The sequence below is a fragment of the Python bivittatus genome, unplaced genomic scaffold, assembly GCF_059951505.1.
Source record: "Python bivittatus isolate LINGU-HERP-01145 unplaced genomic scaffold, Pbiv_v1 ctg000020_np1212, whole genome shotgun sequence".
Classification (NCBI taxonomy): domain Eukaryota; kingdom Metazoa; phylum Chordata; class Lepidosauria; order Squamata; family Pythonidae; genus Python; species Python bivittatus.
The window spans coordinates 72,222,424-72,436,908 of NW_028277030.1; the positions used below are offsets into that span (position 1 = coordinate 72,222,424).

General features: G+C 38.6%; 4 protein-coding genes and 1 long non-coding RNA gene across 16 annotated transcripts in view; 4 read left to right on the forward strand and 1 right to left on the reverse strand.

Moving 5' to 3' along the window:
* The window catches only part of SMIM28 (small integral membrane protein 28), a 6,898-nt gene extending 1,164 nt beyond the window's left edge, over positions 1-5,734 (forward strand). Inside the window, exon 2 of the mRNA XM_088130644.1 lies at positions 5,342-5,734. Within this exon, the coding sequence (XP_087986770.1) occupies positions 5,342-5,734 (393 nt within the window). The remainder of the gene's footprint in view (positions 1-5,341) is intronic.
* A 2,995-nt stretch (positions 5,735-8,729) lies between these two features.
* HEBP2 (heme binding protein 2) lies at positions 8,730-26,893 on the forward strand. Its single transcript, XM_088141450.1, has 5 exons — positions 8,730-8,947; positions 10,104-10,179; positions 17,472-17,607; positions 19,094-19,274; positions 22,055-26,893. Exons 2-5 carry the CDS (start codon positions 10,105-10,107, stop codon positions 22,230-22,232), a joined length of 570 nt encoding a protein of 189 aa, XP_087997576.1. The 5' UTR covers positions 8,730-8,947; position 10,104; the 3' UTR covers positions 22,233-26,893.
* Positions 26,894-27,026: 133 nt separating this feature from the next.
* NHSL1 (NHS like 1) lies at positions 27,027-188,868 on the reverse strand. 10 transcript variants are annotated; one of them, XM_088141386.1, is made up of 9 exons: positions 187,944-188,868; positions 69,885-70,037; positions 56,562-56,689; positions 51,064-51,135; positions 45,775-45,967; positions 41,067-41,198; positions 33,385-36,711; positions 32,745-32,874; positions 27,027-29,153 (listed from the first exon to the last, which is right to left on the reverse strand). In XM_088141386.1, the coding sequence occupies exons 1-9, from the start codon at positions 188,263-188,265 to the stop codon at positions 28,508-28,510; spliced, it is 5,103 nt and encodes a 1,700-aa protein (XP_087997512.1). In that variant the 5' UTR covers positions 188,266-188,868; the 3' UTR covers positions 27,027-28,507. The 10 variants fall into 10 exon arrangements, with proteins under 10 accessions (XP_087997512.1, XP_087997530.1, XP_025029572.1 ...); XM_088141404.1 differs by lacking the exon at positions 187,944-188,868 and adding an exon at positions 124,961-125,762; XM_025173804.2 differs by lacking the exon at positions 187,944-188,868 and adding an exon at positions 98,388-98,418.
* LOC148217091 (uncharacterized) lies at positions 70,600-76,914 on the forward strand. Its single transcript, XR_015796303.1, has 3 exons — positions 70,600-70,968; positions 74,106-74,220; positions 74,753-76,914. It is a non-coding gene; the product is annotated as an uncharacterized LOC148217091 (long non-coding RNA).
* An 8,924-nt stretch (positions 188,869-197,792) lies between the features above and the next one.
* Positions 197,793-212,548, forward strand: CCDC28A (coiled-coil domain containing 28A). 3 transcript variants are annotated; one of them, XM_007423516.4, is made up of 7 exons: positions 197,793-197,916; positions 198,093-198,246; positions 200,029-200,203; positions 203,441-203,604; positions 207,633-207,787; positions 208,813-208,835; positions 212,093-212,548. In XM_007423516.4, the coding sequence occupies exons 3-7, from the start codon at positions 200,046-200,048 to the stop codon at positions 212,145-212,147; spliced, it is 555 nt and encodes a 184-aa protein (XP_007423578.1). In that variant the 5' UTR covers positions 197,793-197,916; positions 198,093-198,246; positions 200,029-200,045; the 3' UTR covers positions 212,148-212,548. The 3 variants fall into 3 exon arrangements, with proteins under 3 accessions (XP_007423578.1, XP_007423579.1, XP_007423577.1); XM_007423517.4 differs by lacking the exon at positions 198,093-198,246 and having other exon boundaries at positions 197,801-197,916; XM_007423515.4 differs by having other exon boundaries at positions 197,812-198,246.
* The last annotated feature ends 1,937 nt before the right edge of the window (positions 212,549-214,485 follow it).

Genomic DNA, 214,485 nt, shown 5'->3' on the forward strand with positions numbered 1-214,485 from the left:
ATAGTATATTTAAATTTCATACCATATATTCAAATTGTTTCTGTTCATGATTGAAATAGCTTGTGACTTCTGTATCATTACCACAATGATCTAAGCTCCATTCTCAGTAATCAACCAGTTTTTTTTTCTTTTTCTCTGCTTTTGTTTAAACTTCAAAAGAACACTCATATGTTCATAAATGTGCATAGGAGAACATTCAAGACCCTATTGGGCAGTGGTGAATTTGTAAATTTGGCTATGAACATGTATCATTCCCATTCATTAACTTTGGAATACTGTTTAGGCAAATGTTAGAACCTCATACAAATCAACAGGTTTTTCTTAGTATTATACAGTATGTAGGTTTCTAATGCTGTGCCTACTTATTACTGAATCAGGCAATTCTATATCTTTTTGAAAAAATAGTATCAGTCTTATCTGATTTCTTTTTCTATTTTTTGTCAACCAAAATACATAAGATGGACAGCATGGCCAGGTGTAAACAAAGAGCACTGTAAAATGGTAATGTTTGTTCCATACAAGGAGACCCAGGGCAAATCAGGCAAATCTTTTAATAGAACTTATTTGAAAGAGATGCTGTTTTGCAGATTGATGAAACCAGTACCAAAGGTTTACCAAAGGATTCAAGCAGAATAAATGTTTGCACTCTGCAGTATGATCATTCTTTCAAACCGCCTTCAACTCTCCAGATAAAAACTCCACTGCAAAATCAACATTTTAAATAAACAAGCAATCTACAACACACATTTCTTCTTCTACAAAGCATAGAATATTTAAAGATAACTGATGATTCATACTGAAAATCTGCAACAAATGCTTTCATTGCTCTTGCATTTGGAAATATTGATTAATTTCTCCTTTCCCTGATGAGATATAAAAACCAGAGCATACAAGATACACTTAAGTATAATTTGGAATACATCCTATTTACATTATACCATTAGGCTTCAAATGATACTAAAATGGAACCAAATATAAAATGTTGCAGTTTACATTTCCTGTTACAAAGCATTTATTTTAATAGCAGTACAAACGGGACTCTAAAAAAAATTGCAGTATTTGATATTCACTATAACCAAATCTGCAATATTATGTACCATTAAATATGCACTGAGTATGCAATTAAAGAGCAATGTCAATTTTTTAATTTCTCCTTTCCTTCCTAGTGACAATTTCTCCATTTAAACAATGCGACAGCTTAACACCACAGTAAGCTGAGGTCTTGTTTACATGATACACTTCTTGTATAAAGGTGAAAAAGGTGAGGTGAGAATTATTTATTCCCAGGCTAAAGAGAAGTGATTCTTCATCCTGGCATGTAAAGGGCACTCAGCACTTTTGGTGGTTGGTCAGCACTCAGTGCCATACAGAGCTACTGGGAAGACATCATTCTATATACTTTCGATTTTAGGTGAATTGGCATGTGCCTATCGCAGAGCACTCCAGTGATCTCCTTCCACTGCAACCATGTTGCATTCACCCTTGCACACACTTCCTCATTAATGCCGCCGTCACTTTGCAGATGGGATCCTAAATAATGGAAAGAGTTTGTCTTCACTAGATCTTTGCTGTTAACCTGGATGGATGGTGGAGGTGCTCAAGGTAGTCTCTATATACTCAGTCTTCTTGATACTGAAGCACAAACCAAATTGGCTAAGATGGTCGTTCCATGTCTAAACACAGCACTGCAGTTCTTCCCTGGTGGTAGCTGTGAGCAGGACATTGTCAGAATAGAGCAAGGCCCAAAGGGCACTGTGACACAGGTCTCGTGTGATGGTATCGATCATGAGAATGAACAGTAATGGTGATAATGCCAAGCCTTGGTGCATGCCAACTTTCACTGGAAAGCTGCTGAAAAGGCTGGCAGCACATCTCACTCGGCTGCTGGTATTAACATAAAGCATCTAGACCCATTTTATGAGTAGCTTGGGCACACCTTGATCAGGTGTAGTACCATCTCATACCAGATATGGTATGCCCAGTAGTGCATACCATATCAGCTGATGTGGAACACGGGCAAAGGAAAGCCCGGTGTGATTACTTTTTCTTTTCTCTATGCTTCTCCATGAGCATGTGAGCTGGGAAAATGGTGTTGGTGGTACTCAAGCATTTGACAAAACTACACTGATTGATACTGATTTCAACGATGTCAAAAGGTGCTGGTTGAGGATCTGCCCAAACATTTTTATTGTGTGCGACAGGAGGCAGATTAGTCAGTAGTTGGAGCAGTCTGCCAGGTCGCCTTTGTTCTTAAAGAGGGGAACAGTGATACTCATGGCCCATTCAGCAGGCACATGGCCAGAGTCCACAGTGGCATTGACGAAGTCTGTCAGCCAGCCAGCTACTGTGCTGCGAAGTTCTTTCAGCTTCCAGACATCTGCTGGTAGATTGTTTGGGCCAGGTGCTTCAAATTCTGCATGCTGCTGATAGTTTTGGTAACCTCTTCAGGTGTAATACGCAGGACTGGGCCAGCATGAGCTGAGCCATCAGGAATTGGCAGATGTTTCAGGATTTTGAGCTTATCCTACAGTTGCCGTCCATTTTTATCCTTTACACACATGTAGTGTTCAATGTCTTTTGCTGCCTTGGTGCGCATTTTCACTAGTCAAGATATTTTTCTCGCCTTCCTTTGTGTCCAGTTGTTCATATAAGTCCTGGTAGTGATTGGCTTTGGCCTCTGTGACAGCTTTCTTTGCCGTTCTTCTTGCAGTTTTCATTGGTCTTCTGCACATACCAGTTATTGTAAGCCATCTTCTTTTCCTGTACTTTTTGCTGTCCTTGCTCCATCCAGAGCCATACCTGCTTGTCAATTCGGTGACGACCTGATCTCATAGTGCCTAGGGTTATTCTTGCAGCAGTTGTAATGTACTTGGGGAGAGTAGTCCATGTGGCATCAATTGAGCCTGTGGTTTGAAAGAAATGTGATGAAAAGAAAAGTGATATGTATACATATTTCAGATGTTTCTGAAAGACATCAAAAGACTGGCCAAGTATCCATTAACTTGGAAGCTCCACTCTTCCAAGATGTAGGAAGGAAAATGTCTAGAATTTAAACTCTGGAACATAAATATAAAAAAAGGCTCTGACATCTTTGCACAGCAGTGGGCAAATCAACTATTGCATGTATGACTTTATTCTTATCAGCAATAAAGGTTCTAATCTGTCTGAGAGTCTTCTGTCAAGTCAAGCCAAGTGCTAAATAAAGGGTTAAGCATTTGAAGAATTGTGATTTATTGTGAAGTTCTGATGTAAAGCTTAACACAGAAAAACTATAGAGAATTCAAACCACAGAAAAAAATCTATTAGTATAGGGAACATACACCGTTAATATATACCATAGCATACATATAAATGTATACTTACCACATCAACAAATTAACAATTGTCAAAATGATGCATATGTATGTATGTCCTTGTATATGCCCAATATTGTAATGCAAGTGTAAAAGAGGCTGAGTTTGTGTTGTCATTTGGCCCTGACGTCTATGACTAGAAATTATTATTTGCTATCTAGCATGACTTTGTCATGAAACTGATGCTTATATAATAGTTCCTATGTGTTTTAATACAAGGAAGTGAAGCATTCAAAAAGCAAACATGGGCCTTTTTCTCTGCAATTGTTTGAAATAAGATTAAATGTAAGTATGCATTCCATGCAAAACTATCAAAATTTAGCAAAAACAAGATGAAAAATAAAGGCAATATTCACAGCCTTGTCAAATCTATTAAGGCAATTCAGTATTGCTTTTTTAATGGTTTACTTTGTTTTCACAATTCAAATAATAAAATAAGTAAGTGATAGCTCGTATTCCATTAAATTAAATTCTGCAATTCTGTCCAGGATGGTTCCCATCTCCATATATACCTTTCACAGAGACATTTTTATCATGCTTAAATGGTCATTTAACAAAAAATCCCCCTTTGGCTGTTAACGTACATTTCTTAAAGGGGAACAAGTAGATAAATTTAAAAGAAATGAGTACTTAAGGATGTCTCTTAAAGTAATTTAAGCACCCTACCAAAATCACAGTGGATACATAACTAAAACTGTGATTTACTTAGGAGCAAAACTAGTAGCTGCTTTACCAGCATTCATCAGCTGTCACATTTGTTTTTATTTTTTTAAGTCCCACAGCCTTATGAAAGTATTAGAGGGCAGTGTATTGTCGAAGGCTTTCATGGCCGGAATACGATGGTTGGTGTGGGTCTTCCGGGCTGTGTGGCTGTGTTCTGGAAGTTTTGTTTCCTAATGTTTCGCCAGCATCTGTGACCGACATCTTCAGAGAGCAGGAGCACAGACAGGAGCAGTTCTCTCTGTGCCCAGGATGAGGTGACCCTTTTGTGGGTATTTACAACTCAATAGAAGAAGAAAAAATCCTGCCTAATCCTCAGGAAGATACACACATATTCTGACACCAAAACAAGCAGCGACTCGTTAACCCAAACCCCACACACCCCGACACATCCCCTAACCCCCCCCACCACACACCCCCAATCCCCCCCCCCAGATCTCTATAAATACCCAAATTGTTAAATCATCCCACTGATAGCCATAGAGACAAACAGTAAGATGGACTGACCCATCCTACTGATAGCGGTAGAGGCAACATAAGACAGGTAAATATATTGGTTTGGATCCTTATTTCCTTCCATCCAGGGAAGCTTTCTGATTCAGTGGAGATTTTTCCAATGGCACAAGGGCAAAGTGGGGCATTTTAACCCCTGGAGTTCTAAAAATGTTGCTACAGATGCTCAAGGATGCTGTAAAATGGGATAAGAGGTGGTGCTGTGGGATATTCCTCCTCTTATTTCCCACTTTCTGAGATGTTATTAAAAGAACTGTAGTCAAGGATGGTTCCTACTGGCAGGAACAAACATTAAATACAGTTGATTATTTGGGGTTTTGATGGAGAGAATTATTGATAGTAGAAAGGGACGCTACAGTGGCTTTCCACTTGCTATTTTCGAACAGCCTCTGAACTCCCATAATGAGCTTTTCCTGAGTGATAGGGGACAGTCCTAAATGCCAACCTATGTATCAGAGGCTTGAAGAGGAGGGATGGAAGGATGGGTCACCCTTAGGTAGAGGCATTTTCTGTAAGTGCAAGGTCTTGTTTGGAGGACTCATTGTGGCAGTATAATTGCTCAGTTGTGCACACTGTGCCAAACAGCAGATTTTATTATATCTGCGTTTATGCTTTGCTGATTTACTTGTTTCATTGGGTTTGGGCTTTTTTGATACTGCTGTTACCTGCCTTGAGATGTTTTTATGAAGGGCAGGATGCACATAAGATTAAATTAGCAAAGGCCTGATATATATTCTTGTCTTGGTTTCTACTAGAGTCAGCATAAAGTAAGTTCGACCAAAGAAGATATAGAGCCATTCCTATGCATCATATTACCAGCTACGGTGATGCTCTTCCTGGCATTCCTGTTGCTCTTCCTCTACAGACGTTGCCAACGTCGCAATCCTCAGGCTCAGATCTTCAGCATTGACCTCCCAGAGTCCCTTCCAGAGCATGAGGTGACAGATTTTCTCTCTGTGCTTCCCTGGAACAATGAGCAGAGCTTCCAATATTCCACTCTCCTGCCTGAAACTGCCTTTCTCGCTGTGTGCTTGCCTCCGTCATATGAGGAGGCCACCATGAAGGCATCCATGGAGGAGGACCATGTTCAGCTCTTTCAGGAGCCAGTGCCTCCTTATGAAGAAACCAACAACAATAAGCACACATGAATCCTTTTGGTCAGGGTTCTCTATTATGTTTTCAAAAAACAAAGCGAGAAAAACTCAAAGCAAGGCAATCATTACAAGCACAACAGAGCTTCAAGTGATTAATTTTAACAGCATAAATTTTAAATTGAACAGATATTGAAATAGCTCACCAGACAACTGTACTGGATGAAGGAAATTATAAAATTAACACCGTAACTAGAAAATTCCTGGAGTAAATGATATACAGTTGTTTTAGAAGGTGAAATTGAAGTGAGCTGGATTGCAACAGTTGTGTTGAAAAGCAGCTAGACTGGAATTACACATATACATAATTGAAAGGGCTTTAACATTTGTAATGCATTAAAACTTCTTAGACGTTTTATGAATTCAACTAATAATCAACAATTTTACATACTCAAAATACTGCAGACTATATGACTGTTGAAATGTATCTGAAAAGTGAGGCCTCTGAACGTCTACAAGTTAAATGTGCAGTCTTTCTAGTGTTCAGAAAGGTGGAACACATAGAAATTTAATTATTGGAAGGCACAATAAGATATTTATACACCAATGTGGTGGTGCTCTGCACTGTGTACAGAATGATTTCATGTTTTTTCTACTTTTAAATAAAACAAATCCTGTAACCTTTTAATTCTGGATATAAGATAAAGTTAAATATGGCCAAGTTAAAAACAATAAAGTATTTTAAAAACCTTTTTGATTTTTTTTTATTTCAGGTAGATCACTTTGTGATTCTGTCACTATATGTATGTATATATAAAGAACCTAAGTAATTGTGGAGATACATGTGATAACTTATCTGACATTTTCAATTGCTTATGAAGGAGGATATGTTTATTTATTTAAGCTGTCTTTTAAAATCATAGTTTTAGATATGAACCTAAGGAAGGAAGAAAGTTAAGAACAATTAACATAGCTATATTAATCAAGAACATATATATGCGAATGCTTAGTTGCATAGTTTTCATAACAGGCACAGCAATGTTTTAAAGTAATATCCATCAATAGGGGCAAGCTTAGTGTTTATTTGATAACAATCATTTTACATAAACATGTTAGTAGAAACAGAGACAAATAATTTCTTGGTAAATTAATTGTTACTGTAGTTGATGTGTATGCTTTATTCATATTTATTTCAAAAGTCAGTTGTCATTCAGATAAAGTAATCATTTCAGGACAGATCAGTGCAAACTACACTAAGTAATGAATTAACATCATCATGCTGAATTAGCATTATAAGTTTTTAATTAAATAATTGCATCAGTATCACCTCTCTAATACTGTTACTATAGCTATGTTACATTTATTTTTAGTAGAAATTGTTAAGAAACAAGTAGGAATTTAATAGGCCAATCTTTTTTAAATTCAAGTCACCTGACTGACATTGCCTTTCTAGTTGGACAGATCGTGCATCAACATAATAAAAATTGCAAACCAACAGTTTTCAGACTGTTTCTATTTTCTTAGCCTAATAAAAGTTTACTGTCTATCCCATCCTTTCTTTATATATTAGTGATTACCAAGCTCTCTTGGCAGTTCACAGTAAAAAGATAAACCATAAAACCAAGTTAAAACTAAGTACTTTGAGAATAACTTAAAACTATTAATATTTAAAAACTTGTTCAAAGGTGAGTATTTCCAAGCTCAAGAGGGGGTGCATTCCAAAGAACGTAGGCAATTATAGAGAAGGTTCTGAATGTTAGATAAGGTCAAAACATATGGATATATTGATGTGCACAATATATAGTATTTGAGACACAGGTAAGCCTGAGAACTAGTGATGCACTAATCCTTATATTCTAATGCAGGCAACAGTACTTCCTAAATGGCACTTTGCTAGGATATCTAAAAGGCCAGTTCTTATATACGTTGAGAACATAAGCTCTTCCATACAGTTGGTTGTCCATGTGGAGCTGACCAGATAGGCCCAGCCACCACCATCATCTGTTGGCTAGATCATTGACATGAGAAATGGCACCATTACCATGGTACTACAAATCCTGCCTGAAAGTTTAGCAACATTTCTTGTGACATTTGGGAGGATGGAGTTGTACAGGTAAGAAACTTTTGTACCTATATTGATTTATGCAGACACAATCTAAAGTTGTAACACAATATGATTATTATTACTGGCAGTCCTAACAACGAGCTTTTGTGTAAGTGAAACTTGTGAAAAAATGTACACCATCAATCTGCAGTCAGCAACCTTTTCAGATGCCAGGTGCATTATTTGCACAATGATTCAGATAAAAAAAAAATCATGCACACCAAACTCTCGGATTTCAGCGTTCTTACTCTGAAACCTTACAGTAGTTCAGTGTACTTACCCTGAAATTTTGTGACTTGCCTGTGTTCTTACCCAAAATTGCACAAGAAGAATTTGGCATTCTTACAAAAACAATGAAGTCTTGTAAGACTTGGCAAGGTTTCCTTAGGGGACCCTATCAAACCCTAATAGTAACCCTTGCTTGCTCCTCGGTTTTGCCATGCAAAGGGCCAAGCGCATTTCAGAAAGCTTTCCTGCAATCCAAAACGAAGCTATGGAATGAACATCCAGTTTGTACTTTAACACGGGGAGGGCGCAGCTCCGCGTGCCCAAGTTTCCTCCGCATCTTCGAATGCGAGAAACGCCCTTGGCCGAGGGGAAAGCTACCCCCGCCCCGTCGAAATACAGTATTTCCTCAGCGAAAAGAAATGCAGCGCTGTGGGAGTGAGCAGGCGAGAGAAACACTAATGCCTTCTGCTTCAAAGAGTCCTTTTCATCTCCCCCTCCCCTCCCCTCCCTTCCCCCTTTGGGCATATGACAAGAGGCCATGAGCTCACTCTTTCTTTCCCCGAGAGACCGTGCCACCACAAGCGACATCCCACACCAAGCGCCACCAAATAAAAAAAAGCTTTTTCCCGCCCCTTTCTCCACCCAGCAAAACAGCCAGCCTAGGGTCCCTTAAAGCCCCCCACGTGCGCAGATACCGCCCATTCGCAACCAATCAGAAAGCCAAATTCTCCGTATCCCCACCCCCACCCCCGCCGTGACCAGCAGATGCTTTCTACTATTTTTCGGGGGTGCGGAGGATAATTGTTCTCTCCATCCTGAGCCGGGCCGCCCCGCCCCGCCGCGCCCCACGACTCTCTTGGCTAGAAAGGTTATGCCCCAAAACGCTGTTGCCTTCTGCAAGCTCCTGGTTGGGGACCAGAGAAGAGGCTAACTGAAAGGTGAGTTTGGGCGAAAGGTAGGGGTAGGCAGTCTGGTTCCCCCTCTGTTTTGAACTACACCTCCCATAGGCCTTTCCCCCTTGGTCCTGCTGTCCCATGTGAACTCCCAGAAATCCGAAAGGGGCCAGGTTACCCATCTGCTGAAGGAATAAAGCGAACTAGGCAGGATGCACTGCAGTTGTGAAGCACTCCCGGATAGGGACTCTGTTCCTTGAATCGAAAGGAGTTTTGCCCTGCTTCTCAGTGGCACGCAGAATAAATGCTACACCGGTTGAATCGGGGCCCATTCTGAAGCACAAGCGCTTCTGTGATTGAATGCAAAAGTTACCAACTTAAGGAATGGTAAATACATATTCAGGAGTGGGACTTCAGCCTTGAGGGTTCTACCAAGGGAGATGGGTGCAAATTAATCAACAGGGGGCTGGGAAGGACAGTATGCAAGTACAGTTAAAAGAACAGGGTGTCTCAGAGCAAACCTCAACCCAGGAAGTTGTTTTCAGGCCATATCTGTGCCTACAGTTTTTTTAAAGTAATTTTTATTATGAGAGGATTTTACATAGGCTTAAAAAACTACAGAAACATAAAAGAAAAAGTAAAAAAATAAAGAAAATATAAAGGAGTAAAAGAAAAAGTGAAAGATAACAAAAGGAAAAGAAAAAGTATCTAAGGAAGCAACTTCTGATCTTCTTTGCAGCAGTTACAAATGCAGTAATTACCATCTCCACCTGTCTATATTAAATATCATGGTTCCCTTCTTCTCATAAACAAACCTTTTTAATCAATAAATCCTAAAATCACCAGTTCATTTTTATCCATTTTCAGCAAAAAGGCCATAGAGGGTTTCCAGTCTTTTATAAAAGTAACTGTAGTTCCCTCCTTAATCAAACAAGTCAGTTTAGCTGTTTCTGCAGACATATTTGCTTGCAGTCTTGTTACTCAAAACTCCTTTCCTCATTCCCTTATCCGTAGGTTTTCTTCATTTCATCAGCTTAATAAGTTGAAGAGATGAGAATAAAATGTTTTGTTTATGTTGCAGTTATTAAAAACTTAGAAGCGAATATCCTTTGCAGATCCTCTGCCAAAAGCTTTATTAACCTACAGGTTTAACCCAGAATATAGAAGAACTCCTATAACTGTGTTCCTTTTGTTTATATAGGATGTTGAAGACTATAAAGCAAGCCCTTTTCTCCACTGGCTTGGAGATGCCTAAGTGGACTGCATTACCGAATCAGGTGACTAATGTTTCCATTTCCAGCCTTGGTTCAGAGAAACCTACCTCATTCAAGAATTAGCGGGAACGATTCTCAAGGTTGTCTTGAGATATTTGCAGGCCACATAAAGGTTCCAGATGTTTCTAAATACCCCAAAGAGATTGTAGGTGCTAAATCCATAATGTGTGCTTTGGAACAATAGATGGCAAAAATTTCCTAGCACACTTCTAAGGGGGTCTAAATGCATATAAACACTGCAAATTGGTAGAGGCACAAAAAGGGGGAAGTTGGAAACTGAATAGCTTTTTTTTTTAACTTTTTGTTGTTTATTTTATTTTGTTTTGTCTCTTTTTTTCCCCTTTAATATGTACAAACAGTAAGTAACAACACAATGGAGACCTTAGTATTAAGCTTAACACAGAAACCTTTATTGTATAACAAATAGTTCGATATATTTTGCAGTTGTTTATGAATGCCACATTTAGCTTTGGATGTAAAATTTAAATAACCTTATGCTTATCAACATTAACATTTTAGTTTAGTGATATAAGCATCTTTATCTTAAAAGGTTTAAATTATCTAAATCTTAGAGTGTTAATAATCTCTAGTCAATACTGTATACATACTACTGTACCCAAATAATATAATGTACTACTTATGTTTTATAATAATACAATACAGTAAAATAATTAAAAAAAAAGTTTTCTAGGACAACTGCCACTAGTTCAGTGTAGCCATGCCATAAAATCTGCATCATTGGTGCTAACTTTGCATAAGTTATCACAAGATGTATGCTGTTGTAGATGTGAATATCCCAGAAAAAGCAATATTAAAGGGACAATATGAATTTCCAACTTAATTTCATATAGCCCCACCCCTTGACAGCCTTTTTTTTTTTATCTGCACTCAGTCGTTACCGACTCTGCAGTGACTGCTTTTGGACAAATCCTTCGCAGTTTTCAAGGCAAGGTGTTTCGGAAGTGGTTTGCCAGTGCCTCCTTCCTAGAGCAGAGCCCAGCTGGCGAGCGCAGGAGGCGGGGTTTCCGTTGCTTCGTGCCTTTTTTGGGCGAGCACGGCTTCCGCGCTACTGGCAACTGCTCCTGACTCCTTTTGCAAGGCGCCACCAGCATTTTTCCTCCCACCGGAGTGAGAGTCCCCATTTATCTACTCACGTGAGTTTTCAAACTGTTGGGTTGACAGGAACTGGGGGAGGAAGCAGGAGCTCACTCTACTACGCGAAGGCTGGGCTCGAACCGCTGAAGTGTCGACCATTTCTGGTTGGCAACTTTCAGCGTCATTAAGCCGCTGCGCCACCGCGTCCCCCTGACAGCCCTTTGAGGTAGGCCAAATCAGGAGGCAGACTAGTGAATTAGGGAGGAGTCCGCCTGAGCTTCTTTCCAACACTTTCACTGTTTCCTGGCATGAAATGTGTTCAGTTTATGTGATCATCATTGTTTCTGTCTAGTTTTCTTGGCTCTCTACACTCCCTCCCACCTTTCCCCCCGCCCCTGGTGATATTCCACACCCTATATTCTGCCCTCCTCTCTTTTGTATGCATTCACATTATGCAGTGCATAAATTAGATCCTCCTTGGGAGCAGCCCTATCATTAAGTAATGTGAGGTGGTCTTCTTAGATAGGAAGCTCCAGGATACTCCAGTTGCACTCTCATTGGCCATACTTCCTGAGCTTCCCAGTTGTTCCACCATCCTGAGTGTGGACTTTGGCAGCAGCAGTCCTTGCATACTGATTTCCTGGGCTGTCTTCTCATGTAAGTCGTGTCAGTCACTTTCTTCCAAAGAAAGACTGACCATGTCCCTGAAAAAGACTTCTGGTGATTGAGTCGACAGAGATAGCCAGCCCAGGTCTATGGTTCAACTGGCAATACAAGTGCATCTGTGTTGATCTATTCATATGATGTAGGAGCAGGTGGAGCAAGGTGCTGGGTGTTAGAGCTGCGTGCTTCTTCCGCCCTATTCTTGGTGCTGAAAGCTAGCCTGCTGTTCTTAGAGAAGGTGGAGGGCAACGCTTCAACAAAGTGTTGAAGTATATTTCAGTTGCTAGCTTCATCAGCTTGTGATTATGAGAGTCAAATTAACTTTGTCTACTCATCTTGAATCAAATTAACAGTGAAATATTAAAAAATAGCGAATTAGGAAATCAATCAGTCTTCATACTTGGATTCAGTTATTATTAGAGAAAAATTGGATTTCAGGTATTAACCATCCAGGCTTAAGCTACAGGTAGTCCTCAGGTTATGACAGCAATTGGGACTGGAATTGCTGTTGCTAAGTGATGCGGTCATAAAGTGTGACATCACGTGACCACATTGCCTAGCGACAACAATCCCAGGAATCCCTGTTGCCCTCATAATCCCAAAACACATGGGTCATTAAGTGGGAAGTGGCAGGAGTCCCAGGTAAGGAGCACGGGGATGCTGCAGCGGGGGGGTGGGGGGGTGGAGGAGGCCTGGGAGGCCTGGCACAAGCTGCATGTGAGTTGGGGGAGGCCAGGGGAGGGGGGTACTGTGGCACCACATGAGCGCAGGAAGGCCATGGGGTGAAGGATGCAGCACAAGCAAGCCAGGGTGACTTACAGGACCAACTTGCGACCTTCCCTGCCAGCTTCCCCATTGACTGTGCTTGTGAGAAGCCGGCAGAGAAGGTTGCATAAGGCAGTTACATGTCTGCAGCTCCCTGCAACGTCATAATTGTGAGCCGTGATCACATGACTGCAGGGATGCTATGATGGCCAGAACTTCGAGGATCAGTCATACATCCATTTTTTCAGTGCCACCGTAACTTTGAACAGTCGCTGAACAAATGGACATAAGCCAAGGACTGTCTGTACTCTATTTAGATATCTGTCAGGAGACCAGCCTGTCCTAACCTGGCACCTGTCAAGTATGTGGAGGGCAAAACCCAGAATTGCAGCCAGGGTAGCCTTGTTGGCTGCAGTTCTGGGAACTATGGCCTCTACAGTTTGGAAGGTGCTCCAACCCTATGAGTATCACTTGGGATTACTGTCAAAGTAAAGAGCAAATCTATCCAATATTCTCCCTTTTTTAAAAATCAGAGAGCTGACACTGGGATGGAGAAGGATAGATCTCTTCTATCTTTAATTCTTTCCCCTGTAGTAATTCTTCCCCACTCAAAGTAATTTTTTCTAAGCCTTTCTACCACAAAGAAGGGTGTGTTTTCCCTTTGAAGCAGGAAAAGCAGCTAGGTGGGATTTTGACTGAGCACATGGCTGATGGTAGAGGAAGATAGTAGCTCACCCTCATTTCTTTGCTTGAATCACAACCTTTCTTAGCCACTTCTAATTTTTAAAATATCACAGCATTAAATGCATCCGTGAGTAATGTCCAATAGGGCCATGCATGTTTTTGAAAAAGTTTGAAGAAATGATTCAAGTCTGCATGAGCAGAACACCTCTGGCTCATGAAAGCAGCAGGTTTTTCTCAATAGAGCTGATGCCTTAAGAGTCATGATGCTTTAAGAATTCCTTAAAGCAGCTCTTTTTTCAGCCTGGAAAAAGTTGGGCTGCTTGAATGACTAGCAGAGAAGTGCGGTGCATATGCTCACAGCATTTGCAAAGCTCTTCTTTCAAATAGTTTTTGATGTCTGCACAGCCATAATACCTAATTGGGCTGTATTCTGAGCAAGGGTCCCCTTCATGGATCACTGCCTTGTCGTGGCGAAGGGGCTTGCGTAACTCAGTGAAGCCATGAGCTATACCGTGCAGGGCCACCCAAGACGGACAGGTCATGACAGAGAGTTCTGACAAAATGTGGTCCACTGGAGAAGGAAATGGCAACCCACTCCAGTATCCTTGCCAAGAAAACCCCATGGACAATGTTAAAAGGCTAAAAGATATGATGCCGGAAGATGAGCCCCTCAGGTCGGAAGGTGTCCAATATGCTACTGGGGAAGAGCGGAGGGCATTTCCAAGTAGCTCCAGAAAGAGTGAAGCGGCTGGGCCAAAGCCGAAAGGACGTTCAGCTGTGGATGTATCTGGAAGCGAAAAGAAGGTCCGATGCTGTAAAGAACAATATTGTATAGGTACCTGGAATGTAAGATCTATGAACCAAGGCAAGCTGGATGTGGTCAAACATGAGATGACAAGATTGAACGTCGACATCTTGGGAATCAGCGAACTGAAATGGACGGGAATGGGTGAATTTAATTCGGGTGACCATTATATCTACTACTGTGGGCAAGAAACCCTTAGAAGAAATGGAGTTGCACTCATAGTCAATAAGAGAGTGGGAAAGGCAGTAATGGGGTACAACCTCAAAAACGACAGAATGATCTCAGTGCGTATCCAAGGCAAACCATTCAACAACACAGTCATCCAAGTCTATGCCCCAACCACTGATGACAAAGAAGCTGAAGTTGACCGCTTCTATGAAGACCTACAACACCTTCTAGAACTAGCACCAAAAAAAGATGTCCTTTTCATCATAGGGGATTGGAATGCTAAAGTAGGAAGTCAAGGAGTAATCGGAATAACAGGCAAGTTTGGCCTTGGAGTACAAAATGAAGCAGGGCAAAGGCTAATAGAGTTCTGTCAAGAGAACAAGCTAGTCATAGCAAACACTCTTTTCCAACAACACAAGAGACGACTCTACACATGGACATCACCAGATGGTCAATACCGAAACCAGATTGATTATATACTTTGCAGCCAAAGATGGAGAAGCTCTATACAGACAGCAAAAACAAGACCAGGAGCTGACTGTGGCTCAGATCATGAGCTTCTTACTGCAAAATTTAGGCTTAAATTGAAGAATGTAGGGAAAACCACTAGACCACTCAGGTATGACTTAGATCATATTCCTTGTGAGTACACAGTGAAGGTGATGAATAGATTTAGAGGATTAGATTTGGTAGACAGAGTGCCTGAAGAACTATGGACGGAGGTCCGTAACATTGTACAGGAGGCAGCAACTAAAACCATCCCAAAGAAAAAGAAATGCAAGAAAGCAAAATGGCTGTCTGATGAGGCTTTACAATAGCTGTGGAAAGAAGGAATGCGAAAAGCAAGGGTGAAAGGGAAAGATATAAGCAACTGAATGCAGATTTCCAGAGAATAGCAAGGAGAGATAAGAAGGCCTTCTTAAATGAACAATGCAAAGAAATCGAGGAAAACAATAGAATGGGGAAGACTAGAGATCTCTACAAGAAAATTGGAGATATGAAAGGAACGTTTAGCGCAAAGATGGGCATGATAAAGGACAAAAAAGGCAGGGACCTAACAGAAGCAGAAGAGATTAAGAAGAGGTGGCAAGAATACACAGAAGAACTATACAAGAAAGATCTTCATGTCCCTGATGTCCATGCTGGTGTGATCACTGACCTTGAGCCAGACATCCTAGAGAGTGAAGTCAAGTGGGCCTTAGGAAGCATTGCTAACAACAAAGCTAGTGGAGATGACCAGTATTCCAGCTGAGTTATTTAAAATACTAAAAGACGATGATGTTAAAGTGCTGCACTCAATATGCCAGCAAGTTTGGAAAACGCAACAGTGGCCATGGGATTGGAAAAGGTCAGTTTATGTTCCAATTCCAAAGAAGGGCAATGCCAAAGAATGCTCAAACTATCGCACAATTGCACTCATTTCACATGCTAGCAAGATTATGCTCAAAATCCTACAAGCTAGGCTTCAGCAATACATGAACCGAGAACTACCGGATGTACAAGCTGGGTTTCGAAGAGGCAGAAGAACTAGAGATCAAATCGCCAACATTCGCTGGATCATGGAGAAAGCACGAGAGTTCCAGAAAAATATCTACTTCTGCTTCATTGACTATGCAAAAGTCTTTGATTGTGTGGATCACAACAAACTGTGGCAAATTCTTAAAGAGATGGGAGTACCAGACCACCTTACCTGTCTCCTGAGAAATCTGTATGCGGGCCAAGAAGCAACAGTTAGAACCAGTCATGGAACACCGATTGGTTCAAAATAGGGAAAGGTGTACGACAAGGCTGTATACTGTCACCCTGCTTATTTAACCTATATGCAGAGTACATCATGAGAAATGCCAGGCTGGAAGAATCACAAGCCGGAATTAAGATTGCAGGGAGAATCATCAACAACCTCAGATATGCAGACGATACCACCCTAATGGCAGAAAGTGAAGAAGAACTAAAGAGCCTCTTGATGAGGGTGAAAGAGGAGAGTGCGAAAGCTGGCTTGAAACTCAACATTAAAAAAACTAAGATCATGGCATCTGAACCCATCAATTCCTGGCAAATAGAAGGGGTAGAAATGGAAGCAATAACAGACTTCATTTATTTGGGCTCCAAGATCACTGCAGATGGAGACTGCAGCCATGAAATTAAAAGACGCTTGCTCCTTGGGAGGAAAGCTATGGCAAGCCTAGATAGCATATTAAAAAGCAGAGATGTCACCTTGCCAACAAAGATCCGCATAGTCAAAGCTATGGTTTTTCCAGTAGTAATGTATGGCTGTGAGAGCTGGACCATAAAGAAGGCTGAGCGCCGAAGAATTGATGCCTTTGAACTGTGGTGCTGGAGAAGACTCTTGAGAGTCCCCTGGACTGCTAGGAGGTCAAACCAGTCAATCTTAAAGGAAATCAACCCTGATTGCTCATTGGAAGGATCGATAATGAAGTTCAAGCTCAGATGCTTTGGTCACCTAATGCGAAGAGAGATCTCTTTGGAGAAGACCCTGATGCTGGGAAAGATTGAAGGCAAAAGGAGAAGAGGACGGCAGAGGATGAGATGGTTAGATAGCATCACTGAAGCAATAAGCATGAAACTGAGCAAACTCAGGGAGGCAGTGAAGGACAGGAAGGCCTGGCGCAATATGGTTCATGGGGTCACGAAGAGTCGGACACGACTTAACGACTAAACAACAACTGAGCAAGGGTGTAGTGTAAGATCAGACTGCAGGATAGCAGTAGTAAACACTTTTGAAATAAATTTGGAAAAGTGGTTTCAAATAGTCCGTCTATCAGTACAATGCCCCCTGTCTGAAGATGTTCTATCCTTTATTTGTTTTACTGTTTATTTACTACATTTACATTCCACTTTTCTTCCAATGAGCTCTAGCTAACACATTTATTCTCACAACACAGTGAGGCAGTATGGCTGACTCAAAGTTATTGAATGAGCTTTGTGGTTAAACGTGGGTCTTCCCAGTCTTAAACCGACACAATAACCCTTGCACTACCTAACAGACCATAGCTTAATTTCTGTTCTAACTTCACTTTAATGAATTCCTTCAGAGTTTATAGTATGGAAATTATTATGTAACAATGTCATGATTTGTCATGTTTTTTTTTTTAAGGCATCTGATTATGAAATTCGACAGTATGAACCTGCCAAATGGGTATGCACATCTCTTAAAACCATAGACTGGGATGCAGCCATCAATACTGGCTTCATGAAGCTCTTTAACTATATTAAGGGCAAGAATGAAAAAGGTAATATACAGGAGGTATTGGGGCCAATTTATGTATCATATTTTCTTGCAGTTGTTCCTCTTTCTTTGACAAGGAAAAAATAAATGCCAGGCACACACATTTCATCATTTCCCAAAATGTTTTGGCTCCTTAGATGTCCCATGTGCATATTCTAAAATCTTTTATTAGAAGTTGTTTTCTTTATTTTTTGGAGTAAAAGCATATGCAAATATTTCTGCTAGATATTTTGAAACAGGGATAAAGAATAAGTAAGTTCTTATATGCAGCCCTTATGGTAACTTTTATATGATTAAGATTTTAAAGAGCTTAATCATAGCTTTCACTAAAGCAAAATATGTTTCTAGCCCTGTAAGTTGCTGAATCGAATGAACCTGTTTATATTAAGCATCCAGGGTACACAATTTTGTAATACAATGTCTTCTTGAATTTGGGTAGAATTTTTTTTTCCAGATGAGTACTTGAATGGTAAATTCCGGTGATTCATGACAAAAGTATTGACTGAAACTTTTTGAGAGCTTTAACAGGAAATACTGTTATCAGGATATTGGAGGAAATAACCAAGACTAGGAATTTGCATGCTTATCTGAATAGGTGGACCCTGAAATGGATGATTCTAGTTAAAATGGGTATTTATCTCTTAATCAGCCATATCAATTCTCCCATGCAGTAAATCACATATATTTGTTTCTTATTTGCGTAGTTATTAGGACTAGCAAATCCAAAACTCTGCATGAGAGGAAAAGATTATCTATATCTCTTTGTTGCCTTCTAATGGCCACTTGGCTTCCGCAACCCAGATCTAGTAACCCTAATATTGTAAACATATTGAAATATCTTGTGCAGTTGGAAGATGTGTAAATGCTTCATTCTCAGCAGAGCATTTGATACTTTCAGAGAGTAATTTGGAATGTTGGTTATTCTATGTTATGATGCGTCACTGTGAAAATCGCACTAGAAGAAATGTGTATAAACATATAGTATAAAGATAAGATACAGCTGCTAGAAAAGTAATCATTCTGAGGACATTCATTTTGCAAACTATAGTATGGACAAATTGCCTCAATCCTCTAAATGTTTGTTTACAAATTGCAAAAATATTTAATAATTGCGTTGGAACCATTCTTCTACAATAGTTGTCAGGTGCATTTTTAAATATTTCCAAATAAAATTACCTCATTTGTAGGTTAATTGGATTTCTGCCCAGAAAGCATAGTAGATATATTTGCTGTTTTGATTGAGTTAGCTTAAGGCTAGTCATTGGGTTATATTTATTTCCTATGTAGTTAATATTGAGCTATATGTTTTCCCAGAATTAAACTATTTTAATCATTACTTTTGGCTAATGATAGTATTATTTAATGTATGAGTTAAGAGAAATGTCAGGAATTTAGCATCCTAATTTTAGGACTTATTCCTTAATGTTCAGCAGTGCCTTTAATGTGCTTCTTGGTAGGGCTAATAACACTCTTATTCCTGCCTTTTGCAGGAACAAAGATAGCTATGACAGCTCCAGTGACATGCTATGTCCAGCCAGGGGCTGGCCCGTTCAGTGAGTCCGTCACAACAGTTGCCTTTTATTTACCATCTCAGTACCAGGCAAACCCACCCAAGCCTTCAGAAGCAGATGTCTTCATCGAAACCAAGCCAGGAATTACGGTGTTTGTCAGGTAAATGTTGGCCTCTCCAAAGGGACCCTCCCTAGTTCCTTGGACTGTAAAGACAAGGGGGGAGAGATGTACATTCATCTCTTGCAAGATTCTGTTACTGTAACCTTACAATAAAAGTAGTGGAGTCCTTAGGGACTACTAATAGAAGTAGTGTTAGTACTCATGGTTAGTGCTGCTTGTCTGGATTAGACTAGGTCTCTGCACGTCGCTCATATTTAAAGGAAATGTTGATAGCAATATTTTTGAAGTTTAATAAAAAAAAAATTAAATCTATACATTTAACACAGTCCCTGTTCAAATGTCTAAATATTCCCTCAAATGTCTAAATATTCCATATCTGCTGCAGATTATTAACTGGCCAGTTGGGATGTATGAAAGAAAGGAGGTTCCCCCCCCCTTTCTACTTAGCAATCTCAATATGCTGATGTTTAATCAGTTGGGGTGAAAGATAACTCTTGTACACAACAGTTAATTGGTTGTAATGAACTATATTAGGGCTGAAAGCAATTTACCGCTGTCTGTTAATAACTGTTGTCTGCCACCTTGTGGTAAATAAAATATGTTGTATATAGTTTAAAATATTCTGGGATTTTTAAAAAACCTGCTAAAATCAAAAGTTTGAAAAACTTCTCAGATACAGTGGGGCAAAAAAGTATTTAGTCAGCCACCAATTGTGCAAGTTCTCCCACTTAAAAAGATGAGAGAGGCCTGTAATTTTCATCATAGGTATACCTCAACTATGAGAGACAAAATGGGGAAAAAAATCCAGAAAATCACATTGTCTGATTTTTAAAGAATTTATTTGCAAATCATGGTGGAAAATAAGTATTTGGTCAATATCAAAAGTTCATCTCAATACTTTGTTATATATCCTTTGTTGGCAATGACAGAGGTCAAACGTTTTCTGTAAGTCTTCACAAGGTTTTCACACACTGTTGCTGGTATTTTGGCCCATTCCTCCATGCAGATCTCCTCTAGAGCAGTGATGTTTTGGGGCTGTTGCTGGGCAACATGGACTTTCAACTCCCTCCAAAGGTTTTCCATGGGGTTGAGATCTGGAGACTGGCTAGGCCACTCCAGGACCTTGAAATGCTTCTTACAAAGCCACTCCTTCGTTGCCCGGGCGGTGTGTTTGGGATCATTGTCATGCTGAAAGACCCAGCCACGTTTCATCTTCAATGCCCTTGCTGATGGAAGGAGGTGTTCACTCCAAATCTCACGATACATGGCCCCATTCATTCTTTCCTTTACACGGATCAGTCGTCCTGGTCCCTTTGCAGAAAAACAGCCCCAAAGCATGATGTTTCCACCCCCATACTTCACAGTAGGTATGGTGTTCTTTGGATGCAACTCAGCATTCTCTCTCCTCCAAACACAACGAGTTGAGTTTAGACCAAAACGTTCTACTTTGGTTTCATCTGACCATATGACATTCTCCCAATCCTCTTCTGGATCATCCAAATGCTCTCTAGCAAACTTCAGACGGGCCCGGACATGTACTGGCTTAAGCAGGGGGACACATCTGGCACTGCAGGATTTGAGTCCCTGGCGGCATAGTGTGTTACTGATGGTAGCCTTTGTTACCTTGGTCCCAGCTCTCTGCAGGTCATTCACTAGGTCCCCCCGTGTGGTTCTGGGATTTTTGCTCACCGTTCTTGTGATCATTTTGACCCCATGGGGTGAGATCTTGCGTGGAGCCCCAGATCGAGGGAGATTATCAGTGGTCTTGTATGTCTTCCATTTTCTAATTATTGCTCCCACAGTTAATTTCTTCACACCAAGCTGCTTGTCTATTGCCGATTCAGTCTTCCCAGCCTGGTGCAGGTCTACAATTTTGTTTCTGGTGTCCTTCGACAGCTCTTTGGTCTTGGCCATAGTGGAATTTGGAGTGTGACTGTTTGAGGTTGTGGACAGGTGTCTTTTATACTGATAACAAGGTCAAACAGGTGCCATTACTACAGGTAACGAGTGGAGGACAGAGGAGCCTCTTAAAGAAGTAGTTACAGGTCTGTGAGAGCCAGACATCTTGCTTGTTTGTAGGTGACCAAATACTTATTTTCCACCATGATTTGCAAATAAATTCTTTAAAAATCAGACAATGTGATTTTCTGGATTTTTTTTCTCATTTTGTCTCTCATAGTTGAGGTATACCTATGATGAAAATTACAGGCCTCTGTCATCTTTTTACGTGGGAGAACTTGCACAATTGGTGGCTGACTAAATACTTTTTTGCCCTGCTGTAATATACACAGTTTCTCAATTTCTGAGCAACTTTGCTTAAGATCTAATGATTCTGCAACTAATAATCCTAAAAAGAAATTGGGGATGAAAACAGTATTCTGTGGATGAAATCTGTACACTAGGAAAGGTATTTTACATGCCATTACAGGAATCTACATTTGCACCTTCCCAGTTCTTCTTTCTCTTAAAACCATCTTTGGAACTGGCCCACCTGTTACTGCTCTGGCCCATGAGTCTCATTGCTGGTTGTGTTCAGGGCTGCTTATATTAGCTCAGCACTCCCACGTTCATACGAAAGCATCATGAGGCAATATTGGTTTGTTCCTTTTGTAGCATATGGATGGATGCCCTTGGCGGAACAACACAGATTAAACAAAGGACAGATGATAGGTAACTAGGAATAACACTTTTTAAAAACAAAGCAATACTTAAATTGACTATTGGGAAAGTGTTCCATTAATGCTAACTTTGAGTGTTGACTTTGTATGGTTGGCCTAGGTACTGCTTTCTCAAGATACGTATATTTCTGTTCTTAACAGATCATTTGGAGGATTTGCTAAAGCGAAAAGAAATCAAGATGAAATACAGGCACTTGCTGAAAGTTTGAAGCGGGATGGAAGAGCATTTCAAGAAAAGGTCTATTATAGTGCTGGTTACGATAGTCCATTTAAATTGCTGAACAGACATAATGAAGTTTGGCTTATCAGAAAAAGCTAAAATATTAGTACAGCAATACAGATTACAGTATTAACTTTTAAATGCCTACTTAATGTAGTTTTCCTTATATGAAAGCTGTGTTTTTGTATATTTTCTAACGTATTTCTTTGCTTCTACCATTGCCTAAATTTCTATGCTGCTTTAAAATGGATTTTTTTTTTTGGCTACAATATGGCTAATAATAGGATGGTAATAGTAATTAGGAACCAGAGAATAAGAAGCCAAAGTATACCTTGAAAGTGTGACAAATTTCTCTTTTCTATGAACTTTACTGAACTTTCTACAAAAACAGTAGTGCTTATGCAAACGTTTTCCACTAAACTGGAGGCTTAATCTGGGGAGTTAGTAAATTTGAAAGGCAGGTAGGGCAACCTAGAGTCTCCATGAATCCCGTAGCTGTTTCTGGAGTCCCCAAGATGGTATTCCTTCATTAGGAGGCAAACTGCTAAATAGCATTATTTTGCTGCTGATCTTTGCTGCAAAATCAAACGTAAAGACCTTTGGTAGGCTTGATGCACTAATTAAATAAAAAACCACCTCAAATATTCCCTCCTTTCAAAGAGAAGGGAAAGAGGCAGAAAATTATGTCCCTGCTTCATCATCCAACCCCCATCATACCTCTTGATCCTTGGCCATTGGGGGAAAAAAATGAAAAGGCACAACTCTTGAACTACCAAAAAAAGAGGATACCTGTCCCTCTCCTAAGGTAACCCAGAAGGCCCTACATGCTTCCCCCTTTAGCCAAATGAGAGTGCCTTTGGACCCTTTTGAAAACGTTACCTAAAAGATAACAGAGCTAGTGTCAACTTCAAGCACTGGGCTGAAGATTTTTAAACATTGCTGAATTTGGGGGCAGTTTTTAGGGTGAGAATGAGAGCAGCTTGCTTCAGAGGGGCCTCCCATTCCCTATCACTTCCTTAAAACTACTGTGGTCCTTAGTTCTTTGAACATTGCCCATGCTTGTTCTAAATAATTATTGAATATATAGGTAGTCCTCGTTTAGTGACTGCAATTGGTTCCAGTGACTCAGTCATTAAGTGAAGCGGTCATTAAATGAAAATTACATGACTGCGACTGCTTATGATTTTACTTCAGCTTTCCTCTTCCCCACTACCTTGCTCTTTGGAATACTCACCCCAGCGCTGGAATAATTAGCAAGAAGAGAATTAATGTTTGTATTTACATTCATTGGAGAGGAAGGGATGACAAGAGAGCAAGCAGGCACACAATGTGGAATACACATTGAAAGGAATGCACTAGCACCAGCTGTTTGCTTAGTGCACTTGGGGCTGCCGCTGGCCTAGGAAGCAAACAAAAGCCTTCAGTGTGAAACTGATTAGGGTCTTGTCAGTTTCAGATAGCTGGGCTAGCAGGCTGGAGGTTCTAATAAACTAATTAAGGTAACAGCTGACCTTGTTTACTTTAGGTTAGCACCTTTTGGGGATGTGCTGCAGATGGAGAAAAGCATCTCAGGAAAGATAGCTTGTTTAAGCAATCTCTCCACCCTGCAAAGGGGCAAAAAAAGGTGGGGGGGGAACAAGTCAGGCAAAGGACAAGGCAGTACTGTACCAGCTGACTGTAATGGTGAACACATGACAGAGAGAAACCCTGCAAAGGTCATAAATGCAGGCATTGGTTGCAAAGTTACTTTTTCATCACCGTGGTGACTGTGAACAGTCGCTGTCTGAGGCAGTCACTGAATGAGGACTACCTATATTTCAGAACTAAGAAGGGAATATCCTCAATTAGAAAACAAGCTTCCAGTTGATTGTTACAATTAGATGCCACAATGTATGTAAATGATCATTCGCATGCTATAAACATTCAAGAATATTCAAGCCTGAAGCAGTAATTTATACTTAGATTCAACTGACATTGGTTTGTGTTTTGCTTTTGGTGAAAATATTTGTGAACTCTTGAGAGCCATAGTGGAGGGAATTTATCACTCCAGCTCATTATAGTTCAATACTGTTGTTTTCCATATAGCATGCATTTTTTTTCTATCATGGAAACTTGCAATATGGCTGATCCATGTTGCTATAATGAAAAGTAACACAATTTGGTCAGATGATGATGTGGGGTTCCAGACTCATAGATTAATGCATCATTAATGTATGATTTCCATCACCTATACTGCATTTTAAACTATGTATTTTTATCTGTGAAAGTTTGTAAGATGCTATACACTTTTTTAAAAACTGGATTAATGTAGAGTTCAATCCTTATACTTTAGCTAAAAGGCATAACACGTTTCTCCCAGTTATCCTGTATTTTATTCAGTATAATTAATATGGAAAACGACTAATTGTATTGTTACTTCTAAATGAAATGCTATTGTATTCTTCCTCATGCTTGTGTATATTCTAGGGAATAACAAACTGAAAAATATATGAAATATTAATTTTATGTCATGATTAATAGAGAAGATACTCCTTTGAACGTTAATCTCTTAAACTGTGGCAAACCATAAAAGTCTTGCTTTTAAAATGTCATGCCCTCTTACAGTTGGCTTGACCATACCAAACACTTAAGGTGCTTTTAGTACTAAACAGAAGAGGCGAGTCTGAAATTAGACATTGTTTGTAAGCAATTAAATGGTTTACTAATAAATACATATTCAACTCTGCCTTTTAAAACCACATATTTATAGCTTTACTAAGAATATATGATGTTATGTTTTCAAATTAACTATATATGCTATTAGAAACAAGTGCTTATTTGGTGAGTATGCTATTTTGTAAAAACATCTTGGTTTAATAGGTTTTGTACATATGCATTGGTTGAAGCACAAGGAAAAAAATAGAATGAAAACTAACATTAGGGACTGACAAGATAACGTATAAATTTACTGGATAATTTGAAGAACTTAGTGTTGCAAGTATGTAATGTTTCAATACACATTATATCGGTAGTCCTGTGTATGGCTGGCATGGACATGCAAGTAAGTACATCAAAAAATGTTCTGGTCAGAACATTCTATGGAATTCCAGAATGTTAAGATTTCCCCAAGACCAAGCTCATCCAGATGTTTGGATGGAATCCAGCAGTTTTCCTGAAGTAAATCTACCAGCATGTTAAGTGGTTTGTGAAGTTCTGGAAAGTTAACTTGTAGAAAACTGCCAGACAAACCTAGTTTGGAGGAAGAAGAGAACATTTTGGGGTTTCCTGGAACATTCAGTTTCTGGAATAACATTTTGCACATACTTACATTAAAGAATAATTGAGTCTTTTCAATACATATTTATACACAGAATTAAGAAGTGCTTGTTTCTATTATCATTACTTACTCTACTGGTTGTGACCAAGAACTTCAGCCCACCCACTTCATTCATTCATATATATATATATATACACACACACACGCGTGCGCATGGACACGTGCGTGCACATGTGCACACAGCTTGCTGCATCTGCTCAATAGCCAAACCCTCTGGTCCTGCCTCTTCTGTGTATGTTTACCATACAGAGCTGCCAGTGCCATAGACTAGATTTCAGTAAAACAGTTTATGAGGTTGTGAGTCTTATTTTGGATTAAGTTGTAGTTTTCCTATTTTGGATAGTGTGACACAGAATCCACATAACTACTGTATTTTTCCGACAATAAGACGCCCCCATGTACAAGACGCCCCCCATTTTTCCAGCCCAAAATTAAAAAATCAGTATTTTAAAGATAGTGCAGAACACATTTTTATTTAGTAATTAGTTAACATTGACCTGATACACTCGGTGGGAGGAGGTCCAAACCGTCTCTCTGCAGCTCTATTTCCAGGCTCTTTTGCATAACTGATTACATTCAAGCACGAGTGAAACTGCCGATAGCTTGTCTCTGCAAACAGCCTTCCTCTAATTGGTTTGTTCAGCATCAGCTGACGTCAGTTACATCAGGCTGGTGATTGGAGGAAGTCTGTTTGGGAGACAAGCTATTTCACTCGTGATTGGAGGCTAGCAATAGGAGGAAGCCTCTCTGCAGAAACAAAGTATAGGCAGTTTGGAACCGCGCAATTCTCGGCTGACTTCCTTGAATAAGACGCCCTTCAGTTTTTAGGGTAAGGATTTTAGAAAAAAGTATCATCTTATAGTCGGAAAAATACGGTAGTTCCTTTTAACATGGTTTATTACAAACTCACCTTATCCCTTTGATATCAGTTGGTGAAGTGTGATGGGGTATACTTTTATGCCCTACATACTTTCTGCTTTCTTCAACCTCTGTTCCCTCCCTCTTCCCTGCTTACTTCAAACTCCCTGGTTAATGAGAATATGTACTGTAGGTAGGTGTTTCATGACCCCATGTGTACAAACGCTGGAAACAATTCTCAACATTCTGAGAGCTGAGTGCACCTGGCTGCGTTTGAACACAGTAACATAAGCTATCCTCTAAACAGGAATAGAATTTACAGTCAGATAGGCAGAACAAGGTGCACAGATAATTTGGAGATAGTTAATTTTATCTATGTGAAATTCTGAAATTAAAATGTGGTTTAAAAAACCATACCATGCTGATGAACCCTCATAGCAACCACCGTGCTTTCAGAAATTATGAGCATTACTGCAAATGTCAAAGCCCCTCTCTCCACAAAAAGTCAAAAGTGAAACACATGGAATGTTCTCCTTTTTCTTTTGGATCTTTCTGATTATGTGGATTCTCTCTTAAGAGAAACATGAATAAACATGTAAGAGATAAACACCATCTGATAACTACATTATAATGATAGTCTCTGGATTTCCCATTATGATCATTTGCTAATGTTCATTTAAAGAAATGTATGGAAACAAAACAGTCATTAACTCAAGACGCAAGATGACAAATGGCAGCCTTGTTTATTAAAGCAGAATCACAGCATTGTCTCCATCTCCTTCTTCAGTTGAGTGAAGACCCCTGAAATTTACAGTATTAACAATATAGAGATGGAGGGCAAAAAAGGAGTCAAGTGTTTTTCATCAAAATAAATTATCTACATACAGGATTTTTCTTAACATCTAAAAATGTAGAAATTCCAAACTCTGAGAAAACAAAAATTACCTTAAGAACTTCCATTATGTACAAATATTATAAAAACCTTACAGACTATCAACTTATGCAAAATTCCTTTTCAAAAATTAAAAGCTTCTTTACAAAACTGTGAGCAAAACTGCAGTTATTTTGTCTGTAGCTTTCTTTACAAGGAGGAAAATGTTATTTTTTAAATCAATGATAAATTTGTAATAAACTTAATAAAGTCTTCTAAATGAGTAACATTATTTCCTCAGAACAAGGAAATGCTGGCTATTCCTAAAAAGTAAAAGTAATTGTAGTGCACTCTTTGGTAACAAAAAGTTAGTTACTGTTGGATCTTTCAAGTGGTATGTTATTCAAAGCTCTTCTCCCTTTTGATATACAAAAGCTGATAACAATGCAATTCTACACAGATTAATTGAAAAGGAAAAAGTACTCTTCACAGTTCCATGGTTCTGGAAGTTCTCAAATGTTGCACTTCCTTTAAAATTGAAACATTAATTGCTGTTTGTTTATTAGGTTTCACCTGAATCTCTGTACGTCCTCATTACAACCTTGCAATATTTATTTTAGGTCTCCAAAAGGATACCTCAAGCTTTATTCAGAGAAACCACATAGAATGGCTTCTGAAAACCAAGCAGATGGGTTGTTAATGTGGCTGCGCAGCAGTCACTTCTGGATCACAATGGTGTTTTTTCCAGTTGGAATCTTCAAAATTTAATCCCAACTCTTGTTATATTATTATGATATGGTTAGATCATCAGAGGAGACCAGATCACATCAGAAGCAGCAGTGGGACAATGCCAGTCCTGCTAACAAATAGGCTGCATATTTCTTTCTAGTGGTCCCTGCTGAAAGTTTACTAGGTTTCATAAATATAATACTTAACAAGTTACTGCCACCTGTACCACAGAAGCTTCCCATTTTTTTTTTTTTTTGCAGGCTTACTTAGTTTTTTACACCCTCAAAAAAGAAAAAAAAGCATGCTCAATCTAGAATCCAAGAACTGTCATTACTATTATTATTGTTATTAAGGCTTTAATGGAGAGGTCTGGTTACTAGTTTCTTTTAAACAAAAAAGTCAGTCCAATTAAGCTGAGCAGAATATCAATACTGCAGCACCTAAACAGTATCCATACACAAACACACTCTAAATTGTACTTAGGCTCAGTGCCTTACTTGTTACGTATGCCTTCTGAAAGTCTAGCCTCTTAAACCTCGTTTAAACTTTTTTAGTTTAAATACCAATATAAAAAAAGTGAAGGGCATTCTGTGTTACCCATTAAGATATCAAGTCCTTGTGCAGGTTGGCATCCTCAGTAGAGCCTCTATTTTCATTAATATCCATATCATCGCTCTCAAACACGTCAAGTTGTTCCTCTTCTAATGACCGGTGAGTTCTGTGTTCTGCAGATTCAGCTGCTTCTACATCTCCCTCACTGATAACAGTCATAGGGCTACTCTGAATCCGGTTTCGAACACTGTACTTGCTACTTGCAGCAGAGGGTGGGGTTCGAGATCTGCCATATCTGGTGTTGGAAAAAGACAGACTCCTTGGCATCAGGCCTTCACTCTTGGCCCATTCTTCCTGGGGCCTTCTGCTCTTGGTTGGAGAACCCATTGTACTCTCACCCAGATCCCCAGCAGAATCCACTTTAGCTCTTTGAAATCTTGGGTCTGTATTCTTTAGCATCTCTGCTGCTGACATACGAGAGCTAGTGTCTGAACGGCTCCCTTTTTTAAGAAGTAGTGCTTTGAAGTTGTCATTGCTTGTGCTGCTCTTGCGAATATTTCTCTGAATTGATCCTGCCTGCCTAAGGGAAGGTAGGTTTGGGGAAGAACCAGTAGGTGTAATTGGGGGTGATGGAGAATGATTTCGAGTGCGATCATCCTCAGAATCTTTGCGGCCAAGGACTTTCCTTTTGGATCTGTGATTGTGAGTTGGAAAAGACAGGAAAAAGTTATTAGCCTCTCATATAAGAACTTCCTATTTTACATCCTAATATGAAAAAGGTGATACAGATAGTCCTTGTTTAGCGACTGCCTCGGACAGTGACTGTTTGTGATTACAATAGTGATGAAAAAGTAACCTTGCAATCAATCCTCATGTTTACAACCTTTGCAGGTTTGTAAAGCAAAGGTAAGCAAGATTGTAAGCACAATCATGGTTTCACTTAGTGACTGCTTTGCTTAATGACCAATTGCTGGTCCCAAATGTGGCCGTTAAATGAGGACTATCTGTACTTGTTACCAAGCAAGCAGATGAGTAACTGCTGTTACAAAACTTAGCGGAAAGATATGTTTGGAAAAAAAGGAATAATACACTATATTTCAGACAAAATATTTTTTTAATTCCCTGCACAAGACTAAACTAAACAAATTTTCATGCAATTTAAAATATTTCTTTGGTTGATATTCTGTAAAACAAATTTTTGAATCTTGCTAAACATTATTTTTAATGAAACATATGTCCAATCTAATATCCTCTTCCAAATTGAGTACAGCTTACAAAATATGTACTAATATGTATTTCCCAATGAAATTGCCAAAGGGAAAGGAATTAATGAAATCTAAATAAAATTTATATGCTCTGTGGGAAACTATCAATCCAACAAGCACTTCACTTGCCTATCAAACAGCAATTAGCAAATTGGACACAGTGTTTAAGTATTTAGCAACACCACTCAAATAACTACATTTATGGGCACATGGTGAAAAGGATATTCATTAAAACAACAAAAAGGATATGCATAGAAGGAAAAAACCCAGAACGTATAGTTTAAAACAGGGAACAAATATGTGATCATCTGAGTTGTGTTCCAAAACAAACTGTAATATCAAGCATGTGTAAATGCCATCCAACTACACTAACATCTTTAACTCAGAAATGTTTCTTGGAATAAGTATGGCATAGTTTCTGGTCTCTGCTCCACTAGACTTGGATTACTGTTTGCGTTTAATTAAACACAGTGTGTGGAACCCACTAGTATGATTCCCTTACCGGAAGCAGTGCCCATTTGACATAAGAGTAGGGTAGTGATTCACTCCCAATTCAGATTCAAAGTGACTTAGCCTCCAGAAAAAAAAAAGTGGGGTGGGGGAGGGAGAGCTGTAGCAGAGTGGAGGAGGAGAAAGTCCTACTATGGTTTCTGGAGACAGTACTGTAATTATAGGTTCTAAGCAGCATATTTCTGATTATATATTCTGCCCCTGAAAAAACCTAGGTTGTATATTTTAAGCACTTGCAGAAGTACACATCAGCAAGAAAAGTTAAGAGAAACAGAAAAAATGTCCTTTTTCCATATTCAATTTGACAGGAAAAACAATTTGTTAATATAGAATCAGAAAAGACTGGAAATACAGATTAAAAAATTGAACAGGGATACATTCACAGATAAAAAAATATATAGTACTATGTTATAATACGAAGATCAACATTAATGCAAAAGACTCTTCTCTATTTCTGTTTTACGCAAATTAACTAAAAAGCACATATTGTTTTATATAACTGTGCAATACAGACCCCCATAAGAGCAGCATCCAGAAAATTAAACAGCTTAAGAATACAAAACAATGGAATTTAAAAGTATTTATGAAAATGTTTTTCTTTTTCCTTATCTTTTTATTACGTATTGTTCTTTCACTCGTCTGATAGGAAGCCTGCTCTGCAAGCATGTATAAGGTTTGTGAGTAACAGAATGAAAAACAATAATATAACTGAATATAATTGATGTTATGGCATCAGTTAACATATGGCAACCTATGGAGTGTACAATACGTAATACGAAGGAGCCTATACAATAACATCTTGGAAGATACAGTGGTGATAAAAAAGCACACCTACTCACTTTTGTGTGGTATCTCTCACACATACTTAGTTTTTGTTTTTATCCTATGAGGCTGAATGCTATTCTGATTATATACATCTGAAGAGCTATTTTATGTACCTAATAACTTGGAATGTCAACAGGAATGTTTCACTTGCTCTTTTTCCTTCATCACATTACAGTTATGTTTTCTTTTTTTGCCAGGTACCCTCAATTTTCTCTCTACGCAGTTCACTCATTTACAGAATTAAGAAGAAAACTGATGATTGTGCCAATTATTATTTAACCCAAATAACTATGTATTGTGAAATTGTATAGTCCCAGCAGCAAAATTGTTCTTGCTGTAATGCTTTAACACTGCAAACAGCAGCACCTTGCTGCTGCTGCTGCTGCCGCCACCACCACTGAATTGATGAAAGCTGCGTTGCAGTATTATGCTGCTAGCTTCACCCCTTTGGGCTTTGCATGTGATGACATGATGCATGTGTAAAAGGGTGGGGCTTGCATAATGACACTGCTTTCATCAAATTGGTCCCCACCTGCCCTTCCTCCTGTAGGCACCATTGATTGCCAAATATAAGTTGGACATGACTTGAAGTTATCACTACGATGGATTTGTTTACTACAGTATTCTGTGAAAGTCAACAGAACATGCCACCACACTAGGACATAATAAGAAAATCTTTGTGCCTTGAATCACTGCAGAGTTGTCGTTCCTGTGCATATAAATAAACTCAGTAAAAATCTGGGAAGTGTGCATTCTGCAGCCACTTTCAATTATACTCTGAAACCTCTTCAATAAATGGCAATACATGACCGCTAGATGGAACCAGTGCTTCGTGCTAGGTACTACAAATCAGTAATATTTTCTCTCCTGAAGTTCCCCTGAAGCTTTTCTAAGAGAGTGTTGGTTTCTAAAAATTTATCACCAAATAACCTTCTTGCAAAAAGAATATTTACACTGACTTCACCCAGTCTTCCTCAACTTGAAGCCCTGCAGATGTATTTGCAATATTGTTTGAGGGAACAATAACTCTCTCAAAACCAAGCCAAGATTTTCATTAATTCAAATCACTGAAATGTGGAACTATGATCAATCTCCCTTTTTAAATCAAGGGAGAATCGGGTTAGGGTAGGGTTTGTCGATATTGCACATTTCGGTTGATAAAGTAGCATGTCATCTTCAACTAGATTATGGCCATCTCTATTCTGGATATCATCATATGTTTTCCCATATGATGGTTATATTGCATTTACTTGCCAGTTTAAGCCAAGCTTGCCATGAAGCATTGGAGTTGAGCCTCTGTCCCAAACTGCACCAGGAGTAAAAAGAGATGGAAGGCAGAGGGGATGAAAACAAAAAGATACACAGAAAAAGCAACAGTATATGTTAAATCACGGAGACTGAGACAAGAGCACAATCAAACAAGGAGTCACCTGGTACCAAGAAGAGACCATGGCTGATCATGTAATAAAACATGATTCCGTTGCGAGGAAAGTTAAATTTTAAAATGAATGAAACATTACTGTAAAGCAATGAAAGGTATTACTCCTACATATAAGGGGTGTGGGACATGAATGTATTAATTAATTCAAACAGCAAGAACAAACATTATGATGCAAGAACTATACTAAAGAAACTACAAAAGACACCAAATGGAGTAACATAAAGAGAGACAATTTAAGGAGTACCTGTGAATGGCTGCAAAAAGATCCTCAGTCGTCCTTGGTCGACTTGGCACTGCCATCCTCTCACTGCCTTCCCCATAGCTAGGGCTCTGTAGCAATAAGCTGTTTACTGCATCTGCTTCAGTCACTTCAGCTAAAATACAAGTGTGAAAAAAGCTTTAAAATATCTGAGCAAAAATGTAATCTAGTTCAGTAGCTGACAGAATGACAAAGGAACAAATATAGTCTCTTAATTTTCCACAACTGTACAACCATCAAACCTATATTTTAATAATGTTCTCAGTAATTAGTGTCTATGAAAGGCTTTTACTGGCTTATAAAGAAAATGAAACCCTGTTGGAAGTTTTTGGGGATCCTCTTCCCCCAGTAAAGACAACCATTATTACCTTAATTTAAAACCTACACAAAAATTTTTAGAATAGGGAAAAAGCCAATAAAACCCTATTTAATAGGGTTATTAAAAAAGAATTTGGCAAGACTTTCATTACACGTAGTATTCCAAGCTTTCTGATTTTCCTTAAGATTGGTATGAAATTACATAGATGATTCTTATGATGTAACTCTCCACACACCACATAATTCCAGGTGTGGTTGGTCACTAACAGCCTAGGTGAAAAGAGAAAACACAATGGAAAAGACTTACAACTTTCATCCCCTTGAGAAAAGTGCTTCTCTGCTCCAGAGATGCTGTCTACATTTCTGTCTGGACTGCTTCGTTCATATAAGCAAGCCGTCTCCTCCTGCCGGGGCTGCAGAAAAGAGACCCTGGGTTCACAGGAGATAGGACTTGCAGCTCCTCCTTCTGGGACAAGATTGCTAGAGTCCATTTCATAGGAACAGAACCCATCTGTAGGATAATCGTTAACCTGGCTGTACTGTGCAATTTCAGCATCCTTCGTAGTTGTACTTGGAATGCTTTTTGCTGTTTCACCCACTACAGCTATTTTCTCTGTTGTAACATCAGGCTGTGGGGGTGGCACAATTAGGAACAGTTTGGGTTTCTTTGAAACAGGTGGTGGCTTCTTGTTTGGCAATATATCCTGAGGCTTGCTGAAAAATCCAGATTGTTCCTGAAGGGATGAATGTGCAAGATTACAATGAGGATCTTGGTTCTGTACCAAAGCTTCTTCAGCAGTGTCTGGTTGTGAATCTCTGGCAAAGGAGTTAACTAGGCTGACTGAAGTTCTGGGCATTTTAGCGCTGGTAGGTTCAGACCTTCTGCTATTTGGGCTGTAAGCAGAAGCTCTCTGGGCTTTAACTTCACCTTCATCCAGGCTGTCATTGTATCCTCCTGACAAATGGGATTTGAAGGGCAACTCAGCAGAAAAAGAATCCTGATTTTTTTCCTGAAGATTTGCTTTGGAAACAGACTCTGCTGACTGCTGAACTTCTGACATCATAGCTTTCTTCACTGACCTCAGCTGTACCATTTGGAGAGCTTCAGTAGTTATTAGTGGCATTGGAGGCCTAGGGAAATCATCCTTATGTAAGGGCTGTTTTACTGCATTGTTGCAAGAAGCTTCCAAGTTATGTTTCTTGAAAGAATATGATACAGGTTTATGGACATCTTTCATGAATTTGGGATCCAAGGGTGGTGCTGGTGGAGCAACTGAAGAAGGGAAAGGGGGTGGAAGGAGATGAGATGAAGCAGGAAGTAATGAATTAGAAAACTGACTTGAAGTATCTTGATTATTAAACCATGCAATGTTCTGAGGAAAGGAAGCATTTTTGACAGCATCTGGGGGAGGAGGTGGAAAACCTGGAGATCCAGGTGGATGAGGAAGATCAGTGACATCTGTTAGGGGAGGTGGTGGGGGAGGAAGAAGAGGGTCATTGGAGTCAGAAGACATTAGTGATGATGATGTAACCAGAGGGAAGCTCAGGGTAGGGTCAGGTTTCTTCAGACTCACAGTCCCTTCAGCAGATGTATTGGATGATAGAGATGTGGAAGAGGAAGACATTGAAACTGAAGACAGTAGAGATGATTTCCTTTCAGGCACTTTAGGCTTCATCTTGGACTTTGCATTTCCTGTTGACATAGATTTTAGAATGACAGGCACTGGTGTAAGTGCTGTGGGTGTGTTGGATTGGCTAGAATACCCACTGGACGGTGATGTAACTCTCTGTGATTTTTCTGGAGAAGTGGCTTTTGCTTTGGCCACTCCAGGGGGCACATGCGGTAGAGAAGCCCTTGACCCATCACTAAGGTGACTAACATTAACATCAATTAGCTTTGGTGCAGTATTAGAGGAATGAATTGCTGTGGATTTTAAATGGTCATCTGGAATCCCAGAACAGTCACTGTAGTAACACCACTGGTCAGTATATTCTGATTTGATGCTACTTGTGTCACTCGGGGATGGTGTGACAGCGCAGATGGAATACATGTTCAATCCTGTGGCAGACATCATGCTGCTACTGGCACTCACAGAGCTCTGGCTACGAGACCGCAGCACCCAAGGATCATCATAATCACTGCAGGGACTTTGTGATGGTGAGCTACCATTTTTGCATTGGAGGTTCAATTGCAAGGAATGTTGAAGGCTGGCTATCAGCTTATCATCCAGTACTTGTCCACTGGACTGAGGTTTATTCTTGGGGATTCTTCTAAGAGAATCTGTTCTCGATGGCGGGAGAGGTGGTTTTTTTGCCTTTTTTAAGGAAATGCTACGTGAGAGTGACTTGTCACTGGAACTTGCAAAATCTCCCAGAGATTTATTCTCAGTTTCAGCAAACACATTAATGACACTATGCCTGGGGTTTCCAAAACCATTTTCATTGCAGCTTTTATCAGACTGGAGATCTGAATCCATATGCATAGAAGGGTAACAGACATCATTGTCCACAGAATATAGAGAGTGTGAGTCTTCTTTGGCTAAGACTCTTTCAAGGCTGCCAGGGCTGGAGCAACCTGGGATGGCACAGTTTGACATGTATAAGGTGGTGTCATTTCCACAATGCTTGAATCCACAGTGCTTTGCATTTTGTTTCACTTTGTCCTGTATTTTGTCCACAGTATAGTTTGATTCACTTCTACCATTCATGTCCTGAGAATGGCCTGGAAAACTGTGATTGTTCCTATAGTTATAGGTCACACTTTGGGGGATACTCTCTGTAGTTCCTGTATCACAAAGAGACACTCCTGCCTCTCCAAAAGCAAGCATCATTACACCATTGGATGAGATAGTGGTATCTGAGGACTGTGAGTGATGTGTTGAGCTGGTGTCGCTCCAGGCGCCACTAGAAGAATGACGTTGCTGTTTTGTGTTTATTGTACTGTTTGCAACAAGATTGTCTCTAGGGTTTGGATACAAAGAGGAGTTCTTCATTTTACTATCTATCGCCTTGGAACTCTGTGCTGTGTGAATAACAATTACATCTGAAGAGGATGACAAGGAAGCATTTGGTATGATGCTGGTGGAATATGCAACATGTGGAGAGATCATACATGCTGTGCTTTCTGCTTTTCCATTCTCAGAGTTTACTTCTTGAGATTTTGGCCTCTGTAGCACACCTATCCTACAGCCATTTCTCTTATCATCTAACCTTTCATTCTCTTGCAACACACCTATCTGATGTGACAAAGGTCCACTTTCTGTTGACTTGGAGAGGCTATGCCTACGTTCAAGTAAATGTAGGGATACTCTTGCTCCAGACCGAGGTAGACTGTGAAAGCCCAGGTCATTATTTAGGCGAGAAGCAAACACTACCCCAGCAGAGTCACTCATTACAGACATGTTTCCAGAAGAACTGGACAGCTGTGACATCTGGGCTGCAATTCCTTGACCCTTCTGTGCACGTATTCGCCTAACTGAAGGTGGCACCACTTTGACTTCTTCTGTCTGACAGCTGGAGTCTTTGGTGTCACACTGCTGCATAGAAGACTGATAGCTCTCAAGTCTTCCTAGTGTAGAATAATGATCAGGGACACATAATGAATGGCCACGGATGTCACATTTGCCATTGCCAACTGTTGAAATTGAAACAAAACTGTTACTAAAATGAATATATAGCACTGTTATAATTGCATTTAAAATGTGTTCATTATAAAAAGTATGTACAGAAGTCATACTTAGTTTTTACCATACAGGTTCCAATATGTTCAGTTGTTCCTAATCTTAGTCTGTTTATAATTGCACTATATATTATGTATGTGTTATATTAGGATTTTTTAAAAAAAGATAAAAAGAGCTATTATCAATTAGCCCATAAAGACAATCCACAGCAGTCTAGTAGGTTCCTTGTGTGCTTCAGTTCAAATACATTTTAAATCATACCAGCTGGCACTATTGTTGAATTTAGCAAAACTGAAAATGGACCATTTTGTGTTGTGATATGCTCAGGAGAGAAAGTATCAAAAATAAGCTGTTTTCCAACCACTGTACTTTCTAAACTCTTACCTCAATGTTATTGTTTTCCACTCACAAACAAGAATGGATCCTATGAAATTCATTAAAAACCATTTTACTTCATCATTTTCTACTTAAATTGTGCAATATTTATTTAGGAATTCTGTGCTTCATGACAGAGGAATACTCAAATCCTAATAATGATTTTTTAAATCAAAATTAGAATGAACTAAAATATATTTAGATGTATTAAATGAATTTTAAAAAACCTAAAATATTAATTGAAATCTTCTATGCAGCTGAATAAAGCAATGTCATTAAGGTTCAGTATGTACTCCAGTGATATCCTGGTTCTAAATGCATTTCAGTACAACAATGATGTGCCATTTATATGTTGTGATACAGAATTAGAAAAGAGATATAAAATGCTATAACCTTGTTCCAACAATAGATTTAACTTGAGGGCTAGGCCAGGGGACAGGGAGGAATTAGTACATTGTAGGAATACCAAAAAGAGATTATATGCTCCACTCAACTAACTCCCAGAGGATAAAATTAATCCAGAATGTCCAGGGGTAAACTAATTCCACTCATTCCTGAAACTGTTTTCATATACAAATTCCAAATAGGAACTGTATGAAAATTTCACCATAGAAAAAGCTGTCTGATCATAGGAATGCAGTATGAAAACCTTGCATAGCATGTGATGATCAGCAAAAATAATAGTAATTCACCATTGCTATAATTTAGGAGATAACATGATATCCTGCAAGTAATGGGTACAGGTCTTATGGGAACCTAAGCCCAAAGTATCTGGAGGACATCAGGTTGTTTACCTCTGCTGAACATCATATAATTAACATGTTGAACTCATAGCTAGATAGCATGGTAATGGCTACTAGACTGAGAGGTCTTTAGAAGAGGGAAGGATAAATTTCTATGGGAAAGGGCAATCAAAACCTATTAGCATTGAAAACTCATTCTACTCAAGCATACAAATGCCAGTTGTAGGGAGGGAAGGTGGAAAGGGGGTATATCTTCCAGCCTGTGAGCATCTCGGAGGCATTGAATTGGCCAGTGTGAGGAATAGAATCCTGGATTAAAGATGGGCTTTGATCTAACTCTTCTGAAGTTAATAATTATAATTATGCTTTAGCTATATTTAACTGGTTTCCTGATTAGTGTATGAATTTAGATTTTTTTTTCCTGGCAACATCTGAGGATTGAATCACACTCTCAGTTTCTACATTCATAAGTTGTCATCTTGACTGAACATGAAATTACATTCACTGTAATTTGCTGTTCATCACTCTAGGCAACGCACACATAAAAAGTTCTTTTCTTACATGTCTTACAAGTACTGATTCCAAATGATTAAGTACAACATATTTATACTATGTGCATATATTTTCTTTTTAATTTTAACATCCATTTCTCCAAATAAACTCCATTTAACTGGAGTTTATTACATTAATTCTTGACATTTGAAAATAACATCCGTATGTCTCAGTTCCTGGTCCTAAGGATCCAGAGATCTCTCTCCATAGGCACTACAAATAAGAGGCAGACATGTGTACACACATGGAAACAGAATTCTATAAATTGTTTAAATGCTTTAAAAAGCCCTGCTACGCAGGAAGAAAAATGGAGTGGGCCACTCTGCTTTCATTGTGGTAGGTCTTGGATGTTCAGGATGGATCGCTGGGCCTGTATCTTGGAAAAGGGCAATTATGAGCTATCTTTTTTCCAATGAAATATGCAGTGCATATTCTGAATGGATTAGAAGTATTCATCAAAAAACTAAACAGTTGCTAGCACAGAGAAACTACCAATAGAAGACAATATATGTAACTCAGGGTTGAACTGTGGGGTCCCCGGTGCTCTCTGAGCTCAGTTGTTTGCTTGCAGACGTTTCATTACCCAACTAGGTAACATCAGTGAATGAAACATCTGCAAGGAAACAACCAAGCTCAGAGAGCACCGAGGACTCCACAGAGAAACTAAACGGAAGAGGGAAAGAATAATAAAAAGGTAGTGTTTCACATTCAAAACTACATTATGATCACAGACTCTCATTTATAAAATCACTGTAGCTAACTGTGCATGAAAGGAGGATTGGATTTCCTGAACTTTAGTTCTGTTGAAATTAGTAGCACTTTAAAATGAAATGTGATACAGTTTGAGGACCTATAGCTCGAGAGAGGGAAAGAGAAGTAAAATTCCTATTGTGCACAATTTGGACATAGCTATAATTACACTATGTTTTATTTGTTTGCTCATATTCACCTCACTGACCGTCATTTAGCACCTATTTCTGCTGAAAATACAATAATAACTATCTTCTCTTATTTTTTTAATTGCTAGAAACTCCAGTTCTGACATATGTGCAGTTGTACTTTGCATGAAGCGTAAAGCTACTGCAAAGGTCAGTCTGAGAGCCCAAATCATGTAATGCTTTATCATCTACAAATATTTTAAATTAAATTTCAATGTGAGCACTCTGGTTGTATCCAACTTCACTGTTGGCATCACTCAAATTATGTTATTTTCCCTGAATGTAATCGAACTACAATGTTTATAAATCCCAACTCTGAACCATATTCTTCTTGTTTACAGTATATATAACCTTTATAACTTCCAAGAAGATTTCAAAAGCAGCCAAGCCATTTGCCATCCAGTCAGACAATTTTAAAACTTACTTTAAGTGTGCTCAAGTGAGTTATCCAGATCCTACAAAGCACAAGGTTGAGATGGGCTGCTATATCAATTGATTAAATAAATAAATAAGAAATCAAATTATTTGCCTTCACTATACTTGGATCTTCATCCTATTTTAAAAGCCTTATTTTACAGCCTATGTGATGTAGATCCAATATATATTATTTCATAATGTTCTACTTTAAGCAATACTTCTAACTAAGTTCGGCTATTTTTAATTGTTTCTTTCAATTTCTCAACAGTACTAGCTTATACACGTGCTGGATTTTATTCAGATTCTACAAAGGAAAATCTGCTTATACAATGGCATTATGAAAACACTCCTTCTTTGAACTATAGGCAACCTAACTATTTGAAAACTTTCCCGATAGTTAAACAAAAGTACTTGCAGAAGAGGAAAATGTAGAAGAGAACCTGTGCTGTGGAAATTGTGGTTCAAGTGTTGTTTCTGCCTGATTTTTGCAGGAAAGCAACTGGGCACTCCAAGTAAAAAAAAAGTAGAGGGTGCTGGGAAAAACATAACAAAAAAGAAAACACTCCACTTTTTTGCCAGCCATCATTTACCAAATGTCACACAGACTTCTGCTTTTAAACACTACCCTTAAATAAACATTGTGGCAATGAAATATATCCACATTGCTTCTTTTATGGCTTTACTTTTAAAAAGGGAGATATAGTTAGTGGAATAACTATAACAAAATGGTGGTCATGAAATAGTAGAATGTGGAGAAATGTTTAGGCAGCGGTAAAACTGGCAAATGATATTAGTGTACTTAGCACATCTTCAGTAACAACTCTAATTTTCACATTGAAGTTTTCTTACCCAGATGGCCTGTCCGTTACCATATAGAACAAACATGTATGTATTCATTCAACACACAACTTGAAATGGGAAATATTCTGGAGGAAAATGATCATGTGCAAAGTGGCCTTGAAAATGAGCAGAATGGTTACTACTAAATATCTCTAGTCTACTAGCGACAGTAAATCTGCACCTGTTTTATTACATTTCTTTGCAGCAATTCCTAGCCATAAGCATTTCCTGCATGAAATGGGAATTTCAATTTCTTGGTAGGAGAAAAATAATAATACAAAGGATGCATTAGCTATTCTTCCTTTGGGACCAGTCATACATTCATTTGGAACTTTTAATAGGCTATCAGACTGTATTGGTTTCATGAGCACAAGTAAATGTTATGAGTTTAGTTACGGTAAGCAACAATTAATTGAAATGGAATACAGTTCTGATGAGCCATACCTAGCTCTCTTTGGATGTTGTCAGGGACTCCTGTAATAGTCTTTCTCCTTCTCACTTTCTTCGGCCGCCTTACCACAGTGTCTGTGTAAATTAGAGACCTCCGTATGCTGGCTTGGCGGTCAAAAGTCTCCCCTGATGTATAGTAGAACAAGCAAAGCACCGTTACTTTCAAGCACGCTGACATCATGCACTTTCTTCCACTTGCTTATAGTAGAAATGAAGAAAAGGCATTAATATATGATGTTAGCACTGTCATACAAAGCAGGAACAGATACAGCATTCTGTAACTTTAAGGCTTAAAATGTAAAATCCCAAATGCATATATGCATGAAATCTTGGTGAGATAACCAAAACCTTGAGAGATTTGACCTCATGAGATTTTGGATGATCTAGAGTTGGCAAGAAGGATGCCTGAGCACGTGTTGGCGCTCAAAAAAGTTGCTGACCCTTGCACCTAGGCCATGTTTTGTAGAATGTATTAAAACTTGCTGGGTTCACAAAATACTGTAAGTCATAAATAAAGACTTGTAAACCATAGTGGTTGAATTTACATAGCATCCCAAGCCAAACCAAACTGGTGCAACCAAAAATAGATTTTCAAGTGAAAATGGTTTTGGAAAACAGTTAGAGATACATATACTGTAATTCCAAAACAGATATAATTATATGTTGCTAAAAATGACTTATATCTGTATGATTCTTTTTTACATTTGAAAAAAAAATATATGGGTATGCCTACTGATGAAATTAGAAATATTTTTATCAAAACAGCTATCTCTGATCAAAAAGATTATATACTTTCCCTCACTCTGATCATTCCCAGGTAACCATACCAATTGTTAGTAGCATTACTCTGTATCAATAAACAAACTATGATTATAATGAACTACTCTTCCACTTGAAATCTCATCTATGTTTAATCCATCACCGATGGATGCATTTTTGCTGAACCCCTTGAATCGAAATGAGGTTTAAGAAATGTAAGACTATTTATGTTGCATGTAACAGAAGTAAGCCTTATAGTTGACTATGTGCTGTATCGTAACTGGACCCAACAGTAATGCTCCAGGTTGGATAGCTATAAATATTTCATTTTTTTTCAGTGAGTTAATAACTTGACTGATTGTTATTTGCCATATTTGTATTTTGCTCCTGCTTTTATTCTTTCAGATAGATTGCAAAACATTCAATAGTACACATTTTAGAGTCAAAATCACGGTTTCCCCCCATTCAAATATACTTCACATTTTTGGTTGCTGTTTGCATCCTCTAAAGATCTGATTTAAAAGTTTCAGAAAACTACAGAAAGTTCTTTCATCTTGCCTTCACTGTAGCAAAGGAAAAAATACAGGTATTTGAATTGTTCCATACTTTACATTTCTGACTAGTCAAGTTATTTCTCACTGAAAAGTATCTTTAGCATATGCTAGAATGTGCTGTTTATGGATCCTCCCTAGATAAGGACAATTCATCAGATCAGATTTAAGGAAAACATGGGATATACAACTGACTCAAAAGATATTTAACAATGCACATAAATATTTTCTGGAATATAGCAGCAGACAAAGAGATAACTGTTTCATCTTCAGTTGCACAGACCAAAGGTTGGGGTTTTGAGAAGCTGATATTTGAGCCCAAAGACATCCTGTTCCTGTTAACTGGAACCTCTCTAATATTAGGAGTAAAGGACCATTGGGAGTTTAACAGATTAAGGGTTTCAGACCATCAACCCTGCTCTGTTCAGCATACCAGGGAGCCTCTTACATTACTGTTCTTTGAACAGCACTACTCCATCCCTCCTTGCACAAACGACAGAAATTCCTCAGATGTTCCAAAGTTGTTAGCCATTAAATTCAGGCTGAAGCACTGGTTCTTGGAAGAAGGGTCAAAAGTCTCCCTATTCTCATAGAAGTAGTACTACAGCTGTCTATACCTCATCTCAATTTGTATCAGTGGCAGACTCTGCAAACCAGAGAGAATATTCAGAGGATTAGATAATAACCATGTACAACCACAGTTGTAAGGCTCATTTTACTGTTCCTCTTTCACCAGAGTTCTCATTCAGTCTCCAATTTCCCATCGCTAATTAGAAGGATGTTGTAAGTGGCTGTTTTATCAAATGTTCAGGCAGACTATTTGGTAAGCTGCTACTTAAGTGTGCCTATACTCACCCTCCAAATTAAACCTTTTAGGAAAATTGTGGGTGAAAATGGTTTGTTATCATAAATTTGCATTCCATGATTTCTTAATATGAACTTTTTGCAACCTTTTTGTTGCAATTTACATTTACACATAGCTGCTAATTGAGGAGCAACCGAATGAAGCCAGTGATACGTAAGCGCATTTGTAGAATGAAGCACTTTATCTTTTACTTGCAACAACCATCACCAGCTCCTGCTACCTTTCCAAGTATTTGGGTTAAGACCACATCCAGCGACACACAACACAAGTGTTAAGAAAAGCATATGCTGCTGGTCCCTGGAAGAGTGCAGTATATCCTGTCCAAAGCAAGTTGAGCTCCTCCTTATTCAAGAAACTAAATCCACTCCCAAACCTGGTAACAAGTCAGCAGCTTGTCCTGTTAACACAAGACTTCAGTGCTTTCAGGTTTTTTTAGTACTAAAATCTGTCTTACTAGAAGAGCACTGACAGATGAGACCAAAGGTGGGAAGGCATTATGTTCTGCAGCCAGGTGAAATATCATGTTTGTTATTAATTAATTTTATTTACAGGGTTTTAATTTCTAAATAGGACATCTAAAGTTAATACTAGTTCAGAAATATTAATATTTTATTGTAATAAAATCCATTGTGGCTGGCCTAGATTGACATAAATATAATATTTCTATGCAAGGAGAATCAATGGACTCTTGTGACCTAATCCTCGTATCTCATTGAATCTAAAGAATGGCCCAAACCTGAAACATAAATTATATCCGTTTCTTTTACCGAGAAAGTAAATATTAGGGAGGAAAAATTTATAGTGCAATCTTACAGGTATTTACTCAGACATAAATACCCCTAAAGCATGACAAAAGTACACTTCAGCGTGTTGAAGTCTTTCTGTTTTAGCATTTCTATTACATTAATCTCTGATCCATTTTTTTCTATCCCTGTGTCCAACATTATGTACTTTTGTGGGTCAAATGGGATTCAACAGCAGGCATCTTCCCTACTAAATGTTTGACTAACATCAAATACATTCTTCTCTTTTTGTCTTGTCTGTACCCATCACTGTGGGAGTATATTTCTGCTAACACAACAGGATTGCTCCAAATTCTTTTTTCCTCTTGATCTCATGTGCTCTTCAAATCTGGAAGGATCCTTAAATTTCCAGAGCAGATTTGGAAGGCATGCACAGACTGCATGGCTGAGGGGAAACCCATTCAGTGGAAGACATTGCTCCATCAGCAAAGAAGCTCCAACTGAATATAGCCATACATTTTCAAGAAGGCAGAAACTATCGGGGGGGGGACCCCATTTATTACACAAACTCTTTTCTGTTTTTCTAGAAGCCACAGCATTCTGATCTATTTCTTTCTTTCACATGTTTCTTACTGAACTCTGATCGCTGAATTGTATTAAAAATCTCTATTAAAGTAAGACTAATAATAAAGTTAAGCAGATATTAGTCACCACATTGGAAAAAGGAAGCACCTGTTAATTGATTATTAATGAAAAAAGTCAGTTGGCTTAACTGATATTGTAGATTAGCATGGGGTTGCAATTCAGAAATGATCCCTTGAGTCTGAGGCTCCTTTTTAGGCAGGAAAGAACAAAACCCAGGTGGAGTAAGAACGATGAATCTCCCTTACTAAAGGAACAAGAATTCAATTCACTTCCCTCCTTCAGTCATGTTTCTCTTTTCTTCTGCTTCTGAGAAGGAACTTGGATGTTTTCTAAGGATCAGAAACAGCCCTAAATAGCTACAAGCCTTTTTTTTTTTTCTTTGAAAACAGGGAAATAGTGATTGGTTGTTTTTTTGTACCAACTTCTTGAAGTACAACCTAACATATCACCATATTAAAAAAAAAAAAAAAAAAAGCCTAATTCAGCTGTGCCTGCAATCTCCTTCTATAGTCATTTTCAGACTCTTGATAAGTTGACTTTAGGGCTTTACCGGTCACCTTTTTACTTCTTCCTGCCTTCCCTCTTGCTTAATAATTCCGGAGAAAATGAAAGCTTACTAATTATTTTGCTTTGTGTTCCTTAGAGAAGAATCTTACTCTGGATTTAAATTCTTTTATTATGAGCTAGCAGCCTCAGTCAATTTATCTCAAGTTGTTAAGCCTTACTCATCATTTTATGTACCAAAAATACTATTCCATAATGATACATATGCTACTACGAAACATTTGGTAATGTATGAAATGAACTAGATATTTAAAAAATAAAACATTTTAAAAAGCTAACATCTTAAGAAAATGTTATGAAAAAAGTCACTGGAGAAAAAGAGATTACAGCAACTTTGGTCGTGTAAAATCTCAGCATATATTTCATCATTCAGCATGAGTTTTGGAGGGGAGAGACATCTGTTATTGTTCTGTTAAAAGGCCATGATGCTGAAAGTATTCTCTTACCAATGCTTATCATCTGTTATCATTATTTAATATAATCAGTACTTCCAATAAAGGTATGATTTTGCTCTAAATATAAAGAGATTTCAAATTACAAATTCATACCATAAATCAACAAAATTAAAAGCCTACCAGTTACATTAATAGGTACGACATCAGTTGGGACCGCTTGAGCCTGTTGTCGCATCTTTTCCTCTGGTGTTGGCAATGGAAGCGATTTGGTCCAATTTGTCTGAGTGTTGATATCAGAGAATTCATCAGGAGTTGGTGTTTTGGGTCTTTTGATAGGAATAAGTTTCTCCTCTTCAGGAGAAGGAGTTGAACACTATAAAAAGCAGTATAACATTAACTGCAGGGATCTTATACAATTTGTTTAAAAAAAACATTGCAGCAAAAGATAATTTAGTCATTTTTCAAGCTACATATGAGTCTATTTTAAACAAAACATTATTTAGTTCTCATGTGAACAAGATATTATGACAGAATATTAAAAATGTTTTTGAAGCCTAACTTAATTTTTTTATGACAGTTCTGTGAAAGAAGATATTTAATAACTAAGGCAAGAACTTGAGTAATCCATGGTTTGATTCCTTACTAAAACCATTTAGTAAGAAAGTAATCAAGTATGTAACCATTCATTCCATTAGTACATTAGAGTATTCTACATTCCCACTTAAAGACACAGACAACTGCTAGTCTACTAATCTATAAGCAATACGTTAAACGTTAATTTTTCTGCAATAGTTTCACTTTCTGGAAGGCATTTTAAAGCAAACTCATTTGGGGCTTTCTTATTATTTTTTTCATTTGATTTGCTTTAACTTCAGCAACAGTGATATATGAATTCTTTTAGAAAAGCCACTGTTTTGGATTTTATCATGGAATCAAATACTCAATTTTTTCCTCACAACAGCAAAGTATCTTGGGAGATAGAAAGGAAGTTGTAGAATGTCACAGATTATGAAGTGAACACTTCAAAAGATATTCCTCTGTGTAAAAGTGAAAGTACTGTGCAATTTTTATTATTCCCAACAGTCAATACATTCTTAAGAGCTAATAAATGCTCACCATAACACTCATTTGACTAAATCAAAGTATTCATAATTATAAGAAAAGTGAGAATAGATCCAAAATCTGTCTCAAAAATATGTTAAAGTGGATACATTTACAGGGAATTTTTATAATAAATGCCAATAGACAAACTGCGAACCAAGGAATGCAGCTTATTTTTTGTGTCAGTTTGGGTTAAAACTCTGTCAAAAGATGAGAATGACTGCAATGAGTACGTAAATACTGATACCCTCTTTGTCCTGCCTATTTATGAACATTTCATCATAAATCATCACAACTATGATGCTCAAACAGAATACTAAACTGATGTATGGTATGGCAGTTTTCACGAGCTCCCAGTAAGTAAGAAAGAAAGATTTCTGATCACTGCAGTGTCTCGTGGTCATGTGATTGGTGACCTTCCCTGCCGGCTTCCCACAAGCAAAGTCAATGGGGAAGCCAGCAGGAAGTTGGAAGTCGTGATCACATGAGGTCCTTCTTAATGACCCATACAGTCCTTGCTTAACAATGGCAACTGTGGACTGCTGGGATTGCTGTCGCTATGATGTTGTGCTTTATGGCCACACTGCTTAGCAACAGAAATTCTTGTCCCAATTACTGTCATTAAGTGAGGGCTATCTGTACATTAAATGCTATATCCATTTCTTTAATCTCTTAGAAATGTGTTTTCCTGAAATATGATAGACGCCTTAGTAGCATAAAAGATGCACATTATGAAGCTGCACTAAAGCAAAGAGCATCTTAGTCATAGGGTAAGAGCATCTTAGTCTTAACAGTAAATCATGAATTACTGTCTACTTCCAGAGTAGCATTATGAGAAACTGATTTTTTATTTTCTGGGGCCAGAGCTAGTTTTGAAGATGTATAACTGGCAGAAATGAATAAATGATACAATTATAAGAATAAGAAACCCTTCATTTTTGAATGCAAGACAGAAATATAAACTAAATAAACTAATAAACTAAATAAACCAATAGTAGAATGGAATTTTATTTGTTTTGCAATAATAGTCCAAGGGGATGTTTCTTCTCTCCTAGGCTCACTGAGAAAGGAATGATACTTCCAAGCATGGTGCTACTGTGTAATAAGCCACAATAAGCTATTTTTTATGTGGTTGATTAACAATGTCAAAATTAGTAACTGTCATGAGATGATGACCCTGAATTGTATTCAAGAACACAGGTGCCTTCACAGGTGCCTTCAGACAGTCACAAGAACTTTTTTCAAACATGACAAGAAACAAAACCGCATATATAAAATACTGAACTTTCCTTTTGCTGGGGATGGGGGGGATTGCACAGCTATAAACAAACACTGTTTAAGAGCCCTTATAATACTTAATATAATAAGACTGATGGCATAATTAGAGGGAAATTTATGATGGATCCACAGAACAAAATACCAAAACATTGACATGCCAAAAAAAAAAAAATTCAATTTCTCATTTGGTTATTTGTCATTGATCAGTTAAACAAGAACTGATCTCTTCTAATAAAATTGTCTCAAAATTTTCTCAATATTTTAGTGCAGTAAAGTATTTTGACTCAGTCAAAGCAGCCACTTCTTTTAGCACACCAAACCCCACCTGAGGTCCTAGGATTAGCGAATAGGAATGTTTTTTGCAGGTCATTCCAATCCGAACATTGCTGAGAAACAAAGTTTCAGTACTATCTCAGCTGAGAATGAAATGTAAACGTAGATGGTTTGTAGCAGTTAAAGTAGTGCAGGCATTATCTATTATTAAATGACCTAAAACTTTAATTCTAGAATTCTTAATATTTTGGGAGACTGAAATTTAAATCCAATATGAGATTATTGGAAGAAATGAAACTAGACGAAGGACTTCTTAGTATCAGGAATCCTTCTGTAGGATCAAAGTACCCCATTCATCCCCTATCATTACAACATAAAAGAAGTCTAGATTTAGCTTCTGTTTCCAGGGTCTTGTAACCAATCAATCCAGTGCTCACAAGTAAGTGAATATTCCAGCTAATCTAATCTAATAGGAAGAGGTCCATAATCATTACACAGAAATTCTACACATTAATGGGTAGAAAAACTCCAGAAACTAAAGAAAATGCAAAAGTGGAACCATTCTATTCAAGAAATTGTATATTTTGCATTTATGGGTAGTCCCCAGTTTAAGAACGAGTTCCATTCCCAAAGTCTGTCCTTAAGTCAAATTTATATGTAAACCAGAACAGTATTATTGTATAATACCATATAAGTAGTATTGTGTAGCAAACTCGAACCACTGTGTATTTAACTCGAATCATTGTGTATTTAACTTGAATTTTGCTACAACAGGCTCTGTTCTTAACTGTGGGTCATCCTTAAATCGGGCGTTCTTAATCCAGGGACTACCTGTATTTAATTTCATAATGCATAATTAATAATTTAATTCCCTTACACAGCAACACTACGGACATTCAACCGGAGCATGCCCAACTGAACAACATGCATTTTTTACCTAAAGTACCTAGCCAACCTCAGCTGATCTAAAAAAAGGTAAACAGCATCAGACATGCTTAATATTTGGATGCAAAACCACCAGGAAATCCCAGGGCTTTATGCTAGACTGGGAAGCTGAAGCATTTCCCAGAAGGGAATAACAAACCAATTCCATATTCAGCAAAGCTACTTGGACTCTCAAGTCACTAGGAATCAACCTAGACTCAGAAACTTTCCCTTACATATAGACAGAATAGTGCTCTTGTCTTTAGGATCTCATATATTAGTAGTTTCTTTTCTTGATATGGATTTCCAAGTGCATCTGTCTTGCATACTCTAATCAAAGAAAGGATTGTGTTATAGCATACAGAACTATATTCTAATTGGGGATCACTATAAATCAAAACTTCTCTGATGCCAAATTCATTGCATAATGCAACCATATCAATATAACTTACATACCACATATATCAAAGTCCTATTTATCTTTGTACAATGGTGCTTAAAAGTTCATGAATCCTTTTGAATTTTCAATATTCCTGCATAAATATGACCTAAAACATGATCTGTTCTCCACACAAGTCCTAAAACTAGATAAAGAGAGGTCATATTTATGCAGGAATATTGAAAGCTCAAAAGAGTTCACAAACTTTTAAGTGCCATTGTGTTCTTCTTTTTCAGAGTTTAAAGCTGCTCAATTTTTTAAAAAATCTATTCCAAACAACAGCACAAACTTGGCTATTTTAAAGAATTTGGGAGGGACCTGTATGTTAATCGGTCATGAATCCAGCCGGTTGGTGGTTCTCTGCTTCTTCATTCATTACCACAGAATTCAATGATTGTCTTTAAGGGGGACTGAATAAATTCATGGAGGATGTGTCTACCAAAGACTATTAGTCTTAAGATTCAGTGGGGGCAATATATTTCCCACTGAAAGATGGCAGTATGCTTCCAAATACTGATATGTCTTCTACAATGATAGAAGAGAGAGATGTCTCCATCTTCTGGTATGAGCATCCTATAGCTGACCACTGTGAGAAACATAATGATGTATTAGAATGAGCACTGACTTAATCCAGCAGGGCTATTCTTATCACTGACACCAATTTTTTTCTTAGAAATTACCAGTTTAGAAAAGGTTTGAGCGACAGCTTCCTCACCACCTTTTCTTCTGTGAAATCTACAATCAGAGAACAACTGTATAAAACAACAACAAAATAATTTTTTGCCCATGACCCCTCCACTGCAGGAAGCCAGCTTTTTGTGCTGGAATTCACAAGGTACGGATAGACAACCTTTTGGTGGTCAGAAGCCAGTTTTGGATGGCTAAGGACTTCAGATTTTTTTTTAAAAAATACTTTACGCCTTTTTATAGTTTACATTACAATGTGGGTCATTCAAGTCTCAAAATGACAGGCAAACATGTTGATTTCTGGCAACTGCATTCAGAGAATTCAGGGACTGCCAAAAAGGAGACCTAGGAGCTGCGTATGTTCTTTCTGTAAGATGCAAGAGTTAGGAAGACCCTAAGAATTTGTCACTGTTCATTCCTACATTAAAAGTTTTAAGAAAGTTTTATATTTGAGTTAGTTTGGCAATTCAGTTTTATGACAAAATGTACAACCCTTCTGAAAGTTAGTAACTCTCCACAATGCCCATTTAGAAAAAAATCAGGAGAGCAAAAAAATGAAGGTTTAAATTTGCCAAGAAATGAGATAACATTTGAAAGAGGAAAAGAGAATTGAGTGTTACTGCAAAGTGTTTTTCTCCATGACATGAAGTAAAGCAGAAGAAATAAATTTTAAACTAAGAGTACAGTTCAGAAGAGGATACTCTAATGTGACAACAACATCAAGCTGCAGATATTACAGCTGGATGATTCTGGGGGGGGCTTGATACCTTGATCGTCCATGGCATCAAACAACAGCAGGCACTTAAGCAAGACTGAGGGAGGCAGCCTAACAGACTAGACTGTTGAGTGAGAGAGAAAAAGAAAGCAAATGAGTGGCAAAGAGAAAATAATGAGAACACACACACATATAAAAAGATATAACAGATACAGTATACATATCACAGCTGTACACATGATTTTAAAAATAGTTATATGCAAACACACTTTTTCCACAAAACATATAATGAATGCAAGAGAGGTACAGAGAAAAAAAGAATATTACTTGGATCAGCTAATTCAGTGTGTTCACAAGTAGGAACTGTGCTTAAATTAGCAATCAGCAACGAAGTCTTTCCTTGAATTGGGGCTCTGCAAGGAACACCTCAACCTGTGCCAAGGGTTACATATCTGCACACAATGATAATGCAAAACTCATAGGAATATACAAATATGCTTGTATCAGTCAAACAAATAGTCCCTATTTTTTTCTCTGACAACCAGAGAAGGGTCTTGAGTAGTGAGTGCTTTTTCATAGCACCATTCCTGAACTACTGGTGGCCTACCTCTGTTTTTCAAAACAATCGTGGATTTTTTTTCAGAAAAGAACCATCATTTACATTGATTAAACAAGGTAATCTTGTTCCAATGGAGAGGTGACAATTCACCACCTGTTGTGCACTGGTGCAAAACACAATAAAATGCATTTTTTCTACAGACCTTAAATTTATACTGTTGGTAGGTTAATGGAGCAATAAAGTGATTTCACACATTTCCATTTAAATGTGGTAAAACATATGCAGAATATTTATTATATGAAAATTATGTATCAGTTCATAGGTACTATAGATTTGAGTTTCTATGAACATGGTTGCCATTGTTATATCAACCAGTACATGCCATACAACTTTCAATCAGCTGCACTTATGTCAGGTACCTCCTCAGGAAGAGATACTGGTATACAGCATTTGATTATTAAGCCTTTAACCAGTACTAAACTAACTAAAAGGATATAGAGAACAGCAGCCCAACATTTATATCAGAGGTGGATAACCTGCAGCATCAGAGCTGCAGGCAGCCTAACTCCTCTTTTTGTGGTCCAGGCTAAAAGCTGGTGGTCCAATTTCTACCTATTTTGAAGAGGAAAATACATGAAAATTGTAGTCTAAGCTCCAAAATGGGCATATGAGAGTTAAAAATGAGAACTTACTGTACTAAACTTATCATGAAATCACCTCTGCCCACATGCGATGCGGCCCCATCTATTTTGCAGCCTTCAACCATCCCAAATGTAAACTATGGCTCTTGGCCAACAAGAGGTTGTTACCCCCTTTATGGTGGAAGGTTCTGCAGAACATTAATGCTCTCTATTCCTCTCCACACCAAATTTCTTGATTTACACCTCCTCCCCAGGTAGTCATCAAAATAAAATGACCTTCCTGGCCTGTCTGTTGTTCTTGCTGAGCTGCTGCAATATACATGCCTACATCCACCCGGGACAATAACCTGGTCTTTACCTTTGGTTGCAGATCGAATGAGGAGAAGTAGAGGTACAACATGAATAGAACAGACAGGGCTATTTGTGAACAAAGCAGAAAGCCAGGAATTTGGAGGTTGGAAAACATGCAGCTGTGGGAGCTGAGCAACACACACACACGTTTGGGGAGGGAATGTTAACTGATACACAGAGGAGGTTGCTAGAATGGAGCAAGTTGGCGAGGGGGAAGGGAGGGATGAGTTAATGATTTGCCTTCTGTAAAATTAACGCTTGAAGCTGAAAACAAAATTCAAAATAATGTTTTGGGGTTTTTGAACTAAGATCCTACCCCTGCCTTCCATTCAGTATTTTAACCTACTATTTTGTGCCAAAATAGTAGGTTAAAATACTACTATTCTGTACTGATTTATAATATATAAGCTAGCATAACAAGTATACTATGTGGCATATTAATTAGATTTTAAAATTTTATTTATAAGTACTATTATTAGTGGAATGTGGTGATATGCCTTTAATGAAAAATTACCTAAAATATTTTTACAGTAAAAAGCTTTGCAATATTTTTCTTAGAAGACAGACCCATTCTGTTTACTGCAACTTTCAAGCAAAATTACTACACTGTGTATTACCTAAGATCTTACAAGATGAACAGGTTGCTTACCTGTAGCTGGCTCTTTGAATAGTCATCTGTGCATTCACACAGTCTTTGTTGGGAATTTTCCAAGAGAGAGGAAATTTTTGGCAGGAAAGTAGTTTTACTGTTCATGCTTGAGGTTTCTCTTCTACTTCCCCTCAGTTCCCTGAGACAAGACAGCAGTCACAAGAACCACCAGCATTTATCCAGGATAGTCACTAAAGAGGGGAAGGTGGGTGGGTTGTGTGAATGCAAAGTTGATCTCTTGAAGAGCCACAGTTACAGATAATCAACCCATTTTTCTTCACTGAGGTCTCTAAGTGCTTCTCACATATGACTATCACAGACTATGACTAAGGGTAACTAGCAACCTTATCTTCTAGGGACAAGTGGCTTATCATTAACAACAACAAAGACAACACATCTCAGCCAAAGGCAACATCTGCTCAGGATCAAACACCTATGCGGTAATACTTGACAAACATCAATGGTTGAGAACATGTAACCATCCTCTGAAGTCCACTGGGTGGGTCAATCTGTTCATCTTTATGTATGAAAACTGAAAAGGAGCCGGGGCTCTAAAGGCAGAGGCATTTCTTCCATTTGCTGATTTTATTATTTGTGGCTTGATGCTATGAGTTGTCAGGCAACTGAGAGAGAATATCTTCTAGCTTTTCACAATTTATTTTAGATTTTTATTTTTACCCTGATGTATGCTCTGTGCTTTTTAAAATGAGTGTACCCCACCCTCCTTATGCTGGTCTATGACCACAGTAAAGGTTTGATTGGATTGGATTGGATTGGATCCTGGCCTTTAATATCTATGAAATTGCTGGGAAAGATCACTCAGATCTTTCGAGTGAGGTGCCATCACTATACTGATGACACCAACTCTATTACTCCTTATTCTCTTAACCCCTTGATTGTTCTCTAATCTTGAAAACGGACTTGATCAAAGACTGAAACGATTTCACAGAGGACAAGAGTACTGTTGGTAAGGGGAAAACTCAACCTGGTGATTGAGGTGAAGCCTATTTGGAGTGTTCCTTGACCCTCTTAGCCTTCATTGGATGTGCAGGTGGTGGCTACTGCAAAGGGTATATTTGCACAATTATAGCTAATGCACCAGCTTTGGTCTTTCTTGTGCCTACTGTACTTGGCAACTCTTATTTGCACTTGATTACAACCCTACTTGAATACTGCAATGTGCGCTAGGTGAGGCTACCTTTGAAAAATGTCCAGAAATTGCTGCTAGTGCAAAATCCTGTAGCTAGACTGCTAAGCAGTGCAAGCTACAGCAACTGTGATGACTGCACTGAAAGATCTGTACCAGCTGCCAATTGTCTATCAGGCACAGTTTAAGATTACCTTTAAACGTAGGTCTGGTTATCTAAGGGACTAACTTCCCTGCTATGAATCTGACTGGATACTTAGGTAAGAAGGAGAGGCCCTTTTGAAGATGCACTCACTGCCACAGGCTTATCTATCTAGTATGCAGAAGACGGCTTTCTCTTATTCTCTATCCATCCATCCATCCATCCATCCATCCATCCATCCATCCATCCATCCATCCTCTATTTAGCTCTTCCCTTGATTCTGACTTTCCCAGCATTTAGGAAAATGGCAAAAACACATCTTTTGCCAACTCTTAACTGGAATGAATGAGGGTAAATAAGATGGGTGTACAGGTAGTCCTTGTTTAGCGACTGCCTCGTTTAGTGACTGTTCACAGTCATGATGGTGATGAAAAGTAACCTACCCAGGTCTGTACAGCAAAGGAAAGCTGAAGTAAGATCATAAGCACAGTTGCACTTTCACTTACCAACCGCTTCACTTAACAACCAAGTTACCAGTCCCAATTGTGGTTGCTAAACAAGGACTACCTGTATTATCAATCAGGATGAAGACTGGTTTGGGATTCAGCATGTTCTGGAAAATAATGTATTCTGCCTGAAAAATCTGGCTGTAGCTTGGGACTCCTTCATGACCCACTGTTGTCTCTGGACCTTCAGGTGATAGTAGTCTTAAGTACAGGATTGGCACAATTACATTTACTGCAAAAGCTGCAGGCTTTCCCAAATCAGTCTGATTTGGTAACAGCTATTCATGCCTCAGCTGCAAAATGCAGCACCATACTAACTAATGTATCGAACTGGACCATATTACTCTAATACCGAAGGATCTGCACTGATCATTGTTTAACAGGGTCAGTACAAGGTGTTCATATTATCCTTCAGAACCTTATTTGGCATTATCCTTATTTAGCTGGCTGGGGAATTCTGGGAGTTGGTCCACACATCTTAAAATTGCTAAGGCTGAGAAACACTGATCTTACCATGAGCCTGTTTAATTACATGAAAGAGGTTTTGAGGAGATGCCTGCTCATCAGGTATGGGAAGTGCATCCCTGTAATTCTAAATTGTTCAGCCTTTGGAAAAGTGGTCAAGATACCTTTTTTAAAAATTTATCTTTTTAAAGTTTTGTAATATCTATTATGTATATTATAGATGAAATATAATATTGCACAATGGCACCAATACTCTGGATTCCTTCCCTCTGTCTATTTGGTCAGCCTCTTCTTTATTATTTTTTTAAAAATATCTCAAAATGTATTTTTATTCATTAGCTTTTCCTTTAGAGAAGTCATGCCTATTTGCATGTATTTTAAATTGTGTGTTCACTATTTTTAAAAAATTTATTAGCTTGATGTAATGTGCTTTTTTGCTTGTTTATGGTATTGATAATTTTATGATGACTGTAGAGTACCTTGGATGAGTTTATTTTGGCCTTGATGCTTCTCATTGTTCTTTTATTAACTGCCACAGGCTGGCAAGTTGTTTGGGAGGACACAACATATAAATGAACTAACTAAATGCTGCATAAGGGGCAGGTGTAACAAAAAGATGGTGTTATCAGCTCATTGTGACACAAATAATGCAAACAAGTAATAGAACAAAGAGAATCACATTATATCCACACTGTGCATATCAAAGTGCAAACAAGGGAAAGCCAATAAAGGAGTGGTCCTGTCATTTATTTATGGCATCTTCTATGGGACCATGTGAACACTACAAAGCCAGGGTATTTACAAGGGGACAACGGTCCAACTTTCTACTCATTCATAAAAGCAGAAAAACCTAACCTAACCAGTTTTTAAATCAGAGTTTTTGTTTGAAGCTGTACCTAGGTGTTTGCACTGTAATTTTCCTCTGCAAATTAAACCATTCTACAGAACTCAAACAAGACCAGCACATTTTAAAAGTTAGGTTATCATTTTCAAATACAGAAGAGACTACATCTGTATCTTGTGCATTTATTTGACTTGTAAAAATCTCTGCAATATTCTCCATTATCTTTTCAAGTGTCTGCTGTCTCACCTTTTGTTCAATTTCTTCATAGTCCTCCTGGTAACTTCCATAGACTGTGTTCAATGAAGATGAAAATGTTGGACCCTGAGAATAGTACTGAGAACTTCTATAGCCATCTCTCCGAAGTTTGTCACATTCTGTAAGTGGTGGAGGAAATGTAAGAAAAAAGATATAACTGTTGTTGCTTTACACATAAATTCCAAACAAGAAAATGGTCCCAAGGAGAACTTACTCATCTGTAACTCTTTCATGGGAAATGTCCATGTGAAAAAGAAGGTCATCAGAGAATAGGAGCCTAATGGCTTTATTTTCCTATCTATGTATCTGTATCTATAGATGTGTGTGTGTGCCTTTGACTCAGTGTTGACTCCTGGTGACTCCCTGGACAAGTCCCTGCAGTTTTCTTAGCAAGGTTTTTCAGAAGTGGTTTGCCATTGCCTCCTTCCAAGGGCTGAGGGAGGGGGACTGGCCCATGGTCACCCAGCTGGCTTTGTGCCTAAAGCAGGACTAGAACTCACAGTCTCCTGGTTTCTAGCTTGATGCCTTAACCACTACATCAAACTGGCGCTCCATATCTATAGATACAGATGTATAATTTTAGAGAGTCACTGGTTTACACAGGTGTTACAATGATACCCATGTGGCATAACAGGCCAGAGATATGAGACTGAAACACCTCACGCTCAGCTATTGCAAATTCTTTCTCTCCTCTGCAAATTAAAAATAATAAGCTTTGCATGAAGGAGACTTAAATCTTTTGCATAGAATGAAGGATACATTCCATATGTCAAGCACATTTGAGTATGTTTTGTTAATTAATATGTTCTGGATTTGCAAATTCTGAAGATGGGCAAGGCCACTCTTCCCACTCCTGTTCTACCTACTGCCTGAGACTGGGTACAAAGCATATATTTTCAAGCCCACCTTTCTAATTGTATGAAATACAGTCAGGATTTATGTAGCAATCCATGCTGATATTTCAAGAATATCTATTGGACATAGGCAAATTACTACCAAAATATGTTTAAAACAAAAATAATGAAAAGATAAAATTATTTTAAGTATATGTAACAAGCTTGCATATATGCCTGAAACAGAATTGGTTAAATAGATCAACAAAAATGTAAAGTGTAGTCTAGATGAGCAGGTGGCTAAGATAAAGATTATTAGTGCAAGAAGGGAAGGAGGGATTTTCATTCTTGAGTCTAGTAGGTTCATAGGATCCTACTCACTAGTAAGGCACCATCTGCTAATCAGCTTTGGCAGACTACTGAACTAACTTCTCTGCATGTGGGAAAGGAAAGCTACTGTGACATTTTCCCCTCAGTAGTAATGCAAGAGAACAAAGCAATAATAATAATAATAGACAAAATTTCTATCTGTTAATTACAAAAGGCCACACTGCTTGAATCCGCACATATAGTATGACAATACATTGCGACATCCTAGGTTCCTGGAAAGAACTCGATGCAAATGAGGCCAACACCAGCTAAAGAACTGGCAGCTATGATTTCACGTTGTTGTGAATAATAATAATAATAATAATAATAATAATAATAATAATAATAATAATAAAAAAAATAAATAAATAAAACCGTCAAGATTTGGATGAGCATGCTGATCTGCCGAATCCAACTGCTTCTTTTACCTTTCCAGGTTCTGGAAAGGGGTAGGTAAGAAGAAACATTACTTTTCAAAGTCTGAAAAATTAATTTTTTCACTACAATAAAGTGGGCCATAAAGTGATTATAACAGGTTTCCAAAAAGAGCTCTATAGAAGCATTATGTATTTTGATACGTTCATTCATATCTAGATACATAGATTCAACAGTTAAATCCTCTGTTGAAGAAAAAATATTGTATCAATCCAATGTAGGGCCCCACCCAATAAAATAAAATACCTGTACTGCAGTATTAAAATCACAACATTAAGAAAATGTTTTCATTGAGTCTCCCCCCCCCACTTTTTTTAAATAAAATAAAATAAAAGCTGCAAAATGTTGTTGGGGTCAGGAGCGTTTATACTTCAGTACGAGATTGTGGAGTCTGAATACAGTTTTTAAAGCATTAAATATCTAGCACCATTAACAGTCCCACAAATACAAAAGTGGGATGACTTGTGAATCGCAAATTATCTGGAACATTAACAGTCAGCCTTCAAAAAGGGTCTGCTGAGCTGCCATATACAAGCACCACACCTGGTCTGCAGAAGAAGCCAGGCAAAATATTAATAGAGCATGGTGGGGTTGCAATTTCCTGGCCCTGCATCTACCCTGGTGATCAATCTTTGGAACACGATTTTCTTGGATTAGCACTGGCAGGCTTAAAGAACTCTTGACACTTTGGACATGTGGATACAAAATTCAACCCGGAGTCAGATTAGGTCTACTAGGAAGAGCAATCAGTGATCCTTCAGGATGTTCACCGTAAGGTATGTAAAATAATATAGGTACAGTCAGGTCCAGAAATATTGGGACATCGACACAATTCTAACATCTTTGGCTCTATACACCACCACAATGGATTTGGAATGAAACAAACACAATGTGCCTTAACTGCAGACTGTCAGCTTTAATTTGAGGGTATGTACATCCAACTCAGGTGAACGGTGTAGGAATTACAACAGTTTGCATATGTGCCTCCCACTTGTTAAGGGACCAAAAGTAATGGGACAATTGGCTTCTCAGCTGTTCCATGGCCAGGTGTGTGATATCCCCTCAGTACTCCAATTACAATGTGCAGATAAAAGGCCCAGAGTTCATTTCAAGTGTGCTACTTGCATTTGGAATCTGTTGCTGTCAACTCTCAAGATGAGATCCAAAGAGCTGTCACTATCAGTGGAGCAAGCCATCATTAGGCTGAAGAAACAAAACAAACCCATCAGAGAGATAGCAAGAACATTAGGCGTGGCCAAAACAACTGTTTGGAACATTCTCAAAAAGAAGGAACGCACCAGTGAGCTCAGCAACACCAAAAGACCCGGGAGACAACGGAAAACAACTGTGGTGGATGACCGAAGAATTCGTTCCCTGGTGAAGAAAACACCCTTCACAACAGGTGGCCAGATCAAGAACACTCTCCAGGAGGTAGGTGTATGTGTGTCAAAGTCAACAATCAAAAGAAGACTTCACCAGAGTGAATACAGAGGATTCACCACAAGATGTAAACCATTGGTGAGCCTCAGAAACAGGAAGGCCAGATTAGAGTTTGCCAAACGACATCTAAAAAAGCCTTCACAGTTCTGGAACAACATCCTATGGACAGATGAGACCAAGATCAACTTGTACCAGAGTGATGGGAAGAGAAGAGTATGGAGAAGGAAAGGAACTGCTCATGATCCTAAGCATACCACCTCATCAGTGAAGCATGGTGGTGGTAGTGTCATGGCGTGGGCATGTATGGCTGCCAATGGAACTGGTTCTCTTGTATTTATTGATGATGTGACTGCTGACAAAAGCAGCAGGATGAATTCTGCAGTGTTTCGGGCAATATTATCTGCTCACATTCAGCCAAATGCTGCAGAACTCATTGGACGGCGCTTCACAGTACAGATGGACAATGACCCAAAGCATACTGCAAAAGCAACCAAAGAGTTTTTGAAGGGACAGAAGTGGAATGTTATGCAATGGCCAAGTCAATCACCTGACCTGAATCCCATTGAGCATGCATTTCACTTGCTGAAGACAAAACTGAAGGGAAGATGCCCCAAGAACAAGCAGGAACTGAAGACAGTTGCAGTAGAGGCCTGGCAGAGCATCACCAGGGATGAAACCCAGTGTCTGGTAATGTCTATGCGTTCCAGGCTTCAGGCTGTGATTGACTGCAACGGATTTGCAACCAAGTATTAAAAAGGGAAAGTTTGATTTATGATTATTATTCTGTCCCATTACTTTTGGTCCCTTAACAAGTGGGAGGCACATATGCAAACTGTTGTAATTCCTACACCGTTCACCTGAGTTGGATGTACATACCCTCAAATTAAAGCTGACAGTCTGCAGTTAAGGCACATTGTGTTTGTTTCATTCCAAATCCATTGTGGTGGTGTATAGAGCCAAAGATGTTAGAACTGTGTCGATGTCCCAATATTTCTGGACCTGACTGTATGTTATATTTGAAATAAAATAAAATTAACAAAACAAAAAAAGCCAGAAGTTACAATCAGATTATTGTTTTAGAACTCTATGTCACAGGTATATTTATCACTTTTAATTTAATTATAATAAAACAAAAAGTCTACAGATTTGTGGCCAGAGCTTGCTGGATTGGTATGTACTGAACAGACCACTTTCCTTCTTTTTTCTGATATAACTTACTGTTATAACAAAATTGGTTATTGCTGTTGTTTCTTGTTAAAGAATCATAAGAACATAAGCAGTGCCCGCTGGATCAGACCTTTGGCCCATCCAATCCAGGTCTGTTCTCACAGGGACCAACAAACTATACAAGGAAGTCTCCTAGTCTACCAGCAGATGGCTTTCAGAGGCAGTCACATTGTCACAAACTCCCAATATATTAATCCAAATCTTATAATATCTGAAATCAGGAATATTCTAGTTGTGGTTTACTTTTGGTTAATTAACAAGCCAAGATATGAAATCATGGATTTATCCTAGTTTAAAGTTTTCCTACAAAACACACAATGCCTCACTTTAGATGTAATTTAAGATGAGTATGAACATGAAGAACCACTCTGTTCTTTAAAGATATGTGGGATCATTCAAAGTAGAAGCTTCTCCAATTACATTTGATAGTTATCAGGATTACATTGTTGATACAGAAGTGAAATAAATATGCTGGCAGAGGCATCTGCAAAGTTTGTCACAATGCAGGCTTTGCACTTTTTGTACAGGTAGTCCTCGCTTAATGACAATAGGGACTGGAAAACTGGCTGTTAAGTGAGACACCACATGACTGGACTCGATTTTACGACCATTTTTACAATGGTCATTAAGCAAATCACCAGGGCTGTTAAGCAAATCACATGGTCGTTAAGCAAATCCAGCTTCCCCAATGGACATTTTGGCCGGAATTCGCTTAATGACATGATTCATTTAGAAACCATGTGATTCGCTTAACAACCATTGTAAAAAAAGGTCACAAATCACGATCACATGACCACAGGGGGTGGTGCGATAGTTTATGATGGTCGTAAGTGCAAGTACAGGTCGTAAAGCATTTTTTCCAAGGCCATCGTAACTTCAAACTGTTGTTAAAGCAATGGTTGTTAAATGAGAACTACCTTTAGATGTGTTATAACATTGTAACACCTTACTAAGATGGAAGAACCTATGGCATGATTCCTGGAACTTGTAGACACTTTTGCATTCTGGCCTATATGTTCCAAAAAAAAAAAAAGCACCAAGTTCCCATATAGTAATACCTATTAACAATGGTAAAAACAAGAAAATAATTTCTTTCTTTCTCTCTCAACACACACACAAGTCTCCTATAAAATTTCAACCAAATCAAATTTGGGATTTTTCTAATCTCAGTTTATTCATACACTCCATTATCTGGTTTCTGTATTCTTTCAAAAAAGCAGGCAAGCAAGCAGAGGGATTTAAAGAAAAGCAAATTCAAATATGCTGTAAGCCAATTCCTTGAAACATAAAACTGTTTTGACTGAGACCAGCAACTGAATTCCATCTGACAAAGATGTTAATTGCAGTGTTCTCAACAGAGTATAATGCCAAACTTCCCAATTAAATTAAAGGTGCAGGATTATGCCAGATAACAAGCTTGATTGTTTTCTCATCAGTATCTATCATCCCCTGAATTCATCATGTTACCTAGTTACTTATCTCACTTAAATAATACAGGAAACTCAAAACTTCTAGCAAGCCCTTCAAAGCCTGCCTTTGTTAACAAAGAGCATATTGCAAGCACCAAAGGATACCCTGGCAGAATCTTTTATTACATAGATTATGAAGATTATGCGGTTCTGGAAGCCACCTACAGAACTGTAAAGCCTGTTTTTAAAAAACACCCCGCTTGTATTTTTTCCCTTGTAATTGTTGTTTGTCCCAATTCATTCTATTTCAAAGAAAGTTTGTTCACTTGGCAAAATTCTGAACTGGTGTTTTGCATACATACTGGGATTCCACAATATATGTAGCACATTAGCCAAAGTTTTCACTTTCCCCCATTCTCATGTATCTGGAACTATGTGGAATATTTAGTATCTGTTCATATGGGCTACAGAATTTATTGTGATACTGTGATGCTGTTGTGAGATTGTGTTTTTTAACTGCTGTTAGCCACCCAGAGTCATGATGTTGAGATGGTGGCCATATAAATAAAAATGAATAAATAATAATGCAGAAAAGCTAGTCATTTTCCTTTTATCTGGATGGGAAAATGCTACGAGATTAAATCTTGAAAATGTGCTTACACAATTCACATATAATATAATAACCTAAGTTTTCATATAGCTATGGTATATGTGGTACTACATTTATACAACATTGAGAAGTTTTGCTACAATAGCGCAAACCACAGTATAAATCACAAACTCAATCCCCAGACTCTTGGTAACATTTTTACAGTTTTTCACTGAACAGGGATCTGATAATATTTTCTTTTAACTATGGTGATTATTTTCCTTGCCATTTTAATAGCAGAGCTACTAGGCAGTAAAAGGTTTATTTTATATTAATTCAAATATCATGTTTTTGAGGAAGAAGCTATTTCACTTCTCACACATGGAATGTTTTTAACTGCAGGTACAGCATAAGCCGTAAAGTGCATGAGAGATTTCATTATTTCTTCTACAGACATATAGTCCAGGGGAACAATGCTAGATTACCACTCCTGTCTTCTGTGATTATTTACTTTTTTTAATTGTCCATCATTTTAAAGAATTCTCCATTAAATCTATAGAGGGCATTTTTTTTAAGTAAACTGAGCATAAGCAATTAAGCTATCAATTAGTGCTGAAGTATGTGTGATCATTTTTATTTTATTTTTACAGTAGACCTTTAAAATAAACCTTTTGAACGCTGAATGATTAAACCAAGACAAATCTTTATAGTAGAATGGACTACTTGAGTTCTTTGTAAATACTTCTTCAAGTGGATCAGTAACTTCTGGTGACAAGGACAAATGCATGTTGTTTTCTTGATAGTAACACGGCACTGGTTTGCCATGCCCTTTTTCCAGATTATTTTTTTCAAATTCCCAGATTTCACAGTGCTGGGATTTCAGTTCTTGGTGATCTCCCATCTACGCCCCAAATCAGTCCGCCTTGGTTAGGTTTTTCAAGATCTGCCATGTTCTTTTATGTGCTGCCACTTGCCTTTTCCTCAAGTCAACGGTTCAGCCCTCTGTAAAAAGCAGTTTCCTGTTCTTTAACCTTCCTTTCCCACTGAGCAAACCAGAAAAGGGAGGAAAGTACCAGAAAAATGAGTAAATAGGGAAAGAAATGGCCTTGTGATGTGCCCCACATTTTGGGCCCATCCATTATGCTTTACAGATATTCCTTGAGGAAAGGTAACCAATGACAGAAATTCCATCTCTGCTTATATACAGATATACATTTTTTTATCATGACAATGCAACTGAACTCATGAAGCTGGCAAATTCTGAATTAATCTGTCTAGCTCAGTGCTGTCTACCCTATTTTTTAAACTGATTAGCAAAAGCTTCTAAATTCTGTCTGAACATATTTCTCCTCATAATACTAGTTATCCTTTACGTTCCTCTGAGCAGGGCCTTCTTTTGATTTCTTGCTCCAGGATCACCATCTCCAGGTTCTGGGCCTTCCTGACCCTCAATGGGAACTGGCCCAGGATCGAAAGATGTAATTGGCTATCATCAGCATACTGATGATTCCAAACCCCAAACCAGTGGATGACCTCACCCAGCAGTTTCTTGTATGTGTTGAAAAGGAGAGAGAGACTTGAGCCCTGAGGCACTCCACATAATAGGGGCCTAGGGAGTGATCTTTCCCTCCCAACAACACCGACTGGAACTGGTCCCAGAGAAAGGAAGAAAACCACCATAAAATGGTGCCCCCAATCCCCAACCCATAGAGCTGGCTCAGAAGGATACCCTGGTCCATGGTATCAAAAGCCGCTGAGAGATCTAGGAGCACAAGAATGGATACCCAAGCACCATCCTGGCTCTGCTACAAGTCATCGACAAGCAAGACCAGGCCAAGTACTAGATCCTGGCCTGAAACCTGACTGAAAGGGGTCTACATCCCCCATTTCCTCCAGGTTTCTCATCAGCTGCAGACCGACCACCTTCTCAATAACCTTCCCCAAAAAGGGAAGGTTGGCGACTGGTCGGTAGTTGCTGAAAAGTGTTGGGTCCCCATATGCAGATAGCTTTTAGATCATGCATAAACTTTTTCCCCATCTTCAGCTTTGGATGGGACACTGTATCACACGATTAGCCAGAACTAATCTCTTCAATGTTTTCCAATTAATTCATTAATGCAGATTTGTGTGACAAGAAAACAAATCAGACTACTCTGCTAAAGGCATTGTTGCATATGAGCTGTATATCTGAAAGCCTCTCAAATCACAGTTTACACTTCTGTTTTATATGAATGGTGGAAATTAATACAAATGTTTGTAAAATGGTTTCGAAATCCATTAACAATGGATACAGGAGCACAAAGCAGCTGATGGCTGATATAATTGCAACAGCAATCTGGATCACAAGAGGATTTTAAAAGCAAACTCTTTCAATTCTGATAAGGATCTATTTCTGTCTAACAGTCTAAATATGGCAAACCTCAGCCAATGAAGTTTGCATCAAGTGGAACAGGACTGATTTCTATAGACTTGAAAAAAAGCCTATCAACAGGAGAAATGATATGCCACAAGGACTGTTTCATATCAAGCTTAGTTTTTAAAAGATGCTAACTGCAGCACATGGGCTGTTGCTGAAAAGAAATCCCAGCCTGGAATAGAAAGCAGGTTCATGAACTTTATCCACAGTATACTTCACTGCAGTTTTGAAAAAAGAAAACCTCTTTCTTTTTTAACTGAGTCAGGAATTCCAACCAATGCGTTCCCAAAGCAGATTGCCAAAACAAAAGGCTAGTTGAATTTTACATTTTTGACAAGGACGTATAATAGTTATAACTTAATTCTCAGCAGCTTGGTACAAAGGCACTACATAGACACATACTAACCAAGCACGCAAATGTGACTACTTTTCCCCGAACAGATAAAAAAGGCCCAAGATAACATTCAGATACCTTGCTCAGAACCCTTCAAGATCTGTTTTATCATTAGCTTTTGGGCCAGGTGACAAGATGCAATCTCCTCTCAAACATTGAACTCGCTATCCACATTCACTGCAGCAAACTATTTATAGAGATCCCAAATTCATATGCACTTTTAAACATGAAGGGTGGCTTATTCATCCACTGGCCATCTTCTTGGTTCTTAGAACCAAGTGTATTCATGGGAAGATTCCCATTTTGGAGACAATGAGCTGTACTCAATTATAATTGTCATAAGAAGAACGTGTAGTGCTGCCGAACCAGTCCTCTTTGCATCTGGAACCCCTTCAAATCTATTCCAGAGAATTGGAGCATACCTTGGAGCAAATCTGGAAGCCTCACTGAGACATATGACATTCCACCGCATGAATGGAAGTCTATTAGTGCAATGTTGGAGGTAACCCAATTACGGTGAAAGAATAAACGTTACAACTGTTTCAAACGTTAATGGCTGTTTTGTGATTTTTCCTGGCTGCTGTGTTTGAATTTTTTTTCTATATGTATTTGTTTTTATTTACTTTTTATTGTTAGCCACTCAGAGTAATGAATTTGACATGGGCAGCCCTATAAATCAATTAAATAAAATAAATAAATTAAGGTAATTAGCATAAAGTACTGTAGAGACGGGTCTTGCATCTCCAGCATTCCAAGAAAACACTAAACCATCTGCTGAATTCTTCGAATCCTGGCCTAAGACAAGGGCAGGCAAAGAAAGGCCACTGAATGCAACTATCACCATAAATTCCATCACCTGGTCAGAGAAGGAAACTGAGCAATGGATGGGTGGGGATTTGTAGAGATAGCTGAAGAGGAAGGTTCAGGAACAAGATTTATTTCTTTAGTATGCATAATATCTAGATGACAATGGGGGCATGTTGCTGGACCAAAAGCATTTGTTTCAAGGTTCATCATAGTTTCAGTTCCTTAATATGCATTGACTTGTCAAATGTCATCCAGAGAGGACTGGGTATAGGATGATTCATGTTACGTCCTGAGCAACAAATGTTGGGAAGCGTGCGTTGCACATTACATATATGCAAACAACAATTAACTACATTTATTTTCACAATGTAGAGGTAAGTAGGCATGACTGAGGCAATCACTCCTTATTATCCATTAATGCCGAGAGGCTACAGCGGTGTAGATATCTAAATTAGCCAAAGACAAATGGAGAGGATCACCTTGAGCACTCCCTAGTGACAGCCTGTTAACAAATATCATTTGCAAAGGCTGTTCAGCTTTGTGCCCCGTTATGCCTCTTGGGTTTTCCACTCATGCCAACTGTTGTTTTCCAGTCACTTCCTTGAAATTCTCTGGTTGAGAGAATGAGAGAAAGGAAGTATTTAATTGTGGACATGTATTGTACTTTCAGTTTGGATGATCACCACAGAGGAATCTTTTTCTTCTATACTACTTCTACCTTTTGTTTACAGCATTAGAGTAGCTTGTCTTCAATGCTGAATAAGCAAATTTAAAAAATCACACTGCAGCTGTGCTTGAATTAGGAGTAGAAAATAGCAATCAATACACTGTTACACACAAAAGTAATGTGACACTTGACAGAGTTGCTTTGTGTGAGATGGGCAGCTATATAAATGTGACATATAAATAAATAAAAATAAGCACACACATTCCAGAGTTAGTCATAAAAATTAACAGTTAGAAGCTCCTAGCTGACCTTGGCTGATTCCTGGATCTCACTGGGATGGAAGTCCACCAGGTAATTCCAGAACTGTAGGCAGTAAACTCAGATTTGAAAAAGCATCCTGGAAGACCTTTTACATACCATTGCCAAGAACACTTGACATTCATGTCCATGAAGTCACCAGATGTTCAGCTCAGTTTGTAGACTCTACCTCCAGAGTGTCTGTTCACAGAATAGCATCCAGCAACAGAACAGAATCTTATCATTTCCACCTGCAACCCCAAATTATTTCTGGAGAGCTGGGGACCCTCTAGAGGAATCTTTGGGACAGGCATAGGGGCAGAAGAGGAGCAAGAGGGAAGTACCCATATGGGATTTGAAGTCTGTCTGTGAAATATGGATGCACTCTACAACCTTCTAACCTCTATACATATTAAACTCACAATCAAATACAAAGTAAGGAATAGCATACAAGAAGGTTGTAACTTTTAAAAGAGCACCTTTGACAGATGTGGAGATGTAACCTTTTTCTCTAAATATAGTAAATAGCAGTGAAGAAAGTTAAACAATATATGCACCTCTAACATCCTACCACATTCACAACAATTTATGAAGATCCAGATATTGTTTGTGCTCTCCATTGTTAACCCTATTTCCCCACCAATAATTTATTATTGTTCTTCTTTCTAGAGAAAATCCACTGAGGAAGAAATGTGGAATTGCTGCACAATACCATTTGATTGCAGCATTAAAAACTCTATATGGAAGTATTCAATTTTTTCTGACCGCAGCTGAAGAACCACATATTATTTTCCCATTCTGCTACACTTCACTCCAAGCAACAAGTGTTTGAGCATTTCTATTCTTGTCAAGCACTTTTGAGAGCAACTCTTATCAGGTGAGGTGAGAAATTACAGAGCACAGAGATTTTCACTTAGGAACACATTTTCCATACTGGGTTTAGGGCAGCAGTTGATCCAGCTAAAATCTATAAGACTTTATGTTATTTAATATTGAGCACTGAAACAAGTAAAAAAATATACAACTGAATACTTCTGGAAACAAGATAGTTAATATTTTTATATTAAATATTTTATATCAGGTTACTAACTTCTCCCCTTATACTAACAATTAATTAAACTATTCAAACAACCTTGCCTGCAATGAATTTTTCAAACAGTAGTGCCTACTATTCTAACTTCATGCTTTTTATATTCACATACAAAACAAACTCTACAGCTAGACAGAGCTAGACAGAGAATTTGAATGCTGCTACTGAGAAACTTTGTGTACTTCAATGCAATGGAACTCAAGCAGCACTATATGATCCAGATTTAATGATAAACTTAACAACTGAATTAATTTCATACAGATATTTATACTTACATGGCTATTTTCTTTTTGTTTATTCTTTCTGTTATGTTTATTTAACTATTACAAAATATTTAGTTTTTTTTTCCTTCGCTGTATAATCACTATTAAATGTACATTTTTTTACCATTTAACAATAATTAAAAAAAAAAAAACACTTAGTGAGCAGAGGCAGTTTGGTATTTCCAACCAGTCTAATTTAAATAGCTACTTCTCCAGGCAAACTTTTACTACAGAAAAAAATATGGCATGTGTAATATTCCTCTAATCATTTTGTAAATACTTGAGATTCTTACTGCCCTTCGAAGGAAGGAAGGAAGGAAGGAAGGAAGGAAGGAAGGAAGGAAGGAAGGAAGGAAGGAAGGACGGACAAGGGTTGGGAGCAAGTATGATTTTTGTCTTTGTCACCAAGGCCTACCAAAATATATCAGTAATAGCTGAAGTATATGTTTAAATACTGCATAATTATAATTTATTAATTAAATTCTATCCTTTACTATGGTTCACTATTATATTTGCATCCATAGTGACTATGGTTAACACAAATCTAGGAACATCTACTTTCAGCTACTTGAAAGAACTGCTGTCAGCTTATGTTCTTGATAGTGAAGTAATATGTATTATTTTCTCTGAATATTTCAGACCATCTTCTCACTCTTGGGATACTTTAGTGGCTACCATTCTTCTTAATTCTGTGACATCAATAAATTTAGTTTAATAAATATCAGGCTAGAAGTGAACCAATTTGAATTAGTCATTTCTCATAAGAGTTCCTGAGCAACCTATGCCTTTTCTATATTCTAAATTCTTTCTTTACTGGTTATTCTAAGACAGGAAATTCTCATTTCCTAGGTTTTAGACAGGGATTAAAGACAACATTTGTGTGTTAGGCTTCAAAGTGGCATAACAAACCTGTTTTGTCCCCCAAGCAAATTAGTGAAAACAAATGAGTTTGTTGATGAATTTTGGTGCTGAATCTGGAGAAGCTAGGGACTTTGAAAAGATAAATGAGCCCTTAAGGATACAAAAGTTGGCATAGGTGTAATCTTACTGACTGGACATATATTTGTAAAGTTCCTACCTCTCAATACGGACTTCAGATTCAACTTGGCTTGACGATGCAGTTCCTCCACACAGGGTGGCCTTGTAGATGGTAAAAAGACATTCTCCTGCTGATGCCAGGGTGCGGTGTAATGAACTGTCCATCTATTCTCTTCATCTAGATTGGAGACAGCTATAAAAGAGCAGAAAGACAAAGATAATTTAATGCTGTGTTAAACATTAAAAGTTAATAAAAAAAATAACATCACTTGATAAACTTGTAGAAAAGAAGGGAACCATTTTAACTGCTCACTCTATTTTCCCTGTAGAAACGTTTTTATACGGTTTGCTACAACATAGTTCAACAGTCAAAAAACAGTGTAAAACATGTGATGTTTTAAAAAATATTTTATATTTTATTTGCTTGTGTGTTTATTTGGGGCAGCTAATATGCAATTCCAGCTGAAGGTGACTGAGTGTCTTACAATTTCCAAATATAGTAAAAAAAAACAAAACCTCAACCATGAATATAATACAATACAGTAACAAACAACAAAGTGTGACATCAGCACAATCAGCAGCAGGCAATTACACACCTCAAATGAAACACTCAAATCATTTCCCAAGGCCCTTTGGAAGAGCCAGGTCTTAACACCTTTCCAAAAACATAGCACAGTAAGGCCCATCCTGATCTCAGGGGATGTGCAATAGTGATGTACAAGCCTAATGGAGTAGGGTTGTAATTTGAAAGGATATGTTGCAAAATGTATTAGTGCAAGCAAAGTATTGAGGTGGCCAGCTCCTCTGGAAGTCTTAGCACAGCTGTTCTGTGCTCCTTCCCAGGTTGTCTCTGCATGTCTGTGCATGTATAGTCATCTGCTTCCCTGGAGAAGGAAAATATAACCCAGGACAGATGTAAAAGAACTTCTGGAATAACTTGCTAAAATACTAGACGGGAGTATTTAGATTGTTCTGCCTGAGCAAGGAATTCCACAAACAGAAAGAAGGCTCTGACCCAGGAAGAAGGCTCTGACTCCCACCCTGTCTGACTTTTGGAAGCTGCTCAAAACATCCAGAGGACATTTGAGCTGATTCTATCTTGGTTTGGTTACAATTTGGCTTTGGTAATTTCATTTTATTCTATGTTTTTATTGGTATGTGGACCTTCTATCTGTGTGTTTTTATTGTATAATGTTTCTTGTGTATTTTATCTTGTAAACTGCTAGGGTCCTTAAGGATTCAGTGCTTATAAATATAATTAATAAATAATTACAAAATGATTCAAAAGAGTAGCATATTACAAGGGCAGATGAATGTAATGTTAAAACAGGTAGAAAAAAAATTAGTCTGTAAAGAACAGCTTGTCTGAAGGCTAAATGAAAGGGAACTTCCATGAGGGCATCCCAAGCTAAAGATGCCCCTGAGTCAGAAGTTTGCCTGCCTCATCCCAATCATCTCCTAAAAGTGTGAGACGCACAGCAGTGCTTCCAATATTGAACACAGCAAGCTGAGAGACAATTAAATGGATAATTAAATCCTCCAGATAACCTCTTCCCACACTGCTCAAGTGTGCTAGGAACAATATTTGCACCTCCCTCTAGAAGACGCCAGCAGGGCAGTTGTAAGTATAAGGGCTTCTGTGCTGTGAAAGACTGCAGGATCCTTACCAGTTTCTTCCGGCAGGACCAGAGGCAGAAATACTTCAATGATTAATTTTCCCAATGTGAAATTTGGGGGGGGGGAATTTTTTTTTTTTCCTAGTTAGAACAGGCAGGTGAGGAGATGGGGACAGAACCTTCAGGGGAATGGTTTGGGAGGCAAAGCAGCTCCATCCTTTTCTATATCTCAGCATTTTAAAAGGATGTAGGTCATTTATCTCCACCCTCCTCCTCCCCCCCGCCCCAAAAAAGAGGTTCTGGACAGCCCATAGTTATTAGAATTCAGCCAATATGACTGCCAGCTAGAGCCAGGAAAACAAAGTTCCAATGAGATTTCCATCCAGCCCTGCCACAGAAACAGAACATTGTTCTCTTTTCTGTTTCTTAACTATCCGATGGAGATGGATTATATAAAGAGCTTATGGAAGACAACAGTATGATAAAGATCAAAGAAGAAACTAAAAGGATGCTGCTTATATAATGATTTAGAAATACTACATTTTCTTGTCTAAATACAGTAATGAGTAGCCTGAATTCTGCATCCATATGGTCTTCATATAGGATGAATTCTGGAATTTTGTGTTTTGTTGGGTGACACTACACTTTCTTGAAGAAGTGCTTTCTTTATCTTCATGGTATGCTAAAATAGAGGAGCACAATCTGAGACTCCAGGCCTGCACACGGTACTAACCTAGTGTAGGTGTGCCCCTCACAAAAATCCAAAAGTTGATACAAACTGTGATTTTTAATGTGAAGACGTTATTAAATAAATGGCTAATCATAATGTGTGTTTATGTATGTATGTGCGCATGCATGTGTGTATATATGTACTCAAACAAATGAATAAAATTTTACAAAGTCCTGACTGCTGAAAACTATCCACCCCCTCGAAATCAGAAAAGGGGCTAATTCACTTGACCAAATGTTGGATGGTATTCCTCTTAGAGGCACACTCAAAACTGAGCAGCTGTCTCTTATTGCACTTTATGAACAAAGCACAAACGATTGTGTCACTATAATGGAATGTATGCTGAGAAGTTATACAGGTGAATAACACCGCCATTAGTGGGAAACCTGCCTGCGTTTTTCCACAACAAATTAACCAACTGTGATGATTCACCTTACAGAAAAAAGTCCTCCCTTTCAGGGTGGCTCCAATATTTTTGCAAGCATATGAATATGACCGGTTTGCCCTTAGAGTTCTTCGTGCACATCCTACTGATGGGAGTCAGCAAGATCTGCTTGAGGAATTCTAAGGTCATCTTCATTTACTGCACTATATATTACAAGGAGCATCTCATGCAGCAAGGTAGATCATGCTGACACAATGCATGACTGCCTTCTCTGGTCTTTCTAAAGAAAGCGCAGACCCCCAAAATAATGAACAGAAAGGGGACCCATCTACCTGACACTTCAATCACTTTCAGTCTTAACCGATAATGAAGACTGTACGAAATAACCGTGAGAGAGAAAACAAGTCAGAGAGAAAGTCGCAGATGCTGAATACAGAATTAAATTAGGCTTGCCACACAAATGCTAAGAGCATTACTCTTGCCACTAAGTTTCCTTTTGAGTTAAACACAGAATAGCTTTGTTAAAAATATACATATGCATGCTACTAGCAAGTTAAACTCAGAACAATTTGTTGTCTTAAATAAATGTCATCGTCTGCTTGAGCATCATGCTAGACTGAAACCCTTGAAATATCTATTACAAGTTTGGGTAGAGCAACAAAGCAAAGCAAAGCAAAGGGATCCTGTAGTGGCTCTGCATGAGCGTGGAGCTAAGGACTCTACAAGACTTTAGCTGGTTAAACATATCCATACAGTAAACTCTCGCTTGTATTAAGTTTCTTTCAGCACTACTATTGCTGGGTTGCAGCAAAAAGCATTTCTCCTTTTTCCATGGTAATTCAGGCACACAAAAGAAAATGAGCAAGTGGCAATTCAAAACTTTGCAAGCACAACAAAGGCTATAGCAGGTGCTTAGGGCACTGTTTAATAAGCTGCCTCTACACAATATCAAAGCACAGTAAACTAAACAATACTATGTACAGTTGGAGAAATAAGAGCAGGCTACTTAATGTTTTTGTAATGCTTCTGCCAAAAATCTAAACAGATTAAAAAAAAACATGCCTACTTACTCTTTTTCTTGAAAAATTGTATTAAGGCTTTGAGCTTTGTATTGATAAGCACCCCCATTTCAGTAGGAAATGCCTTGCTCACTCCAGGATTCCATAGAGAGCAAGAGGGATCATGCAGAAACTAAATTCCAGAGCTTCCCCAACAGTTCTTACAATTCCTACTAACTTTGTTCATCCTCCTGCCACCCCTCCTTTCTTTGTTTCTTCTTTTAAAAGCAAGCTCCCCGTTGCAGTGAACGTCCTACCAATTAGAAACCATTAACAGTCCTTGAACCTGAAAGCCTCCATCGGAAACATAATGCTGTGGCTGCAACAGCCAGTTACAATGTGAGGAGAGAGTGGGGGGAGCCAATCTTTGTTCATGTTTGCATGGAAGCAAGATGGAGATTTCTGCTTCAATGCTCATTCACAGATTCTCCTTTTCTCTCTCCCCACCCCACTTCTTTCACGAAACCAACAGTTCCTCCTTCCTCTGCAGACTGTACTTCACAAGGATGAGTACAATAATTGTACATCATTTCCCTTGGCATTACCTTAATGGGATCTTCAAAATCCTTTACAGGACAGAATATGAGGTAGGTGCTTTAATGGGCAAGATTTTTCTCAGCCTACCCTGTTGGGAATATGATTTTTTATTGCCTGGGACCGTGAGATGCTCAGTTGTTTTCTAAACCCATCTCCTCCTTTTCCTATCAAGGACAATCTTCATAATCAGCATGTTTCCAGCTCTGCCCTAAAATGTCTGAAGACCTGGCTTTTTCTGTGTGTGTTTATAAATCATAAGGTCCCTTCCCCTTCATCCTTATATTTTGCTCTTTTGGGCTGTTACTAAAATGCAGAGGATTTCCTTTAAATCATCCTGCCTTCCAAACTTACATTTAACTACCAATTTCTATCACATACAACAAATAAATACCAATGTACACTCCATCTTTCCATTCATTCATTCATTTGTTCGTTCATTCATTCACCCACAGATTTGTTAAAACCAATGTCAAGTTACAATTCCCATATATGGCTTTAATATATGGCTTGTTTTAAATAATATTCCTGTGATAAGTGAAGGATTTTTGAATTGAAAGCATAATTTCTTTTCTCTCTTTGCAGTGATGCACAATTTTTGCAGAGAACAATGCTAAGCATGCTATTAATGTGCTCAGCAGGGCATGCCTGTAGCACAATGCTGAGATTCAAGAAGTCAGACTGCCCTTTCAAAGGAAGACTAAGCAATGTCTTGGCTTGACACTGAAAGGAATTCTCATTTCCCCAAAGAAACACTAACAGCAGGGGCCACCTCAGTCCTTTCCAAGAGAAGCCACATAGACTCAAAGCTTTGGGGTAGTGTATGTGCAAGTAAAGGCTCCTATGTACAATTATTCTAGGAGGGAACTGGAAGAAATTTAAGTAGTATCATTTGGCATTTATGTGTTACATATTCCAAAGGATACAAACATTTACTAAATGTTGAAAATAGTTTTCCCCTTTAGTGCTTCAACCAACTTTGTTTCACTATAGCAATGTAAACAGGTAGACAGTGCACGTTCTCTGATTAATTACCTTCAGGAAAGAACTTCTCTTAAAAGTAGCAGAATAAAAATAGTAAGCAGTGCAAAGGCTTAAATACATTGCCATCTTAGCAGGGAGGCAAGTAGTACAAGACTGACAGAATAATGAAAATATTATTGAATTATGAAAAAGGGATTTTTAATATTCAATGCTTATCTTATCAATTAAGAAATATGTATTTGCTTAGAAGCTTCATGTTCAATTTTTTTTGCATTCAATTTTCCATGAATTGTGCAGAGAGTGTACCAAAGTAGGAAAAACTCTATTTGAGCACTTTCCTTTCCAAAACCTGGAAACTTTCATTTTCCTCATGAAGGAATTCTTGGTGACTAGCTTTCTTTCCACAGTTACTATACAATGCTAACATGAAGCAACTAAATTAATATTTGCACTAAATGAGGCGTGAATATTTACAAAATCACACGTAAGAGTTGAAAACAATGTAAGATAGGTAGAGCATGTATCAAATGATGACCAGTTCCTCTGGTGAGCATGAACAATACACATATCTCAATGTCCAGTGGTTAACTGTCAGAACAGTTAGCTTTGCTACGTTTTAGGGAAAATGTCTTTTAAAAAAAAGATAGCAAAACTTTTTCCCAAAGAGTTACTAGAGACATAGTTATTTCTTAGCCATACAGTATTGAGAAATCCTTCCTCAACATTTAGAATGGTGTTAAGAGGAAAATGAAGATATGTCCATGTGTACCTCCTTCACAATCCTGTTATTAACCCTGCAGCTTTCCAGGTTTTGGAAAGGAAAGTGCTCAAATAAGAGTTTTTTCTACTTTGGTACATTCTCCACACAATCTGAATATTTTAGGATAAGCCAAGAACTCCAAGAAGCTTGCAAAAATTAAAGGAAAGATGTTCACAAAAATTTGAACAGATGATTATCCAATTATTCTATTTCAGCAAAAATGACGCAGTGGATCAAGAATTTTAATATTGATGGGTATATATTGCCATTACCAAATCTTATTTGGCTATTAAATCAACATTTAATCAAATATGCAATGCTACTGAATTGCTAATGAGCTGAACCAAAATAACTGAACTGTTCTCAGTTTTAATTATCACAATATGTTTATTGTAAGAGTCAATATTGCTATGTTTAAGTTTTTCACCAATTACAAATATCAAGAATGGCATAAGTGATAATTTAAATGTACTAGGAATGAAGCACGTAATCTCCACGTGCTCTGTTTCATTATTTTGCTGTTTGAACATACATTTCTAAAGTGACTTTTTTCAGTCTTCTGTAGAACTGGAAACATTTACTTTCCCACATTTTATTAGCAATAATCTTTAAGTATATTCTTACTTTATGTAAATATTCTGTCTTATATAAACTGATGCTTGAACAGACATATTATTTTTGATTGGAACTCAGGGCAGCACAAAATGAGGTGTGTAGGTTAATGCTTGTTCATTATATTAACATTTGAAATATTCTGTGTGATGAAGGACTTGGAAAATTCAATCTTCACTCAACCATGAAGTCCACTTGATGACCTTGGACAAGTCACTATTTCTCAGTCCAATCTATTTCACCACAGGAAACAGAATTTATGTTGATGACTGGGAATTCATTGGAGGATGGTTATAATAAAAATTTAATTAATAAAAACTAATGCAGTGTAATGGAGATTTATATAAAGTTTTGAACAACGTATTGGCCATATTAAAATATAATACATAAATGTTAAGGGCTTTAAAGGATAACCCTTTCCCAGTACTCCTACAATCAGAAGAAGTCTGGTAGTAGTTTTTCAAGCTAACACATTTTATTAAAAGGCTATAGCTCACTTCATCAGACGCATGGAGTGCTGCCACAGAGCCCTATGGTAGCAGTGGCTTGGTTAAGCTGTGGCTACGATAGACTAACATGGCTTGCCTCCTAAGAACACTTTCCCACTTAACGTACCAAATGCATTTGGTATGTGTATAGAGGTGTTAAGCCAGCGTTTCAGCAGAGTAACCATATATCATGGCAAACATACTACACTACAAACATTGCCAAATGAGCTACCACAAAAAAGATATATTTCGGTTGCCACATATTTGATGCTTTCCAACTCAAACAGATAAAGTAAAAAGTAAATCTTTTGGGGCCTCATTTTAAAGCACTGAATCCTCTCTCTGTTGTAGCATACTGTATTGCCAACTCAAAGAGAAATGTTAAGAAACAATACTTATCAATTCCAATTAGATCCCGTAATAAATATCTAAGAAGGAAACAAACAAAACATGAAAAAGTAATTAAACCCCTTCCCACTGATATTCAGACTATTAATCTAATCAACCATTTTACTTCAGTGTTGCTATCAAATACTTCTATAAGAACTAATGATAAATAATTTATAAATTATGAGGCATTCTTTTTTCTTTTCAAGCCATCCAGACTTAGCCATCCCCTAGCATTATCCTTGAGAACAAAAGTGAGTTCCTCTCACAAAAACACTCCTGAGAAGCAATGAATTCAGCTGCCCTCCCATCTTGAACTGAACTCAACTCACAATAGTCTCTTTCAACTAGGCAGCCTCAGCCTTCATGCATCTTAATACTTCCTTGGCTCCTGAGAAGTGATAATTAATTAAACTGGGGATCTAGGGAAGAATCAGAAAGTAAGTCACATTTTCCTTACAACAGCTGTTAAAAGCAAAAACAAAAAACCCAACAACCTGTGCACCATGTAACCCAAAGCAAGAGCCACACATAAAAGCATCTTTGCAAAGAAGATTATAAACTAGGTAACTGCTTAAAAGAAATTCATGGCAGCCTCCTCAGTAGATTAGAAACCCTGAGTAGGAGACTGGTAGATTGACAATAGGATGGATATGAGGAGAGACAAAGAACAGAAAGTAAATGGGGAGCTTCTTATAATGATCTTATTTTACCATAAATAATAAAACTTACTGAACAGGGGTTTTAGTTTAATTCTGATTCATTTTCTCTGCCATCATAGACTACAAGCACAAGCATATCAAAACCAGACATTGTTCTCATATTATCCTTATAAGAGAATAAGATATTAATATTTGTCAGGATCCTGTTCTGTGTGGCCAATTCACATTGCTGTAACAAAGGAAAGTATTGGGGGCAGGGGGAAATGAGGAATAAAAATAGTAATGTCCTTGATCAGAATTCCTCTAGTGTGAAACAGGACAGAAATAATTCAGTCCAACATTCACTATGTAACTGTGCAGAATAGCACACTCCCCTGGGAGTGATATGTCAAAGATTGTCTCATACCCATCCTCACCTAAATGACACACACAGAGTACCAAAATTAAACTTATTGCTTACCATATCTCATCTGATTTATAAATTTTAGTAAAATGTTCACAGTTCCATAGAATTATTTTTAGTTCTGTGATGCTGATATGCAAACTTATGCCCCAGGAGTTAGGATTACGACTTCCGTAAGTCAAATCCTGTATGCCATGTTCAGGAATTATGGGACATATAATCCTAAAATCTGGGTTATGTACTTCTACTATGACTCAACACATAGTATATTGTAGGCATTCATCAATCAATCTTAACTTCAAAGAATAAATCATGGAATTGCCATAAATGTTATCTTCCCCCCCCAAAAAAAAAGCACACTATGGCCTGTTTCCAAGTTTCAATTGAGTATTTAAATCTAAAAATTGGTTCCAATGTGTTCTATAGCCACTACAACAAATGATTTCCCAAATCAGCAGTATTTAAAAAGAAGTATAAAATACACACAAAAATATATTAATGAAATACTTCATAATGTAGCCAATAAATTAATATGCAGGTCAGCAGCTTACAGAACAGCTACATACATTTCTACTGTAATCTACTGTAAGGTCAAGGAAGAAATGACCTTAAAAGAAGAAAATGAGATTAAAGTGTAAACAGTCAATGTTACAATCAATACAAATAAATTACCAACCCCCTTAGGAAAGCCCAACCGATAGAAGCCCCAGACTGTAAGCTTATCATGCGTCAATATGAAAAAAGCTTGATGCTCCTCTATCTACATTTAGAGCATCTGAATCACAAAGAACCGGTCCTCAATTACTTAAAGTCTATCCAGGAACTTCATTCTGTACCACAAATATGTATCTATAACATCTATAAAAATTATATGAGTCGATCTATAATCGACTCATATAATTTTTTGCAAAACATATAAAACAGAAACACAAATTTCAGAATTGTAAATAGGACTCAAAATTATTTTGAAAAAATAAATGTAGGACAAAACAGATATGACATACATTAAAATACACATTACTTTCAAGATTTATTGTTGAAAAAATACTAGATGCTTTTACATAGCTCCTTCTACAAATACACAGACACAGGGAATATACTCTGTGAACTAAAAATGTGAATAAATAATGTATCTCTGAAGAGATAGAAAAAGTACTGCACAAAAGCCTTTATTTTTCAGTGCAATAAATGATTCCTCCAAGTTTGAATAGCAACAAGTCAGTTCTGCTTCTAGTTACCCGTTGATAGCTCAATTCCACCTCTGAATTTGCTTAATTATTTCAATAATATACCACGGGTTACCATCTGCTCAGTGCTCTGCTTATTTACTCAGTGTTCTGCTTGCAAGCTTCCTGGCACTTATTTAACACAGTTATCATAGCTGAAAATACAGACTAAGAGATACCAACTTCTGCAGCAGAACTGTTATCTCAATCATTAACTTAGAGTTGGCAGCTAAAAATGAAGATTAACTGTCTTCTTCTGAGCAAGCTGGTTCTGGAATGGAGAGACAGCATGCAAGCCACCTGCAATGCCAAGAACATTCAGTTAAGGCACTCAAAGAAATTTCTTAAAGAGCTTGGTCATTTTAAAAATTCTAAATGTCTTGACAATCAAAATTATGTCTTCCAAAACAGGGAGAAGAAATGTATTAGGTCAGACCCAGCTCTTGGCCAATTGTCTTCTCCTTGAAAACACTGGCTATTTTGACCATTTAATAATTTAACAAGATGACCTTCCCTATTCCTAATACATTAGTCTTAATTGCACTCAGTATGAATCCTGTCATAGGGTATTTCTGGAATAGAATATCACCCCCTTAATTCTATTCCAGTAAACTAAAGAGAGAAGAGAACCAGTTTGGTGTAGTGGTTAAGGCATCAGGCTAAAAACCAGGAGACCCTGAGTTCTAGTCCTGCCTTGGGCACAAAGCCAGATGGATGACCTTGGGCCAGTCCCTCTCTCTTTAGGAAGCAGGCAGTGTCTCTGATGGGCAGTTCTTCAAGTTTTATTAGCCCCATAAAATGAGATTAAATGTTCCATGAATATCATGATATGAGAATGGAAGCTATGTGATCAATGTAATACTGCTTCTTTTGATATGGCAGCCATAGAACTTTGCAGCATTTATGAGCTGTAAAGATGTTCTGCTAAAGAATGATTTTAAGGACATTGAAAAGAAGCTAACATATGGGTAACCTGTTATAGTCATTTTTCTGTAATGAAAAAAAATCAGAACAGATGGTAGTGATGGGGAAGGCATACTTAGCTACTTCCCAAAACAGTACAAGAGATTCGAAAAATCTGGAAAAATGTAAAATGCTGCCATCTGTAGGAAGCCAATAGTTACTGTTCTCTTTTCAAATCCCACAGCCATCTCAAAACCTGATACGTTTTCCAGTACATTCTTTTTAAGGTGTGATGATCAGAACGATACACGCTATTTCACGTACAGCTAAGCTTTATTTAAGAAAAGTAAATTAGTATGCGGATGGGAGACCACCAGAACATGACTCCTGATCCCATGAAAACATCCATGTTGATTTCCTGTCTCCTGTCCAATTACTAATTAGATCAGTCCAGCTTAGCTTTTTTTAGATCAGTCAAAACAGCACACAGAACTATATAATACAGATAAATAAGCCAGACATTTAAAAACATCATGGAGGTTCTACCTTTCTAAAGTATCATTAATTGGTTATGAACAGCTACACATTAAGTAATTAAGCATTAATTAAACTTTAAGTATGAAAAAAAAAGGTCCACACAATATATATCACTGAATGGAATTGTGCACTGTAACAAATTCAGTCCATGTTACTAAAAGTCTATTTTGATTTAGGTATCTCATAAAATTGAAATGCTATAAAATTCTATAAAATCATAGAAATAGATTCTATGGATAGATAAATCCAAATTTTGGGAGACCAGTGTTTTCAATTAGCTATGCACACTGATTTCTTTCCATACGCTGCTGACTACTCAGAGCTACTTACTATGATTGCAAATTGATTATTATTATTATTATTACTGAATGTGCATCACTTTGCAATGCTAGCAATGCACTACGTTTGCTATTTTTAGTCTTTTTATCGAGTTAGAAGAGACCCTTTTAAAGTTCTTCACATAATCACCTTTTATCACACCACCTTCCATACATGGTGCTATCACCAAGTCTGGCCATCACCACCTCTACCTCCAAGTCATTTATAATCAGCAGACAGCACTGATCCAAAACACATATTTTGAAGGAAACCACTTTGCATCTGACATCATTAAGAAAACTGCTCTTTTTTTTTACCCTCTTTTTTCCTTTTCATTCATGATTAATTCATGAGAGTTAACTTACTGTATTAACTCTCTACTCTACTCTTAAGTTAACCTTAAGAGTAAGACTGTATTTTCCTCCTAAAAAGTTAGTTCAGGCATCAGTATCTGACCTGTATCTTCAGTAACGAAGAGAGCTACAATACAAAGTATTTATTGGTCTTTCTTTATTGTACTATTAAATCAAGAGAGGTTGTCTCTGGATGGAATTGCACTGCCCCTGAAGGAGTAGATCCATGATTTGGGGGTCCTCCTGGATCCACAGCTCCAGCTAGATCAGCAAGTGGAGGTCATTCCCACAGGCCTTTTCTCCAGCTTTGGCTGGTGTGCCAGTCACAGTCTTACTTGAGACAAGAGGACCTGTCCTCAGTGATTCATAATCTCATCACCACCTGACTAGACTACTGCAACATGTTTTACAAGGGGCTAACTTTAAAGACCACCTAAAAGCTTCAGTTGGTACAAAATGCAGTGGACCAAGGGTTCACAGGTGGGCGCATATTACACCTGTTTTGTGGGTCCTACATTGGCTTCCTATTTGCTTCTGGGTGCAATTTAAAGTGCTGATTTTCACCTACCAAGCTCTTCATGGCTTGGCACATGTTTACTTGCAGGACCACATCTTCCCACTAGAGAACCACTTTGATTATGCTGGGAGAAACAGGTGGTTGTCTTCCCACAGAGCCCAGAGCCATTTTTCAGTCAAGGGGACGGCCCTCTGGAATGACCTTCAGTTAGAGAACAGTTCCAGAAAGAGGTTGAAGACAGAGCTTTTCCAGAGAGCTCTGGAGGCCTGAGGCCATGCATGATGTTTGGGTTTTATTTCTTTTATCTCTGTGTTTTTATATTTTATTGTATATTTTTATTCTGTCAAGAGTCGTGTAATTGAGGTGGGATATAAGTTTGATAAATAAACAAGCAAACTTTTTTTCAGTGCCAGAGTAAAATATTTTTATTTAACCCATCATTTTAATTTGAGAAATTGCTTAGTTTGTTATACATATGACTACTGAATTATTTTTTTAGTAAAGCTATGATTTTACAGACTATTTTAGCTTTTTTAAAATGTGAAAATGAATTATTTTTGCTAGTCACTATAATGGAATATAACATTCTATTTCAACCAATTTTTTCTATGTCTCTGCCAAAGATCATTGTGAGTCGATAATCACACATGCATGAACACAAAGACATAGAGGGAATACCAAAAGCCAAGTCCCATAGGCCAATCATAATATGTTTTAATAATCGTATTATTTTTTCAGAAAAAATGTTACTGTACTTAGGAATGTTCAAAGGTCATGCGTCAAATAAGTAGGGAAGTGTTTAGAAGAAAATGGCAACCATTGAACATTTAATGCAATTTATATAATAAACTTTCTATGGAGTCTGGTGTTTGGTACATTCTGTATGTACAGGTAGCCCCCAGTTTAAGAATGAGTTCCTTTCCCAAGGTCTATCCTTAAACTGAATTTGTATGTAAGCCAGAACAGTATTGTATAATACTGTATAAGTAGAATTGTGTAATTAACTCAAACTGTTGTGTATTTAACGTGAATCATTGTGTATTTAACTCAAATTTTGCTACAATAGACTCTGTTCTTAACTATGGGTTGTCTGTAAACCGGGTGTTCTTAACCCAGAGACCACCAGTATACATAGATAAATTTAGATAAAATTTGTATAAATTTTCATTGCATCACAAATTTTAAAAACACATAATCCTGACATACTATTTATAAATATAATCAATTTATGAATTTAGGAAATGTGTGGTAAAAGGAAGAGATGAGCTTTGTTCTTAAAGAGCAGGGTCCCAAGTCCCAGAAATGCAGTTACTGAGCACACATTAAAATTGTTTAGTTTTGTCCTTAAATGTGTTAATATGAATAACAAAGAGCAGAAGGAACACAGATGGGTTGTATTTAGAATGATACAAGCATCTTTCATGGCTCCTATGTTCTGTTCTCTGAAGATACAGTTGGTATTCAGCTTGCCCTGTTCTCATAATGGATTTGCTACAGTGCATCCGGAAAGGTCCCCCATATGGTTAAGACACATACAAGAATTAATATGCAATTAATAAAATGGTCTGATCATGTGGTTTTGTTCAAAAAGGCAGCTGGTCCACATATAAGATGCTAATTAGACAAATTAAGATGAGCCACTTTTGTCCTGCGTTGAACTAATAGCTTACTGTATCCAATCCTCTTAGATCTTCTAATAGGTTGTGTCAATAGATTAGATAAAATGAGGTAGCAGACTTCTTGGAAAAGACAAACCCAAAATGTATTGCAGAAGTTAATTACTCATATAAATGACTGACATATCCAGACAGTCTAGTTCTAGAAAGTAATGAGATCATGTAAGAACTACAATGGGCCATTATTTACCACGGAGACAAGAAAAAAAAAGACAGAGAAATAAAAAACTTAATTTTTTTTGATAATCATAAAAGGCCTGAGGATCTTTTCTGATACTATTGGATCTGGAATATGTGTATGGAAGAACTTTTCATGTCTTAGAAGACTTTTGTTATCAATTGCCAATCTTCTCTCCTAGTGCAATTTTTGCTGTTTTCTTTACTTCCACTGCAAGAAATATTCCTGGGAAAGGTAACCTCAGTACCACCATGTAACTATTTAAAAAGGCACCAGGGTTACTTCTGCACCATGAAAAACTTACCAAAGTTTCATTTGCAGTTGTAAGAAAACATACCGAGTATTAGCCTGGTATTTTACCATCCCCGTATTTCATTTCTGTATTTATTTCACAATGCATCAAGACAAGCCTATTGTACCTAACCAGAGAGATACTCTTGGTGCATGCCACAATCTATGGAATTCTGGGTTCTGGAGATTAAAAGTCCAAGTTCAATTTAGGAATTTAGGATTCACTTTTCCTAGAATTTTCTATCCCATCATAAATGGCAGACTTTAATACTGGTGGAGGGGCTAAATCCATGCACTGCCTTGTTCCCACTATTAGCATTATCAGAGGTATCAACATCACACATCTTCATGCACTATACTCTCACAGTGAACTCACAAAATGCCTATCATTGTTAATGGACAGCAGAAGCTCATGAAACTACGTAAGAAAGAGGGAGAGAATGAAGAATATCATGTCACTTCCACCAGAAGGCTTCCACTCACTCAATGAAGGTTAGGATGTGTCAGTGGCAAGTTCTTCTCAAGAGGCAAGCCAAAGGACACATACACCAAGGAATGGAATGGAATGGAATTTTCTGGAATTTCCTCCAGAAAAAATGGAGAGGAATACTTCATAGCTCTCGCTGATTCCTTTGGTGCATGAATTGTGTCAGGGTCCATCTTATATACACATTGGTTCCCACCGCTACCACCAATTATTTTCCTAGGCATTCCTAAACAAATGGTTTAAAGAAACAAACAAAGAGCGGCCATTCATTCTGTCTTCTCAACATATTATGTTAAGGAAGTCAATAAAGCAGCATCTGTTAAAAGTAAGCATTAAGGTGGCATTACAGAGATGTTAAACAGACAGATATGAGAAAAGCCAAAAAACAGGGACCAGGAACAAACAACAAACATATTAGTATCCATTTGTCACTGTTACAATGAAAGAATAAATGCTTTTAATTTATAACATTTGCATTGCTTAATCAATGTAGTTCTCCGTCTTTCAAATATAAAGCAATTACACTATTTTAGTTAAGGCAACTGACACACTATTATCAAAGCAGAACAATCTCAAATTAATGACAGATATTTTATTACAAAGTCTTTGGCCCTAGCAAGTCAATTCTATACTGAATAAATATCTGAAACTAGGAAATCAAATACTGTTGACTATGTACCAAACCAGCCATCTGCCAGCAATCAATCTAGTTAGTTAAGTTTGTATAGCACTGTGGACAAGCAAAAAGGATATTAAGGAACATTTTGCTAGACTATGGCTATCATTCTGTCCTGCGCTCACTGCTAAAGCCTAGGCCAGTGTTTCTCAACCTTGGCTACTTGAAGATGTGTGTGCTGGGGAATTCTGGGAGTTGAAGTCCACACATCTTCAAGTGGCCAAGGTTGAGAAACATTGGCCTAGACAACCATCAGAAACTTCCACTGACAAGCAATAATTCTGTAATCAAGATAGAAAGACAAAACCATTTATATATGTTGGAACTGGACTTCTTGAAAAGCTGGGTTTTTTTTAGCTCAGATAAAAGATTCATACACAAATTAAACACTGATCTGCATGTACTAACTTGATGTAACAGCTATTCAGTTATAGAAACATAAGAAACATTCTCATCATGTGGAGAGAATGCAGATATGGTATGCTCAGTGAGATAAAATTAAAGATCAGAATAAGGGAAAGATAAGCCATGCATTGTTAATAGGACGAAAGAAACAAAGGTAAGAAATGTGATTAATAAACAGAGCCTGAAAACAGTGTAAAAATAATTGATAATGGGATGGAAAACTAAGCCTGGCAGATAGAAATGTGCTGAAAATAGAGCAGGGGTTAGCAGCCGAACGAAGAACTATCAAGGATCCTGTGAAATAGAGAAGTAAAAGGGTTTAGATTCAACTCCATAGATATGCAAAAGAGTAGTAATGAGGCCCTTTACATATTGATTTGCAATACGCACCCAGATCTTTGTTTATACTAATAAGCTGTGGTTATATATTTAGTTTTCAGAGTAACGTGTAATAGCCACAAGGAAACAAGCTACAGGAAGCCTAACCCTACTTCATTTTATTTCCAACAACTTTTATTTATGATATGATTAGGATATAAAGATTTCAGTTTCAACCAAATATAATGCTGCTATATACTAGTGCATATAATATGTAGTGAGCAACATACATGGCAGCCACATTTCCAGTTAACATATAAAATTCCTCCTCATCTTAAAGCCTGTTTGCTCACCAGACACCCTTATAAGCAACAAGGCCCAGCCAGCTTTTCTAGCAAGCTCACTGACCTACTCCACTGTGGGCTCAACTGAATCTCTCCCAATTTTTCCAACTACTCAGTTTCCAAGTTTCTTTCTACTGCTGTACTGTCTTCCCAATATAAACAAGCAAACAACATTCAACCATGCCAATAAAATAACAATTGTATATGCATGCTGATGTGACTTCAGCTTATACAAGGCTGGAAGCAGATGTGCAGAGACCAATCGTAGCCCTGAGGTCAAGGGGCATAGATAGTACAACAATTAACACAGCATTAAAGCATGCCATAATTCCATATTGATCTACTGTGTCCATTTGCTGTCAGTTCTGCACCTGCTATCAGGATCAGAAATAAAGAACACTTGTATTGGTATCTTTGTTTTTATTTTTGCTTTGGGGCACTGGGGAAAAGCTAAGTATCTTTTCACTTATTTAATTCAACCACCCCCACCCACTGCCATTAGCTGCAACCTCCCCAAATTTGGGTTTGAAATGCTGGTAGAAACCACCCCCCCCCAATGTATTTATACATTTGTTTACTATAGCTTGCCAAGAAAACTGAATGGATGATCTGAGGTAATCGCCAGGCGTTGAACATTAATTGAAGACATCTTTATCTTTCTTTTCTTCGGCCTAGATAGGTTTCAGTAAGAATTCTGCCTCTGTCACTTGATTTTATGGATCTTATTGGATCCATAAAATCAAGGGTAGTACACTCTACTCACCTCTCAAAAAGACCCTTGGAAAAAATAGCATTTGTTTTAAATAGACCAATGTATCAGTGACAAGAAAGAATGACCATGAAAGTATACTCGTAAATCAGCCTTCTGCCATCTGAGGTCTTCCTGGTATCCATATAGGCTGGATAATGGGAACTAAAGTTCAATACTTCTAGAGGTAACCAGCTGGCTGAAGGATGATTTAATTCGTTAGAATTTACATTATAGGAACATTGTAAATACTTGACAATCACAGACAACCACAGAAAATCAGTATCGTTGGAAAAAAGAATATAAAACACATATGCCACCTGAACAATCCACTCACTCATTGTAAAATACAAAACCAATAGCATAAACTCAGAGAATTTTGCAACAAAAGCTTTCTTTGCCTTAGAGATCTCGTATGTGTATGGGGGAGGGTATTCCTCACAAACCCTTCTGAGAACAGGATGCCCATGTTTAATGAGTAAAATAAGCAATGATGTTAAAAGAATCAGCCATAAAGATGCAAAAAATGAATTATTCCTTCTTTTTAAAGTATCTAATTATGATCCCCAAATAGGAGGAGGATAATCTTATGATATAAAACTATGGTAAATACTTGGATGGTATTAGCAATTATTCACTCTTTTTTAAAAACTTCCCTTATTATTTCACTCATTCCAAATTTGCTTTAAAAGAATAAATATCCATACTACAGTAGGAACTCACAATACTACTGGAGGCACTATTATTTATAGCACACTTTTATACTAAAATCACTTGTTTATTGCATGATACTTTCCCCAAAATATCACTTATCTACTTCTAAACTCAGTTATATAAAACAACTTTAGTACAGGACACAATGTGTTTTTACTTGGCTGCAAGGTATCTGCAACTTTACAAAGCCATTCATTTCCAAGTTCTCTTGGATGGTTATATGTCTGATCTTCATTCTGCTGAACTACAGTGGAACACGTCCATCTTCATCTTAATTTGCCTGACATTTGTTTCTATCAAGCTACCTACTTCTGGATCTGCAGTCAGATAGCGCCCATAGGCAAATATGGTAGTTACCATCACCTGGTAAATGTGGTGATGATCTCCCCATAAACTTTTCAAATAAAAGGAAGAATGATCCCACAATATTAGAATTCTTGCCTTCCTAGTTTTGCTACAGTCAGCCCACTTTTATGAGCAAATATCTCATGACATAAACCAATAAAATGCTTATGTTCCATTTGAACTGATTTGACTAACTGGGTATGTTTCCAGTGTAATCCCATAACCAGTCTCAAACTGGAGCCCAAGGAACACCAGCAACAATCCTGCAAGTTACAACGGAGGCCCATTTCAAGATACCTCAAGTTCCAGCTGAACTCTGATGCTACATGACTTAAGCTTTATCCCAGATTATTTATCAACCTCTGAATGTACAATTGCACACACAGATGGCCATATCTTAAGAGCTTATTTAAAATAACTTCTTCTAAACCTGGAATGCACATTTTTTTTAGGTCAAGGAGTAATAGGACACAAAATAAATCTGTTTCTATTACATTAAAATCTAAGTAAAAGTTAATTCAGCCACTCCTCATTTAGCAACTACCTTGGTTAGCAACAGTTTGCAAATATGATGGTAATAAACAGTGGTAAATGGTAGTAAAAAAAATCATTTTCTGACCAATGTGTGCACTTAAGTGCAAATTTCTGTGCCTGACAACAATGTACACCAGAGAGAGAGTAATGCTGATGTAGCTGCATGAGAGAACTTTATCTAAATGAGATGGCAGCGATCAGCAATCTTCGCAGCATCTCTCTCTCTCTCTCTGTCATGTGTTCACTTAGCGACCATTTTGCTTAAAGACAAAGTCACTGAAATGGATTGCAGTTGCTAAATGAGGAGAGGATGTATAGTTAATATATTAATGTCCAGTCATTCAGTAAATAATTCTTGCTTCTCTCATATTAAAAAGGTCAATTTTATAATCACTTCTGGAAATCTCTTAAGGATTCAATGGATCACATATAGTCCTAGGACCTCAAGTTCTGTACTTATTTGCCAGTGTTTCTGAGGAAAAAGATAGATTTCTGTTTAACAAGCAAGAATTGATACTGGGATTAAATTCAACACACTGATAGTGAAAATGATGACTCAGAGACCAAGATCAAAGCACCAAACCTACCCCACAAGTAAACTAAGGTTTTTCAAGTAAATTTCAGGTTTTTAGAAGTTCAGGCTTTTATTCTACCCTAGGATTTTTACAGGAAGTCAACAATGTTATTAACAATGGAATATATCACTTTGTAAATTAAATGGAATAAAAGGTTTGCCTGGCATGGAGACTGTTTTTCTTCAAGTTTCACCTTTCAAGGTTACATCTTGTTCCACTTGTTAAACCTGGGATTGCATGTCTTGACATTTTAGAATACAGTCGACAAGAAACATGTATTTTCATTCTTCCAAACAGGTTGTTGCTGATATTGACACAAAAGCCATTTATCTTGTACAATACTGGAGGATTTTAGCTTTTTCCATGCAGCTGCTGCATCTGAAAAACAGGGGACTAAAGGTTGCTGCCAAAAATAAATAAAAAGAAATGTCTCTAATCTAAAGCAACAATAGAATGACAAAACTGCTAGAGCTGGCACACCCTAGTACTAGAAGAGCAAAGCATTCTTTGCATCCATGAAAAGCACCAATTTTACAGTTCACTATTCTGTAACTAGGAATTCAGATACAATTGGGACAAGATTAGCCATGTCAGCCTGCTAATTCAGTTACATTAAAATTATGGATTAGTGTATAACTGGTCCAGCGGGCGGGGGGGGAAGCAATATCCAATTTTTCATTGGCCCTCAACAACTTCTTAAAAGATTTAAAGTTCCAAAACAACATATTTCCTTCAGATGCATACTATGGCACTAGCTTTATTATCTGTGCTAATGCTGAACTCAGTTTATTAATTGTAGTATGCTTTAGAATTAAACACCAAGAATATTAGGGTTACTAACAGGATACAATGTATTATCTATGCAAGTGGATTTAAAACACATACTTCATTTGCCATTGTATTTATTAATACAATGAACATATAAGCAGGCTATTGTTTTCTATATATACAATAATAGATAAGTAGACCTTCACATTAAATAATGTGTATGCAATTTCACATACCATTTTGCATTAAAAATTCTTTCCATACTTACACTTGAGAACAGTTGTACATAGTTCTCTGGCGTTTCCTCTGATGAGAACATATGGTAACTAAAAGTGCAATCCTATACATGACTATGCAGAAGAAATTCCCACTGATGTTTACAGGTTTGCCGCTAGGAATCATATGTTGCTGAAAGAAACCTTTTGTATTTTGATAGCATTCATTATATAGCTTAGCCCACTTCATATTATATTAGCTTTCCCCAATCCAGCAGCACCATAATGGAAAGATCTCTGGTTGCGCATTTTGATGATGATGGCAAGTCAACGTAGTCGGCAAAGTGCAGCACTACTCTTGTAGACAAGACTGTAGCCATCTGGCCTTGGTTTTCATTTGAAACCCATGTTGAAAATATGAGCTGCAGCAGTGGGTTGTACCAGTGGCTCGTCTAACTTTATTGTCTATGGCTGCACAGATTACAGAAACTATGAACTCTGTTTGATTAAACATATATTGCTTATCCGAATAAAAAATGCAAAAATGTCCCAAATTAAGATATCACGCTACAAAATAACATTATAAATCTCCCATTATGTTTATTTTTTTTAATTCAGTTATTTGTTCAATTTAGAAACTGCCTTAATCTTCCAAACGACTCTAGGTGACGTATAACATATAAAACAATAAAAATTAATAATAATGGGGTTCAGCTCTTTGCCAAAGTATAATCTACAATCTATAAATACTTTGTAAAGCTATTTTTTATCAATATAAAATGGACTGTGCTATTAGGACTGTGCAAAGCACTTCTGACAGAGGATATCAGTGCAAATGAAGTACTACTATTCACTACTTGAAATGAGTAAATGAAGCACTTTAAAAGCAGCCACGTCCTTTGCAGGTCTTGCTGTTTCAAAAGCTGTTCCTAGTTGTCTTTTAACGTTGTGCATGCACATTCCCTGGTAGTTCCACTTGTCTTTTGTACATTCATGCCAAAAACTAGGGACAATTTTTGAAGCAACCCTGCAAAAGATGTGGCTGCTTTGATCCAGGTGATTAACATGCACTAATATTCTTTGCAAAGCATTTCTTGACACATCTCAAACAGCCTTCAAATATATGCCCTAGGTCAGGCACACACATATGACTGGACATATATAAAGCCTCTGAGGACTAAGGGTTATTCTGTAGGCATTGCTTTTATTTTGAAAGACTGGGTTTGTTGCTAGAATAAGGGTTGTTACTGTTCAAAAAAGTACCTTCTGTAACATGACATTTAAGATAAAATCTCAAACACACACCTTAATGATGAGGTACTTGAAATGAGTAAATGAAGGGCACATTTTTGTGAAGACCTTACATTTTCTTCCTATTTCAAGGTATGAAGTAGAAAACAAAGAAAATTCTGAAAGCAATTTTCGTAACCTCCATCCAGTTTGTAAACACTGTTCTCCAGCTAAAAAATTGTCAAGGAGAGTCTTTGACCACCAGAAGGTGGTACATCTTTGCCCTATATATGGCCAACACCAAATACTTTTCCCCATAAGTTATCCAAAATACATTATCTGCTATTACTGTCATAAATTGATCTTCCTCAATTAAAATTAAGGACAGTGTTTAACAGAAGCGAAACTAGATTGATTAAGACTAACCTAATCAAAGTGTGGCCTCAAATTCAAACTATGTTTGTAGAAGCACATTATAAAAGTAACTACATATTTTTATTTTCTTTCCTAAGAGAAACAGATTAATACATCCTTCAGTTCAAAGTGTCTAGCTTATTTAGACACCTTCCCAAAAATCTGTTTCTGATTCCAAACTTTACATATTTGCTAAGAACATTGCCAAGAAAAGAATTCAAGGAATGTCCTTATGTGTATACTACATAAGAGACAACTGGTGAACAAACCACTGATGGCTTTTTTTAAAAAAAGAAAGAGAAGATAAATTGGCATTTCTAGCCCAGACCTTTCCTCTGGAGTGCAATAAGCACATGCCCAGGATTTTTCAGAGATGGTCTTTAACATTCTATTATTAGCAGAAAATATTTCGCCTACCCCCCTTCACCAAATTCACAGCTGTACAATAAATAAGACTATGCAAAATATTTTCAGAGTTCACCCACAGTGTTACATACCTAATTTACTCTTGTTCTCATTATTCTTATATGATACCATGCAATGATTCAGCCAAATATTAGCCAATCTGATCTTGCTTGAAAGTAATTTTGGAAACCAGTAATATTTTTACCTAAAAAAAAATAAAATAAAATCCTATCTCTTACCCTCTCAAAAACCCTGATTTAACCAAAACAACAATGCAACTTACTCTTAAATCCCAATATCCTGAAATCCCCTGCATTCCAGTTCAAACAATAACACACTAAAACCATCCTGGCTGGGAGTTCTGGAAGTTCCCAACCTAATATAATGGAGGGCACCAGGTTGGGACACTGCATTATAATATGGTCAATGTATAGAATTATTTATCTGAAAACTGTATTTAAAAATTACTGTGCTTGTGTGATAAAAATATATACATTCAGTTCATCAGCAATTTGAAACTACAGCTGTAATATCCAAAGAGTGAGTAAACAGCTAACGAGAGCAACTGTTGAGATGGTTAAGATGCTAACAATAAAGCAGTCACTATGTTTCTCAACTACTTATCTGCAGCATAGATACTATAAACATTATGAAAACTGAAGGACATCCTCCAAGTGACCTTGAAGCTGTCCATCAGTAGTTAATATCTAAAAAGCATACTAAGCAGGCAGGCGTACCAATCTCCTGGTCACAGAATCCCCTTTATGGAGAGGTATATGGTACTTGTATCACACTAATTATTTTTAACTTTGAACCCATACTTTAATTAGCATACATATATTTTATGCAAACATGTGTCATCTTGTTTTGGGGATACCTTCCCTCAATAAAATAATTTGGCCACCTTACATAAGTTCTGTGCCAAATGTAAATCAAGACTCATCTTTAAGAAAATAAGGCTATATCAAAAAATGAAACTGTGCACAGTGCACACTGCATAATAAAATGAATCTACTCATGAATTTTTCTCAAAACAAGAATGAGGACTGAACTACACATATTGGTTCTGAACTCTTTGTCTCCACATCTCCCCCAAGCTAGTCTTTACTGTTCCTAATGCTTTTACAACATCTAAAAGGGAATGTATTCATGTGCATTTGAACATAAAAACACTTCTCCACATGACAGTAAAGCAAACTCACAGATCACATGGAAATCAGATCTTCTCATTTAATAAAAGAAATTGAGAAGAACAAAAAGGATGCGCAGAATGTTTCCATCCTACACAGTTCCAAGACCTCATAACTTCAGGCAAATGAACAACTCTCACGTGCACGGCTGCACTTTTATATTCTCAGTCCCACACAGCCCATCTCTGTTATCAATGTCTCGCTATCCAGTAGGGTGGAAAAGCTTCTAGGATAACTTATAGTACTACCCCTTTCTTCTCTCATTATCTCCCCCCACCCAAAAAAGTATTCATATGCATTTGAACATAAGAACACTTCTCCACATGACAGTAAAGCAAACTCACAGATCACATGGAAATCAGACCTTCTCATTTAATAAAAGAAATTGAGAAGAACAAGAAGGATGCGCTTGTTTTTTCTTGAGACTGAAAGAGAAAAGCAGACTTGCTGCATGCAATTGCTTTTGTCTGTATTTGTCCTATTACAATTTTCTTTCTTCAAGCTGTTAAAGCACTGAATGTGAGGCTTTCTGCTTGTGTCACTCCAGTCCCATACATTGGTGATGCCAAATAAATAAATAACTTGCTACTAGGGTTTAGCTTGAGCTTAGAATGCAAGTAGTTAAAACCTGAATGCACAACCCTTCTCTGATATGGAAATGCTGCCAATTTACCGTGGGCTCATCTTCAGACCCTCCTTGGTCCAGTTCCTAGATAGTCCACTTCCTTTTACGGAGAACATCACTTCACAGCAGAGGTTTCATCTTAGTGCCAACCCACTGCCAAGATAGGCTGAAGCTAGATCAAGGTAATCTGGTACGAACGTTGTCTTATCAACTGGAAAACAGAAGCTCCCATGCAAACATCTATGTAGTATGCAGAAAGGGTCAATGATCTGCAAGGTTCCAACTGATATGCCATAAGAGCACTGCCCTTCCATCCAGCCATGGGCTCTGTGTCTCCCTGGCTATTTCTGCTTTGGCTGCCAGAGAGACTGAAACCTGCCAGAAAGACTAAATTTTCTCAGTATTTTTAGTCAGGGAATATCATTCTTGTGGAATAACTTCCACAAGGTTGCCCTTCCAAACTGTAGTCTCTACTAGTGTTCCTTGCCTTGTTCTTCTCCTGCCTGCCTGCTCTCTTCCACACTGCCAAGCAGCTTTTCTGCTGCTCCTATCCCAGAAGTTAGGAGCAGGGGAGAGGTAGGAGATTCTCCTTCATGAGGCCCACCTCTCTCTCCTCCCCAATCACAGATCTTCCACTTCCCTGCTCCTCTCCCGTAACTCTATGCATGTTGGAGAGCACCACTGAGACTCTCACAGCAGCATCGCCAACTAGCTGCTCTCCTTGAAAATATTTCCTTCCCCTTCCCTGTTCCTCAAGTAGCAACCAGCCTCAACACCACCACCACCACCACCACCGTGGGGGCATACTGATAGGGGTGTGTGGATGAAGGCTGAACTGTCATCTACCACTAACCAATTTTAATCTGTATTCAGTGAATAGCAATTGCTTCATTTGAAGTTGATTCAAATGTCCCTTAAGCCCCTCTTCCATCATAATTTAAACAAAATCAGAAGTAACAACTGACATTTCTGCACTGGATACTAATCATAAACATAGGCTCAAGAATCATATTCTCACTCACAGAAAACTGCAATGCTACATTTATAGGAAAATAAATAAAAACTTAATCAAACTCTGGGCGGGGTGTGTGTGTGGAATCAGTGTATTTCCCAAAGAATATATTGTGACATTGAAGAAACTAAAAACAACCCATCTCCCATTCATGCCTTCCAGCATTTCCTTCTGATCTTGTTATACCTTAAGCTGTAAATAAATAAGTCAATTACATTAAATCAAATAGCTAGAAGCCATTGAAAGGAGGCCAACAACAGTTAAGCGAACAAAAGTCATGCAAGTATTATAGAAATTGTTGCTGTTATCGAACATAATACACGTACTGCATTGTTTCTAAAGAGCCAGTTTGGTGTGGTGGTTAAGGTGCTGGTGTAGAAACCAGGAAACTATGACCCCCTTAGGCACGAAAACTGGTTGGGTGACTTTGGGCCAGTCACTATCTCTCAGCCCAGCCCACCTCACAGGGCTGTTATTGTTGGAAAAACAGGAGGCAGGGGTATTAGGTATGCTTGCCGCCTTGAGTTATATATAAAGGCAGGATAAAATAATAATAATAATAAACTTTATATAAAAGTTTTACCTCGTGAAACAGAAAAGATTCCATGCTAACACAAAATTAGGCCTAATTTACTCAGTAAGGGTTAAATCACAAGGCTCTTCCGTTCTGTATCATCTGTGCATGCAAAGAATTCTGAATATGTTGTGAGCAAGCTAAATCCAATACAAATATCTTGGACCCACTCAAAGTGGGGGGCTTTATTAGTAGCTGCTGTTGGGCTTTAGAAATCATTTGGAAGAACTCTGGCTGACTCTTCACTTGCACTAGTAGGCAAAACACAACAGCAAACATACAGCAGGTAAACTAGTCTGCCATTAGTTTTCATTGACCTTTCCATTCGCTTTTATTTTTACAAAATATGAAAAATATTATTTTTGATTTACCTGTGTTGAGTGCTAATTTTTGGAAGAATTTCAAAATATATCCTCCCACAAATCTTTGCCCATCAGTTTTTTCCCCACACAATTCTTGCTACTGTATATGAAAGTGTTCACAAGACCGATACTATATGAAAAAGTCACCCTGTTGTAATTTCATACATATTAGAGTATTTTTCTAGATAACAATGAGAAGGAGGACAGTGAGGAGTGGTACTCCACCTACTGGAACCCCTTTTTAAAAAAAAAACAACAGAATTTGATATTTATTACAGCCGTGATCAATGTGTAAAAAGAAAATACTTGTTTTTATATTTGTTAGATTTATATTCCACCTTTACTCCACATCTCAAGGTGGCATATACAGTACCTCGTGCACAACAACCACTCCAGGTGGTGGGTTGGGCTGAGAAACAATGATTGTTCCAAAGTTACCCAGATCTAGCATAATGCATTTACCATGACACCATCCTGGCTCTCAAGTAGTTCATATACTGCAACCGCAAGAAAATCTCACTTTCCTCCTTTTTTTGCAGCCCACCTATTTCTGAAAACTCCAACTTCTTGGCCTGTCTATAATTTTCCTAAGCTGCCCAACAGAAATGCAACCTTTGTGTACCCCTACCCCTCAATATGAATGCATTTATTTCAAATATTCAAGGTGGCCTGGAAGGCCCAAAGTTGTTCACAAGGGCATTCCATAATAAACTCTTTTAATGCAAAATCCCATATAAAGCTTTGGGTGTGACTGGGAAATTTAGGTCAGACCAATTAAAAGCATTTGTGTTTTCTCCTCTTCTCTCTCAGTTCTTTTAAAATTTAAACTACAAACACAAATTCAGTATCAGATAAGTAATCAGTCCATTGAGATGATACAGTGCTTTAAGATAATCAGTTAAAAACACTTTATCCAAGCTGCAGATTGGTAGTATTAACATCCTAATCAGATTTGAACTTAAGAAATGTTAGCAATGTTCTTGTTTACAGCACACACAGGGATGAATTAGGCATTTGAAAACTCACTCATAATAAGCTGCAACAATGATTTTCTTACTGAAAATATCTATTTCTCACCATTGTATATGACACAGACAGTCCTGGTTCAACAGCCTAAAACAGAATAATAGCTTATTATCTTATGAATTCTAACTCTGATGTATCAGTGTAGAATTCTTTGAAGTATACTATACGCATATTAGTTTGACTTACCTTTACTCCAACAAAGAATACACAATTAAGCAGCTCTTTGCTTTAACAATTAGTCAAAGAGCAGAAATAGCAAATAAAGGTAAATATAAACACACTGCCTCACAGGAGAACACAGTTCATTCATCTCTTCCTTACCTTTGAAAAGAAATGCTCATTTTCAATAAAAAAAAGTTTACAGAAACAGAACACTGGGGTAATTTTTTTGTGCATAAACCCCCACCCCACCCCACCGCACAAGTTTTTGGGTTGTGATACACCCTGAAAAGACCCCCGATACATTAGTTTTGCATTTATGTAACTTGAATAAATTTTATCTCCTACCCACCCCCACTCCCCAGTATAATTAGGCCACACTGTTTTGAGAACAGTTAAATAAAGGTATTGTCTGATGAATTCTATTTAGCAGCTTAGCCAGTGTAAAAGCTTCATTCAATAAACCCTTCCGAAAATTCGAATGACCCAAACAATGTATCTGCAAATACTTGGTAGGGTCAGCAATTTACAACCTACAGAACAAGCTTGTTCTTTTGTACAGGAAAAGATTACATGCATTCTGAGCAGAAATAAGCCTTCTCTCAGATCATAAAGGACAAAGGGTGAGATGGTTTGGGCTGTTCTCTGACTCAAGACCTAAAACCAGAGATTAAACTTCCCATAAACTTCTGAGAATTTGCTCGACTATGCTCCAGAAGGATTATTCCCCCACCCCAAACAGCAGCACAGCCCGACTGGCTGTACAATAGGAAGCCACATCACTGCCAACCCCCCTTACCTTTCAGACAAAACATTCTGAGACCGTTCCATGGAAGGAAATGGAAAAGTCCTGCTTGCAGAGAGTGCAACACACCAGTGCTAGGTACAGCTGTTCCCCAGTTCCCCCCATCCAAGCACTCAGCCGGAGAAGCTGGCTGCACGCCAGATCTGCTGCTCTAGGAAGCTGTTGCCCAACCCACTGATTCCTCACCAACACTGCTGACACCTCCCTATTTCCCCCTCCCCGCTACTACAAAAAAAGACAAGAGAAAGGAAAAGGGAATTGTGCCTCTTTGGCCACGCCTAGCACACTACAAGTTGAATGCATTTGTTTTCTCCTTTGTCAGCGTTTTTTTCTTCTGAAAACAATTCACACTCGTGACCTGGTCAGTGTTAAGTAAAAAAACAAGTCACCTTTCATTTACCTTAGCTGCATCTCTGAGCCATAAATTCTGTCTCTCCTTAACTTTTCGGTAATCAGTCTGGATTACAATCTGTTAATTTTCAAGCACTCTGGAAAGTTTGCAACTTTTCAAAACACACCGGCATTTACATATGCATGCAACAAACCAGGAAATATGTTTAATTGTAACTACATGCCAAGGATGCACAGCTATGAACACAGACTGGGTTGCAAATATGTTATAGGATCTTCAACAAATTTTCACAGTTAACCTTGCTTCTAAATAAATCTGACACATATCGTATCTAATTAGAATAACTATTCTGACCTCTAAATAAAGATGAAGCTACACATACACATGCACTCCTCTGTTTCCAAGACAGCACCGTGCATTTAACTACTGAGAAAAAGCAAATAACAATCACGGTAAAAGAGTACATCACAGGTCTATTTCACAAGTCTGATTTTAAAAATGGAATGTAACCAAGGATATGTATCAGGATATGTAAATAAAATCCTGTTAACATAAGCCTCTTTTTCTATATCCCATCTGCACTAACATTAGCTTTTCACAGCAGACACCCTCCAAGATTGCATGAGTATGAAATTAATGTAGTTCCGGAGAGGGAGAGGGTGATAGAAAAATATATATGACAGAGCTGCATTGTTTTGAGCCTTGGGACCATTCCAGCAATTAGGACAAAAAAACATTTGGGTTGCACTGGAAATTTGATGTAGGGATTAGTACTATAATCATCAGAGATTAGATTAAGAGATATGCGGGTGTTATGTGCTTCATATGAAGAATGAGGAGCAAATTTGACTTCATTCACATAATATTATAATGTTGGCGCATGCTGCACAATCACACTTGAGTTGGGGTGTCTTGCCAACAAGAATGTGTAAACAAGCCATGGGACCTCCTCCAAGTGGTTTATTTAGGCCAGTGTTGTCCAAACTTGGCCACTTTAAGATGAGTGGACTTCAACTCCCAGAATTCCCCAGCCAGCATGGCTGGCTGGGGAATTCTGGGAGTTGAAGTCCACTCATCTTAAAGTGGCCAAGTTGGACAACACTGATTTAGGCCATACTTGGAAAACACAGGGAGTATAGCTCATGGTTAATCAAAAGTTTGGCCAAACACATTTCTGCCTTACTGGACAAACAAACATAGCTGTTATATTTGATATACTTCAAGCATCTGTATTATCTATGCATGTTGTTCAACAGTCTCCTTTTTTATAATGGGAAGGACAGACCATAACTGCGAGGCTTTATCCAAGAAATAGTATCTAAATGCAGTAATACAATTCTTTGTAGTTTCAATGCCTTTCTAAGAGAAGAAAAGGTACAGTGTGTACTGTTTGCTGTTTTGCTTCCCTGGGAAATTATTCAAATGATTATAATTTGCACACGTACTACAACACACACCAGTGCTGGAATAAATGTTTGAATGAGAACCACAGGTTTCTACCCTTTTATAATGCATTCATTAATTACCTGGAAAAGAAATAACAATACATTAATAAATGTGCCTAGAAATAGTATCTGGGAACATGTGTGAAGCCTAATAGTGTGAAACACTTTAAGTTACTATATGTAAGATAATCTTTTTCTGCCTCTCCATATAGGATGAGGATAAAAAGGTAACATAATAAAAGCGATGAACAGAAAAACTTAAACAAACCTAAAACTGGGCTGGATTGAAAAGTTCAGGTAACATCTGCTTTAATAATGTTGTATCTTGATTGTTATAAACAGCCTTGAGTGTTGAAATAAGCAGACATGCTGGCTGGGGAATTCTGGGAGTTGAAGTCCACACATCTTCAAGTCGCCGAGATTGAGGAACCCTGTTCTACCATATAATGCAGAAAATGGGAATATTCAGTCTAGTTACAGTCCTCAGTAAAAGAAGGTGGGGACTGGGAATATAGGTTAGTCGAGCATTCAAGGAATTTTTGGAACAGGGAGTAATTAGTGCCCCTGAGCCTTGTTTTACCTAGCCATCTGCTACAGCGAGGAAAACAAACAAACAGAACCAAGCAACAACAATCCACTGAAAGGAATTGGGAAAAATAGCATCAGTGACTGGTGAATCACTCTCTAAATTCCTAGTATTCTTTTTAACCCTATGTTATCAACATTGTAGTGGAAGGGCTGACCCCTAGAATAATAATAATAATAGTAATAATAATGTCAAATCCAGTCTAAACATCTGGCTGACTGTGCAACCAACAATAATAATGTAAATAATATAATTTGTTAAACGTGTATGCCGCCCAACACTCAATGACTCTGGGCAGCTCACAACAATCAAACAAAAAAATTACAATAGAAGATGAAAGATGGCATGTGCGACAGACTGGACTGAATGAAGGGGTCTCCCTCACCTTCACCAAAGGCCTGGGTGAAGAGCCAGGTCTTCACTGCTCTTCTCAACAGCAGCAGAATGAGGCACATTTGGATCTCAGGGGAATCCCATTCCAGAGAGCAGGTGCTGCTACAGAGAAGGCACGCTTCTCAGGTCCCAATAGATGACATTGTTTAATCGAAGGAACCCAGAGTGCACCAACTTTGCAAGATCAAATTGGCTGGGCAAATACTATGGGAGGCAGGTGGTCCCTCAGATAACCAGGCTTTATGCTCTGTAGTGCTTTATAGGTAAGAATCAGCACCCTGACTGCACCTAGAAGCAAACTGGCAACCAGAGCAGCTCACAAAGCAGAGGCGTTACATGGCCTTACTGGGGCATTCCCATCACTGCCTGCACTGCTGCCTTCAGGACTAGTTGAAGCTTCCATGTGATCTTCAAGAGCAGCCCCATGTACAGCATGTTGCAGTAGTCAAACCACAAGGTGACTGGGGCATGAGTGACTGTCTAAAGGGTCCCCCTGAACTAGGAAACGGCACAACTGGTGCACCAGACAGTTGTATAAAGGCCTTCCTGGCCACAGCTGCGACCTGCTCTTCAAGCAGCATAAAAGGTAGGTGGTCTCAACCCTTCCTTCTCAGAAGTCCTCTGCGTTTTATACACCTTGGTGTAGCTGCTTGGTAGTTACTGCTGCCACCACCTCTCTTCTTGGGAGAAGGCCTTTACCTGATATCCTACCTCTTAACTCCAGCAAGGAAGAGAGATAGGATTCCCACAGCTATGCCTTATTTGTGAGTAAAAAGGGGGAAAATGATAAAGCTGAAATAAATTCCATAGAGCCACTTCCTGGTGCTTGCATGTTTTTGAGGCATGTAGCTAGGGAATGCAGCCTCCTCTTCTTTGAGAATTGGACCCACAGCACAGAATATAGTTCCAAATGAACTTCATAAAAAGTAAGAAAAAACAAAAATGTAACTTTTCCTTTTTAACTTAGGTAGTCACATGCAAAAAGAAGGATGGATGGAATAAGTAATACAGAGCTGATAAACCAAATAGCATCCTAAAGGAATCTACCAAAAAAAGTCAGCAAGCAGAATATAAATTGGGACAGATCCAAGGTGGGTGGGATATGTTGTTCAAAGAGCCAAAGATATATACAAACAATAATTGAGCCTGCACAAATACAATGAACTTCAGAGACAATTGTTATCAGAGACAAAGATTACAATCAGCACCCACATTAAAGTGAATCAAAGGTACAAGTTCTTCACTAATAATATTCCTTATTCCTCCCAGATGAAGGGTATCTCAAGCAAGCAACTTCTGCTTGCTTCTCCTGGATGTTACCTGATTCTTGTAAATAGCAATCTTACATTTTAGCTCCCCTTTTCCTTTCTTCTGAGGTAATTATTGCCTGTAACAGATTTCCCTGCCTTAGTTATTCCTGGATCTGATCTTCAGATGATCCCTGAGGATTCCAGCTACTCTTTCTTCTGGTTCCCCAAAGCTTTTTTTGTCTCTTGAGGCTTGGATTTGAAACAACCAAAAAGTTTACTATCAGAAGAAAACAGAGAGGAATCACGTTTCATCTACACATTCCCAACAATGCTTCAATCTAGTTCAAGGTTGTCTGAACCATGGTCTTCGTGTCTAGCCTGAGAGGTTGGCAGGCAATGAACATGGAGGGAGGGCTTGCCCATCCACTACAAACTTGTACACAGCCCTAATATTATTTTTTTGGATGAAGGCGCAATCTATAAAAATATGCATCAAAATGTATATCAGAATAACCAAGAAATCTGAAACAGAGAAACTGGTCTGTAATATGTTTACGTTAGTGTGTTTAAAAGGAACCTTAGGAAAAAAAATCTTTAGACTGATCTTCTATTTAAAACTTCTCTTTCTAAGGTATTGTTCCATGATTCAGACATTTAAGCCAACAAACATTTTTTAAAAATTAATTGCTGTTAAATTTGACAGGTTTTACAAATATGTGAAAATATTTTCCCTTGGTTGTCATTGGATTTATTTAGACTTGTGTTTTCCTAATAGGGTGAAGAAAGGGGGGAAATCAAATTATCAAAATAATATGAATCTACAAAATAAATTAAAGCTTTTTAAAGAGTTATCTAATAAGCTGTCAAAAAATAAGTTCAGATCTAATATAATAATTAAGATACAGCAAACGAAGCCTTCTAGGTTTCAAACAATAGTTCACATGATTATAAGTAATCATATTATATTTGTATCACCGTAAATAATAAATAAAATATTGTTTTAATAGATTACACTGATTAAACCAATACTTCATATATAAAAACCTGATTCAACTTATAATATGTATAGGCTACATGTTGATTTTTTCTATTTTTAAAATATCTTTTAAAATATTTAAATTTTAAATACTGATTTTTTACCTAATAATTCCCTAATATGGCTATATGTATCTTGCCTTTAAGTCAGTTTTGACTCCTGATGACTGCCTGACCAGTCCTGAAGTTTTGTTTTATTTCCAACCCAGTAAGATGTTGGCAGAAATTATGTAAAAGGGCTCAGAGTCTTGTCTGTCTGTCATCAGCATAACTCTCTGAAAACTGAACAGAACGGGAGAAACACTGGAAAAAAGAAAGTCTGAGTTTGAAAATAGGCTGGATCAGGCCAGGGGCTGCCAAGAAAATAATTCCTCAGAATTTCCCCCAATGCATCCCTATGCGAGAGCACCTGGGTAGCCCCTCGGAGTGCTGGCAAACTTCCATTCTAAACTTCCCACCCTCCTTGGTCACATCACCAAGTGAAGTTCATGCAGTTTACTCAATGCTTCCCAGTACTAAGCACACCTTTAATGAAGCCCTGAATCTGGTTTTGCTCTATGGACTTTTAAATTATTCAGATCTATCCCACGTAACATTACAAATAATCCGTGCAACAACTCTGGCATCAAAAAACCACAGGGTGACTACTTCCACAAAATGTTTAAGACTGATCTCTTCTTCACCAATCTGTTCATATTTTCGACGATGTATTATTTTATGTTTCCCATCTATCTAGGCAAGGGAAGCAGAAATGGACAACTAAACTGGGATTTTTTAAGTCAGGAAGACTACATGTCTGCCTACAAGACTAGTCTTCTGAAATCACATCAACTTCAGGCCTCCATAATCTTAGATAGGCAAGCCCTCATTTGTATACACACATTATAAACAAACACATTGACTTGTCTGTCTTAAGTAGATGTGTGGTGGGTGGAGATGCTAGGTGAAAAAGCATCCAGGAAATCAGTGCTCCTGACACTGTCAATAAGTGACAAAATATTTTCCTAAACGCATATGGATCACAAAAACGTTGGCCTTCAACATGTCCAAGAGCTTCAAAAGGCTAGAAGAGCACTTCGACAGAAAATGGGTCCAAGACAGTCTTTGCCAGGTAGCAGTTACTTTAAAAAAGAAAAAAGAGACAAGGTGGGTGTGGAGAAACAAAATGAGAAAGGACTGACAGTAAGAGTCAACTTGAACTCCAGTATGAAGGAAACAGAATGTTATTTCCCAAACCGTCAGATGATCTCACCCAATGGCCTCATGTAAATCTTAAACAGGAGGGGAGAAAGAACCAAGCCTGCAGCACCCAACAGAGCAGGGGCTGCAGGGTGGACCTCTCTCCTATCAATGCCAGCTTTGGAGGAAGGAAGAGAAGCAGCACAACACCGTCTAACCCACTCCCAACTCCCAGAGCCAGTAGAGAAGGATACCATGATTGATGGTATTGAAAGCCATTGAGAGGTCAAGAAGAGCAAGGATTGACACACTCCCCCCTCTTGCTCCCGTCTCAGTCCCACACCCCGGCCTGAATCCCGACTAAAAGGGGTCCAGATAATCCATTTCATCCAGAGTCCTTTGAAGCTACAGTGCAACCACCTTCCACAACATGCCCTAAAATAGAGAAGGTTGGAGACTGGATGAAAATTGTGTAGACTAATTGGGTCGAGCAATGGCCCCTTGAGAGCCGACAGACAACCCTTCTCTCAAGGAGGAATTAACCACCACCCAAACCCAATCGCACAACCCCTCCCCAGCAGCCTTAACCAGCCAGGAGGGGCATGGATCTAATACAGAGGTGGCTGAACTAACAGCCACAAGAACCCTGTTCACTTCCCTCAGGCTCAACAGGATCAAACTCTTTCCAGATAATCATGCAAGACTCAGTCCCCATAGCCTCCAGTAGCCCTGCACCAAGGCCAGAGTCCAAGACAAAGTGAATCTGAGTGAATTTATCCATCAGATGGTTAGTATATGTCCTGTTTCAGGTCTCAAACTCACACACACATAGTTGCTAGGTGAGGAAAGCAATTTACTCAAGGCTGAAGAGATAACAACAAACAAGAAAAAGAATGTAAATCAAAACAGTCTCTGAAAAAGGAAGCTTGCCTGAGTGGTTTCGCTTTCAACAGGAACATGCAGAAGAATAGTCAAAATCCAGTCCAAAGTTCAGAGAGCCAAATCAGGTTAGTCAGCCAGTCCAAGGGTCAGAGTTTTCACAAGCAGAATCCACAAGAACATCACACAAAAACTGGAGATCAGACAGTTGCTTCCAACAAGGGATCATGGGTCAGAGCCGCCTCTTAAATCAGGCTGCAGCCAGCTGTCTTTACTCAAGGGATTTACTCTCTTGCTTGGCAAGGAGCCTCATACAATGTCTTTGCTCTGCTCTTCACTCTACTCACCAGGTGTAGGGGCTGGGAGGCCTGACATCATACTCATCTGACTGCTCCAGCTGTTAAGGTGGTGCCTGTGTTTCATCAGCCTCAGGTGATTCTTGGCTTTGTGTCTCCTGAGGCTGACATTCCACAGGTCCTGCTGGAGCCTCTTCTTCAGAGTCAGTGTCTGAGTCCTGGGCCATGACACATATTACTCACCAGGAAGTGATCTGACCATGACAGGGGAGAAATTAGTATTTCCCCATATCCAGAACACTTTGCCACTGCTCCGACAAGAAAACCAGATCAGGCATATGACCACTATTTTGCATTGGGCCCTAGATGACCTGGGACAGACCCATGGCTATCATGGTGGCCATGAACTCCCAAGCTACCCCAGACCCTGTCCCCAGAAAAGGCAAGCTGAAGTCCCCCGAGACCATAAGTCTGGGGAATCCCACTGTCAACCTGGCCAGAGAGTCAAGGAGCTATGCAGCAGGGAGGCTGGTACAACAGCGACAGTCCCATCTGATCCCTAGAGCCCAACTTAAGAAATAGGGTCTTGTACCCAGCAACTTTTTTTATGGGAATTTTATTGCAGGAAAGGGAGAAGAAGATTATGTAGATCTGTCACATATGCTTGTTCCTTTTTGAGCTGCAGGAGAAAGCAATGAGGGATGTATTGGAACTACTAGATGGGCTCTCCTTAATAGGCAAGCGTTTGGAGTCTTACACTGTACCTGGAAGTTCCACTGCTACAAAAGGCAAGGAATGGCCATAAATTGCATTTTGACTGCAGGTTTCTCCAAGTAGATTTTACTGATTTGTTTTATTCATATCCTGGCTGCCTAGCAAGTATTTATATGTTCTTGAAGCTGTGTATAACTTTACCAGTAGGATGACATTTCATAATGAGAAATAAATACTTTTTAAAAACTCATTCCATATGTAGAATTTCTGAATTGTTTTGAACATGTTGCATCTAATCTAACTTTTACAACTGCAGGGTAAATATGGGGAGCAATCAGTTCAAAAGATGGTATAACTACATACACATGGATAAATTAGTACAATTTAATTCAATATTAACTCAGACTGAATGTTCTAAAGTGACCTCTTAGTCTGGCACTCCTTATCACTTTTTAAACAAAAAGAATCAGTTAAACCATAGTAAGACTCTGCATGAAGCCAATCCTAGCCATGAATCAAGTTAGACTCAAGAGCAAGTCAAATAAAAACTTGAGGGCATACAAAGGGCAATGCCTCATAAATTTGTGACAGGTCAAGAGAGGAATCTGTAAGCTCTCTTTTTAAACAAATTTCCTCAAATATCCCAACTGGTATTGAAGACAAATCTATGAAAGAGTTTAGAATGGAAGGGAAAGGGAATTAATAAGAAAATAATCTGTAATAATTTCCCATCCCTCACTGTGTTCTGTTTTGCAGTGAAAGGATATGCCCTGTGTTTTTGTTATTTATCAAAAATAACTGTATTGTTATACAGGTAGTCCCTGGGTTAAGAATGCATGGTTTACAGATGACCCATAGTTAAGAACGGAGCCTACTGCAGCAAAAATCGAGTTAAATACACAATAGTTCCAGTTCATTACACCATACTACTTATACAGTATTATACAATAATACTATTCCAGTTTACATACAAATTTGACTTAAGGGCAGATCTTGGGAACAGAACTCGTTCTTAAACTGGGGACTACCTGTACAAGTAAAATAAAAAGTACTTCCATTGCAGCCTAGTTCAAGAAAAGTTTAGTGCATGTTACAATGTATGGCAATGCATGTTTCTGAAATGTATTATATTTAAATGTCAGAAGGAAGAAAAATAGATTAAAACTAATTACTAACAACTAGCGTAGTCTTCAGGAAACAAAGTTAGTTGGATTAAAAAACCATATGTGATGGTTATTGCATTAAAAAAGTGCCTCATAATAAAATAGCGGACAAACAAAAACTATTAAGAACAGCAGCAGTGAAAAAAAAACCCAGAAATATACATATTAACACTAATTATGGCAAGGGGTTAAACAGTACAGACCAGCTGCTGAAGATATAAACACCTTACTAAATAAGATCTGAACTCTTACCACTTTCTTATTGGCTCATAAATTATCTTGACTTAGTAGTGATCTAGCCAAGTTTGTGAATATTACCAACTCTTCAGAGTGGTGAGAACTACTTGTGAAAAATACCAGAAGGATCTGTATAAAGTAAGTGAACAGTTAAAGCAATGGCAAACGAGGTTCAATTTAAGTAGGTGTAAATTGATACACATCAGGGCTCAAACTCATGGGGTATGAGCTGACTGCAACTAGCCAGGAAAAAAATGCTAAGGTCATAGTGAACAGCTGAATAAAGATTTTGACTCAGTGTGCAGCAGGAATGAAAAAGGAAAATTCCACTGTAGGCTTCATTAGGAAAGGGCCTGAAAATAAAATTGCCAACATTGTAATGCCCTTATACAGATGTATGGTTCTAGGAGTACTGCGTACAGTTCTGTTAGCTACATTTGAAAAATGATATAATAGAGGTGGAAAAAGTGAAGTAGAGAGAAACCAAAATGGGGAGAAAAGGTTGGAACATCTGTGATTCTTCATCTTAGAAAAAAAGTATGTTAAAAGTGGAGACACACTAGAAGTTATAAAATCATGCACTGCATGGAGAAAATGGACAAAGTGAAGTTTTTTCTCAGATATTGCAAAACAGTAGGTAAGTGCCAACTAATGAAGGTAACTGGAAGGAGATTTAGAACAGAAAAAAGGAACAGTTCTTCACACGGTGCATAATTACCCTGTGGAATTCACTACCCGAAGATGTAATGATGTCTACTAATTTCGGTTATGAGCCAGTGTGCCTCCAAGCAGGGGAACAATGGCAGGAGCAATCCAGGGGCATCTGGTTGGCTACTGTGAGAAACAAAATGCTGGACTAGGATGGGCTTTGCGTGTTCCAGCAGGGCTATTTCAATGCTATTCTAATGTTCTGAGGCTGCAGTAGATTATCACATTCCTGGAATAAAATGTTGTAGTTTATTCTTTCTATTTATAAATAGAACTCTTATAATTTGGCACATAACTTTCATTTACTTATATGTTAAATGAAGGTTATGCACCAAATTGTAACGGTTCTATTTAAATTTTTGTAATTTCCCAATGCACTTGGTTCTTTCACACCAGCTACACACACAATACAGGGTAGACTTCCACTTATTCTTTTATGTTATATATCAGATGAGCAATTCTACAGCATGTGATTCATTATTGTACAGAATTTCAGGGCTACTTGAAAGCAACAACCATACATTACAATACCAAACAAAGTGCTTAGTATACACATCTGTGTAAACATGGGTATATAAGAAGCCAGTGGCAAGCTTTTAAAGATATATATGAATCTGTTTTCCGAACACTGGGATGAGATAAAATGTTAAGTATGCTCAACAACTCAATCTGGGATATCAGTTTTATTCTAAATTTTACTTCTGATTTACAGGTAGTCCTCACTTAACAACCATTCACTTAGTGACCATTTGAAGTTACAACAGTGCTGAACAAAGAGACTTACGACCGGTCCTCACATTTACAACTGTTGCAGCACCCCCGTGGTCACATGATCATGATTTAGGTGCCTGGCAACCAGCTCGTACTTATGACAGTTGCAGTGTCCTGGGGTCATGTGATCGTCATTTGTGACCTTCCCAGCTGGCTTCTGTCAAGCAAAATCAATGGGGAACTGTGTGATTTGTTTAATGACTGTGTGATTTGCTTAATGGTCACGGTGATTCACTTAATGACTGCTGGAAAAAAGGTTGTAAAATCAGGCATGACTCACTTAACAACCACCCTGCTTAACAATGAATTTTCCGGTACCTAGTATGGTTGTTAAGCGAGGACTATCTGTAATGTACTTCTGTACATTCTAATTATCCAATATCATCTTAGACAGAAGTTGCTTGTACAGGTAGTCCTCAACTTACAACTGAAAAAAGTGACTTATGACCAGTCCTCACACTTATGACCATTTCAGCATCCCCATGGTCACATGATCAAAATTTAGGTGTTTGGCAACTGGCATGTATTTATGACAGTTGCAGTGTCCTGGGATCACATGATAATCATTTGCAACCTTTCCAGGGGGCTTCCTGGAAGTGCTTTTATACTTAATATTGCAGAGTTTCAAGATACATGTTGTTATGTTGTGGTGGCAATAGATGCTAATAAACTTAGTCATATCATGGTTGACTACTCGGATTTGTAAAATCAACACAGATATTGGGGGGGAGGGTATTCGCTGCAGATAAATGAAGCTATTGAAACACAGCTGTTCTCCAAGTAAAGCAGGCAGATATAAGAAAAAAAATTATCATTTTGCAATAAGAGAGCTTAAGTAAAACTGTCATAAAGGGAAAAAGTAGAGAATTTGAAGAATAAACATCAAGTAGCAATTCAAGCAACTGCTAAATGCATGACTTAAAATAGATGGGGTGCATTAAACTCTCTGTATTTCAGAGGCAGATTAAAAAAAAATCTTTGTTGGCCCACATCAAACCAAAAGGAGAAGACTCATTCTGTCAAGACAGGCGAACAAGGAAAAAATAAAGAAAAGAGACAGCAGCTATCATTTGAGATTTATACCACTGACAATCAAGTATTTGCTTTGCCCTGGGGATGTCAGCAGGTGCAGCTAATCAGGCAAAGTTTATTACAGGGCTCCAACGAGTTGTGCTGCAGCAGGGGAACATTATTTAAGTTGGTAATCATTAGATCAGCCTGCCAATTTGAAAGTATGATTCCTTAACCCAAGGTGAAGAGACACACATCACTGTGCGTTTAATAATGAACCATAACTGCGCATTAGCAAAACCAACACACACAGTTTTCACCAAGTTAGTAACCGTATAATGTGGCAATTATTAGCAAAGAAAAAGCATAAAGTATTTATTAGGTTCATCTTAAACATATAAACAATTTCATATTCCTAACGTTTAAATGGGCTGGTGATTCAGTTATAATTCAAAGGATTATGGGTTCGTGATTCCACCTGGTAACTTTTCTGAGTTATAAAAATGTTCTGTACGACTTCCTGTTTTGCTCAGCATTTGGCCTGGGGAATTCTGCTTAAATAGTCAGGCTGGATACCTGACTCTATATAAATTTTGCATTGTACTTTATACTTGTAAAGCACCTGACAACCTTTTCAGTACTGTTCAACCTTAGAAGTTTATTTTTGCTAAGTCTTTCTTCGATGTTCTTTCCCTGTGAAATTATTGTTACCCTATATGGGTTCAGATGCCCTAAAGGACAGTTTTTCTTAAGGTTTGATGGGGGAGAGTAAAATCGCTTACATGCCAAATGAAATCTAGTTGAGGCTAGACTGATTATAACAAGCGGGTAAAAGCCTTCTCCATGGCTGCACCCAAACTGCCTCTACTCCTCTGTTGCTACTAAAATATTTTACTCAGAAAGGGACTGATTTCTCTGGCCAGGCTTTAATATCTGAGCCTGCTACTATCTGATGCAGTCGTGTTGTATTACTTTTTAATATTTTAAATAATCCAAGCAACACATTCTTTTGTTTCAGTTGTGAATCGATGGAATGTACATGTCATAAAATAAAATTAAAGTAACACTATACAAAGCATTTATTCAGAATATGAACAAATAACTAGCTATTTAAGTAACAAATTAATTAAATAGCCAAAACTGATTTGCAATTTGCTGGATATACTGAAATCTGCCACAGATAAAGTTATTTTAACCAAGCACAGTAACATTCAATTCATATCTCAGTGGCAAGGTTTTCAATGTACTTTTCTTCCTGAAAACAAACATGTGCACAAATAATCTTATTAACCGAACAGACCAGTGTATTGAATTGTGTTACTACTCAGGTGCAGAATTAAATTCCCACATGCAGAATGTACATTGAAGTAGATGAGCAACACAGTCTTTCTATGAAGAGAAATAACAATGTTCCCAAGTTGTATTGATATAATAAATAACACATTTGTTGTACACAGATCATAGCTATAGGCTTCTGCATAGCCTTCTTGTCCCAAACAACTTAATATATTGGGATAACTGTTGCCAATAAAACCTTATTCAGCAAATATATATATTACATGCACACACACACACACTTGCACACATGTGTGTGTGTGTTGGAAAACATCCCGGGGAAGGGATGAACCTTCAGGAATCTTATAATTTTTTCTACTAGGGTGGTTTTGAGTTCCTACCAATGATAACATGTTGGAATAATAAAAAAAAAAATGGCCATCACATTTTTCAAACCAAAGCATGAGAGATAAGTGGATAACCTATTGCAACATATTATATTAAATTTCATCTGGATTTCATCAAGGCTAGAAAAATGATTCTCCCAAGCACTTCTGATTGGGATTAATAAAAGGCCAATGTTCTGGAGAAAAACGATGTTGAGTTTCATAATTCATTGGTCCATAATACTAATTTTAGTTGCGTAGAATGCTCACTTAAAAATGACCTGAACATTGCAATATCTTAGTTCTTCCTTGATTTGGATTTTAGTCAGAGATTTTAAAAAGGCCACCCTTTCTTTTAAAACCATTGTTTGAACCAAGCGGATTCCAAGACACTTGCTTCTTCATCCACACCAATTAGAAGAAAAATTTGGCCCACCCTTCCTTTTTCCTTCTCTTCATTGTCCGTCTTCCCTAGAAACTGGAGTTCAGAAAATTCAAAGAGATTCTGATTCATGAAGAGGGGAAGAGGAAGGAAGAACAGGAAAAGAGGGAAAAAGTAAAACAATGGGAAATTGACCTACTTAGATCCTACCATCAAACAAGGAGAAACAAAAATATGCAGTAACCATCATAGGCAGCAGCTACCAGATAAATGGGTTTGGTAACTCACAGGGGAGGCTAGTAATTAGAAGCAATTTAGAACTCAGTGAGAAAAATAATTAGAAACTTCTGCATCCAAAGTCTGTCCGCTATTTGTCACAACTGCTGGCTCCAGTTTAAAGCCTCATCCGTCTCTATGACGAACTACTTTTCCAAACAGGCAAGCACTGAGTTTCATAAAATATTAAGCTAGGAACTCAGCAAAAAAGTAGAACACCTACAGTACAGTATAGATCAGAAATTATGTCTGTATAATTATTACTTAAAAGAGACATAATTCAGAATTGGCCAATTATGTGACAATTCTTTAAGGCTGTATGAATGAAACAAAGAAAGCACCCACTAACCCAAGTTAAAAGTAGCTTTCCCAGAATGTTGAAATCTGCTACAAGTTTAATGACTCATTCAATCTATAATTAAATAAATTTAATTAAAATATAAAACATAAAAGTTAAATTTAAATAAATTACAGAGAGAAAAGCAGTATTAATGTAGCTATTTCAAAAAAGGATAGAAAAGTAGCACTATACTAATATTGATTTTATAGTTTGCTTATCTTTTCCAGGCAAATTCCGAATTTAACTCACTATAACAGTTTAAATCAAATTAAATTATACTCTTGCAAACCACCATAAATCTAGCCTATAGTTTTAGCATGTCCAAGTTAACATTCGTTGTCAATACAACATAATTATCTAAACTATCCATGTGATTATGGCATCACATAGCAAACCAGAAGTAGCTATTACTTTGGAATTTTAAGCAATTGCTAGCATTACAGTCTCTGTGCGTCTGTGTGTGTGTGTGTGTGTGAGAGAGAGAGAGAGAGAGAGAGAGAGAGAGAACGGGAGGGGGAAGGCAATGCAAAACATTTCCTACACTATTGCAAATTTTACAGCAGAAGGATTTCCATCTGCCTAAACCACATGCCTGCCAAACACCCATCGGTCCTCTGTGCCAACTATGAATTAGAAAGGTGGCAGAGATCAATCACTGCACAACTTCTAAAACAAACTGTCCCCATTTCTGCCGCTTCAAAGAAGTGGGGCCTATTTTTGGAACATCTTAACAGAGCAGCACCCTCTCCCCTGGCCAGAAACGCTGAACCATGGATATTTCTGTCCCAATCTAATGTTAGAAACATGACTAAGATATAATTATGTTATTTTAATAAAAATACTGTCCTCTGTTCTCTTGTGCATTGTAATGTTATTTCTGAAATAACAACATTCTCTTATATCTGAACTAAGAAACTGTAACTTACACTTATTTATAACACAAAATGTAATTTAAATTCAGTTTACATGCCAGGATTGTTGTTAAAGTTTAAATCACAGCTCAGACATAAAGTAAACTGCCATTTAAAGATTGTACCAGTAGTACATTAAGAGAAGAAAGATAAGGACAAGACCTATCATAATATTTGATTAAACCAGGAAATCAGGAATTGCTGATAGTTCTTTCTTTCTTTGATATGATTTAATCCATAAGGCCCCAAATCATGAATAGCAACTCTGGGTGGCTAACATAGGATTAAAAAAAGAAAAAGAAAGAACCAGGAACAAAAGAACACAAAGACACACCACAATACCATACAACCAAAGCCAAACCACAACATATTCCAACCTCAACCTGTTACGAGTCAAGCTCACCCAACACTCTGGCCCAATGCCATGAAAAAACAGGTTTTCAAGGACTTATGGACAGCCAACAGGATCCGAGCCATTTGAATCTCTAGAGATATGCTGTTCCAAAAGGCAGGTGCTGCAACAGAGAAGGCACATTTCCTGGGTCCTGCTAGATAACACTGTTTCATAGAAGGGACTCAGAGCATACTTACCCTGCTAGATCTGTGGGATGGGCAAAGACAATCAGAGACAGGCGATCCCACAAATAACCTGTTCCTGTGCCATGAAGGGCTTTATAGGTAGGTGCAACTTGAATTGCACCTAGAAGCCTACAGGTAGCCAGTGCAACTCTCAAAATAGTAGTGCTTCTTGGGTGTATTGGGATGCACCCATAACTAGATAGATTGGGATGCACCCATAACCCACCACTGCACTGTGGACCAACTGCAGCTTCTAGATGGTCTTCAAGCACAGCCCATGTAGTAAGCTGGAGTAGTCCAAAGGAGAGTTGACCAGGGCATGAGTGACTGTGCATAGTACTTCCTGATCCAGTAACTGGCACAGAGGTTGGATTTGGCCCTCTTGGCCACAACTGCCACCTGCTCTTCCAGCTAAGAGTCCAAGAGAACCTCCAAATTGTACATCCACGGTCTGGAAGTGCAACCACATCCAGAACTGAAGATGGAAGATCCCCAGAACCAGAAGACCCCAAAAATCTACAGCCACTTGGTCTTGCTTCAGTTAAAATAAATCCCGTTCTTCTCATTTGCCTCTTCCCCCAGCAGCTTCCAGACACTGGAAAAGAACCTTGGTGACATCACTTGCTTGACTCAGGATAGAGATGTATAGCTGAGTATCATCAGCTGATGATACCTGATTGTACCCAGTGAATGATTTCACTCAGATTTCTCTCATATAGACGTTAAATAAGAACTAAGAAAGCGTAAAGGGTCTAGCTCTAGATCCCTCTCCTACTACCAACACTGACTGGAATCGGCCTCAGAGGAAGGAGAAGCAGCACACTTCAAGACCATGCCTGTCATTCCTAACCCTTGAATCCAGGATAATATGATTAATGGTATAGAAAGTGCTAAGACAACAAAAAAGGCCTACATCTCCCCCTTCCTAGATGGCTCAGGGCCTGGGTATCTTAGAAACCGCCTTTCCCCAATAGTTTCTGCTCATCCTACCCAGACAACCGCCTGCTAAGACTTCCCGCCTACTAGGAGGTATGTTCTGAGGGAGCCCAATGATGGGCATTCTTTGTAGCAGCTTCCCTTTTATGGAGTAGCTTGCTATCTAAAGTACATATGCCCCCCCCCCTTCATGGTCTTCCTGAAGCAGATGAAAATATAACTCTCCTGGAGAGCCTTGGGGATTAATTGTTACATAGCTACACTACTTTCACAAGTTTATAATTGTTAGCTTTGCATTTTTAGTCACCATTTTAATTTCTTCTGATTTATATTTGCTTTGAATAGTTAAATTCTATAAGCTGCCTAAAGTCTGGTTGGTTTCAGGTGGTCAGATAAGATTCATTCATTCATTCATTCATTCATTCATAAACAAACAAACAAACAAACAAACAAACCCCAATCCTGTTAGAGGTCATTTGTAAATGTAATCAAAGCTGTCTCAGTACTGTACCCCAAGTCTGAAACATGACCAGGTCCAGCTAATCAGTTTCCTTCAGGACACTCTGGAGCTGCTGACCACCTTCCCAACAACCTTCCCTAAGGAAGGCTGGAGACAAGACAAAATTTATTTAGTGTCAGTGGATCCTGGAATGGAAGGGGGGGGGTGTGGACTCTGCCTTTTTAAAAACTGGAGAAACCACTCCTTCCCTCAAAGATCCATTTACCACCACCTAGATTCAGCCATACATCATCTCTCAGGAGGCCTTAACCAACAGGAGGAATATAGATTCCTAGTATTAGGAATAGTATTAACAAGGTAGCTGCACTTATAGCCTCAAGGTCTTTGTCTATTCCTTCAGGACCAACAGACTTGAATTCTTTCCAGATGGTTATGCTGGACTGTGTCTCAGTGAACTCCAAAGGACTTGCAAACTGGAGTCCAACTGAGAATGGATCCAAACAACTTTATCTGAGAGATGCCTAGAAAAGTCTTCACATAGTGTTTTTGTGGAGGTTCTTATATAGGGCCACCAGCTGACTATCTGCAGTTGCAGTAAGAGTGGAAAAATGATAACATTTAACTACTCAAGGTAATCTTCCTGTGCTTACTCAGGTTCACTCTTCATTTTCCTTCAGTGGCATTCTAGGCATCTCTTCTGCCACTTCATGGAATTCCTTTGAAAACTAAGGGGCTTTCCAGGACTTAGGGACTGAGAGAGTCCTCACAGGAACAACCTGATTCATGGCTGCCACCATCTCCTCATTCCAGGCAGGGACCAAGGCCTCCACTGAACCATGCACCAGAGCCTCAGGTTCCATTTCCCTCTGAAACCCAACAGGGTGTATCAGGTGCCTGGGGAATAGCAAATGAATAGGTCCTTCCTCACTGTGGTGAGGAGTGGCTGGAGGGACTTCCAAGGTCAACCGGGAATGATCTGAATTTGATAAGGGAACCACTTTAGTTTGGTGGATTATATATTTATATATTTGGTGTCAAGAGTCAGCTTTTGACTCTTGGCAACTGCCTGGTCAAGTCCCTGCAGTTTTTTTTGGCAAAATTTTGGAAGTGGTTTGCCATTGCCTGCTTCCTAGGTTTGAGAGGGAAGGACTGGCCCAAGGTTACCCAGCTGGCTTTGTGCCTAAGGTGGGACTAGAACTCATGGTCTCCCGGTTTCTAGCCTGGTACCTTAACCGCTACACCATACAGGCTCCCTGGAGAATTGGAGGATTAACTTCTACTAAACTTCGGGAGTGGCAGGATATTCCATACCTGAAACAGTACGTTTTGAACATACATATTCAAGAGTGCTCTTGGTATGGTAAGATTGTTCTGTATTACCACACAAACTCAGCTCTGGTATACTGCAATTAATGAGATTCCTACTTAATTTTCATTGCGGCTACAAAGGAAGTTTTTTATTTCAAAATAGAATTCAATGTAAAAAGGAATAGTAAAGAAATTAACACTGGGGGAGAGTTTTGATAACAGAACCAAAGAACCAAGCCATAAGAAGTTAGCAGCACGGTTATGCCTTTACAAAGCCAGTATTTCCACATCTTTCCCCTCCATCTGTCAGAACTTCCTGCTTTATCATACATAATCACCACCCACTATTTTAGAGAAACCCAAATTTCATAGCAGCTTGTACTAACCTATTAAGGTCAGTGACAAACACACTATTGGATTGAATTACCTTCTAAAAATGATTCCAATTCTAAGTAAAGGATAAACAAACCCAAAAAGAGAAAGAATCTCTCTATCTCTAAAGAGTTTTGCAACTATGTTTACTGAAAAAGATAATAATGTACACACTATAGAGGGGTTTTAGCATGGACATACAGTAAAACCTTGGTTTGCGAGCATAATTCATTCTGGAAACATGCTTGTAATCCAAAGCACTTGTATATCAAAGCGAATTTCCCCATAAGAAATAATGGAAACTCAGATGATTCGTTCCACAACCCAAAAATATTCATATAAAAATGATTACAATACTGTAATATAATACAAAATAATAAAGAAAATACAAAATATAAAGAAAAATAAAACAAATTAACCTGCACTACCTTTGAAAACCTTTCTGGCTGGAGTGAGGTCGACAAGAGAGAGGAAGGTTATTGTGTAGGACGACTTTCACTATCACTAGCATGGGAGATGATCACCCACAATCCCGCAGCGAGAGAGAGAAGAACCACTGGTTCAGTTGTGACCATGTGATGTTTGGCATCACGTTCTACTCGTATTGCAAGACAGCGCTCATTTATCAAGTTAAAATTTATTAGAAATGTTTGCTCGTCTTGCGGAACACTCGCAGATCAAGTTATTCACAATCCAAGGTTTTACTGTACATTAAATCAATCTAACCATCCAAGAATCCCCAAAATCTATATGTGGAAAGGTCTTCTTTGGACATTCAATTTATCACTCAGGCCCAAAGCTGTTCACAGATTGTTCAATTCCACAGAAAGTTCCCCCAAATGAAAATAATGTACATTTAGAAAATAGATTTCATTGAATCATAGAGCTGGAAGGGATTAATTAGGCCATCATGTCTAACTCTCTGATCAGTATAGAAATTTACTGAATAGGAGCTTCTTTTGAGAAGTAAACTGCCAGGCCTAGCCCAAGGAACTCCAAGAGACAATGCAAAATCAGTTCCGCTATGTTTATTAGCTACAACCTCTAGCAAGAATCTTCCCAGACTGAAACCCCAGCTCCCAAGTCAGCCAGCCACAACAGTGTGAATTCCTCAGGAAGATGCCAGTCTCATCCTCTTGTGGTTCCCACGCTCTTGCAGCGAGCTAAGAAAATGCTTATCTCACTGAGCCTGGCCTTCATAATTCCATTCCATCACATAAACCTCACATTTCAATTTCTATACTTCCAAAATTTCCACAGCTTTCCCCTCCATCTTTCAGAACTCCCTATTCCCTGAAAAGCTAGTTCATATGGTCATTTCAACAATATACATCCCATCACATACATTTCTAGAATCTGTGCTCTTATAAACTCCTAAATGAATATTTAATTCAAACTGACCTTCAGAAATCATACTGAAGCAAGTAGCATGCAAGAAATATCACTAAAATCAAACCAGATCTTTGGAACCCACTAAGCTGCCTTGATCTGATGATTTGATTAGCACAAATATAGTAAAATTATTGTGGGGAAAAAACCTAATAAGGTCACACTGTCAAAATGTAACAGTTGCATGAAAAGACCAGGTTTCCTTCTCTGTGCTTTTCTGGCCATTTATTTATTTATTTATTTATTCAAATCAATTTATATAGCTGCCAATCTTGTAACTGACACTCTAGTCAGCAAACATAGCGTTAAAAGCCAAAACAAAAACAATTAATAATAAAACAATGGTGGCCCAGAATAAACACAACTTAAACCACAGGAAAACACAGAGTCACACTGATAGGTTCATCCAACCTCCAGAACCCATGCCCGAGGGAACAACCCACGTTATTAAGGACTTACAAAATGCTAGCACATCAGGGCCATGCAAATCTCATGGGATTTGGAATTCCAAAGGGCATGTGCTGCAATAGAGAAGGTCCCTCTCCTTCCTGGATCCCACACACGGCACTGTTTGATAGGACCTGGAACATGCCCATCCCGTCACATCTAGTGGGACGGGCAGAAACAATTGGAGAGGAGAAGTCCTACATACAACCTGGTCCCATGCCATGAAGGGTTTTAGAGGTGACAACCAGCACCTTCCAATAGCCTACTGGAAATCAGTGCAGCTCAGAGAGCAGCGGTGTGACATAGTTATACAGAGGTGTGCTCATAACTGCTTGCACTGCTACAGTCTGGACCAGTTGCAGCTTCTGAGTGATCTTCAAGGGCAGTCGCACGTACAGAGCATTGCAGTAATCCACTTGAGAGGTGACCAAAGCATGAGTGACCATGAACAGTGCCAATCTAGGAAAGGGCACAACTGGCACACCAGATGGATTTTGCACCAGATGCAAAAACCCTCCTGGTCACAGCCACCACCTGTTCTTCAAGCAGAAGGCTTGAATCCAGGAAAATCCCCAAACTGCATACCAGTTCTGTCTGACACTCTACAATCCCATCAAGAATTAAAGATGGAAAATCTCCAGATTGGGCAATCCTAGAACCCAAAGCCACTTGGTCTTGCTAGGGTTGAACTAATGCCTGTACTTCCTCATCCAGTCTCCCCACAGCTCCAGGCACTCAGAAAAAAACCCAACAGCATCACATGGTGGGTTGGAGTAGAGATGTATAGCTGAGTATCATCAGGCTACTGATAATACTTCACCCTAGGCCAGCAAATGACCTCACTCAGCAGCTTCATATAGATGTTGAACAGTAGTGGGCAGAGCATTGAGTCCTGAGGGACCCCACAAAGAAGGGGTCTGGGGCTAGATCTCTCCTCTCCAATCAACTGCCTGGAACTGGCCCTAGAGGAAGGAGAACTGCCATAACATCATACCTTACTCCCAACCCGAGCCAGTCCAAATGATACCATGATTGTGGAGGCATCAAAGTAGGCCAAGATGGATTACCACTCCCATCCCAGCCCCCAGCCCCAGCCCCAGCCCCAGCCCCAGAAGTCATCCATAAGTGTGATCTATGCTGTCTGAAACCCAACTGAAAAGGGTCCAGACAATTTGCTTCCTCTAGGGGTCTCTTATGACAACAAACTTGCCTAAAAAAGGAAAGGAGACAGGATGAAAAATTGCCCAATGTAGTTGGGTCCAGGAATGGCTTTTTGAGAACAGGGTAAGCTACTGCCTCCTTCAGCATCAGCAAGACCACCCTTTCTCTTAAGGATATATTACCACTGCCTACACCCAGCCATCTCCCGGGAAGCCTTAGCTAACCAAGAGGAACACAGATCTAACATAGAGATGACTGAATCACAGCCCCAAGGATCTTGTCACTTTTTCAAGACCAACAGATCAAACTCATGCCATTTATACGTGTAATAAGCCCAGATCCAGAACACAAATTTAAAAGTGAATGTAACGTCTTACTAGGCAGGAGCTACTTAAATCCATTAAACTATTTTAATAGTTCTCGGCTCTTATGTTATATATTCTTCCTGACACAGGAATACCATCTATTTTGTATACTATTGTATACAAAATAAAAATTGTCACATATGATACCCACAAGTCAAACATGAGTGCTTAAAGCAATCTTCAGTAGTATACTTTATACAGTAATTCCAACATATGCTAACTAAAATCAGGGGTACATGTGGACCACCTCAAGTGTTTTGAAACAATCATACCCCATTACTCAAACTTTAATCATCACAATAAAAATAACAACTTAAAAAAAAAAAATAAACTGCCATTCCCTACCATTACAAGTAATTCAGGTTTTTACAGATGCTGTCCAATTACAAGGGAAAATAGTCTTCTCATTCTACCCCTTACTGTGCTCTGTACAATAGGCTTCTTTATTTTACATAAGTCAAGTATACAATAATGCTACCCCCCTACCCCCAAAATCAACGAAGTATGTTCATTCCCACATCTTTCTTCCATCCCTTCACTGGCTGAGTATGTGAACTCTCATTAAAGGGAAAACTAGCCCTTGCAAAAAAAATCTAATGAAAATGTAATTAACAGAAGAGAACATAAATCATAAATGAACAATACATTATATATTGATATATATCACATAAATACATTTGTTTTGCCAGATTGGTCATCCCTTTCAGATTTAAAAAAAGTCAGCCACCAACCAAAAAAGGCTTTAAACATTTTCAAATACTGAAGCAACAAAACTCAAGGAAATAAGCAAACATCTGGGTAGCACACATGCAGTACGGCAGCTTGTAGCACATTTGGTTAAATGTCCTCTCCTTGTATTCTTACTTTTAGCATTACACACAATCCAAACTTATTTCAATCCAACTTCATGTAAACCTGATGATTTAACAGAATAACAGCTAGGAAACAAACAAATAAAACAACAAAAAAAGAACATTGTCTTGCCAGCATCTTTCTAGTGTCTATTCTACATGTTAGGTTTAAACCACAGGATTGCTGAAATATATACTTCACTTTAGTTTTCAGATACTCTTGGAAACAAAATGGGTTACAAATTACTAAGGACAACTTGGCTTTTCTTAGCCACATGCAATGTTACATATGAAAGGATGTTTCACAAAGGATGGTATTGGCCTCTTCTTCATTTACTTCATAATTTTAAGTTCAACTTGCAGTTTAGACATCCAAGAATAAGGATCTTATCATGAACAGCATTGGGAAAAGGAACTATTGGGAAATATTAATGGGTTAATTTCAAGAATTGGCATACCAGCCCTTATTCTAACAGGAATAAGGTTATAGTTATTTCTATTTTTACACTGTATTCTATAAGTAAATTATCCTTAAGTCATGCTAATCTCTGGCAACGTTTCTTAGAAGAAATCTCAAAGATTAAGGTTGAAAAGTAATCCACTGGATAATGTTATGAATAACTGAGCTTTATGCTTAGGGGTTTTCTGATCCACGTCTGTTATATTACCACACTGTTTCAAATCTGGATTCGGGGAAAGGAATCTTGATTTCTTAATTATTTTTCAAAAAAGAAATCATCATACATTTCCTTTATTCACATTACTCAGACCTGACATTCTTACCTGGAGTTATTTTGTAATCTCCCATTTCTAGCCTAAAGGTTAGTCTGCTTGACTGGGAAATTATTACAACTGGAATCACAATGGAAGCCTTCTGAGTGTTTCTAACATTTAAAGCTCTTCTACCATAAATCTCTGAGCTCATAGACAGACCTTATAAAGTAATCATCAGAGGAAATATAGTAATATTACTCAGCCATATCAGTTTTCTGGAGATGAATCAGTGCACAGGGCATGGCAAACTCCAGGTGTGGTCATGGATATTTTCAACATATGTTGCATTTAAAATATCCATAAAGGAAACAAACATGGACTTCAAAAACTGACCATAGAAATGGTGCCAAGATTATCATTGCCCAATATAACCTTTTAGCCAGTAATTAATGTTTACTTTTAGAAGACTAAACAATAAAAAAATCCTAATGCTGTGAGTACCTGGTTCTTATTATGAGCTTCCTTGTACAGAATATATAAGGATTAGGGTTAGAATATTAACCTATTATTAACTTAATATTAACCAGAAGTTTCTATTTTATGAATTACCAAATTGCTTTACTGTCAATCACCAAACTTATTTTTACAAGTTTACCCTCTAAATGATCCAGTTCTTTTAAAACATTTGACCAAACATCTCTCCAGTTTGCCAGAATTCTAAATTTTCCATTTTTAAATTCAGTTTACAATTTGGTATATGATTTCTGAAGTTTGGCTGACCTAACATATTTGAATTTAAGAGGGCAGTTTAGTAAGTGCTTTCTTACTAAGCTCTTTTTATTATCTCTACAAATGACATCCAAGGCTTTGACTAATGTCAGGAATCAAGTCCTAAAAATTCAGGACTGATTTACAGTAGTCTAATCTAGTCTAGTCTAGTCTCTCTCTCTTTCCCACCCCCTCGGACTATCTTTTAGTGTCATCTCTTGTAAACAGAGCTTCAAAACAGGAGGAGAAAATACACCCTGGAAAGACCCAATATAATGTAGCAGAAATAGAATACTGTGGTGCCATTTACTTTTACTGTGAGATCTCTAGAACCACAGCAGGAAGCCATAGAAGGAAACAAAACAAATTCAGCATCCAAGTAACAACTCACGTACAAGTAAGTTTTCTAGTCAAGTGCCATAAAACAATAGATACGTACCCATCCTCATCTTTCCCACACTAAGGAGTTTGAAGCTATCATGGGATGTTTTACACAAAGTGCTCTTTCAAAATGTCTTTGTGACTGATGATTATTCTCTCACTGTACAAAAATGGATTATTCCATTTTCAATAAAATATAAACTAACTAGGAGTACAGTCTTCAAAAGATGATCATATGCTATGATTTTTGTATTTATGTATAAATTCTGATGCCACAATAGTTAACTCATTGGATTATTATGATAGGAGTTCTTTCAAGATTGGCCAAAAAGATAATTATTAGTTTAACTTCCAGTAAAACCAAGTCCTGATCGTGTTTAAATAGAGATGGGCAATGAGGCATGTAATTACTCACAAGTAGAAAACATGTTTGATTTGCAGAGAAAAAAAAATGAAACAGCCATTGTTAAGGAAGAAGGGGTTGGGAAGAAGAGTAAAGGTAAAGACTCTTTCAGGTCAAACTCAACTCCTGCGGACTTCAAGGAGGTGTCTGTGTAGATTTCAGAAAGGATGATGAATCACCATTCTTCCCTATAGCTAAAAGCCCATGCCAGAGCACAACGTAAGTATCACAGACGTTTAAGCAGGCAGTGAATCTCACGTGAATCAAACCCTTTGATGCTAAGCCAAAAACTCCAATCAGATTATAAAGTCGTTTGTATAGCACATTACTTATTAGAATACAACACAAATATATAAATAAATGTTCCTTAGGCCCCCACCTTCCAGGAAATGTTAAACCCCTTCTACAGGTGAAGAAAAAAACCCTTACCATTTGCTTTACATACCTCTGTTATACATATATCTCTATTATATGTACTCATTATGTCTCCAAAACTATCTGAAGAATATGTTTCTGTAATTAACACTTCCCTGTCTTCCATCTTTAAGTCCATTAAATTTCAGTGCCCTTCCCCTCATGCAGTGTCAGAGAAATCCTTTGTCACAATAAACGGCTATGTTAAAAAGCACAACGATAAGAACCCCAGTTTTCACAGGCTGGCCTCTTAGGAAGAATGATTTTGTAAGAATACAACAAAACAGCAGGTTGCAGAGACGCGTGCCCCAGAATCCAGAAGGTAACAGAGACGCTTGGGGAGAAAATGCAAAAGGGAATGGGATCAATCAATCTTACAAACAATAATTAAAATGATGAGATCCGCATCAAGTATAAAAACAGTTATCACCATTTCTGTGCTGTGGTCTGTAGATCCAGCTCTCATCCTCTTCCACTTGCTGCCCACATATGGCTGTGAGTTCACCATCACTGCGAAATAACCTTTTTGTTTGCTTGGACAGCGTCGAAAAGTTTATCCAGCTTACAGCACGTGAAAGGGAGCCTGGATTAGATTTAAACCGCAGTGATTTTGAGGAACTCTCCTGTTTCATTTTCTCTAAAAAAAAAACGACAACTGCAACACGCAACAATTACGAACTCTTTTAAGACTTCTCCCGTTCCTTTTCCTTTACTATCCGTCGGCGTGCGTATGTGTTTTCAAGGAAGTAACACACTTGTCCTTTTTTAGAACTCCATCCAGCATGAAAGCAAGTGGCTATACAGTTCTGCTTTTGCCCACAGTGCTTTCCAAGCTGCCAAGCACCACACAATGGAGACAAGAAAAACAGACTGGCACCCTGAAAACAACCTTCAGGAAAGCAGATTAGGACAGACTAGAAGCACAATCTCGACAGGCACAGATTTTGGCTTTTCCCAACTTTCATCCAAAGTCCATCTCCTCTCTCCGATATCCGTCTCCAGTAATAAGCTTGCAATCCAGTCTCCTCTCCTATTGCGGAGAAAAGCCAACGGCTCCTTCGCTCAGAAAGAAACACACGCGGTTAACAAGTTGCCCGGCGAGGATATAAATTACCGCAGCTCTCTCTTTGCTGGGTGGAAAAGGCATTCCGATTCCGAAGCGCAGCCATCAAGCTTCTGCCTTTAATGAACGAGCTCAGAGAAGGATCTCCAAAAGGATTCCCTTCGACAATAAGCTTGGCTATAGCTATCAGTGAGGATTAGGGTGAAATATGATAGGCTTCCGCTTCTAAAGGCGCAGCTATAGAGACAGTAAACTCCTCCCTTCCAGGGCACGGAGCTAACAACAGTTCAAACTTCAGAGCAGGAAACACAGAAGTAAAATAACGCAGCGGCATCTAAGTTGATTTACACAAGGGGGGATCAAAAACTCAGTAACTGAGTAACACTTACTGTATTTTTTTTTTTAATACCAGACATGCATTAGATATATAAAATTGTTGCTTGTTTTAGTGTTACTTCTATTGGTGGGGTGAACAGGAATTGTAAATAAGGAGTAAGTTTTTAATATTCAACTGTTTTTCTGCTCAGTTCTTACCATCAGTATTATTATGTATTCCTCTAGTTTAATGTTTATGGTTTTTTAGCCTTATATATGGTTATATGCTTAAAATATAAAGCTATATTTTAATCCATTTCAGGATTCATCACTAGATTAGGATTTTGCTAATAAAGCAACTAAACAAATGAAAACCACTCATCGGGGTCCACTGCTGGGTATTTCTTAAATTATGGGGGGAACGATCAAAGGTACAACAGCAAAAACAAGGACAGCAAGGTGGAGTGCGTTTTCTGTCTCTGTGCTTTTAAGGATCTTGGCGGTAACATTTGCATGTTAAGGACGGACAGAATGGTAGTCCAAAGGGGTAGCTCCTGAAGATGTATTAAAAAATGGAAGACACATTTCTAGGTCCACATACTCTGGGAGCATCAGAGTCTGTTCTGCAGAAATCTTTGGAAACCCACTTGCACAGGGTTATTTCCAGAACTGCAAAACACTGCCAGCTATTCTGATGTGGTAAAATTAGCAAAGGATAAAGAATGGAGTGTGCCCCCAATTATTGAGTAAATGATGTACCCTAAGCCATATTGTTGCTTCAGCAAGCAGAAGCATACTTTCTTAAGAAAAACTAGCTAAGCAGGACTTTCAAAGCATTTTAAACAGCCCTTTCTCCCTGAAAAGTTAGGGTTGTGTGACTCATAATGAAAAGATAACGTTCAACCCTCTGTCGGGGAAGCAAACAGCTAAGTATTGTATCAGGTTACTTATGAATCAGCTGACTTTTGGCTCCTTGAACAATAGATTAGCCAACTGTCTTTAGTAAATAATTGAATAGGTTGTATTTATATTGAATTAGCTTTGAAGAATAGCACATGCACATCAGACTGTTTCTTTTTCTCTCTCTCATGCCAACGCAAAAGAAAATATACTGTATGACAAATATATGCTTAATTGCCACCACTAGTATAACTTCAGCCATACAATTCATACAACTGTACTGACCATAGTAAGCAATACATCAGGAAGTGTGAATTATAGTATCTAGTAGGCTGCAGATTAAGTGAATATAAAGGAAATGGGAAAATGGGGATTTCAGCTTTCTAGTTACATTTCAGAACTCTGGCCAGAAACTAGATTTTCAGTCAAATATATTCAAAGAATATCAATCTTGATTTCCCAGCTGGATATTGTACAGTAGTATACACTAATGTCAGAAAACGACAGACACGGGTTCGGTTATCCAGTAGACAGAAGTTTTTATTGGGCACGTTTGCAAAGGTGGGTCCCTCCCGCAGCAATGGAGGAACCCCGAAGCAAGGTCTGACAGGTTTTTATACCCCCTATCTGTCCTCCCCCTCCTACGAGGGCTTGGCTCACAATCTCACCTTTTTTACCGCCCCGGAGCGCCGCTAATTAACCGCAAAACCGCAGGCATTCCACTTTCCGAATCCAATCAGCGCAATACACATTCCAATCCCCACTTGACCCGACAGCCGCCCCCTGCCGTTTCTCTTCACTCTGGTGCGAACGTGCCTCTTGCCTGCAGTCCTTCCTCCCTCCTGCCGTCCCCCCAAGGCTGCCCCATGGTGCACAGCGCTCTCCCCTAGCAAACATGGTTCGTTTGAGGCCCTCACTTCTCCCTGCCTTCTCACAATCCCCCCTTTTTCTTTTCACGCCTCTGTTGGGCCTCAAACCTGACTAACAGGATTGCTCCCTTGTCCCGGACCCGGGGCTTCACACACTGGGACAGGTAATTCCCACAAGCAGGGAGGCATTGCATTAGGCAACATACTAGGACCAGTAAGGCAATGAAGCCAATGGCTAGTACAGAAAGTTGTTTTAACCAAGCAAAGTTAGGTAACCAACTAGTGAGCCACGACCAATTCCATCCCTCTGGATCCTCGGATATGCGAGAGGCTAAGGTCTTCAACTTGGCTAGTTTTGCTTCAATATAATTCTCATTGTTGGTTAGGTTAAAGCAACAAAGACCTTGAAAAGATTCACAGCCTTGTCCTGCCCTTAATAGGAGATAGTCTATAGCTATCCGATTTTGAATGACCACCCTCCTGATCTCAGTGACTTCTTCAGTGAGGGCTGCAATGAGAGAGGATGTAAGGTTGACACTTTTAGCCAGGAGGCAGGCCACCTTCCTTAGGTCCAGGTAAGTTCTTCCGCTTAGTGCAGGAACCCCTACTAAGGAGAGGGCCAGAGCCATGGCTTCTGTTTTGGACAAGAGTGTCACATCACTCTCACAATCAGATGGCAGCTCCCTTTTTCTTTTTTTTCTTTTGATGGGTGCGCTTGCATTGGAGGCAGGGCATATAAAGAGGTCAGGCGCCCTATGGCACAAGGGCCCCCTGAACTATAGGCTGGAACATAGGTGTAAGCTTCATGTCCACATAACAAAAAGAAACCTTTAGGTAGGTATAGAGGGGTTGAGGCGTAAGGGATATTATAGATCCCTCCACAAGTGAAAGCAGGACCTTTTGAGGGCAATGGGGGGGTACGGTTCTGGGTATTGTTGAAATATACACATTGAGTTGCATTGGTTATCCCCAAGAGATTTAGAGCCATTTGCCTTTGATTAGTCCAGGGTCTTGGTATGGGAGAAGACCCAAAATGATAGAACATCCCCCCCACGGGGATCATCCCCAGTGATCAAAGCTGTCTGTGCCAATTCTATGCCTTTATGTTGGTCATCTCCTCCCCTGCCTTAGTTCAGTTCCTTTTAAGTTTTACTTTGAGTCCGTCTCCCGGTTGGGCAGTCCATGGTCGGGCCCCTGTCAGGTCCGAACCGCTGATTCAGTTGTCAGGAGAACTTGGTATGGTCCCTCCCAAGACGGCTTCAGCTTCTCATCCTTCCACGTCTTTATCAGGACCCAATCCTCTGGCTTGTGGGGGTGTTGGTCTTTCAGCAAGGGGGCCGTTGAGCGAGGAGTCCCTGTTTTCTTAGAGACAAGAGAGATTGTGACAGTACCAAGAGATACTTTCTCAGGAAGGCATCCTTTAGCTCAGGGATAGGCTCTCCCATTGGAGCCAGGAAAGGTCTTCCCATCATCAGCTCGAATGGGGAGACCCCCACATCCTTGCGAGGGGCTGTCCGCATTCGAAGCAGGGCAACCGGAAGTGTCTTTGTCCAAGGTAGCCCTGTTTCCAGCCCCAGTTTGGTGAGATGTTGCTTCAACACCCCGTTGGCCCTTCCCACAGCTTTACAGTGTCTACCAAAGCCTGCACCCCCCGTGAGACCCTTCGTGCAGTTTCTCCACCATCCCCCTCATGTCAGCACGGCTCACTACTGGGGTCCCCTCAATTATAACCCAATGACCTGCTTCCTCCCTGCAACCTTCCCTTTCCAGCAGCTGTGAGTAAACCCCGTTCCAGCCAAATTTTCCCGAAAGTGTGCACTACTCCCCAGGCATATCGCGAGTCTGTGTAGACGGTGAGGGACACTCCCTTTCCCAACTCTAGTGCCCGTTTCAAAGCGTGCACTTCACACAGCTGAGCCGACCAGTCCGCTGGTAGTGCCCCCTTCTCTATTGTCTCTCCCTCCGCCGTCACTATCGCATATCCTGACTTCCTTTGTCCCTGCTCTACTCGGCTAGACCCATCCACAAACCAGACCTCACCCTCCTCCAGCGGGACCGCCTGCAGGTCCTCCCGGGTCTTTGTTTGCAGCTGCAACAGGGTGGAGCACTCGTGCTCCGCCGGCTCCCATTCTTTCCGCTCCCCCGCAAGAAACTCCGCTGGGTTCAAATTCCTGTCTGTTCCTACCACCACATCAGGACTTATCCGGAGAACTGTCTCATATTTCAACATCCTCCCTTCTGTCATCCAAGCAGCCGCCTGCTGACTAAGCACACTTAAGATCTGATGGGGTGAATGGACAATCACGGGGCTCCCAAAAGTGAGTTTTTTCCCTTCTGTCACTAGCACAGCAGCGGCAGCCACTGCCTGCACACAAGTCGGCCATCCCCTCACCACTGGTTCTAGGGCTTTGCTCAGGAAGGCCACTGGTTGATATTTCCCAGCCCGTCTCTGAGTCAGCACTCCAATGGCAGTTCCCCCATGGGCTGTAACGTATAGGTGAAAGGGGGGCCAAGTTCGGTAGAGCCAGAGCCGGGGCCGTCACCAGGCTCCTTCGTAATTCCCCCACTTCTCTGTGTCCCCGTCTGTCCATTCTACCCTGTCAGATGATCCTTTCAACTTCTCATACAGAAACTGAGCCTTGCTCATGTACTCATCTATCCATAGCCGGCAATATCCTACTAGACCCAGAAACCGCCGCACCTCCGTTTTAGTATGAGGGGGCTTCAACTGCATTATCCCCTGTATCCGAGAAGGATCAATCAACTTCTCGCCCTTCCGGAGTACATGTCCTAAATACTTGACCTCCCTTTCCACAAATTGGACCTTCCCTTTTGACACCTTCAATCCTTCCTCAGCCAACCAGTTCAATAAAGCCACTGAGTCTTCTCTCACCTTTACTTCCTTCTCTCCAGACACCAACAAATCATCCACATACTGCAGCACCCGAGAACCCCCAGGGGCCCGGAACCCCTGGAGTTTCTCTTCCAATGCCTGTCCAAACAAGAGGGGGCTCTCGGTGTACCCCTGGGGCAGCACCGTCCATCTCAGTTGTTGCTTCAGCCCACGCCTCCCATCCCGGGACAGCGGGTATTGGGCTTGCCGCAAACCCGTCACCCCTGGTTTCAAGGGGATGCTAATTGGGGCTATGCGAAACCGCCCCGCCCCCCCCTCCCCTCCCTCAGGGTTCACAACCTCCACGTCCGCCTCTCGCAACAAACACATCCTTTCTGCCTGTTCCACATTCCACAGCTCTACTACTAGACTACCCATTAGATCCCTTCCCAGCAAGTTCACTCTCGCCTGTGGGATCAGTAATACATCTGCAGTTACCTCCTTCCCATTCCACTCCAGTCTCACTCCCTCCAGTACGTCTGCCTTGACCGGAGAGCCTCCCACCCCCATCACCGATACCGACGTGCCCCGGGATTTCGCAATCCCTGGGATCGGTTGGCACAGCGATGTTCGAGAGGCTCCGGTGTCCACGAGGAACTGCTGTTCCTCGCCGGTGGGACCCACCGTGATGTTTACCAAGGGTTCCCCGTGGGTCCCGGTTGGGGAACCATGACCCCCCTAGTCGTACAGGGGGAAACTCCTCTCATGTTCTCCCGATGTTCAGCATTATTGGGATCCCAATTTGGGTCTGCCAGAGGGAATTTAGTATCTGCGGCCAGGGCATTTGGGACATTTGCATTCCTTTGCTCCCAAGCCCCGAGCGCAGCTCGCCGAATCTGGCCCCTCTCTTCTGGCGTATAGAGGTGGGCTAAAATGTAATTCAGTTCCCCCAGGAGTATTCCACCGGGCCGAGAAAAAGTTCCAATTGTTCGGCGGCAGTATGGGCGTTCTCTTGCATACGAGGGAGGGTCCTTTTTAATTCCCTCAACTCACTGGGTTTGATGGGAACCGTTACGTAACTGGTGACGGCCACCCCCTGTGCGTTCGTTCCGTTCGGGACTTCCCGGACGGGGAAGGCACTGGCCAACCTTAGACTAAAGGGCACGTTCTGAATGTCTTGGTTCAGCTGGTCCAGCTCTTTCCGCAGCCCGGGATAGGGTGGGGGCGCCGGAGGGGGAGCGATAGGAAGAGGAGGAGGAGGAGGAGGTGGCGGCCCCCATTGAGGTCTAGTCAGCCAGAGGTCCTCCTCATCCTCCTGTTCTTTTTGGACAAAAATTTTGGCTAACTTGGGTCGAGGCCCCTCCCAATGAACATGGAACCAGACTTCCACATAGGGTTCCTGTGTTAACATTTTATGCTCCACAATGTAGTTTTTTAGTTGGGTCACCCAGTAATTACTGGGGATTCCAATGGTAGGGGAATTCGGGGTCCACTAGTGGATATTTTCGCCATTCTTTAGTGCACAAAGTTATCATGGTCGGTTTTTCCAGACCCCTGGTGAATGGACACAACCAGGGTGTCTCCCACTGTTGCAACAATTGTCCTAATGGAGAATCCGTGGGGATTCCCCCTACTGCGTTTTTCCCATTGGCCCCTGGCCTTACACTCTTACTCTGCGCCTTACCCATCCTTCCTGACTACGTTTCCCACCTTACAGAAGGTCCCGGACTCTTCTGTCCCCTTGCGGCGTCCAACGCCTCGTAACCACGCTAATCTCCCCGAGATTATGGGTAGGCTGTACTCACCAGACCTCCCGGAGGTCTCCTCGTCGGCCGACTTCCTCTTTACTTCTGTCTGACTGGCGATTGGAGTCCCGTCCTGGACCCGACTCCGGGGAAAACGGGAGACACCTCAACGGGGTGTTACGGCCGATTACTCACCGGTTCCCCACAGTCCGGTCCACGTCGAGGACTCCTGGCTGGCTCGCCAATTTTGTCAGAAAACGACAGACACGGGTTCGGTTATCCAGTAGACAGAAGTTTTTATTGGGCACGTTTGCAAAGGTGGGTCCCTCCCGCAGCAATGGAGGAACCCCGAAGCAAGGTCTGACAGGTTTTTATACCCCCTATCTGTCCTCCCCCTCCTACGAGGGCTTGGCTCACAATCTCACCTTTTTTACCGCCCCGGAGCGCCGCTAATTAACCGCAAAACCGCAGGCATTCCACTTTCCGAATCCAATCAGCGCAATACACATTCCAATCCCCACTTGACCCGACAGCCGCCCCCTGCCGTTTCTCTTCACTCTGGTGCGAACGTGCCTCTTGCCTGCAGTCCTTCCTCCCTCCTGCCGTCCCCCCCAAGGCTGCCCCATGGTGCACAGCGCTCTCCCCTAGCAAACATGGTTCATTTGAGGCCCTCACTTCTCCCTGCCTTCTCACACTAATTTTATGACAACTGAGAATTCTACACAAGTAATGAGGTCTCACATATTTTAGAGCATAGTGTCAATTTGCTGTAATACTTAATGGAACAGAATGAAACCATCCCAATTTATTTTGATCAGGCAGGGTTGTTATATCTGTTCATATATATGAAGCAATTGTTACGTTTGAGTGTTTGTATGTCAGAGTTTCAAAAATACCTCACAAAGTAATTTCCTACACAACAGAAGCAGATGGGGGGCAAAAGCTTGCAAATTTGGAGAATTTAAATTTGCTGGAAAGGTGAACATAGTAACATAAAACATACAAAACTGAAATGAATAACACTGAGTTCTTTAACAACTACCCCTAAAAGGTATTATTGCAATCTGAGTGTATAATCCAACCCAATCCAGCGATACAGAAGCGTTTTGCCACTCTCTTATTCCAGGTTGGTTTCTTTGATTTCCCAGTCTTGTCTCCCCACTGATATTTTCTTATGGTCTCCCATCCAAATATGAACCAGGTCTAATTCTATTTAGCTTTGTAAAATCGGCTAGCTTTAAAGAGGCACTGGTGCATCCCCTCGTCAAGAAGCCATCACTGGATTCCACTATACTGGACAATTTTTGTCCAGTCTCCCACCTCCCCTTTTTAGAGAAGGAGGTGGTGTTGCAGTTCCAGAGGATCCTGGAGGAAATGGATTATCTGGACCCCTTCCAGTCAGGTTTCAGGCCTGGATTTGAGACAGAAACGGCATTGGTCACACTCATGGATGATCTCTGGCAGGAGAAGGATGGGGGTAGTGCATCCATCCTTGCTCTTCTTGAACTCTCAGTGGCTTTCAGTACCATCGACCATGGTATCCTTTTGGGTTGACTTAGGGAGCTGGGAGTGGGCAGTGCAGTTCTGCACTGGTTCTCTTCCTTCCTCCAAGGTTGATCCCAATCGGTGTTGATTGGGAGTGAGAGATCCAGCCCATGGCCCCTTCATTATGGGGTGCTGCAGGGTTCAGTACTCTCTCCACTCCTTTACATGAAACCACTGGGTGAGATCATCCGCCACCATGAGATGAGGTATCATCTATATGCAGATGATACCCAGCTATACATCTCCATCCCAGGTGACTTGAGTGATACTGTAGCCACCCTTTCACTGTGCCTGGAGGCTGTGGGGGCCTGGATGGGGAACAACAGGCTTCAACTGAACCCTGGTAAGATGGAGTGGCTGTGGATTGGAGGCCCCTCCATCTGTATCTGAGGATTTAACATCTTTGTTTTGGATGGGGTTGCACTGCCCCAGACAGACCCAGTGTGTAATCTGGGGGTCCTCCTGGACTCGTGACTGCTGCTTGAGGCACTCATGACCAGGAGGTCTTTTGCCCATCTTTGTGTGGTGCGCTAGTTATGCCCCTTCTTGAATCAGGAGGCTCTCTGGTCAGTCCCTGATGCCCTGGTCATCTCTTGGCTAGACTATTGCAATGTGCTCTACATTGGGCTACCCTTGAAGAGTATACAGAAGCTACAGCTGGTTCAAAATGCAGCCACACAGATGATATTAGGTGCCCCTAGGATGGCACTTTTGCTGCAGGAGCTGTATTTGGTGCCAGTTTGCTTCCTGGTCCAATTCAAGGTGTTGGTTATCACCTTTATACCTGAGGGACCATCTCATCCCCATTACATCAACCCATTCCACCCGGTCAGGCAGAAAGGGCATGCTGCAGACCCCGTCAATGAGACAATGTTGGCTGGTGGGGCCCAGGAGGAGAACCTTCTCTGCCGTTGCCCTTGCCCTTTGGATTATTCTCCCCCCAGAGGTGTGGTGGGCCCCTACCCTCCTAGCTTTCTGGAAAGGACTAAAGACCTGGCTCTGCCAGCGTGCGTGGGGCGACATGAGCTCTAACCATCTCTGGGGGTGGTTAGCGCCCTGACAACGCTACCTGAATTATTCGCCAACTCTCCATCTTTCTTGGAAGCTATTTATTATTAGGATTGTTTTTATATTGTATTTTAATGAATTTTATCTCTGCTGTAAATCACCCAGAGTCATTTCAATGAGATGGGCGGTGACAAATTTGATATATAAATAAATAAAATAAATAATGTACTTGGGCATTCCTTAGGCTTCCTAAACTGTCTTGTGCCTTGCCTTGCAGAGGAGAATAAGACTAGAATTCAAATAAAGTCAAACTACCTATGTTAAATAAGGAGTGGGGAGCTCCATTATGTGCTTTTCTTTTTAAATATTAAAACTAAATATGCAGGTGCGTTGGCTGGATTTAAAATTAATGAGGACAAAACAAAGATACTGACAAAGAATATGAAGATGGAAGACCAAAAAGAATCGTCTGTAAAAACTGGTTTTGAGAAAAAAGTGAAATATTAGGGTATCATTTTAACTAACATGAATTGTATGTTATTTCAAAATAATGATGTTAAAGTATGGAATGAAATTAAGAAGGATTTATTAGGGTTGGAAAAATTACAATTGTCATTGTTGGGAAGAATTTCTGTGGTAAAAATGAATGTGTTACCTAGAATATTATTCCTGGTTCAGACAATACCTGTTTTGAGAACTGATCCACCATTTAAGATAGAAGACTACAGAAATACCAATAATGGAGGAGTGGATTGTGAAGATAGCTGAATTTGCAGAAATGGCTAAATTGACTTGTTTGATCAAGGAGGGAACTACAATTACTTTTATAAAAGACTGGAAACCTTTATAGTCTTTTTGCTGAAAATACATGAAAAATGAACTGCTGATTTGGGGATTTATTGATTAAAAAGGTTTGTTTATGGGAAGAAGGGAGCTACAGGTAGTCCTCAACTTATGACCATTTGTTTAGCAACCTTTCAAAGTTATGGCAATGCTGAAAAAAGTGACTTATGAACAGTCCTTGCACTTATGACCATCACACCGTCCCCACAGTTACATGGCTAAAATTCAGACGCTTGGCAACCAACATGTATTTATGACAGTTGCAGCATCCCGGGGTCATGGGTTCGCCATTTGTGAACTTCCCAGGAGGCTTCCAACAAGCAAAGTCAATAGGGGAAGCTGGATTTGCTTAACAATCACGGCAAAAAAGGTTATAAAATTTGGTGCGGTCACGTGATGTTTTGCTTAACGACGGCACTGCTTAACCATGAATTTTCTGGTCCCTATTGTGGTCATGTCGAGGATTACCTGTATGATATGCAATATGGGAGGGTGGAGAAGGTAATTATTATGTTTGTAACTGCTGCAAAGAAGATCAGAAGTCGCTTCTATAAATATCTTTTTCTTGCTTTTTTGTTATTCACTTTTTCTTTTACCCTTTTATAATCTTTTTCTATTTCTCCTTCTGTGTTTCTGTCTTTGCAAAATCTTCTTTTAATAAAAATTATTTTAAAAGAACACTAAATATGCAGGATCCCAATAGCATTGTCACTACAACATGCAGGCTTCACTTGTTTCTCCCCCATAATGGTCTTGCTAAGGATAGCTCATCTCTTGCTATTAGGGAGCATCTGGAAGAAAAAGAAACAATTAAAGCTGGAAAAAGAGGAAGAGGCAAGTATAAGCATTCACTTCAAGAGACCTGAGGTTGTATAATAAGAGGCCCAAATATGGAGATAAAAATCCTCCCAGAAACAGAATAGAGGATCCAAGCTCCGTCTGTTTTTTTAACCTTTTTGTACATGCATCATGACTACCACCTGGATTTTTTTTTTTACCATACCTCATGGACATCCCTAAAAAGAACCCAAGACAGAATGACTACAACATGGCAAAGCTCCAAAACATATTTTCCTGCCCTTCTCGATGCTTGGTCTTTTGGTGCAAGAGGCAGGTTTGGCTTCATCTGGAAAAAGCAGGAAAAATTCTCTTTGGTTTACAGGAATTTTGTCTTGCCGAGGTCACCAAGGATTTCACAAAAGCAGTGATATGGGGCTTCTTTTCTCTGGGAGTCAATTCTATTTTCTATAGAAATGCTGGGAAGAGAAATGAATCAAGCTTTATTGCTTGGCTGGGAAAGTAAGATTGCCCAACAGAGAATGTGGGTGAATAACCAACTGCTGGTCTCCAAAGACTACTGTTATAAAATAGCAATAAAGAAAGCAAAAGATGGAGCACATTCTGACTAGCTTTAGACAAAGCTAAGCAAAGAGGCATTCTAGAAGGATTGTCAATATAGAAGAAGTTGAAAAAGAGTATTTTTCAAAAGCTTGATTGACCCATTACTGAGAAACCCATTACTGACTGGCTTAGCACATGACCAGTATTCATATAACTTTTTTTTAAAGTTCAAATACTAAAATACAAAAGAAAAAAAACTACACTGAGTAGTGATAACACAATAAAAACCTAAATATATTATAGTGGTAAAGTGAACTAAACATAACAAAAATTATGGTAATTATAATAACATTATGTGAAGAATTAGCTCTCGTGAGATGTCTATAATCCTGGGAAAGGTGGAAGGAAAGAGAAAAAGAGGATGACCAGCAGCAAGATAGATGGACTCGATTACAGCAGTGATGGGTACACTCTTGGAAGATCTGAAGGACCACTTAGAGACAGGTTGTCCTGATAGGGTAGAAGAAATGTTTCCTCTTTTGGAAAAGGAGTCCTTACCTAAGAATTGAGAAATAACAATTTCTCAACAAAAACAAAAAGCAGGAAAGCTTATTTTCTTTTAAGCATCTGAATAAAAAGGAAGACAAAAATAAAGTTTCTTGTTCTAAATTGACTGAAATTGCCTATTTTTAATTTTTTTAAAAAAAATTGTTTATAAATAAAGCAGTTCATTCAAAATATAAAAAGAAAAAGAAAATTGAGAGACAATAGCAAATAAATTAATATCTCTTTTTCCTCACAGGCAGAAAAGGATGACGGAAATTAGGAGGATCTTCTTTCTCTTCTGCTCAGACATCAATCAATTTTTCCTGGGATCAGACTTTGCCAAAACTAAGAGAATGCTACATTTTGGCTGGTAAAATCATGCCTATGAAATAGAAAGTTTTAGAAAAAATTCCGAAAAAGTTCAAATACCACTTTTTAATTTAATTTTTTATATTATACTTTGAAGGTTTGTTTAAGTCAAAACCTTCAAAAGTGTGATAGTGAATAGCAAACACACTTGGCATACTCATCAGGATGAGAATGACTTGTTCTCTAGAGACTAGCAAAATACTTTGCTTCCAGCTCTGAGGATTCCAAGAGAATAGAGATCATCTCATCTCTAAGTTCTACTCAACTCAAATATTGATAGGGAATTGAGGCTTGGAAGCATGCTTCCCACCTTTCTTTCCTTGGAAAGTGACAGAGAAAGAAGCAAGCAAAGTTAAGAGGTTCCTGTAGGTAGTGACTTCATCTCAAAGCAGTCTCTGAAGCCCCACAATTCTTACCTCTTTCAAATTCTGAGAACTGCAAGGAGGAAGGAAGGATTCTTTAGTTCAATGGTTCCTGACTTGTCATCATAAAAGATCACCAAATCTTGCCAGATATTGATCTTCCAGCATGAATTCTTGCAAGATTCTAATGTCATTGTCCAAAATCTCACAAGAACGTTATACTGTAAATGTGGTGTTCAGATATAATTTTAATCAATTTTTTTTTAAAAAAATACATTTTATTTAATGCTGTTGTTCTGCAGACATATCTGGGGATCTGCCATGATGACCACGGGCACCAAATTGCCAAGCCCTGGTGATCCTCACAAGATCTAGATGATGTTAGTGATCTGCATAAAGAAAAATGTAGGAAGCAATGTTTTAAGCTGTTGCTTGGCAGAACAGTTATAAATTTCTCTGTCAATTTCTCTTTGAAACTTTTTTTCTTGGTTGGGAGAAGAAATGACTGTCCTTGTGGGTGGAAGTAGTTGCCTTCAGCCAGCTGGCCAAGGAAGTGAATCTGGAGCCCTAATTTTGAGTTTAACAAAGTAAGGATAGTAAAAAGTGGCAGAATCCCATATATATTTGACTACTCTGTGCTTTTGGAACGTCCTCATCATACTTTAATCCTTGCAATTCTTATAATTTAATTTTTAATGAATCAGTGTAGCAACTTGTGAATTTTCAAACATTCACAACTGTTATATACTAAGGGAGTTTTAAAAATAGTATTTATTAACATCTTTCTGCAAGAAAATAGCCTTCAAAATACATGAAAATCCATAATTAAAAAGAAAATAAGCAGCATACAGCAGTTAAAACAAGCTTAATCGTTGGCTTCAAACAACACAGCTATGAACAGCTATGTAATTCATTTTGAGTTATGTGTAGGATACTTTTGGCTCTGCTAACCAGAAAACATACTCATAAGTAAATTAAAACAAACCATGCAGACATTTTCTAGTTAGTTGTGTCTGGAGGAACCCTGCAGAAAAATCAGTAGGCTGGAAAGAAACTGCTGATAGCTGTTTCCCATTAAATCACTCAGCCATTAAATTAATAAGCAATTCTTATGGCTTACTGTGTCATTCAGATGCTGTAATCGACTGTAAATGCTGAATTCTTAACCAACATTACCAACATTCATACTTCTTCAGACACTGTTTTATGAAAAAAATATACAGAACAACTAGAAATTTAAGAGTTCACATCAAAGTTCATAGCCCTGGGAAAATCTTGATATTCCAGTGTGTCTACCTTTGTAATTAAACAGTCCTATGCAACTATTTCTTAACTTCTATTTATTCTCTTTAAAATTGTAATAAATAGCTATTCCAGGCAATTGTTGAGAATATGAACAATTATTCACACTGTCATTTGTTACAAACCCCTTTTAGTAGACTAGAGCTGCATACAGGAATAGGAAGGAAAGAAGAAAGGCTTTCCTTCTTTTTCCATTGTGTCAATCTACAAAGCAAAATGAGAATGCAAATGGCATACAACAAATCTAATCAAGATTAGAGTGCTAGCTTGTTAAAGTTATCTTAACGAGTTGCTTGTATCAAAACTATCATTATAAATATTTTAAAATATGCTAATGTCAGAAGTGACATTCAGTTTTCTAATGTATAGACCTTATATTACCTACATAAGATATAGCCACAAGATGGCAGTGTAAAATAATTAATACTGCCTTACTACTCCAAGCATCTAAAAGGTTGTCAACTAAGCAACCTTAGAAACATGAGCAGTAAATAAGGCCATAAGCATAATAACAGTGGAGAATATAGAAATAATGTTCCAAATCTGTATTGTACACCATTGGTCTGGAAAGGAATAATTTAGTTAAAACTGTTTGTCAAAACCCTGGCCATTAATTTTTTTTTTTTTTTTAGATTGTCTCCTTAATCTAGACCAGTGATGGAGAATCTTTTGGGCTTGGCTTGTCAAAATTCGGAAAATGCCTAACTTGACTCTGCTGGCATGTCACCCCCCCCCCCCACAAACAAAAGAGAAACAATTCTTTACATATTCATTTATTTAAAAAATAATGCAGTCCAATCATGTATAGTATTATGTATTATATAAAGAAACGTCAAATAATTACAAAAATGAAATACGAGTAAAACAAACTCAGTTTCTTTGGTAATTCAAACAGGGAGAATAGTTGTTGGGTGTTGGTGAACGCTGGCGTGTCACCCAAAACATCGTGGCGTGTCACCTTTGACACATGTGTCATAGATTCTCCATCACTGATCTAGACAATGCTGCCTTTCTCTGATGTCTGTTGTATTCCGGAAAGACCAATACATTAATCAAATCTCTTCCAGACCAATGCTGGTACAGACTGTTAAAAAAAATATGTATTTTTTATATGATAGGAAAAAGTGAAAGGGAACACACAGAAGGTAAAATGTTAGCTCCACATAACATAATCAATAACTTAGTTAATATAGGTAAGAGTTTCTTTTGCTGTAATAGCCCTTTTTAAAAGAGTATTTCCTAAGCATTGAACAAGTTCTGCCTTCACTCACAACATTTCAGTTATTCCAAACACCCATTGTTTAAAAACTAGCACTGCATTTTTCTAAAACCTTCTTAAAGATAGAACTGCACCCAGGGCTCAAACAATCCTGCAGGATGTGGTGGGAATTTGCAAAACTGAATTTGTGGGAAAGGTGTATTTCTCTGTTCCCATGTTTCCAAAGTCAGCAGGAACAAATGACGCTGGAAGCAAGGAATCTCTTCACGATTTCCCTTCATTTGTTCAACTTTCTAGTTTCTCTCTTTTTGCCTTTGCAGCTCAGTTCACAGTATGAATACATAATTGTGCATCTAATCTATCAATGTCCATAAAAATAATCTGTTGTGCATGGACATGATCATTCATATCCAACATCTGTATAGACATGTAGGGCTACTAAACATTTTCTCAAAAAGAATCCTCCATTCATTGTTAGCTTTTTTATAGATTCTGTCTTGAATACAGAGAAACATTGATATGACACAAGCCATATGAGTTATCAGTGAACAAGCATAACTATTGCCTCCAAAAAGCACAGCATGAAACACAGCCACAGGCAGTTCTTTTTCAGTTGTGTGTAGGATACCTTTGAGTGTGTTAACCAATTGTGAACCCACAGTTTGTATCTACTGGTCATCTGAATTTTTGTAGCCCACATATGGGGCCATAACATATACCATTTGCTAAGTGGGAACTAAGGTTGTAATAATAAATGCTTGCCTTTCCTACTGCTTTACTAGTGAAATGTTTGCAATATTTGTCTCCACTGCTAAATAAAATAGCTGAGTTTATGGCAGAGATACCTGGCACTCTAGGCAATCTAACTCCCCCATCTCCTCTACCCCTGATTAGGCTGTAAACATACAGTAGAAGCGAGTCTGGCTGGTGGGGCTGAGTGGAATTTGCAGGATTAAGGAGGCATTTGCAGAAGAGAATCCACAAGCAAGTCAGTATCTGTCCCCTATTTCTGTAATTTCAGCAGAGGTAGATTTGGAAGCATGTATTTGTAGTAGTAATATGGAATGTATATTATTTTTAAAAAAATATTTCCTGCCAGTGACCTTGTCCTCAACAAGAAGTTGATTCCAAACCACTTCAACCAAAGCAGCCTAGTAATTACATTTGATCCGATTCCTCTCGGGGATTTTTTCATTCCAGTAGAGATTTTTTTCAGCAATACTCCAAAAAGAAAGTGCCACATTGAAAACTCTGATGAGTTAGTATATTATGTCCCCATGTGTTTTTCAACCTTGGGTATAGATGAGGTTGTGGCTTCATAGAAAAGAAATCTTTTGTGGCAAGCTATTCTAGAGTGTTTTAACCACAAATAACTACTGTATTCTCTTCTTTTAGAGGAAAGTTTGAGTATGGGGAAATTTCTTTTCTAAAAAAGGAAAACAAATTGTTCCCAAAGAAAATGAATTAATTCAGATAATCTGCCAATTTTCATCTCCTGTGTGAAAGGCAAAACAGGTAAAGGATTGAATTCCAACAATGTCACTAGCCAGCTGTTTCATTTTCTATATAAACACCTCCTGGGAGTCCTCAGAAAAGGTTTTGAAAGGTTTACTTTGAGATGCAGAAAGGAGAAAAGGGAAAATCCCACTATGTTAATGCACACACGTGGATAATGGATTTAGCCACGGTATCTAGCAAAATTTTAATTTTGTTTTCTTAAGAAGGACTTTTTAACAAATGTTGTAAATATTCACCTACCTTAGAATAAACAAGAGACAATTACATATTTATACACAAACAAGATATTCAAAATTAGACACTATACAGAACACAACATGCAATGACAACCTATAGAATAATTTTGAAATGGGAGGGGATAGTTTGCTGACAATGTGTTTCTTTAAAAAGATAACATATTTTATTTGATAGCAGCAGTTAAACCAAGGGTTCCCAAAACTCGGAATGTGCCCTCCTAGGGTGTGTAAAAAAATTCCAAAGGATGCATAAGAATGTGAAAGATTTAGAAAAAACATTAGCATTAAAAATATAGTATTTTTCAGATTAACATCCAACAGACCTGGATGATCAATGGGGTGGGCAGACTTATAGAGGGGGGGATAGAAGCAGTGCTGCAAAGATTGGCAGATGTGCAGTGGAAAGATTGGGCACTGAGTGGGCTAATGGGAAAAAAGAGAGGAAACACTGCAAAGGTTGATGAATGTACTATGAGAAGACCATGGTTGGGTGGGCTGATGAGAACAACTATGTCAGATCATTAGGGAAAGGGGAGATGGAAACCTGATACATCCCTTTACATGTATACAGAACAGGAGACAAATTTAATGGACATTTGGATGGGAGGAGGCATCAACATTTTTTTTAAAAAAATGGAATCCTTGAATTAAAGCATCCTGTTTTCTTGCAGAGTATTACAGTTTCAAGAAATTATTCTAGATCTTGCAAACAACATAATTACAGAGAAAAAACAAACAAATCTTATTTTGGCCCTTTAATGCTAGTCTCCTTGTCATTTATACTTGAAAAAATAAAATGATAGCTATAGATTCTCTTCGTCTTCTTTATAAGCTTTCTCACAAGATGTAAGTAATTAGCAACTTAAAAATATACTACTCATTCAAGAAGGACTAGCTATTAATAGCTGTTAATACTAATGGTTAAGAATTCTTACATCCTCTTAAAGCTTATGTTCAGCATTATTGTATTATATGATTATATTATATGATTATTCATCATTATTCTATTCAAGCTGATTTTAGATCTTCCTCCTCCAATCCTAGCAAAAGTCTTTTTCAACTTTGTTACTATGTCCAGAGTGTCAAAGTTTTCCACACATTACTGCCAACTTCTTTAGATATCTCCATTCTGGCCTAAACAAATGAATAAAAATAAATGACTGGCCTTTGATCATCCAGTAGAACCCAAAAGTTGCTTTCCATCTGCCCTTCAGTCAGCTGTCTTCCCGCTTCTCACAACGATAGTGCTCCTTCAGTAGCTGTATTTAGCTTTATTTTTTTTCATGTTTATGTTCAATAGCAGTTACAATCAAACCAAACCAAATCAAAATACACACAGTAACCGAACAAGAAGAAAGCTACAAATGGCAACAAATATTACAAACATAACAATATGGAGTTAATAATTGAAAAAAAATATACCAATGAAAGAGAACACACATATCCGAATGCCCCACAAATATTCTCTATGTGACACTAAAAGTGTTATATTTTGCACCTACTGTTTAAGTTACATAATGCAACCCCATTTTAAGAGACTTCTTTATAACTAGATGTTTGAATATTTATTCATGAACTTTATGATTTATGATCATACAATCAATACCTGTTAATCCCTAAACATAGATAGAAGTGTTCAGTACTTAAGCAGAAAACCATTTATGCATGGCGACAATCTGCTACTGCACTAGCAGTACCTTGGTTTGCTGCTAAAAAAAAGTAACCTACAAAGCTACATTGGTCAGTATTTTGGATCTTTTCTACTCCATACTCAAATATTGCTAAAATATATACATGTTGGGTACAGTATACTAAGACCTATAAAACAAGAAGCTTGATGCGTCCTTGGCATCTGCTTATTAGGGAGTCCACCCATCTGTCTTAGGAAACTAGCATTATTCTGTCTCTTTGTCCTTCTTTGTAGAACTGCAATGAAATACTGATTGGAGGTACTGAAGTGCTTAAGTGGAAAACTCTTCTTTGTTCTCCTTTTGCAATTTATTCACAATCAAAAACTATTTAGCAGCTCATCTCAAATTTCTTTTGCTTGTTAAAATTAAAATGCAGAAAACCTACAGTAGTGATTAAGAAAGAATTTGGTTGCAGGGACAAAGTTTACTAAGTTAGGTTGTTTCTTATTTTCACACAAAATTCTGAGTTCTGTTTTCATTTGTAGTATGATGACAGCAAGTAGCTCAACCAATAAAAAGGTATACCAAGGTGGAAGACACTGGTATGGTGGCAGAGACAGATATAAATCAATGACCACTAATTCTAACAAGGTACAAGCACGAAGGGGGAAAAAAAGATGACTAGAGAAAGAAATTAACATTTTCAGTTATTTTTTCTCACTTACTACCAAGAATTACTTCTTCACAATCAGAGACATTACTTCATATAAAGACAAAATCCTCATATAAAAATAGCATTGACCTTTACACATTAAAAGTCTTTCAATGTTTTTGCCTGCTTATAAACGTGAATGGGGAAAGTTTTTATTAATCAAAAGCTCTTGTTCAATTCATGGAATACAGAGGTCCTACCACTAAAGCCATTCTTTGAAGAACAGTAAAGAAAACAATATAATCTCCTCATATTATATTTTAAACTAAGCCAGGGAAATTCTTGTCTTTTCTCCCCAATTAGCCATGGTTTCCAATTAGTCTGAGATCAAAACATCACACTGATTCAATCCGCAGGACTGGGGGTATCCAATTAGAAAATAGGTACATCTAAGAGAATTAGAAAACTTCTTACAACAATTGAACAAAATAGAAATAAAAAATAGAGTTACAATGTATAGGGGGGATTACATAATACTAAGCGCCAATAAGTTTTAACAAACCATTTATCAATGATCATGCTTTCTTGAAAGTAGAGTACCCCCCCATCTATTCAATATGGGAAAACGATGGTTCAGACATGCACAAATACTGTATGCACAAACATCCCTGTCTCATCTGATTACAGTAGGTCTATCTGATCTACAGTGAGATGGCTGAATCAACTCCACTGAGAAACACAATGTCCTAAGTCAGGTGAGATGATCCACTGACACATATTTACAACTTCTGATACCGCAGCCAGACATGTGACATGTATTTGTGAATCCAATCAACTATACCATACATCTCTGTTCCTGAAGATGCCAGCTGCCTTTAGCCTGTGTTCCTGCAGCAGTGGAAACAGTCCACTTCAAGCCATCTTTTCTTAAGCAGTTCTTAAGTAGGTTCAGAGTACGGCTTAGAACCAGAATGTAGAATTCTAGAGCCTTTTGATTAAAATGGCATTTTCATATTAAGATAAAACAGAGAAGAGGTGGAGAGAATGTAGCAGGCACAGAAATAAGAGATCACAGCTAGAATATATATTTATAAATTCATGGCTTAAATAATTTGGTGAGGCTATCATGAAATCATTCACTCCTACAATATTCAAAAACAGTCTACTGTGCAAGTTCTCACTCTATATACAGCATAACAATAAACATTGGGCTGTCAGTAGAAAAAGTTTAAAACAACAGCCACTGTCCAACTACAGACAAGTTTATTTATTCTGTTCTACATTTATTTGAGAATAAATGAGGAAAAGCTGATAAAGGTAAATATAGGCCAATATAAATTATATATTCAGGTCTAGTTTCCCATTCTATAATCATGAATCAAAAAGCTTTCTTTTTCATATGCTAACATATTTTGAAAGTATTTCATTTTGTTTAATAACAAAGTAAACAAAGTAATTCACCAAACAGCCATATAACAAGGTAATATATACAGGAAGACAGCATCAGTATTTCTAGTTTCATATCATCACCAACATAATGTTTAGATGTCTACTAATATTCTGATCTATGTTTCGCCCCACAATTTTCTTTAAACAAAGAGAGCCAACCTTGTTTTTTGAGAAACTCAGAGGCAGTTAGCTCTATTATGCTGGGGAACATTCTTTCTCCTACACTGACTGCTTTTATTTTGTATCCAAATACCTGGCAAGAAATGAATGCAAAGAAACAAACAGAACTAGAGTCCTTCCCACTATAGAGCATAAGGAAGCCAAGACAAATACTGAAAAAAAGAATTATAAGGCAGCCAATTAAATACTGTACTTTGTTGGGAGGGTTTCTTGAAATTTAGGGAGAAACTATTTCCTTTATAAATCTTTAACTCCAGATCTTACTGGCAACGTTGTAGGAATCTCCAGGCTCTAAAAGCTGCATTCCCTCAGAACTGTAAACTGTGGCTTATCATATCTTCATCGTTCCTAGTAAGCAGGAATTCTCAGCAGTTTGTGCTTATTGTTTTATATGAACTCAGCAAACATAAATTTACAGAATAAGAGTAGCAATAATATGACAGTTACTTAGCAATCAGTAAATTCTCATTAAATGAGCTATAAACCAGATTAAGAAATTCTGGATTAGCATGCACCATGAGACTGAAAGAAACAAACAAGCAGACTTGTTTGTAGCTTCTGAAAAGTCCTTCAACAAAGACAGGAGCAGATATTCTTGGCATATCTTTTCTGGAGATTCAATTTAGTTATGCATAATAGTTTTTGGCCATAATTGGAGGATTTATCTGAAGCTCTTTTAAATCCCTCAATGCCATTCTCCATGTACACTTTAATTATGAGAGGCAGTAAAATATCATGATTAGAATGTCAGTTTAGAAAGACTTATATATTCAAACCTCTACTCAACAATCAATTTCATTGGGTAACTTTGGGCTAGTTGTTCTCCATCTCCTATCCTACCTCACAAGGTTGCTGTGATGATACAATGGGAAGGAATACACACATCTCTTAAATTATAATGGTTTCTTCAACTACTTACTTTTTCAAGCACATATAACTTACAAATAACATCTCCCCCCCCCCTTTTTTTTGGTGCCTTCAAGTCAGTCTTGACCCTGGTGGCTGCTTGGATAAGTCCCTGCAGTTTTCTTGGCAAGATTTCAGAAGTGGTTTGCCCTTGCCTATTTCCTACGGCTGAGAAAGAGTGACTGGCTCAAGGGCACCCAGCTGGCTTTGTGCCTAAGGCGGGACTAGAACTCCCCGTCTCCCAGTTTCTAGCCTGATACCTTCATCGCTACCCCGATTGGCTCTCTACATTTTCCCCATTATCAATGTTTAATTTGAATGATGGTATTCTTGAGTTATCACCACATAGGCTAAGATTTGCAGCCTAAAAATATGAGCCGGAATATTATAAGCATATGAAGAATAATGCATCTTGGAGAATGAAGGGTTTTAAAGAAAATAAATCTGCTTGTTGGGATTATTCACTCATGCTGAAAAATAATTTTTTAAAAGCTTAGAACAGTACCACATTTTCTAAAGTTTAGTACAGTCAGGAAACCATTTGTAACTGATACAATGAAAACAGAAACTATGGAATGTGTTGCATTAATTTAGCAAAGCTGTCCTGCTTCAAATCATGGGGATCACAGAAGATAGATATATAACCTTTATGTGCCAGGAATTTCTGCTCCAAGTATGAATATTCATTTTAAAAAGCCATTTAGAACTATTCGACTATTTCTGTGGTATTAGGGTTAACTTATTTTTGACAGACAGTTTCAGATCATATAAAGTAATTATGGTGACTGGATTTCTACAAAATTAGAAAAACAATGTGTGTGTGTATGTATATACATATACATATATGTATGTGTATATATTTTAAAAATCCTAATATAACTCAGGTAACATGCACTCATCATAGTCAACACTGAATTGCTCAGTTGCTTGAAATATTAATTACAAAGGTAGATAAATAATAGGCATAGTCACATATTTACCCTACTATTTTATAGGATAAATATGAAAATACATGTGTTACTCAAAATGTACCTCAGGATGCAGAATCCATAGCCCAAATTCATACTGAAAAAACTGAATGTCTCAAACTTAATAGTGATTAGCTATAAATAAATAATATATGCAACATATTATGAAACACCTTAAACAACACACTGTTCATTAAACTACATGGGTGAATAAGATTTCTGAATGACATTTATATTACAGCATAACTCTAGTTCTTGAAAATAGTTAAGTGCCTGCAAAGACATTTCCATTCCCACAAAGTTACTTGGATAATATTTTTCGGTTATCAAGATAAAGAGGACAGCTATCTACACTTCTTAAGAAGCCACCATAAAAAACGAGGATCTTTTTTGCAACAGCAAGCAAAAGCTATCATGCCAGAAAGACAGACAACTTGACAGAAGAGTTCAATAAAATATAGATGGGAACTTTATCCAAAACAAACTGTCCAAGATTACTTAAAGGTCTTCAGTTTACTGTTTCTCAAATATGTCCGATCTTATAACTTATAAAAAAGAAAAAAGAAAAAGAAAAATGTTAATATATCATTACAATAAGTAAACAGTTAAAATTCTATATATGCTTATCTAATACAAATATTATTCAAGTACATATATATTTCTAATAAAGTTATATGACTATCATGTTTTTTTTAACCCAGTGTATTTTGTATAAATGAATCCCATATTTCATTATACTTGTCTATACATCTATAGGCAATCCACTCATAAGTAGCAAGTGCAATCAGGTCTTCAGTCCATTGAATAAATGGGGCCACATGTTTATCTTTCTATATCAGCCTTCTATTATGTCCTTGTTGCCTAGGAAAAAAGTGAAAACTTCAATATATGCAACCTGGCAAATTAATTCAGGCAAACTGTTCTATAAGTCATGAACAATAAAATGATTGTCCCCCATACTCCACAGTATTTCTTCTTGCTTCTTGATAATTATATTACACTATGTTACTATTGCAAGGAAGTTTTCAAAAATAATGTGCAACATTTAAATAATTAACTTCTCTCTAACATTTATCTAGTCATTATCAACTTCTGTTTTGATGGAAAAGGAAATATAAATGTTTTCCACCCTTAAATATGATGCAAATAAAATTCCAAGACATTAAGTTAAACATGACTTTTGTGGCAAAAATTGTCAGACTTAAAAGCATTTTGATACAACTCATACAATTTTTCCATTTGGAATAAATTAATATAAGAATCCAGAAACTCATTTAGCTTTGGTCCAAATCTAGAATTACTGTGAGACCCTCAGGCTAATTCTAAATTCTCTCCTTACCAAAGCATCAAGGACTTAAGGAGGCTACTAAACCTCCTTGTGTTACTACTGAATGATGAGTGCCTGTAGTTGTTCTGATTAATGTTCATTTTATCATTTACTTTCACTTAAAAAGTAAGCCAGTTATGAGCTTGATTCATGTCCCATCGGTTCATCTGTGCAGCTGGGAGGGGCACATATGACAGGATTCAGAAGGTAATTAATGCTTTAATAACCGGGCTGGGAGTGCTGGCCATCTCACAGAAGATAGTAGTACACCTTCTCTTAAAGATACCATCTCTTGATCCTGCCACTTTAAACAATCACTGTCTTCCCTTTTCTAGGGAACATCAGAGTGAGGGTGGTGAGGACTCAGCTGTAGAGGATTCTAGAGGAAATGGTTTCTCTGGACTCCTAGCAGTCTGAATTCAGATCTGGGCATGGGAAAGAGACAGCCTTAGTCACCCTAGTGGATGGTCTTTGTTGGGAGTATAATGGGCTGTGAGAATAACCTTGGGAGACAGGAGGAAGAGCCACAGCCTAGACAACGGTCTGATAAATGAAATCTGACTCCAAAGGAGGGATGAGGGTAGAGAAAGTGTCTCAGAAGGGACCCTCCCTAGTTCTCTGGAAAGTAAAGGCAGGGGAGGGGAGAAGTGCTTTCAGACTTGCAAGATTCTGTTATTGTGACCTTACAATAAAGGTAGTATTAGTACTCGTGGTTTCAGTTTCCTGTCTGGACTACCTTGAGGGGCTGACAGGGAGAGAGTGTGCCTCTCATGATCCTTTTAAATTTCTTAATAACATTAATTATGATATCCTTCTGGACTGCTTGCAAGGGTTGGGGCTGGGAGGCACTGGGTTGCAGCAGTTTTGCTCCTTCCTATGCAGGCTGTTCCCATTGGTGTCTGTGGGAAAAGAACAGTTACAATTGCAGCTCATCCAGTGTGGAATTCTGCAGGGCTTCCTCTCTCTCATGCTGTTTAATATCTACATGAAGCCACTTGAGGAGAACATCTACCAGTTTGGGATGCAGTATCATCAGCATGATACCAAGTTGTACATCATCAACTCAGGCCAGAGAATAGATGCTGTCAGACATGGCCCAGGACCTGGATAGGTCAAAACAAACTCAGAGTAAACCTCCACAAAATGGACCTACTGTTTGTCAAAGGTCCATCTGTCCTGATCCTGGCTACACCTTTGTCTGGAGAAACTGGCACTCTCATTGAAAGAGCAGGACCATGATTTAGGAGCTCTTCTAGACTCATGGTTCCAGGTAAACAAGATAGAAATCATGACTAGGGAGCCTTCGCCCAGCTCTAGCTGGTGTGTCAGTTATGAGACTTTCGGAAGCAGGATGTCCTAGCAAAAGTGACTCATGCTCTCATTCCCTTGTACATAGACTAACACAGTTTACAATGGGTTGTCTTTGAAGAAGACTTGGAAGCTTCAACTGGTCCAAAATTCTATGGCTCATTTGTTTATTGGGGATTGCAGCATCATTCAGCAGCACTATTCTTATGCAGCCATCATTGTACTGGTTATTAGTTGCTTCCAGATTTAATTAAAAGGTGCTGATTATCATCTTTAAAGCCCTGTATGACTTGGCACCTGGATACCAATAAGACTGCTTTGTAAACCGCCCACAGTTGTTTTTAATGAGATGGGCTGTGACAAATTTAATATATGCAGTCATGTGAAAAAGAAAGTACACCCTCTTTGAGTTCTACGGTTTTACATATCAGGACATAATAAAAATCATCTGGTCTTTAGCAGTTCTCAAAAGTAGGTAAATACAACCTCAAATGAACAACAACACATGACATATTACACCATGTCATCATTTATTTTACAAAAAGAAAGCCAAAATGGAGAAGCTATGTGTGAAAAACTAAGTACACCCTTACTGCTTCCATAGGTATGAAGAGGCTAAGTAGGAGGCAGATGCTGCTAATCAAATGCCCTTGATCAATGGATCATCAGCAAGTGTGACTACCTCTATAAAAGCTGAAATTTTTAGGAGTTTGCTGGTCTTGAGCATTGAGGTGTGTGTTAACACAATGCCAAAGAGTAAAGACATCAGCAATGATCTTAGAGAAGCAATTGTTGCTGCCCATAAATCTGGGGAGGGTTGTAAGGCCATTTCCAAACAATTTAAAGTCCATCATTCTACAGTGAGGAAGATTATTCACAAGTGGAAAACATTCAAGACAGTTGCCAATCTTCCCAGGAGTGGATGTCCCAGCAAATTCACCCCAAGATCAGACTGTGCAATGCTCAGAAAAATTGCAAAAAATCCAAGAGTTACATCTCAGACTCTACAGGCCTCAGTTAGCATGTTAAATGTTAAAGTTCATGACAGTACAATTAGAACAAGACTGAACAAGTATGGTTTGTTTGGAAGGGTTGCCAGAAGAAAGCCTCTTCTCTCTCAAAAGAACATGGCAGCACAGCTTAGGTTTGCAAAGTTGCATCTGAACAAATCACAAGACTTCTGGAACATCGTCCTTTGGACAGATGAGACCAAAGTGGAGATATTTGGCCATAATGCACAGCACCACATTTGGCAAAAACCAAACACAGCATATCAGCACAAACATCTCATACCAACCGTCAAGCACGGTGGTCATGATTTGTTTTGCAGCCACAGGACCTGGGCACCTTGCAGTCATTGAGTCGACCATGAGCTCCTCCGTATACCAAAATATTCTAGAGTCAAATGTGAGGCCATCTGTCTGACAGCTAAAGCTTGGCCGACATTGGGTCATGCAACAGGATGATGATCCCAAGGACACTAGCAAATCTACAACAGAATGGCTGAAAAAGAAAAGAATCAAGGTGTTGCAATGGCCCAGTCAAAGTCCAGACCTCAACCCGACTGAAATGCTGTGGCGGGACCACAAGACAGCTGTGCATAAACAAATGCCTGCAAACCTCAATGAACTGAAGCAATGTTGTAAAGAAGAGTGGGCCAAAATTCCTCCACAACGATGTGAGAGAGTGATAAAGTCATACAGAAAACGATTTCTTCAAGTTATTGCTGCTAAAGGTGGTTCTACAAGCTATTGAATCATAAGGTATACTTAGTTTTTCACACATGGCTTCTCCATTTTGGCTTTCTTTTTGTAAAATAAATGATGACATGGTATAACATGTGTTGTTGTTCATCTGAGGTTGTATTTACCTACTTTTGAGAACTGCTAAGGACCAGATGATTTTTATTATACGTATCCTGATACGTAAAACCATAGAACTCAAAAGGGGTGTACTTTCTTTTTCACACGACTGTAAATAAAATAAATAAATAAATACTGTCTTTTGTGCCTGGACTCAGCCTGACCCATATGATTTTTGAGAGAAAGGATCCCCACAAGAGGGTAAGAGCTTGATCATGATGCACCTTCTCACTGACTGCCCCATCTTTGGAACATCTTCCCTCCTGAAATAAGGAATGCACCCAATCTCCTTGCTTTCAAGAAGGTCTTGAAAACATTTGTCTTCCCCTGAACATTTGGGTGCTGATGATAGGTGTCTAGTTTATTAGATTGGTTTGGATTGTTACTTGATTTATTGAGTATTACTATTTACCCTGTAAACCTCTCCAAGTCCTTGGGAAGTGTGTGGTTTATAAATAACTGTATAAATTGTGAAAGACACCTTTTTATGGAGTAAATTTATCATATATTAACAACATGGTACATTTCTGTTGATTTTTTGGTACAGCTTTTGTTTTGCGTTCCTCCCATTTTCATTACACAACTATCAGCACAGATTTATGGATTTAATTCAGTATTAGGACTAGGGTCCAAAAATAAAAATACATAAAATAACAACCACAAGAGTGTAGTGATTATTAGCTTTCCAAGAAACAGACGTTAGCTTTTCAAACTACAAAATCTATCTGTACACATACTAAAGCATGTGGGATAATTGTAATACAACAGGGATATTGTAGTCATAGAATGTAATCTAATTAAGAAATGAAGTTCTCCCTTGCTTCATTTCTTAATTAGAAATTTCTTAAAGCAAAGATTATGCTTTTCCAAATGTATAAGCCTTTCCAAATACAGCAAGTCTATACCGAATAACAGCAACAAACTAAAAAAAAGCTGTGATATAGACTTCAGAATTTTCTTGCCTAGATTCTATCTATTGCATTAATGTGCCATATTTACCCTGTGAAAAAGTATTCCTTTCAGTGTTGACAGGCACTTTTCTCACATCCAATGGGAAAATTCCATGTCCAATGGAATTTGCCTCATTGAAAACCAGAACCTCCTTTTCTCCATAAAGTTTCTCTTAGTGATTCCAAAGGGGTTTTGCAATTTCCTAGACTCTTGGCATACATCAGGTAGATCTGAACTATTTCTAAAATGATCGAAGTTGATTCAACCGAATGTTAACTTCTACTTTTGTGAAAACAGAAACTCTGTCCTTTTGCTTTATGTCTAAAAAAGCAGAATTTGCAGACAGAAAGAGAAAAAGCGTGACAGTTACTGTAAATGGTTTACTGTTTTAATCAGTAACTGTAAAGAACAGTTTTACTAAATCTTCTGCATGAAGCAGAATCTTCAAGGACAAACAGCAATAATGTAACTAATACAATCATCCTAGTGACCCAAGCAGGCACCCATGATTGCTTTCTCACATTTTCTCAGCCACTGTTCTCTAAGATCATCTGGGAGGATTGGCCACCTACTAACTCAGACATATTCCATGACCTGACATATACAAATGATGCATTTGGCATCTCTTCCTTCCTCAAATACAACAATTCTCTGTCTTCTGACCTAGTTGAAGCAAACCACTATTTGCTATTTCCCCTGAAAAGGAACACAAAAAAATAATGCATCTTACGGCTCCTTAAAGATTAACCTATTTGGCTGTACAACGAAATAAGCTTTTGTGGCTTGCAATCATTTTATTAGTCGTGAAGATGTCGCAAGCTTTTGTTGTTGTTGTTGTTGTTATCAAAGAGTAATACTGCTAATTCTTTGAAAACCTGTACAGTGGAAAGCTCTATTTTCTGCCTCCTTCGCAAACCGCATGGTAGGCTATTGGCAACTAGGCTCTTTGGTGCAAATCAGAACTATAATTGAGAGTATCTTGTTGGGCAGTCAACTATTTCCAGGGATGGTCCAGCACACACACGCAAGAAGAATATACTAAAGGGGATGGGCCTTGGGGGCATTATTTTGAGGTGGTTCTTGTCCTCTGTGCTGGGATCTGCCCAAAGAATAGGACTGTCCAGTTCAACACCTAGGTCAACGATCTATGGTGCTCCACAGAGTTCTATCTCCTATACTTTAATATTGACTCAAAGGCAGGGGCTGGGCCAATAGGATGAACAAAGAAGTGTTTTTCCCCTCCTCTCCTACTTATCCTTTGGATTTTACACAAGCTGGCTGGACTATCTGCCTTGGTACAGCAACTTGAAAATACTTTCTCTTCCACTACCTCTCTGCATAGAGTATTTTAATCTCAGTGTGTGGGATGGATAGAAACCCCACAGCCTCTATTAGCAAATCATAGAAATTCAGGAATAATAAAAGTGAACATCTATAGTGCCACTTCCTGTAATTGTAGCATGAGTTTGAGATGTGTGCTAGGGAAAAGCCACTGCGCTCCCCACCAATCAGAACAATATAACAAGTTTAATTCTAAATTATGTTTAACTAGAAATTAAACTTACTTTTAAAAATAAGGAAAGAGAAGATGTGAACATTTCTCCTCTACTTTAAGCAGCCTACTATGAAAACAATGACTTACAGAGAAAATCCTATAGCACTGCTAAATCACACACAGCATCTTTTTTTTAACCTCCCACAGAAGTGTACAAAGGAGAAGTAAGAGTGCTGAGCAGATCATGCGATAGTTCACCGCATGCTTGGAAGCACCCTGAGGTCAATAGGTTCCAAGAAGCATTAAAAACAAACAGCATACAAATCACTAAGCATTTGCAGAGAACATGAGACTAGAGACATTAATGGCAAATAGTAAAATCTCAGAGACATTTTTGGAGTTGACGTCCACATGTCTTAAAGTTGCCAAGGTTGAGAAACACTGCATTAAAGCATATAACACCCATTACAATAAAACATAAAATCCAGATCAAAGTTCTCTTCCTGATTCAGTGTTACCTTGAGTTGCTTTCAGCTTTTCCAAGCTTAGTTTTTGAGACTCAGGGGAAATGCTAGAGTCCCACTTCTTTTAGCCTCCCTTACAGCACCTTCTTGCTCTTCTTGCCACAGAGTCCTCTCTCTTCCTCCCATTTCCAGGCTTGGGTTGTAGCCAAGCATCTTTTTTATCTTTAGAAAAGAAAGGGGCTGAGATGATTCCCTTTGTCTTACCTGGGCAAGTAAGACTTGGCTCTTTGCCTGTCTACCTGTTCCTAACCTTTGCATGTGTGCTTAGATGAGGACACTGTTGCCATGTCTGGGAATCAGCTGTCAACCAAAAAGGCTATGGTGAGTAATTGAATGGCAGGGAGGAGTGTTGGCTCATCCACTACAAACATCTACTGTACATGAAATCATTGGGGGAGATCCTTCAGAGCTTTGGAGTATGCTAATAACACCTAGCTACGCTGCTCACTGCCTTTCATCTCCAAGGAAGCAACCACTACCCTTGAACACTGAACAATCTTGATAATGGTATGGATAAGGGAGAATAAGAAACTGAATTCAAACAAGATGGAGATGCTGTTAGTAAACAGAAAATTGGACTCTGGGATTAAGGTGAAGCTTGTTCTGGATGGGACTGCACTCCACCAGAAAAAGCAGGTTCATCATTTGGGAGTATTCTTTACCCTCCCAGAAGTCACAGGATTTGCAGATGGCTGTGAATGGTGCACAGGATGTCAGATAGTGAACAAGATGTCTGCACAATTATGGCTAGAGGGTCTACTCTGACCTTTCCTGCCTGGTTACTTCAGTCGGTGGGAGAGGCCCTTCTGAAGATGCTCCACTGCCAGCTATATAATTCAAAATGGGGCTCTGCAGGAAATAGCAGGCTTCTTTGTTAATGGCCGAATAAGTACAGAAAATATTTTAACCCCCCAGAGCAAGAGGTGCATCCCTTTACTTTTTTTCCTGTATGTATTAATGGCTGTCATTTATTCCTACAAAATACTAACAGGGCACATATTTTGCTCCAAGGCCAAATTGTTTCTGGACAAGTATATCAATCTAAGCCATGCAACACCAAGCTATTTAAACACACTCACATAGAAGGCCACTTCATTCCTTGGGGAGGTAACAAGAGAGAAACAAAATCAAAATCAAACATTATTTTAAAAAGTTAAACTGCTAAACTGTGATAAACTACATAATTGTAATAACCTTTTTCACTTTAGATATTACATTGCCAACAGCCTTGCAAGGATGTTAAATGCAATAGAAAGGGCTATGACAGTAGCAAAAGGGAGAGATAAGGGGTGGGTCTACTGCTAGGAAAAGTTGGTAAGATACTAACAGGTGACAGAGACAAGACAGAGATCCTCAATTAAGTGTTTTCCCCCAAAAGGTAATTGTGTTCAAATGGATCTAAGCAGAACAACTAACACAAAGAGGGAGTTCCAATAAGTTCCATAAAGACTAAGCTGACTTCTTGTCCAACCTTAGGTGAAGCATTCTTTGCTGCTGATAATCTTTAGTACCTGGTGATAAATTATTTACAAGCATTACATGTTTACATTGTTTACATCCCATGACTTGAGAATATTTGAGGGCATTTTGTATGACATGATCATAGAATAAATCAGTCCAGAGTTCTCATCAAGACGCAAATAACCAGGTTCAAATCATTATATTTTAGACACATTATGGGATGACCCAGCTCCCTTGGGAAGTCCATAGTGCTGGGAATAGTGGAAAGAAAGAGAATAAAAGGATAAGCAGCAAAGTCACTTGTTGAGATGGGCGGTCATACAAATTGAAGGAATGAAGGAATGAATGAAATAGATGAATGATTACAGTGGTGATGGACACCTTAAGAGCCAGACTGGGGACAGATCATACTTGAGAAGTCTGTCTATGTAGTCACTAAGAATCAATACCGATTTAATTGCACATAATGCATCAATCAAGCTTGTCAACAGTTGGTATGAAAAAATAATGGAATACTATTTAATTCAAACTGAATATGAGTCTGCAAAGTTGCTGCAAAAAAGGAACATACAATTTTAGGTTGCATTCACAGAAATATAGTTTCAATCACACACAATAAATAAGTATTGAATTTTATTCCACATTAGCTACACTTTAAATTTAATTTTTTTTTTACATCCCAAGTTTAGAAAACAAGCAATATAATACTTTGCTGTGTATGCCAAAATACATCTTTCCTTACAGCCCTTCCCAACCTGCATGTTCTACTCTGGCCTACTGCTCCAAAACCTAGTATATAGGATATTGTCTGAAACCATCTTGTTTCCTGGGAAAGTATGATTTAGAGTATTTAAGGCTTGCAAAAGCTTTTGCATTACTCAAAAAAAAGGGGGGGGGGTTATCTGGGCAGTTACATTCAAAATGTCCAGGTTTCTATAAAACAGACATAGGCCTTGTGTGTGATGCAATCATTCTAGGGAAGACAGAGGAGCTGTGGTGACTCCCAGCTATATGAATTCAACTCTCAAAGTCTGTTTTTAGAGTAGAAAGGAGATGGCAGGGATCAAAGAGGCATCTTCCCTTCCCACCCATTCTCTGATGCAGTTCAAGTCTTTGATTGAAATCCAAGCAAATCAGGATTAGAGCTGTCACAGTGTCCGGGATCCCTTGATAAATGAACTCATCCCCATTGCATCTGACAGTTCTTCTTTGAACTGATCAATCAAACCTCTTTCATTCCAACCCACATTCTTACCTAATACCTGAAACTCAGCAGCATACTCTGGCATTCAAGGTTTACTCTACCATAGGTGCTAGATTTTTCAGATGGCTATCATCTGCTTGACAGGATCCCTGAAATTAGCTCTCAGCCCTGCCAGACTGGTGGTGGTGTCCAAACTTAGGCTGGTTTGAAGCACAAGGATTTCCATTTGGTAGTACTCATTAGGCTAATTGTAAATCACAGGTGAATTGTAAATTCATCAGTGGGAAGTAATTTTGTCTCAAAAAGATGTTCAACAACTCTTCATTAAGAGGTTACTATGACTGCAAATGCCATTCAGTGCTGTCTAGCTGAGAGGATACTGCCTGTTGGAAGTACAGTGGTACCTCGGGATACGAACTAAATCCGTTCCGTGACTCTGGGCGTATCCCGAGTTGGTCGTAACCGGACGCAATTTCCCCATAGGGTTCAATGTAAATCCGGTTAATCCGTTCTGCCCTCCAAATTTGGTTGCACCCCGAAGCAAATTTTCCCATACAGTTCAATGTAATTACCGTTATTCCGTTCTGGCGTCCGCGGACCATGCGCCGGGGCGGGAAAACGGCCGGGCGCCGCGCAGCAGGAAAACGGCCGGGCGCCGTGCGGCGGGGCAGGAAAATGGCCACGGACGTGTCAGGGGTGGAAAAATGGCCGCGGACCACGTGTCGGGCGGAAAAATGGCCGCGGACCACGTGTCAGGGGCGGAAAAATGGCCGCGGACCACGTGTCAGTGCGGAAAAATGACCATACCCCGAGCTGGAGTTCGCAGATCGAGGTAAATTTTTGCAGCCGGAGCTGGTTGTAACCCAAAAAGTTCGTTAGTAGAGGCGTCCGTATCCCGAGATACCACTGTAATTTAAATCAATCTTTTCCCAGTCAGGTGCTTGATCATTTGGACTGGGTTTTAATTCCAACAATATTGTTGGTCAACATATTTTTAATACAATTTTATCCACTTCATTCAGTTGCTCATGCAGCCTCATGCAGAAAGAAAGAAAGAAAGAAAGAAAGAAAGAAAGAAAGAAAGAAAGAAAGAAAGAAAGAAAGAAAGAAAGAAAGAAAGAAAGAAAGACAGACAGACAGACAGACAGACAGACAGACAATTTTCTGATCCCTTATGCAAACTATTTCTAGACTGGAAGCTTATTATTTTTCCATTTCTTGAACTTCCTACACAGAATCTACTTTTAATTCCTTTTACATTTAAATTGAAACTATGTTCTCTTTACAGAAAGCAGACTCCTCTGGTTTTCTATATATTTCTCTGATGAAAGCTTTATTAACATGTCAGAGCTTTAATAACTTTTAAACTTTTAAACTTAACAGCAGTTTGTCTCTTTACTAGTGCAAATTCCAAAGAACCTCCCACCTCAAAGGGACAAATGTTCTATAAAATATTAGGCAGATTTGACAATTTCAACATTTAATTAATTTTTGTAGGCAATTATCCCTAGCAAATATGAACAAAACATGCATTTTTTGTTGGAAAAGTTTCTGATGGAAACTGATTTTAATGCAAATTACCCGATGAAAATTAGCCTAATTTATATAAGAAAAATTTCTAGAATTCTTCTAGTTCATATTTTGTCTGTGAAGTCCATATTGCCAAATAATTTAGTAGACCTTTATTCTGACAGATAAACTACGACAGTGGTTACATGATGTAAGAAAGTGGCAAAACAAATAAAAATACTATAGTATAATAAAATTTAAAGAACTACCTGGCTAGCCTATACTAAATTTAAAATGCAACCACTGTTTTAGAATGTGTTGTTCCATATCCATTCTTCATCTAAATCACGTGGACTTGAAGGTGTGTCCCATCGTCATGACAGTCAACCTGAATAACATTTTATTTATTACTCAGTTTCCTGTCTTTAGTAGTGAATCTATGAAGCAAAGATTTAGTACTAGGCTACAAGCCAGGCAAGCCACAGAAAGTTTTTATACTTTTGCCAAGATTTTGTGCTCTTTGTAAAATGAAAATCGTGACAATTATGTTGATGCTCCTTCTGAATTAGATGGGCCTCTAATAGACAAGAACCTATTTTAAGCTTCCAATACGCTATTTCACAAGCTCATTCATTTCTTTTTAAAAGGCAGTTTATGTACTGATTTAAAGGCTAATGTTCTCGTCTTAAAACATTCGGAACCAGTCAACCCGCAGCAATTTTCAGGCAGTAATCTTGAAATACCAATTGAATAAGAGAGAAGTATTCAACAGAGGCAGAAATCTACTGGCATTTGCAAAAATACTGTTATTGTTTCTCTGTCACTTTCCTGCTTTTGCAGTTATGCAATTAGATACCTTGCTCTTCCAGAGTTTAACAGCCAGGAGAAAAAATACATAGAAGAAACAAAGTTCGTTTCAGAATTAAAAGTTTATAATTCTTCTCCCTGTGCTATGCCAAACCAATTCCCCGTTAATATTTCATAGCTGCATTCACTCACTGTTGTAAACCATGATGTGGTTTGTTTAGTTTAGACTTAGATGACATATGAACCTGATCATTCTAGTTTGAAAGTTTATGGGTTAGCAGTAGGTATGATCCACTATGGTTTGCTCAACACAGCCTGGTTAAACCAAACTATGACTTGATAAAATGTGTAAACCCACTAAAATGTGTAGTGACTCCTAGCATAATTGCAAACGGCAGCTAGAAAGGAAAAATTGAAGAAAATATGACAACTGTAGATTCCACAGAGCTTAGTCAGCTGTGCTGCCTTAGTTTCTTCTACCAATAATCTGAATATATTGCCAGATCAATAAAGACTGAATCCCTAACTATGTAGTTTGGTTACTAAGTGTAGTAAAATATAACATTTGGGAAAGAAAAACACACACAATTACTTTAGGAATATATACTTCAGGCTAGGAAAAATGCTATGAAGCCCAAGTGAACACCACTATTACAGCAGAAAAGCTTCCTTCAAAAAACAGAAGTCTTGCTTAGAAAAAGGAGAATAAAAGGTACCTAGAATTGAGGAAAAGAAATGAAACATAACCGTGTTTCCTTTGAAGATTATATAGTAAATCCCATTAAGACAGAAAATAAAATTAACCCACCAAAGAAACTGTTGAGCCAGCATTAAAGGTGTTGTAAAAAAGGACAGCAAAATTAAGGAAAACTGAAAGAATTTTTGCTTCAGTTTCCACAACCAAGGGTATAATACAGATGGCAGTACCTGAACTGATTTTCAAGTTCAGTGGAAAGAGATAAAGGGGTAAGAAGAGATGAAGTTATAGGTGTAATTAGTCTCCAGATCCAGAAGATACCTAACTGAAGTTTCTTACAGAACTTCTTTCAGGTCAGCATCTCTTTCTGACCTAGAAAATAGTGTGACCTGTTCCCAAATTAAGCTGCATCCTACTGGCCTTCTGATACTGATAATGACTTTTCAAATTCTTTTCTTTGAGACTTGATTTGTCTGTCTAATATACTTTCTCTCTACCAAGTCTTTTGTTGATTTATCCTTGGTGGTCTCTCAACCCTCTCAGTTTTTTTTTTTCTTTACCTCTAAGCATCTCTCAGATGGTTAGTAACACAACTTTGAGATTCAGCTGTTGAAATGACTCTTAATCCAGCTATTTCACAGTCCTAGTTGTCTAGGAAATTCTTTCATTGGCTGAAAATATCAGGTTTTTCATTTTAAATATGTTCATAGTATGATCAACAGAAACATACCTCTAGCCATTCTGTCCTCAGCACAATGTCACTTATGGTGATTGACGTAAGACTAAAAGATTGTATTGTATTCAGCCAACATTGCCTCTCAGAGAATTTTTTTCAAAAGGTTTGTTTTATTTATATACAGTATTACTCCAATAAATTGAATAAATAAATAACATTATGAGTTCACAACATTTAGAACATTTAATTACCACAACATTATTACACTTTATTGCTATATAATATATATGCATTCCAGAATCAACAACATTGTGATTTGGCCCTCAGTGAGTTTAAAATTTGAATTTTATCCATGGTTTTTGCAACTATAGCTATTTTTAATTGTTAAATTGTCTAAAACCTTTCATTGTTGACTTATTGTAGATTTAGCAGCTAAGAGTAAGAATATCTTTATTAATCAGATTAGCATTCTCTCCCTCAAATATATGCAATAATCCCAACTAAGGAACACATTCTACTTTTTGTTTAATTATAGAACTTGCTTCTTAGAAAATTTTCTGCCACAATGATGCAACTTTTTCACAGGTCAACCACATATGAAAAAATGTATCCTTCTTTTTACATCCCCTCCAATATTTTATTGAATAATTACTAGATATGTGCATTATTGTGGGTTAAGTGTCATCTATGTATTACCCCAATCTATATACCACACCTCCCACAATCCAGTAGGGGGATCACCTATCTCCAACAGCATCTTGTATATTCTGGAAATTGTTCCTTTCAGTTGTGAGTGATAATTAATTATTAATTTCTCAAAATTAGTCAAAGAACAATTTGCTGTTTCCTGACCACTTTATAATTCAAAAAAGATTTAAGTTGAAACAATGTTAACAAAGATGCCTGATGGCCTACTTTAGATTCTATCTCTTCCTTACTGAATAACAAATTGTCATAAAAATCTCTTATTCTATATAAACTGCATTATCTCAATAGCTTGGAAGGAACTGTCCCAGAAGTATCATAAAAATCAGGATGCATCATAAGGGGGTTAATGGGGAGATGCCCTTTATCATTCTGGACTTCTCTTTCTCCAAACCTGAAACGTATGTTCTTTATGTTGCTTACCTTTGTAAGATCCTTTGGAAAAAAGAACATTTTACTCATGTATCTAACTCTTGTACATCTTCTATCTGAAACCATTGTTTTGCTCTGTCTTCCAGTGTGAATGAAATCACGTGTCCCAAATGAACTGCTTAATAATACAATTTTAAAGATGGGAACCGCCATCCTCCCTGTCTCTGTAACCTATAAAGAATTTTCCTATAGACTCTTGATCTTCCAGCATTAAAACAAAAAACAAATTCTCTGCCGTATTAATAAAGTTTTTTTCTGAAATTTGAGCTGGTAAAACTTGGAATAAGACATTTAATTTTAAAAGGCCATCATTTTAATGGCTACAATTTGACCCAGTGTATTCAAATATTTCTTGGGCCATCTTTTCATTTCTTTTTTTTTCTACTTTTTTCTAAATAGGACGGTTATTTTTGAATAATGTATTAATATTTTTAGTAACATTAATTCCTAAATATTTGAAAGATTTATATGCCACTGGTATATTTAATTTACTAGATACCTGTTTCTGCACTTTAGGTGTGTGAAAGAACATTAGCTTAAACTTAGTGAAAATTCACTACTAAGCCTGTTACCTCTGCAAATTCTAGTCAACCCTATAACATAGACCAGACTAAGAAATCAATGCCATATAGTTCAGGACTACTTTTACTGTGACAATTATAGTAACAGAATCTTACAAACCTGAATGTGCTTTCCCACTCCCTCACTTTATCTTTATGTGAACTAAGGAGGAGCCTGTTTGAGACATTTACTCAAACTAGTTTCTTGAAATGGGCTCAAGCCCTGTATGTGATTGTTGCCTTGGTAACAGCACTTCCTCCTACCCTTCAAGACCATTCCCCTTCCCTCTACATTTTTGCAGAATGCTCAGGATTTGAAAGAGCCAGAATCATGTCACCAGCAAACAAGTTTAACAAATAACTTATTTCTCCTATTTTTATTTCCTTTATTTCCTTGTTATCACAAACTGCTACCTTGTTTCTATAACAAGATCAAATAACAGTGGTGATAAAGGCCAATCCTGTTTTGTGCCTCTTGAGAGTATACATTGCTCTGAATCATAGCTATTAATTCTTATCTGAGCAAAAGTATGATTATAAATTTGACCTATCAAGCTGAAGAAATAATCAATAAATTCAATGTTTTGCAATGTTTGCTTTAAAAATTGCTTTCAAAAGTTTTGAAAAGTCTAGTTAGCATAATGATAGAGATAATGTATTAATTTTACAATGGTTAATGATATTCAACAATTTCCTAAGGGGGTCTGATATATTCCTTTTGGGGATAAATCCTGCTTGAACAGGATGTATAATTTTTCCTAAAATTAATTTGAGATGATTAGCTAAAATCTTAGTGTATAATTTATAATCTATATTACGTAGAGATATAGGCCTATAAAAGGACACTTTTTGTAAATCTTTACCTGGTTTGAGGATTAAAGTTATTTTGAATTTTCTCATGTTGACGGAAAGAATGTTCTTGGTGCAAAAAATTGCTAATTAAAAAAATTCCAGGATCAGAATTTCTTTAAACTCCTTACAAAATTCCCCTGTTAAGCCACTGGGCCCGGGCCACTTACTGTTTTTAATACTTCTGATTCTGAAAAAGAGAAATCAAATTATTCTACATCTGTTAAAGATAATGTTCATAGGTTTTACCTATCTGAATATCTGTTAACCGTTTCTATCGTTGGGTTTATACTGTGATGGAATGGAATTATGAAGGCCAGGCTCAGGGAGATAAGCGTTTTCTTAGTTCACCGAAAGAGCGTGGGAACCACAAGAGGATGAGGCTGGCACCTCCCTGAGGAATTCACGGGGTTGTGGCTGGCTCGCTTGGGAGCTGGGGTTTCAGTCTGGGAAGATTCTTGCTAGAGGTTGTAGCTAATAAACATAGCTGAACTGATTTTGCATTGCCTCTTGGAGTTCCTTGGGCTAAACCTGACATATATAAGTATATCAGTCTTTTTTTTAAAAAATCAGCAATTTTTTATTAATATCTTTAGTATTGGTAATGATTTGGCCTTTGGAATCTTAAGAACGTAAGACAAAAAAAATCCTTACTACTGTATCAATTCTGATAAATCCCAAATGAGCTCATAATCAATCCCCTTTATATTGAGGACACCTATTAACTGCAATTTAATACCTAAAAATCCATATGGATTTATTTAAATGCATATCCCCTAAACATTCTGAATCCCAGTTCAAGCATGACTGAAATTTATTATAACTGGCAGGCAACACTCATCTCATTCCATAACCAACCAGGTCTTCATGTTTCCTATCTTCTCCCTGCTCCAGACACCATATAGTTGCCTTGGGAAGAATCTGTTTCATTCTAATGAAAGAACTTTCAGATGTCAGTATCTTCTTTAGTGTATTTTTATATAAAACTCGGGCTTTCAGCCTGCAGAATCTTGGAAAATCCTGCTCATTTCCTCCTTTTCTTATCTCAGTCATCAACTACCTCTTGGTAGTGATCAAGATAACTTGGGGAAGGGGAGATATAAAACCATTCTGCCTGTAGTAACTGTTAAGGGAAAGATTATCCCACCACCATCATGGCTAAAAGTTGCCTACCTATCCAAGGGCTCTTACATCTCAGTTTTAAAGATTCATATTCAAAAGCAGTAAGTTCAGCTGAATTTATTCCTATGTAGTCATGTGTAGTTAAAGATTACAAATCATGCTTTTAAAAATTCAAGGCACTTTTGCTCACTGTAGCAACAGACAAAACAGATCCTAAGATCTGTAACTATATATTCTTTTTAAAGGTGGTAAAATCTGTCTTGAAATAAAAGACCAATAGCCAGTTAGCACTAAAACAAAGAAATAATTTATTACCTCTCAGGACTGACCGCATTTAAATAATTAGCTTCTTTACAATGTTAACTCTGATTAGTAGTTTAAAAGAAAGTATCTCATTAAGATCCTAGAATTTATGGATTAGCCTATTCAACGCATCTTGGAGACTGGTTATCACAGACATATTGTTCCTTGTGCTGGGAAACGTTGGGATAATATAGTTTATAAAGTTAATAAAAAATTGTTGTTTAGTCGTTAAGTCATGTCCGACTCTTCGTGACCCCATGAACCATATTGCGCCAGGCCTTCCTGTCCTTCACTGCCTCCCAGAGTTTGCTCAGTTTCATGCTCATAATAAAAAATACAGTAACCAATAAAAGAGTTCTGAATGAAACAAATAGGGAGTTATCACTGCAGTACTGCTGCCATGAGCCAAATAGAGACAACTATAAAAATGAGATTTTTTTCTTCTCTAAATAAGCCTAAATAAATAAGCCACCTAATTACTTTGGTGATTGGAGTGGTATATAAGTTGATAAATAAATAAAATAAACAAACATTCCGTCTCGGAGTGGAAATGATATGGTGATGCATGATTTTAAAAGTCAATTTCAAATCTATTTACTTCATTTAATATTAAAATATCCTCGCAGCAGGAATGCATCCCCATATTTCAATATTCTGAAGTAATAGAATGCTTATCTATTATGCTTCTGATGTTATTTGCCCTTGGAGCCAAATGCATTTAAATGCATTTATAGATGTTTGCAACATGTCTGCCTATATTCTCATATAATACACAAATAAAAGCAATGAGAAATGCAAATGTATATACTAAGCTTTAAGTTACTGTATGTCACTCTCCCTCTCCCCCTTTAATAAATGCTACTATGCCATACCAATTATGCAGCTATACCATACTTTCAATCTTCAGACTGATGAAAGTAAGTGTATTCCTGTGCTGCTCTTCACACTCATTATGTTTCATTACTCAGCAGTTCTATGAGCATAGTCATCATGACCAAGAGATACATGTTTCAGGCAAAGCAGTTTTATTAAATCCTATAGCTGTTTACTCATCAAAACTCAAACATAGGAATGCCCTACAAATTTCTGCTTTGGTACAATTCCCAGGCTTTCTTTCTAATACTGAGTTCTTCACAGAAACAGATCTTCATGTTAACTTATGTGGACTTTCAAAATTAAATTTCTTAATATTCTTTGAGCTGGGCAGAAATTAAATCTTTCTCTAATATGATTTGGAAACAGGTCTTTCACGATTCGTAACTCAGAAAGGATTCTTCCATCATTTCCTACAAGGATATATTTTAATATAAATGAAGCTCATGCAAGCTTAATCATGACCCAGAAAAAAAATTTAGCCAAAAAAGCTTAAAGTATCAGATTAAGTAGGATTTCAAATAAGCCACTTTTTTGAGAATCAATTTACATTTTCATTAGTAAGCTGAAACCCATCAAGCTTATTTTTTATATACCATAATATCATATGTGAAGGAATGTCACTAATAGGAGAAATCTCATTGGAATTGAGGAGAATAAGTTCAACTCACATACCTCCAGGGCAACACATTTGGAACTAAGAAATTAAATATTCACAGTAAAGAAATCATGGAGAAACAGTTAAAAAAAGAAAAGAAAGGGTGCTGCACAATCAACTTTTATTATAAGCATGCATCATAAAGGATTACTATTATTATTCACAGTTTTATTTCGACATTTCTAGTTCCACATCAAACTAAGCCATAGTGTGATTTGCTTTTGACTTAGTGTGATGTGTAAATGCAACCACTGTGCTTGTAAACCATAGTTTCTTTCTAGGGATAAATTTGTGTTTTATGCTAAGCCAAAACCAGAGTGCATTATTTCTCTACGCAGTCATCCTCAAAAGGGAAGAAACTCATCCTACAATGAGAGCTACTCCTCTAAAGTCATACAAGTGAATCTAATCTTCAATGGCACATTCAGTTATTATGTCTGCTGTGAGGAAACCTTTGGGTGTACAGCTGTACACACAAAGGCATTCATGTGAGCTCAAGCTTGTGTTGTGAACTGAGTTTCTCCTCTCTCTGGTTACAATTACATTAAGCTTAACCTGATGCATGAACGGGGATTTATGTGATTTAAACTTTTATGGCACTAGCAATTCATGTTGCTTTCATAAATATGTGAATACTTTTAATATGAATTATTATTATGTGTGAGTGGTAAAATCAGTTTTGATTACTGAGATAGGTAATCAAAGCTGTTTTAGGAATCAGTTTGAACATGCTGACATATTACAATGATAGTAATGCAAAATAATATCAACACTGTTTTATGTTTTAAAATGTAAATAGTATTCAGTGCCCTTTACAGTAACTTTTCCCCCTTTCCCTTAATTTTAATACACAGAAGTTCAGACTTAAACATGCATATATACTGTACATATGCAAGTCTCAAAGTCACACATAAATATCTGCAACATTCCCACATACAGTACACACAAACAAAAAAGTGGTTTAAGATCCACAAGTAAGAACTTTATATATACAAAAACGTATCTGCAGTGTGTTGACACTCCTGCATAATGTGGAGATTGTAATTTTCTATCACAAACCTATTCTCCCCGTGCAAATTTTTTTATACACAGTAATAGCCTATGTATAATAGCCTATGCTAAATGTTTGGCATTAGAAAAGTCATAAGCCATATTACAAAAAAGCTCTTCTATGACTGAATAGCATCTAGAATTATGAGCAGCATCTTGTCTTCAAAGTCATCTGCCCATAAACAGGACTTGAGATAGGAAAACATAATTTATACTGGGTTTAAAAAAAAAAAAAAGCTAAGAAAATACAGTTTGCTTTCTAACTGGTATAAGACATTTAATGGAGAGCTTACAATTTTTTAATTCATTGTAAGTCTAGAGATTTAGAGAAATATTTTCATCATCAATTCATGAACATGAATTTAATTTATAGTAAAGTCAAATTAAAATCCTCTATTATATAGGTATTTATTTCATGTTTGAACTTTGATTGTAAGATTATTATTGCCCTTTTATCTGGGCATTTTAATAAATGTCAGTTTTATTACTGAAGCTATCTAGACTGCATGCATTCCAAACACAGGAGAGAATATATATTATTAAATATTTATCTCATATTAAGCAGTCCTATTTTTCTATGTTAAAAAAACCTTTTAGTCATATTAATTGGCAGTTCCTGTTAGTGACTTTAAAATGTTTTTGGTTTCACTGAATCCACTGCTGAGTGGATTCATTTTTTACTGGAGCTCCCTATTCCAGACTGCGTATTAATTATCTGCTTTCTGATTTTTCATTCTCCCTTTATCATGGGGTACTAGACAAAGGAAGCTTTTAGTGTTTAAATATAATTTTGGAAGTTCTATTTGTCAATTTGTCAAAATACAGACACCAGAGATATCCTGATATGAAAAAAGGAAGTAAAAAATCAATATCTTAATTAATTATGCTATACTTTGTGTTTCTGATCTAAGTCACCAGATAGTCCCAATACATACCAAATTAACTCTGGGCAACTATCTGTATCTAAAATTAATTGGAATAAATCCATAATGATGTCATTGGGGGAGCTACTCTGAAACCCAGCTCAGAGGACAAAGTTTGGCATAGCACAGGCAGCAGAGGGGTTTTTAGTTAAAAATTCATATTTTAAATATATTAAATAAGTGATTCAAAGAAGTTTAGATCTTATTTTGGCTCAGGTTAGGATTGCTATCAACAGTTTGCTCTTTAAAAATGTGCTGTTACTAAAAGTAAAAGAAATAATAGAAATTATTCTAGCTATTTCCTATTTTCCCCATAACTCAGCACAAATTCAAAGGTCATGCCCCTTTTCCAAACAATCAAGCAGAATGAGAGCTTTGGAGACACAGGCCTCATCTAATTTGTCCTGACAATCAGAGTGCTAGAGCAGAGGCTTTCAAACTTTTCCAGGACGAAGAACCTCTCACTCAAAAAATAATAATTTCTTGGAATCCCTCTAGTGGTAGAAAAATGGCAATAAAATGAAGTGCTTGTTTTAATTTACTTATGCAAATTAAATTATTATTATTATTATTATCAGCAGTAGCAGTAGCAGTAGCAGCTGCAGCAGCAGCAGCAGCAGCAGCAGCAGCAGCCCTTAGTCTCTCATAGAACCCCATCATGTTCTCACAGAACCTCAGGGTTTGTGGATCCAAGTTTGAAAAATTACAAATTATAACTTCTGTGCTAAAGAATAGGCTTCTGTACTTATTCTTCAAACAACATACCATTATAATTCAGGAAAGGTGATCATATTGTCTAACAAGAAAAACCACTGGCCCCTAGTGGAACACCAACTGGATTTGTGGATTGCTAAATATGAAAGAACATATGGGTAAAATTAGGGAAATAATTTGGCTCTATGCCCTTAAAAAACCCCCTGCTATTTAGATACTGAAAAACTGTAGATAAAGTTCATTTAAATGTTTTCTACTTATATATATTTAAATGTCTCTTAAAATATTGTACAACTATTTAGTTTATATGGGTAAAAGCTTCTGGGTGGAAGAGGCTTTATTCTGAATCAGACCGCTGGTCCATCAAGCTCAGTAGAGCAATCCCTTTCTAAGGTTTCAGGCAGAATTTTTCCAGCTCCACTTGAATTCACAGCTGACCACAATAAAGTGGAGCTTTGTTGTATAGGATTAAGAATAGAGAATGATGGACCTTGTGTTGCAGGGGTAGTGTGAGAGAGAAAACAGACATCTTTAAATAAAAACTGGCATTTTAATTTTTTAAAAATGTATGTTGTATTATATTCTTGTTTGCCGCCCAGAGTCGCAATGGTGAGATGGGCAGCCATATACTGTAAACAGATATAAATAAACAAATAGATAAGTAAAGGTTTTGGAAGTAGTTGCTTAGAGTCCCAGGGACTGCAATAAGAACCAATCAATTGATCCCAGAAGAAACTAAGACTGACTCTTCCCATGAGGCGAGGATCAGCAAGCAGAAACCTGCATGCCTTGGCACATGGCGCAAGCAGTTTATAGATTAAAATATATATATATACTTGGCAGCTGCTAAGGAGGATTGATTAAAGCAGGGATATCATTTGAGTATCCCTACAAAAACTGCAGGGACAGGTCACAATGAAGGGCATTTGTCCATTCAGTCCTAGGAAAATGGGCCCAATTTAACGGCATCTAGCTAACTACCTGACAGAAGTATCCACAGGATCTGAATGATTAAATCAAAATGATTATTAAGGTAGTGCTGAGCCTTCATGATGCAAGTGCTGCCCCATTCGTACGTGGGTACAACATCACAAGCCAGTATAGTACAAAAGGGGCAGGGCTTGTATCACAATTGTGCAATCCCTTGTGGATGCCACTGCTACTTGAAGAGACTGGGGCCTAAATCTGGAACTTCCTGTTTGTTCTATTACAAAACTATATGTCATTCATTGACTCTACAGGTAGTCCTTGCTTAGCAACCAGAATTGGAACCAGCAACTCCATTGCTAAGTGCCATGGTCACTAAGCAAAACATCATATGACCACACTGGGCTTACGACCTCACTTCCCCTTTGGTCATTAAGCGAATCACCATAATCATTAAGTGAAACTTCATGACCTGACTGCAACTTCCATTTTTTCTTGTGCCTTCTCTATTAACTCTGTTTGTCGCAAGCCAGTTGCAAAGCACACAAATGGCAATCATGTGACCATGGGATGCTGCAATGGTCGTAAATGCAAGGATTGGTTGCAAAACTATTTTTTTTATACTGTTGTAACTTTGAACAGTCGTTAAACAAGTCAGTTGGTAAGTGAGAACTACCTGTACTAGAATTTCTCTCTATTTATATTAGCATTTAAAGAATAGTTGAATCAATATAAGTTTTAATTAATCTGAACTAGGTGGTTAAAAACAAGCAAATTCAATATTAATCAAATGGCTGCATGTTCTTTCCGAGATTAAAGAAATTACAGCTTTGAATTGAATCCAAGTTTAGTCATATTTAGATCAGACCCACTGAAGGCAATGGAATAAGCCTAAATTATTTCAGTGAGTCATCTAAGTCTACATCCAACCCTCTTCAAACTGTCCTTCTGTTGTTGTTATTGTTCCTAGAGTTTGTCCCACTTAGTTGCAGGATCTACTTGTTCTGCACTGTGCTCATTTCCGTTCACATATCAAAGATATCAATATATGATGTGACTTTTGTCACATTTCTTTGTTTTTTTGTCGGCTTGTAGCAGAACTTGGCACTATCTAGGACTGAGAAGGAGTGACTGGCTCAGGGTAACCCCGTTAGCTTTTGTGTCTTAAGGGAGAATAGAACTTGGATCTTCCTGCTCCTAATCTAGCCCTTTAACCCTTATAGCATTATACCATACTGATTCTCACCAACCAGACTTTCTCTATGGCATCAATAATTATTAAGCTGTTTGGGGGATTATAACTATAATTTGTTCTGCTTTTGACTACTAGCCACTTGAATGTCCTATAGGTAAAATTATACATTATAGTCTGACAATAATAACAATCTATTTTTTTTAAAGAGACCACATAGAAATTACATTACATTAGGGCTGTGCCAAGTATTCAAAAGGAGAACTTCTTAAGTTATATTCATACAAATGAAACCTCTTCCTCAAAGCATTAAAGCAGCCATGTCCTGTGAAAGGCTTGATACAATTGCTCCCATGGCTTTCCTCCACTGTCTGCCTGTGTGCAGTCCCAGGGGAAGTATTTTCTGTGCACATCAATCCAGATGCTGAGGAAAATTTTCAAAGCAGCCACGCCAAGCCTTCAAGGAGAGATGCTTTGCTCATGCCAATGTGCTTCACAAAGTACACTTTTTGAATGCTTTGCACAATCTTATTACATATTATATCAAATATGTAAGTAATGTATGTCATCTTGTCATTAGAACTATAAAAATAAGCATAGTTAATATGTAAAAATAATCATTAAAAACTGTGTACTGTACAGTTGTACTTCTCTGAATTAGATATATTAACTTTTGAATGATCTGGCAAGCTCAGAGCGTACAACTGGAGTTAGAAACATCGTTATGACTTTTCCTTATGTTAACCTTTCTGCGCTTTAACAGTAAGTTACAAATTAGTTACTTATAAGTTCTCATATAGTGATAAAACTTGCTTGAACATATCATAAACAACTGTCTTATCCACCAGCTTATGTGTGTAGATGTTCTCACTCAAATATACGCCTCCTTCCTTAAAAGCAATATTATTTAGTTTGTCATCTATATGAATAATTAAAATATCACGTTTAGTGCTTAAATTGTTTACCAATGCCTTTAAAATTACAGCTGGTAAAGTGTGTATTCCTAGTGCTTGTTTCTAGATATTAACATTTTTGCAAAGGAGATCCTACAGTTGACTTGTCAAATCAGGAGTTATACTCAGTCCCACCGTTGCTAAAAGGCTCAGTGAACCTTTGGACTTTTCAATTTGTTTTATGTTGCCTGTTTGCTGATTGCCAGATGGGATTGTATTAAAGCTCAATCCTTCTTTCCCAAGTGACTGATCTCTCTTCGCACCAGGCCCTTCTCATGCAGCATTTCATAAGATACCATTCTAAAGCATGCCTGAAAAAAAAACCATTGAACATGCAAACTCTAACGTCAAGAACAGATTGAAAAATATCTCCACTTTTCAGTAGGTGGTAAAAATATGCCAGATTAGCAATAGCTAGGATAAGAATAATAAATTAGATAAATATTTGAAGCCTGTGACCGAATTACCAGGTGCAGCTATCAATGTTGAAATTTCTTCACCATTAATTAATACCTAGCAATGAAATGTCATTCACTACCCAATATTTTACATGAAGGAATAATGCTGGGCTACACCTATGTTTAACATTTGATCTCAAAGATGGGTTTATATTTAGCAGTTGTTTTTTTAATTCACATAAATATCTACACCTAGTATCAAACATTTACTAGCCCTATGAGAGGAATAAAAATGAAAAATCTGCCATTGATCTATCTTTGTCAGAATAAAAAAGAAATCCCTTTAAATGTTTCCTAGGGCGAACATTTCCAGCCATCTCAACTGTACTTCCAATTAATGCTGGAATAACGAATAATCATATCTAGACTAGATTTCAAATGTCAAAAGCATTCAGCTAGAGTTAGATACAAAAACTATATTATAACAAATTCACTACAATCTACGGGATTCATTTAATCGTTTTAATTAATTCCTGTTTCTAATGTTTTAAGATGATTTTTTTTCTTTTTGCATAGTATTGTTTTACAGTTGCTGTATTCTTCCTTGGTGGGTTTTGTTGACTGACAATATAGTATAAATCAAGAAATAAGAAACATTTAACTAATTTTCATCTGACAGATTTTAATGGGGATATTCTACTTATAATTAATACCCAGTCCAACTCACATAACCCTATGAAAGCCTCATATGGTAGAAGAGACTAAAGGGGAGCAAGTATTAAAAGCAATTCATCTTAGATATCTTCCCAAAATTTGGAATGCCGCCTAATTATATTTATTTGAAATTTGCAGCCTATCTCAAGTGCCTGCAAAATCCTTCAGTTGACAAGTTTTTCTGTCACATAGTACCAAGATTGTAAACTCTCTGGCAGTTAAGTCACTCAAACTTCTGGTATCATCATGAATACAGGTAGTCCTTAATTTATGACAATTGGGATTAGAATTTCCTTTGCTAAACCATGCGGTCCTGGTTGCCATTGTTAACTGAATCCCATGGCCATTAGGAGAGGCAGCTTCCTGCAGGCTTCCCATTACCAAAATCAGTGGGAAAGCCAGCAGGAAGTTGCAAGTCCCAGGCCAGCAAGCAGGTAAGCACCCAGATCGCGATCATGTTACCACAGGGGTGCTGGGACAGCCGTAACTCCAAGGACCAGTTGTAACCACCATTCGTTCAGCACCGTCATAACTTTGAATGGTCACTGAACAAATGGTAGTAAGTCGAGGACAACCTGTGTTCATTCTATTAGGGTTGGTAGTTAGTGTTAACTGTAGTGTTTATTTACAAAAATTTTAAGGTGCTTTTCAGCGATAAACATCAGTCAATTGAATACGTCATACTAACTTCTCTATGCACAGATGTTAGAAATTTTTCCAACTAGTTCAGCAAGTTTAAATGTTTTTCTTTTTCTTTTTTTACAGTTTTCTGCCGATACTCTATTGAACAAAGAAACCATTAAAATTCCTATGTTTTCCCTAGAGCGACTAACTCTTTTTACCCAAATTAAAACAAATGTTTTTCTTATTAACTGACTGCTTTACTAAATTTGATTTATGACACTGGTGAAAGGTGGCATATAAATGTTTTAAAATAAAGACCTTCCCACTATAAACTAGATATCCTTTGATTACTGCTTTTAAATATCCAGTCAGTGGACTTGGATGTTAAAAAGACTGTTATAAAAGACTGTGAAGGTATATTGCATGATTTATACAAATAATTTAAAGTGAAATCAAATTAGCAAAGAAGATGCAGCATGTATTTAAACTCTAGTTAAAAAGCAGAAAAAAACCTGTGTTATTTGTAACCTTTATCACAAGAACATGGCAGAGGGATGAAATCACAATTGGAAGGATAGAAGTTTCACTTTAACTTTCTCTGATTAGCATTATTTTAACAAAGCCTGCCTGACAGGTTGTGTTGTATATGTGCTAATTATTCTAAAGTGTATGCCTGGGAAAGTGGGTGGGGTGCTGGTCCTATTATTTGCAAAGCTGTTGCTCTAGCTACTTTTTTCCCCATCACATCTTTCATCTGTTTCCCAAGCCCATCATTAATATACTGTATATATGATTATTTGGCATATGTTTTTCCCCACTGCTTAAATTAAATGCAACAACAACAACCAAGCTTATAGAAAAAAGAATTTATATGAAGAATATAATGTACAATATCATTAAAATTGTGTTGCTGAGCAATGGTCTTTAAATATTTTGAAAATAAGAACTATATTTTGTTTCTGTGTTAAACCCATGAACAAGGCCATTTTAATTCTAGCGTGATACCACAGAGTAAGCTTAATCCAACTAAATTTAGTCATACTGTAGTGCTTCTGTGCAGATGAGTCACATGAGGCAACAAGAAAGGTCCCTCGCCAACTTCCCAATACAGTATGGGTGTTTAAACTGGCAATGCAAAGAACAGGAGATTTGCACATCTCTCCTCTCTCTCCTTTGGTGGTTCTTGTGCTATGAATCACAAGACATTCACATGACAGAGAGAGGAATCTGGATGAGAACACGGGATATCTGCATTGTTCTTCCATTCTTGCTACATCCCCAGCTGCACCTGCCTTCATATTCATTGGTGTGCTCATCCTAACAGGTGGAGCAACAAAAAACAGGGCTCAATTGAGCCACTCCTCCACAAACTGGCAATGTGCCATACTTAACTAGAGCAAGCCTAATGGATACTTTTCAGAGCAGTTTGTTAATTGTTTACAGTACACATTTTCAATCATAGATCAAATTAATTCTGTATGAGTTTTAGTCAGTTTTGCATACTACCACTTTTCAAGTCTGGAAATCATTCTCATAAAAAAATACTGTAATCAAATGAAGCATATGAAAAAATGCAGAATATGAAGAATAAAGAATATGAACAAAATGGAGACTAAAGAGTGCCAGAACATTGCATGAACCTCCAACTTGGTACAATGAAAGTATACTGGTTTGCAAGGTGTTTTCTAGACTAGAGATCCTAGCTTGCATAAAATAGTATGAATATGCTTCAGGATAAGTTGGGGATATTGGCCAAAATGTGCCAAAACTGACCACTACTCTTGTTACCACTAGCAGGGAATATGACACAGGCAAGCTAAGGCAGGTAGGTTAACCTGCAGGGGACTACAGCCCTCTCTTAGGCATGGAAGCAATTGGGTGACCTTGAGCCAGTCACCTTCTCTTAGCCCATCCCATCTCACAACTGTTATGGGAAAAATAGGAGGAGGGAGCATTATAAATATCAATTTGAGTTGTATAAATAAAGATGGAATATACATCAAATAAATAAATTACTAAAAAGTACTATCTGAATGCTTCAATTGACCAAAACAATGATGGGTGACAGAGGCCATGGATCCATCTGGTCATAATCATACCATATGGAAGACTGCAACTGGAAATGTAATTTATGGTAAATAGCATAAATTAAGAAACGAAATGAAAAAAAGAAAAATAGATATGTTGTGCCTCTGTGAAACTAGGAAAAAGGGAAGGATGTATTCAGTCTGAATGAAGGTGGTCTAATCCTTGCAGCTGAGTTGATATATGGAGTGAAGTGAAAATGTAGACTTAACTGTAAACGAAAGGGCCAAAACAAATGTCAAAATGTATGAATTGTGTCATCTACATTGTGTGGATGCATGAAAAAGTTAAAATTCCACAAGCTGGTGATAGTTGGATGTTATCCTCAAGTGAATGGTGATAATAAAAGAACCTGAGATGATCTTTGGGAAAAACTGTACAACATTCTGAATGAATGCAATCCAGAGGGAAAATATTATTCTATTAGAAAATGTGAATGGATGGGTGGGAACCAGACGAGACTACAGAGAAAATGACTGGGCCATCTGGGGGCTAAAGAATTAATGGGAATGAGATGCACAAATGCAGATAGAAATGTAATGGATAGCATGCAATTGATTAATGAAAAAAGACAAAGTAGAAGTATAAAATAACATATTTTTGCCCACATTGTTGTAAGGAAGTGAGAGTTGTGAATGTTAGGAGAAACATATAAGTAAGCTAAATGGAGTGGGATGGATGTTGAATGAATGTGGCTTAAATACAAAAGTGGTGACCAGTACAAAAGAATTACGCTGAGTTGGCTTGATCTTCTAGAAAGAATGACTGAGGATCAAATCACACATACAGAAAAAATAAATAAAGGAAGGAAGGAAGGAAGAGTAAATGGGTCAAAAGGAAGCTGGAGACCACCAGTCACTGCTGGAGTTGATGGGATCATAAAAAAAAGGTGAGAATTTTAAATAAGGACAATGTATGAAGTAACATATGTATGGTGGAAGAGAATCATTGGCAATGACAGAAATGCACAGAGAAGCACAGTGAATGGTGCTGGTGTAAAAAGATTTAGCTAAATTTCCTTTTCTTTTTGTATTTCATGCCCTTAATTTCTTTGGCTTACGATCTTAACCCTTTCTGCACATTATATAATATTGCTTACCATGAAACAGAATAGAGTGATGGAGATATCTCTGTAAGAATTAAGTTTCTCAGCAAGAACTGAGTTTTCCGCACTATATTCACATTATCATCAGCTGACTGTTTAAAAGTTTCCTTCATTACAGTGTAGTATGATTTCCAATTAGGGAAAAGGATACAAGCAGACTTGATTTGATCATTTTCTTCACTATATATCAATAAGCTGAAAAAACAGCACAGAATCGCTTTCTCAGATCCTCATGAACTTCCTCTAAACAAATGTTGTAAGCTGCCCTGAGTCACTGTTGTGAGAAGGGCAGCTATATAAATTGAACAAATGAATAAATGAATAAATAAACAACACCTATCTGTTACTAAAACCACTGCTAGTCCATGCTGAAAATGGGAGAGATGCCAAATTGTAACACGTAGTAGTTCAATAAAAAATATATTTATCCAAAATAAATTATAACTAGTGCAGATGAAGAGGAATCTTTTTTTCCCAGCTGAAGACAATTTCTTTTTTACATTCATTGGTTGGATCCAGATTTCTTTATATATAAAACAGAAGCACTGAAATCAACAAAGTTTGTCATGATTAACTTTAGTCAACTGCATTCAATGAATGTACTATATAGGATTGGTCTGAATCTACCGCATATACATTTTCAATATTATTATTATTTTTAAATGTATGTGCCGCCCGACTCCCAGCAACTCTGAACCTTAATATACTATATACCTAAATACAGGTATATTTACTGCATACCTAAATAGAGGTGACATTTCTTCAACTACTCAAAGAAAAATATTTACACAGTTACATGCAATTTTTCTTTTATTACTGGTTGATATACTTGGCAGCTATGAGTCTTTCAGTAAGTAAGTAAATGGAGGATCTAAGGTGATAGCATATTTTAAAACAGGAGGAACACTGAAGACTAGGTCTTCTTATCCATTTAAGATGGATAAATGGGAGGAGATAAATTTTTCCTAAGGGGGACGCGGTGGCGCAGCAGCTTAATGACGCTGAAAGTTGCCGACCAGAAATGGTCGACGCTTCAGTGGTTCGAGTCCAGCCTTCGCGTTAAACAGGGTGAGCTCCTGTTTCCTCCCCAGTTCCTGTCAACCCAACAGTTCAAAAACTTACGTGAGTAGATAAATGGGGACTCTCACTCCGGTGGGAGGAAAAATGCTGGCGGCCCCTTGCAAAAAAGGAGTTGGGAGCAGTTGCCGATAAGCGCGAAAAACCCCGCTCGCCCGAAAAGGGCGCGAAGTAACGGAAACCCCGCCTCCTGCGCTCGCCAGCTGGGCTCTGCCCTAGGAAGGAGGCTCTGGCAAAACCACTTCCGAAAAACAGTTGCCTTGAAAACTGCAAGGACTCGTCCAAGCAGTCACTGCAGGGTCAGCAATGACTGAGCGCAGACAAAATTAAATTAAATTTTTCCTTAATTAGGAGTTACTGTTTTTTCCAATGGACTATACCTTCATATTGCCATATCATTTCCATTTTCCTTCTTTTAAATGAGACCAGGAATATGGCATAAGATGACCACTACTGGGATTCCTTGCCATTCTGAAATTTCAGAAAGTAATATATATATATATATATATATATATACACACACACACACACACACACACACACATACATACATACATACATACAGTGGTACCTCTACTTACGAAGGCCCCTACTTACGAATTTTTCGAGATACGACCAGCTCCGGCCCCAAAAATTTACCTCTACTTACGAACTCGCCTCAACTTATGAACCGGATCCGCGGCCATTTTCCGCCCGTTCCACGTGGTCCCCGGCCATTTTTCCGCCCCTGACACGTGGTCCATGGCCATTTTTCCGCCCTGCTGCGTGGTCAGTGGCCGTTTTTCCGCCCCTGACGCGTGGTCCGCGGATGCCGGAACGGATTAATGGTAATTACATTGAACCTTATGGGAAAATTTACTTCGACTTGCAACCAACTCGACTTGCGATCAGAGTCACGGAATGGATTAAGTTCGTAAGTAGAGGTACCACTATATATGTTTTTGCATTTGATTGTGTAAAACATCTCTCCATGGCCAAAAATGACTACAAAACTAAAAGAGAATGGAATAATGGTACTTGTCAATATAGCCAATTTGTTCATATATCAGATTACATTTAAGTACCATACTATTGTATAATAGTATTAATTTCTAAGAAACACGGCATTTTCATTTGAAATTAATCCCCTCCCCAAATAAAACATGGCAGAAAGTAAAGCCATACCTGTTATGCCTGATTTGCAAGTCCACAGTCCTACACCCATTAATTAATGCTATAATTAGTAACCTGGTTTGCCAACAGCAACCAAAAAGGTCACACACTTTTTATAACATCTAATTAATAAATATTCACTGACCAAATGTAAAATAAAGGAATGACTTTTAACAGTAACTTGGGTTTCAAGCTTACAATATTTAGATTTTCTCCTCTCTAAACTCTACATGTTAGTTATGGGAAATGCAAAACTGATGTAATTGAGTAAGTACACAGACTACTGTTCTGCAATGCATTGCTGTGTCCAAGATACAGCTGCTAAATGGGATGGAAAAGAGGGACACCAGTGGTATAAAATGCCAAACACCTATTAGCGTGACCTCTAAAAGGGACTGGCTTTAATAACGAGAAAACAAAATGTTTTAAATAAATAATAAATCCTATACTGGAAGGGACTTTAAGTGCACTTTTGTATATAACAGACAGGTTTCTAAAACTGCAAATAGCTTTGCGAGAAGGTTAAATTATTGTGATTACCGTAATAGGCAAGAGTTTAATCAATGGCTGCAATAGGGGACTTCCACATGCTAAAACAGACACAAGCTTCACAATTGTATTTTTTCCAGGACTGCAGAAGAGAAAGGATGTTAATTACTGTTATTTTTCCTCTCTCCCAGTTGATATTATTTGCTTTTTAAAAAAAAATTCAAAGGGTTCTTTTAAAGTCATGCCAGATGACTTTCTGCATAGAAATAACAGATTGTTAGCCAGAAATAAGGCAGATTTCTTGTAGGTATATCTGGTTATTGCTCATTGTTTTTTCAATGTAGCTACTCTTTTGAAGATTATGAGAAGCTTTGGTAATAACAGGATTAATTTTAAAACTGAAGTTAGGTCTGTGTCATACACACAAAAAAAATTCAGATTTCAGACAAAAATTATTTATGTGCAAATTCATCACTTATTCAAATAGATTTTGCTTCAGCTCAGCAAAGATTTGTATAGTTTCTGTTTGGAAAGGGTTCTTGTTTTAATGAATCCTTCTGCATTCTTCTTGCTTTTTATAAAGTTTGCCATTAATACTATAAAGGCTAAACAGAGTATTGCTATTTATCATTCTCTGTTAAATTACAGAATGATAGCTGCAACTTATTAATTCCAGTGAACCTTTGCTTCTAGAGTTTGCAATAAAGTATTTGAATGTAATTTGATAGTTTTACAGGTAATTTTGTGATAAAGTGAAGGGAGAGAAAGATTTTGATCCGAGCTATAGATTTTGAGAGATAGGATCTTAGGCTTTTAGTAAAGATATAAGAATAAAACAGCTGAAACTGTCCTGAGAGTCATATAAGGCTGTTTTCCCTTTCTTATCTGGCATCTAAAACGCTCCAATGGCTCAGACATCATCTTAACAAGAAAGGCAATGTTTCTTCAGAAAACTGGGCAAGACATCTATGATATTCATTTGAGGAACAGCATAGGTACAGAAGAAAAATAAAACTGCTAGAACAATCCTGCTGTGTTGTAGATACCGTAGAAGTGACTACAATATTGAATAAATGTTTTATAAGCAAATTCTTTCAAGACAGGAAGTGCTGTGAAGGATGGCCATGGAGGAGAAGATTCTTCCATTCATATGTTTCTTTTTTTAATATACAGGAAAGCCCTTTCACAGTATTTTTCTTTGTTACAGCAGGAGGTGAGTGAGCCAAATGAGATGTTCCCCCACGGAAACAGCTGACCCCAAACAAAACAAAAACGGTCACAAGTTGTATTGCACAGTATTTCCTTCCTAACACTGGATGGCTGTGGAGGAGACATGAGCTGCAGTCATCCAACTGTATGAATCACCAGAATAAATGGGAAAGGAATTATCAATTCCTACAAAGAATCTCTTCCACATTGCCTCCAATGTTTTTATAAAATTATGTCTCATGGGAACCAAAAAGTAGAACCATTAACCTTTAGCACAGCCTTTGTACATATCCAGAAGGAGCACACTGTCTCAGCATCCTGCAAAATGCTAGTTTTCAAGCTTCAAATACAAGGAAAACATTTCATTTCATTTCAATTTTATTTTTGTTTATTACTATCATTTTTATGCTACTTCGGTCAAACAACCTCTAAGTAGCTTGCGAAGCTTTTCAGGAAAGAGAGTTTGATTTAAAAATCTTTAAATTCTCAGATCATATGATACCTTTTGTAGATTTCATTCCAAAATTACTTCCAATTTCTGAAAGAGAACTCAAACTCATTTCATTATTCTTAAGGAAACAATACAAACAATTTTTTGTTTTAATGGCTAACAAATCCTCTGAATAAACAAATAGGATGCTAGCATATCTATAACTGTTCTAACCATAAATTGTTCTAGCTATAACTGCTATATCTTATACGATGTTAACTGGCTTTCAGCAATGTCTACAATTTCACCTTCCATCTCTCAACTATAAAAAAATACCCAAGGTCAAATAAGAATTTCTATGGATGTATTCATGTTTATTTCTAAGGGGATTTCTGAGACCTTTTATTATTTAAGGTAAATACATACAATTTGTTCACTGATGGTAGATGCTGTAACTCAAATTTTGCAACAATCTATAACACTGAGCTCTAAGTTTATGATTCAAAATGACTTTGTATAACAGAGCAGTTCAAACCTATAAATTAGATACATATGAAGATATGAAGGCTTACGGAAAAAAACAAAAAAATAAAAAGTTTGAAAATTTCAAAAATTGAAAAATTTTGGAAAGATGAAGAAACTCCAATGAGATGTTTTGTTTGGAATAATGAATGCAATAAAACAGGGTGCTCATATATTGCTTTCCTTTATATTCCAAACATATTTTATTAGGGCCGTGCACTGCTTGAGATTCAAAAACAAAAAGATGCTTCGGCATATGTAATGGTAGGTATACTGCCCCTATCTGGAACTCCAAAAAGCAAAGTGTTCTTCCCTGGATCCACAGCGCAATTGTGGAGGGCAGTGATCCTGATGTCCTGAAGCCACTCCTGCTTAAGAGTGCAAAGAGATGCTATGTAAGCAACCCTCACGCTCTGAAGCATATTTTTGCCTTTACATTCACAATGTTGCACAACCCTATTTTCTATTAATTTGTAATAGGAAGACTTTTATTCAGAGTACCAGAACAATACAATGTATGCAGAGGACAAGTGGTGCAGCATGACTCTTAAATGCAAAGGCAATATGCACTTCTACCCCAGGTGGCACAGCCTTTGGGAGGGAGGGAGGGAGGGAGGGAGGAAGGAAGGAAGGAAGGAAGGAAGGAAGGAAGGAAGGAAGGAAGGAAGGAAGGAAGGAAGGAAGGAAGGAAGGAAGGAAGGTTGGTTCAGTGCCTGAATATGGGCCTGTCGCTGATTTTTCATTTAGAGCTTGTGGATCTACCTTGGCTTGGCTTCAAAGAATAGAAGCAGCATCAAGAAACACCAAATTAAAGTCTTCAAAAGATATTAAAGTAAATTCAATTAGTAAACATAATTACTGTGTGACTAAATTATATTTTTGCATGTAATAAGCATGCCAAACATGATAATTGTATGAGCAAAGTTATGCATATTGCACTGAATATTTTTAAAACAACAAGAGAACTCAGATCACTAAGGATAATATTAAAAGAAATACTGCATATGTTTCAATTGTTCTCAACATTTCTTCTGAAAAAAACTGGGAAAAAATTCTCTGTGGTTTCATAATTTCCAGAAATATTAATCTCTAGATATCCTTTACAGTATAGGACTTATATTACAACCATGAAAGAAAAAACTAGCAAGCACAATTGACAATACAATAGAGAATAATTTTATAGAAATTGTTATATATTTTTGCTAAGTAATCAAGAGGGCAAATAAAGTAGAATTAAACAACTCAGCATAGCAAAAATTCTATTTTAGTTCTGAAATTATATGCACCAATTATATACTCATCTTAAACTATATGCATAAATTATTAGCTCATCTTAATATGCTAAGGTGGTTGCTTATTATTTCTTGTACATTATCAAGAAATGTACATTATCAAGAAAATACTACAATCAGCACAAAGACATTGGTTACCTAATGCAGGATTATCTGAACTATGTTCTGGAAAACACTAGGGTTCTGTGAGAATTTGATGATGTTCCATGAGAGAATAAGGGCAACCCCCCCCCCCAAAAAAGTTCATTTGAATACAACCAGTCTTCTACCACTAAAATTTTGCTTTTTGATCAGGGTTTCCAGGGAAATATTTTTAACTAACTGGCTCTACGGCCTGAAAAAAATTGAAAACTCTTGGGCTAATGCACCGTCTGAAAAGCTGCTCTATAAATCTGTGCAATCCTTAATGCAAGCTGGGGAAAAATATGCAGAGCTCCCTACCTCTTCAATGGAAATTTCTACTGAATTCTCAAAAGATTATTTACGATCCAATCCTAAATAGAAAGTAGTGTTGAAAGAATAAGCTTAAGATATTGTAAATTGATGTATTATAAAAAAATTAAATCACTGGAACAATCTACTGTAAACAGAATTTAAAAAGGGATTTTTAAGAAAAAAATATGAATTGAAACAAAAAGTTTAGTGTAAGCAAACAAAAAGCCAATTACTCTCCTAAGGCCAATGTGCCAAATTAAAGCTGAAAACTGATACCCATCAGAAATGCTGACAAACAAGCTTCTCTACTCTGCTGAGTTGTCTGTACTTCATATATTGTACGCCTTGTTTTGTGCAGAGTGGGACAAACTGTAAAACTGAAAAAGAGGAGAGGTCGGAAGAACATTTCACTGCAGAGAGCCAGCAGGAAATTCCAAACACTTCATACAAGAGTTAACAAGGTTTCTGGGAAAAGGATGTAGTTTACAAAGGGAAAATCATGTCATTCTTCTGAACCTTGGATGACAGGGCCTGTGATAAGGAAAAGACAGAAGGGAGGAAGCATGCCTCATCTGGCTTTGCTTCCATACACCTTAAACAGTCAAACTTAGGATCCCAGTGCCTAAAGTTCAAATCCAATTATCCAATTATTTGTATAATATTTACATGGAAGCCTTTTAATCCAGAATGAACAGATCATGTGACAGCAAATGTCTGTTTAGCCTGGGATCTCTGGATAAGCTGTACACACACTATAAATAAAAACAAGTTACATTACTAGAACAGATTGTAAATAAAATTTAATGGAATAGCAGGGTTGAACAAAAAGGATTGTACAAAATTGTACAAAAATTAAAGGACTTACATGCCTAGATTGATGAAATATAATAAAATGGAAAGAGTTAAAGCAATGCTTTCATAGGCATGAACAGAAATTAAACACACTGTTCTCACTACCGCTTATTCCCAGGAATTGGGATAGAGCTGCAGTGAAAGTATGTTTTTAAAGCTAAAGTCAAATCACTTTTGTGCATTGTTGATTCAGTATTCTCCCTGAAAGATAACCCTTGAGGATTCGATATCTTTGTCTAACTTTAAAGGGCATTAAGGTTATACAAAGATACCAGACTAGAATTATCTTTCCATGGGAAAATTAAGGAAAGGCATACTGTGATGTAAGTCAGCAACAGTCATAGAACTCTCCCCTAAGAAAAATCTTCACATTTTTCAGGCAAAGACATTTTAAAGAAAGATGTATTTCATTCATTTCAAAATATTCTTATCCCACTTTGAACAGTTGTCAAAGCGGATTACAATTCCAATTTTAAAAGGATAAAACAACAGAAACAGCAGATTGTTATGTAATGTAAATAACCAATGACATCCAGTCCTGATGAAATCAGTAAAAACAAATTTTGCTTTAATTAGCTTTAAGGGCTCAGGAGACCAGACTTCAGCTGCTCTCTAAAAGATAAGGGCCAGATGCTGGGCTAATTTGCCAGCAGCAGATATCACTGCCACCATAAAAGATACTATCTTTACCAACCACTATCCCATCTATGGAGAGAGTTCCCCCAAAAGTGTCAGTTGCAGATCTCAATATATGGTCATAAGTAAAAACTTCCTCTAGATCTAACTAGGCCTTCAAATATTCTCCAGTAGCATTTAAAGGATATTCTACAGCTTTCTCTAGCGGGAGACACTTCTGTGCCATTTTGATGCACCCTAATACAGTAACCGTATTACCAAACTATGGGTGTTGGATTTATGTCCTTATGGATCAACATCTATAGCAAGATTGTCCTTTTCTTTTCAAACGAAATGAAGTTGTAAAAGCTTTTTCGTCCTGAAGGTATCATTTGTGCATCCAATACTAAAGCCAAATCTATTTAAAAAAAAAAGCCTGGATATAAGAACAATGTTGTTCACAGAAAAAAATATTGAATTTAAACTTCCTTTTGAAAATACCAAGTTCCAATACCCTGATCTCCTCAATGACTTTAATGAGACTGTGATGATTCAAGTGTCCATCTGTATCATCCAAAGCCATTCTCTGTTTGAATGACATTTATGTAGGATATCAATAGATTTTTATAATAACAACAAATCCCTTTCATTAGGGGTTCTATAAACTTATATGTGTTATTTTCCAAAAAAGGGTATAATATTCAGTCTTTGGTTAATCAAGGGACCTATGGAGGAGACAATTCCCAAAGAAATTCAGAGAGTACCAGAAATAAATTTTCAGCTTGAGTTGTTAGTGTTCCCTTCCATGTTTTTCCTTTACTGTCCTATTTATAAAAACATGCAGAAAGAAGCACAGATGTAGAAGGGTTTCCCTTATCTTGAGAAAACTTCTACAGCCTGAGACTCAATGCCAAGCCTGCTTCACACCCTCCTGAAATCTTAAGCATGCAATCCAGAAGAAAATAATCCCATCTGATGAACACATATCTGTATTTCACCACATGCACGCCAAAGACATGTCTTGTGCATTGTCACGGAGGGTTTCTAAGTGGGCAACTGTCTGGCCAACCCCTACCTAGAGAAGGAAGAGACCTGAGGCTTTGTTTTGAGCGTCTGACTCCAGGATCCCAGTTTGGGAGAGGCAAAGTAGCATTTCAACAATGTCACCCAACCCGCGGACCCTGTACCTATGGCAATCGCCGCTAAACTCTTCCCTGCAACCCGCTCAGAACCATCGCGCGGGGCTGAGACTCTTGTTCAGACCAAGCTTCGGCTTGGACGCCAAGAGGACCCGCCACCGTTTCGACTCGAAAGTGGGGGTTGGGTCTTCCGTTGCTCCAACGGATAGCGAGGGACCTTTGTGAGCATCAAACATTTAGGCCGCCCCAAATCTCCCTTCCTTCCCTCCCGCGCTGCACCCCCCTCCCAGCGCCCGCTGCGAGGGGACCTCCAGCCGACCCGTCCGTCTGGCTCGTCCGCCAAACGCAGCACGGCGGCAGCAGCAGCAGCAGCAGCAGCAGCGAGAGACTTACGGACTTTGACTTTGCGGTGGTCCAGACAACCGACGAGGACTTTAAGGGAGTCCAGCCGGCGCTGGAGCCGGGCGCTCCGGCGCCCGAGGCTGTCCGCTTCGCTCTGGATCCCGCCGAAGATGTCGCTGGCGCAGCGGGAAAGGTCAGAGAGCTGCCAGAGGAGGGAGACCAGCGAGCGGGAGCAGACTTCTTCCAAGGAGCCGAAGAGGAGCCCCGCGCCGCTCCGCCTGGCGTGCCCCTCTTTGTCCCTCGGAGCGGCGGCAGCGCCCTCTTCCAAGCGGCACAGCTTGAGGGGAGACACGGTCCTCAGAGGAAAAGGCATCGTCGGGCTTCCGCTTCGCTGGGCGGAAAGCAACCCGCATCCAACCCAAGGAAACGCTTCGGGCTGGGTTCCCTTCCAAGAGAAGGCCGAGCTTCCCAAGCAGTCTTTTTCTTCTTCTCCTTCTTGTTATTAAAAAGGCCGGAGCAAAGCGCTCGCGCGCGGGGAGCTGCGGCCGTAAGCCCCGTCGGCGGCGGGCCCGCGGGGAAGTCGCCACAGGTACATTGCGCCGAAGCGAGCGCAGGGAAGAGCTGGCCCGCCCGCCCGCCGGCCGCTGAGCCGAAGGGGCGCTGCAAGAGCGGAGCTCGGCGGGGCGCGGAATCCGGGGGCTGCTCCGCTGCCGGGCTGCTCCGAACGGAAGGACCAGAGGGAGAGCAGATGTTCGTGGAAGTCAGCGAGGAAGCAGGCTCGGGAGGAAGGGGCTCTGCTCGGCGGACCCCGAAGGCGCTCGGAGGAAGAGGGGCACCCTCGCCCGGTCACCTGGGATCCCCGCTTCTCGCCTTTCCGAAACAGCCGCCCTTCCGCACCCGGAAAACGAAAAGCAGGGGAGGGGAGCGCAGGACGATTCGACTCACCAGAAACCTGGCGAGAGAGCTTTCTTTAAGCAATCCCAATAGCAACAATCAAGGCCGCCGCCTACCTGTGGCTCTCCCTGCCCGAGTTACTCCTTGCCCGCCAGCCAGCCGAAGGTGGAGCGCCTCTCTCTCCGCCTTCGCTTTAACTCTTTCTGCCGCTGGAGGTCCGCGAATCGCACCCTCTGCTCCGTTCATTCTCCCTCCCGAGGAATCTTCTTGGACTCTTTCCCCCCGAAATGAACCGCCTCCTCTGTCGGATGGAGCTCCCCTGGGGAGCCACCCCTTTACAGCTGCCACCTGTTCACCCATTTTAAGGGCCAGGAAAGTCGTGGGCTTATTTCGGTCTCAAACTCCCATTCTTTTTCACGGGCACTACTCTTACACTAGGATAGGAGAAAAGAGTATACATGTGGAACTGGACCTTTTTTGGGACTCCGGCAAAATGGGCTGAGCCTGTAACGGCATTGCTGTGGCAATTTAAAGATGGGTTTCCTGATCTTTTTTTCTTGCAGCATGCATTGATTTATTACATTTATATCCCATTTTTCGGTCAGGACTGGAAGGCATAGCACCTAGGATTCCCTCCTATTATTCCCTACAACAACAACCCTGCGAGGTAGTTTGCATTGAGAGAGAATGACTGGCCCAAAGCCACACAGTGAACTTCCATGGTTGACAGCAAACTAGAACCCTAGTGCCCCCCTCCTGGTCCAACACCTTAACCACAATATCATACCGGCTCTTTCATTTACCTTCATTCCTAGTCAAAGGTAACTATTCGATAAGGCTTATTTCCATAGCACTAGAGCCCTGGAAGCTAAATTGTGGTAGACTGTGTGCCCAAAACAGTCAATATTGATGTCTGTTTTGATCTCTTATTCAGGTGGCATTCTAGTATCAGCCATCCATGCCAGCTAGTGCTCATTTGGACTGATGGCCATATATGGCAACCTATATATATTCTTGGTCGATAATTGGGGTTTTTTTTAATAAATCAATGAAGTTTTTGGGGTATCTCTAAAAAGCTGGATCCCATACCAATCACATATTTCTGGCAGCTGCTTAGCTTGCTGAAAACAAGAGCATGTTAAGCAAAATCTCTTTGAGTCTTGTCAGACCATCTGGCAGATATATCTGCATGGAAAACAAGTATCTGCATAAGAGAGACCTGTTAGAAATGAACCTGTGGCTCCTGAAAAGTTAGTTTGTTCATGTCTTCTGGAGGTAAAGAACCCATTCATAAAAATATTTGAATCTCTTGTGTGGCCTAGAATGATGTCAGCTCACTTCTCATATTAACCATACTTGCTTAAGAGCTTTTACAGAATGAAGAAAACTAAAGAAATGATTGAGAATCTCAGCAACCAGTAGAAGATTGGTAAGAGACCAGTTTTGCCCAGCGAGAAGCAAGAGGGAAAGACATGCTAAATAATTTTCAGGCAGGATTTCCCATCATGGTAGACTTGGTGCAGAGGCATGAGGCATTATGGCTACTCATTTGTCAAATCTGCTACAAACTGTAGAACTATTCTCCAATGCCATCAAGGCTTTCGTAAAATATGTAAACTGACATGAAGTGTGCAGTTTCAAATGAACATTTTTGCAGCTGATAAATCAGGGAAAAAAATACTATAATTCAGGCTTCTTTACCGCCATTTATTCCATTTACAGATATACATTTTTCTCCTGCTTGCAAAAGTTATCTCACCACCTACCTCCTCTCTAAGTGATTAACCATGGTACATTCACCAGAGTCTGTAGAGTAAAACATGGGAAACCAATTTCTTAAAAGATCATGAAGGGGTCAATATCTTAATAGTGACAAAGCTAAAATAGCCATACTAATATTTTCTATTCCTAATTTTCTTGTACTCCATGTTAGTAGTTGTTAAATTACAAGGATTTTCTGTCACTCTGGGTAAATTTCTCAGTGTCATGAAATACAATTATAAGCAATAAGGCACACACAAAAGAAAAATGCTGATGTACTTTAGCTGTAATCACTAAAAAGCTCGGTTCCTACTGTAGGTATTTCTGCAAACATGTGTATGCATGTCTACCTCCCATACTTCAGGCAGGGAAACTGTTAGCCTACAGAGTAGATAGTAGAATCCCTGTCCAATCTTGAGTTTAGATATTCAAAACCAGGTGTTTGTTACATAGGGCATCTAACCATGGAGAGGGAATCATTTATAAAGGATATTAAGCTCTCAACACCCTCAAGTCAAGCTTGGTGCTGCACTTAATAACCCAGGGAGTACATATGGAAAAAAAATTACACCTGTCATTTTCTCCAACGAAGTTTCAATTACATATGCCAGATAAACATGTCCTTCCTAGATAATGGCTCAGATGGTCATTATGGTTGGATTAGATGATCTGGCATACACCAGCATTACATTAGGGCCTAGGGGGCCATAGATTACAAGAACAGGGATAGGCAACTCAAAGGCCTTGCACAACCTCAGACCTCACTCCTACCCTGCTGGAAATTTAGGCTAGCAACATCAAACTGCCACCAATTCCAGCACTGAGGTACCAATGTTTTACAACAGCACAACTGAAAAGATTCCCTTTCTTCTCTGATCTCTTAGAGCACACACAGGATAAAATTGGCAGGTTGCTGCTTCCCATTTATGTCATACGACTATGTGGCTGGCAAATTATCACTGAACTGTTACAGTGTCATCCAAATTACTTTAGAAGCCCTGAAAAATTATTATTCTGAGCCCCTAAAAAAGGGTCAAATGGCACTCAACATTATTTATGATGTGATGGAAGTGCTGACACAGTGCCTGTAGGCTGTTAGGGTCAGAAGGAATAGACTCAGAATGGATCCCTCTAAGATGGTTTGTGGGTCTAACAGTTCCAGAGAAATGGCGCTTTTCTCTCTGAATGGGGTTCTACTACCCCACCTAGAGATGGTCCACAATTTGGGAGTCCTCCTAGACTCACAGCTATGAGAGCAAATGGCAGCTGTGGCGAGGAGGTCTGCACAGTTCTATCTGGTGTACCAACTATAACTGTTCTTGGATGGGAAAGCTCTGTTCATGGTCACTCATACTTCAATCACTTCTCAGTTGGATTACTCTAATGCATTCTACATGGGCTGCCCTTGAAGAACATCCAAAAGCTAGAATGCATCAGCTAGAATGTATCATTTGTGCCCTGATATATTTGGGTGACCCCTCCCCCCCACTTTAGAAGCTCCATTGATTGCCATTAGGCCTCTGAGTGTGATTCAAAGTGCTGGTTGTTATCTTAAAGGCTCTACTTGCTCCAGTCCTGGTTATCTCAGAGGCTACCTCCTATGCCATTTACCTCCTTGTCCAAAGAGATCAAGAGCCAACAATCTCCAGGTTCTATCCCTGTGGGATTGTCATCTGAGGGGGGGCTCAGAAGCAAGCTTTTTTCATCACCACCTCCATTCTCTAGAACTCCCTCCCAAACTGTAATCTGCTTCATCCCTCCTGTGCTTCAGGAAACGTGGAAAAACTTTCTTTTTTGCACAGGGTAAGGATACCTTATAAAATGGAGATGGGGTCTGCAGCACCTATGTTGTATTTTTATGGATTTTGTTTTCATATCTATTTGGGGTTTAAAGGGTTTAAAGAATTATTATTAGCTTCCTCAAGACTCTGGGAATGGATACTGGTATAGTAAATAAGCAAATAAATAAATGACAACATCCTGAAGTCTGGAGCTATGTTCCTCCTATGTGTATAAATTATACCACCAAATTCTTCAGACTGCTGTCCACAACTACAGACAGCAGATTTAAAACCAGAGGAGAGATACAGACAGCTGATTTAAAGTGACTGTAAAAGTAAACTAATTCACTGGGAAAGTAATAGATTAATCAGAAAGTAGATCCATAGCAAATTAAGTGAAAAAAATGAGCACACTGTTCTCACATTCTCCTGGCATTTAGTTATCACTAATTTATTGTTAATGGTTGTAAAATACATTTTGTAGCCATATGCCTTGGCGAAGCTAGTCCTAGTTATGGAATGTCACAACAAGGACAGCCAATCCTTGCTGCCTTTGGGAACCGGGTAGCAATTTGCCTGATCTTTTCAGTGATCCCAACCCAAATTCCATAATCTCCAAAGAAAATCAGGCTGCTGTGCACCATAAAGCCTTGGATATTGTGCAGCCCTAGACAGCCAGTTTGGTGTAATGGTTAAGGCAACAGGCTGGAAACTGGGAGACCATGAGTTCTAGTACTGCTGTAGGCACAAAATCAGCTGGGTAACCTTGGGCCAGTTATTTTGTCTCAGCCCCAGGAAGCAGGCAAGGGCAAACCACTCCCAAAATCTTGCCAAGAAAACTGCAGGGATTTGTCCAGGGAGTTGCCAGGAGTCAACACTGATTTGGAGGCACAACAACAACAACAGTTCAGCCCAACCCCTTGATGGAAAAGTGAGTCCCTGCCCCCAGATTGCAGGCATTACCTTTCCCTTCCTTGTGTTAATTTGCTGTTTTACCTGCTCTACACCAATAAAGGTTGCCAGGCCTGTTTTTCATACCCAAGGCATCCATGGTCTGTATATAACATTTCAACCACTTTTTTGAGAGGGATTGGGCTGCTCTGATGTGTTCATGCCCAAAAGGACAGAGACAGGTTATCATTCAGAAGGGCACAGGGGAGGAACATCTTCATGTTCCCGTCATATGGGGCAGACAAGAAACTATTGCCAAATTGCTTTGGGAGGATAATTGTGTAACACCACAGGTCACTGTAGTATTATCTTTCTGTGGAATTGCGTTTTTCTTATTTGAAGCCATATCACACTGCTGATCCACATTCAGTTTTCAGTCAACTACTATTCTACAGAGTTTTTGCAACAGAACATTCCTTGTCTCCTCGCCCTCTCCATTGGCCCTGGCAGTGACCAACCATATTGCTATGCCACATTTTGAGGGACTTTGCTTTCAGTTGCCATGTTATGGTGTCCCCACTCATGTACTTCATATACCTGTTTTATAGCTTTCTTTGCTGTAGGAATGCAGGCTATCTGCATGCATGTTTTATCATAAAGGTCAGTAACCTAAGGGCCTGAAACTATGCCCCCATTCTCTGCATCCTACTCTAGGATGACTTCTTCATCCTTTGTTTGGTCTATCTTGCTCAAAAACAAGAAAAGAAATTGGACAGAAGGCTGTTTAAGGGAATAATTCTGAATTCTTGAGGGGCCCTGGAACATGGCATGCTGCTTTCCAGTGGGTTGGGGGAGTGAGAGCACTAGAACCCTTGATAAATTTGCTCCCTTCATTGAACAGCAGGAAAAGAATCTATTACATAGCAAACTCATTTCCATTATTTTTTTTCCCCATTCATGTCTCGGTTCTGTCTCTGCAAATGTGGCAGTACCACAAACACAATAACACAGCATTTGGCAGCACACCAAGAATATAACAGTAACCAATGCATTAGTAAAACACAGTTTAAGATGGGGGGGGGAGTAGTGGCCACAAAGACTGCAGTGAAGGAAGCAAACAAGAATACTTTTTAAGCTTTCCAGTACACTACCCTCAATCATTGCCCTTCTGGCTGCCTCTGGTTCTCTACAGGATTTCCCTCCAGGAGTGGAAGGAATCCCCTCACCAGCTGTTCCTTGGCAATGCATGAGTATCTGGGACATATACATGTTTTCTTCCAAGTGTTTATACGCACAGTGGTTTGCAATTGTCGATGCACATCTGTACACATATATACACATATAATTATTGTCAAACTATGAGTAGATGCATGGAATGGGTAATTACAACCCATATCTCATCACAGGAGATGAAAAACCATGCAAGTAAAACATGGCACCAGGGATCATCTTCCCCTTTATACCCTTTCAATAAAATGGGAAGAGGGGGTTGGGCAGATGTTGGTGCAACAGTACGAGGCATTGCTGTGTAAATGCTCCCTCAACCATTAACATAATTGCACCCAACAACCACTGTAGCTTGATGACTCCCCCTCCTGTTATGCAGACATCACTTCAATATGACAATTCCCAAGGTCCACTGTGGCAATAGCAACTTAACAAGCCTCAGTGGAGGAGGGGACCATAACAGTGTGAAGACTGGTCACTTGCCATGAGATTGTGCACCAATCCCACCTGGGAAGGACCACAGTGGGAACCAGTTGTTGAAGTGTGTCTGGCTACAGAACATGTGCAGTTGACTGTGAGCGTCAAGCAGTCTGCAGAGTTTATTTCACATCTCTGGCAGATCATGGATGGTTTGGTGAAATGGGATTTCTGCACTCTTTAAGTGCTTGGGGCGGCTGCTACATATCCTTCTGCACTTTACAGGAAGAGGAAGCAGTATGTCAACAGAAGCAGTGCGTACTTGATGCTCGTGCAGGGATTATTGATCACACTGGCTGCTTTGTTGATCTTGAGGCCAGTTACAGTGGTAAAGCGCAATGCCTTTTGTTTTTCAGAATTCTCTTTATCCCTGGAAATCCCATGGTGATCGATGGAAGTGTCCCTACACCACTAATTACCCTCAGAGATAGCACATACCTACTACATCAGTGGCTTAGGAAGGTGTTTTCCAGGCTTCTCAGTCAACAGGAGGAAAAGTGCAATCACTTGTGTAGGAACATGGTGGGGAGAACTTTTGGGCAGCTGAAGATACAGTGGCACTGACTCAATATAAAGTTGCCTGCAGTGTTGCAGAAGAAAATGTGGTGCATGTATCTGTGCATGTGTCACTTTTGGTCTTTCTGCACATCTGCAACAGCAGGGATCATGTTGTGCCACCCCTAGACACAATATGTGCTTCCTGTGGTGGATCAACAAGGGAAGGAATACTTCCCTTGTAGGCAGTGCCATCTTTGCTAAGATCAAAACTGTGGAAGAAATTTTAACAGGCTTAATTTGGTCATCCATGTACATATGTAGCTTTGCACTACTGAGGGCCCTTGAAAGGGGCAATCCACCTGGGAGATGTCAGTGTCACTATTTTCATTGCTCCTGCTGTGTATTGGAAAAGTGAGACCTTTCAATAAAGTCAAAACTGATTGAAAAAGTCTGTTTACCTCATCTCTGATACAACAAATACTACTCCATTTTTTCAGCAGCAACTCACACCAGCACAGTTGTTGGGAAAAAAACTACTACTCTCCAGTGACTCACTGCCAGGAAGCAGTAGCTCTATTGAGGAATACACCAAGTTTAAAGTTTCAGTAGCTACTCCTGCACAGTTTAGTCCTTGGGAAAAGCTGAACTCCATACCACTTAAAGCAATTTAAATAAACATTTGCTCACAGAAACAATGTGTACAGCTGAATAATTATCTTTGCTATATTTACTTCAGTTCAAAATTGCATTTGTACCACTTTTGCGGGACGTATGTAGTATTGATTGTTGTAGAATTTCCCATTTTGAAATCCAATATAGCTGATGCATTTTACAATAGTTTCATTTGCACTCTCTCTACCTACCCCTCATCTTATTAATGGACTAAACATTTAAGGAAACTACTGAATGCAAGAAGCAGCAATGAATAAGAATGTCCAGTTTAGAATAGGATGACTGCGGCATTAAAAAAAGTTCAAGACTCTGTAACTATATTGAAATAGCTGCTTGCATCCTGATCTGCCACTACTCCAAATACTAGAACTCTGTTCAGAACTCTGTTGATTTTCCCAGAAAACTACAATTACAATCAAAATTACACACTGGCCAGTACAAATCCTTTCACTCTGTAACAGAATAAGTATGAAATAGACAATATATTTCCAAATTCAGCAATCAGTAATTCACTGTCTTGACAGTATAGATGGGTCAAACTAATAGTCACATCTGTTCTTTATTTGTCTCACCGACCTTTTTTAAAAGTAGTGACTGGTTTACAACAACAACAACAACAACTTATTTTTATTAAATGTATATACTGCCAGACTCCAAGCAACTCTGGGCAATTTACAATTGAAAAAAATCCTTGTACATGAGTATCCCATCCACTGCATCACTGCAGAAATACTTTTGCAGACACACTTTTGATGTATTGTTGAAGGCTTTCACGGCCTGAATACAATGGTTGGTGTGGGTCTTCCGGGCTGTGTGGCCGTGTTCTGGAAGTTTTGTTTCCTAACCTGAAGTGCCTGAAGGGTGTGTGTGTGTGTGGGGGGGGGGGGTGGGTTAATGAGTGGCTGCTTGTTTTGGTGCCTAACCCCCAGGAAGATACACACATATTCTAACACCAAAACAAGCAGCCACTCGTTAACCCACCCACCCACCCCCCTTCAGGCACCCTCGCTGATCTCTATAAATACCCACAACAGGGTCACATCACCCTGGGCACAGAGAGAACTGCTCCTCTCTGTGCTCCTGCCCTCTGAAGATACCTGTCACAGATGCTGGCGAAACGTTAGGAAACAAAACTTCCAGAACATGGCCACACAGCCCGGAAGACCCACCAGCCAACACGTTTGATATTTCTGCCATCAAAGTGAATCAGTCTTTAAAAAAATGATGCGGGGGCGGGGAGAAGAGGAATTAGGGGGATAACGTTTGGGACTGCACCAGGAGATCAATGCCTTCGTTCCTCCAGCAGGAACAGAGGCAGTCTCTACCCATCCCTTGTGCAATCAAGCCTCACTGCAATGTTGTTCCCCAATTTGGCTCCCGCCTCTCATGCTAGATTAAAATTCCTATCGGCAGCACCTATCGTAGCTGAAGATGATGGAGCTGTGCGGTAACGCATCCTGCTAAAGGAACAGGGTCGTGACCATTCTAGTGCTTTGCGCTCCAGACGACCCTTCGTCCCCGCGTAAAAGGAGCAAATACAAGGTGATCAACGACCAACGGACGAAAGAACCGCACGCGCCTCCGCAGACATTCGAACCCTGAGAGAGAAGGAGGGAGGATAAAGTGGAAGGCTGCGGGTCTAGGGACAGGGAAGGGGCACTCTCGAGAGGAACACAAAGAGTCACGTGACCAACCTCTTCCGGGTTCTCTCGCCTGGCGTGGTCTCCTAGTGCACGTGGGTTCTTGTTTGGAGCGGACCCGGAAGTTTCGTTCTGCCGCCCCGCTCAGAGGGGCCGAGTTTTAGGGGACCACTGTTGGGGAAGGTAAGCCAGTGCCGGCAGGTCAGGGGGTCGGTCGGGCTGGGCTGACTTGGGAGATACCGAGCATCCCCGCCCCACCGCAGGCAGGTTTGAGGACCCCTTGCTTGCCGCCCCCGATCTTAGCAGCGCGTGCACAGCACGCTGAAGCACAAACTGCTAACGGTTTTCTGCCAACTCAGAAAACGCGGTTAACTGAGAAAATGGTGTGGGATCACGCGTTTGCAAGACGTTAACGCTTCTTGCGTGGCTGTGGGAGGCGTATAAACAAGACCCGGGACTTACTTGGCTCTCGGACATCGATTGGCTTGAGATTCAGATCAGAACTGATCCAAGGTATAGCTTCACTATTATTATTACTTTGTTATATCATTACTTAGTTGAAATACGGCCTTCTTTCGATTAAAGGGTTTTGCGGACCTAACCAAACACTTTGTATTTGAAATGGGAGAAAAGGCATGCGGTCAAGTCCGGCTTTTTTACGGACATCTTTTTTGCAGGTGCTTCAGTTTACTTTGCCTCTATTTCAGCTGTTTCAGCTGGATTACACGAGGGATGTTGTTTGTTGCATCAGAGACAGTAGCAAAAGCCATTCAAGGACTGGAATCAAAGCCAGGCCCACAGGAGCTGGTCAGAGCTTATTTGCCACAGGACCATCCAAGCACAAGAATCCTCAAAAATGGTTTTGCAGGTGGAACTAGGTGGCTCTCATTTCCAGAGCATCAAGACACACAAGAGCTGAGGAAGAAGGGATTAAGCTTTAGGTTTAAAATTGTGGGACTATATTTTTCCCTCCTTAAAATATGATTATTTTGCAGGGATGTCCGCAGGGTATGGTCAAAAAAATCAAAATGGCAGCCATGATGATGTGGTCAAAACTCCAACCGTTCATTCATCCAATTTATATAGCTGCCCATCTCACTCTAGGTGGCTTACAATAAAATAAGTGCATAAAATGCATAATATAAAAAATAATAATAAAACAGCACTTGGGGGTTGCATAACTATGTGTGGCCACTGTCTTGACTTTTTTGACCATACCCTGCAGACACCCCTGCCATTCTGAATGGAATTGTACTATAACTCCCACAGTGCTTGAGATGGTAAGGAATTCACTGAAGCTTTTTCAGCAGCCTTGTGATAAATATGCATATATACCAGTTTGGTAGCCAAGTGAAGCTTCTATTGAACAGATATGAGTCTCAAATAAAAATAGGTCAGTGAGGCTGAATTTGGGGAGGGGGGCGGAAACAGCTATCTATTCTCTCCTGAAAAACAATAGAGTTTTCTTTAAGAATATACTCATCCTGATTTTCAAGCAAAGTTGATTATATTGGCTGGCATTTTGCATTTCATATCAGTTACAAACCTTCCAGTAATTCTCACAGTTCTAATGGATATTATCATATATTTTAATACGTTTTCTGTGAATAATATGTCCAATATGACATACATTAGACCCACTTTTACAGATTAAATTCTGAAGAACATTGTTTGCCAGAGTATTAATAGATTTTACAACACTTTAATAAGGCCATAGACATGTGTAGCAGATCCTATGAAATTCATTCAGTGAGTGAGTTCGTGGGACTTGTTCCCAGGCAGATATTACAGAAATTATAGGTTTTTATGAAATCTGTCCAATTAATTCACAGAATCTTCCATTTTTCTGTGGTCATATAGACATTTTAAAAAGTGAAATGTAATGTAACATACTATACTCTAGTTGAAATAATAATTGATGGACTATTTAAATGTATTTTTATTTATCCAATTTATATCCTGTTTTTCAAGGAGTTGAAGGACATAATCAATAAAAAATTTGTCTGTCCCAAAAGTATGACCATTTGGAAGTCTGGAGCTTCAGTTCTATTATTTTCATTTGGAAAAATGTTCTCTGAATTGTTGGCTTTTGAATATATAGACATAGGATTTGGTTAATAATATGTCTTTTGCTGGTCAAAGTAGCTTTCAAATATGCTGTATCGAGGTGATGATTTATTTGGGGGATTTATATTCTGATTACTGGTATATCAAATTTTTCCATTAAAACCATAATATGATAAACATATATGCATAAATGATATTTTCTACTTTCTCTTCCTCCATAATAAAAAGATTATTAATCTGTGGAAATGGAGGAAAAAAAAAACAAAAGGAGGAGTCCCAAGTCATCTACAACTCATGTCAGTCAGGTTCTCAACAATAAGAAAAACTCTGTGCCTCCTAGCAAAAGTACAGCATTTTCCAATTCTGCATCGCAGGCTCCTTTACAAAGACCAAAGTTTAAAAGGTAAGTTTTTATATGTAGTGTGCATATAAATTTGAGGACTTACAATTTTCAGGCAGGGAGAGATTAAGGGATGAAGAATACCTGGCCCACAAACCATCTAGCTTGCCAGGCTAAGCCGTCTGTTGAGGCCCCTCTTTTGAAGCTCTCCCCTCTTCTGTCAGGAGCTCCTTGGTATGATGTTTCCCCAGAGCTTTTCTACCCTTTTCATTTTCGTTTTGGGAAGGTTATGGGTCATACTCAAGTTGAAGGATGCTGGCCCCTGAAAGTACTCCCTTCTGAAATCATAATCCTGCTCAGGCAGTATTTGGTTCCAAACTAATTTTGGTTATATTATGATAGGAGCTGGATTAAACACATACAAATTTCTTTAACCACAGGTATTTGTATTTATAAAACGGAATGTGATTTTTACTAGTTGTGAAAATGGTACATGATAGGAGATAGAACTACCTTCTCCCTTGATCACTGAGACCAGTCCATATTCTTTGGAAGCTAAACCCTCTTTGTTAAAAAAGCAAGAGTTGTTCTGACAAGAGGGACTGCTCTCCCTGAAGCCTTTTAGTGGACTCTGTAAAGGTCAGCATAAAAATAAAAGAAGAGATTACTTCTTTCCCTGTCGATACTTTGGTCTAGGGCAGCGGTTCACAATTTCCATAAACTCAAGAGCTTCATGGAGCTTTGCATGGCATCTCAAAGTGGGTGGGGTAAGGAACACAATTTTTGAGGTTTTTCAGGGTTTTAAGGGGAAAAAAATATTATATTAAACCTTTCCAGCCTCTCCCCCCCGAAAAAAACAAAAATAAATGTACCACATGTATCCCCATCCTCAAGGAAGATCTGTTCCTTGGTATGCCTCATAATTGGCTCTCTAGTATTGATAATAGTGGACATTTTCTACCATCCCTGTATTTCCAATAGAAAAGAATATATGTAGCTCAGCGTTGAACAGTGGAGTCTTTGGTGCTCTCTGAGCTTGGTTGTTTGTTTGCAGACATTTCATTATCTAACTAGGTAGTATCATCAGTGCGAATAAGTGTAGGATTTGCTTCCTGTTTATATTTTGGTGGGGATGTAATTTTCTCCTAATAAATACCCTAATCAAGGAATTACCAAGGAGAAAGCCAGGTGTAAGGAAACATCTGCAAAGCAAACAACCAAGCTTGGAGAGCACTAGGGACTCCACATCCCTGTAATTTAAAGAAATTAAGGAGGTTTTTCCTCAGGGCTTTTCTAAGCCCCATATGTTACAATTTTCCAGATTTTTTTCAGAAAGTATAAAAAGCAGAGTGGAACAATCCTTTCAAATGAACAAAAAATAAACATACCAGACAACTTGTGGGCATTGTTAGAGGTTCCAAGGAAGGATGCCCTAGAACAGGGATTTTAAAGCTTTTCAGGCTATGAAAACTGTTAGTTTATTTAAAAATTTTAAAACATGTTTTAAAACCCTGGAACTCCTGATCAAAAGGCAAAGCTCTAGCTGTGTTCAAGTAAACTTTGCCCCTAGTCTCTCACAAAACCCAATCAACACAACACTATTTGAAAAAAAAATGCTACTAGCATTTCAGAGGAGAGGATTTCAAAAATCTTTGAAAGAAAGAATAGAAGCAGCATGCTATGAACATTTTTTAGTCTCTTCTGCTGTTTTTGACATTTCTGTACCTGACTTCATGTTTCCCAGAGTTGCTTAGCTCTGGTCAGAGAACTGGGAGAAGCCAAACTAACTATAGAGCAATTCAAATATGGTTTGAGAAATATCTCAGCTGCTCTGATGACTGTTTCTTATTTAGATTTGGCAGGGAATGGAACATGACTTGTCCATATAAGAGAGTCAGCATTCTTTGGTTATGCCCTGAAATGTCTCTGACTGTTCTAGAACAAATGCATTGCCATTTCAAGGTCTAATGAACATTACAGAATGAAGGCAGTAATGCAAGTTCTGTTGAGTATCCAAGCCACAGAACATTTCCCATAAGTTTTATTCTTTTTTTTCTTGACACCCAAGAAGAATGGGGAAAAAAATGAGTTCCCTTCTGGATTTGAAGTGCTTGAACAATGTCCTGCAAATAAAAGTATTCCTGAATGAAAACTTAAAGGCAATCAAAGAAGCCATTTCCAAAGATGAGTTCCTGGCTGCCAAAGATATATTAAAGATATGTTAAATAATCCACACATATTAAAGATATATTAATACCTGTGGATTCCTTTCAAGTTCAGTCCTTGAATGTGGTAGTGATGTTCAATGCAAAGCCCTCTTTTTTCCCTTGAAAGTCCTGGTGGCTTTGATAGCATATATCCAGGGATACAATCCAAGACTTTGGTAGCAAATATCCAGACATGTCTGGGATCTCATGATCAATGGATAGAGTGCAATTGCAAAACAATAATCAAAATAACAGATTCTACTTAAATATAGTATAACTCAGTTTATCCAAAATATAAGAAAGTGAAAAAGCAAGTTCTTCATGAGACACTTAATGATTCTGCTACTCTTTCAGGATCAGATAGTAGTTCCTTGCTGGTCTGGATAGGTGGCAACTGTACATTATATCTCTTCCTAAATTATTTTCTCAGGAAATAAGCACAAGCATGGAGCCAAAAGCTATTACAGGAAGTCAGCCTTCTCACTGAAGGCTGAATCTTTCTTCAAACATTCCTGTACAATACAAGAAGGCCAAAGATTGAGAGACCTGGATGTTGCAACAAGGCTTGCATGTTCTGACAAATATTGTCTGGATTTCTGCAAAGGGCTAATACTTCAGCCATAATAATCATTTTCCGATAATAATAATAATCAGCTGGGAGGTTGCTTCATTACCTACATGGTGCAAGAATAGTAGAGCACAAATAAGAGCAGTTGGTTGAGACACTGCAGTAGGATAAGTAACACTTCACTTAGTGGAGCAATTGAAATAGTTGATCCATACTAATTAGACAAGAAGAGGAGGCTCCTCCCAGAGACTGAGAATCTTTGTAAGTTATGTAAGCAGTTTCCACTGGCCCTCTTGATAAGGGAAGGCAAAATGTAGAGAAATGTGGTAAATAGATCATTAGTAGGTTTAGAAACTCATCCTACAAATCATGACCCCAGTTCTTCTTATAATTAGTTATTTTTATGTATGTTTGGGGGAGAGGGTTAAGTACAGTTCTTCCTTCAAAGCATTTGTGGAGGTGGGACATTCAAATTAGCAATAAACATGAAGGCACTGAATGACAACTTTTCTGTCTTTTTCTCAGAGGTGTGAAAGAGAAAGCCAAAACACCAGGAGTGGAAAGTAAAGGAGCCCAGTCGGCTCCAATCCAGCATTCATTTCTCACAGATGTATCAGATGTTCAAGAAATGGAGAAAGGACTTCTGAGTCTTCTGAATGACTTCCATTCTGGAAAACTGCAAGCATTTGGTATTTTTATTGTGATTGCTCCCCATAGATAAATACGTGTTGAAATACTCACATGACCACTGTTGAAAGCGTAGGATGTTGAAAGCATAACTGATGACCGGTTCTGTAACAGAAGTCATACAAACTGGGAAATATTTCATTAAACTCTTTTTTCAAGGCAGAACAAATTGTTTAGATCAAGTTATTGTTGGTATTATGGTACTACTTAATGGATTAATGTAACACTTTTCTACTGTGGTGAGTACTTTAAAAGTTTTTAAAAAAACAAGATTAAAATTAACACTAACATAGACAGTAAAGTTATTTAACAGTTTTGAAGCCTGGCAACCGTGCTTTGTATTCCATTTTTAGTATATGTACTGCTGATAACACAGCGCAATAATAATTTGCCTTATTTGGCATCTTGTTGGCCAGTTTAATGTTGTTATTCAGAATCTGACCCGATCTCCCACTACGATTTATTATGACCCTTTTCAATTTCCACTTTGCTTTTCGGAGGACTTGGGTACCAGAAAAGCAGCTTGGAAAAGAGGACATTGTTATATTCCCAAAAAGGCCACAGTAGAAAAAGTTGCAAAATATCACTGGCAATCTGAACTCCTCCTTCAGAATGCAGTCTGTGCTTTATAAAGGAGGAGAGGGGGAGGAGAAAAAGATAAAAAACTCACATTGGCATCCAGTGTAAATTGTTCATGGTCACTGTGGCTTTTCTGCCAGTTTTTGAGAAACTATCTTTTCACCTGTTAAAACTGGAAGGTAGGGTACATATCATATATATTTTAGCATGCTTCATTCACAGGCCTACACTCATGCTAACTATGTAGGTAAGCATAATAAATACTTAAATTACTTTATTCTCCCAATGTGACACAAATGTTATTTGCTACATATCCAAGTATGGAGAGAATGGAATGAGTCTTGCCCACCAGAGATGAGCTATAGCTAGATACTTGAACTTGTACATTATTTTCTGTCTGATTTCTTTCAGAAAGATTGGGAAAGCTGAAACAAATTGGAAGGAATAAAACAATTCCAGTGAAATATTTTCTTTAGAATAATGAACACGATATGACAAGAAGCTGTTTTATTTCTCCCAAATGTTTTCTGTTGTGGCTAAGCAGTGTGTGATGGCATGCTTGTAGACCCTCTTGCAATTCATGAAACCAAATGTGTGTGTGTGTTTTTTTTATTATTATTATTATTATTATTATTATTATTATTATTATTTATTTGACTTGTCCCCGCCCATCTCCCCACAACGGGGGACTCTGGGCGGCTTACAACAAACTAAAATCGCCAATACATAATTAAAAGATTATAAAACCAAAGTTACAAAGAGAAAGATAAAAAGGCTAAAAAATCCAAGAGGCCGATAGAGGCCACACCAGGCTGCTAAGGGGCCAGCCAACCCCATTTTTGATATCCTCCCTCCCCGCCCCAGGCCAGATGGCAGAGCCAGGTCTTCAAATCCCTCCAAAAGGCCTGGAGTGAGGGGGCCTGTCTCACCCCTGGGGGCAAGATGTTCCAAAGGGCAGGGGCTACAGCAGAGAAGGCCCGCCTTCTGGACCCCGCTAATCGAAGTTCTTTTACTGTGGGGATCTGAAGCATGCCTTCTCTGTGAGATCGGGTGGGACGGGTTGAAATCGTGGGGGCGAGGCGGTCCTTCAGGTAACCTGGTCCCATGCCATGTAGGGCTTTAAAGGTGATAACCAACACCTTGAATTGGACCCGGAAGCAGACCAGTACCCAATGCAACTCACGGAGCAAAGGTCCTTCGGGCCCCAAAAATTGCTCGCGCAGCCACATTCTGGACCAGATGAAGCTTCTGGATACTTTTCAAGGGTAGCCCCATGTAGAGCGCATTGCAGTAGTCTATCTGGGAGATAACAAGGGCATGAGTGACTGTTCGCAGGGCATCCTGATCCAGGAAAGGGTGTAACTGGTGCACAACCCGAAGCTGTGCAAAAGCCCTCCTGGCCACGGCTGCCACCTGCTCTTTGAGCAGGAGCCGTGAGTCCAGGAGGACCCCCAAATTATGCACTGGGTCTGTCTGCGGCAGTGCTACCCCATCCAAGACCAACAATGACAACGTCCCAGATACAGAGGAGCATTAACCCACAGCCACTCCGTCTTGCCAGGGTTCAGCTGGAGCCTGTTGTTCCCCATCCAGACCCTCACAGCCTCCAGGCACCTCGACAGGGCGGTCACGGCATCACTTACCTCACCAGGGATGGAGATATATAGTTGAGTATCATCAGCATACTGATGATACCTCATCCCATGATGATGGATGATCTCACCCAGCGGTTTCATATAGATGTTGAAAAGAAGCGGAGAGAGAACTGAACCCTGCGGCACCCCACAATGGAGGGACCGAGGATGGGACATCTTGTTCCCTATCACCACCGATTGGGATCGGCCCTGGAACTGTTTTCCTGGAACGATGCTGAAACTGGAGGGAGGTGTGTGACCCTGGAAAAAAGATGCCCCTGCTTTAAAGAGTTACAGAGAAGTGTTCTATAAGCATTCCTGCACTGTCCAAAACATCTTTTTGCCTTTGTTCAAATTATTACACAGCTCTACCTTCTGTTGACTTGTAAGAAGGCTTTTATCTAGGACATCAGAATACTACAATTCCTGTATGTAGAGGACAAGTGATGTGGTACAACTCAAAGGCAACAGTGAGATGCATTTTTGCTCCTAGGTGGCACTGCCGTGAGAGAGGGAGGAGATACAACGTTTGATTTGCTTGTAGAGTTGCCTGTTGCTGACTTTTTGTTTAAAGGCTGGTGGCTCAGCCCTTAACTAAGCTTCAAAGGATAGAAGAAGCACCAGGAAACAAAATGACTCTGACTAAAGTATACTTTTCCATTTAATAAGCATACCAAACTTGATATATGAGCAAAGTTATGCATATTGCATTGTATTTCTGAAAGTAGCAAAGTGAACTTTTATCACTAAGAGTGATATAAAAATGAATATTGTGTGTCTTCACCACCAGTGGTCTGTGCTACTGCAATATGATCTACATGGGACTGCCTCTGAAGACCACCTGGGGGCTTCCATTGGTCCACAGTGTGGCAGCCCAGGTGTTAGCTGTTACATGCTGACATGAACACGTTACACCTGTTGTCTGGGCCCTGCACTGGCTCCTTTTGGTTTCTGAGTGCAATTCAAAGTGTTGGTTTTAACTTTGAAAGCCTTACATGGCTTAGCATGAAGGTACCTTTAAGACTACGCTCTCTAACTAATCTCAACCCATACGTCCCAGTATAACCTGCTGGTGGTCACTCACATCTGCAAAGTCACAGGATTGGAGGCTCACAGGTTGTTTGGCTTTTGGTGTGCCTGCACTGTGGAAGAGCCTTCCCTTGGAAATTATGTCAGCCCCCACACTTGGTTTTCTGTAAGCTATTGAAAGTGGAACTTTACAGAGAACTTTTGAGATTTGAGTTGGTGTCATTAGTTATAAACTTACCTTAGGGTTGGTTGACTATTTGTAATTATTTTCTCTCTTTTTTGTTGTGGGTGTTTTATGATATGGCATTGATGGGAGGGGTAAACTGCCAAGAGTCGTCTTGTTTGTGGTGAGGTAAATCCAATAAATCATACTTATTCATCACCCCACAAAACCACTTTTTAAAAATGTTCTGTAGCTTCAAAATCTCCAGAGATGCCACATCTTTAGCATGAGATTACTAAAAGAAACCAGAAAACCAGTTGCAAGATTTGTGGAAGGACAAGTTCAGGAAGAATTACTGTGAAGAGGAGCTAAATTATGGGGTTATCAGATCTTCAAAGGGAAACTTTGCTTCTACGCTGTTTCCAGTGAAGTACTCTTTTGAAGCTGAGGTAATGTTGCCCTTCGCTTCTGAAGAGTAAAGCACTGCTGCGTTGTTGTGCTTTGATCATTTTCTTAAGCTCCTGCAAGCAGTTCTGACCTGTCTGTTAACATGATGGAAAGTTGATACTTTTAATCATTATCAAATCTTTGGCTTAATGCATCTTTGTACCTGTGTTTACTTCAGGAAATGAATGTTCCATTGAGCAAATGGAACATGTAAGAGGAATGCAAGAGAAGTTGGCCCGGCTGAATTTGGAGCTTTATGGAGAGTTGGAAGAGCTCCCTGAAGATAAAAGAAAACTAGCTAGTGACTCTAATCTGGATAGATTATTGTCAGATGTAAGTATAAATAGGGAACAGGTAGTTTATAGTAGAACTTTGCAAAGAGTTTGTTTCAAACAGTTTTGAGCACAAAATTTTGCAGAGTGGCCCATTTCAAGAGCAAAACTGTCTCTCCCAAAATGCTCAAATCATCCTGCACTCAATCCAGTACTTTTGTGAAGTTTCATCTTCAGAATTGTTCTAATGAAATATTTTGCACACTGTGTAGCAGAGGTGCAAAAATTCCCCTGGCTTCAGGTCTGTTTTTTTTGTTTTTTGAAAATATATGGATTTATTATTTTTGTAGGGTTTGGGTAATAACAAAATTACACTTTTTGAACTGTAACCTTTTCCTTCATAAGTGAGGATGCACTGACAGTGAGACTTTTTTCCAATATTATACCACCCTCTGTTGATAAAGAAAAAACACTGCAGTCTTTCCTTTTGTTAAACAGAAAAATAAATTTTAAAAAGGGAAGTTATCATTCCTTCTTTTTGTCTCCTAGCCCCTCCCTAAAACCCTATAAATACCATTAAAAGTTCATAAATTTCAGTGCTACAATCTCTGGAAGCAACAAAAGAGGTTTTGATAGGCTTCAAATATTTGTTTTGCATTCTGTCTTCATGGTATCGTTGCATTTACATTTGGAGATTCAGTAAAGGTTGAAAGTTGGATCTAATGTGGATTGTAAGATTAGTTTAATGCTATGTCGCAATTGTTTGAAGAATAAAAATTATTAAATGGGTTGTCCACTATTGTTCCCCAAGATAGAAGTCCTCTCATGCATAGAAGGCAAATTTAGTTGATTTTTCCCTCATTCACGAAAAGCTGTTCTGGAGTGTTTGAAAACACTGCAGAACAGTGTGGGACATTGCTGTGGGGAATGTAGGGAGAATGAGCAGAAATTGACTTCCACTTCTTCCTTCAGCTGGAGTTTTCAGTGGATCTCAGTCTCTTTTATAAATGTAATTAAACATTATTGAAAAATTATCTGCACAATTACTATGTTAAGTGCAACTTTTTATATTTCTTTCTACTACAGCTGGAAGAACTGAATTCTTCTATGTATCCTTTTTGTGAAATGTCCAGTCTTGACCAAACAGTTATCCAAATGTAATAGCTCATTTTATACAAAGGGTAAAATTCAGTGCAGGTGATGCAACTGCAGCTCAATCTAAGAGCAGTTTAATGCAATTTAACTTTTTTAGCCTTTTAGAAACTTTTAACCTTTCTTCATGATTTACAATTTAAAAAAAAAATAGCATGCTCTTATAAAAGTCATGTTTTTCCCCCCTTTCTTTCTCTCCATTTCTTTTCTCTTCCCTATCTTTGTACACCTCCAACTCCACCTGATTGCTTTACAGTGGGGCAAAAAAGTATTTAGTCAGCCACCAATTGTGCAAGTTCTCCCACTTAAAAAGACGAGAGAGGCCTGTAATTTTCATCATAGGTATACCTCAACTATGAGAGACAAAATGGGGGGAAAAATCCAGAAAATCACATTGTCTGATTTTTAAAGAATTTATTTGCAAATCATGGTGGAAAATAAGTATTTGGTCACCTACAAACAAGCAAGATGTCTGGCTCTCACAGACCTGTAACTGCTTCTTTAAGAGGCTCCTCTGTCCTCCATTCGTTACCTGTAGTAATGGCACCTGTTTGACCTTTTTATCAGTATAAAAGATACCTGTCCACAACCTCAAACAGTCACACTCCAAACTCCACTATGGCCAAGACCAGAGAGCTGTTGAAGGACACCAGAAACAAAATTGTAGACCTGCACCAGGCTGGGAAGACTGAATCTGCAATAGGCAAGCAGCTTGGTGTGAAGAAATCAACTGTGGGAGCAATAATTAGAAAATGGAAGACATACAAGACCACTGATAATCTCCCTTGATCTGGGGCTCCATGCAAGATCTTACCCCGTGGGGTCAAAATGATCACAAGAATGGTGAGCAAAAATCCCAGAACCACACGGGGGGACCTAGTGAATGACCTGCAGAGAGCTGGGACCAAAGTAACAAAGGCTACTATCAGTAACACACTATGCCGCCAGGGACTCAAATCCTGCAGTGCCAGATGTGTCCCCCTGCTTAAGCCAGTACATGTCCGGGCCCGTCTGAAGTTTGCTAGAGAGCATTTGGATGATCCAGAAGAGGATTGGGAGAATGTCATATGGTCAGATGAAACCAAAGTAGAACATTTTGGTCTAAACTCAACTCGTCGTGTTTGGAGGAGAGAGAATGCTGAGTTGCATCCAAAGAACACCATACCTACTGTGAAGCATGGGGGTGGAAACATCATGCTTTGGGGCTGTTTTTCTGCAAAGGGACCAGGACGACTGATCCGTGTAAAGGAAAGAATGAATGGGGCCATGTATGGTGAGATTTTGAGTGAACACCTCCTTCCATCAGCAAGGGCATTGAAGATGAAACGTGGCTGGGTCTTTCAGCATGACAATGATCCCAAACACACCGCCCAGGCAACAAAGGAGTGGCTTCGTAAGAAGCATTTCAAGGTCCTGGAGTGGCCTAGCCAGTCTCCAGATCTCAACCCCATGGAAAACCTTTGGAGGGAGTTGAAAGTCCGTGTTGCCCAGCGACAGCCCCAAAACATCACTGCTCTAGAGGAGATCTGCATGGAGGAATGGGCCAAAATACGAGCAACAGTGTGTGAAAACCTTGTGAAGACTTACAGAAAACGTTTGACCTCTGTCATTGCCAACAAAGGATATATAACAAAGTATTGAGATGAACTTTTGATATTGACCAAATACTTATTTTCCACCATGATTTGCAAATAAATTCTTTAAAAATCAGACAATGTGATTTTCTGGATTTTCCCCCCATTTTGTCTCTCATAGTTGAGGTATACCTATGATGAAAATTACAGGCCTCTCTCATCTTTTTAAGTGGGAGAACTTGCACAATTGGTGGCTGATTAAATACTTTTTTGCCCCACTGTACCTCCTGTTCAATTTTTCACATGCATTGTGTCAATTTCAAGTAGCTTTCCCTCATTCCCTTATTATATAGTTAATAACATGCTTACTTGCCTCAGGACAGCTTGGATAACAAGGCTTCACATCCAGAGCAATATTAACCTTGGTGGCTTTGAATGGACATTGGTTGTATCAAATGTGGAATAACTTAAGAGTTTGATAAGAAACAGTGTGATTTACTGCATGTTTGGGCCGTGTGTTGACTTCACGTGTTCCCCTCAAAACCCCTCTCAATATAGAATTGAACAATAGTGGGAGGTGTTATTTTTTTGCCCAGGAATACTTTTTTCCACTGTGGCTTTAATAAACTATAACTTGGGGCAGGGTCTCTCTCTCTGTATCTGTTACTATGTAGATTTAAAAAACGAAAGATTCTGGTCCTGCTTGTTTCATGCCATTTTTCCTTATGCCTATGCTTCCTCAACCTGGTTGCCCTATTCCTGTTATTTCTAGTAAAGATAATAATAGTGAAAGGATAAGTCAGAATATTGGACTAAGGCTGTAGAGACCCAGTCCTCATACTCGGCTGTGAAACTGAATTAAGAAACATAATTTTGATTTTGCATGAGTTTTAAAAACTTTAGGTAGCAGTAAGAACCAGGTCTATCATGTGCATAAAGAGGGTTTAATCGTTCACTCTGAACTAAGCTGGAAGAATGACCCCTCCCCCTTTTCCCCTCCAACCCCCCTATTTGACATAGCCTAGTAGCAACTCAGTGTAGTAGTTAAGAGATTAAACTAAATCCAGGGAGCTTCCAGCTCAGGTCCACCTTCTGCCATGGAAACTTCCTGGGTGACTTTGGGCCATTTATGCCCTCAGCTCAACCTACCTCATTGGGTTGTTTTTGTGAGAAATAAAAGGTGGGAAGGCTTCTATGTCTGCCACCTTGAGCTCCCAGAGAAAAGGCAGATATAAGTAGGAATAAATACATCAGCAACTTGGGAATGGCAGTATTCAGAGGAGAACTTATGCTGGGATTATAGCAGAGAACAACCATTTATTTTTTAAAAAAACAATCCTTCACCTTTCTTTTATCTGTGGCTGTGATCTAAACTTTAGTAAAGTAGTGCCACAATGCCAAGTTGCATGCTTCTTGGGAAATATAATTTGTCCATTTTTTTATGCTCACCTGCCACTCAGGGTCCTTTCTGAGGATAAAATGAAAGACAAGATTCTGTGTATTCTGCAGCCTCTTAAAACTTCCCCAGCCATTATCTCAAAACTTGCTTCTCCTGAAGTGCATGTAATCTTAGAAGAGCATAAGGGGCTTTACCCTTAGCTCAAACCTACTAAACACTATTCCTTGACTCCTTGCTTCAGACAGAAACTTCACTTAGCAGATGTTCAAGATCTTCCAAATACCAGCACAAGCTAAACATGCCACTTTCTTGTTTGTTTTGGGGATCCAAGTTCTCATATTTAATTTCCAGCAGACTGTTCCTTGCTTCTGTAGCCACATGTTAAAAATAATTAATATGTACATACACTCCTCTTAGCAGATGTGAGTGTTGCAGCCTTGTCAGGCTTGAAGCTTAGGGTACAGTATGGCCATGTCTTGCTACTATGCTTTGTATTGTTGCCTTATCCTCTGTGAAATGTGGGAAAACTTGAAAGTGCATTTTTATAATAGAAAAAAAAGATCAGCATTGACTAAGTTAATAATGAAGTATGGCGTGCCTGCTGCCCTTACCACAATGTAGACAATCAGCACATGATCAGTGATGCCATTAAATGAATGTTTAATTTATTTTAGCAATAAAATAATTCTAAAGACCACCGTTTTCCATAGAGTTTATGCTACCATTGAGCGTTTTTACATGTACCTTTATATGTATTTATTTATTTATTGAATTTATAAGGCCACCCAATTCATAATTTATTAGTCTGGGCAGCATACATCAGTAAGAACCCAACAAATAGGATAATAAACTACACCAGTACACACATAGCCAAGGCTGAAAATAACAAACACTCCCTCTCATAACCAGGTGGGCCCAACTACCATCTTGTCCCAAGGCACAGGAGAAGAGCCAGCTCTTAACAGCTTTCCAAAAGACGAGTCGGGTCAGGAGCACCCACACCTCGGGTGGGGAGAAGCTCATTCCAAAGGCAGATGCCGCAACAGAGAAGGCATGGTCTCTAGGTCCCATTAGATGACTGCCTCGGGGAACCTAGAGCATGTCTATCTTGGGCAGCTGAGCTGGGTGAGCAGAAATAACTGAAGACAGGCAGTCCTGCAGATAACCCAGCCCTCAAAACGAGGGAGGAATTGCACTACATTTTCATTACAACTCTACATTTCATATATCGCTTGGGAACCCTTGGTATTAGAAATAATGAGTTTGCCATTGTAAATTGATCTCAACCATTTAATAACCTTGAGTGAGAAAACCACCTCAGACTTTTGACTGCAAGCAAACAAGCTCAGAGAGCACCAAGGATTTCACATTGGTCTCTGCTGCACATATATATTTCAAGTAATAAAAGTATAAAGGTATGCTGTTCAAATTTTCCACTTATAGTTACAGGTAATTAGCCTTCTATATCTGTATGGTTTTATTATTTTCAGATGATTGATGAAGAGGAAGTTAAACCCAGATGCCAGGTACTTACTGTGTGAAAGTGAGTGGTTTTGTATGAAGATCATTATATTAATGATTGATTAGCATTGTAGCTTGATTCTCACAGTAATAACACTTTCTCTGCTGAGCTTTACTGATCTGGTGCCTTCCAGATAAATGGGTACCACAGTAATTCTCACCAGCATAGGTAATGGCAGGTCTAAATTGTTTCAGAGGTGTTACTTCAGTGGTAACTTATTTCAGTTTTCTGGAAAATTGTTTGAATCTCTCCCTACTTTGTATTACTATCTGGTGTGTTAAAATTGGTAACAATATGGATTTCGACACCAATACTTGATCTTCACGGAAATTGCCGCTACAGATGTGAAATCTCTTCATGTTATGGAGGCTTCATGAAAAGTGTGCTCCATCTTGAAGCATGATGTGGACAACCAGTAAAGGAAGCAGATGTCCAGGTCGACCAAGGAACACATTGACTGATTCTTAATCTAAATGAAGTGGTTAAGGTGACTCTTAAGGTTGTTTTCCTCCCACCTTCTATATTTCACCTTCCTATAAAAGCTTTCCAGTATTCCAATCGTGAAAATCAGATTCCCTGGTAAGAGATACTGTACATAGGATTGCATTAGTAATATAGGGTATACCATATTTACTGAAAGAGGACACCTTTGAATTTAGGATGATCTCAGCTGCTAAGAAGAGTTGATAGAAACACGGGGAAAAAAAGTCCTGGGCAAAACACAGCTTCCCAATCTTGAGCGCGCATACCCAATCCCCTCCTAACAGAGAACCCAAAAGAAGAGCAGGATGGAAGTGGAGCAAGAAAAAGAGCTGCACTGGGAAGGGAAAAGAGAAGCAGAGAACAAAATGGAAATAAGATAGGGAGAGGGAGGAGTAACTGGACAGGGAAGTGAAGAAAAGTCAGTAGCCTTGCTTAGATGTTACAAAGAGCATTAAATTCACTAGAACGGCCCTTTCCAAGCAACGGCAAATACTCTTTGCATTTATCCCTCCTTTCCCATACCTCTTTCTGCAGGAGTTGCTTTTGTTGCCTGTTGTTTTCCACAGCTGCTATTACCACAGAATACAAAAACTCATATGTTCATGGTTTGTTATTTGGGAAAGTCTCAT

Coding starts and splice junctions, on each gene's coding strand:
- NHSL1 (XM_088141386.1), bottom strand. CDS start 188,265: ATGCCTTTTCCTCTGAGGACCGTGTCTCCCCTCAAGCTGTGCCGCTTG. Junction 56,690..69,884: donor TCTGAAGTCCGTATTGAGAG/GTAGGAACTTTA, acceptor CACCACTTACAG/AATGTGACAAACTTCGGAGA. Junction 36,712..41,066: donor CAACATCCAAAGAGAGCTAG/GTATGGCTCATC, acceptor CAATTTCAACAG/TTGGCAATGGCAAATGTGAC.
- CCDC28A (XM_007423516.4), top strand. CDS start 200,046: ATGGAGGAAAAAAAAAACAAAAGGAGGAGTCCCAAGTCATCTACAACT. Junction 203,605..207,632: donor TGGAAAACTGCAAGCATTTG/GTATTTTTATTG, acceptor TGTTTACTTCAG/GAAATGAATGTTCCATTGAG. Junction 208,836..212,092: donor GAAGAACTGAATTCTTCTAT/GTATCCTTTTTG, acceptor TCCTTGCTTCAG/ACAGAAACTTCACTTAGCAG.
- HEBP2 (XM_088141450.1), top strand. CDS start 10,105: ATGTTGAAGACTATAAAGCAAGCCCTTTTCTCCACTGGCTTGGAGATG. Junction 17,608..19,093: donor TAAGGGCAAGAATGAAAAAG/GTAATATACAGG, acceptor TGCCTTTTGCAG/GAACAAAGATAGCTATGACA. Junction 19,275..22,054: donor GGAATTACGGTGTTTGTCAG/GTAAATGTTGGC, acceptor TGTTCTTAACAG/ATCATTTGGAGGATTTGCTA.